Genomic DNA, 248670 nt, shown 5'->3' on the forward strand with positions numbered 1-248670 from the left:
AAGTGCCCACTGATAGATGATTGGATAAAGAAGATGTGGTACACGTATATGATGTAATGTTACTTGGCCATAAAAATGAAATCTTACCATTTGCAACAACATGGGCAGACCTAGAGGGTATTCTGCTGCATAAAATAAAGCCAGATAGGCAAAGACAGATGCCATATGACTTCTCTTATATATGGAATCCAAAGAACAAGAGAAATGAACAGACTAAACAGGAACAGATGCATAGAGACAGAGAACAAATTGGGAGTTGTCAGAAGGAGGGGATCTTGGAGGGCTGGGTGAAAAAGATGAAGGGATGAAGAAGTATACATTGGTAGTTACAAAACAGTCATGAAGATGTAAAGTACAGCGTAGGGAACATGGTCAATAATAGTGTAATAACTATGTATGGTACCAGGTGGGTACAAGACTTTGTAAATTCTATCATTGTCTAACCATTATGCTGTACACCTGAGACTACTATAAAATAGTATTGAATGTTAACTGTGATAGAAAAAAATTACAAAAATAGTTACCTCATTTTAAAATGAAATTTTGTTTTGCTGCTGGCCTTTAGAATTTCAGGATAAGTGTAAAAACGAAAAGGTTATCTCTTTGCGCCATCTAGTGTTGTGTCTTGGAATGACATGCTCCTTAATACCTCACCACCCACAGGTACTGCGCGTTGGAGTAGTTAAGCTACTCCTAATAGTGGGACTATTAGGCAGGGACACGTTAAGAATTTCCACCTTCTCTTGAACATTATAGTTCACTTTCTCATACTTTAAGGATAACATCGTTGGTAAATACAAGTCAGCATAAAAGGGGGGTGGGGCGGGGAAAGACTTATTTCTTTATTCTCTAGGGTTCATGTGAGAGAACTTTAGGGATCTGGCTGGATATACCTTAAACCAGCCACAAGCCGAAGGTTCAACAGGAGCGGCAATACAGCAGCCTGCAAAGACAGGAGGCTAACATTAGGCCAAGGGAAGTGAGGGAGGTGCTTTCTGGAAGGGCCTCAGGGAGACACCTGTGCAAGAGGCGGGAGAAAAGGGTCTCTCTCCCCCTCAAAGCTCTAGTGAGAGGCAACCTGGAGAAGGAGCTGTGGCTACTGCATAAACCAACCGGAGAGAGAAAAAAAAGAAGTAAACACCTTTTTTTAAAAGTGAGGAAAATGTTTGAACAGACATTTCATAAAAAAAGAAAGACATACTTGGCAGCCTTAGTCATCAGGGAAATGCAAATGAAAACCACAATGAGAGACCTTTGCGCAACCAGCCAGAGTAGCTAAAATGGCTAAAATCCTACAGGCAGACAATCCAAGTCTGGTCACGGATGGAGAGCAATTGGAAGTTGTACATTTCTGGTGGGAGTGTAGGATAGTTTGACTGCTTTAGCAAAAGGCCTGGCATTTCCTTATAAAAGTAAAGCTAGACCTACCAGCAGTTCCAATCCTGCGTACTTCCTTAAGGAAAATGAAAAACCATGACACAAAATAAACCTACCTGTAACAATTTCCTAACAGTTTTACTCACAACAGGCAAAACCTAGAAATAAGACAGACAACCATCCACAGAAAAATGGATCAACTGTAGAAGTCACCTCAACAGTTTGTTCTCTGTATCTATGAGTCTGTTTCTGTTTTGTCTGATCATTTCTCGTGTTCTTTAGATTCCATATATAAGAGAAATCATATGGCATAAAAGGAATACCACTCAATACGAAAAAAACTATAGATATACACAATAACATGAGTGAATCTCAAAAAAAATCATGGTAAGTGAAAGAAACCACCTAAGGCATGATTCCACCTACTTGAAATTCTAGAAGTAGGGTAACCCTCCTCTCAGGTGAAAAGCAATCAGAAAGAAGTTGCCTCTGGGAGGGGAAATGTAAGACAAAGCTACTTGGAATGAGTAAGAGGAAACTTTCTGTGCCCTAATAGCGGTTTTCATTTATTCACATTGAGTGGTAAACTTAAGATGGGTATATCTCGTGGTATGTAAATATCTAAAAGAAACTGTCAACAAATATTGAACTCCAGTTAATGATATGCCTTCTGAAGACTTTAGGGGTGGAGTGTAGTGATGTCTGAAACTTACTCTGAAATGCATCACAAATGAGATAGATTAATAGAGGGATAAATAGAGGGATAATTGTGTGATAAAGTATATACACTAAAATGTTAAATGTAGAAGCTATGTAGTGGGTTGTTGAGGTGTTCTCTGTGCAATTTTTCAACACTTCTGCATGTGTAAAATGTTGGAAAATGGCCAGTAGAGAGCATCTCCATGAAGATTCAGAAGGAAAGTTGATTTGTTTGTAAATGGAAATATAGTTTAGAATGTCACTGGTAGCATGTGAAGGACTGAACTCAAGGCAAAAAGAGAGGTGTTGTGTTTAAAAAGGAATTATGAAGTTGAATATTAAATTTATCCGAGGAGCAGTTTATGTTTTTCAAGGTTTCAACTAAAAACCTTCCTTTAAAAAACATAAACACTTATATAAGTCTATTTCACTAGAGCATGGCAAACTATATTCTTTGCCATTCAACCTTCTGTTAGTATTATTTCTATAGTAACTGCATGCAATGGTTGCACTAGCTTGTGTGTTGTTAATTATTTCTAGTCATATTGGGTGTCTGAGACTCATTCCTAAGTAGATTTTTTTAGGAAGGGTTCATGTGCACAATATTCTCTAAATTCTTACTTGCTGATAATACTTTGTGCTTTTTTATATTTGATCATTTTGATGGGTAAAAAAGCTCCGCTCACATTTTTTTCCCTTGAATATAATTGTAAAGATTTCATCGAACAGCAAGATGCTATTTTCCATATATCACATTCTCAAAGTTGAAGTGTTCTTGAGGCTATATGAAAGCAGGCACTCTCAGGAACTATTTGGTGGGAATAGAATGTGGTAATTGGTATAATGTTTTGGATGAAGATTGAATAATAACCATATTATAGCAGTCAAAAGCATACCCTTGTTTTTAAAACATACATTTTAAAGTCCCTTAATATCTTCAAAAAACGTCTTTTCAATGATATCTCCTTAACCAATCTCCCCTTTTGATGTGCTGATGGTATTCCTGGAACATATGGGCATCTGGCTGTAACAGAATCTGTATGCCACCAGATGGTATCTTACAGATTAAAGTCATTGTTTTCCTAGACTGTGTCTACGCCTACTCCTTGAGAAACACTACATTGTCCATCTGAGGTCATTCTTCTTGCACGCCAGCAAGCTATTGTACACAATTCATTTTGAGTGTTCAAAACTCAGGGGCACTGCCTATCTAGTTTTCTTGCAAGAACTACTTGATTTATCTTCATAGTAAAAACAATAGCTATAATTTATTGAGAACATCAATTATTATGTGCCAAGCATTTATTGTAATTGCCCCAAAACCTTACAGAATTCAGTCAGTTGCTTACGTTGTCTCCTATAGACAGAGGAGGAAATTCATGCTTAGAAAGATGAAATAATTTGCAAAGGTCATAAAGCTAGTGAGTGGCTGAGTCATAGTTTGAATTTAGATTTGAGGAGCTCCAAAGTTCACACTGTTTCTAATATTGCATCTGCCTTGCTCAATAGTTTGGAATCATATTTTAGAACTTAGATACAGTAAAATATCTTCTCTTAGAATTGGAACATTGCAATTTTATTGAAGTTAATATTATTGAAGAAACTAAACATGATATTCTTACAAAATGAATTCCAGAGTTAGCAAACAAATTTCCAAGTTCATGTAAGTAGCGAGGATATTTGAAGACTATACCCTAAAACATTTAATAATAGGGCCTTAATTCTGTCATGATCCTGTATGGTCACTATTCCGACTGAATCACCATTATTTAGTGTTTTTTCTTACTTCTTAAAAATTGTGGTAAATATACATAGCATAAAATTTACTACCCTAACCATTTTTAAGAATACAATTTAGTAGCATTCACATTGCTGTGCAACATCACAACTGTTTCATCATCCCAAACTGAAACTCTAACCTTTAACCTCCATGGACCTCTGCTTCTAAGACACTAGTAAACTATTCTACTTTCTGTCTCTATCAGTTTGACTATTCCAGTCATTAAGTGACATCATGCAATATTTGTCCTTTTGTGACCGGCTTATTTCACTAGGCATGTTTTCAAGGTTCATCCATGTTGTAGCATGTGTTGGAATTTCCTTCCTTTTTAAGGCTTAATATTCCATTGTATGGATATAGCACATTTTGTTTATCCATTCATCCATGGACACATGAGTTGCTTCTGTGTTTTGGTTATTGTAAATAATGCTGCATGAACATTGTGTGCAAGTATCTGTTCAAGTCTCTGCTGTCAATTCTTTTCAATTCCTCTATTACTAGAAGAGGAATTGCTGAATCGCATGATAATTCTATGTTTAATTTTTTGAGGAGCCATCCTACTGTTTTCCAGAGCAGCTGAACTATTTTATATTCCCATCAGCAATGCACGTGGATTCCATTATTCCCACATCCTTACTGACATATGTTATTTTTTTATTTTTAAATTAATAATTCTAATAATGGCCTTCCTAATGGTGTGGTATTATTTTATTGTAAATTTGATTTACATTTCCCTAATGAGTAATGACATTTATTATCTACTTATGTGCTTATTGCCCAGTTGTATATTTTTTTTGAAAAATGACTAAGTTATTTGCCTCTTTTTTATTAGTTTTTTTAATTTGTTGTTGAGTTACAGTTTTTAATACATTTTGGATATTAATCCCTTATCAGATATTTTGCAAATATTTTCTCCCATTCTGTAGGTTTTCTTTTATTGTGTTCTTTGATACACAGTTTTAATTTTGATAACTTTCAATTTATTTATTTTTTCTTGGTTACCTGTGTTTTGGTATCATATGCAAGAAATCATTGCCAAATCCAATATTATGAAGCTTCCTCCTATATTTTCTCATAATAGATTCATATTTTAGCTCTTATGTTTAATCCTTTGATCCCCTTTGACTTAATTTTTGTATATAATGTAAGATAATTTGGGGGGGGTGTGGTTATCCTACTTGCATTTCACTGAACTTTATAGATTTGTAGATTCATATGTTTTATCAAATTTGGGAACATTTTGGCCAGTATTTAAATACGATTTCTGCCCCTTTCTCTCTTCTCCCACTGGAACTACCACAATGCACATATTAATTTGCTTTATAGGGCCCCACAAATCTCTTAGGCTGTTCATTCTCTTCTTTTATTTTTAAATTTTATTTTTTTTTTGCTCCTCAAACTTAATAATTTCAATTGTCTTGTATTTAAGTTCATTGATTCTGTCTTCTGCCTGCTCAAATTGGATGTTAAATTTATCTAGTGAATATTTTAATTCAGTTGTATTTTTCAACTTTCAAATTTCTGCTTGGTTTCTTCTTACAATTTCTATCTTTCTGCTGATATTTTCATTTATCATTTTCCTGGTTTCTTTTAGTCCTTTATGCTTTTGCTTAATTCTTTGAGAATATTTAAGAAATCTCATTTAAAGTCTTTTTCTAATAAATCCAATGTCTATGCTTCCCCAAGGATAGAAACTGGAGATTTACATTGTTGCTCTGAATGGGCCATGTTTTCCTTTTCTTTTTTGTATGTCTTATAATTTTTTGCTAGAAATCGGGCAAACTGGTGCTGAGTCAGTCCTTCACTAATTGGTTGGGTGTGTTCTGAGCTTAGTGATCAGCCTGAGGTGGAAGCTTAAGGCCCTTTCAAGTCTTTTCTAAGAATGCCTCTAGCCTGGGGTTGTATGTGGCTTTCTTAATTCCCTCATGTACCTGGCTGTGTTTGAATGTCTTAATATCCCAAAAGTCTCATGCCAGCTTCTCTTCAGGGCCTCAGAGATGTTCTATTGTATGTCCTCGCCCATAATCTCTTTTTGTCCCAGTTGTCTGTGTGTATATAGTCTTCTTGAAGATTTCACATGCAGTGGCTGCCACTTTCCCCTCTGTTTCATTGAATTTGAGATCCAAATTCAATGAGACAGAGGCCAGGTTTTTGGAAACTCCCAGGTAGGTTAGAATGTGGCCATTAAGGTTTACTCTGCAATCTTCAGTTCAAAGGAGATAACTAGGAATAGGGCTGCTGTGTCTTCCAACTAAAGAGTGTGCTGAGCTGAAGAGAGGGTAGGGCAAACGTGAATATAAAAAAAGCCATGAAATGTCCTATTTTTCTCTTTTTTTAAGGCAAAATTTTCTTCATGGGGCAGTCACTTGGTTGCTATATATCTCTGGCTGTTTTTCAGAGCTACAATAGGGCTGGTTCAGCCAGTTTCTTGTTTTTTTGATAGAACAAGATCTCAAAGTGTTCTAGTCTGCCATTGTGATAATATCATTCCCGTGAGGAACTTTTGTGTAGTTAAAACAATCACTTAAAAAAGTCAAATGCAGGTAACAGATCAGGTAAAAAAAAATCTGCAATATATTTAGGTCAAAGTTAATTTTTATAATATCCCAAAAAGCTCTTGCAAATCAATTCTAAAAATATACAAACCAAGTAGAAATTTGGACAAACAACAGAAACAGGTAATTAAAAAAAAAAGAACATCTGCATTTCTTTTGATGATGTTAAAGTACACATTCAACTCTTATATAGGCCTATTTCTACATAAAGTAAAGACTAAGATTAGCATTTTATAGAAACTGTAAACTCTACTGGAGCTTTCTGAATTTTGTCAAGGTTCTGTATTTTCTCTCCAAATCTTTTTCATAGTGTGCCTTCCTCTTCCCGACTTTCCTCCTACTTTTACTTCTCACTTTTTAAGGACCAGTTCTCATATTCTTATTATAAATCAGCCCATGATACAGACAAAGCTTCCTCTTAGGTGATAAAAAGAAGTGTAATTAATTCAGTTACCCAACCCTTCCAACCTGGGCCTTCTTTTTAATTTCCCTGGCTGGTTCAGACTTTGCATTATAAAATGGAGATCAATCTTCATGAGCATTAATTCTCACCAATGACCAGTTCAATATCACTAAGGTAAGTTGTTACAGGTATGCCCTGCTTTTTTCAAAGTTTGCATTAAGCCACTTTGCTTTTACGAATGACCTATATTAGTACCTGTTTTCTCTAAGTGTATCTTGAGGATAAATCAGTCAGTCTATAAGTAAAACTACACTGTATGTACATTATTTCTACTTAATACAGGTTCAGGTTGCATATTTATTATATGGTTCCTGCTTTTACTACATGTTAGTGTTATTTTGGATTTTAGATGTTATTTGGGTTGATTTGGTAGGTTATGTTTTGAATCTGGGAAGGCTCAAAAGTTTTTCCATATTAAATTGATGATCATGGCTGCTTCTCTTTATGCCATTTGGCTTATGAAAGGTTTCAAAGGAGCACTATTTTAAATGGTAGGAGAAACCTGTGGTTGCTTTTGACACTTTAAACTTCCTTGTGTTGAGTATGATAATTTAACGGTATTGCCTGACATTTCTGTTAAATTCATTGGGTGCCCAGTGGACATCAATTTATTCAAATTTAATTAGGATGTTTAAAGTGTAGGATGATAGTGAAGTTGGGTCTAGAATTTTATTTTGGTAAATAAATATCAAATTCAAGGCATAGGGTTTGAAGAGCCTTTAGCCATATCAGGAGAACGTCATTATTCACACTAACCCACTTCACAGGTTGACTTAGACACAAAGTTATCACCACTTTGTAACTACTTCATAAAATTACAAAAAATAAAAATAAGTGAAAGTTCAGGTTAAACCAGAAACTCTGTGTGTTAAATGTTGGTTTCTTTCTCAGAGGGGAAGTTCAAGTTCAGTCTCGGTCAGTAGACATGAGTGAGAGTAGTAGACAGGGCATCGCGCTATTTCCTCTTTCATTCATGTTCTTGCTGAGTTTATGGTTTGGTTGAGTTTAATTTAAACCCTATGAAGCTTAAGGAGCAGAAATGTAACGGCACTGGCAAGAGGAACTGCAACTTCACGTTAGGGAAAGAGTTCAAAAAGAGAAAAGAAATGCCCTCTAGAATTTCAGCCACCGAGCCAGACAATGTCCTTTCTGAACGGTAGCTGAGAAGGGAGACCCATGAGCACAGGTCACTGTTTATCTAATGCTCTGCTGTAAATGTAACTATCTATCTACGTCCACAATATATTCATCACATTATAAACCCGGGAGAAGTTTTAATGATGAAAAAATATAGCCTGACCTTGGCTTTCTGCTAACACTGGATTGGTTGTTCCAATCGCCTTGTTCCTTTTAATAAAGGTTTATTTCAAAAAGCCCTATGAGTCCCTCTACATTAAACCTGTGAACAATATCGACCCTTTTAAATAACCAATAGCTACATCTGGGGCCCAGGAGTGGGCAGTGTACACACTGACACACGTTTACTTCTTGCTCTTAATTCTGCAACCCTGTGGAGCTAGTGACCTGTTTCAACCGCCTCAGGCTGTTTTATTACTTTATTTATTTGTATAAGGCATTGCGGCAACGTGTGGTGTGTCCTTAGGCAAATCTCTCACCACTAGGTTTCATTTTCCTCCTTTCTCAGACTAAGGAGTTGGATGAGGCGATCTCTAGAGTCCCTGCCAATTGCCATGTTTTGCTATAATACCTATGTAGTTGTAATATTATATCCCAACAATAAAAAATGTGCTCATTTCTGGACAAGCACATTCCTTTAACCAGTTGGAGTCAGTAAAGCAAATGGAAGACTGGACAGTGAATCTGAACTTTCTCCGGGCACCTGGGTGCTCCCCACAGGTTCTGCCTGGGAAAGGCGGCTCCCTCTCTGCTGGGAAAGGGTGAGTTTCTGCGCTTCCTTCTCTTACAGTGTCGCCAGGAAGAGGAAGTGAGATTAGAGAAATGGAAGTAATTAGCTTTGATTAGGAACAGAGTGGTTTTTTTTCCTGTCCCTCTCTGACTACACACTGTTCAGTTCTGACAGTTTTGCATCAGCCTCAGGTTAATAACAGAGGAATTCCCTCTCAGTTAGATATTCATTAACTTTTTAGTACTGGCCCTGCCCACACTGAGGGGCGAAGTCCCACTGTCTTAACGTTCTCTGTTGCTAAATCTGTGCCCCTTTTAAGGAAACCCAGGGGACTGCCCCTGAAGAAGAAGACAGAAGACATTCTTAAGGAGCTATTTTCTTTGCCTTTTGCTGTGATTGTGTTTGTTTCCTTTGCCTTTCTTGGAATGCACCAACTATAACTGGTCTTTTTTTTTTTTTTAACTTCAGTTTCACTTTCGAGATTGCAGCAAATTTGCCTCCCGTCCCTGATGGACACACGGCTGGATTTGGACTGACGACAACAGGGACGGTCAGCTGTCCTCAGAGTACACAAAGGTAGAGATTTCACCTTCCTGTGGGGCTAGGATCGCTCGTTGGGTGAAGCTAGGTACACGATGGTTTTTGGATTCTTTGCTCTGGTGCTTGAAATCTAGTCAGAATCACTCTAGGAGCATGAAAGAACAGGCAGATGATGTCGGTATGGGAAGAACTGTATCATAACTCAGGACAAATAATAGCAACAAGCCTAATGAACAGGATAAAACATTTTATGCAGCAAATGAAAAAAATGTTTCTTTCCTTTGTAATGTAGCTGGCAGGCACATTAGAGTAGCTACTGAAATCATTTGGCGGTAGCCTTCACAAAATATCACAACTTCGTCTTAAAGATACAAAGTCCTGTGAGCTTAAAAGAGCTTGTCTCCCTCTCTCAGCCTTCAGGGGGAGATGAGCTGGCACTGTATGACAATGGGCTTGACAAGGAGGAACTCTTCCACTGTTCCCAGGTGTGAGAAAATGGCTTTCTTTGGCCTAATAAAGGAGAAAGCATGGAGCTGAGAAGTGGAAAGCCACTCGGATGTGTAAGAGGATCAGAGATTAGCTTGGGCAGATGTGGGTCAGGTCATATGGAGATGGAGTCGGCCTTGGCTAGCAGTTTCAGGAAGCTGCTTCCCAACTTTGCAATATGGCTTTGTGTTGGCATGTGTCTGCATACAGCGTATATGTCTAAATTTAGGGGGGCAGAGAAATGTAAAGTTTACACACCAAACAGTACAAGCCAAACTGTAGCTGGTGGAAAATCGAAGCAGCCTGGCTCCGGACTCCATGTCCTCACCACTGTGCAGTGTGGCGCTGGCTTGGACAGAGATGTGCTCCAAATGGCCAGGCCCCATGTCCTCAGAGCCTGGGTACATAAAATTGTGTATAGCTTTAAAAATACTCAGTGCCAGCATTGTAAAGGCCATTAGATGGGAATGTTAATTTATAGAAGCTGATTTCTTCTGTTTTTCTGAGAACTAGAATAGAATAAAAATAAAACCATTAATTTTAAAAAGAATAATTTAAAATACTCAGACAAGTTCTGTTTTCCTAGAATAATCATCTAAAAAGATTTTACATTCAAACTTATCTGGAATTCTTCTTGTGACATGACTTTTAGATCTTATACAAAAATCTATTAAAATATTATTTTTGATTCATCCCCATACCTTGAGGATACATTTGATTTTTTAAAAACATGTGAAATGGTAAACTAGGTAAACAATCATACCAGAAAATACTACATTGGGTACAAATTCCACTAAAACAAGTTTGTAACCATACATAGAAAAAAAGAGTGGTTTTCTTGGGCTGATTTTTAACTGCCAATGGAAAGCTATTCATTCAACATATATTTATTCAATACCAGCTACGTTCTAATCATTTTTCTGGATTACACAGCATAAAATAAAAACAACCATGTCCTCTCCTATTACCACTTACTTCTTCATAAGGAGGGATAATTAAATAAATTAAAAATAAAATTATTTCAGATAATTCCCATAAACCATTGCATGCAATAAGCGATCTAGTAAAAGAGTTACAAAATGGGAAAATTTACACTTCTGACTTCAAGACTTACTGTAAAGCTACAATAATTAAAAGAGTAAGGTTTTAGTTATTAAACAATCTATAACACAATATTAACTATAAAACAATAATAAAAAAGAAACAACCTGATTAATACATGAGCGAAATATTTGAACATAGGGAAGACATACAAATGGACAGTAAGCACAGAAAAGAAACTGTTAAGTGTCATTGCTCACCATGAAAATGCCAATAGGAAAAAAAAAAAAGAAAATGCCAATAGGTGGGGCGTCAAACAGGTTCGGAAACCCCACTGGTAAGGGTCTGAGTATCTCCCGAAGAGGAGCGATCTCTTACTCTGAGGGTCACCAGCCCACCTGCTGCATTGGGAAGCCCCGGACATGTGCCCTGGAAGAGGGAAAGTAAAGGTCTCCACTAATTAAAAGAAACAAACAAAAAGAATTTTTTAAAGGCCTCGGATTTTGTGAATGTTGTATTACAAGTGATTAAATTTATTAATTTCACTCTTTAGACCAAGTAGTAGGGTAAGATGTCCCATGGATGCCTCCTAACCTGAGACTTTCTTTTCATTCTTTAAAATGAAATGGAAAAGCAGCACTTTGAAAGGAATGAGGCCTCCTTAAGTGATGTGGTTGTTCAGGGAGGATGCTGGCTGCTTCCCAGCCTGCGAAGACAGTGCCACGTTGGTCCTGAAAGAAGCTCTCCACCTAACCCGGGGTGGAGTTAAAGGGGCTTCATGCATTTCCGTGAATATCAAGTATTTTACATGCTTGGCTCCCACTACTATTTCCTGCCGATTTAATGGTGAGCTGTGGTTGTCGGGTGATATATTTTGTTTTGCATAGATTTTCCTTTATAAAGTAAAAAATTTACAAAATAGGAAATAGTTATAATTACCACTTTATACAACATGGATTATTATACTGATTAATAATAGTAGTAAATCCTGCTTTGTTCCAGATACCGAAAGACTTATTTCTTTTAACCTTTGTAACAACCTATGGAGGAGTGACTCTAATTATCTCTACTTACAAGATGAGAAAACTAAGGCCTGAGAAATGAATTTAACTTGCTCCAGGCTATATAGTAGAGGATCCAGGATCAGAACTCAGAGGGTGTATTTCCAGGGTTTGTTCTCTTAATGACAGTGTTTCTTCAAGTCTTACCGATTCTGCAGTGAATGGTCATTTATATAATCATAAAGTTGTAAATGATATCTATTGACTTTAGATTTTATGAATTGATCTAGACCAAGTATATCTGACTTATCATACTCTTAGGATAAATGCTAACGTTGTATATCTATTATAGCTGGCAGTTTTAGGAAATGCAAGGAAGGAAGAAGTGTGTAGAAAATACAGGGGTGCATATTTCCTGTATCACATGGTGAAGAATCGAGAGATTTTTTTGTGTAAAGTTGGTTGATCAATAAGTAGAATTCTAAGTATAGTCTTTAAAATTAAAATTGTAACAAGAGACTAAATTAAATTAAAAATAACTAAAGAAAAATTGTGACAACAATGATGAAACAGAATAATTAAATTCCTTATCTTTAGAGTGGGAAGATAATACTTAGTCAGTAAATGAAGAAATAGTAGCATTTGCATATTATTTAGGTTTGTGAAGGTGACCACGAGAATTAAAAATAGACACTGTCAAGAGATTACTTTAGGTCATTGCCATGGGAGTGGAAGTGAAGGGTGAAGAGGGAGTTTGTATTATCCGTTTTGTATTTTCTGTGCTGTTTGAATTATACATACATGGCTAATATTCTAAGTGTCTGACCATCCGACTGGTCACTATGATGTGCACTGACCACCAGAGGGCAGACACTCAACACAGGAGCTGCCATGACGTGCACAGAGAAATGGCACCGCGGATTTGGCGCCCACAAAGCAACCCTCGCTTCCCCCAAGTGGAACATAGGCCCCGCCACCACCCTGGAGTGACAGTCCACCAAACCGCAGCTGATGCTGCTGAGACCCCATAGTGCAAAATGCGGCCCACAGCCCAGCCCAACCTGGAAACGGTGGCTGTGGGCGCCGGGGTAACGATGTCACGTTTTTGTTGACATTCTGAAGCCAAAATTGTCAACAGAATATGTCTAAAGATCAACTATTGCCACAACATATCTCTGAAGCCAAAAGAAGCCAGGGTCGTCGACAGAATGTATCTGAAGACCGACTACTGGCACAGCGTACCTCTGAGGCTGAAAGAAAGCAATGTTGTCAACAGAATATGTCCGAAGAACAACCATCGACAAGTACTACCAACACTGGTAGGAACTGCCTTCATAGCAAAATGAGATAAATGGGGATGTAATTATTGAACACAGTGTGGTGGAATGACTCTTACATGTCAATTTTGCCTATCCCTCAATTTATCCGATGAAAAACCAACTGATGGAAAATTTAGTCAATGTTGTAGCAAAGGCAAAGTTTCTCCAAATGATATAAATTTTCCAGAATGCCCGGCATATTTAAAAAAATTAATGATTAACGAATTGCTTTTCCCCGCCTGACACTGGCCTCCTATTTAAATTATTTGAAGACTGTTTCCTGTGATTGGGGAAATAGTCATTTGCGATGACTATTAATAAATCACAAGGACAAACTCTAGACGGAATAGGAATATTCCTACCTAAACCCATTTTCAGACATGGTCAGTATATGTTGCTTTCTCTCGAGTTTGAAGAGCGTGTGATGTTAAAGTTGTAAATACTTCATCACAAGGGAAATTAGTCAAGCACTCTGAAAGTGTTTTTACTCTTAATGTGGTATACAGGGAGATATTAGAATAAGTTTAATCAATTTATCAGTCATTGTTTGTATCAATGTTGTTTTTATATCATCTTTTTGTTGTTTTTATATCATGTTTTTGTTTTTATATCATGTTTTTGTTGTTTTCATATCATGTCTTTGTTGTTATATCATGTTGTTATTGTTTATTAATCATTTATATATTATTTTCATGTACATCTTACTAATTTTCTTTCACCTCTGATACTTCTATTATAGAGAAAAGGCAAATAGTGATATTAAAATATTTCTTCTAATTAATTTCCTTTCAATGTGCATGAATCCGTGCATTGGGCCACTAGTTTCCATTTAATGTACTACTTGTGTAATACATACTTGTATATCATGAAAGTTATAGTAAAAAAATCATGCATAGATACATTTGGTTATATATTTTTCAAAGAATATACCAATGCATGTGAAAACATGTGTTATTAATGTAATTTATTGCTTTTTAATGTTTTTTTATAGGGCAGAATCATGAGCTGGAGCCTGCTGTGTCATATCTCCTGCTTTTTGGGACTGTTGCCCTTTTGGATACAGTGTATGTCTTCTGCCAACAGATGTGCTGTTTGGCATGAAGTAGCTGACTGCAGTCATCTGAAGTTGACTCAGATACCCGATGACCTCCCAGCAAACATAACAGTGCTAAATCTAACCCATAATCAACTCAGAAAATTACCACCTGCCAATTTTACAAGATACAGTCAACTTACTATCTTGGATGCAGGATTTAACTCCATTTCAAAACTGGAGCCAGAGTTGTGCCAAAAACTTCCCTTGTTGGAAATTTTGAACCTCCAACACAATGAGCTATCTCAACTTTCTGACAAAACCTTTATCTTCTGCCGGAATTTGACTGAACTTCATCTTAGGTACAACTTAATCCATAAAATTCAAAATAATCCCTTTAAAGACCTGAAGGTAAGATGAAAATGTTTATTTCCATATAATAAATGAGAAGTATGTTATCTAATGTTAAGATTTCAAGTCATGTATTCATTCTTATACTTAATATCTAGATATCTGGGTGAAGAAGGAGAAATATAATCTACCCAAATTGGGGGACTGAGGGGAACCACACACAAATATTGCCATTATCATGGGAAATGTTTTTAAAAGAGAAAATATCATTTTAAATCAGTTTCTTTCTTTTTAAAATTTTTTTTTATTGATTTCAGAGAGGAAGGAAGAGGAGAGAGAGATAGAAACATCAATGATGAAAGAGAATCATTGATTGGTTGCCTCCTGCACGCCCCCTACTGGGGATTGAGCTCGTAACCCGGGTATGTGACCTTGACTGGAATCAAACCTGGGACCCTTCAGTCTGCAGGCTGACGCTCTATCCACTGAGCCAAACCGGCCAGGGCTTACATCAGTTTCAATCTTAATTTTAAAGATCTCTGCATCTCTTGCTTCTTCCCATATGAAATAGAACTTTCTTAGATACAAGAGGTGGAGATCAGAGATGAATCAGAACATCCCATGAGGAGCACAGCAAATAACCTTTCAAGGCTGCTGATTTTGTACCTGAAATAATGAGAAAAATGTCGAGTGCAAATTCTAACTTAAATAAGGTTAACACAGTGATACATGATAAGTTGTTCAACTTAAAGTTATCTATTCTTGATTTTAGAAATCTCACAATATTTCTTTCCAATGACTACTTACAGTTTTCCTTTTAGTACTTCACTTGAATTTTAAGTCTGTGAAAAATGTACAAGGTAGAGCTAAAGTAGGTTGATAGTTGCTCATATAAAAAATAATACAATTAATAAATAATACAAAAATAAACTTTCATGTACTCACAACTGTAAACCTACTTTTGCCCCACCCTGTATTTAATATCTCTAAATTTGAAACAGTTATTAAGTGCTTTTCCTAAGCCAAAGCCATTTTCAAAACTATTTGTTTTCTTCTTTTTATGGACTTATAAACACCTGGTCATTTCTGGACCTCAGATGCCAAGAATACATATATATTTAAATATGCTTAGAAACTTTTATAAAATGATTTGCTTGGAAGCTATTTGAAATTTCTTTTGGGGCTTCTTAGATTTTGAGGTGGAAAATATATCTTTGGATACAAAGACCTCAATATATGGTTGGAGTAATCATTGGGGGAAATTTTAACATTATTTTTTTAAAATAAATAAAAGTGTTATTCTCTATAATAGACATAAGATTTTGCACTGATATATATATATATATATATATATATATATATATATATATAAATGTTTCCTTATCTTTTACTTGAGTTTGTAGCATACATGTTCAAAAACAGCATAGGGTGAAAAAACAACCCTGACAAAACAAACAACAAAAATGCACATTCTCTACTAGACATGATGCAAAGTTTACATAGCTATGGATCTTGCTCAATATAAAAATCTTCTTAGGATTTCATGGTTGACAAAGCTCTACTCATAGTTCTTTTTTAAAATATATTTTATTGATTTCAGAAAGAAAGGGAGAGGGAGAGAGAAATAGAAACATCAATGATGAGAGAGAATCATCAATTGGCTGCCTCTTGCATGCCGCACAATGGGCACCAAGCCCAGAAATGTGCCCTGACTGAGAATCGAACCATGACCTTCTGGTTCATAGGTTGACGCTCAACCACTGAACAACACCAGCAGGGCCTCATAGTTTTTAAGAAAACATTTCTCTTTTCCTGTTATTTAGTTTCAAGGCTGATGTATGACACTATATGTTTGAAAAGCTACATAAATATTCCTTGGATCAGAAATACATGTTTATTATAAATAAACTAGAGGCTCGGTGCACGGATTTGTGCACCGGTGGGGTCCCTCGGCCTGGCCTGCTGGGATTTGGCCAAAACTGGCTACCTGATATTCCCCAAGGGATCCTGGATTGCGAGAGGATGCAGGCCAGGCTGAGGGACCCCACTGGTGCATGAATCCTCTAGGATGCATATAAGATCTTTGGTTAATCTCTTCCCACCTTCTTCTCTCCCCCCTTTCCTCTGAGATTCATCAGTTTGTTCCATGTTTCCATGCCTGTGTTTTCCACTCCTGCATTGAGTGTCTGCTCCCTGATGGTCAGTGCGTGTCATAGCTACTGGTCGGTTGAACGGTCAGCCGGTTGCTTAGGCTTTTACATATAGAGATATGTAAATACATGCTCATTATGACTATTCTTTATGTCATGAATAAGTAAGCTTAAGCCTTTCTTATTTCAGTAAGAGAAATAAAGTGATTCTTGATGTAAGAAACTAAATCCTTACAACAATAATATTTTTAATCTCAACAAAGATTTTTATTACTCCTATTGTCAGTTTTCTATAGAATAATAGAGAAATGACATTTTGCTGTTGAGTTCTTCCTAAGGTTCACATACATTTAGAGTAGGGGTGGGAAACATCGGCCTGCAGACCATATAAGGCCCATAAAATCATTTGGTCTGGCCCTACCAAGGCATTAGGAATGAGTTAATTAAGTGTTTGATCAAATATGCAGGCTAATGTTTAAGTTGATGGTTTTGTATAGCATATGAATGATATTATAAATATCCAAATGGCACTTGGCAGAAAAAAGGTTCCCCACCCCTGATTTAGAAGAACTATTTTTGATGGCAAGATTCTAACATCTACTTATTTTTTCCTCTCAGAATTTAATCAAATTAGATTTATCTCACAATGGCTTATCATCTACTAAATTAGGAACTCAACTCCAACTGGAAAATCTCCAAGAGCTTTTATTATCGAGTAATAAAATTCATGTACTAAAACGTGAAGAACTTGATTTCCTTGGCAATTCTTCTTTAAAAAAATTGGAGTTGTCTTCAAATCAAATTAAAGAGGTAAGAAGTGAGATAAATTATTTCGTGTTCTGTCTTTAAGTGTGGGCAGTCCATAATTGTGTCACATGGATAGGAATCCAAAAATCTCTATAGACTTGCGAAATCCTTCACACTGACTTCTTGGTCATTGATGTCACCCTCACAAGAAAGGGAGTTGGGTAGCAATTAGGAGCTAGGCCTCTGCTGTCAAACAGAAGTGGCTTAAAATCCTCCTTCCATTATAGACCAGTACTTTGACTTTGGGGAACTTCACCTCTCTGGGTCCTCATGTATAAAGTGGAAATACCATCTATCTTACAAAATCTCTGAAAGAATTAACATAGCATGATGCTTAAGAGCACGGGCTTTAGAGCTAATTTAGTTGCCTTCCTCTCTGGGCTTTCTCTCTTATTAATTGTGCAATCAGGCAAATTATTCAAGTTCTCTCTACTCCAGTTCTCCAGTTATAAAGTTAGTGTAATAAATATTACTTCATTGAACTGTGTGCTAGACAATGTAGCACATGTCGGGCATGTAAGGACCTCAGCAGGAGTGACATCTAAGCTGAGCCATGGATGCTGAGTAGAAGTTACCCTGTGACCAGGGGAGGGGCAGAGAGGAGTGTTGGAGCAAGGTGCAGAGTAAGGAGCTGTGAATTAGAGGGATGGAGAGAAAACCCAGAGAAGGTGATGAAAAGGGAAGGGGGCTGGAGTAACGCATTGTGTTTAACGGATTGTGTTGCAAGGGTCATACAAACTCTACTGTGTCTTGGTTATTCACCTCTTTTTTTCCCTCCACCCTTAGTTTTCTCCAGGGTGTTTCCATGCAATTGGAAAATTATTTGGTCTCTCTCTGAACAATGCCCAACTGGGCCCCAGTCTCACCGAGAACCTTTGTCAGGAATTGTCAAACACAAGCATTCAGACTCTCTCCCTGAGCGGCACCCAGCTGTACAGAACAAGCAATACGACTTTCGCTGGACTAAAGCAGACGAACCTCACCGTGCTTGATCTTTCCTATAATGGCTTAAATTCGATCGGCAATGATTCCTTTGCGTGGCTTCCACATCTAGAATATCTCTTCCTGGAGTATAATAACATAGTACATTTGTCTTCTCGCTCCTTCTATGGGCTTTTCAACGTGAGATACCTGAATTTGAGACGCTCTTTTACTAAACAAAGCAATTCCCTTGCTTTGCTTCCCAAGATTGATGATTTTGCCTTTCAGTGGCTAACATGTTTGGAGCATCTTAACATGGACGATAACAACTTTCCAGGCATAAAAAGCAATATGTTCACGGGACTCACACAGCTGCGATATTTAAGTCTATCCAACTCCTTCACCAGTTTGCCAACTTTAACAAATAACACATTTGTATCACTTGCTCATTCTCCTTTACTAATGCTCAACCTAACAAAAAATAAAATCTCAAAAATAGAGAGGGGTGCTTTTTCTTGGTTGGGCCACCTAAAGGTACTTGACCTGGGCATTAATGACATTGGGCAGGAACTCACGGGCCAGGAATGGAGAGGTCTAGAAAACATTGTTGAAATCTACCTTTCCTACAACAAATACCTGCAACTGACTACTAGCTCTTTTGCCCTGGTTCCAAGCCTTCAGCAACTGATGCTCCGAAGGGTGGCCCTTAAAAACCTGGATAGCTCCCCTTCACCTTTTCGCCCTCTTGCCAATATGACCATCCTCGATCTAAGCAACAACAACATAGCCAACATCAATGATGAACTGTTGGAGGGTCTGGACAGACTGGAAATTCTGGATTTGCAGCATAACAACTTAGCCCGGCTCTGGAAACAAGCAAATCCTGGTGGTCCTGTTAATTTTCTAAAGGGTCTTTCTCACCTCCACATCCTTAATTTAGAGTCTAACGGCTTTGATGAGATCCCAGCAGAGGTCTTCAAGGACTTGCTTCAGTTAAAGAGCATCAATTTAGGGTTGAATAATTTAAACATACTTCCACCATCCATCTTTGACAATCAGGCATCTCTAAAGTCGTTGAACCTTCAGAAGAATCTCATCACATCAGTTGAGAAGGATGTTTTTGGGCCAGCTTTCAGGAACCTGAGTAATTTAGATATGCGCTTTAATCCATTTGATTGCACGTGTGAAAGTATTGCCTGGTTTGTTACCTGGCTCAATGCTACCCATGCCAATATCTCTGAACTATCAAGCCATTACCTCTGCAATACCCCGCCTCAATATCATGGTTTTCCGGTGATGCTTTTTGATATATCACCCTGCAAAGACAGTGCCCCCTTCAAACTCCTTTTCATGATAAATACCAGTATATTATTGAGTTTTATTTTTATTGTACTGTTCATCCATTTTGAAGGCTGGAGGATATCCTTCTACTGGAATGTTTTAGTGCATCGAGCTCTTGGTTTCAAAGAAATGGATAGACAGCCAGAGCAGTTTGACTATGCGGCGTATATAATCCATGCCTATGAAGATAGGGACTGGGTCTGGGAGAACTTCTCCCCAATGGAAGAACAAGATCAAACTCTTAGATTTTGTCTGGAAGAAAGGGACTTCCAGGCAGGTGTCCTTGAACTTGAAGCAATTGTTAATAGCATCAAAAGGAGCAGAAAAACCATTTTTGTTGTAACACAGCATCTATTAAAAGATCCATTATGCAAAAGGTAGGTGAACACTGTGACATTTGAAGCATATAGCTGTTTTTACATTGAGCTTTTCAATATTACCAACATTTTACTCACAACTCAAAGAATCTACACTAATAAAAAAGAAAGATGCAAATTGACCATACCTTCGTGATGCCCACCAGCCCATCAGGAGTGAGTATGCAAATTAACCCAACAAAGATGGTGGGTTAATTTGCATATACAGGCACCGATCGGCCAGGGGCGGGGTGGGGCGGGACCCTTGCATCGTGCTGCTCCGGGCCTCTGGGAGGTGTGGGAAGGCAGAAAGGCAGCTCTGGCCAGAGCAAAGGTGGTGCTGGCAGCCAGGTGAAGGAAGGCCCATTCTTGCATGAATCTTCATGCATCGGGCCTCTAGTTTAAAAAATAAAATTAAGAAAAAATATAACCTGATTTTTAGTGAGATATCAAAGTAAATTCTAAGGGGAATTTTAGATTTTAGAGCTTTTGACTATTAAAAACTGTATATTTATATATAACTTAATTCAATTTCTTGTGGTTTTGTTTGTTTGTTTTTACTTAGATTCAAGGTGCACCAAGCAGTTCAAAAAGCTATTGAACAAAACCTAGATTCCATTATCTTGATCTTTCTTGAGGAGATTCCAGATTATAAACTGAACCATGCACTCTGCTTGCGAAGAGGAATGTTTAAATCTCACTGCATCTTGAACTGGCCAGTTCAGAAAGAACGGAAAAATGCCTTTCATCACACGTTGCAAGTAGCACTTGGGTCCAGAAATTCAGTACATTAGATTTATTTAAAAATTAAACAAAGGAATAACTTTCTTAATTTAAAAAAAGTTTCATGGTAAATTTAAGTTTTACTTGGAAACAGTGTAAATCTGTTTGTTTATATTTTATAGGTGAGAGTATTAGATCACAGTTATCTCTCTTCTATGGAAATATATCTCCTTATTTCAGACTTTTTATAACCAATTGACTTAATTTGACCCAAAAGAAACATATAGGAATATTCCCTATTAATGAATATACATAATTGGTTACTGAGGCCAATGAAAACTTAAGAAAGTTTAAAAATATTCCTCATTTAAGTAAGGTAAGAGTTATGTGAGGGTTTGTAATAGTTATATTTGGGTTTTTTATGTACTCAGAATAAAAAATAATTGTTTTAATGGGCACAATGGTATTTCAATTATAAACAATAAAATATATACCCATATTTTTTAAAAGTTTAATTACAGTATTTTGCCAATTGAAAAGCTTGTATTTTAGTAGTGCCTATCCCAGTGTTGATTTTGTTAAATTTTAAATACCATTTTAATATGCAGACTCTAGGGCAGAAAACATTTGTTAATAATTTTGATTACTTAATGAAACAAATGATTTAATACTTACATTTTCTTAATATTTGAAATCCTGCTATAGAATATGTTAGAAGAAATAATTATCTTACTTAGAATAATTGCAGAAAGGCTTATTTCTTGAAGGTTAATTAGTAGTTTGGCTTTGTGGAAACAAGATATTGTCCTCCCTTGCTCACAGACTCTGGAGGTAGCCCTGGCCAAATCACTTGGTCCCACTGATTCATGATTCATGATCTTGAAAATATGATGATAAACAAAATCATAAATATTCTCATGTATTTAGTGATGATGATCATGGTTTAATACCTTCATATAGATTATATTATTGTACCACAAAATAATATGCTAGGTATAAATTAGTCCTTATGACTATTTTGTTTTACATAAAAATTCTAATTATTGGAAATAGATATGAATAGCTTTTTTTTCTTTCTTTATTGATTAAGGTATTACATATGTGTCCGTATCCCCCCCCTCCAGCTCATGCCCTCACCCCCCGCCCCCCCTTGTCTGTGTCAATTGTTTATGCTTATATTCATGCATACAAGCCCTTTGGTTGATCTCTCCCTCTTACCCCCACCATCCCCTACCTTCCCTCTGAGGTTTAACCATCGGATCGATGCTTCTCTGTCTCTGGATCTGTTTTTCTTCATCAGTTTATGTTGTTCATTATATTCTACAAATGAGTTAGATCATGTGATATTTGTCTTTCTCTGACTGGTTTATTTCACTTAGCATAATGCTCTCCAGGTCCATCCATGCTGTTGCAAATGGTAGGAGTTCCTTCCTTTTTTACAGCAGCATAGTATTCCATTGTGTAGATGTACCACATTTTTTAAATACACTCATCTGCTGATAGGCACTTAGGCTGATTCCAAATCTTAGCTATTGTAAATTGTGCTGCTATGAACATAGGGGTGCATGTATCCTTTCTGATCAGTGTTCCCAGTTTCTTGGGATATAGTCCTAGAAGTGGGATCACTGGGTCAAATGGGAGTTCCATTTTTAGTTTTTTGAGGAAACTCATACTGTAATGAATAGCTTTATAAAACCTTTCTAGTTCTGGTATTTAAATGTAAAAGAGAGTTAAAGTACATGTTTATTGAACTTAGGGAGCATTAAAATGTCCCATTTTGGAACTGTGATTTAACTAGTTTAGTGTTTTCAGGATGAAATTAACATAATCCTGAAAAAAAGTCATATCCACTGAACCATGATTCTGAGAGTCTGCTGTCTTCCAACAACGTGAACATGTGGAGGACTTCTTTCTACTTCCTCATTACACAGGTCACACACATGTGAGACATTTGTTTTATAACGTTTTTGTTAACATTTGTGTTGGCATCATAAAATAAAAACCACAACTATTTTTTCTCTTGATGCACATTGTCATGTTTCAATGTTCTCAACCTCATTAAAATAATTATAAGTAAATTATTATTATGAATTAATATGTCATCAATTCATGAAAAGCAGGGCAGGAAGTAATTTTGCTCTTATTCTCTTCTGTATTTGCTTATGAGGTAGACAATCAAATGGCCACAATTTAAATTGAGTTCAAGTGTAACCTTTTAAAAATTGCTTAATATGTAAGAGGTCAGGATACATAAGGGATGACCTGTTGAACTGAATATAAGTAAAACTAATCAAAGCTATGAGCCTTGACTTGTGTTTGACCTAAACAGGAAGCAACTTCCCAAGGCTGTCTTTTCTAATTGTCCTCAGGAGAAGTCCTTCTCCCTTGCGTTCACACAAGGCGTGTAGCAAAGGATGCTGGTCTGACCTATTAATTTCCACCAGTGAATTGACTTGTTTGGATGAGCTCAGATGCCATTATGTTATCTGTTCACTCCAACTCCTTCTTGTTGATTTTCACTTTCAAACCCAAACACAGCTGAATCAACAACCTTGCATTTAAAATAAATCTAGGTGTTTATTTAGGTTTTAACTACTAATGACATCTTTTAGATTGTAATAAGTAGTAGATAGGATTGATTTATTAGTGAGGAAGGGGGATTTGGTGCCATTTATTTGACGATGTCTAATTATTGAAAGGTCTATCTTAGATTATTGTTGAAGGAACTCAATTGTAAGTGATGGTGACCATTAGAAAATGTGAAGAGGCTCCAAATCAGGAGCTTAAAAAGACATTCCTTGCAATCTAAAGAGACAGAAAGTAGAGGAGTTGTTGTCTGGGCCTAGGGTTGAGAATGGGGAATAACTGCAGGTGGGCACAAGAAATCTTTTGGGGGGCAATAAAAATGTTCTAAAATTGGATTGTGGTCATGATTGCACAACTATGTAAGTTTACTAAAAGTTGTTGACTCATATACTTAAAACAGGTGAAATTTATGGTATGTCAATTATATATTAACTAGAGGCCCGGTGCACGGATTCATGCACCAGTGGGGTCCCTCAACCTGGCCTGCGGGGATTGAGCCGAAACCAGCTCTCCAACATCCCCCAAGGGATCCCAGATTTCGAGAGGGTGCAGGCGAGGCCAAGGGATCCCACCAATGCACAATCAGGGTCAGGGAGGGACCTCGGGAGGGCTCTGGACATGGCTGGCCCATCTTGCCCAGTCCCAATTGGCTGGACCTCAGCAGCAAGATAACCTACCAGTTGGAGCATCTGCCCCCTGGTAGTCAGTGCACATCATAGCAACTGGTGGAACAGTCAAACGAACGGTCAGACACTTAGCATATTAGGCTTTTATTATATAGGATAATGATATTAATAGTATTTATGGAGCAGCTACATGTGCCTAACCCTATGCTAAACAATAATGAGATACATTGTAGAAACCAGGGCAACAGGAATTAGGGTAGGAAGGGATTACCAAAGATGGACCCAGACAAGGACAACTTCATGGAAGAGGATCAGACTTTTCAAAGTTGGGTAGGATTTGGTGAGTGAGAATGACAATGGCAGAATGAACAGTGAGGTGAAAGGTAGGGAGGGAAATGTGAACTTGGTGTTGGGAGATACTAGGGATGCTGGAGCCATGTTGCAGAGAGCATGACAGAGGAATTTAGACTTAAGGAGTAAGGTATTTTAAAATTATAATTCATGGGTTTCATTAGCAAAACCAGAAATTACAATAAAATTCCCTCCTTGAACCTATGACTTAAATTTATGTGACAACTAGTTGAATAGACAAGTGTGACTTACAGCTTCATAGTCCATACAGACAGGCTTTTTCTCACATAACAGAAGAGGATTTCAAACACTTAATTTTTTCCATAAAACTATAAATTTGTATTAAAATAACAAAACTATCAATTGATCATTAGTTACTAATTACACTAGGTAAACTGATATGTTAGCCATTCTTAGCTCTTGCAGCTCTCTAGCCTTGATCCATCTTCCTGTCCAAGGGAGAAACTAGTTCTGTTATGGGACTCTTCTCCCCACCAATTCAGCAAACGACCCACTGTGTACACTGGGCAAGAGTCACGGGACTTTTCTTTTTTTCTTTTTTCTTTTTTAAAAATATATTTTATTGATTTTTTACAGAGAGGAAGGGAGAGGGATAGAGAGTTAGAAACATCGATGAGAGAGAAACATCCATTAGCTGCCTCCTGCACACCCCCTAACTGGGGATGTGCCTGCAACCAAGGTACATGCCCTTGACCGGAATCGAACCTGGGACCCTTGAGTCCGCAGGCTGACGCTCTATCCACTGAGCCAAACTGGTTAGGGCACGGGACTTTTCAATGATGGAACTTTTCCAGTTCTGTGCGAGAATTTCTGGGCAGCCAGTTTTGGATTTTTAGTTCCCTTTTATGTTAAATATGTTCCCCCAGGAAACAGACTCAGGGATGGAGATTTACATGCATCAGGTTTGGGGAGGGGGCTCTGATTGAAAGAGAAAGAAATAAGCTGGGTTGAGAAGAGAGAGTGATGAAGTGTGATGTAACTGCAATTGCACCTGAGGCCTTAGCAGACCCCACAGGGAGCTCTAGAACCAGAATGGCCCTACAGAATTGACACAAGTCTAGGCAAAGGGGCTGGACCACTGTACCTTCACATTAAGCAGTCACTGGGTGTAGGCAATCCCAGTGAGGAAGCATGAGCTTGAGCAAAAAGCTTTACCCAAAAGCAATTCCAAGGAAGGGGTTCAGTTGAGAGCCATCAGGAGCCAACACACCGGAAGAGCAGGTGCCAAGATCCTGAATGGGAGATCTTGGCAGTTCACTACAAGATCCACTATGGTATTTGCTAATTAAATCCTAAGCTATTTGAGAATTAAAATAGACATCGCTCAGTTGGTTTCTTGAAACACTTCTGCAAGCTTCCATCCATTTTATTTTTTAAAATAAAGCCTCTTTCAGAAATTCTGAAAACAAATGGCTTCCTAAGAAACCAACATTTTTTTTTTAAACAAGGATGCCTTACCAGTGCAGAAACATGCCTGCAGTGGAACAAGTTGGGTTTATTACTCATTTGCAGTGAAGGAGGACACACACCATGGGGTATCCCAGTAAGAAAATACTTGAAAGAGCTTATTACATAGGTTTGAGTTTTCCTTGGGTGGCTTGGGGGAGGGCCTAAGGTTCACTCTAGGTTTGATATTGTCAGAAAGGGGGAAAATTTATTATTGGGAATCTCAATAAATCTTACCTATAAGGAGGGGAGGCTGGAACAAGAAAGAACGTACTAGAAATAGTAGTCACTTATCCAAGAGAGGAGAGTTCATGGCATTTTGAGTGTGGCACAGTGACCTTATTAGTGTTTGTACTCAGACGAATTATGAAGTGGTCATGCTTTGTCTGAGGTTGGTATCCTGTGACATTGTCTATGGCCAGAAAGAGAAGAACATGGTCCAGCTGTGAGTGTCGGTTCCCTCCATTTACTGAAAGATGTGGCCTTCTTGGAATATGATTGTGTTGAATAATACCTTATTACTATGGCATTCAGTCAACCTGTTAAGCTTTATTTAATGAAAGTTCAAGGACCAGATAATGGTCAGGGTCCTAAATACATGAAAAACTTTTCATCAATCCAACATTTTTTGTTCAATAATCTCTTGTTTGAAAAATTACTATGTCCCAGTCATTCTTCCAGATATTGAGGATACCAAGATGAATATGATGGAACTCCCTATATTTAAGAAGCTCAGATCATGAGGACTCAGAATGGAGTCAGATATAAACAGTATCCAAAACACAATGTGCAGTTAAGGGCTCAGTCCTACAAGACTGCCCCCGAATGCCCTGCTTCAGATGCCAGTCACAAGTCCAGGTTATCACCTGTGCCTCTGAACTACCCCTCCTTGGGTTTGATTAATTTGCTAAAACAGCTCACAGAACTCAGAGAAACATTTTTCTTACTATATTACTGGTTTATTATAAAGGGATATAACTCAGAAACAGTTAGATGAAAGAGATGCATTGGACAAGGTATGGGGAGAGGACTCAAAGCAAAAAGATGGGAACAGGCTTAGGAAGGCAGGAATATGCTGCTTACCCCCTAATGGAGTTTCACAAGAGAAAACTGGAGATGAGGAAAATTTAAAGTACTCTGAACCGAGGTCACAGGGAGCACCATTGTTGTCAAAGGTGGGTGGAGGGTAGGGTAGGAGGAGTCGTCAATATTCCACAACCCTTTAATACAAAGTCGGGCATACTCCTGTTGGGCAAATAAGCAGATGCTGGGCTGACAGGGACCCAGGCATATTAAGAACTAGACAAACAGGTCTAAAACTTTAGCAAGCTGACGACTCACCTGAGTAGCTTGCTAAAATGCAGATCCTGGGCATCACCATCAGGAATTCTGAATCACAAAGTTTGGCTCAAAATTCTGCATTGACAATCATCCCAGATGACTCTGCTAGAGAGGATCTGTAGATGTCCCTTTGAGAAACATTTAACTAGACTCATATTTAGTGGACTTTTGAATTAACCATAATCTCTTCACCAATGTACCTCCATTATTTTAACAGATCTGCTCATAAACTTTTTCAGCAACCATTTATTACCTACTACTTACTTTATGCATTATAGCATTTAATACTCATAATGATTTCATAAGAAAAGAATATTATAATTGGGAGGCCCACAGAAGCCAAATGACTTGTGTAAAGAATGTTCAAAATTCAAATCCAAGTTGGCTTGGCTATAAAACCATTGATCTCTCCGCTATGACATGGTTTCCCTAGCCATGGAAAGACACACCATAAAGCAAATTGCATGCTGTTTAATCAAAGGATGGAAAAGCATCGAGAAGAGTCTTCATTAATATTTGCCAGGGTTTCAGTCATGGTTATTATTATTATTAGCACCTAATAGAGCATATACTATGTGTCAGGCAGATGTTTTAAGTCTTTTTAATGTAGTAATTCTTTAAATCTTCACAACCACATAGGCTACTATTATTGCCTCATTTTGCAGATTAGGAAACTGAAGCATATGGTTACTTAACTTGCCCAATGTCACATCTCTGCCACTTACTAAAGTCATGATTTGAGCCTATGCAGTCTGACTCGAATGTGAAGGTGAAAACTACCAAAATACTATGGGGTATGATATTGACATTGACTGTGATATGTCATCTGGGAATATGAAGAGGTTGAGTTTGAGAAGGCCTATTATTGCCTCTTCAATGATAGCACTTAAAATGCTCAATGTACAAGTTACATCTGTAGTGCACAATGTGAGCTGTTAACTGGTAGCTGCCGTTTTAACTTAATGATGAAAGATAGTCAAACTATTCCTTGTAGCTATTTAACTTTATCCAACAAACATGCCCATCTCTCCTTTCTTGATTGATGGGGCCCTGATTTTGTTCTGATGGCAACATGTTCAGGGATAGTAGGCCCTTGCTCAAGCACTAGGGGGTGCACTATGATTAAAAAGCATGACAACGCTTATTTCCCCTTGGCTGATGATTAGCTTAGGGAAGGACTTTAAATCTAGTTTTGGCAAATGAGAAACTTCTGGAAAGTATTTTGTTCCTTCATGAGAGGGAAAGTGACAGAGTGAGCTGTACCTTCTTGCCTTAAAGGTAGTTATTTGAGTAGAACATGGTTGGGGCTCAGGGTACCATCCTGGGACCACCAGGAAAGGCATAACATCCTGACAGTGAGGAAGGTCTTGCGTCTTTGATGACATTGGTAACTCCCAGCACCAATCCCAAACCAGCTTCTTGTGGGCCTCCTGCTGGGAGCTACGTAAGTATCTCAAATGCTCAGGCTTCTGTTAGTGCGGGCTCTCTCTGTCACTTGCAGCTGAGGGCACCTGGAAAGCCTCCTGGGTCTGGTCTCTGTTCCACTGCACCGCGTCTGCTACCACATCCAGGAGAGGCAGTCATGGTCTATTAGCAATCCTGTCATCTAAAGCAGCTTCTCCATCAGGGTCAAGTTCTTGTTTTTGTACGCTTGGTAGAATCCACAGCCCTCCATCACATATCAAGAAACTTTGCTTGAGGCTTTTGAGGCTTTGATCTGTTTTGTTTTCTTTTATTGTGTTTTCCATTGAAAACAAATAAGACACACTTGTTGAAAACTTTTAATTAGTACAAAAAGGAATAAACTTGGACATAAATGTAGCTCTCATTTCCTTCTAGATCTTTTTCCGGGTTGTTCAGTGTAACCTGGCTCCACATATAATAAAAACAAACATATACTGAGAGCTGACCCTATGCCGGGCTCTGTTCCCCCTGTTCCAGCTGCCAAACAGATGTTAATTAATGTGAGCCTCACAATGTCCCATTATTTGAGACAGGAACCATGAAGGGAGAGAGAGAGGCCAGGATGTGGGTCAGTGGCAGAGACAATATGAACTTAGAGAGCCAAACTCCAGAGACTGCCCTGCTCCCTTGTGGTGCATAGTAAATATTTGTTCAATCACCAAATGTATTTCATTGTTCAAAATTTTAAATTTTTATAATCAAATGTGACAGGATTCTTCTTTAGAGGTTCTGGCCTGGGTGTCACGCTAAGGGAGGCCATTTAAATTCTGAAGCAGATTAATTACTCAGGTTATTTGCTTTAACTTCCAGGTTTCCAAAACATGCCATTTCTTCATAGCAACATGGTCATGACTTCCTAATCCTTTCTCAATGATATAGCCAAGCATTATTGTACACATCAGAAAATAAATTCTTCAAATTGTTCATTAATCGGTATTAGCAGAAGAATTTTATCACACAAAACACTGCTTTGATGTTTCTAATAAAATCTATCTAAATTGAACATGGTCGTGGTCAGAAACAATGATTCACTGCATTTACTTTCACTTCCTTATTCTGCCTGAGCCAGACCTCTGTGGCACATCACCTGGGCTCATTCTATGAGAATGCTTTGCTACTGGTAATTAACAGAGAAGCAGGGTAGCACCTAACATCTCTCTGAAAGATTGTTGATAGGTGAACAATGGGTACAAAAGACCCAGCATCTTGCTGAGAATTGTTGATTATGTTTGCAATTATAGCTCATTTTCAAAGAACTTTCAAACAAAAGGATCAATCATTCATTCATTGTGTCTTGTTCACTAGGCTGGCTGGCCAGAATGCCACCCTCAATGCCTTAATGGACAATGATACTTCTTCCCCTCCCTTTTTAGGATTCCTGTCATTCTGCCTGTAGATTTGAAACAATTATGATTATCATTTTAATGTATAGCAGCTTTTTACAGAAAATGCACCCACCAAAGTTTTCATAAATGTACCAGCAAGACACCATAATGATGAAGTACCCCAAGAATTAACTAATATCCCAATAGTGTATTAGTTTCCTATGTCTGCCGTAAAAAGTGCCACAAAATGGGTGGCTTAAGATAATAGAGCCCTAGCCAGTTTAGCTCAGTGGATAGAGCATCGGCCTACAAACTGAAGGGCCCCAGGTTTGATTCTGGTTAAGGGCAGGTTCCGTGGTCTTGACCGTGCTGGACCTCGGGTCTCTCTTTTCCAAAATCTTCAAGACCTCGACGGCGTCCCCAGCGTCCCCGGCGGTCCCCTCCCTGGTTGTGTCCTCCAGCAAATCAGAAGGCGCTGCCATCGCGGGGCCGGCGGGCACAGCGCTGAGCACGGCCCCCACCCTGCCCCTCCTCCCCGCCTTGGCGCCGGATTCCCCCTGCATCTCGCTGGGGGCGCCCGCCGCGCCCCATGCTCTGCTCACCGCCTCCTCCCCCAGGGTCTCGGTCGCCGGCCGCGCGGCAGAAGCAGTAGGGACCGCCTTGTCCCTGCCCAGTAGCCCCAGAGCAGCCAAAGTCCAGTCCCTGCCCCAGGACCTGCCCCAAAACCTGCCCCAGGACCTGCCCCTGGCCCCGTGGGGCGGTGGCTGCAGAGCCCAGAGCTCCCCCACGCACCTGCGGGCGGGGTCACGGTCGACCCCAGGCCCCAGCGGCCGCTGTGCGGGTGCTCTGGTCTATAGAGGGGCCCGTGGGTAGCAGCAGTTCAGCCTCGAACCCACGGAACCCCCGCCAGCTTGGCCCCGGAGACCAAGAGCCCAGCGCTGGGATGCCCCCCGGGCCTGGCCCCAAGACCCTCTTCTTCACTCTGCCGGGCCTCGGCGAGGAGTGGGCCTCGGACAGCGACTCGGAGGAGGCCGGACGCGCGTGAGTAGCAGCAGGGGCCGGCCGCCTCTCCATGAGACCCCTACCCCTGCGTCTGCAGCAGCCACCTTGCTGGGCGTGCTTAGAGCACTGTGCTATTTGCAAGGACTTCCACCAACTCCCCTGGGCAGCCTCCTTGCCCATTTCCTGGGTCCTAATTGTGTGCCTTTCTGTTCTTTTTAAGGCCCTGAGTCAGGTTTTTGCTCCACTCTCTCCGAGGTAACCCTCTGCTGTTCACCAGCCCGGGCGGGAGTGGAGATGATGCTGGGCTTGAAGGGAAAGGGGAGAATTTAGTTCACTTCTGACTCAGCCTTGACGGTTGACAGCCTGGTTTTCTCCAGGACTCTGAAGGGAGCTCAGGTCCCAGCCTGTAATGCAGAATATGGCAGACGTGCAGCGCAGCTACAATTTTAAGAAAAGATGCCTCCCTAGTTTTCAAGGACCAGCCGCAATTCTTATCCCAAGTGGGAGGGGTTTTCTCCGTGCCACATCCGGTTAATTTACATATGTATGACATCATCTGACACCCAGGGCGCTTGCAATGCCCAGGACACCTCTGATGTCTACCTTAGGGCTCCTGAGGCTTTGCAAAGTGCCCTCAGGTTCCCCAGAGACGCTGACAACGGTTTCACTGGGAACTGGAGGACATGTCCCTCAACACACACACACACACACACACACACACACACACACACACACTCACTCACAGGCACACACAGGCTTTCATCACCATGAGCAGGAATGAACACATTCTTCTTATAAAGTGTGCATTTTAGAATTCAAGTGAATTTTATTTTTTTTAATGAGCAGTTAAGTGGGTGCAAAAATATTCAGCTATCTGCATCCTACAAGAAAACAGTGAAACGGTTAAAGGCAGACCACAAGGTTCCATTCCTGAATGGAGGTTTCTGCCTTATAATCTGGTGAAGGAAGAAGACTCAGACCTGCTAGCAAAGAACCCTCCCCTACCCCCACCCCCACCATCCCTGACTCCTCCCACACACATTCACACCCACCTCCACCAAAAATAAACTGGAGAACTTTTGCATTAAGACTCATTCTAACCCATTCACAATTTAAATAATTAAATTTTTACAAAACTGCATGACATTCACCTCCGTTCTAAAATAAGCAGTTAAATAAGTTTTTTTCTTTTCATTTAAAATTTTGCAGTATGAAATACATGAATCAACTGATTTTTTTTTCTTAAAGAGAATCAATTGCATTTGGATAAGTGTTTAGGATACATACGGATGAGGAATTAGGCCTTTGTTATTGGCTACTGGTTCTTAACATTTATGCAATTCAAGTTTTATGAGCAAACAGATCTATACACTGATCTTAAACTCTAGTCTTAGTGCTTTTTACAAACAGGCCCTGTAACACATCAGTGTGACCAGTGAGAGAACTGGGGTCAGTCTCCATAGCTGGGCATTTCAGTCCATGTTTGTATTATCTACACACTTTTAATAGATACTTTTAATACCACTGTATTTGGCATTACGGATAGAAGTGATTACTTTGCATTAGCAAATGTATTGATTTTACTAAAAATGCAGACAATGGATGGTAGATAATTGCTGTGAGAAGTAATATGCACAGATATGAACATTCAAGAATTTTTCTGGTAATGAACTTGTACTCTCTGTAGGACATTAGCCAGACCCCTGAGTATACCAGGTTTTTGTTTTTTATTTACATGCACAAGTAGCCATATTCCCTTTCTTTCATACCTCATTCCTTTTTTAATTAGGAAATACACAAAGGGGAAATACTACAGACTTTTGCATATTGCAGTATATTTTTTCCCTCTTGGATTTCTGGGGTGACTATATATAACATTGAATAAACAAATATCATTCAACAGTGGATTTAAATTATACTACTGACACCTTGCCTGCCAGTTTGAAGATAGCTGCAACTAATTATTAGCTTGCTTAATGTTGAAATGGTATATTTAGTTTTCTAAAGCCCAGAGACCTGGAGAGGGGAGGTGGTTAAAGTAGAGGTAGGTGCATGACACCTCCAACTATGTTCTTCTGTCTCAAGATTGCTTTGGCTATTGTGGACTTTTTGTAGTTCCACATAAATTTTAGGGCAGTGGTTCTTAACCTTCCTAATGCCACGACCCTTTAATACAGTTCCTCATGTTGTGGTGACCCCCAACCATAAAACTATTTTCGTTGCTACTTCATAACTGTAATTTTGCTACTGTTATGAATCATAATGTAAATATCTGACATGCAGGATGTATTTTCATTGTTACAAATTGAACATAATTAAAGCATAGTGATTAATCACAACAACAATATGTAATTATATATGTGTTTTCCAATGGTCTTTGGCGACCCCTGTGAAAGGGTCATTCGACTCCCAAAGGGGTCGCGACCCACAGGTTGGCTACCCACAGGTTGAGAACCGCTGCTGTAGCAACAGTCCCTCCTGACTTACCCTTGCAACTCGCTCACCCATTTTCCTCAGACGTTGTTTTTATTTTAATCTACTTCATTCCTACTCTCGCTTGGAAACAGAAAAAGAATGCCCATGTCCTTCTTACAGGGACACAATATTACACTTGTAAATTCTTCCTGCGATTTGCTGACCCGGCCTCGCTTGTCTCCTTAACACCAGTGATCAGCTGATTTACTCATTAAGCTATTCAAGTATCTACATCACTATTAAGACAAGTGACATCTCAACCCTTGCTGCCTTTGGTTTGAATTCATATGTTTAATAAGGACTTTCCTATAACATTTTAAGTTGTGAAGGAGGGGGCAATGAATGGTGAGTACTGATGTAATGAGATAGGTCCTATGAGATACATTTTGGTAAGCTGCGGTGGTGCTAAGAGGCAGACATGCCTGCATGCTAACTTTGACTTGACAGAGAAAGAGCTTCATTAGGAGACTTTATTTCCATATGTCAGGGATTTCTTTTATAGCCATAAGATCATGTGACCATAAGTATACATCACAATAACTAGTATATATTTATGTATTTATTTTAAATACATATACAAATACATCACAAATAATATATATATGTATGTATATACATATATACACATTTTATATATATATATATATATATATATATATATATATACATATATATATATGTATACACACACACACTAGAGGCCCAGTGCACAAAAATTTGTGCAATCAGGGGGGAGGGGGGTCCCTCAGCCTGGCCTATGCCCTCTTGCAGTCTGGGACCACTTGGAGGATGTCCACCTGCTGGCTTAGGCCCACTCCCTCGGAGGATGTCCAATTACCACCAGAGAGCAGACCTAAGCTGCAGTCGGACATCCTTAGTGTTGCTGAGGAGGCGGGAGAGGCTCCTGCCACCACCACTGTGCTGCAGCCATCAGCCTGGCTTGTGGCTGAGCAGAGCTCCCCCTGTGGGAGTGCACTGACCACCAGGGGACAGCTCCTGCATTGAGCATCTGCCCCCTGGTGGTCAGTGTGTGTCATAGTGACCAGTCATTCCCAGTCGTTCTGCTGTTAGGGTCAATTTGCATATTACCCTTTTATTATATAAGAGGATAGAGGCCTGGTGCATGGGTGGGGGCTGGCTGGTTTGCCCTGAAGGGTGTCTCGGATTAGGGTGGGGGTCACACTGGGGTTCCTGGCCAGCCTGGGTGAGGGGCTGATGGGTGTTTGCAGGCTGGTCACACTCCCTTCAGGGTGGGGGTCCCCCCTGGGGTGCCTGGCCAGCCTGGGTGAGGGGCTGATGGCTGTTTGCAGGCTGGCCACACCCCCTTTAGGGTGGGGGGTCCCCACTGGGGTGCCTGGCCAGTCTGGGTGAGGGGCTGAGGGTCATTTTCAGGCTGGCCAAGCCCCCTGGCGATGGAATCTCCCAACCTCTCCTTTTTTTCTTTTTTATTTTTTCTGGGGTTTATTTATCTTCTATAATTGAAACTTTGTTGCCTTGAGTGGAGCTCAGAGCCTGCCATGGCAGGTGGGAAGTTTGGCTTCCTCCATCACTGGAGCAACCAAGCCTCCTGCTTGCTCCAGCTCTGTGGCTGCTGGCCGCCATCTTGGTTGGGTTAATTTTCATATAGTCGCTCTGATTGGCTGGTGGGCGTGGCTTAAGGTGTAGCAAAGGTACAGTCAATTTGCATGTTTGACTTTTATTAGATTAGATACTTATAAAATATCCATGATTTTGTCTCCAGACCTAAAAAACCTAAAATATTTATTCTCTGCCTTGTTAAGAAAAAGATTGCAGAGTCCAGAACAGTAAATTTTGTATCTTCAGGGTGCTATGGAATTATCTGGAAATTTAACAATAACACACAAAAATGTTTATCACTTAATTTGGCATTAAAGCTTTATTATTAAACTAGAGGCCTGGTGCATGAAATTCATGCACTGGAGGGGGGTGTTCCTCAGCCCAGCATGCATCCTCTCCAATCTGAGATGCCTTGGGGGATGTCCAACTGCTGGTTTAGGACCGATCACAGCCTGCACTCTCTCACCATCCGGGACTGCTGGCTCCCAACCGCTCGCCTGCCTGCCTGCCTGATTACCCCTAACTGCTTCTGCCTGCCAGTCTGATCACCCCCTAACCATTCCCCTGCCAGCCTGATCAATGCCTAACTGCTCCCCTGTGGACCCAATCGCCCCCAACTGCTCTCCCCTGCCAGTCTGATCACCCCAACTGCCCTCCCCTGCAGGCCTGGTCGCCCCCAACTGCCCTCCCCTGCAGGCCTGGTCACCCACAACTGCCCTCCTCTGCTGGCCTGATCACCCACAACTGCCCTCCCCTGCAGGCCTGGTCACCCACAACTGCCCTCCTTTGCTGGCCTGATCACCCACAACTGCCCTCCCCTGCCGGCCATCTTGTGGTGGCCTTCTTGTGACCATATGGGGGCGGCCACCTTGTGCGAGGGTGTGACGGTCAATTTGCATATTACCGCTTTATTATATAAGACAGTGATGGCGAACCTTTTGAGCTTAGCGTGTCAGCATTTTGAAAAACTCTAAGTTAACTCTAGTGCCGTGTCACATATAGAAATTTTTTGATATTTGCAACCATAGTAAAACAAAGATTTATATTTTTGATATTTATTTTATATATTTAAACGCCATTTAACAAAGAAAAATCAACCAAAAAAATGAGTTCGTGTGTCCCCTCTGATAAGCGTGTCATAGGTTCGCCATCACTGATATAGGATTTTCAAGTTCCCCTCACCGGTTTGGCCCAGTGGTCAGAGTGTCAGCCTGCAGGCAGAAAGGTCTCGGGCTTGATTCCTGTCAAGGGCACATATGTTGGTTGCAAGCTCGATCCCCAGACTGGTTGGGGCACATGTGGGAGGCAACCAGTCCATGTGTCTCTCTCATATCGATGTTTCTCTCTCTGTGTCTATCTTCCTCCCTTGCACTCTCTCTAAAAATCAGTGGAAAAAATACCCTCGGGTGAAGATTAACAACAACAAAATTTTCCAGTTCAACATGGAAACAAAAGTGGTGGGTAGAATGTTCTAAAATTTTTAAAAATGTGACTATGGAGACAAAACTACCAAATACAATTTGTGAATCTTGATAAGATTTTGATTAATAGCTATACATTACCTTTGGGGGACAATTCACATATTTAAAGGGATCTTTTTAAATTTTTCATGTCTTTTGTGTAGGATGATGTATGTTGAAATAGTTAAGGGTGAAGCATCATGTTTTCAAACTATTTCACATTGGTAAACATATGTTCAATACACATAAATAAGACACAATGTCAAAAAGTATTGGTGATGACAGGGGATCATTATACTCTTTCATCATCTTTATAAAATTTAATTTTTTTCTAATAAAATTAGTAGGGAAAATATCACTTTAAATAATATCAATAATCAATAGAAAAGCAAAGGACAGATTGGTTAACAGTCATAAGTGTAAAGAGAAATAAGAAAGCGTGCCATTAATATTGAGGACACAAGGGGGGTTGGACATTCCATCCTGAGAGGTATGTCTATTCCTCCCTGATCTGCCGAAACACCATATTATTATTATTTGTTAATCCTCACCTGAGGATATTTTTCCATTGATTTTTAGAAAGAGTGGAAGAGAGAGGGAAAGACAGAGAGAAATATTAATGTGAGAGAAACACATCCAATGGTTGCCTCCTGCAAGTGCCCTGACCAGAAACCGGGCCAGGGACTAGCCTGCAACCGAGGTGCATGCCCTTGACCAGAATCAAACCTGGGACCCTTTGGTGCATAGGCCTATGCTCTATCCACTGAGCCAAACTGGCTAGGGCCTGAACACCATATTTTTATGTCATATTTAATATTTCACTTGAAGGAAATATATCTTTAATTAATATTAAATTTCATTAAATCGCAGATGGAGTTTTATGAGCAGGTAATTCTGTAAAACCTAGTTTCTCTATGTAGAAATGCAAACACCTACCATCTGGTAGGAACTTTAGCTGGTGACTCAGCCATAAATGTGAAAAGCAAACACCTTGGGTCAAAGATGACTTGGCAGTGCTCGGCGCTTGGTGTAGAAACAGTAGTAATGTCATTTCCTTGAAGCCGGTCTTTGAACAGCTCAGCCACGCATTCTGTGATGCAATCATGGCAGGTGTCATTTGGGATTTTAGGCACATGTCTAATTGGGCAATCATCTACAGAGGCAAGCCAAGGAGACTGACTTAACTAAGGCCTGAACTTGGAAATCAGGAGAATCAACACCTCTATGTTAGTTTCTTGGATGAGCAGCCTCAGATAGAAAAGAAAACCACAATATAACACATTTGCCTCAATGGATTTGTGTTTATGAGAGATTGTCTCAGAGGCCTGGGTGCTTTGTGGGGACTTGAATCACTTCTCAGCTCTTTATTAACAAAAGATGCTCTTTAAGATCCCATCCAAGTCTAAAAGGGCCTCCTGCTTTTCCCTTTGCTCCTTGCTTCTCTGTCAAAACTCCATGTTTATTTGAAACAAAGGCTCCCACAGGATCATTAGCACTCCATGGCCTAGTCATAATGTTCCTGTCAGGTTTTAGTATTAAGGGTACACTCACCTTATAAAATGGGTTGGAGAGTATGACTATGTTGATCTTCTCTAGTAAATATGATTTACATTTAATTACTCCCTGCCATTTTCTTTATTTTTTTCTTCTTCCTACTTTCTTTGTGTTGAATTTACTAATCTTGTTCTACCTTCTTGAACTGGATTCTTATATCATTAATTTTTACCTCTTCCCTATTCTAATGAATGCCTGTAGGTCTACACCTATGATCTCAGTACTGATTCAGCTACATCCCAAAGCTTTGATATGCCAAATGTTCATTATTATTCAATTAAATATACATTTTTATTTTATTTTTTGTTAATCCTCACCCAATGATATTTTTCCATTGATTTTTATGAAAAGTGGAAGAGAGAGGGAAACATCGATGTGAGAGAAACACATCGCTTGATTGCCTCCTGCATGAGCCCTGACCAGGGCCCAGGCAGGGGAGGAGCCTGCAACCAAGTTATGTGCCCTTGATCAGAATCGAACCTGAGACCCTTTGGTCTGAAGGCTGATGCTCTATCCACTGAGCCAACCCGGCTAGAGCTATTTTCTAATTTCCATTGAATGTCTTCTTTGACCCATATTTATTTAAAAGGGTATTACTTAATTTTTAAACATTTGGAGATTTTCCAGTTCTCTTTTATTTTTTAGCTCAATTCCACTGTGACTGGATAACATATTCTGCATACTTTTAATTCTTTAAAATTTGTTGAGACTTGCCTTGGAGCCTTGTATGTGGTCACATTTTGTGAGTGTTCCATATGCATATGTAAAGAATGCATTGTTGGGTCCATTGTTCAAAGTATGTCCATTTAGTTATCACTGATTTGTTTATCAATGAAATAACACTATTATTTTACAATGAAGAAATATAATAACCTGAGAAGAATCTTGTCACAATGAAAAATTAAGTTATTAATTGTAATAGAATTTATTTTATTTTAAATCTTTTTACCTAGATTGCTGTTTTTCACATATGCCAAAAATGTTTATTATGCATAAAATGCTAGCAACAGTGATAGGAATTAACTGTAATATATGTTACTTTAAAAATAAATGCTTGCTTTCGCCAGTTAGGCTCAGCGGATAAAGCATAGGCCTGCGGACCAAAGGGTCCCGGGTTCAATTCCAGTCAAGGGCACATACCTTGGTTGCAAGCTCCTCCCTGGCCTGGGCCCTGGTAAGGGCTCGTGCAGGAAGCAACCAATCCATGTGTTTCTCTTACACTGATGTTTCTCTCTCTGTCTTTCCCTCTCTCTTCCACTCTTCCTAAAAATCAATGGAAAAATATCCTCAGGTGAGAATTAACAACAACAACAACAACAACAATAATAATAATAAATAAAGGAAAACATTTAATAAAAATAAATGCTTAAGTTTTCATCTTAAATAGCGAATAAACATAGGGGCCAAAATTACTTGTATTGATATATCCTTCTGAACATTGGTTAAGTAATTTGTAAACAAATGTAGTGGACATTATGTGAAGAGGAGGATTAACAGCAGTAAATTATTGAAATGTATAAAGTCTAATTGTGTAAATATTTGCATAATATTTTTCAGTCCAAAATTGCATGTATGTATGTCTTGCACTAAACTGACTGCTTTATGGCAAACTGACTAATCAATGAGGCAAATCCAGACATCTGGTTATATTTTAATATTCCTCTTAAATATAATTTAAATGTGTGATGTGAATTTACATATGAATATAGGTATAGAAATATAGTTAGAAATATACCTATAGACATAATTTCCCATGACTATAAACTCCATCATCTCACTTTCCTTTCTGCTTTGAAAACCCCTGGAACCTTAAGAGGAAAATAAATAAAATGATTTTATTTCCTCCCTCCCCTGGAGTGGATGGTGTGAGATTTTCCCACATGTATGTATGTGGCTGTGGCGTGATTTCTGTCTCTGGGCTTATGACCTCTTGTTTTGTAATCAAATTCAGGAAACAAGCTATTTCCAGTTCATACTCAAGATAAATCTCTACTTACCACCAGAAACTGAGGCAAATAAAATGAAATGTACCATTTGGTATAATAAAATCTTCCTACAAAAAGAAAAATGTGCATGTTTTAGAACACAAAATATGAAATTCTAATTAGTTTGCTGACATGGACGGTTGTTACATGAAATAGAGAGGGAGAGGAGTACTTACTTTAATAGTGTGCACAGGGTTCCTATCATAATGTTGACCTTTATCTTCCCCAGAGCCCAGAACACACCCTAGCAGGGTTGTGTGCAGTGCTCAACACTTCATAGTCTGAAGAACCCAGGACTGCCCTCCTCTCTCCCCCTCCTCACCTCCCCCCCACCTCACTCTTCATCATATATTCTTATTTTCATCACCTGACACCTTTCCCAACCCAATTTTTTCGTTTTTATCTTCTCTTTCAAGTTATTTCCTTTTTTTTTCATCTTTGGGGTCTATAGCTATCAAAGTAGATGATTTTTCTACTTATGTTTTCTATTTTTTAAATTCTGTTGCAAATAGATGACTAGGTTGTCTTGGTCACCTATATGAAGGTACTTAACCCCATGAAGCACTGAACTGTGAAAACTGTCAGTGGGATAAATTAAGACTTATGATTTTTAATATTGCTCTTGAATATCATTTTAATTTTTAAAATACTTGTTATTGACTATTAACTATTACAGTTCTTTCATTTTGTATCTCCTCTCAAGTTGGTTAAGGATATTAAATAAATCTTCTAAAATGTTACATCAGACATCTTTTAAAAATCAATCATTTTCTATTATAATTTTTAAAACACCTGTAGTAGAAAAAGCAATTCATGGAATAATTGCTTGATAGAAATCATAAATAAGCATTTTTGAAACCATACCTGAAAAAACTTTGTTTGATGAAATTCTTAATAAAAGTGTTTGTCTTGAAATTTCCCATGTGCCCTAGCAGTTGGGCAATCTCACATTTGGTATGCCTGCTAGTCCAACCTTTAATTAACCACAGTTTCAAATGGCCACTCTTAAGCCTTAATTCAAGGCTAATTTGAGTTTCCCAGAGTAAAAAGAAAACAGGGGAAGTCTGTGAATGGAACATCAGCTGTTGTGAGATGCCCTCCTCTTCTGGATTCACTTTCCCTTTATATAATGCTACCTCCTCAGAGGTCTTTGCAGATACAGTTAATTCTCAGGAGCCAAACTCTTTTTTATCCCACTTGCAAATATTAAAAGTCTAAATTAAATAAAAATTTAAAAAACACAACAAAGTATGGTACTTTCATAGCTTTCTTTGGATCTAGGATCACTGAAACACAAATGGAGATCTAGGGAATGCCATGTCTAGCTGCTGCATGACAAGCAATAAAAAAAATATGTCACAGAGAAGGGGCCAAGATAGTGGTGTAGATAAACATGATACTCACATTCTCTCAGAACCACATCAAAGTTACAACTAAACCATAGAATAACCATAATTCAGAACCACCTGAAATATAGTTGAAGAAAAGCCCCACAACAAGAGAATTAAAGAAGAATACACATTGAGATGGGTAAGAGGGGTGGAGGCCTGGAATGGGCTGGTCCAACACCCATGTGTGGCATTTTTTTTTAATGGGGAGTGATATATGGACCATAGAGTTCCTGCCTTGAGGAGCAAGGGGTCCCAACCCCACACCAGATGCCTCAGGCCAGGGCTCCAGTGCCAGGAAGAGAAGCCCCTATAATTTGGGGCCATAAAAACCAGTGGAGATTGTGGCTGAGTGACATGGAGGCAGCCAGAGACCCAGGCAGTTCCTCTTAAAGGGCCCCATACACCTACTTACTCAGACTCACTCCCTCTGAACTCCAGCACTGGGGAAGCAGCTTGAAAAGGTTCAGGGACACACATGGAGGAACTAAATTATCTGGCATCAGAGCAAGAACTTGGGGGCAGCTTTCTCCTATAGAAAATCAAAAGAAGATCTTAGGTGTTTATAAAACTATAAGTTTTAAAAAATATTCTGACGATGAGGAGAGAAATAAAATTACAAGTTTTCCCCTGTTTGAGATCTCATTGTTTCTTGATCATAATAATGTTGTCATTGTCTGAATGGTTTCTGAGGAGAGCAATACCCAGTTCCTGTTGGCCAATTGCCTTCGTAGCAAGATGACCCAAGCTTTTCACAACAGGTTTGCCATCAGAACACAGGTGTTGGAACAACCACTACTAAAGCAAAGCCAAAATGGGAAAGGAAAAGACTTACTAGTATATCAACATCATTGTCATTGGACATGTAGATTTTAGCAAATCTACCACTACTGGCCAACAGATCTGCAAATGTGCGATTGACAAAAAAAAAACAAAAAAAACAATGAACATTTTGAGAAGGAGGCTGCTGAGATAAGGAAGGGCTCCTAAAAGTATGCTTGGGTCTCAGATAAACTGAAAGCTGAACGCGAGCATCGTATCGTCATTGTTTTTTCCCTGTGGAAATTCAAGACCACCAAGTATTATGTGACCACCCTTGATGCCCCAGGACACAGAGACTTCATCAAAAACAGGATTACAGGCACATCTCAGGCTGACTGTGTTGTCCTTATTGTTGCTGCTGGTGTTGGTGAATTCAAAGCGGGTATCTCCAGGAATGCGCAGATCCATGAGCATGCCCTTCTGGCTTACACACTAGGTGGGTATGAAACAAATGATTGTTGGTCTAACAAAATGTATTCCACTGAGTCGTCCAGCAGCCAGAAGAGATATGAGGAAGTTACTTGAAAGTCAGCACGTCCATTAAGAAAATTGTCTACAGTAGCATTTGTGCAGTTTTCTGGTTGGGATGGCGACAATATCCTGGAGCCAGGTGCTAACATGTCTTGGTTCAAGGGAGGAAAAATCACCAGTGAAGATGCAATGCCAGTGGAACCGCACTGCTTGAAGCTCTGGATTGCATCCTGCCACCAACTCATCCAACTGACAAGCCCCTGTGTCTGCCCCTCCAGGACATCTACAAAATGGTGCTGTCCCTGTGGGCCCAGAGGAGACTGGTGTTCTGAAAGCCCGCATGGTGGTCAGCTTTGCTCTAGTCAATGTTACAACTGAAGTAAAGTCTGTTGAAATGCACCATGAAGCTTTGAGTGAAGCTCTTCCTGGGGACAAGGTAGGTTCAATGTCAAGAACGTGTCTGTCAAAGATGTTAGCTGTGGCAATGTGGCTGGTGACAGCAAAAAGTGGAAGCAGCTGGCTTCACAGCTCAGGTGATTATCCTGAACCACCCAGGCCAAATCAGTGCTGGCTGTTCACCTGTGCTGGATTGTCACATCGCTCACATCGCTTGCAAAATTGCTGAGCTGAAGGAGAAGCTTGATCATCATTCTTGGAAAAAGCTATTTAGGTTTAACCTTCAGAAGGTTTAACCTTCAGAAGGAAAGGAGAATGTTTTGTAGACCATTTGGTGGTGGCGGTGGTGGTGGTGGTGGTGGTGTGTGTGTGTGTGTGTGTGTGTGTGTGTGTGTGTGTGAAAGAGAGAGAGAGAGAGAGAGAGAGAGAGAGAGAGTTTTACGTTATTAGTTTTTAAAATCAGTACTTTTTCATGGTAACAACTTGACCAAAAATCTGTCACAGAATTTTGAGACCCATTTAAAACAAAGTTTAATGAGGGAATAAAGAATGAAAGATGACCCAAGATTAGAACTACGGATGGCTCTTTCAGAACTCTTACCCAAAGAGAAACATGGGGGAAAGAGAGAACTCACTGAAGATAACAGTGAGAGACTAGTTAGTAAAGGTAAATTTGAAGCTTAGCCCCATATAAACTCATCTGAGACTTTTGGAGAAGAAATAAGCCAGCATTTTTTGTTGTTGTTATTAGATAGAACAGAAAGTTAAGAGGTATTTAAACTTGGAAGAGGTCATTATGTAAAATGCTAAGGAACTATTGTGACATTCTATCTGGCAGGCAGTTATTCAGATATTTGTATTTGATCTGTTGCTAAGATTTTATGCCCTATCTGGGTATAAAGAGTCCTTAGTTGCTTTCTTGAGTTTCCAATTTAAAATTAAGTACATTCCAGCTACACAAAAAGCACATATTTATGATGCTCTGCTTTTTACGAAGCTTAGCGTGGAGTGGCACATATTTATGCCAAGGTAGGTTTTCATGGAAAACTGATATATGAAATTATATCAGTGCCTTATATTCTTGTATTATTTAACCATGAAACCCCATCTTATCCTAAAGCCCAAATAAAAAGGCTACACTGATAACTCTCCAACCCTATTGAGAGAAGCAGAAAGACTCTAATGAGAGAAATACTTCCTTGGGAAACAATAACATTTTTCTAAATTTGGTTTAGCTACTTAGTGAAATCTCTAAACCCATTGAAACAATATAAAGATTCTAAAAATATTTTTCTCTGTTTAAATAACAGTGGATAAGAGTCTTAATTCCATAAAAATTCTCTGAGATTAAATAGACTTTCCTCTCAAACTGAGAGGAAGTATTCTAAAAACTTTTTTCAATGAATACTATTGCAGTTTAGAATCCTCATGTTGACTACTGTTATGTAAAGATAAAGGTTCCACCCCATCCCCCACCAGTGAAATAAAATGTTGTAGAAGCCCAATGAAAATGGCAAATTGCTAGACAAAATCTCTGGAAGAATCCAGAATTTAGTCTATAGGGACCCAAGTGCAAGTCACAAGTCAGGGTCATTGGTGACCCAAAGTCCTCTGTCTGGGACAAGGGACACCACACAGGGATTCTGCTGCCAGAGACCCCTCTCTGTCCCAGCATAGAGAGAGCTCCTTCTCTCTCATCAAGTCTTACTGTGAACAAGGGCACAGCCTCCCATGTCCTACAACCCCTTGCTTGCTGTCCCTGAACTACCCCCTTTTCCTTATAAGGTTTAATACTGACCTTAGAGCAGGGTTTCTCAACTATGGCATTGCTGGTATTTGGGCCAGATAATTCTTTGCTGTGAGGCCCTGTTTGTGCCTGCTGGGATGCTTAGCATCAACAGGCCTTTACCCACTAGATGCTGGTAGCACCCCCTCACCCAGGTGAGCCAACCAAAAATGGCTCTAGTCAAAAGTCCCCTGGGTGGGGTTGGGGGCCAACACTGTCTCTGATTGAGAACCACAGCCTTAGTCAATAAGGAAAATGACTAATGGTGGTGACAAATGCCCTGCCATCTTTTGTCCTTCTCACAGTCTGAGGATACATGGCATGGGCCATCACCTGGGATACCAATGCCAACCTTGGTCTGGGTTCTGGACTTGCTATGCCCTCGAGCTAATACTTGTATTTCTTTGAGCCTCTGTTTTAGAATAAAGATGTATTCATTCATTGGACATGTACTCAATGCCCATGGACATGGAATATGAAAGGGGGCCTCCTTCAAAGTTGTTCACAGTTTAGTGAGGAGCTAGAGATCAACAGTAATTAAAATAGGAGCTTTAAGTTCCAACTAGAGGTTTCCCACACCTTGGTTGAAAGGGAGACAGACCTTGGATTCCTTGGTTGTCCTCCTATCAGATGTGTACCTGTGAAGTCCATTATCCAAGTCCATGTTCTGTTGCCGTCTGCTATTGGTGGCACTGCCCTGCTGGAGGCTAAGACCAGCAGGTCATAATTATGCAAGCGGTCCTCAGAAGGCTGATGGTCAGTGGGCTTTTAGCAAGAAAGAAGGCTATGCACAGATTGCTCTGTCAAGACAATGAATGGCTCTAGGCAACCCCCTAACCTGATAATCTTTTACTGTTTACCAAACTTTACCTTTGATATGTGTGTTTGCTTTGCTAAAGGGCAAAATGTGTAAATAAAAAGCCGTGGGTCCAGATATTCGGAGAACCACTCCACTAGAGAGTGGGTATGTGTCTGGCTCCCCCAGTGGCTTCTAAATTTGTATTTCTTGTCTAGTTTATCCATTTATGTCACAGCCCCCTCTCCATATTCCTGAACCCTTGCTGCCAAAAGACTGCAGCACTGCCCGTGGCCTATTCCTTCTCTGTACTCTCAGTCTCCCTCATGAGAGTTGAAGCCATGGCAGTGTCTCACCTTCTTCGCCTCTTACCCACTTCTCAGTCCCAAAGGCTCTGACTGTGGGAGGACTCCTCTGTTCACCCCTGTGTGAGTAATAAAGAGATCGGTCCAAGACCCCTGGCTTCCACTGGCAACGTTTAACCCATCCTTCATACCCCAGGGGAGGTCACATTTCAAAACTCTCCTCTCAATTCTGCCCAAACCATGTCCTGCCCTGACCTACAAAGGCCAGTGGTGACCCTGCCAGCACTGTTCAAAGGCCCCATAGGATTATCAATACCAAAGGGCCGCAGATAAGAGACTTTTATTGCCAACCGTTTTCTCCTGTTTCAACATAAAGCAGCATCCACACAGAACAAAGATCAATATCTTTATTACATGCCCAAGTAAAAGATGAGGTTGTGTTGATTTGTACTCATTTCCTGGAACCCAGCCAGATTTGATGAAATCTGGATATTTTTCCCTCCAGAGGAAATTTAACTCTTCAGTGTCCTATTGTGTGGTTTGTGAAGAACCCAGACCTCATGGTTGTTTGTCAGTGCCCCCATCTTTAGCCCTTCCTACCACTGAGAGTCTCTGAGTGTGGAAGGAAAACTCCGTCTCTCTTAGCAAATTTCTATTTTTCTACTTAACCTACACAATATTTTATAAATGGTCACTTCTGTGTGAACGTACTTCAGCTTAATGTAGCACACCTGGTATCAGTATGGTTATCACGGGCAACTTGGAAATTTGTGTTACAAAGATTTAAAATATATATATATTTCAGAGAGGAAGAGAGAGGGTGCACACAATGAGTGGTGTTAGCCTGAGAGCCCCCATTCGGGGCCTGAGCCTTTGTCAACTGCCAGGTGAGTTGACTGCAGGTAATGCAGCTAGAAATACACTAACTTTGGAGAGAATCAGAAAGAAAGTTCTAGTGAGTGTTCTTGTTTATCTTCATAAGTTGGTGATGATGATGATGATGATGATGACGACAACTTGATGAGAGGCTTTTTGTATTGTATTTTAGAGCATCTGTAAAACAATGTTACACAAGTTATCTCATAACATAAAGTTACGTTATATCACACTGGGCTCTGTGTCCATAGACTTTGGGCTATTTGGTTTTGTTTTTTAAAAAATTACATAATCAGCCAAACCGGTTTGGCTCAGTGGATAGAGCGTCGGCCTGCAGACTGAAAGGTCCCAGGTCCGATTCCGGTCAAGGGCATGTACCTTGGTTGCGGGCACATCCCCAGTGGGGAGTGTGCAGGAGGCAGCTGGTCGATGTTTCTCTCTCATCGATGTTTCTAACTCTCTATCCCTCTCTCTTCCTCTCTGTAAAAAAATCAATAAAATATATTTTAAAAAAAAATTACATAATCAATAAGGAGAAGAAAAGGACTCTGATTTTTAAAAAGTGGGTGAAGGATATGAAAAGGTAATTTGCAAAAATAAAACAAGCGACTGATTAAGTATATGAAAAATTGTTAAGAATCATAAATACAGGCCAGTTTAACCAACTAGATGCCATTTTACTCACCAGAGTAGCAAACATTTTAAATGATCTAAGTTTTCTGTGTTGAGGTACTGACTTTAGTTGCAAATTATAAAAAAAAAGCCAAAAAACCAAAGCCTAGTTCAAAGTTCAACGTAACTGAGAACAAAGGAAATGTATGGGCTCAGACCCCAGAGTCCATGGGGAATCTGGATTCAGGCAAACCTGGGCTGGGGCTCAGCTGACCCTATCATAACACCATTTGTCTGCAGACGATTGCTCTGTTTCAGTGTCGCCTTTGCTCCACATAATGGCAAGACAGTGTTAGACCCTAGGCCTCTGTGTGCTCCCATAGCTCAAGTCCAGTTTGAAGGGGAAAAAATCAGTATTATCTCTAGAAGTGCAAACAATAGTGTCGTTGCCAGGCGGTGGCTCTGAGCAGGTCACCTCAGGCAGCAGGCTGTGTGCACTTACTGGGTCAGGCCTGCCTGGGTCACAGCCACAACCGCATGGACCCTAACTGGGAGGCAGCGGTCTCCCAGAGATGAGTTAGGCGACTGCTCCAGAGAGGTGAGGAGGTGCCAGGAGAGGAACAACTGATGAATATTCCAGTCAGCCTAAGTGGGGAAATGATCCCTCCCATGTGCTGGGGAGAAAGTCAGCGTAGGAATAGCCTTTCTGGAAGTGAATTTCACAATGTAGAGCATGAAACCTTCCAAAATACCCATACCTTTCTACCTTACGTTTTTATTTCTAAAAGGTTATTCTACCAAAATAACTGAATATGTGTGCAGAAATCTGCATACAAAAATAACATGAATAAGGGGGAATACTAAGCTTCAAATAATATGACATACAAATTCACACGAGGAGATAGCTATAAATAGGAAACGTGAGTAATAAAAATATCTATAATTAATAACATCTTTGTTAAATGTGTAAGTAGACATGTGTAGAAAAATAAATGAAAGATTAAACAAAACACCTTTAAAAATAGCCATTTCTGAATGATGAGATTATAGACAATATGTAGTTTCTCATTTTCTGCTTACTTGAACCTCCATTTTCCTAGCATGAACATATATAATTTTTTTTCCATAAAGAGAACATTGTAGTGGCCATGGTCCAGGGCATCTCTGGCTTCTAATCCTCAGCATCAGTGGACTTGTACGTGGAGATGATTATGGCACAGAAGAAAAATGAAGAGTGAGTGGACGGATGGAGGGGAGTTGCGGTTTAGAAAAAAAAGCTTCTTCCTGAAGAAATTATCTCTCTTTAGAAACACAGCCTTTACCCAAGAGGAGTTTGTCTTAGCCATACATCTGAGAAATAAGGAAACAGCACTGTGGTGTCGTCATCCTAAGTTAACATTGACTCCAAATCCACCCCTAAGGGCGGCACAGACAAAACTCCGCTCTCCCAGGAATCATGGGAAACAGTGTCCAGATCATCGTAATTCCCTGAAAATTTCATGGAATGGAGAGAGAGAGAAATAAGGTCAAAACTACTGATTTGTTGAAACTAGAGCTATTCAAATGGATGGCTTACTGAATTGAATTTAAACCAGGAACTTACAATTTTGAAATGGTTCACAGGTTGCCTATAAGAATCAAAGTATGTACTGTGTACCTGTTAGGATACTCAGATTGGACGCAGGCACTTTAAAATGCCTGGCACTCTGGAACATTCAGACAGAGTTGATTTTTAACTAATGTTGATAGAAGGCTGATTGTTTTTGAGCTGCTTTGCAGGGAGTCCTTTCCAAACAGAAGTTTCTGCCAACACATACCCAGAGGCACTCCCACTCCTGGGCTCCTTCCCCTGAGGTGCCTGGGAAATACTGAGCATTCAAAGGACGCGTCCTGACATATTAGGGCCTGGCTCCTTCCCCAGAGCTCTATGTTCAGTAGCTTTTTCCAGCGGTGCCCGGTCCTTCCTAACTTCCCTCCCACACCCTTAACTGGATGTTTTGTAGATAATCCACTCACCACAGGAGACTGTAGCAAACAGGCAAGTGAAATAAGCTGCTTGCCTGAAGGGAACCATCCTAAAAGAGAAAGCAGCACATGTGTGACTCTGCTGGGTGAGGGCTACTGAACATGAGCCTTAATCTAAGGTGACAGAGAGTTTCCTTTCAATGTGTGGATGGTGAATCTCAGCACACAATTACCATATAGAGAACATGGGTTTCCTACACATTTAGTGCCCCAGACTCGACACAAGATGCAAATTGAGACATCCAGAGGAATACTTGTGTTCATTGCTCATTTGTCACCTGTGTTGTTCATAATTATGGAAAGGGAATTGGTAAAAGGGAACTAAACAGTTGTGAATCCTCTTGATTTGAGCAGAAAGAAAATTATTGTAAATAATGGCAATAATATCCCCAAGTAAAGCTCTCAAAAAATTCAAGTGCATGTATTAATTTTTAAATCAGTCAATATTCTTTTGAGTTTAAAATAGCTAACACTTAAATATGTCCACATATAAGAACACCAGTTTCTTCAACACTTTCTAAATAGGCAGGCAATTAAAACAAACTAGCGGCTTCTTCATAACATAAAAACTAGACTTAATTTTTTAAAAACCTGCTTTATTTGGAAGCAATGGGAATAATAGAAATTCTCTACCTGAAGGCACAACTGCTTCTGAGCTTCTGGGCCAAGGGTCTCCTGCCTCTGACAAAGGGCCACCTGTCTGCAGCCTCCCTGCTGGGCTCTGCAGGCCGTGTTCACTTGCCTTTGCTATTGACTTTAGCTTTCTGCCAACGGTTTCAGCGTTTTGTCCTGTCAACATGGTCCATGAACATGCCATTCCTGTGTCCAGCTATCCTATATAATAAAAGCGTAAGTGACATCATGTAAAGTCGTCACAAGATAGCCACCCAAAGTTGTCACAAGATGGCTGCCACAAGATAGCCACCCCAATGTCATCACAAGTTGGCTACCACAAGATGGCCGGCAGGGGAGAACAGTTGGGGGGACCAGGCTGGCAGGGGAGGGCAATTGGGGGCCATCAGGCTGGCAGGGGAGGGCAGTTAGGGGCAAGATCAGGTCAACAGGGGAGAGCAGTTGGGGCGAGATCAGGCCAGCAGGGGAGGGCAGTTGGGAATGACCAGGCCTGCAGGGCAGGGCAGTTGGGGGTGACCAGGCCTGCAGGGCAGGGCAGTTGGGGGTGACCAGGCTGTCAGGGGAGGGCAGTTGGGGCAATTGGGCCATCAGGGGAGGGCAGTTGGGGGCGATCAGGCTGTCAGGGGAGCAGTTAGGTGTCAATCAGGCCAGCAGAGAAGTGGTTAGGGGGCGATCAGGCATGCAGACAGGTGAGTGGTCCCAAAGCCAGCAGTTCCAGATTGCAAGAGGGATGTCCAACTGCCAGTTTAGGCCCAATCCCACAGAGATCTGGCCTAAACCAGCAGTCGGACATCCCCAAAGGAGTCCCAGATTGGAGAGGGTGCAGGCCGGGCTTAGAAACATCCCGCGCCCCACCCCCCCCAACCCCGCCCATGCACGAATTTTGTGTACCGGGCCTCTAGTTGAATATATTAACTGTTTCATGTTGGGGCCATACAATTCATATGCAGGTTTCCTTTTTGAAAAATGTTCGTCACATTCCCCATTCTTTGGAGTCAAATGAAGCTTAAATCTCATCTAACGGGACTTTCTCCATTGTGATTGCCTAGCTGCACAACTGAATAACAGGTGGGTGTGGATAGCTGAACCTGAAAGGGTCTTCTGGCAAATGGTACCTATGCCACGAGCAAAGTATAAAATAACACTGAAATTTAAGTACGAAAGGAAGTTGGTTGATGTCTAGGTCCTGCTCCCTCCTAATTCAGAAAATAAGATGTAACACGGCTGACAAGCTACAATTCCCAGAACAAATCTGGCCCAGTACTTCTTTTTGCAAATCAAGTCTTATTGGCACACAGCCATGTACATTCAGTCATAATTATGGAGGCTTGCTTTCACCCTATAACTACAGTGACAGAGACAGTAAGGCCCACAAAGCTGAAAAGATTTGTTATCAGGCCCTGCCTAGGTGGCTTAGTTCACTGGAGCGCCCTCCTGTACACCAAAATGTTGCAGGTTCAAATCCCAGTCAGGACACATACCTGGGTTGTGGATTCGATCACTGGTCAGAGCACATACAGGTGGCAAATGATCGATGTTTTTCTCTAACTTCTATATTTCTCTCTTTCTCTTTCTCCCTCTCCCTCAATCTCTAAAATCAATAAATATTCTTGGGTGAGAATTTTTTTAAAAAGTAGGTTGAAAACCCAGTTTAGCACTCGTGGCATAGAGTTTGGACTTCTCTGTCAGGATACCTTGACTGCAAAAAAAACAAACTGGTTTCTGAGGAGCCCATTTCTGCTCAAGAAGTTCTATTTTATTTTAATTTTTAAGAAAATGTCTCCCTATACAGTGAAATACACCTCCTTGCAACTTCTATCCTTCCATCCTAGATTTATCTACTCCATCCACACAAAATAATTTATTCTCCTTTTTGTACTTTTTAAAATGTTTAAAGACATAACCACTTTCCCACTAAATCTCCTTTGTTTTCTATATTCTTAAAAATTGCATTACATCAGTTTGGTTAGAAAGTTAGATTTTCAGGGATTTGATACTTAAGTAAATAATTAATGCATATTGCTGCACTGCAGTACTCTGTTTATTAAAAATGGAGGATAGCAAGGCCAATAAAATAATTTCTGGTTGTAATGCAGTAGCATATTTCAAATATGGAAGCTGTGATGCCTTTTAGATCGAGGGTATCAATCAAGACACCAACAATTTCTTTTTATTGTACTTTACGTTTACTGAGTCCTACCTTTCCTGATCTTAGTCAACTTAATGTTTCATGAGCATAAAGGCTGTACTAAAAATCACATTTCTATATAGAAACCTGATGCTAATATTTTCTTTTTTTCAAAAGAAAATTTGTCATAGTGTTTAGACATGATTGTCTTATTTGAAGTATGGTATTGGAGGAAGGCTCTACAGATACCCGGGACCGCCAGAAAGACGAACAAGTGAATGCAAGGGCAAGGTAAGCCTGAAACATCACTGGAAGCAAATAAAACAAAATAAAAGACAAAACTAAAGCTGTCTTACTTCAGGCATATCATGAGAAGGCAGAGTTATTTTGAAAAGACAATAATGCTGGGAAAAATCAAAGGCAGCAGGAAAGAGGAAAATCAAATATGAGATGGACTGAGTACATAAAAGAAGCCATAGTTAGCAGTCTACAAGGGCTGAGCAGGCAGTTGAGAACATGATATTGTGAACATCACTCATTCATAGGGTTGCTAATGGCTTGTAACACACACACACACACACACACACACACACGCACACGCATATCATGAGATGCTAGAAATACATTTTGATCTTCTAAATATAGTCCAGGAATCCGCTTATTTGTGAGCCAGGTCAGTCGTTGGTCCAGAAACTGATGTTCCACAGTTGTCTTGTGACAATGAACAGACCATCAATGCAGGAGTCCATCACCTGCAGAGATTTCTAGATGATAAATCCCTGGGTACCCAGTGGATGCTTGGGGGTTTTGCTCATTCCCAGGTAGTCTTAAGAGATTTCACCTTCTCCTTTCTGTTAAGCAAAATATGTTGGTCTTTCCAATTCTCTAGTTTATTTTTCAGAGTCAGGAAATCTCAAGATCAGTCTATGATAACTGCACAGGGATAATTTTGTTAGGAAGTCTGAGTGAGACTTAGGACATTAACTCAAAGGTGCCATTTATTTTATTACTTACTAGAGGCTCGGTGCATGAAATTCCTGCATGTGCATCCCTTAGCCCACCTGCACCCTCTCACAATCTGGGACCTTTTGGGGTTGTCCAACTGTCAGTTTAGGTTTGATCCCTCTGTGGATCAGGCCTAAACTGGCAGTTGGACATCCCTCTGCCAACCCGGGACTGCTGGCTCCAAACTGCTCACCTGCCTGCCTGATCACCCCTAACTGTCTCTGCCTACCTGTGTAATCACCCCTAACCACTCTCCTGCCTGCCTGATCACCCCTAACCACATCTGCCTGCCTGCCTGATCACCCTTAACCACTCTACCTGCCTGCCTGATGCCCCTAACTGCTCCCATGCCTGCCTTGTTGCCCCTAACCACATCTGCCTTGGCCCCTGCCACTGGGGCTTTGTCGTTTGGCTGTCTGGTCTAATTAGCATATTACACTTTTATTAGTATAGATTATGAAGCAGTCACCCACTATCTTTTAAAGTTATGTTTCAAACTGACATCAATTCTTAGCATAAAATGTAGCACCCATGTCTAAAATGTAGTTTATTATTCTTAGGACACCTCGTTCAAGCAGGAGCATGATAGGTAATAGGGACACAAACAGATATTTGATCATCTTCTTATTTTAAAAAAAGTCAGCATCTTCATGTTGCTACTGCAGACCATGACATACTTTCTCCATTCCAACTCAGTTTAACTGACACAGTTTAAGAGAGTTTCCAATTAAAATATGAAAAATAAATTTTTCTGGGGGCAAATGGAGGTTTTAAGCCAAAATATAACAGAAAGCAATGCTTTGCTTTAAATTTAATTTCAAGTCTAGTGTAGGGTCACTAAATTTTTTTTAAGGCAAGGTTTAAATGTAAGTGCAGGAAATTGACAAGTAATACCAATTTCCAAGAATAAAAATTCAATTATCCCAAATCATCTGGGGTGATTTCTATATATATCTACTTTCCAGATAATGAAGTTTACCATATCTTGGAAATCATTTGCAACTGCATCATATACTTTCTTGACTTTATCAGCAATATGTGGACCAACTTGTCTGCACTGAGGGTCTTTGGGATGATAAAGTGCGTAGAGATGTTGACCCTGCCCTGAATGCCCCAGTCCATAATGCTTGCCCGATGGCTTTAGTTGGGTCACCTCTTCCTTTGATAACCATTAAAGAATATATATTTCATTCTGTAAGTTTGCTTCTTCTACCTGCTATTGCCTTGAGAAAACTAAAGAAACAATCTCTGTCTCATGCACTAGAAGGTCACAAGTTTGATTCCCAGTCAGGGCACATACCTAGGTGTGAGTTCAATTCCCAGTTGGGAGGTGAATGGGAAGCAATGGATCAAGGTAGCTCTCCCACATCACATCAATGTTTTTCTCTCTCTCCCCATTCCTCCCACTTTAAAATCAATGTAGAAACAGAAACAATCTCATTAAAATTATTTATTAAAAGACATTTTTAAAAGTCACTGAATGAGGAAGTAGAAATATTATCAATGGAATTAAAATTCAGGGAATTTGTGTCAGTTATCAGCTTGACAGGTATGTTCTGGAGGATTGAATTTCCCAGTAGTGTAACCCTAAACTAAGTGCTGGATTACTATACATGTGCAGCTTCTCTTCTCCTTAATGATGGGAGAATTCTAGAAGATCTGTGTTCTAATGATACACCCAGTTATAGACCCGAGTTTCATAAAGCAATAGCATATTGTAGTAGAGATTTAGAGTTTAGACCCCTATCTACTTCCAGCTCTGTCATCCCCTAGTGGTATGACTTTGTATAGAAACTTACCCCTGATTGATCTTATCTACTTCAAATGAAAAGGAGTATAACCTGATAAGGTCTAAGGTGCTTCCAGCTCCAAAAGCCATTATGAGGGATTGGAGATCACGAAGAGGAATCTCTCCCGATAATATATGATATGTGAAGGTAATTGTGATGTTATGTAGCATGAAATGAAGTGAAGGCCATATGTATACAGTTAAAAGGGAAACAGGAACAGAACCTATGAGTCAACTTATAAATGATCTGCTCTCCTTGGTACAATCTGGAAAGTATCATCATCATAATTATTCTAATAACTGATGCCACTGATATAATTTTTAAAACCTAAGCTCAAGCCTAAGTATTTAATTAACCTTTTCAAATTAAATGTATATGTATATATGTATATTTGTGTTCAACAAGAATACCTTAAAAATTCTGGAACTTCAATTAACTTATATCCTTTGGGTCTGTCAATTGAAATTGAATTGGACTATGGATCCCTCTGTTGAGAAATGTATGTTTATTTGGGTACAGACATCAGTTAACTCACCTTTTGGGATCAAGAGCAAGGGTAAGATAATGGTGGTGATGAAAATATAAAAACTCTCTCTTTGGTAGACTTGACCCCAAGGTAAGTGGGGATAACAAAAAATTAGGTATAGGTATTAAGACTATTAAATTCATGATCTACACATTGTAAATGCAAAGATTCTCTTAAAGAATGACTTTATTCCTACTAAGGCACAGCCAATCATAGAGTTAGGATGCATCTGCATTTCTCCTCTTCAACTTGATCCAGATGCCATTAGTAGGACGAAGAATCAGCTCTCCTGCCAGACCAAGTTCTTCTCTTTTCTGGTTGCATTCTACCCAAAAATGCCTCAGGATGCATGAAAGAATTACCTTTTCTTCCATCATGGCAAACCTTTGACCTTCAAATTAATATAAATAGCATAACTTTAATTACAGATATATCTCAAATGGGAGAAACAACAGGTTCTATTAGAGGGAGCAAGGGATGTTAGATTTTCACAGTAGGCCCTGCGGGAAGCAGTACCACTCATGATGTTTCCTAATAATAAAGATTCTTGAGTGCCCTTCCCTGGTCCCACCCAGTGCATCTGAATAGCTGTGTGGACAAGGAATCCAGGCCATGCAGCACCCAGATGAATCCTGGGCTCATTGAAGCATGAGAACCACTACTCTAGAATGCTCTCCTCTGGACCTTCAATGCAGTTTACTATAGAGTTACCAGGCCTCATTGCACCAATGCCTGCATTTACATAAATTAAATGCCAGAGATACTAAGCCAAAGTGTTTATAATGCATGGCGGTGTGCAATCATTTTGTTTAAGTACTTCCACTGGTCCTATGGTGAGCATTCTCAGTTTTGGTTTTGAAAAAGGCAATTCTTAAAAGCAATGAAAACAGGTTAAATAAACTAACTGTTATGAATAAGCTTTCTACCATATAAAGTATATTCTACTTCAATCTAAAGATCTACATTTTAAAACTCTACCATGAAACTGGTTATGCTTTATGTTATGGGCTGAATGGTATTCCCGCCCAATTCATCTGCTGAATTCTTAGCCCTCAGTACCTGACAATGTGACTGCATTTGGGGATTGGGCCCTTAAAGAGGTGAGTAAAAGAAAATGAGGTCCTATGGATGGGCCCCAATCTAATCTTAATGAAATCTTTATGAAAAGAAGAGATCAAGCCCGGGCTGGGTGGCTTAGTTGGTTGGTATGTCATCCCATTCACCATAAGGTTGTGAGTTCAGTTCCATCAGGGCATATACTTAGGTTGTGGGTTAGATTCCTGGTTGGGGCATGTATGGGAGGCAACCAATCAATGTTTCTCTCACATCAATGATTTCCTCTCTCTCTAAAAATCAATAAAAACATATCCTTGAGTGGGGGTTAATTAAAAACACACCCACACCCACACACAGACAGAGGAATAAACTCTTTCTGTGAAGACAGAGGGAGAAGACATCTATCTATAAGCCAAGGAGAGAGGCCTCAGAAGAAACAAGCCCTGCAGACACCTTGATCTAGGACTTCTGGCCTCCAGAATTGTGAGAAAATAAAATTCTGTCATTTAAGCCACCCAGTCTGTGGTGCTTTGTTACAGCAGCCCTAGAAAACTGATATTCTTTATGACAGTCATAGTAAAGTGGGGGAAAAATAAAACAACTAGTTTTTTCACAGACTTGTATCTGAGACACTACATCTCAAAGACACTATGGTGAGAAACCCCCTGCCGTGTGCATCTGAAAGGTCAAACCGATTCTGATGGATACAAACCTATACAGTTTCTGGGTCCAGCAGAGAAGGGCACATATGCATATGGATGGCGTCCCATCGAATTCTCGGGAAAGAACCGCTCTGGCTTGAACTCCTCAGGGTCAGGGAAGTACTTTTGGTCTCTATGCAGTGCGTAGGGAATGATGAGTATTTGAGAGCCTTTCACAACCTTGTATCCCCCTGTCAGGCAGTCAAAATATCATGAGAACAGAGCAAGACAGACACAGAAAAGTCCACTCTCCCCACTACTTTCATGAAAGAATTCTCACCAACATCACAATCTTCATTAAGTTCACGGGCAATTATAGGCACAGAAGGAAAAATACGAAGGGTCTCCTTAATAACACACTCCAGATATTTAAGTTTCTTCAGGTCTTCTAAGGTAACAGGGCGATCAGAATTCCCTGATCAAAGTAAATACATGAAATAAAATAAATGAAAGAAGTATTTGGGCTTGGCGGATAAGACATCAAAAAATAAATATTATAACATCATTACACTGAATGTTAAATACCAACAGCTAAAGTAAAATTCTTAATAGTATAGATAATCAAAATAAAATGAGACAATAATGCTAAGTAAAAAAAAAAAAAAGATACAAAAGGTCACATGTTGTATCATTAAATTTGGAGGAAGTACTCAAAGAAGATAAATCCATAGAGACAGTGTAAATGAGGTGCTGCCAGGAGCTGGAGGAAGAGAAAATGGGGAGTGGCTGATTAATGGTGCAGGGTTTCCTTCTGGCTGCTGAAATGGATTGGAATTAGACAGAGGTGACAGTTACATAACTTTGTGAATGCATGAAACTCTAAGTTTAAAACATTTAATTTTGAATTCTCAGAGTCTCTTCAGAAGTGAATCTTCTCCTGGGTCAGCTTCTTGGACTCTCCCCATAGCCTGGCCCCCGAAAGCCCTCCATTCCCACCTCAAAAAGAAATCCAAATGGCTTCTTGGATGTGCCAACAGGAGAAAAAACACAGCACGAAGCAACCGAACATACTGAGAACAGACCAACTCAATGAACAAGCCAGTGAGAAGATTCTGAAGGCGGACATATAGCAAATCCTGCCAACCATTGTTTCTCAGAAGAGGTAGGAATTGATGGCCTAAAACCCAAATTTTCAACCAACAACATTTGCAACCATCTCTATGCCTGCACTGCTTGGGGAGATGCCTGGAAAGGCACTGTGTTATTTAACCAGAGTTGAAGTGACAGAATTGAGAAGTAATAAATCAGGTCACAGAACAGATTTTCATTGCGATGAAAACCTTTCCTTGGAAAATAGTTGCACCCAAAGAATTTCATCTGAGTGCAAGCTGTGATGCATTTTCAAAGTCCACGAAATATCTGGCAAGAATTCGATGAAATGTTCACAGCCAATGCAGGATAAAGCCAGCAGGAAGAGGCCGAGAAACAAAAATCTGGTTTATGGCCATTCTGATGCAGGTGCAGATAAGCTGGGAGAGATCATCGAAGGTGGTATTTGCCAAAATCCAATTCATTACTACTTGCTTCCTGATATGGAAGATGAAGACTGGGATGGAGAAGAGAAGAAGATGATGATGGAGGGGGAGAGGGAGAGGATTGAAAGCTACCAAGGAAGAAGCTGATGAGGATGAAGGAGATGGTGACTAAGGAACACGGATGGATTCCAACCTTCTTTTTAAAAGTTTCCTCCAGTCACTGGGAGCAAGTTACAGTCTGGGTTTTTTGTTTGTTTGTTTTGCTTTACTCTTAGGCTCAGTCATTCTGCTCTTGAAGTCTTTTCTCTCCCTTACATCCTGGTTCTCAACTTATTTGGGGGGAAATACCTTGGGCAGAATACAGTGGGAAAACAATCTCTAACGCTTTCTGTTCCAAATTCACTTTTTTTTTTACTTTTAAAAGTATTTTTATTTTTTCCCCTTGATTTTTACCTTTTTTTCTTTATTGATTAGGGTATTACATTTGTGTCCTTATCCTCCCATTGCCCCCCTAATCCCCCACTCATGCCCTCACCCCCTTGGTGTCTGCATCCATGGGTTAGGCTTATATGCATGCATACAAGTCCAAATTCACTTTTATCCCTTCCTAATAAACTATATGGAATCAATGCCCTGTGCTCTGTGGGAAAGAAAAACCTTTTGCTTAAATTGCTCCGCTAGAGGCTGGAGCCCCAGCCCGCGCAGTAGTGCACAGAATTTCAGCTTGTTTCCTCCTTTCTCTGTACACTGATCACACAGATTACACTGTGTTTCTGTCAATGTGGACAGTTAGCATTTACCAACATATACCTGTCTACTTTCTCTTGAATGGAACATTTTTTAAACTAAAAAAAAAAAAAAATGGGTTTATAGAAGGACAAAGGGTTTATAGAATGACATGCTTGGGTTAGTTAAGTCGGCATTTAAATAACAAGGCTTCCCCTTTGGTATGTTTAATTGTGATGTTTAATGGACTTGCTTGCAGTTTAAGATGATACTTTTAAAATAAAATTCTCTCCTAATAATGGCCTGGGCCCTGCCACTCAATGGGAGAGTAGTGGTCCTACAGAATCTTATTTTGAATCGTCACTCTCTATTGTAATCTTGTTCCTGTTTATTGAATTTTTTTTGTTTCACTGGAAAGAAGAGATATTGATCAATTTTAAACATTAAAAGTGTACCAGTTGCTTTCTTATAATGAATCTAAATGTGAAGTTTACCTAAGTAAAAAAAAATAAGAAAGAAAGAAAGAAAAGAAAAAGAGGAATGAATACTTACATTTCAATTTCCAAAGATCAGTTGCTCAAAAAATTTTTAGAACTAATACTGGGGATAGAAGAGAAGTGAGGCACAATTAGCAAAAAAGCAAGAGAAGCAGCAGAATAAAAATTTTAGCAAAAATGGCGTCAATTATGTGAGAACCAAAAGCATTTGTGACACCTGCATTGGGCTAGAAATTGTAAAAAACACAAACATGGGAACACATTCCAAAAGACCCTGGGTTTCTAGAATACCCAATTTACCCACCAGAGGCAATCTGAGAGAAATACAAAGTGATATGGGAAAAATGAAATGATGACAGAAACAGAGCCCAGAAGTTTAGATCATCTCCATTCTATAAAAAAAAGTCTTCGCTCTTGATATGAAAATTCAGTCCTCACACCATCTGGACATGAAATTACTTTTCCAACTTTACTTCTCAGTGGGTTCTAACAAATGTTCTGAATTCCACCTGTCCTTTGATGCTTACTATTATCTTCCACCTTCTCCACTCTGCCATTGTGCAACTGGAGCCTCTCTTTCCAGAATGTCTTCCACCTCCTCCTCTTTTCCTTTATTATTCCTTCTCCACTTTGCACTAGGAAAATACATCAGATACCACTTTGTTGGTTGGCCAACTCAACCTTTACCTTTCTTTTCCCAGCCATCGGAAGCCATATGGCATCTGATTAAACAAAGAATTAAGTTGATGGCACAATGCACAGTTCCTTTGTGGTAGGCTGATCGTGACCCACAAATAAATCATGTCCTAATCCCTAGAACCTTTAAATATTACCCATTTTGGGGAAGAATAATATTTCCAATAAAATCTTTTGAAGATTTTATTAAGGATCTTAAAATGGAGAGATGATTGTGGATTATCCAGGTGGGCCATGAATGCCATCACGAATGTCATGATAAGAGAGAGCAGAGGGAGATTTGACACACACCCACAGAAGAGAAAGTGATGTGAAGATGGAGACAGAGATTGGAATGATGTGGCCATAAGCCAAGGTATGTTGGCAGTCACCAGAAGGAATGGATTCTCCCCTCAGGCTTCCAAAAAGTGCACCCCGGCCAACACATTGATTTAACTCAGAGATACTCATCTGGGCCTTCTGGTGTCCAGAACTGTAAGAGAATTAATTTCTATTGTGCTCAGCCACTCAGTTTTCAGAATTGGTGACAGCAGTCATAGGAGACTAATATTATCCTTCATCCCTTCCTCCCCTTTCTTCTTGCCTTAAAGATAAACATGAGGCCCAGAACAACAATCAAGAAAACAAAATCCACAATGATGAAAATGACAGAGAGAAAAAAGAGCAAGCCCGGGATTCTCACAGCATCCCTACAGGCATCAGCCTAGGACCCCTTACCTACAGGTTACTGGTGTACAAAAGAAATGTATGTCCCATCAGCTTAACCCACAGCAATCCTATATGGAACAGCTCTCCTTGACCCGCTAACCAGCTTCACCTCTCCTCTCTGCTCTCTGCTAGCCCCTTCTTCCTCATATAGCCCAAGCACACAGCCATGACTTGATACTTTATACACAGTGTCTGCTTCACCTATGAAGCGTGTGCTCCTTGAGGACAGTGACATTTATCAGTGTAGCCCCCGCATCTAGGCCGGTGCAGTCACATGCCAAGCAATCAGCAAACGCCCGTAAACAAATGGATGAGGTCTTGCAAAGGACATTAGGCCTGGAAGGGGTCCCATATGGCAGCATTCCTGCTTATTACAGTGTCTTTAGAACAGGCCCAACTGCACATTCTTAATGAGCAAGAATGGCATTTGCTTCAGTGACTTGGGACCTTCAATGTAAGTAGTGAAGGGACCATACATACCAAACACTTCATCCAGTTCATTGTCTAATTTTTTCTGGACTTCTGGATAGCAACCCAATAGGTACAAGGTCCAGTTCATTCCAGCTGCAGTTGTATCATGGCCCTACAAATGTAAGAAAAAAAAAACAGCTTAGAAAGCCGAGTTCTATTGAGAAGGTTAGGGATGTTAACTCTGTTTTGAATTGGCTCTGGATTTGACAGCGGTGAGGTGACCCCAGACAGAACAAGTTAATTTTATACAGTATGTTACCTCAGTGGGGAACAAACCAATGAAACAATCCCTTCAAAGGGGATGCCTCTGGGTACAGGGACATTCAATACGACAGATCACATATTTGGTGAGATGGCTGGGCTGGGCTAACAGGAGGCATTCCGAGGGAACTCCGTGCACTGGACTGTTTTTAAGGGAATAAAAGTATGACTTTCCTGAGCCAAGTGGCCAGATCTGCACTTCTCCACTGTCCCCCATTTGTACAGTAGGGCGAACACCAGGCAGCACATGGGTGGTTCTGAACAACAGTCTCCACATCAAGAAGTTGATAAATACCCCATTTAAACCTTGCTGAGTTTGAGGCAAAAATACCATCATTTTGTGGAAAGGAACTCAATTATTCTTCACAAAAAACCCACGGGAGCCTGGCTGGCGTGGCTCAGTGCTTGAGCATCGACCTATGAACCAGGAGCTCATGGTTAGAGTCCTGGTCAGGACACATGCTTGGGTTGTGGGCTCAGTCCCCAGCAGGGGGCATGCAGGAGGCAGCTATTCAGTGATTCTGTCTCATCAATGATGTTGCTGTCTCTCCCTCTCCCTTCAATAAAAATATATTACTCTGAAATCAATAAAAAAAATATATTTTTTTTAAATCTCCGTGGGATACATGATACTGCTATTCACATTTTAGAGATGACAAACTGAGCCCCCAAAAGATGCTAAATGACTTTCTCAGGTCCCAACAGCTTCATAGAAGGTGGAGGCAAGAGTAGGACCCTTGGATTTCTGATGACAAAGCAGAGTCCACACTCTTTACCTCGGGGAGCGTGGAGGATCCGGGTGAGGAGAGTGCAGCTCCAATACTGATGCTCACACCCTGGATGACCTTATTCTCTGTCCTTTCAGTGTCTTTAGGCATCAGCCCCTTATTTCCTGTGCTCATCTCACCAGGACACTCCACACGCAAAATGGTAAGTTCTTCAGAAAAAAAATGTATTTGAAAAATAAAAAATAATATTATAACTCTTACTGGTCCATTTACCCTATGCAACACAAGTGACCATTGTAATATTTCATCTCCTGGAAGAAGTCTCTGAAGCACTTGTTTTAGCTCCTAATTTGAATTGTTGAGGACTTTTCTGCAATTTTAAAAAATAAGTTTATAAGTCTCTGATGTTGGCATGATTGTATTTTCTCACATTTGCAATTTCTTTAAAGAAATGACTCTGAACTCCAGACAAAAGCTGGCCCATGTCACTCAGTTGTTTAGCAAAGTCATAGAGGACGTGCTCTTGCTAAACAATTCTAATAGCTTCTCTTGAATTTGAAAATGAAGTTCCTGTTTTATTTTTTTCTGTGACCCAAAGGCAGCAAACACAAAGCACAGAGCCAACAAGTGCATTGGCGGAACTGCGCAGGGCAAGAATCAGCCAGAACAGGAGCATAAAAGGCCTGGCACAGACATAGAAGCATGGAACAGATTGTCTGTTCCATCTCAGAGGGAAGGAGAGGGTGGGTGTGTGAGGAAGTGGGAAGAGATCAACTAAAGAACTTGTATGCATATATGCATAACCTATGGACACAGACAATAGAGGGTAAAGACCTGGGGTCGGGGGCTGGAGCAGGCTATAAGGGGTTATTGGAGGAAAACGGGGGACATATGTAATACATTTAACAATAAAGATTTAAAAAGTAAAAATAAAATGAAATTTAAACATAAAAAATAAAATAAAAGGCCTGGCAGCAACAGCCTGCATCCTCTTATGGAGGAGATCAGAATATTGTAGTTATACATCCTATGTCCTCTATTTCATGGGTAGAAGGGAAAAATTAGAACTTCAAAGAATGTTAGAGCTGCAAGAAAGAGATCGTTAGTCTGGTTGTTTTTGTGGAAGTGAGAGGTTACTGGTGGAAGATGGATGTGTATGTGCAGGTGTGTGTGTGTGTGTGTGTGTGTGTGAGTGTGTGTGTAAGTGCATGTGTGAGTGTGTGTGTGTGTGTGTGTGTGAGTGTGTGTGTAAGTGCATGTGTGAGTGTGTGTGGGGGGGGGGTGGGGGGGTGTGTGGGTGCAGGGGCCACTTCAACATCAGATACGAGCCAATATCTGTTGCACAAGAATGTGCCAGGCACGAAGGTTGGTGCACATTAGAAAACGATTCACCTAGTCCTCAGAGCTGTTCTGTGAGGCCCGTGCTGTAACAGCGAGGACACAGAAGTCCCGAAAGGGAGAGGGGGTGTCCGAGGTCACACTTCTAGTATAGGTCAGAGCTGGGATTTGGCTCCACAGCCCACTTTTTAGTGAATTGGATGTCCATTTTCTGCATAATTTCTTTTCGATAAAGTGATCTGCTTAAAATAGCAGTTTAAAACCACTGATAGAGTCCACCTTTCCACTTTCCACGCAGGGGGCTGTGGCAGAGATCTGCAATGACTGGGCCTGTCTCGTCTGGCCAGTCAGCACAGACCTGGGAAAAGTCAGGTCTGTGGACCCTTCGCACCGCTTGCTTCCTGCTACAGGGCACAGATCTTCCTCCCTGGGGAGGCACTGCACCCAGGCGGCTGTAGGCAGAGCAAACACAGTGCATGCAGTCTGCCATCGAAAACTGATGGCTTTGCCTTTCCTCCATTTCCAGGTTATTCCACATACTGCCTCTTAAAACCATTGCTTAATTTTTATTTGGTAAGCCACATGTTAAGAGCTTTTCTCTTTATAATATTTAATGTAGTTAAAATTATCTTTGCAAAAGAATCGTCTTTTTGCCCAGCCGGTGTGGCTCAGTGGTTGAGTGTTGACCTATGAAGGTGGAGGTCACAGTTCAATTCCTGGTCAGGGCACATGCAGGAGGCAGCCAATCAATGATTCTCTCTCATCATTGATGTTTCTACTATCTCCCTTTCCCTATCCCTTTCTCTCTCCTTAAAAAAAAATCAATAAAACTATATATTTTTTAAATTTGTCTTTTTTTAAATGTGAAGACGAGCAATCTCCTTAGAATCACAAACTGGTTAAATTCTCTACTAGAAGTAGCTGGGAAGATGGTGGCTGGCAGGATGGAGGTTAAGGAGAGGGTGTGAGTGAGTGAGGAATAGACCGGGAAGTGTGTGACGTGTGTAGAGTGTGTGGGAATGAATGAGGGACAGTTAAAACCGGCAGGAGTACCAGAGGCTGGCAGACCAGGCTTTCCTGGACAGGGCGCCCCTATCACTGCTGAGGGCACTCCCTGGGCTGTGGGGCTCGGGCAGGGCGCCCAAGCCATCTTGAAGGGAGAGGGGTCTCCTCTAGGAACTCATCAGCACCACCTCCCAGGCTGGTCTTGACACCTCCTGCGACCCTGCAGCCACACCAGCCAAAGGCCTGCTGCCTCGCCCGCAGACCTGCAGACCGTAGGACATCTACCTCCAAGGGCGGACGGCTCCTGCAGCAGTAAGTGAGACTTTCCCCTCCCCGGCTGCGGACCTCCGGACACCATGGTCACGTCGATCCAGTGCACGGGCACCCTGAGTCACCAGCCCAGGCAGAGGGTTCTCTGGTGCCTCTGTGAGCGCTGCTGGGTGCGCAGGTATCCAAACAAGGCAGCAGGGCCCTGGGAGTAGATACTAGGACTTCCCCATTCCTGGCTGCCTGCCTACAGACACCGTGGTCACACAGTTTCAGCACACAGGTCCCCTGAGTCCACTGCCCCAGCAGGCAGCTCCCGGGTGCCTCTGAGAGCACCTGCTGGGCGCACTCATACCCAACCAAGGGAGAAGACCCCGGCGGCAGAAACTTGGACTTTCCCCTCCTCCAATGCCAACCTCCGGACCTCCAGTCACCACAGTTGCACTGATCCAGCGCACAGGCCCCAGCAGGCAGCTCCCAGGTGCCTCTCAGCCACCACAAGACATGACCCTGGCTGCCAGGATCCAGTAACCATGGTAGCACTGCTCCAGCACACAGGACCCCTCAGCCCACCGCCCCAGCAGACAGCTCTGTAAGCCACCACTGGGCTTGTGTATCCAACCAAGGGTGCAAATCCCCCAAAGGAGTTACTGGGACTTCTCCCTCCCCAGGTCAGTGGCACAACACGATCATGCAGCTCCAGCGTGTAGGTCCCACAAGCACATACCCCCAGCAGATGGCTCCTGGACCCCTCTGTGAACTGCCATTGGGTGTGTGCCTCTACAACCAAGGGCACATGGCTCCCTCAACAGGATCCATGACATCCCCCTCCCAGCTGCCTACCTCTGGACACCTTGGTGAGTTACTGAGGACCCGCCTCTCCAGACAAGGTCACATTGTTTCAGCCACAGACTCTGAGATTCCCACAACCCCAGCTGCTGGATCCTGAACCCCCTAGTCATTCAGAGAGGGAAATCACTTTGGCCAGAGTCCCACTGCCTCAACCACAGACTAGGGACAGCCGCCCCAAATTGTCAGGGGCTCTCGGACCCTCGTAGTGAGATAAAGAGTGACGCTACCCCAGCAAGAGTCACACAACACCAGCCAAAGTCACAGTACCTGAGCCTCAGGCCCCGAGATCCCTTCCAAGCCCACGGACTCTAGAAACTCACAATTAGCACATACCACTGAGACCCCAGGCAACCCTTTTCACAAGATCTGGAACCACAATCACATCCACAACAGCTTACACAATGAAGCTGGGGGTGAGTCACATTGCCAATCTATGATGAGACTTCATCCAAGAATAAGAAACTAACATTCAAGACCCAACTACATCAAGAGAACCCAAATAGCTCAAGTAGGGGGCTCCACTAGAACACCAAGCCCAGGAGATTTGAGACACTGCACCATTGGGTCTCCAAAATCACCAACTACATAGTACCACCCCCAAAGGAGCCTGGGTAGAAAAGCAGTTGGATCTAAGACATAGAAACAATTAAAACATTACAGCAAAAAATGGGCAGACATAAAAATAATCCCCCGAGGAAAGAAAAAAAGGATCACCAGAAAGGGAATTAAATGAGATGGAGGCAAATAACTTGTAAGAGGAAGAATTCAGAGTAATGGTTATAAGGATGCTGAAACGTCTGGATGACAAATACACACAACTGAATGAGAATTATAAGAAGCTGAATAAGAATGCCGCCAACATGAAATGGAATCAAGAGGAAATGAAGAATGACCTAGCTGCAATAAAGAACATAATGGAAGGCTTCAACAGCAAATTTGGAGAGGCTGAGTACCACATCAGCAAACTGGAAGACAAGGTAGGAAAAAACACACAAACACAGCAGCAACCGAAAAAAAAACCTTAAAAAGCAGGAGGAGAGCCTAAGGGAGCTTTGGGACAATACAAAAGGAAACAACACTGCATAATAGGAGTGCCAGAAGGAGAGGAAGTGGAGCAAGGAATAGAAAACCTGTTTGAAGAAATAATGACAGAAAACTTCTCTGATGTTGGGAAGAAAAGAACCCATACAAGTCTACAGCTTTTTCTGAAGAAGAAAGTTGACCTGGTATTTAATTAGGGTCTTAAACTTTGTAATTTCTAACTACAATATAATGACTCTTCATCATTTATAAGAAGCTACTTCAAAATGTGGTTAGACTTTTAAAAAATGCTAAAAACTTTTTAAAAGAATTCCTATAAATTGATTTTTTTAGTTAAAAATAAATTGAGAACAGATCATCCCTTATACCAAGGATCCCAACATATTTTAAAAGGAGGCTACAAATAATCCTACTATTTCATGTTATTTCTAATTTTACTATTAAATGCTTAAACATGTCTAAGTATTAGTGCTGGCTATTTCTTCATCCTTAACAGTTTTAACTCCCAAGATTAAAAACAACAACAACAACAACCAAAAAACATTTTCTTGTTATGTACCAGGAACTGTAATTTGTTTAATGATGATATCTGAGACTAACATGACAACACAAAATACCTCAAACATGAAAGTGTCCACTTCTTCTCGAATAGCCTCCAGGCTTAGCTTATTCCCTTCATCATCCATCACATTTAAAAGCAGGTCGAGAAAAGCCTTGCGTTTTCTGTTGGAGAGGGTCGTGCCTTTGTCATCACTTTTACCTTCTTCATCTCTCTTTATTTCATTGGCCCGTTCATTGATGACCTGTATGATTTAAATGATCACAGGCTTTTGTGTGGAATTTGATATGGCCTAATAATCCATTGTCCTGTGAAAATATACTAGCTTCTTTAACTGATTTTTTTCTAAGCCTTTCCTATTCTGTCTCACTCAACAGGAACTTAGAGTTTTGTGAAAATTTGGTAAAGCTTTCTATGAACATTTTTAGGGCGTTATTTGACAAGATTTTTAAAAACAAATTTAATGAAAGACAAATACATAATTTCTAAGGACTATTTTTGCAGCCTTTCCAACCTGGGAATAGAGTGGTAGTCTCCTGAATAGGGCCCCAGCGAGTTGAAAGAGCTCATGAGAAAAAGTTGGGGTGGTGGAGAGAACACAATCATTATATAATAAACTAACTATAGGTAATTCTAATTACGTGTTGTATTGGAGAAAAGAATCACCCTGTATGCTTGCCATTCCTTCTGCCTAGAATGCTATTGCCTCAGAAGCCAGCATGACTAACTTCCTCCCTAGTTTTAGATCTCAGTTGCACAATGTCACACTGTCAGGGTCACTGCTACCCTAGTCCCTAGCACTCACTCTCTTCCTAAGCCTGCTTTACCATTTTTTCTATTTCACTTACCACCTGGCATTGTATTTGTTATTTAGTGACTTTCTCCTCCAACTTCAATGTAGCAGCAAATTTGTCTTTATTCATTGATATATTTCTAACCTTAGAACACTGCTTGGCATTTTAAAAATGTTCACCAGGTATGTGTTGAATGAATAAAAGAATGAAAGCCCATGAGCTTAATTTGGTTAAACTTTTCAACTTTCTCCTCCTTTCAGGCAATTGTCCAAACCTGCTTCTGCTTTGCATGAACAGATCCCAAGTTCCGTAAAGACAAGCACCATGTCCTCTCTTTGATTCTTGGTGGAACCCCTAGTGCCTTGCACTCAGTATGCAATTTTTGATATTATCCATCCAATTTGGAATTCATTCATTATTGATACTGATATTAATGCATGAAATTTGAAGACAAGTGTAATTATACCCATAAAATACAAACTGTTCACTGTTCACCTTTGGCCAGGCAATTATGCTATACTCCACTGAGGGCAGCTCACTCCAACATCTCAGTCATCTAACTTCTAGGGACTCTAACCACTTTATCTAGAGGCAGTACCTCATTGTCAGGAAGCAATGCCATCATATTTTAAACTAAAATTTACATCAAAGGATAAATATAATTACATTTTTATCTGTACATTTAAATTATAATGCATGTTTTCAATTAAAGCTTGCCTTTTCATAAACATACTTTTAACACAAAGACAGACTATATCCAGAACCTTACTGTTTCCTTGTCATTAAAAATTAAATAGTAATATCTAGTTAATTTTTATCTTTTCCAGTTTAAGATACTGCTACAAAGGCCCTTTGTCTCGGAAAACCATTGCCTAACCCAAACATTTTTCAGAAAATTTTTATAACAAAGATCCCTGTGTCTTTATTCTCTTAGCATAGCACCCAGTTTATTAATAAACTATCATAGCTCATATCACATGTTGTAATTATTTATTTATAGTCAACCTCCCCAGTAGACTAACCTCCCCAGAAGGGAACATTAATGACTGGGTATATTAACAAACATAGGAGTCATGCACTTATAAAAGTTGTAGAAAGTGATAGTGGTAGGGGTTGCACAACATTGTTAATGCCCCTAATGCCACTGAATGGTACACTTAAAATGGCTATTATGATAAATTTTATGTTATGTATGTTTGTCCACAATAAAAAAATGAGGACTTACATTGATGGTAAAATTATGTAAGGTCTTTAGGTTCCTTTTGTGGTCCCATCCATCTTTAAACAAAAGGTACAAAACATCATGCCAGAGCCAAAACGTCCTCATTCTTCGATGTAGCAAATCACTCATACTGTAAACAGGATGCAAATGTATCAGCTGATATATAAAAATGTGCATTCCTTGAGTACCTATTTGGTGCCTGGTCTCAATGAGGGTAATATGTGGCAACGATGATAATTCGTCTCAGCGGCTACTAAGAGCTCTATGCTCAGCAATGAAGGCATGGGTTATTACACATCCTAGGAAGCTCAAAAATTAAATTGGTCCTTCAGAGGAATGAAGAACCCATTCCAAAACATCCTTATTAAATGGCCATCTGATCTCTCCTTCTGTTTCTCCAGGAAGTGTTCCAGACCTCCCTGAGCTGCCTGTAGCTCTTATACCGCAGGGTGGGATGAAATCTGCCTGTTTAATGTCCACACATTTGCTTGATCACTCCTCTGGCTATCCTCTTCTCCAGTAAAGTGTCCCTCTGTCACATCCCTGCCCCAAGGCCCTCCCGCAACATTTCCAGTGATGGAGCAGAAAGACCTAGACATGATCTTCTCTTTAAGAGCAGCTTACAGGCCAATTCTGCAGAGTGGCTTTTCCTGGTCACTCAATCTGTGGGCCCTATTGCTGTTTTCTTCTTGAATATCAACTTTACTTATTTCTTTCTAGAGGCCCAGTGCATGAAAATCATGCATGGGGGGGGGGGGTCCCTCAGCTTGGCCTGCACCCTCTCCAATCTGGGACCCTTCGGGAGACCCCTTGGGGGACATCCCTCTCCCAATCCAGGATTGCTGGCTCCTAACCACTTGTCTGCCTACCGGCTTGATCACCATCTAACCACTCCCCTGTCGGCCTCATGGCCCCCAACTGCCCTCCACTGCTGGCCTGATCACCGCTAACCACGTCTGCCTCGTACCTACCACCGTAGCTTTGTCTGGAAGAAAGTCAGATGGTTGGGAGATGTCCGATCTCCCAGTCTAATTAGCATATTACCCTTTTACTTATTTGTTTTGATGCTTGTCTCCCTGTTATTCTGTTCTGTGGACCACTATAAAACTAGTCAGTATCTTGTGTAAAGAATGGCAGATTATATATGCTAATATGTGTTAAACTGAATTGGCAGTGGACTTAAAGACAGAATTCCTCAAATCAAACCCTGGCCCTGCCTTGTAATAGTTGAATAATCTCAAGCAATTTTTCAAAGTAAATATGACTACTTCAATTAAAAAATAATACATACTCAGTGCAGAAAATATGGGAAAAGAGAATTAATAACAACACAAACAAGAAAGAGAAGCACATAACACAAAACAATATCAGAGCTAACATTCTGAAATAATATCTATAAGTTTTTTACTGAATAATTTTTTATACCTACTGGTTGTCATGCTAAAAATATTGTTTTTATCTTTATTTTATCACTAAGCATTATAATGTAATTTCTCAATGTATCATAAAATAATTATTTGAAATTATAACATAGCCTGGGTGTGCCATAATTCATGCAATAAATCCTCTACTATTAAAATACATGCGTAAATGATTAGGTTGATTTTTAGTGCAATATTTCATTGTGAAACAATGAAAAAGATACAACACAGACAAAAAATTATTAGCGATATTTTTAAAGCTTGAATCAATAACAATTTAAAACATAATTAGAAGGGCTCCGTTTACCTATAAACTGCACGGACATACTCAGAATCATCATTAGTCTGAGCATCAATATTCTTGCCCATAGCTGTCTCTGCAAAATATGGGTGAGAAGCAATTATTCAATTCATACACATGCCTTGTGTTTATTTTCCAGTGGCAAACACTTCAAAAAAGACATAAATAATTATATATTTTAGAATTGTTCCTTTCTCCTTTCACTCTTGCACCTTTAGTTTCTCCTACTCCCTGTTCATGCTCCTTCTTCCCTCTGACCTTCCTGGCAGGTTGGCTCTGCTCCAAGCCCTAGCAGTGGGTACTGCTTCTCAGGAGCCTAATTTAGCAGAAGGACCAGCCCAAAGAAGCCAATATCCTTTCTAACCCCTTCATTTGCCTTCCCAGTGAAATGTTATTTTCTATTTGGGCCATTGTATGTTTACACTGTAGCTCTAGAAACAAATCCATGAGACTTACCACAGATGATATCTAAGGCACAAAGAGTGATGTAAGAAAAGCAGTTAAACTTTTCCCCGTCAACATGTTTTTCAAGCTTATTAACCAATATGTTGGCTTGTTCATTCATGACATCTAAGAAGTCTTCCAGAATGGTAAAATGGAAAGAGGGTGTTAACATTTTTCTCCTGGAGCGCCATTTGTTTCCAGTACTAGAAATACAAGACATGGTTACAAAGAAGAGAAAAGCAACATCCAAAGCAAGTAAAGCATAGTCAAGACAACAAATTCTTCTTAATTACAGATTCCCAAATGCTTTGGTCAGAATGACAAGGGGAGACTCATATATAGTTACAGGATGGGCATATTTTAGATATCCTTCTATATCACTAATATTTAAAAGAGCACTCAACAAAATTGAAAATTTTAAGAATTTTTCTAAATTTCTAAGTTCTGAGTTTCCAAAAATGAGAAATTTCCCCCTTTTATTCAACCTTAACCCTATGAAGATCAAGGAGCTCCATGAGTCTACTTTAATCTCTAACATCTTCGAATTCTCCAAAGCCCCCACCGAAGTCCTGCTTTCTCTTTCTCAGTTGATGGGGTCCTGTTGCTGGATGGCAGCTCAAGGACTGAGCTTACTGTGCTCAGCTTACTTCTCTGAGGATGACTGCCTTTTTCCTTGAATTTTCAAGATTTCCCTGCTCAAAACTCCCCTGTGCCATACTGCTTTTATACATTGGGACTTTCTAACTCTCCGTGGAACACTGGTGATCATCATTATTGAATATCATGGCTGGAGATTACTCTACACCCTGGGTTCCTGTCTCTCACAGGCCCATTATCACCCAACCTTTCAGCTTCTCACTACTATCCCACAGCACATTCTTGCTACAGGAAAACTACCCCGTGTCAATGCCTGACATAAGTTACGCACAAGACAACTTTACCGATTTACACTGACTTACCTGGTAAGAAGTCCTAGGCCAAGCCATGGTTTTAGGAATGTGTACAGATAAGACTTGTCAATTTGCTTTGAGCTAGTTAAAATTACCTTAGAAAGAGAGAAAAGCATAATGAGAGATAGAGATATGAAAGCAACCTTAATTATAAGAATACTGGGCTAGAACACAACTACTTTCTAAAGTAACATTTCATAACAATTACTTCTTGGTGGTTCATTTGCATTACTATGACTCAAAGAAATTCAAATAGAGTTTGGAGCATACAACTGTCTCTCACTCTTGGAGACTAGCTGGAGTTGATTGAAAGGAAAATATCCAAGATAATTCCCTGACTCCTGCCATGAATTAGGAGCCAAGTGGAGTTGTTTATTCTGAGGGTAGGAGTGAGGGAAGAGAAGGTGGGTGAAGCAAAGGATGACCAGATTTAGGGAGATGAAAATCACAAGTTCATGATCAGGTAGTTGATTTGGAGTCATTCAAGTTGCATAGTCTGAAAGCAGGTATGAAGCTCAGGATTACGGCATATACTAGGTACACATTTGAATGTCTCCAGGATATAAGTAGCATTGGGAACCACGGGTATAATTAGGTTGCCTGGAGCCAAAGTAAAGCAGAAGGGATGAGCATATGCACAAAATGCTTCTCTGGATCTTGCTGCAGTTCCCTACTTTGGACAGATCTCTATCCACATGTACTAAACCCACTTATACTAGGCCAGCAATGGCTGAAATCCCACATGTGGCCCTCTCGCTATCTCCTCTGGACCAATAGATTGGGCAGTGTGGTACCAGAGACACTCTAAGAGTTGTACCACAATGAGTAAGAAAGATGTACCCAAGCCAAACAACCCTAGGAAATGCTGCTGTTAATTTTGCTCCATGAGGAGGTTTGCTTGTCCCATTTTTACTTCCTGACCCAAATCCTTTGTCATCAAACCAAAATACAATACCCCCAATGTCATGATAATAAGTAAAAGAAAGGTAAACAATTTTGAGGAGTAATTTCAAAAGAGTGAATTAACAATATCTTCCCCATCAATATCAGATTAGTGTTCCCTTTTAAAAAATTAACTTAAAATAATAAAAGTAGAATGGATACTGTGAGCATCTTAAGGGAAACACTTATATTTTATTAGTCTTATATTTGTGTAATCTTAAAACAGTGCCTTGGCAGATGATATGAGCTCACCTTGTAGAATAATTTATTTATGGTTCTGTTCAACTGAAGATTTCCCAAAAAAGGAGGACAAATATATTACTTGATACCAAGTGTGTATAGACATGTAGAAGCTGCTATTCTTCCCAGAACTCAGACTATATTTGGAAAGCATTAAATGGAACCTTCACAGCCTTAGATTTTTAATGTAATCCTCATTGTATTGAATTCAATTAAATATAAGGACATATATTTGCTGTTTATTCTGATGATATTCTCACATCATCATATATACAGTGGAACATTGATCATAGTCACCATAGACTCACCTCTATAGTTTCGGCTTTATACATGGCTATTGCTGGTACTGTGCCAAACCAGAGTTTTAGCATTGGCACATGTCTGTTTTCTTCAGTGAAATGAATCAGGTGCTGGAAAAACTCTAGGAGAAATTATTGAATTTTAAATAAGTTCTTTACTGTGTCATTTTTGGGTTTTTACTCTTTTTACTTTGGGCAACTCACTCAATACCTCCCAGATCTTTCACATCTTGAAGCTAAACCACACATTTGTCCTTACTAAATTATTAATGAATGAATTATGAGGCTAATTTAATTATGAATGATATATATGCAACAACCTGGTTAACTGAGAAATGCCAAGCACTGTGGATGTTTGTGGTGACCTTATCACATGCCTTCCCCAAGAACACCGAGGTTGTTCAGTTTCTCCTGACCTGCTTCAGGCTACTCTTCTATAGAAAGGGATACCTGTCCCAACTCTCCAGCCCTGGTAGATAGATGCTTCCCTCTCACCCTCTCTAAAACAGTATTGCAGTTCTTCAGCAAATTGAGATTAGAGCTACGATATGATCCAGCCATTCCTCTTCTGGGTATTTATCTGAAGAACATGAAAACACTAATTCAAAAAGATATATGCACCACAATGTTAATTGCAGCATTGCTTACAATAGCCAAGATATGGAAGCAACCTTAGGTGTCCATCAATGGATGAATGGATAAAGAAGATGTGATAATATTAGCAGAGCTGGCATGGCTCCGTGGTTGAGTATTGACCCTGTCAGGCCATATGCCCGGGTTGTAGGCGTGGCACCCAGTGTGGGGCATGCAGAAGGCAGCCAATCAATGATTCTCTCTCATCACTGATGTTTCTCTCTCTCTCCCCCTCTCTTCCACTCTGAAATCAACAAAAAATATATATATTTTTAAAAGATAAAATATTGTCATTTGTGATAACATGAATGGATCTTAAGGGTATTATGCTAAGTGAAACAAGTCAGACAGACAAGGACAAAAACGGTATGATTTAACTCATATGTAAAATATAAAACAAAAACTAACAAATGCACAAATATAGCAAAATAAAAACAAATTCAAGGATACAGAGAACAGAATAGTGGTTACAGAGGATAAGGAAAGTGGAGAGAGGGCAAAGTAGGTAAATGGGGTTAAACAAATGGTAATAGATGGAAACTTGACTTTTGGTTGTGGGCACCCAAAAGAGTATACAGACATCAAATAATACTATTGCACACCTGAAACCTAGATAATGTTATTAACCAATGTTACCTCAAGAAAAAAAAATAATTTTATAAAAACTCTTCTCTTTTACTAATCTTTCAACTTCTCAAATGTCTCAGGGCCTCTACAGAACCTCTTCTCTTTGCAGAAAACTCTTAATCTTACAGCTTTTTGTCTAATAACACTTACTTATTCTTCAAGTGTCATCTTAAATGTGATTTTGCTGCAAAGTCTTCTCTGATATTCTTAACAGGATTTCTGGTAATATAACTTCCCAGGTTGGCTTCCATTTCTAGTAAGGGCACCAGATCTCAGTATTTTTAAAGACTGTCCTACAATAAAATAAACCAATTCTCTTTGGAGAAGTCATTGATTTTAGGTCCAGCTCTCAGAGAAAAGAACTGGAAATGGTTAGACAGAGCCCAAGTCAAACAACATTAGGACACGGGAAGACTGGCTTTCTAATTAGGTTAGGAAATGAGGCACTCTCCTGAGATTGCTGGAAAAATCCAGGGAGGGAGGGATAAGGAAAGCAGACTATCTGGGAGGCATGTGGTACCCAGGCTTCTTCTAGACAAAGGGAATGTCCCTTGATAGCAGCAGGACTAATGCCCACAGCACTGTGAGGCTACTAATAGAGATGACACCTGAGATTTTTTTTCTCTTTTTTTCTTTTTGTTCTTTTTTTTAAATAAATCTTTATTGTTCAGATTATTACAGATGATCCTCTTTTTCCCCCCTTGAGCTCCCCTCTACCTGGTTCCCACCCCATGCCCTTACTCCCCGCCACTGTCCTCATCCATAGGTGTAAGATTTTTGCCCAATCTCTTCCCGCACCCTTCACACCCGCTTCCCGCTGAGAATTGTCAGTCCACTACCTTTCTATGCCCTTGCTTCTATTATATTCACCAGTTTATTCTGTTCATCAGATTTTTTTATTGACTTAATTTTTAGATTCACTTGTTGATAGATATGTATTTGTTGTCCCTTTGTTGTTCATAATTTTTATCTTTACCTTTTTCTTCTTTCTCTTCTTAAAGAATACCCTTCAGCATTTCATATAATCCTGGTTTGGTGGTGATGAACTGCTTTAGCTTTTCCTTATCTGTGAAGCTCTTTATCTGACCTTCAATTCTACATGATAGCTTTGCTGGGTAGAGTAATCTTGGTTGTAGGTTCTTGCTATTCATCACTTTGAATATTTCTTGCCACTCCCTTCTGGCCTGCAAAGTTTCTGTTGAGAAATCAGCTGACAATCTTATGGGTACTCCCTTGTAGGTAACTGTTTTTCTCTTGCTGCTTTTAAGATTCACTCTTTTTCTTTTGCCCTTAGCATTTTAATTATAATGTGTCTTGGTGTGGTCCTCTTTGGATTCCTCTTATTTGGGGTTCTCTTCACTTCCTGGACTTGTAAGACTATTTCTTTCAGCAGGTAGGGGAAGTTTTCTGTCATTATTTCTTCTAATAGGCTTTCAATATCTTGCTCTCTCTCTTCTTCCGGCACCCCCATAATTCGGATGTTGGTACGTTTGAAGTTGTCCCAGAGGCTCCTTACACTATCTTCATAATTTTGGATTCTTTTTTCTTTTTGCTCTTCCGGATGGGTGTTTTTTGCTTCCTCGTATTTCAAATCTTTTACTTGATTCTTGGGATCCTCTAGTCTTCTATTGGATCTCTGTATATTATTCTTTATTTCAGTCAGTGTATGCTTAATTTCTGACTGGTCCTGTTCCATTTTTTTTTCATATTCTCATTAAGATCCTTGAAGGTCTCACTAAGTTCCTCGGAGGTTTGTAGAAGATTCTTGAGTAACCTTATAACTGTGGTTTTGAACTAAATCCAGTAATTTGCTTTCCTCCATTTCTTTCATTTGTGACATGTTTCTTTGTCTCTGCATTTTGGCTGCTTCCCTGTATTGATAGAGTGGCTTTGTGTGGTCGGTGTTCTATTGAGCCAGTGGCTCAGCCTCCCCAATCACCTGAGGTGGACACTCTTGGTGCACCCCTTTGTGGGCTGGGTGCACAGTCTTGCTGTAGTTAAGCCTTGATTGCTGTGGGTATCTCTGGGAGGAAATGACCTCCAGGCCAATTGACTGCAAGACCCAGTGTCTATAGTGGAAGGACTGCTGCACTGGAAGCACCCTTATGGGGCAGGACTTGCTTCAGTGGGGCTTTGGGACTCAGAGTCTGCCTCTTTAGTGTGTCACTATGGATGTGAGGAGTTGAAATCTGGTATGTGACCACTGGGTACACTGGCTCCTGGATCTCCAAGGAGGTGCAAATTCAACCACTGTGTGAGTCCACCCAGCAGGAGCTACTGCGAGATCTGCAGATTTCTTCTCTTTGTTTGGGGGAATTTTGGAGCTCTCTGACCCAGCTTCAGTTTGTTAGGTTAGACTCTGCTCTTGGCGCCTCTGCACCTCCTACCCAGCCTCAATGCGCTTTTTTGTTTCCTTCTAGTTTAGAACTTCCACTCAGCCAGCTTTCCTGTTGTTCTGGATGATAGCTGTTTTGTCTTTTAGTTGTAGTTTTAATGTGGTTGTGGGGGGGGGGGGGGGGCAGCACATACAGGTGCATACCTTATGCCGCCACCATGGTTCTCCACACCTGAGGTTTTGATGGGGTTTTTTCATATGGGAATTTGGACCCCAAGGACAGATTGACATAGAATAAAAAAACAAAAACCAAAAAACTATTAAACTTTCCAGCTCTTTCTCGTGCCAATAAATGTTCACATGCTCTACTACTCCTTCTCCCATCCTTCAGTTTCCCCCACCCCTGGGCTTCAGGGAAAGCTGCTCTAAGTGCAGCGGGAGAGACACTAAAGCTCAGGGATGTCCATTGTATGTGATACTGAATAAACAGTAATAATTATTTATAGTGTTTGCACATTTGGGCACCTCAAAACCTAATAATGAATCTTCTAAAATGGCTAACATTCATTCTGTCATGTTTGTTTGCTGTGGAGGGTAATTAAACATCAGACCAGAGCTAAGGGTTATCCATGCCTTATGTCTTTTATGCCTCACCACAGTCAGATGAGAAGCACTATTACAGAAGTTAGTGAACAACTGAGGAAGTTGTGCACAGCTAAGTAGTTGCACAATATCACAGCACTGGTAAATATAAGCCTGGCTTTGTACCCGAGGCACCCAGACACACAATGTGCCATCTTCACCATTACATCACACCGATTCAAATTGCCTTCCAGTCAAACCATTGGCTAAATTGTTGTGAAAAGAACTAGGTCAGATCAACAGTGTCAAAATATATGTATCATGGCCATAAACACTGCCTTGGTCTGGTCTGACAGAGGAGACAGGGAAATTACAATCCATGGTTTGAAGGCCTCAGGTAGGCCCAATAGCAGGGAGCAGCTTGGGAAGACAGGTGTTGGCAAAAAGGACTGAAAAAGCAAAAGATAGAGTTCAACAGCCTAGTTGGAAGTCAGTTGCAATTCTCCAGGTGAGACTTCTGTGGCCAGAATGTGAATAGTAGCCACACAATGAAAGGCACAGCCTCTTGTACAAGACAGAAGGGTATTGAGGATGGGGAATATACCTTTAAATGTCGTCCTATGCCTTATTTTGGTGAGTCCAATGCTGGACACAAAGGAGGGCCTCAAATAAATGCATGATTGACAATGAAAAAATGGACTCAAACCAAGTTCTGGACAATGGTCTAGAACAGCCGTGGGCAAACTACGGCCCGCGGGCCGGATCCGGCCCGTTGGAAATGAATAAAACTAAAAAAAAAAAAAAAAATACCGTACCCTTTTATGTAATGATGTTTACTTTGAATTTATATTAGTTCACACAAACACTCCATCCATGCTTTTGTTCCGGCCCTCCGGTCCAGTTTAAGAACCCATTGTGGCCCTCGAGTCAAAAAGTTTGCCCACCCCTGGTCTAGAAAATGCACGCATTAAATGTAATCCTCAAAGTAACTGTAATATAGTGACTTTTACAAGTAAAGGGTAACACACTCTAACTTAAAGAGTTTTAAACAACTTGTCAAATTCAAAATGCCAGAGGCTAAAACCAACAGTAGTTAGCTTATTAATGCAAAAAGAGACCTTGGAAGGCCAACAGACTTTGGTATTCAACAGGGCTGAAAGTCAGCATGATACTGCCCTGCTGCTTGCTCAATGGCTCAAGGCAATTATCTAACCTGATAATCCTTATACTGTTTACCAAACTTTACCTTTTCCTGCCTGTATGCATTTCTAAAGGGAAAATGTGTATTCAAGTGAATAAAAAGCAAACGGGACCCAGAAGTCCCTGTGCCTCTCCAAGAGAGAGGTCGTCATCTGGCCCCCATGCCTTCTAAATTCATATTTCTTATATAGTATTTTTATTTGTGCATTGGCCCCTCCTTCAGATCCCGAACCTCTCCACAAAGGTTGCGGCATCAAACAATTTTGTTACAAGCAGAAAGGGAGCAAAGGTTGGTCTCATGCCCAGATCCAGTAGTTGTTGATGCATTAAGAAGTCCCCTTGAGAAAGATAATGTGTTATCATTCTCTTCTCTCCGGAAGTAACTATAAGGAGGATTACTTTAAAGAATCCAGTAACTCAGTTTGTTTTAAAATGGATCTTATTCACTAGAGATTTCATTTCTTAGGAAAATTCCCCCAAAAGACTATAATGAGATTTCTTAAGTAGATCGTTTCCTGTTGGGAGGAGGGGTCTATATTTCTACACCATTATTTTTTAATATTATAAAGCCTTTGGGTAGAAGGGAAGATTAGCTCTGCCTTTAGTGCTCGCCATGATGATGTTTACAAATGTAGTTTTCATATATCAAAACCTGCTGCATCACTTGCAGCATTAGTCGCATTAATGTTTGGTTGGTTAAAAGTTTACTGGGATTTCTTCTGCCAGAAATATTTTCTGTATTTTGGTAACACTCTCCCATGAGGCCTCATGTCTTCCTGTGAAGTTGAAATGACAGCATTATTTTTACTTGGAGAAAGGAAAGTGGAAAAGAAATAATCCTTTAAGCTTTGGAATTGATGTTCGGTTTATAAAACGTCTTCAATTAAACTGAGGGTTGATTGGATTCTAGTTCTGGGCTCATTTTAAAATATGTCATTTGGGGCAAATCTTTTCAGTTCTGTGTATCTCAACTTATCCAGGCACGAAGATGAAGTGCTAAGATCTAACTCACCCTCCCTCATGGGGGATGCAAACATCAGGGACTTTTAGGAGCTTTCTAACTTAAAGTGATCCCTCTCCCCCTATCATAACAAAACATAAAGCTGTCTCTTCAAAAGATGATTTCAATTAAAAAAAATTCACTCTTTAACAAATAAGAGTTCTGAAACTTGCTGTATGACTCTTGGGACAGGCCTTGGTGAATAACATCATAATTCATCTTGTTATGCAACCTCCTTAGAAGGGCCAAGGAGGAATGAAAGTTGTGGTCAAGTCTTGTGATTTCTGAAGTGAGAAGCTCTGGTCTCAAGTGCATTTCTCGTCCTCTATTTGAGAGAGAGAGAGAGAGAGAGAGAGAGAGAGAGTGAGAGTCAGTCTAAGTTATAATTTGTGTCTGCCTTTAGGACTTTAACAGTTAAGACAGAAGAAAAACCAGGAGGTGTTTTTGTTGTTGTTTTTCTTATTAAATATATTTTTATTGATTTCAGAGAGGAAGGGGAGAGATAGAAACATCAATGATGAGAGAGAATCATGATCAGCTTCCTCCTACACGCCCCCCACTGGGAATCGAGCCCCCAACTCAGGTATGTGCCCTTGACAGGAATCAAACTCATGACCCTTCAGTCAGCAGGCCATAGTTCTGTCCACTGAGCCAAGCTGTCTAGGGCTACAGGCGGTGTTTTAAGATACCAGCAGCCAGGAGTTGGGAAAATGAGAAGAGAAAAAGGCAGAAGGACGGGAGTTTAGAAACACTGCACTTATGTGTAATGAAATCTGGAGAGAACTGGGAACCCATTATCCAGGGGGTGATAGAGTAGCCCCGCACCCAGCAGCCTGCATCTCCAGTCCTGATGCTCCAGGCTGGTAGGCAGGAGGTGCTCAGGACCTGCTCCCCTGCCTCGGTTCCCTGCAAGGGGTCCAAAAGCCCATGGCGGGGATGTGGCCAGCAGTGCAGTCCCTTACCTTTCCCTCCTCGCTCCAGGATCATCGTGTGTCCCACGAAGGGGTAGGCGCAGGGAATGGTGGGGATGGGCCTCATTTGCAGCCAGTTATGCGCATAGCTCGCCATCATCTGCAGGAAGCTCAGGATGAGGGTGGCGCCCGCCAGGGTGATGGCGCTGAGCGCGCCCCAGAGCAGCAGCTTCTGCCCGACGTGCACCAGCCAGACGGCCACCATCGCGCCAGCGGTCGGCTCTGGGTGGCGACTGGGACACAGAACCTTGGGGCCCGGTGCTTGGGGCCAGGGCGTGGTCCAACCCAAGCCTTTCAATTGCAGGGCCTGGGAGGAGTCCCGACATTCCCGGGGGCGGGCGCAGCGGGCCAGGAGGGCGGGGGAAGAGGTGGCGCCCGGCCCAATCGCCTCTCCCTCCTCCCAAAACCCGTAGGCACCAGCCCAGGCGCCCAGAAGCGGGCCTTCGGGTGCAGGGGCCGCCCTGCCTCCTGGGGACTTGGTTGGAGCCTCCGGGGCTCGGAGGAAAGCACCGCCGGGTTGTTGTTGTGCAGACAAACGCCTAGTAACGCGCATGGGCCTCTGTTTGGTTCCAGCAGAAACGAAAGCCCGGAAGGCGGATTCTGAAGGCAGAGAGTGCTGAGAAGACATAGAGGCACTTGAGTGGCGTGGGGAGGAGAATGGGGTGCAATTTAGGGCAACTTCAGATGGAGAGGCGCACTGGGGCTGGGGTGGGCTGACTTCTAGTACAGGAGTGAGCGGTACGTTTTAGAATGGAAATAAAGGGGCGCCGGGTTGGAAGTTCAGTTTGGGGTTAGTTTTTCCCTGGCTGGGCGCCTGGCCTCATGATGCTCCCTTGCGCAACCTGTAGTGTCCTCTCTCCCGGGACTGGCTGCGCGCGGGAGGTGGGTTGCATCCTGGCTGAGCATCAGGGACATTCAGAGCAGCTCCCTACTCTGACCTGGGACTCCAACCTGAGGGAGCAGGTAAAGTTCGTCATCAGGTCACGGGAGAGCTGAATCATGTTCTTGTGATCCCAATGGTTTCCCAATTATCCTCGGGACCAAGAGAACATGGGGGCGGGTGGAGAGGATGAAGGGCAAGGTTGCTGAAAGTGGGAGAGATAAGAGATGCTGGCAGAGCGGGGTTTGGGCAAGGAACAGTAATTATGAAGTAACTCTCAAAAGACAAACCACTGAGCCTATGGAAGGAAGGAAGGAAGGAAGGAAGGAAGGAAGGAAGGAAGGAAGGAAGGGACGGAAAGGGAATGATGGTGAGAAGGAAGCCCCAATTCTGGAGGAATTCGCTACCAGGAATTTTCCTTCTTCAGGTAGCGGGACCCCAATCCTGACTCTGGTTCTCTTTTCTACAGGTGATCCTCCCTACAGAGGCGCTGGGCTAGGAGTGTCCCTCTCTAGGAGCAGGTCCATAGTGATCGGGAAGGTGCCAAGGGAGATGACCTATAGTGAGAAATGCCCTGGTTCCTACTTTGCTCAATTCCCTCCGTTTTACTGGGAGCTCTGGTACAGGTGGCAGGGCCTCTTCTGGGCAGAGAAAAACATCCTTAAGACTTTTCTCTGACTGATTTTTTTTTTAAGTCATCCATCTGTCCTGACATGGAAAAAGGTTCAAGAAATAGTAAGTGAAAGATAAACTTTTAAAGTTGCACAACAGAGTACATAATGTAATGCCATCTTTGGGGAGAAAAACTTTAGTTCTCTGCAGGTAGACTAATGTCTGGGAGGAAAAACACTGGTCTATCTTATGGGTTGTCCACGGAGAAGAAGAACTTACAAACTTTATTTTATTCACTTTGATATAATTTCATCTGTTTAAGACTTTAAATATATTTTCTCTAATATCTTTAAGTAGATCTCATCTCTCTAAAAGTCTATCACAGCTATGAACTCATGGGATTTCTCTCTATACCTGACTCTGCTCATCTCTGTGGACAAAACAAGGAATATATAATCACTGCCCTCAAGAAGTGGAGAAGGGGGAGTGTGGAGTGCTTCAGGCAGCAGCCAACATGAATAGGAAGTGTTCCTAAGCAGAGAAGGGTATGATGGGTTCAAGAAAGTGTGCAGGGGACTCCTGCTTGGAGCACAGGGTGGCTCAGGGTGACCAGGACAAGACAATGTTCACAAGTAGCATGGAGCCAGCTTGAATGACCTTGACTCCCAGACTTAGAAATTGTATCTTTATTTTGAAGGCAATTTGTGGCTGATAAAGAGAGCACTGAGGATTTTATGAATCAGGTTAGTGGGGCTCCATCAGGAGAGGCTGGTCAGCTGTGAGAGCCTAGAATCAATCAGATAATTAGCAGTTTAAACACTGAAAGTGCATATTCTAGAAGTGATACCTCTTCCATTGAGAGTAACCTAATGTATTGAGGATTTAATTATTCTATGAAAGAAACAACACTCTTTAAGACACATCTTTGCAATCCTGAATGGTACTCTATGAAAATAGTCCAATGTTCTGACCTCATACCCCTCTACGGCTACCTGGTTAGTTCCTAGGGAAGAGGAACAATGAAAATATGAGAAACATGGAAGGTTCTGGTGTCTTTGCATCATGACAAAGTTAGCCCAGCTTCCCTGCTCTGACCCTGAGACTTCTGCCTCTAGTTTCCCTCACTGCTCTCGGGTGTTTCCTTCGTTTTGGCTCTTCACTGTGTGCTGGTGTGTTGCACGCTGACAACTGTGTGCTCTTCCCTCTTCCAACATCCAAGGCCCTGGCTAGCCTAATCAGCCTCGCCTCTCATCTCCCATAAGCACTTGAGTGTTCTTTCCCCCAGTTAGTGCTGAGTGGGGTGGCCGCTATCTGCTGTGCTTGTGTCCTGGGGCCCTCACCTGACACCTAGTGTGATAGGAAGCTGCTTATTCCTCGCTGTGGGAAGAGAACATCCCTTCTCTTCCATCTCAGTGCTGAGCACACCCTTGAAGTAGAAAAGTGTCCAGGACAGACTTGTTTGCGGAGTTTGGATTTAGAAAAGGGATCCTGACAGCATGTAGATATCACAGGTCGAAAATAGGTTAGTGCTCTACAAGGAAATACAAAACTTGACATTCCCAATGGAAATTAACAATTGCTCAGAATCCTGTTTTCTTACTAGCCACAAGACTTAAATATATACTCATGAATGTCAGTTAATTTATTCATATCCTTCCCCTGCCCCAAATCAGAAAATATATCTCATGAACATCCTATATATTAAAAGCCTAGGTGGCGTCACAAGATGGCTGATGTGACGTTGTCACAAGATGTCATCACAACATGGCCGCCAAAACATGGTCGCCCTCACGTCATCACCAGATGGCCACCACAAGATGGCCAACAGGGGAGGGCAGTTGGATGCGACCAGGCTGGCAGGGAAGGGCAGTTGTGGTGACCAGGCCACGAGGGGAGGGCAGTTAGGGTCAACCAGGACTGCAGGGAGGGCAGTTGGGGCAAGATCAGGCCAGCAAGGGAGGGCATTTGGGGGAGCTATCAGGCTTACAGGGGAGGGCAGTTCAGCGTCACCAGGCCTATAGGGGAGGGCAGTTGGGGGCCACCAGGCTTGGAGGGGAGGGCAGTTGGGGGCAAGATCAGGCCTGCAGGGGAGGGCAGTTGGGGGTGACCAGGCCTGTAGGGCAGGGCAGTTGAGGGCGATCAGGCTGCAGGGAGAGCAGTTGGAGGCGATCAGTCTGGCAGGGTAACAGTTAGGCATCAATCAGGCCGGCAGGGGAGTGGTTAGGGGGCAATCAGGCTGGCAGTCAGAAGCATTTAGGTGCAATCAGGGCGGCAGGCAGGCGAGCGGTTAGGAGCCAGCAGTCCCAGATTGTGAGAGGGATATCTGACTGCTGGTTTAGGCCTGATCCTTTTGGGCCTAAACTGGCAGTGAGACATCTTCCAATGGGTCCCAGATTGGAGAGGGTGCAGGCTGTGCTGAGGGACACCACCCCCCCATGCATGAATTTTGTGCAACGGGCCTCTAGTCCATATATATATATGATGCCCACTGGGGCCAGCAAACCAGCTCGATCAGGGAGTGAGGCAGGCGGTCAACCTTGAGGCCCCTAACCCCTGCCGGCCTGCCCCTGGCTGACCATGCCCCTGATCGGCCCACAGCCTCTCATGCCGGTCAGCCATGCCCCCAATGGGCCCCACCATCCTAATTGGCCTGCAGCTCCTTCCCCTGGCTGGCCACACCCATGATGGCCTCCCACCATCGTGATCGGCCTTCAGCCCTTCCCCCTGGCCATCCCCACCCCTGATCTCCCCTCCATCCCAATAGTGGGTAGGGCTTGCTGGCCAATCTACTGCAGCCCCTCCCCCCACCTGGCCCCACTCCAGATCGGCCCCCCAATCCCAATCAGGGGCAGGGCCAGTCGTCCAATAACCCATGGCCCCTCCCCCAGGCCCCTGGCCCCATCACCCCCTACCCACCCTATTCAGGGGTGGGGCCGGCTGGCCCACTGCCCACAGCCCCTCCCCATGGCCATCCCCATCCCTAATTGCCCCCCCCCAATCCCAATCAGGGGCAGGCCTCACCAGTCAATCACCCTTGGCCCCTTCCCCCAGCTGGCCTGGCTCTGATCTCAGGCCCTGATTCAGGTGGGCCACAAGCCAACCTCCTGCCATCTCCTCCTCCCAACAGGCCCAGCCCCGATTTGTCCTGATTGGTGTCGGGCCCCATGGATACCACCCATGCACGAATACATGCACTGGGCCTCTAGTTAATGGATAAACCCTGTCAATATCTTATTTTGTAATCTTGCTCAGAACTGACCCCACACTTCTATGGATCATCACACTCATACACTCTATCTTTCACATATATTTCCTCAGATTTAGCAAAATGAAATGTATTCTGTGAGAAGCCACATCCCACATGGCTTAGGGTTCAGGATCTAGAGAAGGACTGCGTGAAGATGATGAGACTAGACAACAAATATGAATTTGGAAATGGGGGGCCAGGCGGAGAGTCTTTCTGAAGAAGAAAGGCTTTGCTGGTAACCAGGCCCTGCCAACCTTTTATTCAATTTTAGATACACATATTGCCCTTAGTCAGGCAGGCAATTCCGGTAGCAGACAGACTATCTTAAAGGTCAGTAAATACTAGTAAAGATTTACTTTGAGACTATTTGTTTCAGGAAATTGCTTGAACCACCATTGTCTCAACTAAACAGTCGGTGCATAGCTTTGGCCCTTGCAGGAGCTCAAGGTTCACCAACATTCTGGGTTCTTTGTTTACACTTTCCTGATAGCATAGACAATGGGTAGCTTCCAACATCTCCCCCTTTTCATTTTCTTAATAAATCTTGAAAAGTGAATGCTGCCTGAATGGTTTGAGTCCTTTTAAGACCCTTCATTCCACATCTGCAGACTAGAAATAAACATATAAGAACAAGAATAAGACAGGCAATAGTGGTTATGCTAAGAGGCAAATGTAAGGAGATCCAGTGGAATGGATTAAATTCTTTCATGTCCTTTTTAAATTGCTGCCAGGCATCTAAAGAATTAGTTTGTAAGTTTGCCTGGGATAATTGTACAATATGCTGTTGTAATTCTAAAATATCAAGGGTTGTGTTACCTTTAACCCAAGCACCAAGAAGGTGATGTGATTTTTTATTGATTCCCAAGGGTATAAGGTACTATTATAGGGAACGGGGGTAACACAAATCTGGGAAAAACTACAATGACACTGCAAAGATATTCTTTGCTCTAAGCTGTGGATTTTATCACCCATCCACATGACTGTAGACTTTAGTGCCAATAATTCTATCTCAAACTGGCTGTCAATTCTTTTTGTATAGACAAGGTCTTAGTTACATTTTCCTTGTTGTACAAACTGAAAAGTTTGAACAGTTTGTACCATGGATAAAGTAGCAATGCCCACAGAAGAAAGTAACATTACAAGGGCAAAGATTCCTGAAATTAACATTCCAATAAATCTTTTTTGTCGTTTTAAGATTTTTACCAGATCATGTGACAGTTGGTAGGTTTGATGAGATTCCCAAGGTTCGCTTAGGTTAGTAGGAACCCAAGCGAAAGCAGGCTGTTTTAAAAGCATGAGGGAATCTTTTTGGAATGTAGAATTAATACAATGTGATAATGTGCAGCCTGTGCATGACACTTTGCTTGTAGCATTAAGGCGTATCTGGATGGGGCCTGAGATAAGTACAAACAGATCAAATCCACAGCGGTGGCAAATACTGTCTTATTGGGAGTTCCCCATAAGGTACAAATGGAATTATCTGAGCTATAGTTAAAACTATACCATTTAATAGGTGCATGTGCAGCAGCTAATTTCTATTGCGTATTTTGTAGAGGCCAATTGTCATGTTGTAATTGAGATCCAACAAATCCTCCTCCATGCCATGAGATGGAGTGATTAGCTTCAACATATAGATAGGATGTGGTCCCCTTCCATTTTATGGTGCTATTGTTATTATACGCAGAACCGTAGGGGCTCTCATGTACAAAGGAAAAACTGTTATTAAGTTTGCTGCTGGTGGGGTAGTCACTATAACACTCTTGCCAATTAATTTCTTCCTCAGTGGGGTGCCCTTCATAAGACTTTTTACATAATGGCTTAGTGGGGGGAGGGGGGGCATGTCTTAGTAAAGTTACATTTTCTGTACCTCTCCCCAGAGCAAGTAGTTATAATAGATGTATTTGGGCTTTTGCTTCCCCCTCCTTTGGTGTCCATGCTAGCCAGAAGCCTCTCTTTAATTCTACATATAAAGGAGCAGTGGTTTGATTCTGTGTCATACAAAAGGGAAGCTGGGTGGCGAGACCCGTGTAATTATACTTTGCTCATTTTCTTCCTTGTCCCACACGTGGTCCTCCTGGATGACCAAGGTGTTTGGTGTTATTGGTGACTACATTAGGCGGGGGATCAGCCCATGTAAGGGGTCTTACCCATGGTGGGTGAGGAACATAAGTCCAAAATACTTCCCCATTTGCCCCTGGTAGTATTACCAGACGTTCTCAGGCATTCACGGGGTTCTGGTATACTCACAAATTCGCTCAGCTTCCTGGACCATCTTCTTCACCATCCCCCAGGTGACCTCCGGGCTGTTTGTTGTCTGCCTTGTCCTCCTCCCACTCCTTATCTTCAGTGGGTTGTTTGGGGCTGCTGCTATCTGCAGCTGCAAGGTGTGGATCCAGGTGCAAGGTCCTCATTAATCTGGCCGGTTCCTCCCTCAGATCCATGTTGAAATTTAATATTTCTTGTGGGAATCCACACGGGCTTGGAGACGTTTTCTGGAAACACACAAGCATATCCTCAACCAAATGTTGACAGGGGGTCGGGGCCCTTCCAAAAACCAGACTTGGGGTCTTTCCATTTAACTAGACCATTTTCCTTTGGCTTATTCTGACACCAGTGTATTTCCAAGGGTGTCTTGCCATCGGCATCACAAGCGAAAAAATTTAAAGTAACTAAGGCTTGGTGTAGTCTATTTACAGGCGATTTCTCCAAAATCCCCCCTTTTTTGTTTTAAATAATATTAAGAGGCTTTTGGAAAACCTGCAATATGCTGAATTTTCTACTTTTTACAAAATTGCTGGAAATGACAGCTTGTGTCACTGAGTCATTTTAATTGAGTAGCAAATTAGTTATTTCTTCCATAGAGATTTTCAGATAAGGTCTTAACCAATTAATGTCCTTTGATAACTTCTAAAAAGTCATTGAAGGTTTTAAGGCCACTCTCCTTATATTTCTACTTTTTAAGGCCTAATATATTGACTTTTAATTATAGTGTTACAGTAATAAGTTTAGTTAGTATAAGATAGTATAATCAAATTTCATTTATTTATTACAGTGAATTTTAAACTTTACTTAGAAGTGAAACTTAACTTGTGTGTGTGTGTGTGAGACCCTGATAAGTAACTTGTAATGCCCTGCAAGCTAACTCCTGACCAATAACTCCCAGCATGTTAACTCCTGATAAGAAACTTGCAACCTCCTGCGTGTGCATCCTGATAAGCCCAGAAGGCCACCGGAACACACTGGCAAGAGACACTGAAGAAGCCTGTTATAGTAATAAGTTTAGTTAGCATAAAGTAGACTCACTTTGTATTAGCATAAGTTAGCATAAGTAGACCCCATTTTATTCTTAAACCAAAACTTGTAAACAACTCCAAAAATAAGATGTATGTATGATTGATAAGCTGTGAACATGGTCACAACTTTCCTGCCTGAGTGTATACCTAGATAACAGGGCGGCACCCGTGTATAGCACCCGATATGAGACACTGAAGACACCCAGCTTCAAGGATTTAAGGAGAGCAAATCTGCTGAGGTTCAGACGCTTGTCTGCCCTCCACAGACAGGACGCTCTCCTCCCCCCTGGAAACTGCCGACTGGGAAACTACCATCCTTGCTCTGCCTGAGCCCAAACTGCCAGAGGCGCCTCTCTTCGAGTCAAGAGACCGAGCTCATTGCTGCAGCGTATTTTTGACGACCTCCGTGTGTCTCCTCTGTCGGCGAGTGTCTCCGGGTGGCCTGCCAAGGACTGAAACCCATCAGCTCTCTGGTAAATAAACCTGTGTGATTTCTTGCATTGTTTATCTCCTGTCTCTCTCTCTCTCTCTTCTTAGTTTTTGGTTAAGCTCGGCCATATTAATTAATAGTAAGTACCCTCTGACGTTTGTATTGGTATATCCAAATGAAACGAATTGGGTCACCTGTGCTTACGTTCCTATAGATAATTGGAACATATAGTTTCTAAATATCTGAAAGGCATTTTCCTTCACTTTCTCTCAGAGTGATCTTTAAGCTACATTTGGAAGTTTCTTTTAAAAACTTTCTCTTTTTTTTAAACCAAACAACAAACTTGGTTGCTTCTTGGATGCTGGCCAATGCAGCCATGCATACGTTCCAAGTAAAAGTAGCTCTCTTTTTAGTTATGGTGTCTCATTAATGGTGAGATTTAATGCTTGAACAATAATTTTTAGTTTACTTTGTAAATAGTAACAGAAGAGATTTAAAAATTTCTCTTTTTTATTAAGCTTAAAATTTACATTTAAACAGCATTCTTTTTGGCTAGTGCTCATTTGCATACATAACTTGATAAGGGAAGTGATCTAGTCTTTGTTTAAACTTCCCTGAAATTTTATAACCCTTTTACAACTTTTGTAAATAGTTAACTTTAGAATTTCTTTCTTTCTTTCAAAATTCTTTTTTTCTCTTCTCATCATATATAAAATCTTTATAAATTTTATACTTTCAAATTAGTCTTCAAACCTTCTTTTTATGTCCTTTAAAACTGCATTTTTACTCTAACATTCTTTCTTTCTATTATTAATCTTGTAAATACCTTCAGCTATCTGTATAGAACTTTTTCCTCCTTTGCCTTTAAAATGTATGTCTTGCCTTCTATTATTAAAACTATACAATATTTAAACCTTAATTCTCCAATGATAATTAAAAGTAAACAGCCAGCATTTTTTAGATTGACATTTATCAACATAAATTTTGTAATTATTCTAAAAAATATTTATTAAATTTAAACCAGTTTTTATATTAAAAATTTGGTTCAAATCATAGAATTAATCCTCCTTTCTTAATTAGGCCAATAAATATTACATCCTAAGTTGAAATTTTACCATACATAGTATACATGAGAACTACAATATATTTTGAACTACTACTTTCTTCAGAGTAAATATAAGAATTATTTTTCTCAAAAATGAATTGCTAAACTTTATGCATTTTATATAATTTCTTCTAACTTAATTTGAACTTTAAACTTTTAGAAGCCTCAAATTTTAGGAGGCAAGTTAAATACTTAGCATTTCTCAAATTAGTAATATTTTTACATTTTTAAGGATATATTTTAAATAAAATACAAGACATATTTAATTAATATATTCAAATTTATCCTCTAGATTTTTTTTATGAGGTAAAGCCAGGTTAATATTTCAGTACTTTTGTCATTTTAAAATACCTAGATATTTAATAATGTTATTATCTAATTCAGCAATGTCCTAAAGTTTTAAGTTACCAAAGATTTTGGAAAAACTCTGTCTGAGGCTGGCTAAAAAGGCAGGGGGAGGAGAGAGCAGGCCCGCTTGAATTTTAAAACTAATATATTCTTCGGTAGAGATAACATTTTCAGGTTGTTGCTGCCGCCAGGTTCTCCGCTTTTACAGGGAGAAAAGCGACTGGATTTTTATCATTAATATGTTTATAATTATTACTGAGAAGCTTTACCACAAATTCTTCATTTAGTCATATCTATTTATTTATGTTTTAACAACTTTGAGATTTTAAAGCTAATTACTATCCAAGGCATTTTCTTTTGGCAAATTTTGTAACAGAGATAACTTATTGACTTTCAATGGCTTTAATGTTAAAGTATTACTTTTTTGTTATTTTATAAAAACAGGAGTGCTTCCAAGATTTGGGAGGCAACTTTGGAATGCGGTACATTATTATTAAAAATTACCATTATTATGGAAACATTAATCCTATTCCCCAAATATGGCCTGTATATTTTCTTGTGTCATTTTTGCCATCTTTTAACTAAAAAACAGTCTTGGGTTTATTCTGTAGTATCCGTCATAAGATTGGGGCTCAAGAAATCACCCAAAATCGGGCGGGGCGTGCACGTTTTCTTAAGCTTGCTTTTCTCTTTATGGGTACAGAAATCCCAGACGCATTCCTAAATTCTGAGAAATGTTTCATTTGTCTAAATTTCAAATGACGGACTGGGAAATAAAAACATGGCAAAAATGAGACTTTTAATAACGCTCTCGAGAGTGGGTGTCCATTTTGCAGGATCACTAAAAGATCTAGTAATATTTTAATTACTTCCCATTTTCTAGGGAATTTTAAAGAGGTTGAATCTGCGTTGATTGAATTGGGAGGCAGAATGCTTATGCCTTTCCCTTGAGCGCCACCTTGTGTCCTTTTTGGTTGCCTACATTTTTTTAATGTCCTGTTTTTACACAAAGTTTAATTTGCTCATAAGCTTTTTGCATATAATTTAGCTGATTCTGTAAGTCACTGCTTATTATCTGATTTGGGAAATGTGGGTCAGCTACCTGTGTAATAGGAAAAGCAAGTCTCTCCTCCACTGTCATGTCCTTTAATCCTTCTCAAATAGCTCTTTGCATAGGTGATTCTACTAGCAGCGAATTAAATGTTTCAGGATTAGGACATGGAGGTGCAGGGGGCCATGATGGCCATTCCTCCAATTTTTCTTTCTGCTCCTCTTTAGGAGTGGAGGGGGCAAGGGGAGGAGGTTTATCCTCCTTGGCCTCTCTAAAAGGCTCTAGCAAATGCAATGCCATGTTTCACAAGGAGAAACAATTTGGAGGCAAGCTTTTCCCCTGCTGCTTTTTTCAAGTTCTGACCCACTTTCCCAACATTCAACATCTAATGTGCCCTCTTCAGGAAACCAAGGATTATGTTCCATAATAATATGCAAAAACTGTAAGAGAATACCTTCTGACACTTTAATTCCTTTATCCTTGAGCATGTTACTAGTTCAACTGTCCGGGCCCCATCTTATTTCCAAGTTCTTAGGTGAGGCACCCTCTGTGTCATTTTTAGTGGCACAGTTTGAACCTGGCCCTGAAGGGGGGAGGAGTGGGCACTGCTGTTCCAAGTCCCCTCCCCTGAATACAGGAGTTTGGGGTTTGTTTGTTTGTTTGTTTACCAGCCTTCCCTGCTGCCAGAGAGCTGGCCGCCCCCTGCCCCGGCACAGTTGGTCTTGTCAGACTAGATCAGTTCCAGCTCTTTTGGAAGCAGAGTTATCTCCCTCTATTCAAATTCCTCGCCCTCAGCCCAGAGCCTGGCCAGTTGGGTGAAGCTCAAAGGGTGATGGAGAAATTGGACAGTGCTCCTTTAAGGCAGGTATCCAGGAGGGGAGCCTGGGTACCTATTGTGGACACAGCCCTGTGCTGTGTGGGAGCTGTAATCCAGGCCCAATTAGCAGGGAGCCAGGCAGGGTTTTTGTTTAGCTTAGCAACCGCCCCCGCGTCCTGGAGGCCCAAGGGGGTAACTCTGCCACCGGAGGCCCCACCGGCACCCTCAGCCCGCGGTGGCGCTGGCAGCTGAGCACCTGGGCGCTGGGGTCTCAGGGCACCAGGACAGAGAGGGACAGAGGGCGCCGCTGCCCCCGCAGCCTCAGCCCCGCGAGCCATCTGGGCGTCGGGAAGGTGGTCTCCAGGGCTTCAGGGCTGAGCGCCCAGAGACGCTCCTCTGCGTGGGGAGCGCACTAGAGGCTCCCGGAAGGCGGGGGGACCCGGGCAGACGGGAACCCCAGGATCCCCGCCCCGCCCGGCCTGGGGCTGCCTCCTCAGGATCCTTGCGAGCAGGGGTGGATGGAGCCCCGAAGCCCGGCTCGCCGTGGTCTTGAGGTTCCAGCAGCAGCGAGGACAGCATTTCCAAGTCTGGGCCATGAAGGTCGCCCTGTTGGACCTCGGGTCTCTCTTTTCCAAAATCTTCAAGACCTCGACGGCGTCCCCAGCGTCCCCGGCGGTCCCCTCCCTGGTTGTGTCCTCCAGCAAATCGGAAGGCGCTGCCATCGCGGGGCCGGCGGGCACAGCGCTGAGCACGGCCCCCACCCTGCCCCTCCTCCCCGCCTTGGCGCCGGACTCCCCCTGCATCTCGCTGGGGGCGCCCGCCGCGCCCCATGCTCTGCTCACCGCCTCCTCCCCCAGGGTCTCGGTCGCCGGCCGCGCAGCAGAAGCAGTAGGGACCGCCTTGTCCCTGCCCAGTAGCCCCAGAGCAGCCAAAGTCCAGTCCCTGCCCCAGGACCTGCCCCAAAACCTGCCCCAGGACCTGCCCCTGGCCCCGTGGGGCGGTGGCTGCAGAGCTGAGAGCTCCCCCGCGCACCTGCGGGCGGGGGCGCGGTCGACCCCAGGCCCCGGCGGGGTCTGGGCGGCGCTGCCATCCATCCGGGGCGCCCTGGGTAGCAGCAGTTCAGCCTCGAACCCACGGAACCCCCGCCAGCGTGGCCCCGGAGACCAAGAGCCCAGCGCTGGGATGCCCCCCGGGCCTGGCCCCAAGACCCTCTTCTTCACTCTGCCGGGCCTCGGCGAGGAGTGGGCCTCGGACAGCGACTCGGAGGAGGCCGGACGCGCGTGAGTAGCAGCAGGGGCCGGCCGCCTCTCCATGAGACCCCTACCCCTGCGTCTGCAGCAGCGACCTTGCTGGGCGTGCTTAGAGCACTGTGCTATTTGCAAGGACTTCCACCAACTCCCCTGGGCAGCCTCCTTGCCCATTTCCTGGGTCCTAATTGTGTGCCTTTCTGTTCTTTTTAAGGCCCTGAGTCAGGCTTTTGCTCCACTCTCTCCGAGGTAACCCTCTGCTGTTCACCAGCCCGGCGGGAGTGGAGATGATGCTGGGCTTGAAGGGAAAGGGGAGAATTTGGGTTCACTTCTGACTCAGCCTTGACGGTTGACAGCCTGGTTTTCTCCAGGACTCTGAAGGGAGCTCAGGTCCCAGCCTGTAATGCAGAATATGGCAGACGTGCAGCGCAGCTACAATTTTAAGAAATGATGCCTCCCTACATTTTAAGGATCAGCCCCAATTCTTATCCCAAGTGGGAGGGGTTTTCTCCGTGCCACATCCGGTTAATTTACATATGTATGACATCATCTGACACCCAGGGCGCTTGCAATGCCCAGGACACCTCTGATGTCTACCTTAGGGCTCCTGAGGCTTTGCAAAGTGCCCTCAGGTTCCCCAGAGACGCTGACAACGGTTTCACTGGGAACTGGAGGACATTTCCCTCAACACACACACACACACACACACACACACTCACACACACACACTCACTCACAGGCACACACATGCTTTCATCACCATGAGCAGGAATGAACACATTCTTCTTATAAAGTGTGCATTTTAGAATTCAGGTGAATTTTATTTTTTTAATGAGCAGTTCAGTGAGTGCAAACATATTCAGCTATCTGCATCCTACAAGAAAACAGTGAAACGGTTAAAGGCAGACCACAAGGTTCCATTCCTGAATGGAGGTTTCTGCCTTATAATCTGGTGAAGCTAGCAAAGAACCCTCCCCCACCCCAAGCCCCCACCAGCTTTGACTCTTCTCACACACATCCACACCCAGGACTGATTCTAACCCATTCACAATTTAAATAATTAGATTTTTACGAAACTGCATGACATTCACCTCCGTTCTAAAATAAGCAGTTAAACAAGTTTTTTCTTTTCATTTAAAATATTACAGTAAGAAATACATGAGTCAACTGATTATTTTTTTTTTCTTAAGGAAAATCAATTGCATTTGGATAAGTGGCTAGGATACATACTGGTGAGGAATTAGACCTTTGTTATCAGCTACTGGTCCTTAACATTTATGCAATTAAAGATTTATGAGCAAACAGATCTACACACTGATCTTAAACTCTAGTCTTAGTGCTTTTTACAAAGAGGCCCCGAAACACATCAGTGTGACCAGTGAGAGAACTGGGGTCAGTCTCCATAGCTGGGCATTTCAGTCCATGTTTGTATTATCTACACACTTTTAATAGATACTTTTAATACCACTGTATTGGGCATTATGGATAGAAGTGACTACTTTGCATTAGCAAATGTATTGATTTTACTAAAAATGCAGACAATGAATGGTAGATAATTGCTGTGAGAAGTAATATGCACAGATAAGTACATTCAAGAATTCTTCTGGTAATGAACTTGTACTATCTGTAGGACATTAGCCAGACCCCTGAGTACACCAGGTTTTTGTTTTGTTATTTACATGCAAAAATAGCCATATTCCCTTTCTTTCATACCTCATTCCTTTTTTAATTAGAAAGTATACAAAGGGGAAATACTATAGACTTTTGCATCTTGAAGTATATTTTTTTTCTCTCTTGAATTTCTGGGGTGGCTATGTATAACATTGAATAAACAAATATCATTCAACAATGGATTTAAATTATACTACTGACACCTTGCCTGCCAGTTTGCAGATAGCTGCAACTAATTATTAGCTTGCTTAATGTTGAAATGGTATATTTAGTTTTCTAAAGCCCAGAGACCTGGAGAGGGGAGGTGGTTAAAGTAGAGGTAGGTGCATGACACCTCCAACTATCTGTCTCAAGGTTGCTTTGGCTATTTGTGGACTTTTTGTAGTTCTGCATAAATTTTTGGGTATGGATGAACCTAGAGGCTATTATGCTAAGTGAAATAAATCAGATAGACACAGGCAAATATGGTTTACTTATATGTGACATCTAAAAAAAGTTAAACAAAACAAAACAAAAATGGACTCATAGAAACCGAACAAAACAATGGTTACCAGAGGGGAGATGGGGGATGGGTGAGAAAAGGAAAGGGGAATATAGTGAATATATTGTGATAAGTTTTCATGGTGACAGGTGATCACCAGAATTAGAGGGGTGACCACATTGTAAGGTATAAAAGTGTCAAATCACTGTATTGTACACTTGAAACTAATATAACTAATATATATTGTATACCAACTATCTATCTATATATATATATATAAAAAGCCAATGTCCCTGACAACCATGACGACTGAATGACCAGTCACAATGAGATGCATTGAGCACCTCTGGGTCCCTTGCCCATGGCCCACAGGCTCCAATGGAAGCAAGGCGGGCAGTGAGTGGGCAGGGAGGTGAACGCGAGGAGCAAGCCCATGCATTTTACATTGGACCTGATTACGATGTACTTGGCCTTTGTTAAAACTAAAAGTAGTGAAATTAATTTGGGGGAGGGGTTAATATGTAAACTTTCAATGCAGAGTCTTTTTTTCCCCTTCTTCACTAAGATGCTATATACTAGTAGCAGCATGAGTTTTGATGTCTGACTCATGGATGAGATACAGGAATGGCCCATGGAAAGGATGTGCCCTTTCATTCCACAGGCACATAGGCTGCCGCACCTGAACCAGAGGTGGAGGACACTGAGTTCCCTTCATTACTTCTCTCTCCTGCACCCTGATATGTGATCCAGCACCTTCACCTTCTTCACCTGCCTGTCCATTTCATTGATACTTTGTACCTCATTTACACTGTTTTCCCATCTGGGCCATCCCTCTTTGCCACCTCCATTTGCTCTTCTGGCTTGAACTACACAACTATTATCTTGTAATAGGTTGTATTATCTGTTTGTTCTGGAAGTAGAAGGATTTCTACAGTAGATAAGGTTGTTTGGCAGATAGAGACTACTATATAAAAATGTTGGTAGCGCCCTAACCGGTTTGGCTCGGTGGAATAGAGCTTCGGCCTGCGGACTGAAAGGTCCCAGGTTCAATTCCGGTCAAGGGCATGTACCTTGGTTGCGGGCACATCCCCAGTAGGAGGTGTGCAGGAGGCAGCTGACCGATGTTTCTAACTTTCTATCCCTCTCCCTTCCTCTCTGTAAAAAATCAATAAAATATATTTTAAAAAAATAAAAATAAAACAAAATAATAAAAAATAAAATAAAAATGTTGGTAGCTTGTAAACTTCATGTGGTCAGGAAGGATTTCTGTGTTTTCTAAATTATTGCTGTTAACATGTAACTGTTGCTACTTTGAGTGATCGAGTTCTGTTGTTAAAGTCACCTGGGCATGGAAATACTGCAGTGACAGCCTGCAGGGCTTGTTTGTGTGGCTGGCAATAGAGTGAATGCAAGGTCTTATCTGTCAACTCATCCATTAATGAGGCAGCCTAGAGTTGGAGCGATGCCTATGGACCAAGGAGTCAGATGAGTTGGATTCCAATCTCAAACCATTTGCTAACTTGTAATTCTGGGCAAGTTATTCAGTTTTCCAAACTGTAGACTTTCCTCACAGGGATGTCCCAAAGTTAACTGAAATAATATGTGAAGTGCCTACCACACGGAGAAATGCTGTTAAAATGTTATCTATGATGGCCACCTGCTTCCTGGCACAGAAATGAAATTTGAGTGTGTGTTTCATTAAAGAATACATACATTCAAGGTAAAGAAAGGAGTGAAAAAAGAATTCATTTATATTTATCACATGACTGTAAGACATGGCATCTTTTAGTTTAGTTATTTGGGAGAACAAATGATGGTACAACAAATGAACAATAATCTTTCATGTTCCTTTGCACATCTTACAGTAGACAGAGGTTGCTTTAATTAGCATCACCACTGATTGCTATGCAATACCTAGAAGAAATATTTGCTACTCTGGGATCAAACTTTTAAAAGTTTTAGAGACAATGAGAGTCACCAGTAGCATCAGAAATCATAAATGACTCACACTTAGTGTATCGGTAGCTCTTGTCCATTTCTACCCAGCAATCCTGTGATTTTTTTATATCCATTTGTGACTACAAACTCTTTGTCTGTCCTGTGACACTTAAGTCAATGCATGCCCAGAAAAGGCATTTAATAAAATGTATTAAATGAATGATGAAGGAAAATCTTTCCTTTGCATATAATCCACTTTCATGGATTCCTAATCTCATAAAAATCTAGAGGCAATTTTAGTATCTTTCTTTAAGAATAATGGTTATCTTGGCCCTTTAGGTTTTGTCGTCTTGGAGTTTTCCTAAAGTCAGTAATGCTTTCTGCTGGGACATGGTAGTTCCACAGGGATGAATGGTGAGCTCAGCACACAATTGTCATATGATCATGCCTTCTATGACAGTCAGATGACCATTACTTTCATTAAAAATAGTGATAAACTTGACTTGGTTGTCCATGTCTAGCATTTGCTCAAACCCAGGAAAATACATTTGTTCTTCCTGTCTTTTGTACTAGTTTGTTAACATTTAAATTATCTTCTTTACTTTGTTATCTTTAAGATTGCAAAAATTATATTTGAGGTGATAGGTATATGTTCTGCTGGGTATTTAAAGAACACATTTTGAATTTTTTCTCATGTAATAGCTAACATGTATACTGTTTGATATGTGCCAAGTTCATAGCTACAGTGCTATGATATGGAATTTGAATCCTTGATTGTTCTAAAATTTTAATAGCTGACTTATATTAGTATAGTTTTCAGAGCATAGTTTTGAAATCAGTTTGATCTTGATTCAAATTCCAGTTTATAATCTTTCTGAGAATCCTATCTAATAAAAGAGAAACATGGTAATTAGCCATACCTCCGCTACCCTTCCCATTGGCTAATCAGGGCGATATGCAAATTAACTGCCAGCCAAGATGGCGGCTGGCAGCCAGGCAGCTGGAAGCTAACATGAGGCTTGCTTGCTTCAGTGACAGAGGACTCCAACATTCCCCGCCTGCCGCTGCCGGCCTCTGAGCTTGCAGTTTGAAACATTGTAACAAATATAGAAGCTAAACAAAAGCCCAGAAACCTGCTTTCAGCTAGCCGGGATCTCAGAGCTGGAGTTGATACAGTGTTTCGATTATAGAACCCAAACAAACCAGATACCTGCTTTCAGCAGCAGAGGCCTCAGAGCTGGAGCCAGAGCTAAAGCTGGCCCAGAATAAAAAAAAAAGAAAAAAAGGAGCGGTTGGGAGCTTTAGTCACCCACCAGCCTGAAAACAGCCCTCAGCCCCTCACCCAGACTGGCCAGGCACCCCAGTGGGGACCCCCACTCTGAAGGGTGTGTGACCAGCTGCAAACAGCCATCATCCCCTCATCCAGGCTGGCCAGGAACCCCAGTGGGGACCCCCACCCTGATCCAGGACACCCTTCAGGGCAAACCAGCCGGCCCCCACCTGTGCACCAGGCCTCAATCCTATATAGTAAAAGGGTAATATGCCTCCCAGCACCTGGATCAGTGGAGCCGAGAGGCCTCCCGGCACCAGGATCAGCGTGACAGGGGGCAGCGCCCAAACCCCCTGATCGCCCTGCGGCTCTGTGTGTGACAGGGGGCGGGGCCACACCCTCCCTATCCGCCCTGCTCTGTTCGTGACAGGGGAAGGCGCCCCAACCCCTGATCAGCCCTGCTCTGTGCCTGATAGGGGGGAGCTCCCCATTCCCCTGATCGCCCTGCGGCTCTGTGTGTGACAGGGTGCGGCGCCCCAACCCCCTGATTGGCCCTGCTCTGTGTGTGACAGGGTGCGGCGCCCCAACCTCCCCCCCCCCCCCCACGGGCCCTGCTCTGTGTGTGATGGGGTAGAGCCATAACCTCCCCATTGGCCCTGCCCTGAGTGTGAGAGTGGCGGCGCCCCAACCCCCTGATTGGCCCTGCTCTGTGGGTGATAGAGGGTGGCACCCAAACCCCCTGATGGGCCCTGCTCTGTGTGTGACAGGGGGTGGTGCCCCAACTCCCCTATCGGCCCTACTCTGTGAGTGACAGGCGGGAGCTCCTCAACCCCCTGATGGGCCCTGCTCTGTGTGTGACAGGGGGGAGCTCCCCAACCCCCTGATTGACCCTGCTCTGTGTGTGACAGGGGGAAGTGCCCCAACCCCCTGATTGGCCCTGCTCTGTGCATGACAGGGGTGGTGCTGCAACCTCCCCATCGACCCTGCCTTGAGTGTGACAGGGGGCGGTGCCCCAACCCCCCAATCGGCCCTACCCTGAGCGTGACTGAGTGTGGCATCGGAACCTCCCAATCCGCCCTGCTCTGTGCATGACAGGGGGCAGTGCCCCAACTCCCCAATCGGCCCTGCTCTGAGCCCGACCAGGGGCTGCACCTAGGGATTGGGCCTGCCCTCTGCCACCCGGGAGCAGGCCTAAGCCAGCAGGGCATTATCTCCTGAAGGATCCCAGACTGCGAGGGGGCACAGGCCGGGCTGAGGGACGCCCCCTTTCCCCCGAGTGCACAAATTTTTGTGCACTGGACCTCTAGTACAAAGAGTAAAATACAAATTATGTATTTACCTTGAATACCTTACTTAACCTCTTTAAGCCTCATTTTCTCACCCGTAAAATGAGAATAATTAATAACACCAGTTCAAAGAGATACTGTAAACATTAAAAGAGATAATATATAAAGCATATCTCAGCCTAGCTGGTTTGGCTCAGTGGATAGAGCCTTGGCCTGTGAACTGAAAGGTCCCAGGTTCGATTCTGTCCAAGGACACATGTCTGGGTTGCAGGCTTGATCCCCAGTGGGGGGCATGCAGGAGGCAGCCGATCAATGATTCTCTCTCATCATTGATGTTTCTATCTCTCTCTCCTTATCCCTTCCTCTCTGAAATCAATAAATATATTTTTTTAAAAAGAAGGGGAAAAAAACCTATTGTATTCACTGTTTTCTGAAACAATAAGAAAAAAAAGGCTTGAATTACTCAATGTGGGAAGATTCAAAGGATAATGAAAACACTTGAGAAAATATAACAGTTAACAGTTAAAAATAGTCTGTTACGAATCCTTCACACACAGATAATACTCTCCCCCCCACCACACACACACACACACACACACACACAAACACACACACACACCAGTGCTGTGTAGATATTTATTTCACTTAACAACAGCCAGATCTCTTTGGATATGAATAATTTTACAATCTGTAGGCAATAATTTTGCTTTGTAAGAAAAATTATCTGAGCATTTTATGGTCCTATGAATACTAGGTGAAATACAGACATATTAGATAGGAAATGATACATTAAATACTATTTGCTAGTCAATAAATACATGAATACATATTATTCATTAGATATGTATTGAAAAAAATTCAAAAGTTGTCTTTTTATTCTTGAGAGATAGAAATGGCCAATGAAGACACCATATTTAAGAAAGCACAGAAAGATGCCTTAGCTGGCTTGGCTCAGTGGATAGAGTGTCAGCCTGCAGACTGAAGGGACTCAGGTTCGATTCTGGTCAAGTGCATATGCTTGGGTTGCGGGCTCCATCCTCACAGGGGATGTGCAGGAGGCAGCGGATCAATGATTCTCTCTCATCATTGATGTTTCTATCTCTCTCTCCCTCTCCTTATCTCTCTGAAATCAATAAAAATATTTTTTTTAAAAAAGCATAGAAATGAAATAAAGTCTTTGAAATGATTAAATATCCAGTTGTGAACTTGGGAAAGAAGCTGATGGTCTTTGGAAATGACAAGAAAACCAGTCAAGTAAGACTTTCCCTGCTGTTGTTTAATAACTAGAATATGCTGAACTAAACAAAATGTCCTCCTCCTATACATATATACATATATATCTTCTCAGGATCATTGTCATCTTAAATTTATTATAGTGCCAGTAACAAGGATTAGGAAGAACCCCATGTAGGAAGCTCGCAATTTACATCTGGCTTTTAATATCAATAATTATATTTCAGAGAATGTCGCTAGATGCATAGAAGATTAAAATTGAGATATATTTAAAAATACATTTAATGCAAATTCTGAACATCAAACAGTGAAATATTAAAAACCATTCATGTACATTCAAGATTCTTTATAATCCAATTGAAATAAGAGTCTACATTGAATAAAATTAGCCCTTCCCTCTTAAAAAACAATAAGTTTGTTGACAAATGAATGCATACAAATAATTCCTAGGGAACTTTAACTTTAGTATATGAAATTATATATATATAAAGGCAGTGAACGTGATGACCAAAATGACTGTTCGGCCACTCACAATGCGGTGCTAGCATAGATGCATAGACACAGGTAAAGTCTATGAGTGAACTAAGAATGAACAAGACAAATGCTTGCCTTCACAGAGCTTGACTGTAAGAAGATTAGGTCAGGGATGAGAATCCAAAATTGCCACCATCACAGACCTGAGATGCCACTTCTCAGAATGGCCAGAGATACACCCAGGAGTGGACTGGAGGTGTGACTGAAGGGCTGGCACCGACGTGAAGGTGTGGCTGTTCTGGATTTCCCAGAGGAGCCAATGGCTGCCTAGAAGGTGGAGCTTTTGACGCTGACTGGCATAGAAACTGACCAATCAGAACCAAATCTGGGTGAACTGCAAGGAGCCAATGGCTGCCTAGGAGGCAGAGCTTTTGATGCTGACTGGCATAGAAACCGACCAATCAAAACCTAATCTGGGTGAACTGCAAAGGCAGAACCTAAGGTGAGGACTGAGGAGGGGTTTTAAGGGCAATAGCTGTTTGGTGTAAGGCAGTGGTCAGCAAACTGCGGCCCCTTGAGTGTGGCTCTTCCACAAAATACCATGTGCGGGCGCGCATGTACAGTGCAATTGAAACTTTGTGGCCACACTAAAGGGACCAAAGAGCCGCATGTGGCTTGCGAGCCGCAGTTTGCCAACCACTGGTGTAAGGTATAAGAAAGCAGTTCAATTTTTTTAATAACCGGTTTGGCAGTATAGTGCATATGGCTGGCTATCAGTCCAGATATAGGGGTTATATATTTTTGTCTGCCAAGAGCATCTCCTCCTGCTGAAAAAGGCTTTCCCCCCCATTTAAGCAATCCTATCCTATATAATCTATCTATACTAATAAAAGGGTAATATACTAATTAGACCAGGTCGACCAGCCATCTTCCAGATGTCTGACGTCTAATTAGGGAGGGCAGTTGGGGGCAACCAGGCCTGCAGGGGAGGGCCATTGGGGGAAACCAGGTGGGCAGGGGAGGACAGTTGGGGGCATTAAGCAGGCAGGCAGGTGAGTGGTTAGGAGCCAGTGGTCCTGGATTGTGGGAGGGATGTCTTACTGCTGGCAGTTGGATATCCCCCGAGGGATCCCGGGTTGGAGAGGGTACAGGCTGGTTTGAGGGACACCCCCCGCCCCTGTGCATGTATTTCATGCACCGGGCCTCTGGTATATTATAAAGAAGGTGATAGTTTCAAAGTCTACATCAGTCAGACTTTCATTTTACTTACTAAATTTGACATGTTTGTAATCACATTTCACTGACTGACATGAGCATTGCTGAAATATGTATTATTGTACAAATGTAAGCTTCTTAGCATTTTAAATAACAGCTGGCTTTTCCATATCTACTAGTTGCCAGATGCTGCATGCATCTGTAGACATGATCATGAATCCCCCAAACATACAAGGTAGGAATGTTATTTCATTCTACAGATGAAAAAGTTGAGGATCAGAAAGGAAAGCAATTGGTCTAATTTCACATGGCTAATCTGTGGGAAATGTAAGAAGCAAATGCAGGCAGTATATTATCCACAATATGTGTAACCAAGTAGTTTGTTTTTTAACAAATTATTTAAGATGGTAATGAAAAGTAAAATCTACTTCTAAGGTAGTTGGTGGTATTTTTCCTGTAGCAGAACTACTCTAAAAAATTGTACTTTCCAATTAAAATAATTTTGAAAAATAAAAATTATGATAATAGGTAACCAAAACTAACTTCCTCAGAATAATATTCCTATTAATACTGATAAAACCAAATTTAAAGCTTAATTTTATCCACTTGAAGTACAGACAACAAATGAATTTTAGCATAAAAAGCATGAGTTACTTAAAATAAAGCATTGGTTTAGCCAACTCTAGTTTATTATTTAATAGCAAATCAAATATTTTATCCATTCTAGTAAGGCAGTAATGAGCAAACATGTCTTACTAGAAAAAAAAATGGAGCATAAGAAATTAGCTATGGCCCTTGCAAGAGGAAAGAATATACCTGCACATTAGAATTTCCCTAATTAGACATTTCTAATTAGGTACTCCCATCCCAAATACACTCTAGAAGACGCCTTATAATTAAATATCTACAACTGTAATCCTTGCCAGGCCCTTATATTATGTTCATCCAATGAGTATATTTCTTTCACATAATATTTAACAATTTGTATCTCTCTTGCTTATTGATTTCTAACATAAATGATGGGATTTTGATCATCTAAAACTAACAAGGTATTTGTTTTAAAGATTCATAAAAGTGACAATTTTTAAATTAATCACTAACTTGAATTTCTTACAATGAGGTTTCAAAGTTATGCAATAGCAAATATGTGTCACTTTCTTGTCTTTTGTTATGAAACCACCTTTTTATGCAAAGCAATGACAGTAGCTGACCTTGCGCAAAGAAGTTCCATTTTTAGAATTTGTTGTCTGAACTAGCTAGCTAAAATTATGAGACACTTTGAGCTGAGCGTCTCGTGTGTGTGCTGGTACTCCCATCCCAAATACACTCTTAATCCATATACTTGTTCCAGTTGGAATCCTATTTTTGTCTCAGACTAACCAGGAAGCAGGATGCAACCCTATTTTCACCAGAGAGCATTAGTAAGTTATTCTTGCATTGAAAGCATTGGGGGGGAGGGGGGGGGGAAATGTATATTTTATTAAAGATTTCCTTGGGAGATGAATGGTGACTTATATCACACATTGTAAAATATTTCACTACAAAACTTTCCTTACTTTTATTTCCAGTAATGACAGACTAGATAGTTTGAGACCAACCACCACCTGAATGGTAAGTAGAAAAGCTAGACAATGAACAGAACACCCCCCCCCCCCCCCCCGACACACACACACACAAGGAGTTAGGATGAGATGGAAAGAGACCAGTCTAAGAGAGACCTAACCCCAGATTGAAATCATCTTAAATTTTTATTGGATTATGGTGATTTGGATGCCTAGAGCTCCCAGCCCAGTCTGCTGTAGAGGCAAATTTAATCTCCTCTGAATGTAAGCTGTAAGCAACAACTTTATATTGTTTATCAATGACATAGTTTAAAAGTAAGAATACAGAAAGGTTGAATATAATTGTATGGATGAAGTGAAAATTCTAATGTAAAGGAAGCTAGCATAGCTTTTATAATATCAGACCTAGCAGACTTTAACCCATAAAATGAAATTGACACATTATACTGATCTGTCAATTATTACAAGGTCTTTGTTTTCTGCTCTACTAATTAAAAGAATAAATGAAATCAAATATTAAAAAACATTTTTTGGGGAAAATTTGACTACTTTGATGTTGCAGTTTGGGAAATTGAACTCTTCATAGAATAGAATTAGGGGCTGTTTTTACTTTGAAAGCCTGATAAATTCTTTATAAAAATATTTATAAAACAGTTTTTGGATTGTTTGTGAGTTTTTATTTAATTACTAGAGGCCTGGTGCACAAAATTTGTACACGGGGCTGGGGAGGAGGTGTTCTTCAGCCCAGCCTGCACCCTCTCACAATCTGGAACCCCTCGGGGGATGTCCGACTGCCAGTTTAGGCCTGATCCTGCAGCACATCCCTCTTGCAATCCGTGACTGCTGTCTCCTAACTGCTGACCTGCCTGCCTGCCTGATCGCCCCTAACCACCTCTTCTTTGCCCCCCGCCTCTGCAGCTTCATCCAGAAGGATGTCTGGAATAGTGGTCGGAAGGTCGTCCGGCTGTCTCATCTAATTAGCATATTACGCTTTTATTATTATAGATATATATTCTTTCTTTCACTTTCTACTGATAAATGTATCATAAAGTAAATGCTTAAAAGTGAGAAAAAATATTGAATGTTAACAAATGTTATTGAACCCATTTATCCAAGGTATACGATTATAACATAAAGTTTCTGTTTTCTGGTTCAAAACAGCATACTATTGGCAATTTCCTATGATCTCACCTAATAATTATTGTCCTGGATATATTTCAGCACCCATTTTGAAGTTGTTATGTTTCTAAATAATCAATATAGGTGTTTTGTTTTGAATAATATACTAATTCTTTATCCTCCTACAATTTTATATAAGCTGTAGACCACATAGATTACTTAGGACTCTAAGTATTTTACTCTTCACATTAAAAATCTAATATTTTTTCCTGCTGCTATCTCTTTTTAGATACAGCTAAATTCCTCTAAATTTTAAAACTATTTTTTATTCTTTGCTAAATATAGTGAGCATTAGCTTCTCGGTATTTTTGGCAGGGGCTTTGCAGGGGGTGCCCTACATAGAAGTATGGTGTAAGGTCTGTCACCAATGGCCTAAGCTAGACTGTGGCTCTGCCAAACCATCAACTTCTCTGTGCCTCAGTTTACAAATCTGTAGAATGCTACTAACAGTCTTTCACCCTTCAAAGAATTATTGTGAAGCTTAAATGCACTAACAATGGTGTTTAAAATGGCCTGGGATATGGCAAGTATTAAAGAAATGTTAGCAAATATTGTTATAGAACACTAGGGGCCCAGTGCATGAATTCGTGCACCTTGAAAGGAACTGTGGGCTATAAGGCTGCAGTAGGCACAGGGGCAGGTCTCAGCCCATCCTCCGCACCACCACCTGGCCCCTCATGCTGTGGACCCCGGTCCCCTGTCTGCCAGCAGCCCTGCTCCCACCACCACCACTCCCATGAACTGACGGTGTCAGCCCCACTTGCACCCCCTGGTGGTCAGTGCATGTCATAGTGACCAAATGTTCGGTTGTTCTGCTGTTCGGTCTATTTGCATATTAGCCTTTTATTATATAGGATATTTGATAAATCGACTATAGATGGTCATAGAACATCTTATGAAAAAGGAACGTGAGAGCAAAAATCTGCAAATAAGATCTGAGATGAATCAGACTGAACAGATCTATATAAAAGTGTTTGCCCTTGGTAACTTAATATTGCTTTCCTGTACAAAAAAGTAGCCACCTTTCAGGCAGTTGTGAGTTGAGAAGTAAGGTATGTAGTTCTGGGACCCTGTTTGCCTGCAGGAGTGAGAGCATTCATCCATGGTGCGTGTTAGCATCTGGATGCTTTCTGCTGGCTGTGCATACTAGATATTGCTTGCTGTAAAAATGATTTCCTATCTAAACAGGATTCTGCATCTGCACTGAAATTAATCTTCACTACATCCTACATTTTGCAAATAGCAAAAAAAACACATTAAAATCCATCTGGCATGGCTTTCAGTGACAAAAGATGGGAAAGATTGACATCTAGTGGCGTTCTAGCAGTATCGCATAAAATGTTAATCCAGTCAAATATAGTAACATACAGGTTGTCCCCAAAAATGTACACACATACTTTAGCAGCTGGTTCTATTACATTTTGAAAATGAAATGTATCTTAACAAACACTGCTTTTATAATTATTCAAAGTGTGTGTGTACATTTTTGGGGACACCCTATAGTTGTATTTTGCTTTACATAGGCTGTCCTAAAAAAAAAAAAATTCATATAAAGCAAGTTTATGTTATTATTTATAAGATATAACTATTGAAATTTCTTGTAATCATTTAAAAATATTGCCCTTATAAGTTTTGCCACCTAGGTAATATTTTTTTTCATTTTTTATTTTAAATCATATATTAATTCTGTATTTCTCTATATTTCATATAAACTGTGAATTTCATAGTTTCCTAGCACTTTCTGAGATTATTATATTATTCACATTAAAATAAATAAACATAACATTGTTTTATTGGTCTTCTTGTAAAGTAGTTACTCGTAAAATACACTTAAATGTATAGAGGAATTCAACACATTTTAAAATAGAAGTTTTTGATTTTAGAACAGTTTTAAATGTACAGAGAAGTTGCTTCCTATTATCAACATTTCATGTTATTATGGTACATTTGTCACGATTAATGAACCAACAATGATGCATTATTATTAACTGAACTCTATTTCATTCCAGTTTCACCAATGTATTAAGGTTCTCCGGAGAACTGGAACCACTAAGATGCATCTATATCCAGGTCTAGAGCACATCTTTATCCTTACTTACAGATTTATGTATAGAGAGAGAGATAGATAGGTGGCAAGCACTTGTCTGGACAGACCTTCCCACCCAGACAGCAGGGGGAGGGGGAAGGCCAGGCCCTTGCTCCCTGGAGGCCAGGAGAGGCCCCTGGACCTGGTGCCAAGAGGCTGAGCGACCTTCAGCCAAAGCTCAGGTCACGGGAATGTGAAATCTGGCCTCTGGCGGCGGGAAGGGGAACCCCGTGCTCTCCTGGAGGTCAGGGTCCTGGGAAAGGGGGAGGTGGGGAGGGTGGGAAGTGGGCGGATGGGGGCGGGGAGCCCGCCCAGGTTTGGGAAGAGGGGACGCTGGGGACCCGCCGCGGGGCCCAACCCGACCTCCAGCGCGGCTGCCCAGGGAGGAGGAGGAAAAGGCCTGCGCGGAGGGGACGGAGGTGTCGCCCCGCCTCACAGGAATCCGGCCCTGGCGGGGCCTCCGGATCTGGAGGCGGGGGCGGTCCTGCGCGCCCGGCGAGCCGCCTCGCCCACGGGCCGCGCCGCCGGCCGGGAGCGCCCGTGGCCGCGCCGCTGGAGGCTCGCGGTTCCCGGACACAACTCGGCCGCCTGTGCGGGGTTAGCCGCGCGGGGGCTGGAGCGCTGGGCGGGCGGGCAGCCGAGGTCCCGGGGGCGCCGGGGCGCGGGGCCCGCCGCCTGCAGGGGTTCCGCGCGGGGTGCGGGCGCGCCGGGGCGCCCAGGCCTGGAGGCGCGGGGCCGGGCCCGGGAGAAGCGAGCGCAGGCCTGGGGCTGATCGTGATTGGGTGAGTCCTGATCTGGGAAGGGAAGTGGCTGAACTCTGGCGGGTGATGTTTGTGCAGTGTGCGTGATTTGGTTTCTGCCTGCAAAGCTGGCATCCGTCTCTTCTGTTCCCGCATCCATTCATGACATTCTCGTGCTCACAGCACGCGGGCCGCCCAGGTGAAGTCGCTCACTGGCTCTCAGAAGCATCCATGACATCTGATTTGACTTCTGCAATCCCCAGCCCAGGTTGCTTCTAGCAGGTCCCGTGTTAAGTCAGGACAGCCTGGGTGTTTTATAGGGAGGGGCAGGTTCGCGAAGGCCAGTTCATTCCAGAAAATACTCTGCATTTCAGCCCATGCAGCATACAGGGCTCATTTCACACAACCCTTCTTAAGAGGAATACACAATTGAAGCTGCGATGGTGTTGAATACTTGAATTTCTACAGGCACTGGTTTGTGGGCGATCAGGAGACAGCTTTTTCAAAGTAAAAGTAGATGATCCAGTCATTTCCTTGACAACTAGAATGGAGTGACTCACGGAGACTGGGACTCGGCCTTAACTTTGATACATCAACAAATTAATCCACTGGGTTCAGTTGTTGCACTTCCGTTTACAACAAAAAGTAGGTCCTGTCTGCAAATAAACAGCCCTAAATGTACCCACTGAGCGGAATTTTTTCATCTCTGTATATAAGGAACTACCATAGAACTGTTCTGTGGCTAAGTGGTTTGTAATTAAAGCTTAAATGGTCCACCACATCAAGTTTTAAGGTTTGTAGGACGCATCCTGTAAGTTGTGTACATTCTCCAGGGGTTGGCAAACTCATTAGTCAACAGAGCCAAATATCAACAGTACTTCTTCAAAATGGACTCGCCCAGGCCGAAAACCAACTTCTGCGCATGGGCCACAAAGTTTCAATCGCACTGTACATGAGCCGGCACATGGTATTTTGTGGAAGAGCCACACTCAAGGGGCCAAAAAGCCTCATGTGGCTCGAGAGCCGCAGTTTGCCGACCACGGTCCTAGACTGTAGGGCTGATGTAGGAGTTGATAGTTCACAGGGAATTAAAGATGTTCCGTATATTGCATGAAAGAACAGCACAGTAATGCATGACCGGAAGACAGAGAAACCAACGAAGCAAAACAAGACATAAAAAGAAAAACAGAAGGTAAATGTTACAGAAGGTAAATGTTACCTGTGTTTTGTGGAAAGACCAACTCTATCCCTGTTGTCCTTGTGACCTTGGGCAGTCATTGAGTGGACGGGCTCAAGTGCCTCTTCAGAATTCTCCTGAATTCTGTGGTCAAATGTATAAGCCATTACACTGAACCTGGAAGTTCAAGAAGTTCCACAGAAGTCCAGAGACTTTGAAGACATGGGGAAGAGCAGAGGAGAAAAAGTTGGAGAAATGGTCTAAAAGTCATTTCAAGGCATCCATTTTCTTGTAATCCCCACCCCCACCCCCATACCTGGCCAGCACCCCTGTCTTGGAGACCTCGTGTGCCAGGTTCTTGTTCTGACCTCTAAGAAGGGTTCGGGAAATCTGGAGAAGGCTGTGCGTAGATTAAATAGGAGTCCAGAGACGAAATATAATTTTGAAAGGCATTTGGGGGGCAGAGGAGCCTAGTTTAAAGGAAACTAAGATCTCCTTGTCCCAGGACCCCATGCTTTTTATTAACACAATTTGTCCTGAGGCGAGGCAGAGATACACACTTCAAAGGGTCAGGGTTTCCTATACAGAGGCATTGTCAGATTTGGGGGAATTAGCCTACAGCTGTTCAGGTGTTTGGCCAGTAGGAGGCAATAACATGTAGATTAAGATGCCCTGAGGTGTCTGGCAGCAAGCAATCATCCCTTTTCAGGTTTGGGGAAATGCCATCAGCCATTCCCAGATTCAGCCCTGCTGTCCTGCTGGAATTGGTTTCCAGCACTCGTGGTCTCACTACACTTTGAAGTGAGCAGGAGTGTTCCTCTTGGCAAGGATATGGTGTAATGTGAAGAGAGAAACTAGTTCTTCCATTTTGTAAATCATTTTCTTCTTAGTTTGAACTACTTCCTTCACACTCCCCTCACCCCACCCCATGACCTCAGAAAAAGGGTGAATATTCTGGAAGAAGAAATTATTTAATTTGAAACAGAAACAAATGGGTATGCGTTTTCAAGTTGCACAAAAGGAGAGGAGGTGCTAAGTAGGAGCAAGAGAAGCTAAATGAGTGCAGGGGGGACTCCATTCTGTTGTAATCTCCATGTTTTGGAGATATCAGCTACTGTGAATTTTCTTTCTTTATAAAGGTTAAATAAGTTCCAGAAATGTCTTTAATTTAGAGAATATTTTTGAGTCTGGTCACAGTGTAATCTTTTGATTTAAGCATGAACATTCAGAGTAATCAGAGAGCAAAAACATATTCTTTAGAAGCGCTGATTGAATCTCTGCCTATTGATTTGTTTTTCAAGAAACAGGAAATCTTTACGTGACAGGCATTGGTTTAGGTCAGGGTTGGGCAAACTTTTTGACTCGAGGGCCACAATGGGTTCTTAAACTGGACTGGAGGGCCGGAACAAAAGCATGGATGGAGTGTTTGTGTGAACTAATATAAATTCAAAGTAAACATCATTACATAAAAGGGTACGGTCTTTTTTTTTTTTTTTTTTTTTTTTAGTTTTATTCATTTCAAACTGGCCGGATCCAGCCCGCAGGCCGTAGTTTGCCCACGGCTGGTTTAGGTGCTACAGGTAAAGAAAGCTAATAAAGTGTCAAGATCATCATAATAAAAAGCCAAGTATTGAAAGAGAACTTAAGCAACATAAGTGCCCAGCCATAGAGGAGTAGATAAAGATGGTGTGATGGTGTGGGATATATATATATATATATATATATATATATATATATATATATATCCCTGGGTGTAACATCACAGCCTGAACCTCGACCAACCGGAAGGAAGTCAGTCCTGCAGGGTCTTGGAAATGGCTGCGCCCTCCCCCAGCTGTTTCCAGGAGGGTGAGGTTTCAGGCAGGAACACGCCGCCCTCGGAGCAGAGCGTGGAAGTACTGAGTCCTGGGTTGCCTTGCCAAGGCCTGCACCCTCCCCAAGCTGTTTCCTGAGAGGCCTGAGGGAAGAACCCACCCTCGGAGCGCCAGGAGTGCCCAGCAGCAGTCAGTCCTGGGTTGCTGAGGCAGAGTCCACAGGGTGGTAGAACTCTGGGTCTCTAGCCCAACAGGGGGGCGTGGCTGGCCTTCAAACCAGACCCTGACAGTAGGGAGGAGGCAGCCCCATTCCTCACAGAATCTGCTGTTGGATAGCTTGCTGTCAGTGGCCTGCCAGCCAGGAACCCCATTCACCTGCACCCCGGGCCCTAACAGGGGGGAGGAGGGAGCCCCATTCCTCACGGAATCGACAGGTGGCCAGCTTGCTATCAGGGGCCTGCCAGCTAGGAATCCTATTCACCTGCATATCTGTATAAAGTATTAATACATTATATTAGAGGTCGTGGTGGTACTGTTTTACCCACAGCGTCTATAGGAATTGCTGCGAATTTACTTCTCCGTGGAAGCACCTTTCATTCCCAATATAAATTACCGATTCCATTAAATGAAACTTCAATTTCTAGACTCAATATAAAGAGTGAAATTGCTAAAACTATTAAGAAGGCCCAACTTCTCATTATTGATTAATGCACCATGGCACCCAGTCATGCTATAAACGCCATAGTCAGATTACTAAGAGAAATTATGAGTCTGAATGTTGTATTTGGTGGGAAAGTTCTCCTTCTTGGAGGGGATTTTCGACAATGTCTCAGTATTGTACCACATGCTATGCGATCGGCCATAGTACAAACGAGTTTAAAGTACTGTAGTATCTGGGATGTTTCAGAAAGTTGTCTCTTACAACAAATATGAGATCAGAGGATTCTGCTTATAGTGAATGGTTAGTAAAACTTGGAGATGTCAAACTTGATAGCAGTTTTCATTTAGGAATGGATATTATTGAAATCCCCTGTGAAATGATTTGTAATGGATCTATTATTGAAGCTACCTTTGGAAATACTATCTCTATAGGTAATATTAAAAATATATCTAAACGTGCAATTCTTTGTCCAAAAAATGAGCATGTTCAAAAATTAAATGAAGAAATTTTGGATATACTCGGTGGAGATTTTCACACATATTTGAGTGATGATTCCATTGATTCCACAGATGATGCTGAAAAGGAAAATTTTCCAATTGAATTTCTTAATAGTATTACTCCTTCGGGAATGCCGTGTCATAAATTAAAATTGAAAGTGGGTGCAATCATCATGCTATTGAGAAATCTTAATAGTAAATGAGGTCTTTGTAATGGTACCAGATTTATTATCAAAAGATTACGACCTAACATTATCGAAGCTAAAGTATTAACAGGATCTGCAGAGGGAGAGGTTGTTCTGATTCCAAGAATTAATTTGTCCCCATCTGACACTGGCCTCCCATTTAAATTGATTTGATTATGGTTTCCTGTGATGCCAGCATTTGTGATGACTATTAATAAATCACAAAGACAAACTCTAGACAGAGTAGGCATATTCCTACCTGAACCAGTTTTCGCACATGGTCAGTTATATGTTGCTTTCTCTCAAGTTTGAAGAGCATGTGACGTTACAGATAAAGTCATTGTTTGCATCACTGTTGTTTTTATATCATGTTTTTGTCGTTTTCATATCATGCCTCTGTTGTTGTTATATCCTTTTGTTTATTTATTAATGTTACTGTTTATTTATTAATGAATTTATATATTATTTTCATATACGTTTTACTAATTTCCTTTCATCTCTCACACTTCTATTATAGAGAAAGGGCAAATAGCAATATTAAAATATCTCTGCTAATTAATTCCCTTTTAATGTGCATGAATTTTGTGCACCAGGCTACTAATATCTATATATCTATATATCTATATATCTATATATCTATATCTATATCTATATATACATATATATAGATATAGTATTTTATCCTATCTAATAATAGAGAAACATGGTAATTAACGGTAACTTCGCTACTCTTCCCATTGGCTAATCAGTGAGATATGCAAATTAACTGCCAACAAAGATGGCGGCCGTCAGCCATGCAGCTGAAGCAAACATGAGGCTTGCTTGCTCCAGTGTCGGAGGAAGCCAAGGTTCCCCGCCTGCTGCAGCCCAGCTCTGAGCTCCAGATGCAACAATGTTGCAATTATAGAAGCTAAACAAACCCAGAAACCTGCTTTCAGCTGCCAGCAGGCTCAGAGCTTAGAGTGCCAGTGATGGCAACAGAGTTTCAATTATAGAAGCTAAACAAACCCAGATACCTGCTTTCAGCCAGTCACAGCCTCAGAGCTAGAGCCGGCTCTCAGCTCCAGTGACAGCTATAGAAGGTAAATAAATCCCAGAATAAAAAAAAGAGGCAGGGAGCTTCAGTCGCCCGCCAGCCTGAAAACGGCCCTCAGCCCCTCACCCAGGCTGGCCAGGCATCCCAGTGGGGACCCCCACCCTGAAGGGGGTGTGACCAGCTGCAAACAGCCATCAGCCCGTCATCCAGGCTGGCCAGGCACCCAAACGGGACCCCCACCCTGATCCGGATCACCCTTCAGGGCAAACCAGCCAGCCCCCACCCATGCACCGGGCCTCTATCCTTTATAGTAAATGGGTAATATGCAAACTGACCCTAACAGCAGAAGGACTGGGAATGACTGGTCACTATGACACACACTGACCACCAGGGGGCAGACGCTCAATGCAGGAGCTTCCCACTGGTGGTCAGTGTGCTCTCACATCGTGGAGCTCTGCTCAGCCACAAGCCAGGCTGATGGCTGCCAGTACAGCGGTGGTGGTGGAAGCCTCTCCTGCCTCCTCAGCAGCACTAAGGATGTCTGACTGCAGCTTAGGTCTGCTCCCTGCTGGCAAGTGGGCATCCTCCAAGGGCTACTGGGCTGCCAGAGGGATGTCTGATTGCCAGCTTAGGCCCAATCCCCCAGGGAGCAGGCCTAAGCCAGCAAGTCGTCACCCCCGAGAGGTCCCAGACTGCAAGAGGGCACAGGCCGGGCTGAGGGACCCCCTACCCCCGAGTGCACAAATTTTTGTGCACCGGGCCTCTAGTATATATATATAAAATACTAGAGGCCTGGTGCAGGAATTCGTGCACGGGTGGGGTCTGGCCGGCCTGCTCCAATGGAGGCCTGTTGGGCCGGCAGTGGGGAGGCGCCACGGGTGGTTGGCCAGCCATCCCTGCTCCTGATCAGGGTATTGGGTGTGATGAGTGGCCTAGCTAGCTGGGGGGGTGCCAATCGGGGCCCAGATCAGGCTGGTTGGCTGCAACTGTGTGTCTCATAGCCACCGTTTGTTCCGATCATTCTGGTTGTTCCGCCATTTGGGTTGCTGGGTTTTTATATATATAGATTACTTGGCCATAAAAAAGAGAAATCTTACCATTTACAAAAACATGGATGACCCTAGAGGGTATTATGCTAAGTGAAATAAGTCAAAGAGAAAAGGACAAATAACATATGATTTCACTTATATGTTTAATCTAAAGAGCAAAGTAAACAAACAAAACAGAAACAGACTCACAGATGCAGAGAACAAGCTGATGGTTGCCAGATGGGAGGTGGGTTGGAGGGCTGGGTGAGGAAGGTGAAGGGATTAAGAAGTACAAATTCATGGGTGTTAGGTACAGCACAGGGAATATAGTCAATAATATTGTAATAAGTAGGTATGGTGCCAGGTGGGTACTTGAAATGTCAGGGGATCACTTCGTAAGGTATATAAATCTCTAACCACTATGCTGTACACCTGAAACAATATAATACTGCAGTCAACTGTAATTGAAAAATTTTAAAAGTTTAAAGAAATAAAAACAAACAAAAAGAGAGAGGCATACTAAGACATGTGCTGGGAGGTGCAAGTTAACAAGAACAGTTTTCCTAGGGTAGCATTTGCTAATAGCAGTGAGCAAGATTAACCTGATCTATCTATAAAGTGCAGCAATTTTCAACCTTTTTCATCTCATGGCACATAAACTAATTACTGAAATTCTGCAGCACAACAAAAAATAGTTTTTTGCTGATGTGACAAAAAATAAATTTAATGTTGATTCCTTCACATTGGATGGCTATGTAGCATGTGTGTGCACATGTGTGGGTGTAGGGGGACATGGCAGGAGGGAGGGAGCAACTTTATACAAAAGGAAAATTTAAAAGTCTTAATGAATAAAATTATATTATTATGTTAAAAATACTTTTAATATTTTATTTTTCAGAAGAGGACTATCAGAAGGATCTGGGAAACACAATTTTCCTGTAAAAAACAAAGATCCTTTACCTACACATTTTACAAGAAATGTGCAGAAAGCCATTGATAAATATACCTGGTAAGTATTAACCTATGAAACACTTCTGATTGCAAAACAAAACATGCCCATAATGAATATGGCAAACAAAATTGGAGATTGGCCGTGAATTTCTAAAAGTAAACAAGCAGTTTTATTTTCAGATAAAACTAAAATTAGTGAAATGTTACATTGCATCAGTATTTTAAATTCTGTGTGCTGTGAAATTGACCAATGTATTTAAAGAAAGAAAGAGGAAGTGGCTCAGAGAGGTAAAGCCGGTTTCCGGCCCCACCTCTTCCCAGGAAATATTATTTCTGTTGCCTCCGTTTGTTCCTGCAGTGAGTCCGTGTCATCGTTTTCATCCAGTGGAAGCCCCACACCCACAGAAGCCCACAGCTCTTGGTCCGGGTCTGCGACGCAGAGTTCGACCTCGACCACAGGTTTATCTACCGAAAGGAGCTCCATTTGCTCATGGAGAGATGAAGTATGTCTCAGAATACTTTGGATAATTGCATGGTTACAATGTGTGAAGAAGAGTTGCTTTCTTATTTTCTTAAATTATTTTTGTATTTTAAATTTTTATGGATTTCAGAGAGGAAGGGAGAGGGAGAGGGAGAGGGAGACAGAAACATCAATGATGAGAGAGAGAATCATTGATCAGCCGCCTCCAGCACGCCCCCTACTGGAGCGCAATCCGGGTATGTGCCCTTGACAAGAATCAAACCCAGGGACCCTTCAGTCCACTGAGCCAAACCGGCTAGGGCTGCTTTCTTATTTTTAAAAATATCTTTTTACCAATTTTAAAAGCATTATCTATTATATACATACATCACCATACATATAAAATCATTTCTATGTCACACGTAAAATCTTAAAAATACAGAACAAATAAGGAAAAACAAAAATCACTTATATTCCCATATCTCAAAGTCTCAGCTATTAATAGTTTTGTTTTTTTCTACTTCCTTCCCCTCCCTCTCGGTGTGTTACATTTAATTTCTTATATGAAATCTATGGCGGGAAATTCAGGACAGATGCTCACAGTAGGAACTCAAGAGGAAAACTTGGGTGAAGTAAAAACTAAAAAATCGCCCTGGTTAGAGGATTTCTAAGCAGATGTTTTACTTTCACCTTCTTAGTGTTGTGGAAACTGTTAACTTTGACCATATCTTTGTCATTTTTGGGAGTGGGGTTTGGAGCCAGGCAAGCTTTTAGTCACAGCTCTGTTGGGTGCTCTGCCGATTGCACAGCCTCCTGCCCCTGTAGCCCCTCAAGTGCCCCTGAGCATCCCGGACGAGGCCTTTTGTGAAGCCCTTGTGACTGGGAGCCTCCACTGTAGCCCGTGGGTGTTCTATCTCCTGCACTTTCTTGTGTTCTGTTTTTCTTTGCTCTCATTAAAAGCAGTTCTCCACTTGCCCCTCTTCCTCCTACCATCTTACAGCAGCGATTTGCAAAGTGTGGGAGGGGACGCTGGGAGGGAGTCAGCTCTGAGTCACTCAGGACCTCTTCAGAGATGTGCTCTCACTTCTGATAAGCAGCCCCACCTCCTGCCCACTCCCTGCCACCCCACTCGCACTCTGCTCATGAGTGTACAGGTGGGAAGAAGGCTGCGAGTCATGGCTTCGCACTGTCCAAATTCTGGTTTTTCATGTAATTATCCAGAGAAACTCTTATGGCTTTCATTTGTAGAATGCACATTACTCCAGAACGTACAGTTGCTTTTAAACACTTTTATTTACTTTTTGATAGAGAATATTTGCAAATGCAATGGAGAGAAAATGGAAAGTAAGCCCTCTCGCAGGCTGTACCCAGGCAATTCCCTCCTAAGAGACATATGTTAATATTGATTTTCTCCTTATTTGCACTTTAAAAGAGAATTCAACTCCCTTGCAACATGGGAATCTAGTTTATTACCAATTGGAGGGAAGAAGTAACACAGAAAATATTGACTAGCATTCTATGAAAATCAAGCTGAGTCAACCATTTGGATCAGGTATGTCAGACTGAATATGCACTTCGTTGCCCTGAGCTGTGGATTAGATTTCAGGTTCACACATCCCTGGAAGAAAAGATAACCAGGTGTTTACTCTGGAGGCTGCCTGGTCAGTGTTGGTTCTCGTAATTCTGGTAATGTTCACATCCTCCTCCTTGGACCTGAGGGCTGTAGGACTGTTGCCTCCCAACCATCGAGAACACGTAGAAAGCCTGAAAAGTGTTCTTATCCACATTTCACTGTAGCCACAGTCCAAGAACCTCTTTAGGTCAAGCAGGAAAAATTAATACTCTGGCCTCACCCTAATAATCGTGCCTCAGGATTTTTTTTCATTGATGGAAAGAATGTGAATGGCCCTTTCTATAAAAGCCATTTTCCTTTTCAGTGGTATCATCAGAGAAAGAAATAGTTTGAACTTTGCAGATGTGCTTAGATGCGGTCTCACCCAACCATATGAGAGACATATGTCTGCATATTTATACACGTGTGTGTATGTGTATGTGTGTGCATCTATATATATATAAAACCCTAAGTGACCAGTCAACCGTTTCACCAGTCAACCTTTGACTGGTTGCTATGATGCACACTGACCATCAGAAGGCAGATGCTCAATGCAGGAGCTGCCCCCTGGTGGTCAGTGCACTCCCACAGCGGGAGCGCTGCTCAGCTGATGGGCACCAGATGCTGGGCTCATGGCTGGTGAGCGCAGCTGCAGTGGCTCGAGCCTCTCCCGCCTCCACCGCAGTGCGACCTAGTGGAGGTGGCAGCAGATGCAGCAGGGCCGGGATGAGTGGGAGCAGTGGGCTCGGGCTCCTCCCTGGCTGCATGCCGCTTCGCACACTACTACATCCCTCAGGGGATGTCAGACTGCTGGTTTCGGCCCCATCCCCACAGGCAGTCCAACATCCCCTGAGGGGTCCTGGATTGTGACAGGGCACAGGCCAGGCTGAGGGACCCCACTGGTGTACAAATCTGTGCACTGGGCCTCTAGTATCTATCTATCTATCTATCTATCTATCTATCTATATATATATATTAAGATCTGTGTCATTATGTATACCTATATCTATCACTATATCTATGTAAAATCTCAAATATGTCTCATAACTCATGTAGTAGATGACCTCTACTTAATAGTTACAGAAACTGTGCATCAGAGTGGGATGCAATTTATCAAAAGACTGAAAATTGCAACACTGGTGTGTCTGACCACAAAATCAACTTATTTCTATCTTGTCATAATGGGTGCTTTAAATATGTTAGCATCATGGATTATGAAGCTGTTATGTCTACAACTTTTAGTCTTGTAACCAAATGTGCATTTCTGTTTTAGGAGTTTGACAAAGCCAGTGCACAGAAAGTACAGCAGTTATTCTGGGAGGTCGAGGAAATGTTATTCGAAGGGAAAGTGAGCCCACAGACCCAGAACCTCATGGCTGAATGCAGCGAGTGGGCGAGACGATCCATCCATCTGAGGTAGGGGGGTAATTCGTAGTGATTCACCACAATGGGTTTTGGAACCGCCCACTCTGGACTCGTTTAACACAGTGAGTACATTTTGACTGAAACACTTGCCTGGTCAAAATATGTATCTAGAACACGTGCCCTTTACTGAGATGTTGCATCTTTTGGGATGGCAGCTGAGGAACTACTGAGACATCCCTATACTCAAGTGCATTTTAATTTCTGAGAAGCAGTTAGCTCATCCTCAGAACAAATACGAGAATGGTCACCCTTTACCTTCGTGTTTACTAGTATGTGAGCAACACGTGTGTGTCCTCAGTACTGAAAGTAGGACACAGCTTGGGGGAGGAAGAGGGACAAAGTAATTATTTGCTGAATGATTAGAAAGATGAACCTTACCATTGCACCAAGATTCCTTATGTAGAAGGGATCACTTGTTGTTTTTATATCAAAGATGGAGACTATAGATTGGATATTAAGGGAAGTTTTTCTTCTTTCAACTACTCAGCCAAACTACTTAGGGGGGAATCCATATAGGTTCTCCGAAGTTCCTCTGTATTGTGCCCAGGGAGGTAAATGAGAATATTCATACAGATATCAGCAGATCTTCTGGTGACATCCACTAGGTACCTTTAAAAAATTCTTGACTAGGTAGGTTTTTATCTTTTCTTTTTAGTCCTCTATAAGCCTCCCGCCTCAGAGAATGCAATAGGTCCCTTAGCTATTACTTGTGGGCGCTGACTTTTCTAGGCCTGGGAGCCTGCCAATATGTCAGGAACTGAGACCTGCTCCTGTCACTGTTAACTCACATAGTTAAGATAAAAAATGAAGGAGGGAGGATAGAAAAAGAAACTATTGCAAGGAACATAAGCCAAGTATACATATTTATAGATTCCTATTCATTATGTAGATCTTAGTTAACATTTATAGAGAATTTCTGTGTGCTTGCATGACACTCGATCAGTGTTTTCAATCTTTTCCATCTCATGGCACATGTAAACTAATTACTAAAATTCTGTGGCACACCAAAAATATATTTTTTGCTGATATGACAATAAAAATAAGTAATTTTGAATCATTCACAACCAATGGCTGTTGTTGTGCTGGCTATTGTCATTTTTTTATTTGACAATCTAAGGGGGAAAAAGTCAGTGCCCTGGCTAAACAGGCAGATATGACATGTTTTAAAAATTCATGTGGCAAAAATATATGTATTTTTTTGATGTGCCGCAGAATTTTAGTAGTTTACGTGTGCCAGGAGACGAAAACTGTTGAAAACCAGTGCCCTAGATGTAAGGAACTGATAGACTTTATCTCCAGGTGACTGTTATCATTCTGTCTTGCCTACACAATCAAACATATTGAGTGAGTGGCTTAGACGCCTGAGAACTTGGCCTCAAGTCTGTCAGTGGCAAGAATAGTCTGGCCTCTCCCTTAAAGCCTGTGGTTTTTGGTGATGCCAGGATACTTCCCATGTGCCAGTATGTTCCTTATTGTTTCATACACGTTCCTTCAAAATAGTATTTTATATGACTTTTAAAGCTGCAAAACACTTTACCTTATCCAGTAAAAATATGAATAGCTTTCTCTTTTTTTAAACCTTGCAGAGTATTAGGAAGACAGGTCATCCTGCCAACCGATGAAGGGGTCCGCCACTTCCAGGGCAGCGAGCCTCGCTCTGCAGGTCACGAATCCTCCCCGGATGCCTGTCAACGCAGCAGCAACATCAGGCAGTAAGTTCCTACAAACTGGTTCCAAAAGGTAGTTTTAATGGCATTTTAATTACACTTTTTCATGTCTGTCTCAGCCGTGAGCCTCGGCTCCACCACTTTGCAAGTTTAGATTTCATTGAAGGGAAGGTACAAAGCATTATTTTTATAAGATGCTTCTGATTCTAAATTGATGATGATGATGATGATGATGACGAAGACGACAATGTGTGTGTGTGTGTGTGTGTATAATACTGATATCAAGGGAGTAAAAAATATTTTTATTGATTTCAGAGAGGAATGGAGAGGGAGAGAGAGATAGAAACATCAATGATGAGAGAGCCATTGATCAGCTGCTTCCTGCACACCCCGCATTAGAGACTGAGCCCACAACTTGGGCATGTGTCCTGACTGGGAATTGAACTGTGATTTCTTAGTTCATAGGTCAGCACTCAACCACTGAGCCACATTGGCTGGGCAAGGGAGTTAACTTTTCAACCTTTGTTTCAAAGAATCTCTGAAAGGTGAGCTAGATACAAAATCAAAACTACTGGATCCTAAGCCCCAAGGCAGTAGCAGCAGAAGAACTACAGCTCCAGCTATTTTCTTTTGCTCACTAACAGATTTCAATGAATGCCTCCATGCCAGTCACACATACTTGGGACGGTGCCATGACATCCTTTCATTGTAGCAAAGAGGATGCAAATCCATAGAGTAATGTAGGCTTCCAAGAAGCCCTTACAATGTTTAATGATGCCCGTGTTAAAAATGTTGCTTCTAAGGACATGACTTTCGTTAAGTGTAATATTTAGTGACTTTCAAATTTGGGACTCTGTACTTTCTGGATCATTTAAGGACCTACCATAATCATGCACACATTGTATTCTTGACGTTCTACAAGCTCGCATGGAGAATCTGCTTTCCCCGTAGGCTGTGCATCTCTGGCTCGCAAATAATCCCAGCGGCACTTGCAGCCCCGGCCCTGCCAGGTCCCAACTGCACAGAAGTAGCTGACATAGCGGCATGTTCATCCCTGCAGGAAGAGGTCTACGATGTGGATGGAAAAATCGAAGAATATTTCGCTTTTGACAGAAAAGAAGAGTGAGTAGAATTTTATTTGGCACTGACTTAATGGTTTAATAATATTAATTTATTTGGTATATAAGTTTGATTACATGCTCATTTAGTGCTTTGTGTATATTTCACTTTCCAAAAGATTTTCCATTCTTTGGAGAGTATTGTGCTCTCAAAAGCTTTCCAGTTCCTGGCAGGAAATGTCTACGCTAGAAGACTGCTTCCCTTTCTTGTCATTTTAAAAATATATTTTTATTGATTTCAGAGAGGAAGGGAGAGGGAGAGAGAGATAGAAACAGTAATGATGGGAAAGAATCATTGATTGACTGCCTCCTGCATGCCCCACACTGGGGATCGAGCCCGCAACCCGGGCATGTGCCCTGACCAGGAATTGAACCGTGACCTCCAGGTTCACAAGTAGATGCTCAACCACTGAGCCATGCCAGCCAGGCTGTTTATGACAATATGGTACAGATAGAAAACAAGAGTTGTGTTTAGCATAATGGTGAACAGGACTTGGTGCCCAGGAGCTCCTGGTATCCTATAGCTGGCTGTATATAGGGCAAAGGGGACGGTCCAATTTCAGCACTAAATGCATATTTGGTTCTTAAACAAAAGCTACACATATAATATACTAAAAATTTGCCTTGTAATGGAAAATTGATACATTAAAAAATAATGCACTATTTAAAAAAAGAATGTGATGTTTATTTATCCTATCTAATAAAGACATAATATGCAAATTGACCATCACTCCATCACAAAGGTGGCGGCGCCCATAGCCACAAGATGGCGGTGCCCAATCCCCTCAGCCCTGCCTGAGTCCCACAGTCCTTTCAGCCCAGCCCGGGGAGTGGCAGGCACACGGTGCGGCTGGACCCACCCTCAGCCCCCCTGCCACCCAGGGCCAGCCCGAGGCGCAGGCAAGCCTCGGATGTCTGCTGCCCAGCCACCCAGGGCCACCCGAGGCTCAGGTAACCAGGGCTGGCTAAGGCTTGCACTGCCGGCAGTGGCAGCAACAGAGGTGTGATGAGGGTGTCGCCTTCCCCTGATGGCTGGGTTGCCTCCCACCCCTGAGGGCTCCTGGGCTGTGAGCAGGCAGGCCTGGCTGAGGGACCCCCCTCCAGTGCATGAATTTTCATGCACCAGGCCTCTACTATGTGTATAATATACATCTATGAGTGTGTGTTAGGTAGATAGGTAGCATTATTTACTTTTAACCCTTGATTCTTTTATTAATTAGAATGGATTTTGTCTTTAGTGACAATGAACACCTTGAACAGAAATCAGCTCACCACTGTGGGATGTGGCGCAAGCATGGACTTCCTCCCATTTCCCCTCATGACTGTATCAAAGACGCTGTGGCCGCAGAAGTGTTCGATCACATCTGGACAGATGTGGTAGAAATACTGGAAGAGCTGATTAGAAAAAACTGGGAAGTTACACTTACAGGTACTTATTTGGTGAACTTGACCTAATGAAAAGAAAAAAAAGACCCTTGCCCTAGATGGTTTGGCTCAGTGGATAGAGCGTCAGCCTGCCAACTGAAGGGTCAATTCTGGTCAAGGGCACATGCCTGTGTTACATGCTCAATCCCCAGTAGGGGGCGTGCAGGAGGCAGCCGATCAATGATTCTCTCCCATTATTGATGTTTCTATCTTTCTCTCCCTCTCTTTTCCTCTTTGAAATCAATAAAAATATATTAAAGAAAAAAAAAGAAAGAAAAAGAGGCCTTCTTTGTCAGCACCATGCCCACCCCAGCCTGGCCATATGTAGGGCATGATTGGGGTTAGAGGGACAGGCATTTTCTGCCTTCATTCACAAGTGATCTTTAATCTCTTCAAAAAGGTCATTATCCTTTTTGAGTTGTAAAAATGATATACATGTACTCTGGGGGAAAAACCCACAGAAATACACAAGAAAGAAGCTAGAAGTCATATTTTTAAAAATGTATTATGGTAAAAAAAAATCAAACAAAAACCTTACCTAACTCATCTCTAATAATGGAATATTGGCTTTTTATTGTTTACTAGGGGCCTGGTGCACAAAATTCATGCATGGGGCAGGTCCCCTCAGCCCAGCTTGCACCCTCTCCAATCTGGGACCCCTCAGGAGATGTCTGACTGCCGGTTTAGGCCTGATCCAGGATCGGACATCCCTCTCACAATCCAGGACCTCTGGCTCCTAACTGCTCACCTGCCTGCCTGCCTGATCGCCCCTAACTGTCCCCCCTGCCAGCCTGGTCACCCCCAACTGGCCCCCCCACCAGCCTGGTCACCCCACGCAGCCTGCTGTTCAGTCATTTAGTCTTTCCTCACTTATCCCCCTGCCGGCCTTGTTGCCCCACGCAGCCTATTGTTCGGTTGTTACTGTTACTGTGATGGTGTCCCAGGCAATTTGCATATTCCTCTATTATTAGTATAGATGATGTTATATGTAAAGTAAAATGTAAACATAGATCATTTAATAATGATTGCATTTAGCTTTATAAAATGCTTTCTAAATTACGTGAAACTGAGCAGAAGCAAATCTGTATTAATAAAAGTGTAATATGCTAATTAGACTGGACAGTTGAACAAACTTCCGGATATCTTTTCAGATGTCCTTCCAGACTAAGCCACGCTGGCGGGGGCTGAGGCAGAGGCGGTTGGGGGCAATCAGGCAGGCAGGCAAGCAGTTAGGGGAGATCAGGCAGGCAGGCAGAGCAGTTAGGGGCGATCAGGCAGGCAGGCAGAGTGGTTAGGGATGATCAAGCAGGCAGGCAGAGTGGTTAGGGCAGATGAGGCAGGCAGGCAAAGTGCGTAGGGGTGTTCAGGCAGGCAGGGGAGCAGTTAGGGGTGATCAGGGAGGCAGAGGGGTTAGGGGTGATCAGGCAGGCAGGCAGAGTGGTTAGGGCAGATGAGGCAGGCAGGCAAAGTGCGTAGGGGTGATCAGGCAGGCAGGCAGGTGGTGGTTAGGTGCCAGGGATTCCATAGGGATCAGGCCTAAATCAGCAGTTGGACATCCCCCGAAGGGTCCTGGATTGCAGGAGGGTGCAGGCTGGGCTGAGGGACCCTCCCGCATGCACGAATTTCATGCACTGGGCCTCTAGTCATAGAAATGTTAGTGGTGGACGGTGCTATGTGATCAATTTGTACAATGGAGTAATAATCATGCTAATTTAAATAATATTATTTTTCTAACCAAAGGGATTAATTCTGATATAAAATTCCGAGAATTTTTCTTGTTTCCGTATATAATCTCTACTTTTCTGCCTAATACTGAAATGATAGGCATTCATTATGTACATGTGGAAAAGTATCATGTCAGCCAATTGCTCCATGGGGTGTCTGCTCTCTCTAGCAAGGTCCAAGGCCATAGCAAACTCATGGTAACTCAAGAACAAATATTTTCTTTAAACAGTGACTTTTAAGTACCTATATTAGATAACGTTATTAATAATATTGTATTTTCTATTGACACAGGAAGAAGAAAACAGAAAGAAAAACTGAAAGTTGCTGAGGCTAAATCTCCGCAGGGACTCATTTCCCATATTAACACTGATCTAATGAGTGTTCCCCCGTCCAGAAGTTCTGAAACTCAAAGCATCTCCCTGGCTTTTCATCATAATACCCCCCAGGTAATGTTTTCTCCCTAATCTCTCTCTCTTTCCTTCAGTTTTTATACCTTTGGCTTTAGTTTGTCAAGATTACTATTCTGCCCTAACCGGTTTGGCTCCGTGGATAGAGCGTCGGCCTGTGGACTGAAGGGTCCCAGGTTCGATTCCGGTCAAGGGCATGTACCTTGGTTGTGGGCACATCCCCAGTGGGAGGTGTGTAGGAGGCAGCTGATCAATGTTTCTCTCTCATCGATGTTTCTAGCTCTCTATCCCTCTCCCTTCCTCTCTGTAAAAAAATCAATAAAATATATATATTTTTTAAAAAGGTTACTATTCTATTAAACTTTATCATCAAGATATTCGTGTCTGTTTGTTAATAAGACTAATTTTTAAAATACTTATTTCATGGAGTTTAATAAAATCACCACATTCTTTAATAGAGTGGGGACACTCAGATTTGAAACTTTCCATCAGCTTTGAGCTGTAGCACTGTTTCCATATTTTTGAGGAGAAAAAATGTTTGCCCCAATATTTCTAGCCAATTTGCAGGTTACAAATGTTCTCATCTCCTCCCACCAAAGTGATAAAAGAATCAGTCAGTGAGTATACATGGGTTCATCCAACATTTATTGAGTTTGTGTGAAGTGAACTGTATTAGGTGTTTTGAAGAGATATGTAGATGAAGAAAGCATAGTCCCTGACCTAGTAAAACAAACAGTATAAAACAAGTCAGATGCAATACATTCTGCGGATGATGTGCAAAAGCAATGTATTTTAGGAGAATAAAGGAGTAGGAAGTCTGCATGGGTCATTTCAGGCCCATCAAAGGCATGGAGGAATGTAAGATGGGGCATGTTTAGGGAACAGTGATTGGACTTCGGGTTAGAGGATGGGATACTGGGACCCGCAGAGGCATTGTGGCAAGACCAGAGCATTTGGAATCAAGAGACCTATAGGGGGAATTATATTGGATGTGTTGATTGAACTTTTCTAAACTTTAGGTTCCTAATCTGTAGAATGAGGATAGTAATATGTTGTCCAAGGGATTGTGGTGAGGGCAATATCATGTCAATATATGACAAACACTAACACAGAACCTAGCAACTAACTATCTTAGTAAATTTTTGTTGAATTGCATTCTTACTCAAAGACCTAGTGGAAAGCAAAGCTTATTCATGGGAGACCTTCGGTAGTACTAAGGAGTTGGGATTTTATGTGTCGCACAGCCCATCTTGTGTAGAGGGGAGCAGGGAAAAGGGGTTTGAGAGGGTTCCTGGTCTCAAGCTACATATAATTCAGTTGGCGGGAGTGCAGCCATGCCACACGCACGTGCACACACACAAGATGAGGCAATCTAGTAGGTAGTAGAGTGACTGAGAGGTTGAGCTTTGGTATAGACTACAAGTTTGGAGCCTGACATCATGATTTATTAGCTTTGTGATCTTGAATCAGCCCCTTTCCTTCAGAACTGGATTTATTATCTATGAGAATTAAAGGAGACAAGACATTGTGTGGCATAGAGTAGGCACTCAATAAGTGTTAGTTTTATTATTGTAATCCAATGCTAATTATATGTATTATATCATATCATATTATGTTATATTACATTTCATTATATCATAATAATTACATGTCCTTTAGCTCATAAATGATGTAGGGTTCAAAGGAAAAACAGCATACCCTTCACAAAGTAGAGCAAGCATGTCAAACTCATGGCCCATGGGCCGCATGCTGCCTGCAACGAATATTTTTGCAGCCCAGCCAATATAATGGTATCTAAGAAACATTTTACTAAAAATTTCATAATTTAATTTTTACAATATTCTGTTATGCATAATTATTAATAATGAACTACAACGTTCACTAATGACTGATTACTATAATTGTGTTGCATTCATTTCCCTTACATTCCTTGTGCGCAGGCTCACCATTTCTCTCCACTAATACTAGCAGCGAATATTATAGCAGCCAATTGCCACATCTTTAGTCTTGTACTGACTTGTTTGGTGTGCGCAACAGGAAATATTTTGCTTTCGGAGAACAAGAAAAATAGGCTTATTTGTGTTACACTTATTAATTTGTGCAGTTATTCAGTGTCTGGTAAGTTAATGTTCAAGAAAAAATATTAAATTTTAATAAATGTTCTATTATTTTATGTTAATGATTACTCATTTATTTCAGCCCTTTGTATTCAGCATGTCTTTATCAACATAAGGCTACGTTTCCATGAAAATGGAAGCTTTTTTTTTTTTTTTTTGCAGCCCACATAAACTTAAACCTTGTTTATTTGGCCCATGTTAGCCTTTGAGTTTGACATGCTTGAAGTAGAGTAAGACCTTAACTGAATCTTAAACAATAGGCAAGATTTGGCAAGCTGAAAAGAAAGGGGAGGGTACTCAAGGCAGAGGGAAAAATATGCCCTAGCACAGGAGCAAGTCTACAGAATGCCTTTGTGAGATTGAAAGGACACAGGCCTGAACAGGGCATGCAGTTCAGTGAGTAGTGGTTTAAACAGGAATATCTAACAGGATCGCTTTATTCTCCAGTGTGCAGGCTTACTGTAAGTAAGTCCTATTTGCTTTTGTTGTTTGAGTTGCTCTGAGTTTGTTGTAAGTTTTGGTCTCTTGAAACTGCTCTGACAGGTTCAACATCATCTCCCACTTTGCATAGTAAAATATGCAGCATGAATTACATAGAAATGAACAGTTGATAACAACATGGAACCGTTAAACATTAGGCAGAAGAAATAAACTTGAGAAATAGGAACATTGCGCAAATGTTCCCATTTCTCAAGTTTATTTATTTTGCCTGACGATATCTAAGCAATTATTTACAGATATTTGGTGGTTTTTAATAGTATTAAGAAATGTTTTCTACATCTATTTTGATGTTCTTTTTTGGATAAATGCTGAAAGAAAATACATGGACAACACAGGCAAAAGTGCCAATAAATACTAAGAGAACTTATTTTGAAATAGTCATAGTATTCTAGTGGTAATTGCAATAGGTCTTCATTTATTCCTCTAACATTTCTTTGTACATTTATCCAACATGAGGAAAATGTGATTGTAGTTGCTAGTTCTATTCTTGACCCAGAATAGAATTCTAGTCTCAGATACCCAGTTCCTCTAGGTCTAAATAATATTTTGAATCCTAGTTGGACATATTAAGGAATTGGAATAAAGAATTGATGATTGAACCCTTAATTCATGCTTTTACCAATGTTGTCTAATTTCATTCCCATAATAATTCTATGAAGTAAGTGTCATTATTCCCAATTTAGAGATCAGGAAATTAAAACTCCACAGCAGTGATTCCCAAAGTGGGCGCTACCACCCCCTGGTGGGCGCTGCAGCGATCCAGGGGGGCAGTGATGGCCACAGGTGCATTTGTTTTAACTTTTTTTGTATTACCTTTCTATTCTGAGTTCAATAAATAGTTTCATAATTTCAAACTTCAATGTTTCTAATTTACACCTTTCTTTACTATATTTTATGAAAAAGGTAGAAACATTAATACATATATCTTTCTGTTTAATTGCTATTAAAATTTTAAAAAAATTAATTTCCAGGGGGCGCTGAGTAATATTTTTTCTGGAAAGGGGGCGGTAGGCCAAATACGTTTGGGAACCACTGCTCCACAGTAATCTTCCCATGATCACCAACCAGGAAGCAGTTAGAACTGGAATTTGAATTTAAGCCTTTGGATCTGGTGGTTGGAGTTTTCCAGGTACCATGCTGTTGCCAGGAAGCAGAGGGGGAAGCTGTGAAAGACAAGGGAGGAGAGGTCCAGAGCAAGCTGACTGGTCAGGAGCTGGGACCCCTTTGCTCTGCTTCTCCTGGTGCTCTCTGCACCTGCCTCCCCCTGGGGTGCCCTGGAGGCTGTGTTCCCTGGCTGTCTTGCCCAGCAGCTGTCCCCTGTGGGCGCTCAGAGATTAGAGAACATGAGGTGTGGTGTTTCTTTTCTCCCGGCAGCCAGGTCACAGTGTATTGGTGGCATTTCTCCAGGCAGCAACCCTTGTTGCTCCAGGCCCAAGTGTGGGCATGTGTCCCCACTGTAATAAGCCTTGGAGAATTAAGTTGTTCCTTGTTAATTTTGCTCCCCACCTCTGTATAAACTCTAGCTCCTTTATTGAATTTTCCTCCCATTCGCCAGTCTGAATGTGCCGTTGCTTCCGGTGGATTCCAGCAGGCAGTCATGGTGGCAATGGCTATGGATGCTTTTTAATATTTATTGTTTTTACTTTCCTCAGATCCATCGCTTCTCCAACAATTTTTCTAGTGATTTGAGTGGTGTGATGACAATTCAAGCAAAACCACTTCAGCAGAGACCGACCTATTTTGCATACAGGATGCAGTACGTATGAGAAATAACCACCCAGCCTCCTCCCTGTGCTGCGCAAACGTGAACACCCGGACTGTGGAGGGCGTGAGAGAATGAGAATCACACTCAGGGCAGGTCACGGCCAGTGTTTGAGGATAAAAACACTCTATTCAAATATTGACCACAGAAGGATTACTGTTAGATTGGGGCAGATAAGAAAAAGGGGCCCAGACAGCATGGTTCAATGATTGATTGTTGACCTATGAACCAAGAGGTGACAGTTTGATTCCCAGTCAAGGCACATTGTCCAGGTTGTAGGCTCGATTCCCAGTAGGGAACGTGCAGGAGGCAGTTGATCAATGATTCTCTCTCATCATTGATGTTTCTCTCTCTCTCTCCATCTCCCTTCCTCTCTGAAATCAATAAAAATATATTTAAAAAAAGAAAAAGGGAATGTAGCAGTGAATTTTTAATTTTGTGGGCTATAATGTTTGATCATAAACAATAAGAAACTTAGATCTTTTCTCTCTATTGATGAATTCTTCATTGAAATTGAAACGGATTTGGAAATAATAATCTGTTTATCCTTTCAACAAATAGGAGTATCGCCTAGGAGCCAGGCACTGTTCTTGACGGTGTCTGGTCATGGGCAAATGTTCCCTATTCTCACAGAGCTTGCATCCCAGTAATTAACTTGATTTCCCTTCCCCAGGAATGAACAAGAGGACAAATCACTGAGTGTGGGGGCTAGTGCCCTTTCTGCGGCCCGCCACCGTCTCGGACGAATCTCAGACTCCTGCCGACTACAGACTCCAGCAAAGAAGACACCGGTACACACGAGGCTGCCTTCTCTCACTTCGGACTCACAGAGAATGAAAACCCCCAATGTGGACAGTGAGGAGGTGCTTAGGGGAACAAGACTGTAAGTCCTGCTTCTCTCATGGTAAACAAAAGTCACAGAGGACAGAGGCCCTTGTCACTTAGGGCTCCTGGATTATTCTAGACAAAGCATCCTCTGTCAAACTTATGTGGACACTTTTCTAAGTTGTTTATGCATTTGAATATTGACATGAATTGAATATTTAACATTTGCATATTTGGCATGAATTTTGTTTCAGCAGTATTTACAGAAGTTCTTAGCTGTATTTATAACTTATTGGCACGCCCATTGTGTTGTCTCGCTCTGGGGCCACTACCTGGACCGTCATGCCACAGGCTTTCTGCAGCAAGGGAGGGAGTTATTACAGGTCCCCCTGCACCTGGCCAGTGTGACTCAGTGGTTGAGCATCGACCCATATACCAAGAGGTCGCAGGTTTGATTCCCAGTTAGGGCACATACTCTTATTTCAGGCTGATCCCCAGTGGGGAGGCATGCAGGAGGCAGCAGATCGTTGTTGATGCATTGATGTTTTGCTCTCTCTCTCCCTTCCTTTATCTCTACAAATCAATAAAAACATATTTAAAAAAATAAAAAATAAAGGTCCCCCTGCGGGAGGTGGATGGTGGAAGCACTGGCTAGTGCTTAGCCAGTAATTGGACTTTTTCAAGATGGGTTCATAGCGCCACTTCCAGCTTTTTCACAGGTCAGTGTGTGTTGCAGTTTGGAGCTGAAATTCCCAGTTCTAGGTGGGTCTGTTCTGTTAATTCTTTCAGGACCCTTCTCCCTCCTGGGTTCTCACTGTGGCTGCCTGGGACCCATTCCTCACCCACACCCGGGCCAAGAGCACGTGACTGGTTCACTCCTCATCCTCCCAGCCTGCCTGGGCTCCACTATCAAAACCTTTCCTATTTCCTATTAAAGTGAGTTTGGACACTTCCAACTGTACATTCCCTTTTACTTCAGGCCCCTCCCTTTCTGTAGACATGTGTTTTCCAATATTGCCATGCTCAAGGCCCTTTTATACTCTATTTCCAACTATTCCAAACCTATGAAATTTTAATATTCCAAAAATATACTGTGCAAATTATGTACCTTTTTTATATCTGTGATTTACACATTAAAAGAGTAAGATTATTTTTGTCCTGTCAAAAACCCATGTTTGTCTTTTTTTCTAATACTAACATTATCTTACTATGGTAGAATGTAGTACTTTTTACATAATTTTCTTACTTAATATTATTTATATTTTCCATATTGTTAGATATTTTCAAAATCATAATTTTAATGACTAGAATATAATCATGTGGGTATGTGTAATTTATTATTTCTTTATTATTGAGGGTTTTTTTTGTCTATATGTTCATTATTGTAATGTGCAGTGAGTGTCATTTTATGTAAATCTAAATAAGGATGTCTTCAAATTGCTTCCTGGTGATGTAGTTCTAGAGCTAAAGACACCAGGTCAAATGTTGTGGATATTTTTAAGGCCCTTGAACATTTTTTCAAAGTTTGTCCCAGAATGGTTCTACCAATTGATAGGTTCACTGATAATACAGGAGACTAACTTTTTCATTCAGCTGCAAAACTTTGGGTAGTATGTGTATTTTAAAACTTGATAGGTCAAAAATGGTCCTATTTTAATTTTCACAACTTTATTATCATGAATAAAGGAATTGTAATCTGTTTCTAGAATAGCCATCTGTAGTCTTGTGCATGAGCCAGGCAATTTTATTTTTCATTTTAATATCTGATATGGGAAGCATCCTATCAACATTACTCTTTCGTTTTTTATGAAAATTTACTCTCCTATACTGACAAATAACTATACAATATTGTCAAATTTTTTTAAAAGCTTCACATTGGACTTCATAGCATTAAATTTGTTGAAAATGTAGGAATAACTGACATTTTTATGATATTTAGGTTGCCCATTAAAGAACATATTTACCTCCCCATTTTTATGATGATTCATAAAGTTTTGTGGTTTTCTGAATCTAGCCCCTGCACATTTATAATTAATTTTGTTCTTCTCTTAAAAAATATTTTTTTATTGATTTCAAAGAGGAAGGGAAAGGGAGAGAGAGAGAAACATCAATGATGAGAGATAATCATTGATAGGCTGCCTCCTGCGTGCCCCCCACTGGGGATCCAGCCCGCAACCTGGGCATATGCTCTGACTGGGAATCGAACCATGACCTCCTGGTTCATAGGTGGACGCTCAACCACCGAGCCCTGCCAGGTGGGCTTAATTTTGTTCTTTTATTGATCACTCTATTCCCTAAATTTCTACAGTGCTTCTATTCAGAACCATGTGCCATAACATGTTGTTATATAAATTGCATTGCATTGTACTCTAATTATTTATGTGTTTTCAATAACTTGTAAATTCCATCAGGGTCAGAACTAGATGTTCCATTACCTCTCTGTTCTGCCCTGTGGCTAGAATAGCTGGTAACTCAGTCAATACAGGCTGATGGCTGATTGCTCAGGAGAAGGTGACAGAGCTAGCTGGTGCCAGGCCCCTCCCCACATTTGTCTTCCTGGACTCAGCTCATTTCTCTTGGAAGGCAGACCGTGATGAAGAGCTCACATCAGGAGCTGTGTAAGGTGTGTCCTCTGTCTTGACTCCTAGATGCTCAGTTACGTGTTGTTGTGTTCACAGGCAAACTGGCATGGACCACATGTCCTCCCCACCAGTCCTCACCGCACGGAGCAGGTTACCCCCCATAGGCCCCGAGCCTGCTGAGCAGAAGGTGGCAGTTCCTGGATCTCGGCCTGTCTCTGTAAGACACATTCCATTATATTAAAGTGCACCGTTCAAACAAACAACATAGAATCTTGGTACTTTGCAGTGAAATCATTAACACAAAATGTCTCCATAATCTGCTTCCTGAAAATAAGTGGCTTGTGAGAATTTACAGGGGCTGGCAGGGTTTGTTCACTATTTTGTGAAATAAAAACATGGCTTAAGCTAAATGAGGGAGATTAGGTGCCCGGGACATACCTGATGGCCAGGATGATGTGCAGAAAATAGCATGAAGGGGAGGTCAGGAGACAGGCAGACTGTGTTGAAGTCCTGCCACCCAGTCTCTGTGTGATTTGGTATAAATGAATCTCTCTGAGCCTCAATTTTGTCATCTATCAAAGGGCAATAATAATTGCTACCTCAAAAAATTGTTACTAGTATACAGATTCAATGAATGTAAAGATGTTAAATAACGACTGGCATAGATGAGGAGCTCAATCACATACACCTGCCATTTTTATCAGCTCTCATTTTCCCCGCTAACTTTACTATGTTTACTGCAGTGAAGAAGCAATCCCTTCTTCAGCCAAGCTCAACTCAGCCCTGCAAATGGAAAAGGTCTGGGGAAGCTGTGCTGCTGGTAACAGGCACAAACATATTTCATAATGACCACACGCTCTGCTATGACACAAGTATCTTGTGTCTATTTTATAGAACACAGAAGCACCCAGGTTGTGGCAACATAAAGCTTAGGGAGAGAACAAACGCTGAGGCATTGTTTTCTCTTGCATTCCCTGTGCCTCCCTGAGCATAGCCATGGACCCATTCCCAGGAGGTCAGAGCGGCAGAGCTTTAATATTTCATCTTAGAATATTGAGGCTGAGTGTGAAATCAGAAAAGAAGGCAAATATCACCTTAAAAAAAGTCAGATGCTTCACAACTGCAGAACTACATTTTTATTATAGTTTAATACTAAGAAGTGCATGTAGTAAAGGTTTTTAACCCATATTTACCAATTAGGACATTACTATTTTATTAGATTAAATAACACAATTCCATAATTAAAATATTTTTATATTTATGTTTACTAGATCTTATGTTTACCAACATATAAATAAGTTTTCAAGTAAGTGCATAAATAGCCGAAACTGGTTTGGCTCAGTGGATAGAGTGTCGGCCTGTGGACTAAAAAGTCCCAGGTTCGATTTGGGTCAAGGGCATGTACCTGGGTTGCGAGCACATCCCCAGTGGGAGATGTGCAGGAGGCAACTGATCGATGCTTCTCTCTCATCGATGTTTCTGACTCTCTACCTCTCTCCCTTCCTCTCTGTAAAAAATCAATAAAATATATTTTAAAAAAAAAGTTAGTGAATAAATGAATGACTAAATATATAATCTATATAATATATAGATTATTTTTTGTTTTTTTTTAAGGTTTGAATTTTATTTAAACAATAACATATTATCTCTCATTTAGTACAGAGGAAGGCATGCACAAAACCATGTTTTAAGTGCAATACCTGATAGTGTAGAACGATCACCTCTTCGAGAAAGATCTCTGACTGTGGAACAATTTTCAAGGCCCAGCACAACCCATACATTCCGAGTAGGTTCTCTCTTAACTATACTTTGCTTTTATTTTTGTTTTAATTAAAATGTTTGGGTGACATTGGGTAATAGGTTTTGAGTGTCCATTTCCATATGCATGATCTGTATACTGCATTGTGTTAACTATACTTTGGTTTTTAAAAATATCCACCCCATGCCCTGGCCAGAGTGGCTCCGTTGATTGAGTCTTGTCCCATGTACCAAAAGATCACTAGTTCAATTCCAGGTGAGGACACATGCCTGGGCTCAATCCCCAGAAAGGGATGTGCAGGAGGCAGCTGATCAATGCTTCTCTCCCTCTCCCTTCCTGTCTCTCTAAAAACAACAAAAACATATTTTAAAAAATATCCAACCCAAGTGCCCATAAATAGACAAGTGGATAAAGAATTTGTGCCACATACATATACATACATACATACAATGGAATATTCGTCATAAAAAAGAATGAAATTTTACCATTTGTCACAGCATGGAAGTAAGTCAGTCAGAGATAGACAAATACCATATAATTTCACTTACATGTGGAATCTAAAGAACAAAATAAATAAGCAAAATAGAAACAGGCCCATAGGTACAGAGAACAGATTGATGGTTGCTAGAGTGGAGGGGGGATTTGAGAAGCACAGATTGGTAGTTATAGAATAGTCATGGGGTTGTAAGTACTGCAGAGGGAATCTAGTCAATAATATTGTACCATCTGTTGATGGTGCCAGGTGGGGACTGGAATTATCAGGGAAACACTTTGTAGAGTATATGATTATCTAACCACTATGCTGTACACCTGAAATCTATACAAAATGATATTGAATGTAAAAAATATATACTTTTGACTAAATGTCAAACAAGGAAAAAAGTATCTGAAACAATAAAACTCATCCTTCTAACTCATCCTAAAACTCATCCTTTATTTTTCTTCTAACAGTCAGACACCCCTCGGAAAGGTTCATTGACTCTGATGGAGTTTGCTGGTCACACCTGGGCAGGTCAAGGTTTGCTGACAGGTCAGTGTTCCCCATGGATAAATAAAATGATGTAATGTGTGAAATTGTAAGTTTTGGAAAAGAAGTTGAAGATTGCTCCCTGGATGGGACTGTTGCAGACCCGGTCAGAGGAAATACCAAGGGTTTGTGGTCTACAACCAGACCTCAGAAAGCTCTATAAAGAGCAAAACTGCAAAGGCAAGCTGTAGTTGTAAAGAGGAAAATGCCCAAATGCTTTTTAATCAACTTAAGATCTCACCCTCAAAAAAAAAGAGGGGAAAAGCTGCCTTGTGAGGCCTAAGGGAGATTAGTGTCTCCTTCAGCTGTGGAGGTTCATGCTTTTCTCCCAAATGAAACCCCAATCTTAGATTCTCTTTGAAGATCTAATGATAACAATGCTTAATAAAATTAATACATACATTCTAATTATTTATGTAGAGTTTTACAGATGAGTGTGCTCTTCAAAGAATAAAGTTTCTCATCAGAATTCAAGCCAATGATGTTTTAATTTTCAAACTATGACCAATTTTTTTTCCCAAAGGCAAAAGATTGAACAAAATGAACTTTTATTGTTGCAAAATACTTTTTCATCTCTAACTGCTTCTGATCACAAACACACCATTGCTACTGCTTATATGTATGACAGGATAATATCAAATTTGTGAAATCATTCAAACACAGTCAAGGGTAATGAAAAATAAAGCACATGTTCAAATCATCATAGGCAAGATGACATTTGGAAAAGAACGTTACTGGAGCCTAAATATGTGGACACCGGCTCCTCAGGGAACCAAGTAGTGCTTATCCTTTGTCACACACGTGCTTCCGTTATGACCAACATTTTTATTCAGGGAGGCCATATGGCATTGTCTTGAGGTGTGCCACCCTGGAACCAAGGTTTCTTTTTCTTTTTTTAAGACCTTTTTATTGATTTCATAGAAAAAGGGAGAAGGTGAGAGAGAGAGAAAAACATCGATGATGAGAGTCACTGATCATGCCCCACTCTGGTGATTGAGCCCACAACCTGGGAATATGTCCTGACTGGTAATCAAACCATGACCTCCTGGTTCATAGGTTGATGCTCAACCACTGAGCCACGCCGGCTGGGCTCAAATGCTTGGTTTCCATTCTGGCTCTGCCCCCTACCAGCCGAGCAATCTTTGGGTTGTCTCAGTCTCTCTCTGGGCCTCCATTTCTTTTTTTTTTTTTTATAACCTGCTGGCTGATAAAATAATTATTGGAAAAATGTATGGAAAGGACCTAGGTAGATGCCAGAAAGATATTGTTTGCTGTAAATGTTCATAATATAAATTATGACCATTTGTATTACAGATCATTGGACATGTAAAGGATAATTGCTATTTTCAGGGAAACACTTCATATATTTTAATTTTAAAATAAATTTAGCAAAGTTTATGCATTGGAACAACACAGGTTTGTCAGTGCTTGCATCACCCTTCTATAGTTCTGTAGCAGAGTGATGTCAAAGATCCTTTAGCCCTTTGAGATTTTTCTCCAATGCTCAATAGCTCCAGGCTGCTGTACCTTGCCATTGCTTTTTTTTTCTTATACATTCCCTGGCGCTATTCACTATCATCATCAGTGACAATAGTTCTTTCTCTAAGAGACAGCCATGCTCCATTATCAAGTATTGCCTTTAACAGAATCATAGATGGTCAAGCAGAATTAGACACCCAAGTTTGTTTATTAATAAATTACGATGTACTAACTGCTCATTCTGTGGCAGGTTCTGCGCTAAAGGCAGAGATTCAAACACCAAGGACATTTTGGTCTGAGCCTGAAGGGACATTCAGGCTGGTGGGGAGATGGAAAGGGCTGTGGGAGTGGCGAGCAGGGCCCCCTGGCTGGATATGCAGGTGGGCAAAGGGGCAGAGAACCTTCCTGGAGGAGGCATGAGCCACCGAATTGGGAGGAATGCCCTGTGGTATGTGAGAGAGAAAGGAGTGAAGGCTGATACCTATGAATCTGTGGGTGATGCTGAAAGAGGGAACTCGAGGAGTTTTGATGAATTGTTTTGGAGAGGTTGACTACAGCATGCTGAGTGGAGATGTCAGCTAGTTTGTTGGACACGCAAGAATGAGGTTAGGAGAATCGAAGATGGCGGCATAGGTAAACACCGGAGACCGCTGCCGCAAACAACCACTTCAAAAATACAACTAAAAGACGGAACGGACATCAACCAGAACCACAGAAAGGCTGGCTGAGGAGAGACTCTTCAACTAGAAGGAAAAACAGCAGCATTACGAGGCTCAGAAGAGGCGCAGTGTGGAAAATTTAAAGGTACGGTGGTGCGGGCGCAAAGCGGGCTGGTGGCTGAGGACGCGGGTGTCGTTTTCAATCAGGAGGGAGTCTCAGACTCTGGGCTACAGATCCGGGCGAGTCTCTAGGGACCCAGACTCAAACGGGAGAAGCGGGACTGTCTGGCTACGGTCCCTCCGAGGTTTGCAGCGGTTGCTGGGACAGAGAGGCGGAGCCCCTGGGGATGGACTGAGAGCAGCCATAGCTGCTCCCTCCACCAGCCCAGTTGATCCCGCCCCGCCCAAGTCCTGCACAGAGCCATTTGCCAGATCACCTCAGGCAAAGGCTAGAGTAGCACCTCCCCAGAGGACTGAAGTTTTCCCACAGCTGATTCTCACAGCCAGTCGGCCTGGTGGTCAAATCCCTCTAGTATTAACTACAACAATTAAGGCTTAACTAGAACAAGACTGTGCACAAAGACCACAAGGGGGTGCACCAAGAAAGCATAAAAGATGCAGAGACAAAAAAACATGACAGAAATGGAGGATATGGAGCTAAAAATCGCAATTTTGAGGGCTTGCAATAAACTTGAGCAGAGCCTCACGAAAACTAATGAGACCCTCGATGCTACGATAAAGAAATTAGAAAGTAAGCATACATGGACTGAAATAAAGAATATTATACCCAATAGCAGACCAGAGGAGCACAAGAATCAAACCAAAGATTTGAAAGCAAAAAACACCCAACTGGAAAAGCAAAATGAAAAAAGAATCCGAAAGTGTGAAGATAGTGTAAGGAGCCTCTGGGACAGCTTCAAGCGCACTAATATCAGAATTATTGGGGTGCCAGAAGATGAGAGACAGCAAGATATTGAAAACCTATTTGAAGAAATAATGGCAGAAAACTTCCCCCACCTGGTGAAAGAAATGGACTTACAGGTCCAAGAAGCGCAGAGAACCCCAAACAAAAGGAATCCAAAGAGGACCACACCAAGACACATCATCATTAAAATGCCAAGAGCAAAAGACAAAGAGAGAATCTTAAAAGCAGCAAGAGAAAGAGACTCAATTACCTACAAGGGAATACCCATACGACTGTCAGCTGATTTCTCAACAGAAACTTTGCAGGCCAGAAGGGAATGGCAAGAAATATTCAAAGTGCTGAATACCAAGAACCTACAACCAAGATTACTTTATCCAGCAAAGCTATCATTCAGAATTGAAGGTCAGATAAAGAGCTTCACAGATAAGGAAAAGCTAAAGGAGTTCATCACCACTAAACCAGTATTATACGAAATGCTGAAAGGTATCCTTTAAGAAGAGGAAGAAGAAAAAGGTAAAGATACAAATTATGAACAACAAATATGCATCTATCAACAAGTGAATCTAAGAATCAAGTGAATAAATAATCTGATGTACAGAATGAACTGGTGATTATAATGAATCAGGGACATAGAAAGGGAATGGACTGACTATTCTTGGGGGGGAAAGGGGAATGGGAGATGCGGGAAGAGACTGGACAAAAATCGTGCACCTATGGATGAGTACAGTGGGTGGGGAGTGAGGGCGGAGGGTGGGGCGGGAACTGGAAGGAGGGGAGTTATGGGGGGGGGGAAGAGGAACAAATGTAATCTGAACAATAAAGATTTAATTAAAAAAAAAAAAAAGAATGAAGTTAGGAGATGGAACTGGGCTCTGAATTTGCTTTAACTCCGCGCTCTTGATGTTTCACCAAATACTAGTCAGTGTAGGCTCTTCTCAGAAACGTGTGACAACAATTATTACTGACGGTCACAGTCCATTTTCATTTCTGTAGAAGGGAATGAGGGTGCATCGAGAGAGATATTTATCCAATTCTAAGGATTTAGTTTATTTTTTCTCTCAAGCAAGCATGTGGTCTCTTTCTTACCTTTGCTTCCAAGTCAGAAAGCACCTGGAGCTGTTAACTTACCAACATATTGTTTTTGTGGCTGAAAAAAAAAAGAGAGGAGGAGCTGATGGGGTGTCCCCAATAGCGGGAAGGCAGGTGACTTTGCTTCTACCCCCATGGGGCTGGCAGAGCTCCCTATTCAACTGCCTGGGCCTCGGGACCCACCTCTGGGGAGAAGGTCCCTGCACCCCACCTGCCTGGAAGGACACATGGCCAGCACCGAGGCTTGGGGGGACCAACCCCTTTCCTTCTTCTCAACCCCAGATGGCAGTTTTTGCACGTGACTGTTTCCTGGTGTGTGTGAAAGTGACATTAAACACCTTTTTTCTTTTTTAAAAAATATCATCGGCATGGACTATACAAAGCAACGCTTTTAAGAGCTGGAATTTTTAACATTTTAATGAGAATTACTTTTGGTTGCTGTTTCAGGTTCGCAGTATCCACCCAAGTCTTTTCAGAGGACAACTCCGACTTTAAGAAAGAGATTCCAAGTGGCATCTTGATGTTGCTTCCCCAGAATTGCAGCCTTTGCTGGGCCACCCAGAGCCTCTGCGCCCACTTGTCACTTGAAAAACAGAAGAACAAGTATTATAGTATGTGTCTGTTGGCACAGCAGTCTGTGATATTGGACTGTCTGAGAGAAATGCAGACAAATAAACAACTTAATTGTGAGCACTTTGCATTGTAAACACAATGCAAGTCAAGCTTATCAGTCTTTGTCATTGGAAGCATTCCAACATGGAACCTTTAGGCTTTGTTCAGAGGAATCTGTGTTTATAATCCATCCTTTTATCAACTATACACACAGACAAAATTAGTGTACGTACTCATACACTATTTAATATATATAGTAATATGCCATTTTGTAACTTTGTGTCTTGACATATTTTTTGTGTCTCATTTTCATGATTAATTCCATCAAAATCCTAATCACGAATAGGTATTATTTTCTTTTTGAGAAAATAGCAGAGTCATCTTGGGTACCATGTGCCAGTCGAAGATTGGGGCTGTTCTGGTCAGTGTGCTGACTTTCTCATACCCTTTTAAAAAGTAGATGAGCCCTGACTGGTTTGGCTCAGTGTATAGATCATTGGCCTGCGGACTGAAAGGTCCCGGGTTCGATTCTGGTCCAGGGCACGTACCTTAGTTGCAGGCACATACCCAATGGGGAATGTGCAGGAGGCAGCTGATCGATGTTTCTCTCTCATCGATGTTTCTAACTCTCTATCCCTCTCCCTTCCTCTCTGTAAAAAATCAATAAAATATATTTTTAAAAAAGTAGTTTAGTCATGAACCTCTTTGAGGAACGTCAGTGGTGAAGTCTCCCAAAGCCATTTTGCTTTACTAGTGTTCATGTTCAAGTTCAGGTGGTCTTTTCAGAAGTATCCCCAGTTTATTGATTTTTAAAATCAAGTGATTGATTTTAATTATGAACATAAACATAATTAAAATATTTTGCATACGGTTTCATCGTTATTTTTCACAACTGAAGTGTTCCTCCATTGGATAAAAGGCTTCACAGCAGCATCTTCCTCTTCCCAGAAGTCAACTTGGGGCATGGAGCCTTCCCGATCCCTCTGTCTAAAGCAGCAGCTCCCTCTGCTCTCTGTCCTCTTGCTCAGCTTTATTTTTCCTCTGAGCGTATCCCTAACTGACATCAATATGGAAAGTGGAATAGAGAATGTAAATGAGGCTTAATCATTTGGAGGCAAGGCTCTGCGGTCATTTCTCTTTTCCTCTCTGCCCCGTTGTTTTCCTTTATCATGATTTAAATTTTTAGACTCGTTTTGATCTTTACAGATTTCAACTTGTGTAATTCTTCTTTTCTATCAGAGAATTATATTTTAATGATTTAATTTTTATTAATTCAAAATGAAGCTTATATCTATCTATCTATCTATCTATCTATTCCTATAAATGTATAATAGGTTATTTTCCGACATATTTCTGGCTCTAAGAAAAGAGGATCGTTGCCCACTTATAAACGTCTGGAAATTAAGACGAGTGTTGGCACTTGAATTAGTGTTATCCAGAGTCTTGCCTCCAATTGGTACGTTCTCCTTTACATTCTTTACTTCAATTTCTATAGTCATGGAGCATGTTAAGGAATTTACATGAGAATGATCACTGTGTCTATGGCTCTTCTGATTGGCCACAGCTCCATAATTCTACGTCATATTCTCAATGCTCAGTAACCTACACAAAGAATTTTCTAACTATCCCTAAATATTAGCCATAAAAGCTTTCAATATAGAGTATCAGTCCTAATTCTGAAGTTATGAGACGTGAGGAACTTCTAGACATGTAAGTGGTCTGGAGTTAGGTGCTCTTTGGTCCCTAATTACTGCTAACTGTGGTAATTATTTCTAGCTACCTGGCACCTTCAAAACCATTCACACTATTTTACATCGGTTTCCCCAAACCATCCAAGTCTTTCCCTAATCAGCTCAGACTTCTTAAACAGGATTGATATGCATTGTATAATAACATTAGGTACACAAAAGGAATAATTTTTTCATAGAGAACCACTGAAAATGTTTAATGGTAGCTTTATTTTATTTGGCTTTGGAGTTGTGCAACAATGAAAAAAATTCTATAATTTACATATATTGATTAAAAGTACTTTAAAATATGAAACCAAGTACAATGATCTTGCTTCATATCTTCTAAATATTTTCAATTGGAAGATAAAGTACCATTTTAGACATAACAAAAAGACTTGACTCTGTCCTTGACTTTAAAAAAAAACCTCTCCACACATGTTTTCACATCTGTATTAAAGATAATGTTTTATTTACAGGTTAATTGAGATTCAGAGGCTAGTAAGTAAGCCTTATACCAAGGATGGTGTTTCTTGAACTGGTTAGGTCAAAGTTAGCACAGTGTTTTCATAGTAATCATTGATAAATGAATCATCTTAAAATTTTTGTTAAAAATTGAAAAAGGCTAACTGAATTATTCCTGAAGTCAATCTACATATATAAAAGCCTAGTGACAAGAACAGCGGAACAACTGGAAGAACCAGTTGCTATGACATGCACTGCAGTGGCCAACCAGCCTGATCCAGGACCTGATCAGCTTCCCTCAACCTCGGCATCTCCCCCTGGCAGCCCCAGCCCTGATTGGCCCCCTCAGCCCAATCAGGGGTGGGGCCAGCCGGACAATCTCCCAGAGCTCCTCCCTCCTGCCGACTGGCCCTCACATAGACCCTGATCAGGGAGCTGGCCAGCCAACCTCCCAGAACATCCCTCCAACAGGCCCCCAATAGGCCTCGATCACTGGCCAGGCCGAGGGACCCCTCCCGTGCACAAATTTGTACACCAGACCTCTAGTTTTTAAATAAAGGTTAGAGACTACATTAATTAAATGTCTGTTAATTTATCCAAAATCAAAGAATGAATGAAGGAATTGAAAAATAATGTAAAAACATGTAAAATACCATAACAAATTTGATTTTTAAAATATAACATAAAAGGAAATATCCATATTGTTATTCTGAACTAGAATGTAATTGCTATACCAAATAAGAGGTCCATTTTTACAATATCGTAAGTCGTTTGGGTATGATATTTTTATTGTCATTGTTTTCTTATGACCATAGATCATTGTCCAAGATTTTTAACTCTTTAATTTTTAATAAAATATAAACTGTTGAAAGAGTTTTCAAAAATTTATAAAAGCTTGTTTAGGTTCCCAATTTTTATGTAATTTGTGTGAATACCTCTCTCCTCTGCATATACATAGGTTATTCACTCATTTATATTTCTAACCAGATAGCAAACATTCTTTCGTGAATTCAAAATATATATCCATCTATGTTTTTCAGGGTTTTACCTCTTTGATAAAAGTTCCAATTTAAGTCCTAACCAGTTTGGCTTAGTGGGTAGAGCGTTGGCCTGCAGACTGAGGGGTCCCAGGTTTGATTCCGGTCAAGGGCATGTACCTCGGTTGCGGGCACATCCCTGGTGGGGGGTGTGCAGGAGGCAGCTGATCGATGTTTCTAAATCCCTCTCTCGTCCTCTCTGTTAAAAAATCAATAAAATATATATTTTTAAAAAGTTCCAATTTAAAATTTGTTTCAGAAGATAGCAATTCTGTGTGGTCATCATCATGGATTTATTATTTCATCAAATGTTTATCAAGCACTTTCTTTTTATTAAGATTCTGTTTTAAGCATTGGACTGAACAAGATGAAGTCTTTGCCCAACAGAACTTTGAGTCTAGTGGAGGAGGCAATCAGTTTGTTAATATCATAAATCATTTGGATACTATATTTTTGTTGTAATTGTTTTCAATAACCAAAACAACAAAAATATAATACAAGATCAAATAGCAATAGTGCTATCTGAAGAAACCTAAAATAGGGCTTCAATTTCAGAAAGGGAAGGCTTTAGTGTAGAGGTAATATTTGAGCAAAGATGCAAAGAATATGAGATAAGCCATGTAGATATGAAAAAGAGAATTCTAGACATAGGAAAAACACACACAGGCCTAAAATAGGAGCATACCTAGGAGTTTGAAGAATAGCAAAGAGGCCATGGGGGCATAGAATGGAATTAGCAAGGGGGTGAATAACAGTAGATGATAGGAGTGGAGTGATTAAGATCCTTTTTGACCTTGGAAATGGAAAGTTATCTGAAATAGGAAGCAACTGGAAAGTTTTCAGGACAGAGCAATGCAATCTGACCCGAGACAATGTTTCAGTCATATGACAGTGATGTAGCTGCTCAGAAGTCAGAGGACTTTGGATGTGTTTTGAAAGTCAAGTCAGTGGGACTTGCTGTGGAATTAGATGTGAAGTGTAACTAAAGAAAGAATCAATATTGACTTTTTGGCTTTGGCTGGGACATGTTATGTTTGAGATGCCTATTGGATTTCTAAGTGGAGATGTCAAGGTATTTGGGTATCTATGCCTGGGATTTAGAGAAAAGGTATAGACTGGAAGTATAATTCAACAGAGAGATGGTATTTAGGTACTGAAATGAATGAGATAACCAAGAGAGTGAGTACAAAGATGCAGGGAAAGAGTCCTGACACATCTAGAGGTATAGGATGTGGAAAGAAAGCAGTGAAACAGACAGAAAAAATGACTGGTGAGGGAGACTCAAAATCAAGAGGATGTAGAATCCTTGAAGTCAAATAGAGGGAAAAGTTTTTCAAAGAATAAAAATGGGCATATCACTACCGATCTTATAGATGTTAGAATTTAACCAGTATACTATGACTAATTTGATACGATAATTTAGATGAAATGTTTAAACTCCTTGAAGAATATTACTTATCACCGGACAAAGAAGAAATAAGAAACCTGGAAAGGTTTTTATCCATTATAAACTAAAATCTATAATTAAAATCCTTCTCTCAAAGAGAAGTCCAAGTCCTGATGACTTCCAGGGTTAATTCTTCCAAATATTTAAGGAAAATATAGCATCAATAACTCCCATATAAAATTTTTTCAAGATAATAGGAAGCTATTTTATAAGGCTAGCATCACCTTTATATAAAAACTGATAAGGGTACTACAAAAAAAAAAGAGGAACGTTATAGGCCAATCTCATCTCTGAGCACAGATGATACACTCCTAAGCAAGTTAGTGGCAAATCTAATCAGGCAGGTATGAAATGGGTAATAAATACCATCCAAATTAGATCTATGTAAGGCATTCAAGTTTGGTCTACCATGTGAAAAATAATCAATGAACAATTGATGTCAAAGAAAACAAACATATGCTTTTCTCAATAAACAGAAGCAAAGTCTTTGAAAATATTCATTCATAATAAAATTTCCTAGTAGTCTTTGAAAATATTCATTCATAATAAAATTTCCTAGTAATCTAGGATTAGAAGGGAACAACTATCATTGGCTTATGGGTATTTAGAGGACAAAAAACCCTACAGCAAACTTCACACTTGAAGGTAAAATATTCAACTATACCCACTGAGACCAGAAGCAATGCAAAAAGTTTCTGCTAGCCACCAAAGTTATTCATCACTATACAGGATGTCCTAGCCAGCTTGATAGGGCCAGATTAAAATACAGAGGGTCTTAAAAATTGGGAAAAAAGGAAAAAATTCATTCTTCACAAAAAACATCATTGTGTAGGTAGAAAATCCAAAATAGTCTACAGATATCCTTAAATATCAGTATGTGATTTTTGCAAGCTCATTGAATACAAATCAACATAAAATGCATTTGCATTTTTACATACTAACAATAATTAGATAATAAAATATAAAAATACTATTTATAATAGCTTCAAAAACATCAAATAATAGGAATCCATTTAATAAGACGATTATAGTAGTTAGTATTCTCCATAGAAACAGAATTAATAAGATATACATGTATATGTATGTATGTATAGGGTGTCTCCAAAAATGTACAGTGCATACACACACTTTCAATAATTGTAAAGGCAGAGTTTATTAAAATACATTTCATTTTCAAAATTGAGCTATCAGCTGTTAAAGTGTGTATACATTATTTTGAAATTCCCTGTATATATGACATCTGAAACAACCATTGGCCACAAAATGGCTAATAAGTCGAAGTATAGGCAAACAATGGAATAATACACAGTTACGAAAAATACTACACACCACAATATAGAATCTTCTCACAGGAATAATGTTGAGTTTAAGAAGACAGATGCAAAAGAGTACATACAATATGATTTCATGTTCTATTGTATGAACTAGGGGGTAGTCACATAGAACTGATGATGCTTGTCCATAAAACTGTACTTTTTAAGTAAAGTGCACTTTATCTGATCTTAGTGATTCAACAATTCATGGCAGTGTCCTTTTAGCCTAATAATTTGCTATGTATAAGCATGTGAAAAATATAGCTTTATATTTAGCCAGCATTTATTTTTTTAATCTAAATGAAACATCTTTTCCATACTAGGAATCCTTCCAAGTGACAGAAATTTTAAGGAAAGCAAAGTGTTAACATTTACAAAGCTTTGCTGTGGTTTATAACCTATTCTGGCCTATGACTTTAACTTTCAAAGGCATGTATTTCATGCAGGGGAGAGTAGCAAAGATCTTCCAAGTGGTTTGTTCTTTAATATAGAAAGAATTTTCAAGAGACAAAGTTAGGAGACAACTTCCTACTCAACGGGATGAGTGCCATGAAGCTGACTAAGCGGTGATAAATGTAGGTAGATCGTCTTCACCTTGGCAATGCCATGCTCCCTACACAGAGATTCATTATGTTTCAGGGTGGACATTCAAAGGCACAACACTGTGAACTTGCTTGCCAGGAGAGAAGGGTGTTGCCATGGGTTTCTCTCATGGTTGGCCATCTGACCAGTTTAGTCTGAAATTTCGGGGCATTGGCTCTTATCAGGGAACAAATAGGATTAGAATGATGACTCAGGGAACAAAGAGACAAGTCTTTGTTTATTGGCCCTTTTCAAAAAATCCTCAGTGCTCTCTTTCTCACCCACAAATTGCCTTCAAAATAAAGATACAATTTCTAAGACTGGGAGTCAAGGTCCATTCAAGCTGGCTCCATGCTCCTTGTGAACATTAACATTGTCTTGTCCTGGTCACCCTGAGCCACCCTGTCCTTCAAGCAGGGGTCCCCTGCACACTTTCTTGAACCCATCATACCCTTTTCTGCTTTGGAGCACTTCCTGCTCATGTTGGCTGCTGCCTGAAGGACTCCGCACTCCCCCTTCTCCACTTCTTGAGGGTGGTGGTTATATATTCCTTGTTTTGTCCACAGAGATGAACAGAGAGTCAGATATAGACAACTCCCACAGGTTAATAGCTATGATACACTTTTAGAGAGATGAGATCTACTTAAAGATATTAAAGAAAATACACTGAGTGGCCAGATTATTATGACCACCCCATCAGTACAATGAAGTGAATTACTTATGCAAATAATCTACACCAGGGGTCCTCAAACTATGGCCTGCAGGCCACATGCGGCCCTCCGAAAACATTTATCCAGCCCGCTGGGTGTTTTTGCCGCCGAAGTGTGCATAGGAATTTGTTCATAGTTTTTCTTTTAAACTATAGTCCGGCTCTCCAAAGGTCTGAGGGACAGTGAACTGGCCCCCTGTTTAAAAGGTTTAAGGACCTCTGATCTACACTAATGAAAGAGAAACATGCAAATTGGTTTTCACTTCGCTATACCAACCAGCCAATCAGAATGAGTATGCAAATTAACCCAACAAAGATGCCGGGTTAATTTGCATATGCAGGCACTGAGGGAAGACTGAAGAGGCTTGGCTTCTTCGCTATGGCCAGAGTGAAGGCCTGGGTCCCAGGTACCGGAGGAAACCCGGTGCCAGCACCCAGGGGAAGGAAGGGCTATTGCACTAATCTCTTCATGCAATGGGCCTCTAGTAATAATAATAAAACCTTGACAGTATTTTCTTAGGAAGTTTTCAATATTCAGTATTTTTGGAAGTGTCAATGAAGTACTGATGGGTGGTCATAATAATCTGGCCACTCAGTGTATATTTTAAAGCCTTAAGCAGATGAAATAATATCAAAGTGAATAAAATAAAGAATGTAAGTTCTTCTTCTCCCTGGACATCCCATAAGGTAGACCAGTGTTTTTCCTCCCAGACATTAGTCCAGCTGCAGAGAACTAAAGTTCTTCTCCCCAAAGATGGCATTACATTATGTACTCTGTTGTGCAACTTTAAAAGTTTATCTTTCTTTTTTTTTAACATTTTATTTATTTATTTATTTAAATATATTTTACTGATTTTTTACAGAGAGGAAGGGAGAGAGATAGATAGTTAGAAACATCGATGGGAGAGAGACATCGATCAGCTGCCTCCTGCACATCTCCCACTGGGGATGTGCCCGCAACCCAGGTACATGCCCTTGACCGGAATCGAACCTGGGACCTTTCAGTCTGAAGCCCATGCTCCATCCACTGAGCCAAACTGGTTTCGGCAGTTTATCTTTCACTTACTATTTCTTGAACCTTTTCCCATGTCAGGACAGATGGATCACTTAAAAAAAAATCAGTCAGAGAAAAGTCTTAAGGATGTTTTTCTCTGCCCAGAAGAGGCCTTGCCACCTGTACCAGAGCTGCCAGTAAAACAGAGGGAATTGAGCTAATTAGGACCCAGGGCATTTCTCAGTATAGGTCATCTCCCTTGGCAACTTCCCGATCACTATGGACCTGCTCCTAGAGAGGGACACTCCTAGCCCAGCGCCTCTGTAGGGAGGATCACCTGTAGAAAAGAGAACCAGAGTCAGGATTGGGGTCCCTCTACCTGAAGAAGGAAAATTCCTGGTCAGTGAACACAGCCATGGGCAGAATTGGGGCTTCCTTCTCACCATCATTCCCTTTCCCTTCCTTCCTTCCATAGGCTCAGTGGTTTGTTTTTTGAGAGTTACTTCATAATTACTGTTCCTTTATTCAACCCCCGCTCTGCCAGCATCTCTTATCTCTCCCACTTCCAGAGACCTTGCCCTTCATCCTCTCCACCCTCCCGATGTTCTCTTGGTCCCGAGGATAATTTGGAAACCATTGGGATCACAGGAACATGATTCAGCTCTCGGGTGACCTGATGACGAACTTTACCTGCTCCCTCAGGTTGAACTCTCAGGTCAGAGTAGGGAGCTGCTCTGAATGACCCTGATGCTCAGCCAGGATGCACCCCACCTCCCGCGCGCAGCCAGTCCCAGGAGAGCAGAAGACACTCCTGGTTGCGCAAGGGAGCATCATGAGGCCAGGTGCTCAGCCAGGGAAAAACTAACCCCCCAAACCGAACCTCCAACCTGGCGCCCCTTTATTTCCATTCTAAAACGTACCGCTCACTCCTGTAACAGAAGTCAGCCCACCCCAGCCCCAGTGCGCCTCTCCATCTTGAAATTGTCCTAAATTGCACCCCATTCTCCTCCCCACGCCACTCAAGGGCATCCGTGTCTTCTCAGCACTCTCTGCCTTCAGACTTGGGCTTCCTGGCTTTTGTTTCTGCTGGAACCAAACAGAGGCCCGTGCGTGTTACTAGGCGTTTGTCTGCATAACAACAACCTGGAGGTGCTTTCCTCCAAGCAGGGAAGGCTCCAACCCAGTCCCCTGGGGGCAGGGCGGTCCCAGCACAGAAGCCCGGCTTCTGGGCGCCTGGGCTGGTGCCTACGGGTTGCAGGAGAAGGGAGAGGCGATTGGGCCTGGTGCCACCTCTTCCCCCGCCCTCCTGGACCTCCCTCCGGCCCCCAGGGACTCCTCCCAGGTCCCGCACTTGAAAGGCAGGGGCTGGACCACGCCCTGGCAACAAGCACCAGGCCCCAAGGTTCAGGGTCTCAGTCCCCGTGCAGAGCCGACCGCTGGCGCGATGGTGGCCGTCTGGCTGGTGCACCTCGGGCAGAAGCTGCTGCTCTGGGGCGCGCTCAGCGCCATCACCCTGGCGGGCGCCACCCTCATCCTGAGCTTTTTGCAGATGATGGCGAGCTATGCGCATAACTGGCTGCAAATGAGGCCCATCCCCAGCATTTCCGGCTCCTACCCTTTCCTGGGACACTCGCTGATGCTGAAACAAGGAGGGGAAGGTAAGGGACTGCGAGCCTATGCTGGCCGCATCCCCACCAAGACCTGTTGGGCCCCTTGCAGGGAACCGCCCACTTACCCGCCTGGAGCACCAGGACTGGAGATGCAGGCTGCTGGGTGAGGGTCAACTCTACCACCCCCTGGATAATGGGTTCCCAGTCCCCTCCAGTTTTCATTACACATAAGTGCAGTGTTTCTAAACTCCCGTCCCTCTGCCTTTTCTCTTCTTATTTTCCCAACTCTTGGCTGCTGCTATATTAAAACACTGCCTGTAACCTTAGCTGGCTTGGCTCAGTGGATAGAGCTTTGGCCTGTGAACTGAAGATTAGTGGGTTTGATTCAGGTCAAGGGCATGCTTGGTTGCAGGCTGGATCCCCCCTGGGTGGCCTGCAGGAGGCAGTTCATCAATGATTCTCTCTCATTGATGTTTCTAGCTCTCTCCCTTCCTCTCTGAAATCAATAAAAATATGTTTAATAAGAAAAACAGCAACAACAAAGACACCACCTGGTTTTTCTTCTGTCTTTACTGTTAAAGTCCTAAAGGCAGACACAGATTATAACTTAGTCAGCCTGCCTCTCTCTTTCTCTCCCTCTCTCTCTCCAAAATAAGGGGCGAGAAGTGCACTTGAGACCAGAGCCTCTCCCTGCAGAAATCACAAGACTTGACCACACTTTCATTCCTCCTTGGCCCTTCAAAGAAGGTTACATACCAACATGAATTAAGATGCTATTCACCAAGGCCTGCCCCAAAAGTCATACAGCAAGTTTCAGAAATCTTATTTGTTAAAGAGTTTATTGTTTTTTATTGAGATCACCTTTTGAAGAGATAATTTTATGTTATGTTATGATAGGGGTAGAGGGGTCACTTTAAGTTAGAAAGCTTCTAGAAGTCCCTGATGTTTGCATCCCCCATGAGGGAGGGTGAGTTAGATCTTAGTCCTTCATCTTCATGGCTGAATAAGTTGAGATGCCCAGAACTGAAAAGATTTGCCCCAAATGACATATTTTAAAATGAGCCCAGAACTAGAATCCAATCACCCCTCAGTTTAATTGAAGACGTTTTATAGACTGAACATCAATTCCAAAGCTTAAAGGATTATTTCTTTACCACTTTCCTTTCTCCAAGTAAAAATAATGCTGTCATTTCAACTTCACAGGAACACATGAGGCCTCATGGGAGAGTGTTACCAAAATACAGAAAATGTTTCTGGCAGAAAAAAGCCAAGTAAACTTTTAACCAACCAAACATCAATGCTACTAATGCTGCAAGTGATGCAGCAGATTTTGATATATAAAAACTACATTTGTAAACATCATCATGGCAAACACTAAAGGCAGAGTTAATCTTCCTTCTACCCAAAGGCTTTATAACATTAAAAAATAATGGTGTAGAAATATAGACCCCTCCTCCCAACAGGAAACGATCTACTTAAGAAATCTCATCATAGTCTTTTGGGGGAATTTTTCTAAGAAATGAAATCTCTAGTGAGTAAGATCCATTTCAAAACAAACTGAGTTATTGGATTATTTTAAGTCATTCTCCTTATAGTTACTTCTGGAGAGGAGAGAATGGTACCAACCTTTGCTCCCTTTGTGCTTATAACCAAATTGCTTGACTTTGACAAGTTGTTTAAAACTCTTTAATTTAGAGTGTGTTACACTTTACTTGTAAACATCACCATATTACAGTTACTTTCAGGATTAAATTTAATGCATGCATTTGCTAGACCATTGTCCAGAACTTGGTTTGAGTCCATTTTTTCATTGTCAATCATGCAGTTATTTGAGGCCCTCCTTTGTGCCTAGCATTGAGCTCACCAAAAATGGGTATAGCACAACATTTAAAGGTATATTCCCCATCCTCAATACCCTTGTGTCTTGTACAAGAGGCTGTGCCTTTCATTGTGTGGCCATCATCCACATTCTGGCCTCAGAAGTCCCACCTGGAGAATTGCAATGGACTTCCAACTAGGCTGTTGAACTGTACCTTTTGCTTTTTCAGTCCTTTATGTCAACACCTGCCTTCCGCAGCTGCTCTCTGCCATTGGGCCCACCTGAGGCCTTCAAACCACTTATTTTGATTTCCCTGTCTCCTCTGTCAGACCAGACCAAGACAGTGTTCATGGACATGCTACATATATTTTGACACTGTTGATCTGACCTAGCTCTTTTCACAGTAATTTAGTCAATGGTTTGACTGGAAGGCATTTTGAATCAGCATGATGTAATGCTGAAGATGGCACATTGTGTGTTTGGGTGCCTCGGGTACAAAGCCAGGCCTATATTTACCAGCTCAGTGATATTTTACAACTACTTAGCTGTGCAGAACATCCTCAGTTGTTCACTGACTTCTGTAATAGTGCTTCTCATCTGACTGTGGTGAGGCACAAAAGACATAAGGCATGGAAAACCCTTAACACTGGTCTGATATTTAATTACCTTCTACAGCAAAGAAGTATGACAAAATGAATATCAGCCATTTTAGAATACTCATTATTAGGTTTTGAGAGGCCCAAATGTGCAACTATTATTACTATTATTACTGTTTATTCAGTATCACATGCAATGGACATCCCTTTGCTTTAGCCTCTCTCCCACTGCACTTTGAGCAGCTTGCCCTGAAGGCCAGGGGTAGGGGAAGCTGAAGGATGGGAGAAGGAGCAGGGATAGGTGAGTATGTGAACATTTATTGGCATGAAAAAGAGCTGAGAAGTTTAATAGTTGTTTTTTTATGCCATGTCAATCTGTCCGTGGGGCCCAAATTCCTAAGTTAAAGCAACCCGTCAAAATCTCAGGTGCCATTCATATTAGTAGCCTCACAGTGCTGTGGGCATTAGTCTCGCTGCTGTCAAGGGGGCATTCCCTCTGCCTAAAAGAAGCCTGGATACCACATGCCTCCCAGCTAGTCTGCTCTCCTTATCCCTCCCTCCCTGGATTTTGCCAGCAATCTCAGGAGAGTGCCTCATTTCCTAACCAAATTAGAAAGCCAGTCCTCCCCTGACCTCATGTTGTTTGACCTGTCTAACCACTGCCAGGTCTTTTCTCTGAGGGCTGGACCCTGTACCCCAATCCTTTAGTCACTGTGTTCCCCCACCCCACCTAACCCTCACCTCTGGGTTGCACTTACCAAGTTAGTGTTTCCTGACCTGACCCAGAGTTTTGTCATGTTTGACCTTTCTGAATGCTGGGCTGCATTCCCCAGATGGGGCCTCTGGGATTTCAATACAGAAAGTGTTAACTCCCAAACTTTTCTCCCTACTTCAGTGTTGTTGGGATTACTGGTCACCATTTCCCCACACCCACTATAAGGACCAGCCATAAAGCAGGACCAGGGCCCTCAGCACTGGCTGCATCGAATCCCAGTCTTTTTCCCACCCCCAGAAGCTTCCTGTGGCCTCGGAATACCAAGTTCTTCACAGATCCCACTCACCTCGGTGGTATTGTCCTAAAATATAACTCTGTGGTTCTAGCACTCATCAGGAAGTTTCAGATATTGCCTAGAGACTATAAAAGAAAATCCAACTTCTTTAGCCTTCCACTACCACAGTGACCATCTCCTCTGACTATAAATTCCTTGAGAGTACGGATCTGTTCTTTCCTGTGGAATCCATGACTCAATTCAAAATCTCGCCTGGCATACAGTAGAAGACCTTGACACATTTTCTGAGACAGGTATTTTGTAGAATCACTCTCAGTTTGGATTTGTCTGTTGTTTTATCAGAGTTTCATTGAGGTTATGCATTTTTGGCAAGAACACCCTATGTGATGTTGAAAGCTTTCCCTCTAAGATCAGGAAGACAAGGGTGCTCACTCACCTCTTTATTCAACGTAGTATTATAGGTCCCAGTCAGAACATTTAGGCAAGAAAAAGAATGCAGACGACATGATTGTTCATATGGAAAACCCAAGATAGCCCCTTCCCCAAGTTAGAATTAATAAATAAATTTAGTAAAGTTGCAGGATATAGAATCAATATACAAAAATCACTCGCATTTCTTTATGCTAACAATGGACTACCAGAAGAGAAATTAAGGAAACAGCCCCATTTACAACTGAATCAAAAGGAATAAAACACCTGGGGATAAATTTAACCAAGGAGGTGAAAGTCCTGTATGCTGAAACCTATAAGATATTGACTAGAGAAGTGATACAAACTAATTCTATCATTACTTCTTCTGTCACACAGACTGTTTCTGTTTGGAGCATTAGGAGCTTTTCAGGTTAGCTGCTTGATGTTTCAACGTGGCCCATCATTTTTTGAGCACTTCCTTATTTCCGGGGCCATAATATATTCCACTCTTCTGGTATTTTCTCTGCCTCGGCCCTAAAATCAATGACTTCTCCAAGGGAAATTGTTTTATTTTATTGTAGGATAGTATTTAGAAATACTGAGATCTGGTGCCTGTACTAGACATGGGAGCCAACCTGGGAAGTTATATTACCAGAAATCTTGTTCAGAATATCACAGAAGACTTTGTTGCAAAATCACATTTAAGATGACACTTGAAGAATAAGTGAGTGTTATGAGACAAAAAGCAGTAGAAATAAGAGTTTCCTACAAAGAGAAGAGGTTATATAGAGGCCCTGACACATTTGAGAAGTTGAAGGGTTAGTAAAACAGAAGAGTTTTTAAATTTTTTTTTTCTTGAGGTCACATTGGTTAATAACGTTATCTAAATTCTAGGTGCACAATAGTATAATTTGATGTCTGAATACTCTTTTGGGTGCTCACAACCAAAAGTCTAGTTTCCATCTGTGATCATTTGTTTAACCCTATTTACCTACTTTGCCCTCTCTCCACTCTCCTTCTCCTCTGTAACCACTATTCTGTTGTCTGTATCCTTGAATTTGTTTTTATTTTGTTATATTTGTTCATTTGTTACTTTTTTGTTTTATACTTTCCATTCATGTTATCACAAATGACAATGTTTTATCTTTTTTTTAAAATTAAATCTTTATTGTTCAGATTATTACATTTGTTCCTCTTTTTTCCCCCATAGCTCCCCTCCACCCAGTTCCCACCCCACCCTCTGCCCTTACCCCGCCCCTGTCCTCATCCATAGGTGTACGATTTTTTCCAGTCTCTTCCCGCACCCCCCACACTCATTTTTTCCCCCTGAGAATAGACAGTCCACTCCCTTTCTATGCCCCTGATTCTATTATATTCACCAGTTTATTCTGTTCATCAGATTACTTATTCACTTGATTTTTAGATTCACTTGTTGATAGATGTGTATTTGTTGTTCATAATTTGTATCTTTACCTTTTTCTCCTTCTTCCTCTTCTTAAAGGATACCTTTCAGCATTTCATATAATAATGGTTTGGTGGTGATGAACTCCTTTAGCTTTTTCTTATCTGTGAAGCTCTTTATCTGACCTTCAATTCTGAATGATAGCTTTGCTGGGTGAAGTAATCTTTGTTTTAGGTTCTAGCTATTCATCACTTTGAATATTTCTTGCCACTCCCTTCTGGCCTGCAAAGTTTCTGTTGAGAAATCAGCTGACAGTCGTATGGGTACTCCCTTGTAGGTAACTGACTGTCTTTCTCTTGCTGCTTTTAAGAGTCTCTCTTTGTCTTTTGCTCTTGGCATTCTAATTATGAAGTGTCTTGATGTGGTCCTCTTTGAATTCCTTTTGTTTGGGGTTCTCTGCACTTCCTGGACTTGTAAGTCTATTTCTTTCACCAGGTAGGGGAAGTTTTCTGTCATTATTTCTTCAAATAGGTTTTCAATATCTTGCTCTCTCTCTTCTTCTGGCATCCCCATAATTTGGATATTGGTTCGCTTGAAGTTATCTCAGAGGCTCCTTACACTATCTTCATATTTTTGGATTCTTTTTTGTTTTGTTTTTCTGGTTGGGTGTTTTTTGCTTCTTATTTCAAATCTTTGACTTGATTCTTGCGATCCTCTAGTCTGCTGTTGGAACTCTGTATAATAATCTTTAGACATCTCAGCTTTCTTACAAGACAAGAGTGAAACGGGTAGAAAAAAATCAGGAAGAATACTTGATAAGAGCTACAAAGAGAAATGAGAAGCCCAAAGCATATGGAACCCCCTCTTTTTCTCCAGCTTTTGTTTCAGTGAAACCGAACTGATCTAACTCTTCTGTACTCCCCCACTCCCTTGCTTCCTGTCCTCCCATCTCTGTTTTACTTCTCTTCCCTTTCATTTCCTCATTCCTTTTCATGTCTGATTGAGGTAAAATAGACAAAACTGCGCCTGAAACCCTCTAGTTCAGCCGTGGGCAAACTATGGCCCTCGGGCCGGATGCGGCCCGTTTGAAATGAATAAAACTAAAAAAAAAAAAAAGACCGTAAAAAAAAAAAAAAATAATCTTTATTTCAGTCAGTGCATGCTTAATTTCTAGTTGGTCCTTTTTCATATTCTGGAGGGTCTCACTGGATTTCTTGAGGGTCTCACTAAATTTATTGAAGGTTTCTAGAAAATTCTTGAAAAACCTTATGTGTGGTTTTGAACTCTATATTCAGTAGTTTGCTTTCCTCCATTTCTGTCATTTGTGACCTGTTTCTTGGTCTCCGCATTTTTTATGCTTCCCTGTGTTGATAGAGTGGTTTTCTGTGCTAGGTGTTCTATAGGGCCCAGTGGCTCAGCCTCCCCAATTCCCTGAGGTGGACACTCTTGGTGCACCCCTTTGTGGGCTGTGTGCACAGTCTTGTTGTAGTTAAGCATTGATTCTTGCAGCTATCACTGGGAGGAATTGACCTCCAGGCCAATTGGCTGTGAGAATCAGCTATGTCTATGGTGGGAGAACTTCTGTGCTGGAGACACCCTTCTGGGGCAAGACTTGCTTCAATGGGGCTTTGGTGCTCACTGAGTCTGCCCTCTGAGTGTGTTCCTTATGGATCTGAGGAGTTGTAATCTGGATGGTCCCACTCTGACCACTGGGTGCACTGGCTCTTGGATCTCTAAGGAGGTGCTAATTTAGTCTCTGCCTGAGGCTCCCCAGCAGGAGCTATGGAGAGATCTGCAGATTCCTCTTCTTTGTTTGGGGTATGGAGGTGCACAGATGAGGCCAAGCTGTGAAGCAATGTAAGCTTCTGTGGGGCCTTGGGCCTTCTTTTGGAAGTTCTGGGTCTCTCTGACCCAGCTGCAGTTTGTTAGGTAATTTTCAGGTTGCAAAGGGCCAGGCCTCTCATATGCAAAAGCCTCTGCCGCAGCTTTGGCAGGGGAGGGTCTCAGGGAATCAACAGGACAGAGCGAACAGCTATGGCTGATCCTCAGTCCTACCCTAAGAGGCTCCGAGTCTCAGTGTCTCCGTAATCGCTGCAAGCACCTCTGAGAGAAAGCCGCCCTCCAGTTCGCACCGATGCCAGACAGTCCAGTTTCTCCCCGTATGAGTCTGGGTCCCCAGATACTCCCCAGAACTGTAGTTCAGAGCAGTCTTGAGCTTGATACTTCCTCCCGATTGAAAAAGACAACCATGTCCTCAGTTGCCAGCCCTTACCACGTGTGCCTCTGTACCTCTGCACTTCCGCACCTCCTCTGAGTCTCAGTGTGCTTTTCTCTTTCCTTCTAGTTGTAGAATTTCCACTCAGCCAGCCTTCCTGTGGTTCTGGATGATGTCCGTTTTGTCTTTTAGTTGTAGTTTTGAAGTGGTTGTGCGAGGCAGCAATTTCAGGTGTTTACCTGTGCCGCCATCTTGGTTTCTCTGTTTTATCTTTTAAAATATTATATTCTTTATTGATTTCAGAGTGCAAGGGACGGGGAGAGAGAGAGAAATATCAGTGATGAGAGAGAATCATTGATTGGCTGCCTTCTGCATGCCCCACACTAGGTGTTGGGCCTGCAACCCGGGCATATGTCCTGACCAGGCCAATGCAATATTATCACATCTTCTTTATCCATTCATCCACTGGTGGACACCTAAGGTTGCTTCCATATCTTGGCTATTGTAAGTAATACTGCAGTTAACATTGGGGTGCATATATCTTTTTGAATTAGTGTTTTCATGTTCTTCAGATAAATACCTGAGAGAGGAAGTGCTGGATCATATCGTAGCTCTAATCTCAATTTGTTGAGGAACTGCAATACTGTTTTAGAGAAGGTGAAAGGGAGGCATCTATCTACCAGGGCTGGAGAGTTGTGACAGGTTTCCCTTTCTATAGAAGAGTAGCCTGTGCAGGTCAGGAGAAACTGAACAACCTCGATATTCTTGGGAAAGGCATGTCATAAGGTTACCACAAACATCCACAGTGCTTGGGATTTCTCAGTTAACCAGGTTGTTGCATATATATCATTCATAATTAGATTAGCCTCATACTTCATTCATTAAATATTTAATAAGGACCACTGTGTGGGTTAGCTTCAAGGTGAAAGATCTGGGATACACCGAGTTAGTTGCCGAAAGTAAAAAGAGTAAAAAAAAACAAAAAAGACACAGTAAAGAACTTACTTAAAATTAAATATTTTCTCCTAGAATTTTTCCAGCAGGTGATTTACTACACCGAAAACAACAGACATGTGCCAATGCTAAAAATCTGGCTTGGCACAGTACCAGTAATAGTCATGTATAAGGCCGAATGTATAGAGGTGAGTCGATGGTGACTATGATCAATGCTATATATTTGATGGTGTGAGAATCTCATTACAATAAGCAGCAAATGTATGTCCTTATATTTAATTGAATTCATTACAATGAGGATTCCATTAAATTTCTAAGGCTGTGAAGGTGCCATTTAATGCTTTCCAGATATAGTCTGAGTTCTCAGAAGAGTAGCAGCTTCTACATGTCTATACACACTTGGTATCAGGTAATATATTTTTCCTCCCTTTTGGGGAAGTATTCAGTTGAACAGAACTATAAGTAGATTATTCTATGTGGTGAGCTCATATCATTTGCCAGGCACCGTTTTAAGAGTACAAAAGTAAAAGACTAATAAAATATTTTTTGTTTACCTTAAGATGCTCAGAGTAACCATTATACTTTTATTATTTCAAGTTAATTTTTAAAAAGAGAAAACTACTCTGATATTGATGGGGAGGATGTTGTTCATTCAGGCTATTGAAATCACTCCTAAAAATTGTTTACCTTACTTGTACTTATTATCATGACATTGGGGGTATTATTTTATGTTTTGATGACAAAGGATTTGGGTCAGGAAGTAAAAATGGAATAAACAGACTTTCTCTTCATGGAGAAAAATTAACAGCAGTATTTCCTAGGGTTGTTGGGTTTGGATACGTCTTTCTTACTCATTGTGGTACAACTCTTAGAGTGTCTCTGGTACCAAAATACAGAATCTACTGGCTCAGAGAAGATAGCGAGAGGGCCACATGTGGGATTTCAGCCATTGCTGGCCTAGTATAACTGGGCTTAGTACATGTGGATAGAGATCTGTCCAAAGTAGGGAACTGCAGCAAGATCCTGAGAGGCATTTTGTGCATATGCTCATCCCTTCTGCTTTACTTTGGCTCCAGGCAACCTAATTATACCCATGGTTCCCAATGCTACTTATATCCTGGAGACATTCAAATGTGTACCTAGTATAAGCCTTAATCCTGAGCTTCATACCTGCTTTCAGACTATGTCAACATGAATGCCTCCAATTCAACATACCTGATAATGAACTTGTGATTTCCTTCTTCCTAAATGTGCTCATCCATTGCTTCACCCACCTCTCTTTCCTCACTCCTACCCTCAGAATAAACAACTCCACTTGGCTCCTAATTCATGGCAGGAGTCAGGGAATTATCTTAGACATTTTCCTATCTGTCAATTCCAGCTAGTCTCCAAGAGTGAGAGACAGTTGTATGCTCCAAACTCTAATTGAATTTCTTTGAGTCATAGTAATGAAAATGAACCACAAAGAAGTAATTGTCATGAAATGTTACTTAAGAAAGTAGTTATGTCTAGCCCAGTATTCTTATAATTAAGGTTGCTCTCATATCTCTATCTCTCATTATTTTTTTCTCTCTTTTTAAGGTAATTTTAACTAGCTCAAAGCAAATTGACAAGTCTCATCTGTACAGGTTCCTAGAACCATGGCTTGGCTTAGGACTTCTTACCAGGTAAGTCAGGGTAAATTGGTAAAGCTATCTTGTGTGTAACTTATGTCAGGCATTGACCCTGGGTAGTTTTCCTATAGCAAGAATGTGCTGTCGGGTAGTAGGGAGAAGCTGAAAAGGTTGGGTGATAATGGGCCTGTGAGAGACAGGAACCCAGGGTGTAGAGTAATCTCCAGCCATGGTATTCAATAATGATGATCACCAGTGTTCTACAGAGAGTTAGAAAGTCCCAGTGTAGAAATGGAGTATGGCACAGGGGAGTTTTGAGCAGGGAAATCTTGAAAATTCAATGAAAAAGGCAGTCATCCTCAGAGAAGTAAGCTGAGCACAGTAAGCTCAGTCCTTGAGCTGCCATCCAGCAACAGGACCCCATCAACTGAGAAAGAGAAAGCAGGACTTCGGTGGGGACTTTGGAGACTTTGAAGATGTTAGAGATCAAAGTAGACTCATGGAGCTCCTTGATCTTCAGAGGGTTAAGGTTGGATAAAGGGGGGCAATTTCTCTTTTTTGGAAACTCAGAACTTAGAAATCTAGAACAATTACTAAAATTTTCAATTTTGATCAGAGCTTTTTGAAATATTGGTAATATAGAAGGATATCTAAAATATGCCCATTCTGTAACTGTATATAAATCTCCCCTTGACATTCTGACCAAAACATTTGGGAATCTTTAGATTAAGAAGAATTTGTTGTCTTGACTATGCTTTACTTGCTTTGGATGTTGCTTTTCTCTTCTTTGTAATCATGTCTTGTATTTCTAGTACTGGAAACAAATGGCGCTCCAGGAGAAAAATGTTAACACCCTCTTTCCATTTTACCATTCTGGAAGAGTTCTTAGATGTTATGAATGAACAAGCCAACATATTGGTTAATAAGCTTGAAAAACATGTTGACGGAGAAAAATTTAACTGCTTTTCTTACATCACTCTTTGTGCCTTAGATATAATCTGTGGTAAGTCTCATGGATTTGTTTCTAGAGCTACGGTGTAAACATACAATGGTCCAAATAGAAAATAACATTTTGTTGGGAAGGCAAATGAAGGGGTTAGAAAGGATATTGGCTTCTTTGGGGCGGTCCTTCTGCTAAATTAGGCTCCTGAGAAGCAGTACCCACTGCCAGGGCTTGGAGCAGAGCCAACCTGCCAGGAAGGTCAGAGGGAAGAAGGAACAGGAATAGGAAGTAGGAGAAACAAAAGGTGCAAGAGTGAAAGGGGAAAGGAACAATTCTAAAATATATAAGAATTTATGTCTTTTTTGAAGTGTTTGCCACTGGAAAATAAACACAAGGCATGTGCATGAATTGAATGGTTGCTTCTCACCCATATTTTGCAGAGACAGCTATGGGCAAGAGTATTGATGCTCAGACTACTGATGATTCTGAGTATGTCCGTGCAGTTTATAGGTAAACGCAGCCCTTCTAATTATTTTTAAAATTGTTACAGATTTAAGCTTTAAAAAATATTGCTAGTAAATTTTTGTTTGTCTTGTACCTTTTTCATAGTTTCAAAATGAAATATTGCATTAAAAATAAACCTAAGTATATATGCATGTATTTTAACAATAGATGATTTATTGTAAAAATTATGGCACAGCCAGGCTCTTATATAATTTTAAATGATTATTTTATGATATATTGAGAAATTACATTATGATGATTATTAATAAGATAAAGATAAAGACAATATTTTTAGCATGATAACCACTAGGTATAAAAAAATTTTCACTAAAAAACTTGTAGATATCATTACAGAATGTTAGCTGTGATTATTGTTTTGTGTTATGTGCTTCTCTTTCTTGTTTGAGTTGTTATTAATTATTTCTTCCCATATTTTCTGCACTGAGTATGTATTATTTTTTAATTGAAATAATCATATTTACTTTGAAAAATTGCTTGAGATTATTCAAGTATTAAAGGCAGGGCCAGGGTTTGTTTTGAGGAATTCTGTCTTTAAGTTCACTGCCCATTTAATTTTAACACCTATTAAATTACTACAGGCCCAGTGCATGAAATTCGTGCACCTGGGCGGGGGGGGGGGGGGGGGGGGGGGGGGGATGTGGTTCCCTTGTCCAGATTGCAAGACAGCACAGGCCAGGCCAAGGGACACCACCGCTGCATGATCAAGGCCAGGGAGAGATGCGGGATGCTGGCCAGCCAGGAAGGGACCCCAGGAGGGCTCCTGGGCATGTCTGGCCCATCTTGCTCAGTCCCATTTGGATGGACACCAGCAGCAAGCTAACGTACCGGTTGGAGTATCTGACCCTGTTGGTCAGTGCATGTCATAGCAAGTGGTTGAGTGGCCGTAGCATATCATTAGCATATTAAACTTTGATTGGTTGAATGGCTGACTGCAAGATGAGACACTCAACAAGTAAGGCTTTTATTATCCTATCTAATAAAAGAGAAACATGGTAATTAGCCGTACAGCTGCTACCCTTCCCATTGGCTAATGACTGCAATATGCAAATTAACTGCCAGCCAAGATGGCGGCTGGCAGCCAGGCAGCTGACTCGAACAGGGAGGCTTGCTTGCTCCAGTGACGGAGGAAGCCAGGTTCCCCACCTGCCTTGCCTGCCTCTCAGCTGCTCTCTAAGAAACATTGTAACAAATATAGAAGCTAAACAAAACCCCAGAAACCTCCTTTCAGTCAGCCAGGCTTTAGCCAGCAGGACCGCAACATTGTTTCAAATACAGAAGGTAAACAAAGGCCAGAAACCAGCTTTCAGCAGCCAAGGCCTCAGAGTTGGAGCCAAGCCTCAGAGCTAAAGCTGGCCCAGAATAAAAAAAAAAAAGAGAGAAAAAGGAGTGGTTAGGAGCTTCAGTCACCCACCAGCCTGAAAACGGCCCTCAGCCCCTCACCCAGTCTGGCCAGGCACCCCAGTGGGGACCCCCACCCTGATCCAGAACACCCTTCAGGGCAAACCAGCCAGCCCCCACCTGTGTACCAGGCCTCTATCCTATATAGTAAAAGGGTAATATGCCTCCAAGCACCAGGATCAGCTGAGCCGTGAGGCCTCCCGGCACCGGGATCAGCGTGACAGGGGGCAGCAACCAAACCCCCTGATAGCCCTGTGGCTCTGTGTGTGACAGGGGGCGGGGCCACAACCTCCCTATCTGCCCTGCTCTGTTCGTGACAGTGGAAGGTGCCCCAATCCCCTGATCAGCCCTGCTCTGTGCTTGATAGGGGGTAGCTCCCCAACCCCCTGATCGCCCTGCGGCTCTGTGTGTGACAGGGTGTGGCACCTCAATCCCCCCCACCCCACCACGGGCCCTGCTCTGTGTGTGACAGGGTAGAGCCATAACCTCCCCATTGGCCCTGCCCTGAGTGTGACAGTGGCGGTGCCCCAACCCCCTGATCAGCCCTGCTCTGTGTGTGACAGGGGGTGGTGCCCCAACTCCCCTATCAGCCCTACTCTGTGAGTGAGAGGGGGGAGCTCCCCAACCCCCTGATGGGCCCTGCTCTTTGCATGGTAGGGGGTGGCGCCACAACCTCCCTATCTACCCTGCCTTGAGTGTGACGGGGTGGTGCCCCAACCTCCCAATCGGCCCTACCATGAGCATGACTAGGAGTGGCATCGCAACCTCTCGATCCGCCCTGCTCTGTGCATGACAGGGGGCGTTGCCCCAACTCCCTAATCGGCTCTGCTCTGAGCCTGACCAGGAGCTGCACCTAGGGATTGGGCCTGCCCTCTGCCACCCGGGAGCAGGCCTAAGCCAGCAGGTCATTATCTCCCGAGGAGTCCCAGACTGCGAGAGGGCACAGGCCAGGCTGAGGGACCCCCTCTCTTCCCCGAGTGCACAAATTTTTGTGCACTGGGCCTCTAGTATAGAATATAATCTGCCATTCATTACACAAGATACTGATTAATTTTATAATGGTCCACAATACAGAATAATAGGGAGACAAGCATTGAAACAAATAAGTATAAACTTATAAACTATAATAATTGCTTAGAAAGAAAAAGTAAAGTTGATATTCGAAAAGAAAACAGCAATAGGGCCCACAGATTGAGTGACCAGGAAAGGCCGCTCTGCAGAATTGACCTGTAAGCTGCTCTCAATGGAGATCATATCTAGGTCTCTCTACTAAACCACTGGAAATGTTGAGGAAGGGACTCGGGACAATTATGTGACAGAGGGGCACTTTCCTGGAGAAGAGGACAGCCAGAGGAGTGATCAAGAAAATGCGTGGACATTAAACAGGCAGATTTCATCCCACCCTGTGGTATAAGAGCTACAGGCAGCTCAGGGAGGTCCAGAACTCTTTCTGGAGAAATAGAAGGAGAGATCAGATGGCCATCTAGTAAGGATATTTTCTAATGGATTCTTCATTCCTCTATAGGACCCATTTAATTTTTAAACTTCCTTGGATGTGTAATAACCCATGCCTTCATTTTTGAGCATAAAGCATAGAGCTCTAAGTAGCCACTAAGACGAATTATTATCGTTGCCACATATTATCCTCATTGAGATCAGGCACCAAATAGGTACTCAAGGAATGCACATTTTGATATATCAGCTGATACATTTGCATCCTGTTTATAGGATGAGTGACTTGATACATAGAAGAATCAAGAAGATTTGGTTCTGGCATGATGTTTTGTACCTTTTGTTTAAAGATGGAAGGGACCACAGAAGGAACCTAAAGATCTTACATAATTTTACCACCAATGTAAGTCCTCATTTTTTTATTGTGGACAAACATACATAACATAAAGTTTATAATAATAACCATTTTAAGTGTACCATTCAGTGGCATTAGGGGCATTAACAATGTTGTGCAACCCCTACCACTATCACTTTCTAGAACTTTTATAAGTGCATGACTCCTATGTTTGTTAACATGCCCAGTCATTAATGTTCCCTACTGGGGGAAGTTCATCTACTGGGGGAAGTTGTCTATAAATAAATAATTACAAAATTTGATATGAGTGATGGTAGTTTATTAACAAAATGGGTGCTATGCTAAGGGAATAAAGATACAGGTCTGTGTATAAGAATATTCTGAAAAATGTTTGGATTAGGCAATGGTTTTCAAAGACCAAGGGCATTTATAGTAGTATTTTAAACTGGAAAAGATAAACATTAACTAGATAGTACTATTTAATTTTTAATGACAAGGAAATAGTAATGTTCTGGATATAGTCTGTCTTTGTGTTAAAATTATGTATATTAAAGGCAAACTTTAGAGAAACCAAAATGGCGGCATAGGTTAACTCCGGAGTTTGCTGCCTCTAACAACCACTTCAAAAATACAACTAAAAGACGTAACGGACATCATCCAGAACCACAGGAAGGCTGGCTGAGTGGAAGTTCTACAACTAGGAGGAACCGAGAATCAGAGGAGGCGCAGTGCTGAAGCAAAATACTAAGGTGCAGAGTGCGCGCGTGGCGCGGGCTGGTGGCTGAGGGCGCGGTTGTCTGTTTCAATCCGGAGGGAGCCTCAGACTCAGAGCTCCAGATCCGGGCGAGTCTCTAGGGACCCAGACTCAAACGGGAGAAGCAGGACTGTCTGGCTACGGTCCCTCCGAGGTTTGCAGCTGTTGCTGGGACAGAGAGGCAGAGCCCCTGGGGACGGACTGAGAGCAGCCATAACTGCTCCCTCCTCCGCCCTGTTGATCCCATGGGACCCACCCCGCCCAAGCCCTGCACAGAGTCATTTGCCGGATAGCCTCAGGCAAAGGCTAGATTAGCACAGCCAGTCGGCCTGGAGGTCAAATCCCTCTAGTATTAACTATAACAATCAAGGCTTAACTACAACAAGACTGCGCACAAAGACCACTAGGGGGTGTACCAAGAAAGCGTAAAAAATGCGGAGACAAAGAAACAGGACAAAACTATCAAGGGAGGATATTGAGTTCAGAACCACACTTTTGAAGTCTCTCAAGAGGCTTCTAGAGTCTGTCGATAAACTTGATGAGTTGTACAGGAAATCTAATGAGACCCTCGATGGTGTGATAAAGGACCATCTAGAAAGTAAGCATACACTGACTGAAATAAAGAATATTATACAGACTCCCAACAGCAAACCAGAGGAGCGCAAGAATCAAGTCAAAGATTTGAAATGCCAAGAAGCGAGAAACACCCAACCAGAAAAGCAAAATGAAAAAAGAACCCAAAAATACGAAGATAGTGTAAGGAGCCTCTGGGACAGCTTCAAACGTACCAACATCAGAATTATAGGGGTACCAGAAGATGAGAGAGAGCAAGACATTGAAAACCTATTTGAAGAAATAATGACAGAAAACTTCCCCCACCTGGTGAAAGAAATAGACTTCCAAGTCCAGGAAGCGCAGAGAACCCCAAACAAAAGGAATCCAAAGAGGACCAAACCAAGACACATCATAATTAAAATGCCAAGAGCAAAAGACAAAGAGAGAATCTTAAAAGCAACAAGAGAAAGAAACTCAGTTACCTACAAGGGAATACCCATACGACTGTCAGCTGACTTCTCAACAGAAACTTTGCAGGCCAGAAGGGAGTGGCAAGAAATATTCAAAGTGATGAATAACAAGAACCTACAACCAAGATTACTTTATCCAGCAAAGCTATCATTCAGAATTGAAGGTCAGATAAAGAGCTTCACAGATAAGGAAAAGCTAAAGGAGTTCATCACCACCAAACCATTATTATATGAAATGCTGAAAGGTATCCTTTAAGAAGAGGAAGAAGAAGAAAAAGGTAAAGATACAAATTATGAACAACAAATATGCATCTATCAACAAATGAATCTAAGAATCAAGTGAATAAATAACCTGATGTACAGAATGAACTGGTGATTATAATAGAATCAGGGACATAGAAAGGGAATGGACTGACTATTCTTGGGTGGAAAAGGGGTGTGGGAGATGCGGGAAGAGACTGGACAAAAATCGTGCACGTATGGATGAACACAGTGGGTGGGGAGTGAGGGCGGAGGGTGAGGTGGGAGCTCGAAGGAGGGGAGTTATGGGGGGAAAAAAGAGGAACAAATGTAATAATCTGAACAATAAAGATTTAATTAAAAAAAAGGCAAACTTTAATTGAAAACATGCATTATAACTTAAATGTACAGATAAAAGTGGTCACGTAATTATATTTATCCTTTGCTGTAAATTTTAGTTCAAAACATGATGGCCTTGCTTCCTGACCATGAGGTACCGCCTCCACCAACAGATCAAGTTGTTAGAGTCCCTAGATGTTAGATGACTGAGATGTTGGAGTGAGCTGCCCTCAGTAGAGTATAGCATAATTGCCTGGCAAGAGGTGAACGGTGAACAGTTTGTATTTTATGGGTATAATTACACTTGTCTTAAAATTTCATGCATTAATATCAGTATCAATAATTAATGAATTACAAATTGGATGATAATATCAAAAATTGCATACTGAGTGGCACTAGGGGTTCCACCAAGAATCAAAGAGAGGACATGGTGCTTGTCTTTACTGAACTTGGGGTCTGCTCATTCAAAGCAGAAGCAGGTTTGGACAATTGCTTGAAAGGAGGAGAAAGTTGAAATGTTTAACCAAATTAAGCTCAGGGGCTTTCATTCTTTTACTCATTCAAAACATACCTGATGAACATGTTTAAAATGCCACACAGTGTTCTAAAGGTTAGAAAAATATCAATGAATAAGGTCAAATTTTCTGCTACATTAAAGTTGGAGGCGAAAGTAACTAAATCACAAATACAATGCCAGGTGGTAAGTGAAATGGAAAAAGGTAAAGTAGGCTTAGGAAGAGAGTGAGTGCTAGGGACTAGGGTAGCAGTGACCCTGACAGTGTGACATTGGGCAGTAGAGATCTAAAACTAGGGTGGAAGCTAGTCATGCTGGCTTCTGAGGCAAGAATATTCTAGCAGAAGGAGTGGCAAGCATATATGGTGATTCTTTTCTCCAATACAACACATAATTAGAATGATCTATAATTAATCTATTATATAATGACTAGGGGCCCAGCATGGGAGATTGCGCGAGAGCCAGAACCAGTGTGCCTTGGGACCCAGAGTCAAGTCCCGCTGGTGCCGTGGGACACAGCATCAAGGCACCTCCTGGTAACCGGTCTTTGTCTTTGTGGCTTTAAGACCATTGGCTTTTTATTCTATAGATTCTGTTCTCTCCACCACCCAACTTTTTCTCATGAGCTCTTTCAACTCGCTGGACCTTATTCAGGAGACTACTACTATATTCCTATGTTGGAAAGGCTGCAAAAATAGTCCTTAGAAATGATGTGTTTGCCTGACATTATATTTGTTTTTAAAAATCTTATCAAATAACTCCCTAAAAATGCTCATAGAAAGCTTTACTATATTTTCAAAAAACCTAAGTTCCTGTTGAGTCAGACAGAACAGGAAAGGCTTAGAAAAAATCAGTTAAAGAAGCTAGTATATTTTTACAGGAAAATGGATTATTAGGCCATATCAAATTCCACACAAAAGCATGTGATCATTTAAATCATACAGGTCATCAAGGAACGGGCCAATGAAATGAAGAGAGATGAAGAAGGTAAAAGTGATGACAAGGGCACGACCCTCTCCAACAGAAAACGCAAGGCTTTTCTTGACCTGCTTTTAAATGTGATAGATGATGAAGGGAATAAGCTCAGCCTTGAGGCTATTCGAGAAGAAGTGGACACTTTTATGTTTGAGGTATGTTGCATTGTCATGTTAGTCTCAGGTATCATCATTGAACAAATTACAGTTCCTGTTATATAACAAGAAAATGATTTTTTAAAAATTAATATTGGGAGTTAAAACAGCTAAGGGTGAAGAAATAGCCAGCACTAACACTTAGACATATTTAAACATTTAATAGTAAAATTAGAAATAACATGAAATAGCAAGGATTATTTGTAGCCATCTTTTAAAATATTTTGGGATCCTTTGTATGATGATCTGTTCTCAATTTATTTTTAACTTAAAAATAATCAATTCATAGGAATTCTTTTAAAAAGTTTTTAGCATTTTTTAAAAGTCTGATCACATTTTGAAGTACTTGTTATAACTGATGAAGAGTCATTATATTGTAGTTAGAAATTACAAAGTTTAAGACCCTATAAATACCAGATCAACTTTCTTCTTCAGAAAAAGCTGTAGACTTGTATGGTTTTTTTTTTCTTCCCAACATCAGGGAAGTTTTCTGTCATTATTTCTTCAAACTGGTTTTCTATTCCTTTCTCCACCTCCTCTCCTTCTCGCACCCCTATTATGCGGATGTTGTTTCATTTCTTGTTGTCCCAAAGCTCCCTTAGGCTCACCTCCTGCTTTTTAAGTTTTTTTTTTTTTTCGGTTGCTGCTGTGTTTGTGTGTTTTTTCCTACCTTGTCTTCTAATTTGCTGATGTTGTACTCAGCCTCTTCAATTCTGCTGTTGAAGCCTTCCTTTGTGTTCTTTATTGGAGCTAGGTCATTCTTCATTTCCTCTTGATTCCTTTTCATGTTGGTGACATTCTTATTCAGCTTCTTATAATTCTCATTGAATTGTGTGTATTTATCATCCAGATGTTTGAGCATCCTTATAACCATTACTCTGAATTCTTTCTCTGATAAATTATTTGCCTCCATTTCATTTAATTCCCTTTCTGGTGATTCCTTTTTTTCTTTCCGTTGGGGATTGTTTTTATGTCTCCCCATTTTTTGCTGTAATGTTTTAATTGTTTCTATGTCTTAGATCCAACTGCTTTGCTACCCAGATTGTTTTGGGGGTGGTGCTATGTAGCTGATGATTTTTGGGACCCAGTGGTGCAGTCTCTCAGTTCTCCTGAGCTTGGTGATCTAGTGGAGCCTACTACTTGAGCTATTTGAGTTCTCTTGATGTAGTTGGGTCTTGAATGTTAGTTTATTAAACTTGGATGAAGTCTCATCATGGATTGGCAATGTGACTCACCTCCAGTTTCATTGTGCAAGCTGTTTTGGATATGATCGTGGTTCCAGCTCTTGTGAAAAGGGTTGCCTGAGGTCTCACTGGCATGTGCTCACTATGAGTTCCCAGAGTCCATGGGCTAGGGAGTTTGGGGTCTTGGGGCCTGAGGTTCAGGTACTTTTACTTTGGCTGGTGTTGTGTGACTCTTGCTGGGGTAGTGTCACTCTGTAACTCACTATGAGGGTCCTGGAGCCTGGGATGGTGGGGGCAGCTGTATCGTAGCCTGTGGTTGAGGCAGTGGGACTCTGGCCAAAGTGATTTCCCTCTCTGAATGATGAGGGGGTTCAGGATCCAACAGCTCAGGTTGTAGGAATCTCGGAGTCTATGGTTGAAACAATGTGACCTTGTCGGGGGAGGCGGGTCCTCAGTAACTCACCAAGGTGTCCAGAGGTAGGCAGCCAGGAGGGAGATGTCATGTGTCCTGTTGAGGGAGCTGTGCGCCCTTCGTTGGAGAGGCACACACCCAATGGCAGCTCACAGAGGGGCCCAGGAGCCATCTGCTGGAGCTGTGTGCTCGTGGGGCCCACAAGCTGGAGCTGCAAGATCATGGTGTGCCGCCAAGTGGGGGAGAGAGAAGTCCCAGTTTCTGTTCTGGGAGCTGTGTGCCCTTGGTTGGATATGTGTGCCCAGTGGCAGCTTACAGAGGCACCCCGGAGCTGTCAGCTAGGGCAGTGGCTCAGGGGGCCCATTTACTGGAGCAGCACTACCATGGAGATTGGATGCTGGCAGCCAAGGTCATGCCTTGAGGTGGCTCAGAGAGGCACCCTGGAGCCACCTGCTTGGGGGCAGACTCAGGGGACCTGTGTGCTGAAACCACATGATCACTGTGTCTCTGGGCAGGCAGCCTCGAATGGGGAAGTTGGAGTTTCTACTGCCAGGTCTGTGCGACCTTATTTGGATATGTGCACACCCAGCGGTGACTCACGAGGCACCAGAGAGCCATCTGCCAGGGCCGCAAATTCAGGATGCCTTTGCACTGGATTGATGTGATCTTAGTGTCCAGAGGTTGGCAGCCGGGAAGCTGTAAGTCCCACTTACTGTTACAGGAGCCATGCACCCTTGGAGGTAGATGTCCTAGGGTCTGCAGGTCTGTGGACGAGGCAGCAGGACTTTGGCTGGTGTGGCTGCAGGGTTGCAGGCCGTGTTCAAGGTCAGTATAGGTGGTGGTGCTCATGAGTTCCTAGAGGAGACCACTCTCCCCATCAAGATGGCGTGGGCTCCCTGCCCGACCCCCACAGCCCAGGAAGTGCCTTCAGCGGTGGTAGGGGCTCCCTGTCCAGAAGAGCCTGGTCTGCCAGCCTCTGATACTCCTGCCGGATTTAACTATCCCTTACTCATGCACACACACACTACACATGTCCACACACTCCCCTGTCAATTCCTCACTCAATCACACCCTCTCCCTCACCTCCATCCTGCCAGCCACCATCTTCCCAGCTTCTTCTAATAGAGAATCTAACCAGTTTGTGATTACAAGGAAATTTCTGGTCTTTACATTAAAAAAAGAGACAAATTTAAAAATACATAGTATTATTGATTGTTTTTAGGCAGCTAGAGAAAGGGATAGGGAGAGAGAGATAGAAACATCAATGATGAGAAAAAAATCACTGATTGGCTGCCTCCTGCATGTACCCTGATGAGGAATTGAACCGTGACCTCCTGATTCATAGGTCAACACTCAACCACTGAGCCACACAGGCTGGGTAAAAAGATGAATTTTTTGCAAAGATAATTTTACTAGTAACTACATTAAATATTTTTTTTAATTAAATCTTTATTGTTCAGATTATTACATTAGTTACTCTTTTTTCCCACCATAACTCCCCTCCACCCAGTTCCAACCCCACCCTCTGCCCTCACTCCCCACCCACTGTCCTCATCCATAGGTGCACGATTGTTGTCTAATCTCTTCACTCACCCCCCACACCCCTTTCTCCCCCCCCCCCAAGAATAGTCAGTCCATTCCCTTTCTATGTCCCTGATTCTATTACAATCACCAGTTCATCAGATTATTTATTCACTTGATTTTTAGATTCACTTGTTGATAGATGTGTATTTGTTGTTCATAATTTGTATCTTTACCTTTTTCTTCTTCTTCCTCTTCTTACAGGATACCTTTCAGCATTTCATATAATACTGGTTTGGTGGTGATGAACTCCTTTAGCTTTTTCTTATCTGTGAAGCTCTTTATCTGGCCTTCACTTCTGAATGATAGCTTTGCTGGATAAAGTAGTCTTGGTTGTAGGTTCTTGGCATTCATCACTTTGAATATTTCTTGCCATTCCCTTCTGGCCTGCAAAGTTTCTGTTGAGAAGTCAGCTGACAGTCGTATGGGTACTCCCTTGTAGGTAACTGATTTTCTTTCTCTTGCTGCTTTTAGGATTCTCTCGTTGTCTTTTGCTCTTGGCATTTTAATGATGATGTGTCTTGGTTTGGTCCTCTTTGGATTCCTTTTGTTTGGGGTTCTCTGCGCTTCCTGGACTTGGAAGTCTATTCCTTTCACCAGGTAGGGGAAGTTTTCTGCCATTATTTCTTCAAATAGGTTTTCAATATTTTGCTCTCTCTCATCTTCTGGCACCCCTATAATTCTGATGTTGGTACGCTTGAAGCTGTCCCAGAGGCTCCTTACACTATCTTCATATTTTCGGGTTCTTTTTTCATTTTGCTTTTCTGGTTGGGTATTTTTTGCTTCTTCGTATTTCAAATCTTTGACTTGATTCTTGCAATCCTCTAGTCTGGTGTTGGGAGTCTGTATAATATTCTTTATTTCAGTCAGTGAATGCTTAATTTCTAGTTGGTCCTTTATCACAACATCGAGGGTCTCATTAGATTTCTTGAGGATCTCACTACATTTATCGGCGGTCTTACCAGTCTTTTCGAGGGCTTCTAAACAGTTCTTTAAAGACCTTAAAAGTGTGGTTTTGAACTCTATATCCAACAGTTTGCTTTCCTCCAATTCTGTCGTTTGTGTCCTGTTTCTTTGTCTCGGCATTTTTTTATGCTTCGCTGTGTCGATAGAGTGCCTTTCTGTGCTAAGTGTCCCAATTACCTAAGGTAGACACTCTTGGTGCACCCCCTTGTGGGCTTTGTGCACAGTCTTGTTGTGGTTAAGCCTTGATTGTTGTAGTTATCACTGTGAGGAATTGACCTCCAGGTCAATTGGCTGTGAGAATCAGCTGTGTCTGCAGTGGGAGAACTTCTGTGCTGGAGACACCCCTCTGGGGCTAGACTTGCTTCGATGGGGCTTTGGTGCTCACTGAGTCTGCCTCCTGAGTGTGTCTTTTATGGTTCCACGGAGCTTAAAGCTGGATGGTCCCACTCTGACCTCTGGGCTTCCTGGCTCCTGGATCTCTAGGGAGGTGCTAATCTAGCCTTTGCCTGAGGCTATCCAGCAAAAGCCTCCCTGCAGGGCTTGGGTGGGGCGGGTCCCACGGGATCACCAGGGCGGGGTTAGGAATTATGGCTGCTCTCAGTCTTGCCCTCAGAGGCTCTGCTTCTCAGTGTCCCAGTAGTCGCTGCAAGCCCCACGGAGAGAAAGCTGCCCTAGGGTTCTGAGCGATGCCAGACAGTCCCGCTTCTCCCGTATGAGTCTGGGTCCTTAGAGACTCGCCCGGAACTGGAGCTCAGAGCCTGAGACTCCCTCCCGATTGAAAACAACCGCGCCCTCAGCCTCCAGCCCGCTCCACATGCACTCCGAACCTTAGTATTTTACTTCAGCACTGCGCCTCCTCTGAGCCTCGGTATGCTTTTCTCTTTCCTCCTAGTTGTAGAACATCCACTCAGCCAGCTTTCCTGTGGTTCTGGATGATGTCCGTTCCGTCTTTTAGTTGTATTTTTGAAGTGGTTGTTCGAGGCAGCAAACTCCCGTGTTTACCTATGCCGCCATCTTGGTTTCTCCTACATTAAATATTATAAAGAGAAAACCTCTTAACATGTGGCTTACCAAGTAAAGATTAAGAAATGGTTTTAAAAGGCAGCATGTGGAATATCCTGGAAATAGGAGAAAGGGAAAACCATCAGTTTTCAATGGCAGACTGCATGCACTGTGTTTGCTCTGCCTGCAGCCGCCTGGGTTGAGTCCCTCCACAGGGAGGAAGTTCTGTGCCCTGTAGCAGGAAACAAGAGATGTGAAGGGTTTACAGACCTGACTTCTCCCAGGTCTGTGCTGACTGGCCAGATGAGACAGGCCAAGTCATTGCAGATCTCTGCCACAGCCTCCTGTGTGGAAAGTGGAAAGATGGACTATAACAGCGGTTTTAAACTTCTATTTTAAGCAGATCACGTTATAGAAAAGAAACATTATGCAGAAAATGGACAACTAATTCACTAAAGAGTGGGCTGTGGGGCCAAATCCCAGCTCTGACCTATACTAGAAGTGTGACCTCGGGCACCTCCTCTCCCTTTTGAGACTTCTGTGTCCTCCTTGGTATAGCACGGGCCTCACAGAACAGCTCTGAGGACTAGGTGCATCGTTTTCTAATGTGCACCAACCATCGTGCCTGGCACATTCTTGTGCAACAGATATTGGCTGGTGTCTGATGTTGAAGTAGCCCCTGTACCCACACATGCATACACACACTCACACCTGCACATACACATCCATCTCCCACCAGTAACCTCTCACTTCCACACACACAAAAAACAAACTAAGGATCTCTTTCTTGCATCTCTAACATTCTTTGAAGTTCTGATTTTTTCCTTCTTCCCATGAAACAGTAGGCATAGCATGTATAACTACAATATTCTGACCTCCTCCATAAGAGGATGCAGGCTGTTGCTGCCAGGCCTTCTATTTTATTATTTTAATTTGAAATTTCATTTTATTTATTTTTAAAATCTTTATTGTTAAAAGTACTACATATGTCCCCTGTTTTCCCCCAATAACCCCTTATAGCCTGCTCCTGCCCCCAATCCCAGGCCTTCACCACCCTATTTTCTGTGTCCATGGGTTATGCATATATGCATACAAGTGCTTTGGTTGATCTCTTCCCACCCCCTCACACCCCCACCCCTTCATTCCCTCTGAGATGGAACAGACAATCTGTTCCATGCTTCTATGTCTGTGCCAGGCCTTTTAGGCTCCTGGTCTGGCTGATTCTTGCCCTGCGCAGTTCCGCCAATGCATTTGTTGGCTCTGTGCTTTGTGTTTTCTGCCTTTGGGTCGCAGAAAAAAATAAAACAGGAACTTCATTTTCAAATTCAAGGGAAGCTATTAAAATTGTTTAGCAAGAGCATGTCCTCTATGACTTTGTTAAACAACCGAGTGACATGGGCCAGCTTTTGTCTGGACTTCAGGGTCATTTCTGTAAAGAAATTGCAAGTATGAGAAAAGACAATAATGCCAACATCAGAAAATTGCAGAAAAGTCCTGAACAATTCCACTTAGGAGCTAAAACAAGTGCTTCAGAACTTCTGCCCAAGAGATGAAATATTACAATGGTCCTTGTGTTGCATAGGGTAAATGGACCAGTAGGAGTTATAATAGTATCTTTTATTTTTCAAATACATTTTTTTTCTGAACAACTTACCATTTTGCATGTGGAGTGTCCTGGTGAGATGAGGACAGGAAATAAGTGGCTGATGCCTAAAGACACTGAATGGACAGAGAATAAGGTCGTCCAGGGTGTCACACTCAGTATTGGAGCTGGACTCTCCTCACCACGGATCCTCCACGCTCCCCGAGGTGAAGAGTGTGGACTCTGCTTTGTCATCAGAAACTCCGAGGGTCCTATTCTTGTCTCCATCTCCTATGAAGCTGTCGGGCCCTGGGAAAGTCATTTAGCATCTTTTGGGGGCTCAGTTTGTCATCTCTAAAATGTGAATAGCAGTATCAAGAATCCCATGGAGATTTTTAATATATATATATTTTTATTGATTCAGAGAAATGTATTTTTATTGAAGGGAGAGGGAGAGACAGCAACATCAATAATGAGAGAGAATCATTGATTAGCTGCCTCCTGCATGCCCCCTACTGGGGATTGAGCCCACAACCCCATGTGTCATGACCAGGAATCGAACCATGACCTCCTGGTTCATAGGTCGATACTCAAACACTGAGCCACGCCGGACGGGCCCCCATGGATTTTCTGTGAAAAATAATTGAGTTCGTTTCTGCAAAATGTTTGGTATTTTGCCTCAAACTCATCAAGGTTTAAATGGGGCAATTTATCAACTTCTTGATGTGGAGACTCTTGCTTAGAATCACCCATGTGCTCCCTGGAGTACGGGTGAAGTCAACTATACAAATGGGGGACTGTGGAGAAGTGCAGATTTGGCCACTTGGCTCAGGAAAGTCACACTTTTATTTTCCCAAAAACAGTCCAGCGCACGGAGTGCCCTTGGAATGCCTCCTGTTAGCCCAGCCCAGCCACTCTCACCAAGTATGTGACTCTGTCGTATTGAATGTCCCTGTACCCAGAGGCATCCCCTTTGAAGGGATTGTTTCATTGGTTTGTTCCCCACCGAGGTAACATACTGTATAAAATTAACTTGTTCTGTCTGGGGTCACCTCACCGCTGTCAAATCCAGAGCCAATTCAAAATAGAGTTAGCATCCCTAACCTTCTCAATAGAACTCTGCTTTCTAAGCTTTTTTTTTTCTCTTACATTTGTAGGGCCATGACACAACTGCAGCTGGAATAAACTGGGCCTTGTATCTATTGAGTTGCCATCCAGAAGTCCAGAAAAAATTAGACAATGAACTGGATGAAGTGTTTGGTATGTATGGCCCCTTCACTACTTACATTGAAGATCCCAAGGCACTGAAGCAAATGCCATTCTTGCTCATTAAGAATGTGCAGTCGGGCCTGTTCTAAAGACACTGTAATAAGCAGGAATGCTGCCATATGGGACCCCTTCCAGGCCTAATGTCCTTTGCAAGACCTCATCCATTTGTTTACGGGCGTTTGCTGATTGCTTGGCATGTGATTGCACCGGGGGAGATCCTGGGGCTACATAGATAAATATCACTGTCCTCAAAAACCTTGCTGCTGCAAGTGAAGCAGACACTGTGTAGAAAGTATCAAGTCATGGCTGTGTGCTGGGGGAATAAGATGAAGGGGCTAGCAGAGAGCAGAGAGGAGAGGTGAAGCTGGTTAGTGGGTCAGGGAGAGCTGTTCCATATAGGATTGCTGTGGGTTAAGCTGATGGGACATACATTTCTTTTGTACAACCAGTAACCTGTAGGTAAGGAGTCCTAAGTTGATGCCAATAGGGATGTTGTGAGAATCCTGGGCTTGCTCTTTTCTCTCTGTCTGTCATTTTTATCATCGTGGATTTTGTTTTCTCAATTGTTGTTCTGTGTCTCATGTTTATCTCTAAGGCAAGAAGGGGAGGAGGGGATGAAGGATATTAGTCTCCTTTGACTGCTCTTAGGCTCAAATACTAATTTTATTTTAATCACTTTTCTTCCATTTCCAGACTAAATTTATTCTCTTACAGTTCTGGACACCAGAAGGCCCAGATGAGTATCTCTGAGTTAAATCAATGTGTTGGCAGGGCTCCACTTTTTGGAAGCCTGAGGGGAGAATCCATTCCTTCTGGTGACTGCCAACATACCTTGGCTTATGGCCACATCATTCCAATCTCTGTCTCCATCTTCACATGACCTTCTCTTCTATGGATGTGTGTCAAATCTTCCTCTGCTCCCTCTTATCATAACATTTGTGATGGGATTCATGGCCCACCTGGATAATCCACGATCATCTCTCCATTTTAGGATCCTTGATAAAATCTTCAAAAGCACCTTTTCCCAAAAAAAGTAATATTTAAATATTCTAGGGATTAGGATCTGATATATTTGTGGGTCATGATCAGCCTACCACAAAGGAACTGTTCATGTGCCATCAACTTAATCCTTTTAATCAGATTAATCAGATGTCATATGGCTTCCCATGGCTGGGAAGAGAAAGGTAAACGTTGGGTTGGACAACGAACAAAGTGATTTCTCATAGGTTTTCCTAGTGCAAAGTGGGGAAGGAATAGCCCTGACCAGTATGGCTCAGTGAATAGAGCGTCAGCCTGTGGACTAAAGGGTCCCGGGTTTGATTCCAGTCAAGGGCATGTACCTTGGTTGCGAGCACATCCCCAGCGGGGGATGTGCAGGAGGCAGCTGATAAATGTTTCTAACTCTCTATAGCTCACCCTTCCTCTCTGTAAAAAATCAATAAAATATATTTTTTAAGAAGTGGGGAAGGAATAATAAAGGAAAAGAGGAGGAGGTGGAAGACATTCTGGAAAGAGAGGCTCCAGTTGCACAATGGCAGAGTGGAGAAGGTGGAAGATAATAGTAAGCATCAAAGGACAGGTGGAATTCAGAACATTTGTTAGAACCCATTGAGGGGTGAAGTTGGAAAAGTAATTTCATGTCCAGATAGTGTGAGGACTGGATTTTCATACCAAGAGGGAAGACTTTGTTTTGTAGAATGGAGATGACCTAAACTTCTGGGCTCTGTTTCTGTCATCATTTCATTTTTCTTGTATCAAGTTGAATTTCTCTCAGATTGCCTCTGGTGGGCAAATTGGGTGTTCTAAAAACCCTGGTTCTTTTGGAATGTGTTCCCATGTTGGTGTTTTTTACAATTTGTAGCCCAATGCAGGTGTCACAAATGCTTTTGGATCTCACATGATTAGTGACACCATTTTTACTAGAATTTTTATTCGGCTGCTTCTCATGCTTTTTGCTAATTGTGCCTCACTTCTCTTCTATCCCCAGTATTAGTTCTAAACATTTTTTGAGCTACTGATGTTTGGATATTGAGATATAAGCATTCATTCCTCTTTTTTTTTTTTGTTTTGTTACTGGTGTAAACTTCACATTTAGTTTCAGTATAAGAAAGCAACTGGTACATTTTTAATGTTTAAAATTGAGCATTATCTTTTCTTTCCAGTGAAACAAACAAACAAAATCACATAAACAGGAACAAAATTACAATAGAGAATGACAATTCCAAATAAGATTCTGCAGGACCGCTCGTCTCCTATTGAGTTGCAAGCCTCAGGCCATTATTAGGAGAGAATTTTATTTTAAAAGTATCATCTTAAACTGCAAGAGAGTCCATTAAACATCACAATTAAACATACCGAAGGGGAAGCCTTGTTGTCAAAATGTCCACTTAACTAACACAAACATCTCATATCTACTCTTTGACCTTCTATAAACCCACTTATTTTAATTTTAAAAAATGTTCCGTACAAGAGAAAGTAGACAGGTGTATGTCGGTAAATGCTAACTGTCCACATTCACAGAGACACAGTGTAATCTGTGTGCTCAATGTCCAGAGAAAGGAGGAAACAAGCTGAAATTCTGTGCACTACTGCGCGGGCTGGGGCTCCAGCCTCTAGCGGAGCAATTTAAGCAAAAGGTTTTTCTTTACCACGGAGCACAGGGGCATTGATTCCACATAGTGTTTGTTGAGTCAGGAAGGGATAAAAGTGAATTTGGACTTGTGTGCATCCATACTAGCCTAACCAATGCACACAGACAACATGGGGGTGAGTGTATGAGTGGGGGCATAGGAGGGCAATGGGGAGATAAGGACACAAATGTAATACCTTAATAAATGAAGAAAAATAAATTTTAAAAATCAATGGAAAAATACTTCTAAAAGTAAAGAAAAAAAAGTGAAATTGGAACAGAAAGCGTTAGAGATTCTTTTCCCACTGTATTCTACTCAAGGTATTTCCCCCCAAATAAATTGAGAACCAGGATGTAACGGAGAGAAAAGACTTCAAGAGCAGAATGACTGAGCCTAAGAGTAAAGCAAAACAAAACAAAACCCAGACTGTAACTTGCTCCCAGTGACTGGAGGAAACTTTTAAAAAGAAGGTTGGAATCCATCCGTGTTCCTTAGTCACCGTCTCCTTCATCCTCATCAGCTTCTTCCTTGGTAGCTTTCAATCCTCTCCCTCTCCCCCTCCATCATCATCTTCTTCTCTTCTCCTTCCCCATCTTCATCTTCCATATCAGGAAGCAAGTAGTAATGAATTGGATTTTGGAAAATACCACCTTTGATGATCTCTCCCAACTTCTCTGCACCTGCATCAGAATGGCCATAAACCAGATTTTTGTTTCTCGGCCTCTTCCTGCTGGCTTTGTCCTGCATTGGATGTGAACATTTCATCAAATCCTTTCCAGATATTTCGTGGACTTTGAAAATGCATCACAGCTTGCACTCAGAGGAAATTCTTTGGGTGCAATTATTTTCCAAGGAAGGGTTTTCATAGCAATGAAAATCTGTTCTGTGACCTGATTTATTACTTTTCAATTCTGTCACTTCAACTCTGGTTAAATAACACAGTGCCTTTCCATGCATCTCCCCAAGCAGTGCAGGCGTAGAGATGGTTGCAAATGTTGTGCTCAAAAATGTGGGATTTGGGCCATCATTCCTACTTATTCTGAAAAACAATGGTTGGTAGAATTTGTTATATGTCCGCCTTCAGAATCTTCTCACTGGCTTGTTCATTGAGTTGTCTGTCTCATTTTTTTGCTTTCTCAGGATGTTACTGCTGTGATTTTTCTCCCCTTGGCAAGTCCAAGAAGCCATTTGGATTTTTTTCTGAGGAGGAAATGGAGAACATTTGGGGGCCAGGCTATAGGGAGAGTCCAGGAACCTGACCCAGGAGAAGATACACTTCTGAAAGAGGCTCTGATAATTCAAAATTAAATGTTTTAAACTTATAGTTTCATGCATTCACAATACAACTGTCACCTCCCTCTAATTCCAACCCATTTCAGCAGCCAAAAGGAAACCCTGCACCATTAATCAGCCACTGCCCATTTTCTCTTCCCCCAGCCCCTGGCAGCACCTCATTTACACTCTGTCTCTACGGATTTATCTTCTCTGAGTACTTCCTCCAAATTTAATGATACAACATGTGACCTTTTGTATCTTTTTTTTTTTTTTACTTAGCATTATTGTCTCATTTTATTTTGATTATCTATACTATTAAGAATTTTACTTTTGCTGTTGGTATTTAACATTCAGTGTATTAATGTTATAATGTATTCTTTTTTGATGTCTTATCCACCAAGCCCAAATACTTCTTTCATTTATTTTATTTCATGTATTTACTTTGATCAGGGAATTCTGATCGCCCTGTTACCTTAGAAGACCTGAAGAAACTTAAATATCTGGAGTGTGTTATTAAGGAGACCCTTCGTATATTTCCTTCTGTGCCTATAATTGCCCGTGATCTTAATGAAGATTGTGATGTTGGTGAGAATTCTTTCATGAGAGTAGTGGGGAGAGTGGACTTTTCTGTGTCTGTCTTGCTCTGTTCTCATGACATATCAACTGTCTCATGACAGGGGGGTACAACATCGTGAAAGGCTCTCAAATACTCATCATTCCCTACGCACTGCATAGAGACCCGAAGTACTTCCCAGACCCTGAGGAGTTCAAGCCAGAGCGGTTCTTTCCCGAGAATTCGATGGGACGCCATCCATACGCATATGTGCCCTTCTCTGCTGGACCCAGAAACTGTATAGGTCTGTATCCAGCAGAATCGATTTGACCTTTCAGATGCACATGGCAGGGGTTTCTCACAATAATGTCTTTGTGAGAAGACATAGTGTCTCGGATACAAGTCTGTTAAAAAAAAAAATAGTTGTTTTATTTTTCCCCCCACTTTACTAAACTATCATAAAGTATATCAGTTTTCTAGGGCTGCTGTAACAAAGCACCACAGACTGTGTGTCTTAAATGACAGAATTTTATTTTCTCACAATTCTGGAGGCCAGAAGTCCCAGATCAAGGTGTCTGCAGGGCTGGTTTCTTCTGAGGCCTCTCTCCTTGGCTTATAGATAGATGTCTTCTCCCTGTGTCTTCACATAGTTTATTCCTCTCTCTCTCTCTCTCTCTCTCTCTCTCTCTCTCTCTTTCTCTCTCTGTCTCTGTGTGTGTGTGTTTCTAATTAATCCCCACTCAAGGATATGTTTTTATTGATTTTTAGAAAGAGATGGAAATATTAATGTTAGAGAAACATTGATTGTTGCCTCTCATATGTGCCCTAGCAAGAATCTAACCCACAACCTAGGTATATGTCCTGATGGAATTGAATTCACAACCTTATGGTGAATGGGATGACATACCAACCAACTAAGCCACCCAGCCCGGGCTTGATCTCTTCTTTTTATAAAAACAACAGTCAGTTTGGGTTAGGGCCCATCCATAGGACCTCATTTTCTTTTACTCACCTCTTTAAGGGCCCAATCCCCAAATGCAGTCACATTGTCAGGTACTGAGGGCTAAGAATTCAGCAGATGAATTGGGCGGGAATACCATTCAGCCCATAACATAAAGCATAACCAGTTTCATGGTAGAGTTTTAAAATGTAAATCTTTGGATTGAAGTAGAATATACTTTATATGGTAGAAAGCTTATTTATAACAATTAGTTTATTTAACCTGTTTTCATTGCTTTTAAGAATTGCTTTTTTCAAAGCCAAAACAGAGAATGCTCACCATAGGACCAGTGGAAGTACTTCAACAAAATGAATGCACATTGCCATGCATTGTACACACTTTTGGCTTTAGTATACCTGGGATTTTACTGTTTATGTAAATGCAGGCATCGGTACAATGAGGCCTGGTAACTCTATAGTAAACTACATGAAAGGCCCAGTAGGAAAGCGTTCTAGAGTTGTGGTTCTCATGCTTCAATGAGCCCAGGATTTACCTGGGTGCTGCGTGGGCTAGATTCCTTGTCCTCAGAGCTATTCAGATGCACTGGGTGGGAGACGGAAGGGCACCCAAGAATCTTTATTATTAGGAAGCATCCTGAGATCCTGAGTGATACTGGTTCTCCCAGGGCCTGTTGTGAAAATCTAACATCACTTGCTCCCTCTAATAGAACCTGTTCTTTCTCCCATTTGAGATGTATCTGTAATTAAAGTTATGCTATTTACATTAATATGAAGGTCAAAGGTTTGCCATGATGGAAGAAAAGGTCATTCTTTCATGCATCCTGAGGCATTTTTGGGTAGAATCCAACCAGAAAAGAGAAGAACTCGGTCTGGCAGGAGAGTTAATTCTTCGTCCTACTAATGGCATCTGGATCAAGTTGAAGAGGAGAAATGCAGATGCATCCTAACTCTATTATTGGGCTGTGCCTTAATAGGAATAAAGTCTTTCTTTAAGAGAAACTTTGCATTTACAATGTGTTAATCCCTACACCTAATTTATTCTTATCACCACTTACCTTGGGGTCAAGTCTTCCAAAGAGAGAGTTTTTATATTTTCATCACCACAATTATCTTACCCTTGCTCTTGATCCCAAAAGGCAAGTTAACTGATGTTTGTACCCAAGTAAACATATTCATTTCTCAACAGAGGGATCCATAGACCAATTCAATTTCAATTGACAGACCCAAAGGATATAAGTTAATTGAAGTTCTAGAATTTTTTTAAGGTATTCTTGTTGAACACAAATATTTACACTAATAAAAGTGAAACATGCAAATTAACCATCACTCCCCAACTCCAGTACACCCCCCAGCCAATCAGAGTGACTATGCAAATTAACCCAACAAAGATGGCGGTTAATTTGCATACATAGCCTCACAGCGAATACTGAAGATGACTGAAGATGGCGGTAGCCACAGAGCTGGAGTGAGCAGGAGGCTTGGGTTGCTCCTGGCGATGGAGGAGCCAAGCTTCCCACAGGCCCTGGACTCTGCTCAAGGTGTGCCTGGGAGTCTGGGTTGTCAGGGTAAACCAGGTTTCCAGCCCACCCTGGGTTAAGCTCAAGGAGGGGCGGGGCCTGGGCTCTGCTCAAGGAGTGGCTGGGGGCCTGGGTCACCGGGGGCGACCCAGGCTTCCAGCCAGACCTGGCCTCTGCTTGAGGAACTGGAAAAAAAAAAAAAAGGAGTAGCTGGGAGCAGCCAGAGCAGAGAAGCCAAGCCTCACTGCTGCGGCCGGACAAAAGGCCTGGGTCATCAGTGCTGGAGGAAAACCGGTGCTTGCAGCCAGGGGAAGGAAGGCCTGTTGTGCGAATCTTCGTACAACAGGCCACTAGTACATATATACAAATACATTTAGTTTGAAAAGGGTAATAAAATACTTAGGCTAGAGCTTAGGTTTTAAAAATTATGTCAGTGGCATCAGTTATGAGAATAATTATTATGATGATACTTTTCAGATTTTACCAAGGAGAGCAGATAATTTATAAGTTGACTCATAGGTTCTGTTCCTATTTCCCTTTTAACTTTGTACTTATGGCCTTCATTTCACTTCATTTTACATAACATCACAATTACCTTCACATATCATATATTACCGGGAGAGATTCCTCTTGGTGATCTCCAATCCCTTATAATGGCTTTTGGAGCTGGAAGCACCTTAGACCTTATCAGGTTATACTCCTTTTCATTCCAAGGGGATAAGATCAATCAGAGGTAAGTTTCTATCCAAAGTCATACCACTAGGGAGTGTCAGAGCTGGAAATAGATAGAGGTCTAAACTCTAAATCTCTACAACAATATGCTATTGCTTTATGAAACTCGGGTCTATAACTGGGTGTATCATTAGAACACAGATCGTCTAGAATTCTCTCATCATTAAGGAGAAGAGAAGCCACTTAGTTTAGAGTTACACTACTGGGAAATTCAATCATCCAGAACATACCTGTCAAGCCGACAACTGACACAAATTCCCTGAATTTGAATTCCATTGACAATATTTCTACTCCCTCACTCAGTGACTTAAAAAAACTTCTTTTAATAAATAATTTTAATGAGATTGTTTCTGTTTCTACATTGATTTTAGAGTGGGAGAAATGGGGAGAGAGAGAAAAACATTGATGTGATGTGAGAGAGGCACCTTGATCCATTGCGTCCTATTCACCTCCTGACTGGGGATTGAACTCACACCTAGGTGTGTGCCCTGACTGAGAAGCGAACTTGTGACCTTTTGGTGCATGGACAGAGATTGTTTCTTTGGTTTCCTCAAGGCAATAGCAGGTAGAAGCAGGTAAGAGAATGGAATATATATTCTTTAATGGATATCAAAGGAATAGGTGACCCAACCAAAGTCACTGGGCAAGTATTATGGGCTCGTGCATTCAAGGCAAGGTCAACATCTACTCACTTTACCATCCCTCTGACCCCCAGTGCAGACAAGTCAATCCGTATGTTTCTGAGAAAAAGTCAAGGAAGTATATGATGCAGTTGAAAATGATTCCCAAGATATGATAAACTTTGTTATCTAGAAAGTAGATATAAGTAGAAAATTCATCCCCAGATGATTTGGGATAATTGAAGTTTTATTCTTGGAAATTGGTATTATTTCAAAATTTCATGCACTTGCATTTAAACCTTGCCTTTAAAAAATGTAGTGACCCTACACTAGACATGAAATTAATTTTAAAGCAAAGAATTGCTTTGTGTTACCTTTTGGCTTAAAATCTTCACTTGGCCCCAGAATAATTTATTTTTCATATTTCAACTGGAAACTCACTTAAATTGTGTCAGTTAAACTGAGTTGGAATGGAGAAAGTATGTCATGGTCTGCAGTATCAACATGAAGATGCTGCTTTTTAAAAAAAATAAGATGATCAAATATCTGCTTGTGTCCCTATTACCTATCATGCTCCTGCTTGAATGAGGTAGATACTGATAATAAACTACATTTTAGACATGGGTACTACATTTTATTCTAAGAATTGATGTCAGTTTGAAATATATATTACTTTAAAAGATAAATTAGTGGGTGACTGCTTTATAATAAGTAATAAAAGAAATTGCAGCTTTGAGTTAATGTCCTCAGTGTCACTCAGACTCCCTAACAAAATGATCCCAGTGCAGTTATCATAGACTGATCTTGAGTTTCTCTGACTCTGAAAAATAAGGGGAAAGGCCAACATATTTTGCTTAATCGAAAGGAGAAAGTGAAATCTCTTAGGACTACCTGGGAATCAGGAAAAGCCCCAAGCATCCACTGGGTACCCAGGGATTTATCATCTAGAAATCTCTGCAGGTGATGGACTACTGAATCAATGGTCTGTTCATTGTCATAGGCAACTGTGGAACATCAGTTACTGGACCAACTACTGACCTGTCTCACAAATAAAGAGATTCTTGGACTATATCTAGAAGATCAAAATGTATTTCTAGCACCTCATGATGTGCCTGAAGTAAGACAGCTTCAGTTTTGTCTTTTTTTTTTTTTTCTTACCTACAGTGATGTTGAAGGCTTAACTTGCTCTTGGATCCACTTGTTCATCTTTCTGGCTGTCCAGGGTATCTGTAGAGCCTTCCTCCAACACCATACTTCAAATAAGAAAATCATGTCTAAACACTATGACAACTTTTCTTTTGAAAAAAAGAAAATATTAGCATCAGTTTTCTATATGGAAATGTAATTTTTAGTACAGCCTTTATTCTCATGAAACATAAGTTGACTAAGATCAGGAAAGACAGGACTCGTAAATGTAAAGTACAATAAAAAGAAATGGCTGGTGTCTTGATTGGTACCCTCAATGTAAAAGGCATCACAGTTTGCATATTTGAAATATACTACTGCATTACAACCAAAAATTATTTTATTGGCCTCGTTATCCTCCATTTTTAATAAACAGATCCCTGCAGTGTAGCAATATGCATTAAATATTTACTTAAGCATCTACTCCCTGAAAATCTAATTTTCTAACCAAACTGTTGTAATGCAATTTTGAAGAATAGTTAGAAAACAAAGGAGATTTAGTTGGGAAAGTGGTTATGTCTTCAAATATTTTAAGAAGTACAAAAAGGAGAATAAATTATTTTGTGTGGATGGAGTAGATAAATCTAGGATGGAAGGATAGAAGTTGCAAGGAGGTGTATTTCAGTTTATAGGGAGACTTTTTCTTAAAAATTGAAATAAGATAGAACTTCCTGAGCAGAAATGGGCTCCTCTGAAACCAGTATGTTTTTTGCAGTCAAGGTATCCTGACAGAGAAGACCAAACTCTATGCCACGAGTGTTAAACTGGGTTTCCAACTTCCCTTTTTAAAATTCTCACCCAAGGATATTTATTTATTTTAGAGACTGAGGGAGAGGGAGAACAAGAAAGAGAAACAGAGAAGTGGGAGAGAGACATCGATCATTTGTCACCTGTATGTGCCCTGACCAGAAATTGAAACCACAACCCAGGTATGTGTCCTGACTGGGATTTGAACCTGCAAACTTTTGGTGTACAGGAGGATGCTCCAGCCAACTGAGCCACCTAAGCAAATCTTTTCAGCTTTGTGGGCCTTACTGTCTCTGTCACCACTGCTTCACTGTAGTTGTAGAGTGAAAGCAAGCCTCCATAATATATGATTAATGTACATGGCTGTGTGCCAATAAGACTCTATTTACAAAAAGAAGTACTGGGCCAGATTTGGTCTGGGAATTGTAGCTTGTCATCCGTGTTACCTCTTATTTCTGAATTAGGTGGGAGCAGGACCTAGACATCAACCAACTCCCTTTTATACTTAAATTTCAGTGATATTAGATTCTTTGCTCGTGGCATAGGTACCATTTGCTAGAAGATCCTTTCATGTTTAGCTATCCACACTCACCTGTTATTCAGTTGTGCAGCGAGGCAATTAAAATGGAGAAAGTCCCATTAGATGAGGTTTAAGCTTCATTTGACTCCAAAGAATGGGGAATGTGATGAACATTTTTCAAAAAGGAAACCTGAGTACGAATTGTATGGCCCCAACATGAAACGGTTAATATATTCAGTAGCTGGACACAGGAATGGCATGCTCATGGACCATGTTGACAGGACAAAACGCTGAAACCTTTGGCAGAAAGCTAAAGTCAATAGTGAAGGCAAGTGAACACGGCCTGCAGAGCCCAGCAGGGAGGCTGCCGACGGGTGGCCCTTTGTCAGAGGCAGGAGACCCTCGGCCCGGAAGCTCGGAAGCAGCTGTGCCTTCAGGTAGAGAATTTCTATTATTCCCATTGCTTCCAAATAATGCAGGTTTTTTTTAAAAAATTAAGTCTAGTTTTTACGTTATGAAGAAGCCACTAATTTGTTTTATTTGCCTGCCTATTTAGAAAGTGTTGAAGAAACTGGTGTTCTTATATGTGGACACATTTAAGTGTTAGCTATTTTAAACTCAAAGAATATTGACTGATTTAAAAATTAACAAATGCGCTTGAATATTTTGTGAGCTTTACTTGGGGAATCTGGAACGATATTATTGCCATTATGTACAATAATTTTCTTTGTGCTCAACTCAAGAGGGTTCACAACTGTTTAGTTCCCTTCTACCAATTCCCTTTCCATAATTATGAACAACACCGGTGACAAATGAGCAATGAACACAAGTATTCCTCTGGATGTCTCAATTTGCATCTTGTGTCGAGTCTGGGGCACTAAATGTGTAGGAAACCCATGTTCTCTATATGGTAATTGTGTGCTGAGATTCACCATCCACACATTGAAAGGAAACTCTCTGTCACCTTAGATTAAGGCTCATGTTCAGTAGCCCTCACCCAGCAGAGTCACACATGTGCTGCTTTCTCTTTTAGGATGGTTCCCTTCAGGCAAGCAGCTTATTTCACTTGCCTGTTTGCTACAGTCTCCTGTGGTGAGTGGATTATCTACAAAACATCCAGTTATGAGTGTGGGAGGGAAGTTAGGAAGGACCGGGCACCACTGGAAAAAGCTACTGAACATAGAGCTTTGGGGAAGGAGCCAGGCCCTAATATGTCAGGACGCGTCCTTTGAATGCTCAGTATTTCCCATGAAACCTCAAGGCGAGGAGCCCAGGAGTGGGAGTGCCTCTGGGTATGTGTTGGCAGAAACTTCTGTTTGGAAAGGACTCCCTGCAAAGCAGCTCAAAAACAATCAGCCTTCTATCAACATTAGTTAAAAATCAACTCTGTCTGAATGTTCCAGAGTGCCAGGCATTTTAAAGTGCCTGCGTCCAATCTGAGTATCCTAACAGGTACACAGTACATACTTTGATTCTTATAGGCAACCTGTGAACCATTTCAAAATTGAAAGTTCCTGTTTTAAATTTAATTCAGTAAGCCATCCATCTGAGTAGCTCTAGTTTCAACAAACCAGTAGTTTTGACCTTATTTCTCTCTCTCTCCATTCCATGAAATTTTCAGGGAATTAGGATGAGTATGGACACTGTTTCCCATGATTCCTGGTAGAGCGGTGTTTTGTCTGTGCCGCCCTTAGGGGTGGATTTGGAGTCAATGTTAACTTAGGATGACGACACCACAGTGCTGTTTCCTTATTTCTCAGATGTATGGCTAAGACAAACTCCTCTTGGGTAAAGGTTGTGTTTCTAAAGAGAGATAATTTCTTCAGGAAGAAGCTTTTATTTTCTAAACCACAACTCCCCTCCATCGGTCCACTCACTCTTCATTGTTCTGTGCCATAATCATCTCCACGTACAAGTCCACTGATGCTGAGGATTAGAAGCCAGAGATGCCCTGGACCATGGCCACTACAATTTTCTCTTTATGGAAAAAAAATTATATATGCTCATGCTAGGAAAATGGAGGTTCAAGTAAGCAGAAAATGAGAAACTACATATTGTCTATAATCTCATCATTCAGAAATGGCTATTTTTAAAGGTGTTTTGTTTGATCTTTCATTTATTTTTCTACACATGTCTACTTACACATTTAACAAAGATGTTATTAATCATAGATATTTTTATTACTCACGTTTCTTATTTATAGCTATCTTCTCGTGTGAATTTGTATGTCATATTATTTGAAGCTTAGTATTCCCCCCATTCATGTTATTTTTGTATGCAGGTTTCTGCACACATATGCAGTTATTTTGGTAGAATAACCTTTTAGAAATAAGGTAGAAAGGTGTGGGTATTTTGGAAGGTTTTATGCTCTACATTGTGAAATTCACTTCCAGAAAGGCTATTCCTACGCTGACTTTCTCCCCAGCACATGGGAGGGATCATTTCCCCACTTAGGCTGACTGGAATATTCATCAGTTGTTCCTCTCCTGGCACCTCCTCACCTCTCTGGAGCAGTCGCCTAACTCATCTCTGGGAGACCGCTGCCTCCCAGTTAGGGTCCATGCGGTTGTGGCTGTGACCCAGGCAGGCCTGACCCAGTAAGTGCACACAGCCTGCTGCCTGAGGTGACCTGCTCAGAGCCACCGCCTGGCAACGACACTATTGTTTGCACTTCTAGAGATAATACTGATTTTTTCCCCTTCAAACTGGACTTGAGCTATGGGAGCACACAGAGGCCTAGGGTCTAACACTGTCTTGCCATTATGTGGAGCAAAGGCGACACTGAAACAGAGCAATCGTCTGCAGACAAATGGTGTTATGATAGGGTCAGCTGAGCCCCACGCCCAGGTCTGCCTGAATCCAGATTCCCCATGGACTCTGGGGTCTGAGCCCATACATTTCCTTTGTTCTCAGTTACGTTGAACTTTGAACTAGGCTTTTTGTTTGTTTTTTTATCATTTGCAACTAAAGTCAGTACCTCAACACAGGGTACTTAGATCATTTAAAATGTTTGCTACTCTGGTTAGTAAAATGGCATCTAGTTGGTTTAACTTGCCTGTATTTATGATTCTTAACAATTTTTCATATACTTAATCAGTCGCTTGTTTTACTTTTGCAAATTACCTTTTCATATCCTTCACCCAATTTATAAAAATCAGAGTCCTTTTCTTCTCCTTATTGATTATGTAATTTTTTTAAAAAACAAAACCATATAACCCAAAGTCTATGGACACAGGGCCCAGTGTGATATAACATAACTTTATGTTATGAGATAACTTGTGTAACATTGTTTTACAGACGCTCTAAAATACAATACAAAAAGCCTCTCATCATGTTGTCATCATCATCACCAAACTATGAGGATAAACAAGAACACTCACTAGAACTTTCTTTCTGCTTCTCTCCAAAGTTAGTGTATTTTTAGCTGCCCTTACCCGTGGCCAAGTCACCTGGCACTTAACAAAGGCTCAGGCCCAGCATGGGGGCTCTCAGCTAACACCAGTCATTGTGTGCACCCTTTCTGTGCATTGAGATGGGGAAGGTGGTAGCTTAGTAATTATGAATCAGCCGGCCGAAAGCACCAGTCGCCTAAGAAGCAGGCCCTCCTGCATACTTGGCACTTGTATTCCCAGAAGCTCCCGCCTAAAGAGCTCTCTGCTCTTTCTAAATATAAACCTTACCCAAAGGCAAGTCATCTTAGCCACACCTCTGAGAGGGAGAGAAGCAATTTTGTTAGGTTGGGTGTCATAATAGAGCCCAGGGCTAGAATCCTCAGAGGAGTTGGACAGTGCAGAGGAAATTTAAACTTGAGTGTTAATGAAATACATGTGTCTAAGCTGTCCATTCCCTGAAAGACAATACAAAAATAGACATGGTTAAAATTGAAGCGTGACTGCTGCCCTAAGCCATGGACAAAGTTGTTACGTGAATATCCTGTGGTTAACGGACAGTTGACCAGCCAGAGGGAACGCACTACTGGAGTTGGAAAAGCTTATTAAGCAGACTTTGAAGTGGGTCTTTCCAGGAAAACCCAAGAGTATAAGAGTAAAGATAACAACAATAATATGTGGGATGCAGGGTACTTTAGAACTATGAACAATTCCAAACAGCAAACACCTCCAAATATATTTTCAGCTTGGCATATACATGCATTTGCTTAAATTATCTAAAAACAGAGCTTGTAGAAACTTAGCCAACACTGCCTTGCACTCATGCCTAAAGTAATAACTGTCCAATAACTGTTAATCTGTTCGATTAAACTGAGATGAGGAAGAACATTTAATATTGGACAATAAAAGGGAACAAGATGGGAAGTTCGAAAGGCCAGATACTCATTAGCCCTGTGGATCACGGATAAGTCGGTACTGCCCTGAAACCCAGTTACTTAACAGCTTTCTTAAAAAAAGAAAAAGTCAGATGCATCTGATCAAGCCTGTCTCCAGCTTCCCTTACAGAACTCTTGTGAGAATCTAGGGGGATGTTTGTTAAGAAAGTGTTTTGAGCCCTAGCCGGCTTGACTCAGTGGATAGAGCGTCGGCCTGCGGACTGAAGGGTCCCAGGTTTGATTCCGGCCAAGGGTACGTGCCTGGGTTGCGGGCTCAATCCCCAGGTGGGGTGTGCAGGAGGCAGCCGATCAATGATTCTCTCTCATCGTTGATGTTTCTATCTCTCTCTCCTTCTCCCTTCCTCTCTGAAACCAATAAAGAAATATATATTTTAAAAAAAGAAAGTGTTTTGAAAAGAGACCATACATCATTATTTTTAAGACATGGTATTTTCATAGCATGTCAGGCAACAGGAAGAAGCCAAGCTAGGAGTGACTTTTCTTGGCAATAATTTATGTGCAAACTATTATATGATTTAATAAAAATGCCCCCAGTGTTTTTTCATATAGAAGTACCCATAAAATGCCTTTTAATCATAATTTGTTCAAATAGTGGCCTTAATATGTTTTATTCTGCCCTTATACTTAAAGTCATGTTGCACAGATCTTTGGGTATTCCATTGAGGAATTAAGAAGGATCATGCCCTAACCAGTTTGGCTCAGTGGATAGAGCGTCAGCCTGCAGACTGAAAGGTCCCAGGTTCGATTCCAGTCAAGGGCATGTACCTTGGTTGTGGGCACATCCCCAGTAGGAGGTGTGCAGGAAGCAGCTGATCAATCTTTCTCTCTCATCGATGTTTCTAACTCTCTATCTGTCTCTCTTCCTCTCTATAAAAAATCAATAAAATATATTTTAAAAAATAAAAAAGAAGGATCAGAACACAGATACATTTCTATTAAAAGCATTATTTGCATTTGTTCCAAATTAACGTGTTTTTTCAATGATAATATCACAGGATGCCTACCTCAACAATATGAGAATGTCTTCTTCAGAGGCGGGATGTGACCGCCATGTACACCCTGAGTGCCCATCACTGCCAGGTGATGTGCACCTTCCACCCCAGGTGTTTGCTATTCAGTTTTCTCCCTGCAAGTATAACTAATGGCACAGATAAAAGGTAAAAGGTGATATTTCCTTATTGGGGAAGCCAGTCATTTTTCAAAATGGAAGCAGTTGTGTGTAAAGTGGTGCAGCATCTCACAGGGGTATGCTTCTCAAATGGGGTTCAAGGAATCACCTAAAGTGGATCTTACAAAAGGAATTTCTTAAGCTGAGTCCCAGACCTACTGAACGAAAGTTGCAGTGGCCTGGAAATCTTCATTTTAAACAAGTGCTGCATTCACTTAAAGTAGTAGAAGCTAGTTGTTTTCTATCAAAGGTTTATAAGGAAAATGCTTGTGAATCACTGGGTGAATCGATTGTTTCAATAAAGGATTTAATAACAGGTGTATATTTCACGTGCACAAGGAGTCATGGTCACAACTGTCGATAGCACAGTCTTAAGTAAATAGAATGGAAAGCAAGCTTTTTGTTGAGAATATCTATACTAATAAAAGCCTAGGTGGTCCTCGAGTCCTCTCACGTGATTTCATCACAAGATGGCTGCCACAAGATGGCTACCACAAAGATGGCTGCCACAAAGATGGCTGCCACAAGATGACCACGTGCTCAGTGTAGTATATTTTCACATTTATTGTATTTCCTCCTTATGAAGTTATATATTGGTTACTTCATAGGTGAAATTCAAAATATCCTAAAAAAGGCAAATATTACTCTGGTAACAAATGGAGAATGCCAGAAAAGATATAGAGATTATGAAATAACCAGATGATCTGTGTTGGCCATAAAGAAGGGGGAAAAGATGTTTGTAAGGTAATGTCTTCTGTCATAAAATCATGCAAACTTGAGAAAATCCATTTCAAAATATATTTTCTAATAGAATATGTCATTACTTTTTTAAAAATCAGAGTTAAATGATCTTATAATTTCATATAAAACCTCTAAAATTTTATACATATATAAAAACCATGGGTGGTGTTCATCACGACCACAACCACCACGACCAAGCAGAAGGAAGTCAGTCCTGCAGGGGTTGTCTTGGCAATAGCTTTGCCCTCCCCCAAGCTGTTTCCTGGAGCTGTTTCCTGTAAGGGCAGGGTTTGAGGCAGGAACCCGCCCTGGGAGCATGGAGGCATCTCTTTCTAAAGTGTGCTGCGCCAGCACGGGCTGAACCTGAGTGGGGGCAGCTGAAAGGCTTAGAAAAGACAGACAAGAGAATGAAAGCCGGGTCTCGGTGGGAGGCTGCTTCTCTGAGAGACGGCGCCCACCCCCACAGCCATGCCTTATTTTATAGCAGATGCTACGAGGCAAAGTAAGGGCATGACCAAGATGTTTACAACATTCTCCTAGATTTCAATCTTACTCAACTACACGCACCTGAATTCTATCAAGCCTACATCACTCAGGCACGTGGGGCCACGTGTTCAGACCATAGGTTCAAACTTACAACTACAGCTGTTGGTTATAATTGTGCTGGGAGGGCCCTGCCCTCCAAGCTAGGACTTGCACGTGGCAATGAGACAACTCTGCCCTCTCATAAGTCCAAGGCTTGAACCTGTCCAAAACGCTGTAGCGGCTCCCCACAATAAAGTTTTTTTTTTATAATATATTCTATTGATTTTTTACAGAGAGGAAGGGAGAGGGATAGAGAGTTGGAAACATCAATGAGAGAGAAACCTCTATCAGCTGCTTCCTGCACACCTCCTACTGGGAATGTGCCTGCAACCAAGGTACATGCCCTTGACCGGAATCGAACCTGCAGTCCGCAGGCCGACGCTCTATCCACTGAGCCAAACCGGTCAGGGCCCCACAATTAAGTTTTAATTCTGTTTCTTTGTTACTGATGTTGTGGCACCACCCCATAACAAAGAAACAATTTCTGGAGGATGAGGCGCAGAATTAGGATTTTAAAAAGATTCCCAGGTGATTCTAAAATACAGCCAAGGTTGAGAACCACTGCTATAGATAATATTAAAAATATATCTCAATGTGAAATTCTTTGTCCAAAATATGAGCACATTCAAAAACTAAATGAAGAAATTTTGGATATACTCAATGGAGATTATCACACATATTTGAGCGATGATTCCATTGGTTCCACAGATGATGCTGAAAAGGAAAATTTTCCCATCAAATTTCTTAATAGTATTACTCCTTCGGGAATGCCGTGTCACAAATTAAAATTGAAAGTGGGTGCAATCATCATGCTATTGAGAAATCTCAATAGTAAATGGGGTCTTTGTAATGGTACCAGATTTATTATCAAAAGATTATGACCTAACATTATCAAAGCTGAAGTATTAACAGGATCTGCAGAGGGAGAGGCTGTTCTGACTCCAAGAATTAATTTGTCCCCATCTGACACTGGCCTCCCATTTAAATTGATTTGATTATGGTTTCCTGTGATGCCAGCATTTGTGATGACTATTAATAAATCACAAGGACAAACTCTAGACAAAGTAGGCATATTACTACCTGAACCTGTTTTCGCACATGGTCAGTTATATGTTGCTTTCTCTCTGGTTTGAAGAACATGTGATGTTACAGTTAAAGTTCTAAGTACTTCATCACAAGGGAAATTAGTCAAGCACTCTGCAAGTGTTTTCACTCTTAATGTGGTGTCCAGGGAGATATTAGAATAAGTTTAATCACTTTATCAGTCATTGTTTGCATTACTGTTGTTTTTATATCATGTTTTTGTTGTTTTCATATCATGTTTTTGTCATTTTTATATCATGCTTCTGTTGTTATATCATTTTGTTACTGTTTATTTATTAATAAATTTATATATTATTTTCATATACATTTTACTAATTTCCTTTCAACTCTCACACTTCTATTATAGAGAAAGGACAAATAGCAATATTAAAATATTTCTGCTAATTAATTCCCTTTTTAAAAAAATATATTTTATTGATTTTTTTACAGAGAGGAAGGGAGAGGGATTGAGAGTTAGAAATGTCCATGAGAGAGAAACATCGATCAGCTGCCGCCTGCACACTCCCCACTGGGGATGTGCCCACAACCAAGGTACATGCCCTTGACCGGAATTAAACCTGGGACACTTGAGTCCGAAGGCCGATGCTCTATCCACTGAGCAAAACTGGTTAGGGCAATTAATTCCCTTTTAATGTGCATGAATTTCATGCACCGGGCTACTAGTATATATATAATTTATATAACATTTGTCACAATCTGTGCAGGGACATGCTATATTTAAAGGAGGACAACTGTACTTACAATAAATATACTGAAATGTAAGAATATTAAGCTTATTTTTAAAAATGTTTTTATTGCTTTCATGTTGGGGTCCAGCCCCAGCAGGTCCAGGGGTTCCCAAAGGTGTGGACGGAGTCGGCGAAGAAAGAATGACTCGGAGGCAGCGTTCAGTTGATCAGCATAGTTGGGTTCTCTAGCCAGGTTCTATCCAGGATCTCCAGCCAGGTTCTGTGTTTTATTGTCTTGTTACATTCGTATTTATACCAGTTGATTTTAATCCTGTCAATTTCTATTCCAAATGTTAGGGTGTTTCTTATCTCCATTCCAGGGAGTAAAGATTATGTAGTTTAAGGGTGATTGTTCATAGTTAAAGTGATTAACTACCCGCCTGGCAATTAGTTAAGGGGTTTTATTCCCTCCCTAACTTCAGGGAAAAATCCCTACCTGGGGAAACAAACTTTCTCGGAGAGGTGACCTTGGTTAAAACACATAGCGCCAAGAAGGTGAGCAAACATATTAAGAACAGTATGCCATATATGCCAGACCCCTTGAAACATATGCTGTGCAGATGTTTCTTCCCTACAGCAACTGTGTCAAGCAGCAAGGATGGACCAGCTTCTGGCACTTTCAGAAAGAGGAAGGGAGAGGAAGAGAAGAATAGAAACATCAATGATGAGAGAGAATCATTGATTGTCTGAATATTAGGCATATTTGACAGTGAAATGAAAATGTCAACATTTCTTTGTCGGACAATACATTATTGAATTACATAATTTTCGTCATGTTCAAGAGCTAATGAGCCATATTACATGCCTGTAGATCTATAAGAAATCGGACGTGTGTGGTGTGTGTGGTGTGACTACAGAATGTTAAAGGCACGTCTGTCATAACCTTCTCTCATTTTCTTTTTCTGCCCACTGTGACACAGGGAGATTCAGGTGGCCCTTTAGTTTGTAAACACCATGGAATGTGGCATTTGGTGGGCATCACCAGTTGGGGTGGAGGCTGTGGCCTCAGGGAACAACCAGGTGTCTCCACCAAAGTTACTGAGTATGTGGACTGGATTTTAGAAAAAACACGGGGAAGCGATGGACAGTCTCTGATGAAGTCACCGGCGTGAGGAAGCTCCTCAGAGGTGGGGAGGAGCCCAGTCTGAAGTGTAAGTTTTGCAACGTGGGTTTCATTCAAACACTGAGCCTTGGGGCTCTGATCTGCAGAACCGTGAGAGTGGTATCTACCTCGAGTCCCTGCCATGGGGAGAAAAAGAGACATAGCACAGAGGCATGCTTCCACTATTTGCTAATCCCACTAATAATGGAGATAACACTGAATGTCTCCAGGATTGTTTGGTGTGAAATAAAGTGGCGAAAGAGTGTGATTAAAGAGTGTTTTTTTCCTGATTGTGAAACAGAACCAAAGAAAACAGTTCAGATTCTGCACAGTGCCTGGTGCCGTTCTAACCTCCCTGCTTGTCTGGAACTCAGTATATCTCAGAGATAACAATTCTCTGTGCATCACCCACGGGGTCATTAACCTTACCATTGCCCGCCTTACTGGGGGTGAAGCGCCAGTAAGCTCGGGTTTTTTTGGACAAGTGCAAGGGAAGAAACCTGTGTAACATCTGTTTTTCTAAGAAAGAGGTGAGACATTTCATCTTGGGAGAATGGTGATGCATCTTTTCATTTTGACCTCTTGCTTTGCTGACCCTGGAGTGGCCACAGGCTCCAGGCTGGCCATGCTGGGACGACCTGTGGGCCTGCAGGTGTCTGGTTGCAGCTCCTGCCCTGGGCTTATCGCAGCCTTCGTGGAGGGCAAGGAATCTGCTTGGCTGTGGGTTCAGGGGATATCGGGATTCATGATAGCAATTTGGAAGTATTATTAGGTATAAAAACTCTCATAGCGCTCATGGTAGTAGCACATAGCCCTGGAATGTAACACGCCCAGCCAGCGTGGCTCAGTGGTTGAGTGTCCACCTACGAACCATGAAGTCATGGTTTGATTCCTGGTCAGGGCACATAACCGGGTTGGAGACTCAATCTCCAGTGTGAGGCATGCAAGAGGCAGCCAATCAATGATTCTCTCTCATCATTGATGTTTCTATCTCACTCTCCCTCTCTCTTCCTCTCTGAAATCAATTATATATATTTAATCTATGTATATATTTCATCTACTATACCTATTAGATGAAATATATACAATCAAATATATATATTTAATCTATTGAACACAAATTTCCAAGTTGCCCATGATAACCACACTGATACCGGGTGTGCTACATTAAGCTGAAGTACGTTCACACAGAAGTGACTACAGAAGTCACTATTTATAAAATATTGTGTAGGTTAAGTAGAAAAATAGAAAAGTTGCTAAGAGAGATCGAGTTTTTCCTTCCACACTCAGAGACTCTCAGTGGTAGGAAGGGCTAAAGTTGGGAGGGTGGGGCGGGGGGGGTGGAGGGGGGCTGAAAAACCCCCACAAGGTATGGGTTCTTCACAAACCACACAATAAGCCACTGAAGGGTTAAATTTCCTCTGGAGGGAAAAATATCCAGATTTCGTCAAATCTGGCTGGGTTCCAGGAAATGAGTACAAATCAACACAACCTCATCTTTTACTTGGGCATGTAATCAAGATATTGGTCTTTGTTGGATGCTGCTTTATGTTGAAACAGGAGAAAATGGTTGGCAATAAAAGTCTTTTATCTGTGGCCCTTTGGTATTGATAATCTTATGGGGCCTTTGGACAGTGCTGGCAGGGTCACTGCTGGGCTTTTGTAGGTCAGGGCAGGACCTTGTTTGGGCAGAAATGAGAGGAGAGTTTTGAAATGGGACCTCCCCTGGGGTATGAAGGATGGGTTTAACGTTGCCAGTGGAAGCCAGTAGTACTGGATCGATCTCTTTATTACTAACAACATCTTCATGTACAGGGGTGAACAGAGGAGTCCTCCCACAGTCAGAGCCTTTGGGACTGAGAAGTGGGTAAGAAGCTAAGAAGGTGAGAGACTGCCATGGCTTCAACTCTCATGAGGGAGACTGAGAGTATAGAGAAGGAATAGGCCACGGGCAGTGCCACCCTGTAGTGAGTAGGCAACAGAACATGGACTTGGATAATGGACTTCACAGGTACACATCTGATAGGAGGACAGCCAAGGAATCCAATGTCTTGTTTCCTTTTTCACCAAGGTGTGAGAAACCTCTGGTTGGAACTTAAAGCTCCTATTTTAATTACTAGAGGCCCGTGCATGAAATTCATGCCAGCCCCACTCCCAATGGCCACCCACCCCCATTTCCCTGTTCACCATTGGGCAATTGGAGCCTGCAAGCTGGTGGAAGGGACCAAGAAGTTGGCCAGTAGGCCCTGATTCAGCAATTGGGGCCTGTGGGCTGGGGGCAGCTCCTGCATTGAGTGTCTGCCCCCTGGTGGTCAGTGCACGTCATAGGGACTGGTCCTTCTGCCATTTGGTTGATTTGTATATTATTCTTTTATTATATAGGACTAGTAGCCCAGTGCACAAAATTTGTGCACATTAAAAGGGAATTAATTAGCAGAAATATTTTAATATTGCTATTTGCCCTTTATAATAGAAGTGTGAGAGATGAAAGGAAATTAGTAAAATGTATATGAAAATAATATATAAATTTATTAATAAATAAACAGTAACAAAAGGATATAACAACAAAAGCATGATATAAAAATAACAAAAACATGATATGAAAACAACAAAAACATGATATAAAAACAACAGTAATGCAAACAATGACTGATAAAGTGATTAAACTTATTCTAATATCTCCCTGGACACCACATTAAGAGTGAAAACACTTGCAGAGTGCTTGACTAATTTCCCTTGTGATGAAGTACTTAGAACTTTAACTGTAACATCACATGTTCTTCAAACCAGAGAGAAAGCAACATATAACTGACCATGTGCGAAAACAGGTTCAGGTAGTAATATGCCTACTTTGTCTAGAGTTTGTCCTTGTGATTTATTAATAGTCATCACAAATGCTGGCATCACGGGAAACTGTCATTGAATCAATTTAAATGGGAGGCCAGTGTCAGATGGGGACAAATTAATTCTTGGAGTCAGAACAGCCTCTCCCTCTGCAGATCCTGTTAATACTTCAGCTTTGATAATGTTAGGTCATAATCTTTTGATAATAAATCTGGTACCATTACAAAGACCCCATTTACTATTGAGATTTCTCAATAGCATGATGATTGCACCCACTTTCAATTTTAATTTGTGACACGGCATTCCCGAAGGAGTAATACTATTAAGAAATTTGATGGGAAAATTTTCCTTTTCAGCATCATCTGTGGAACCAATGGAATCATCGCTCAAATATGTGTGAAAATCTCCACCGAGTATATCCAAAATTTCTTCATTTAGTTTTTGAATGTGCTCATATTTTGGACAAAGAATTTCACGTTTAGATATATTTTTAATATTATCAATAGATATAGTATTTCCAAAGGTAGCTTCAATAATAGTTTCATTACAAATCATTTCACAGGGGATTTTAATAATATCCATTCGTAAATTAAAACTGCTATCAAGTCTGCCATCTCCAAGTTTTACTAACAATTCACTATAAGCAGAATCCTCTGATCTCATATTTTTTGTAAGACACAACTTTCTGAAACATCTCAAATACTACAGTACTTTCAACTCGTTTGTACTATGGCTGCTTGCATAGCATGTGGTACAATACTGAGACATTGTCAAAAATACCCTCCAAGAAGGAGAACTTTCCCACCAAATACAACATTCAAATTTCTCTTAGTAATCTGTCTATGGTGTTTATAGCATGACTGGATGCCATGGAGCATTCATCAATGATGGGAAGCTGGGCCTTTTTAATAGTTTTACTAACTTCACTGTTTATATGGAGTCTAGAAATTGAAGTTTCATTTAGTGGAATGGGTAATTTATATTGGGAATGAAAGGTGCTTCCACCGAGAAGTAAATTTGCAGCAATTGCTGTAGATGCTGTGGGTAAAATAGTACTACCACGACCTCTAATAAAATGTATTAAAACTTTATAAAGATATGCCTCCACGCTCCAAGGGCAGGTTCCTGCCTGAAACCTTGCCCTTATCGGAAACAGCTCAGGGAGGGCGTAGCCATTTCCAAGACGACCTCTGGAGGACTGACTTCCTTCCGGTTGTTTGAGCTTTGGACGTGGTGTTACACCCAGGGTTTTTATATAAATAGATTATTATATAGGATTGTTGATCTCTATCTCCTCACTAAACTGTGAACTACTTGGAAGGAGGTCCCCTTTCATATTGCATGTCGATGGGCATTGAGTACATGTCTAATGAATGAATACATATTTATTTTAAAACAGAAACTCAAAGAAATAAAAGTATTAGCTTGAGGGCATGGCAAGTCTAGAACCCGGACCAAGGTTGGCATTTGGATCCCAGGTGATGGCCCATGCCATGTGTCCTCAGACTGTGAGAAGGACAAAAGATGGCAGGGCATTTGTCACCACCATTAGTCATTTTCCTTATCGACTAAGGCAGTGGTTCTCAACCAGAGACAGTGTTGGTCAACATGAATTGACTTACATATGTGCTGTGAAAATGTTATTTTTCTTTAATATGTTTTACATGATTCATATATATTTCCCTTTTTGACCATTAGAAATCTTTGTCTCCTCAAAACATCTAAAAGCGGATTACCAAGTACACGAGAACAGAGCTATTTCTGGTTTCAGTCCACAAAGCTGCAGGCACAGCATCCCAGGTAAACAATGAAAACACTTTCTTCTGGTTGAGATCACTTTTTTCTGAGGAGACTGATGGGAGCTAAGGTTTTGTGTCTCTGATGTGTGATTTGCTGTCCAGTGATCTGCCACACTCCATTTTACCGTGACACTGATTTCTTGGGAGAAGAACTGGATGTTATTGATGTAAAAGGACATAGAGCCTGCCAGACCCCGCCAGGGCCTGGGATTGACCGTGTCCCCGCCCGCAGGTGCGCTGGGGAGCTCTGGGCTCTGCAGCCACCACCCCACAGGGCCAGGGGCAGGTCCTGGGGCAGGGACTGGACTTTGGTTGCTCTGGGGCCAATGGGCAGGGAAGAGGGGGTCCCTAGGGCTTCTACCGCGCGGCTGGCGACGGAGACCCTGGGGTAGGAGGTGGTGAGCAAAGCATGGGGCTCCCCGGGTGCAGGGGGAGTCAGGCACCAAGGCGGGGAGGAGGGGCAGGGTGGGGGCCGTGCTCAGCGCTGTGCCCGCTGGCCCGCAATGGCAGCGCCTTCCGATTTGCTGGAGGACACAACCGGGAAGGGGACCGCCAGGGACGCTGGGGACACAATCAAGGTCTTGAAGATTTTGGAAAAGAGAGACCCGAGGTCCTACACGGCGACCTTCATGGCCCAGAGTTGGAAATGCTGTCCTCGCTGCTGCTGGAACCTCAAGACCACGGGAGCCGGGCTTCGGGGCTCCATCCACCCCTGCTCGCAAGGATCCTGAGGAGGCAGCCCCAGGTGGGGCGGGGCGGGGCGGGGCGGGGCGGGGATCCTGGGGTTCCTGTCTGCTGGGGGTCCCCCAGGAGCCTCTAGTGCGCTCCCCACGCAGAGGAGCGTCTCCAGGCGCTAAGCCCCAGAGCCCTGGAGACCACCTTCCCGACGCCCAGATGGCTCGCGGGGCTGAGGCTGCAGGGGCAGCGGGGCCCTCTGTCCCTCTCTGTCCTGGTGCCCTGAGACCCCAGCGCCCAGGTGCACAGCTGCCAGCGCCACTGCGGGCTGAGGGTGCGGATGGGGCCTCCGGTGGCGGAGTTACCCCCAGGGGCCTCCAGGAGGTGCTGGCGGTTGCTAAGCTAAACAAAAACCCTGCCTGGCTCCCTGCTAATTGGGCCTGGATTACAGCTCCCACACAGCTCAGGGCTGTGTCCACAATAGGTACCCAGGCTCCCCTCTTGGATACCTGCCTTAAAGAAACACTGACTAATTTCTCCTTCACCCTTTGAGCTTCACCCAACTGGCCAGGCTCTGGGCTGAGAGCGAGGAATTTGAATAGAGGGAGATAACTCTGCTTCCAAAAGAGCTGGAACTGATCTAGTCTGACAAGACCAACTGTGCCGGGGCAGGGGGCGGCCAACTCTCTGGCAGCAGGGAAGGCTGGTAAACAAACAAACAAACAAACCCCAAACTCCTGTATTCAGGGGAGGGGACTTGGAACAGCAGTGCCCACTCCTCCCCCCTTCAGGGCCAGGTTCAAACTGTGCCACTAAAAATGACACAGCAGGCGCCTCACCCAAGATCTTGGAAATAAGATGGGGCCCTGACAGCTGAACTAGTAACATTCACATACAGTGTATGTGGCTAACACCCATCTGAGTGGACCAAGAGACTTAACAACTACAATGTTTCAGAACCCAAACTATAATCAAATCCATTCCATACAAACCCCAAGGCAGATATGAGAGGTAACAGCTTCTTATTAAGGGGAATACATTTCGTTTTGCGAAATCTGAGGAATTCTATGTGAAAGATAGAGTGTGTGAGTGTGATGATCCACATAAGTGTGGGGTCACTTCTGAGCGAGATTACAAAATAAGATATTGACAGGGCTTATCAATTAATGTTCAGGAGATACCTTTTCTGATTTGGGGCAGGGAAAGGAAATGGATAAATTAACTGACATTCATGAATATATACTTTAGTCTTGTGGCTAGTTACCAAACAGGATTCTGAGCATTTGTTAATTTCCATTGGCAATGCTAAGTTTTGTATTTCCTTGTAGAGACCTAACCAATCTTCTACCTATGACATCTACATTCTGTCAGGATCCCTATTCTGAATCCAACTCCCACAACCAAGCATGTCCTGGGCACTTTTCTACTTCAAGGGTGTGCTCAGCACTGAGTTGGAAGAGAAGGGATGTTCTCTTCCCACAGAGAGGAATAATCTGCTTCCTATCACACTAGGTGTCAGGTGAGGGCCCCAGGACACAAGCACAGCAGATAGCGGCCACCCCACTCAGCACTAACTGGGGGAAAGAACACTCATGTGCTTAAGAGAGATGAGAGGCGAGGCTGATAAGGCTAGCCAGGGCCTTGGATGTTGGAAGAGGGAAGAGCACACAGTTGTCAGCGTGCAACACACCAGCACACAGTGAAGAGTCAAAATGAAGGAAACTTCTGAGAGCAGCGAGGGAAACTAGAGGCAGAAGTCTCAGGGTCAGAGCAGGGAAGCTGGGCTAACTTTGTCATGATGCAAGGACACCAGAACCTTCCATGTTTCTCATATTTTCATTGTTCCTCTTCCCTAGGAACTAATCAGGTAGCCGTAGAGGAGTATGAGGTCAGAACATTGGACTATTTTCATAGAGTACTCATTCAGGATTGCAAACCTGTGTCCTAAAGATTGATGTTTCTTTCATAGAACAATTAAATCCTCAATATATTAGGTTACTCTCAATGCAAGTAGAATCATTTCTAGAATATGCACTTTCAGTGTTTAAACTGCTAATTATCTGATTGATTCTGGGCTCTTAGAGCTGACCAGCTTCGCAGGATGGAGCCCCACTAACCTGATTCACAAAATCCTTGGTGCTCTCTTTCTCACCCACAAACTGCCTTCAAAATAAATATACAATTTCTAAGCCTGGGAGTCAAGGTCCATTCAAGCTGGTCCATGCTCCTTGTGAACATTAACATTGTCTTGTCATGGTCACCCTGAGCCACCCTGTGCTCCAAGCAGGGATCCCCTGCACAATTTCTTGAACCCATCATACCCTTCTCTGCTTCAGAGCACTTCCTGCTCATGTTGGCTTGAACCCATCATACCCTTTCTTGAATCCATCATACCCTTCTCTGCTTCAGAGAACTTCCTGCTCATGTTGGCTGCTGCCGGAAGCACTCCGCCCTCCCCCTTCTCCACTTTTGAGGGTCGTGGTTATATATTCCTTGTTTTGTCCACAGAGATGAGCAGAGAGTCAGATATAGACAACTCTCATAGTTTCATAGCTGTGATAGACTTTTAGAGAGATGAGATCTACTTAAAGATATTAAAGAAAATATATTAAGCAGATGAAATAATATCAAAGTACATAAAATAAAGAATGTAAGTTCTTCTCCATGGACATCTCATAAGGTTGACCAGTGTTTTTCCTCCCAGACATTAGTCTAGCTGCAGAGAACTAAATTTTATTTTCCCCCAAAGATGGCATTACATTATGTACTCTATTCTGCAACTTTAAAAGTTTATCTTTCATTTACTATTTCCTCTTTTAAAATATATTTTATTGATTTTTTACAGAATGGAAGGGAGAGGGATCGAGAGTTAGAAACATCGATGAGAGAGAAACATTGATCAGCTTCCTCCTGCACACCCCCTACTGGGGATGTGCCTGCAACCAAGGTACATGCCTTTGACTGGAATCGAACCTGGGACCCTTTAACCCCAGGCTGATGCTCTATCATCCCCTGAGCCAAACCGGTTAGGGCTCACTTACTATTTCCTAAACCTTTTCCATGTCAGGACAGATGGATGACTTTAAAAAAAATCAGTTGGAGAAAAGCCTTAAGCATGTTTCTCTCTGCCCAGAAGAGGCCCTGCAACCGGTACAAGTGCTGCCTGTAAAACGCAGGGAATTGAGCAAAGTAGGATCCAGGGCATTTCTCAATATAGGTCATTTTCCGTGGCACCTTCCCGATCACTATGGACCTGCTCCTAGAGAGGGACACTCCTAGCCCAGCGCCTCTGTAGGGAGGATCACCTGTAGAAAAGAGAACCAGAGTCAGGATTGGGGTCCTGCTACCTGAAGAAGGAAAATTCCTAATCAGTGAACACAGCCACGGGCAGAATTGGGGCATCCTTTTCACCATCATTCCCTTTCCCTTCCTTCCTTCCATAGGCTCAGTGGTTTGTCTTTTGAGAGTTACTTACTTCATAATTACTGTTCCTTTATCCAACCCCCACTTTGCCAGCATCTCTTATCTCTCCCACTTCCAGAGACCTTGCCCTTCATCCTCTCCACCCGCCCCATGTTCTCTTGGTCCCGAGGATAATTGGGAAACCATTGGGATCACAAGAACATGATTCAGCTCTCCCGTGACCTGATGACGAACTTTACCTGCTCCCTCAGGTTGGAGTCCCAGGTCAGAGTAGGGAGCTGCTCTGAATGACCCTGATGCGCAGCCAGGATGCACCCCACCTCCCAGGAGAGCAGAAGACACTCCTGGTTGCGCAAGGGAGCATCATGAGGCCAGGCGCCCAGCCAGGGAAAAACTAACCCCCCAAACCGAACCTCCAACCCGGTGCCCCTTTATTTCCATTCTAAAACGTACCGCTCATTCCCGTTAACAGAAGTCAGCGCACCCCAGCCCCAGTGCGCCTCTCCATCCTGAAGTTGCCCCTAATTGCACCCCATTCTCCTCTCCACGCCACTCAAGTGCCTCTATGTCTTCTCAGCACTCTCTGCCTTCAGAATCCGCCTTCCGGGCTTTCGTTTCTGCTGGAACCAAACAGAGGCCCGTGCGCGTTACTAGGCGTTTGTCTGCAAAGCAACCGGCGGTGCTTTCCTCCGAGCCGGGGAGGCTCCAACCCAGTCCCGAGGGGGCAGGCGGTCCCTGCACGGGAAGTCCCGTTTCTGGGCGCCTGGGCTGGTGCCTATGGGTTGCGAGAGGAGGGAGAGGCGACTGGGCCGGGCGCCACCTCTTCCCCCGCCCTCCCAGCCCGCTGCGCCCGCCCCCGGGAATGTCGGGACTCCTCCCAGGCCCTGCACTTTAAAGGCAGGGGCTGGACCCCGCCCTGGCCCCAAGCACCGGGCCCCAAGGTTCTGGGTCTTAGTCCCCGTGCAGAGCCGACCGCTGGCGCGATGGTGGCCGTCTGGCTGGTGCACGTCGGGCAGAAGCTGCTGCTCTGGGGCGCGCTCAGCGCCCTCTCCCTGGCGGGCGCCACCCTCATCCTGAGCTTCCTGCGGATGATGGCGAGCTATGCGCATAACTGGCTGCAAATGAGGCCCATCCCCACCATTTCGGGTGCCTATCCCTTCCTGGGACACGCGCTGATCCCGAAGCGAGGAGGGAAAGGTAAGGGACTGGGCGCCCGGCCAGCTGCATCCCCGCCACGGGCTGTTGGGCCCCTTGCAGGGAACTGCCCGCTTACCCGCCTGGATAATGGGTTCCCAGTTCTCTCCATAAGTGCCGTGTTTCTAAACTCCCGTCCTTCTGCCTTTTTCTCTTCTCATTGTCACAACTCCTGGCTGCTGCTATCTGAAAACAGCGCCTGTTGCCCTAGCCGGCGTGGTAGGGTTTGATTCTGGTCAAGGGCATATGCCTGGCTTGCGGGCTAGATCCTGTGAGGGGCGTGCAGGAGGCAGCTGATCAAAGATTCTCTCAGATCATTGATGTTTCTCTCTCACTCCCTCTCCCATCCTCTCTGAAATCAATACAAATATATGAAAAACAACAACAAAACAAAAACATTGCCTGTTTTTGCTCCTGTCTTTACTGTTAAAGTCCTAAAGGCAGAAACAACTTATAACTTAGTCTGTCTGTCTATCTATCTCCCACCCACCCACTCCCCCTCGGCAAAATAAGGGACGAGAAATGCACTCCAGACCAGAGCCTCTCCCTGCAGAAATCACAAGACTTGACCACAACTATCATTCCTCCTTGGCCCTTCTAAGGAGTTACATACCAACATGAATTATGATGTTAAAGTCATACAGCAAGTTTCAGAAATCTTATTTGTTAAAGAGTGAATTGTTGTTTTTATTAAAATCATCTTTTGAAGAGACAGCTTTATGTTATGTTATGATAGGGGTAGAGGGGTCACTTTAAGTTAGAAAGCTCCTAAAAGCCCCTGATGTTTGCATCCCCCATGAGGGAGGGTGAGTTAGATCTTAGCACTTCATCTTCGTGCCTGGATAAGTTGAGATGCCCAGAACTGGAAAGATTTGCCCCAAATGACATATTTTAAAATGAGCCCAGAACTAGAATCCAATCACCCCTCAGCTTAATTGAAGACGTTTTATAGACTGAACATCAATTCCAAAGCTTAAAGGGTTATTTCTTTTCCAATTTCTTTTTCTCCAAATGAAAATAATGCTGTCATTTCAACTTCACAGAAATACATGAGGCCTCATGGGAGAGTGTTACCAAAATACAGAAAATGTTTCTGGCAGAAGAAATCCCAGTAAACTTTTAACCAACCAGACATCAATGCGACTAATGTTGCAAGTGATGCAGCAGGTTTTGATATATGAAAACTACATTTGTAAACATCATCATGGCGAGCACTAAAGGCAGAGCTAATCTTCCCTTCTACCCAAAGGCTTTATAATATTAAAAAATAATGGTGTAGAAATATAGACCCCTCCTCCCCAACAGGAAATGATATACTTAAGAAATCTCATCATAGGCTTTTGGGGGAATTTTTCTAAGAATGAAATCTCTAGTGAATAAGATCCATTTCAAAACAGACTGTGAGTTATTGGATTATTTAAAGTAATTCTCCTTATAGTTACTTCTGGAGAGGAGAGCATGCTAACACATTATCTTTCTCAAGGGGACTTTTTAATGCATCAACAACTACTGGATCTGAGCATGAGACCAACCTTTGCTCCCTTTCTGCTTGTAACCAAATTGCTTGACTTTGACAAGTTGTTTAAAACTCTTTAAGTTAGAGTGTGTTACCCTTTACTTGTAAACGTCACTATATTATAGTTACATTGAGGATTAAATTTAATGTGTGCATTTTCTAGACCATTGTCCAGAACTTGGTATGAGTCCATTTTTTCATTGTCAATCATGCACTTATTTGAGGCCCTCTTTTGTTCGAAGCATTGAGCTCAGCAAAATTGAGCATAGCACAACATTTAAAGGTATATTCCCCACCCTCAATACCCTTGTGTCTTATACAAGAGGCTAGGCCTTTTATTGTGTGGCTACCATCCACATTCTGGCTTCATAAGTCTCACCTGGAGAATTGAAATGGCCTTCCAACTAGGCCAGTGGTTCTCAACCTTGGCTGCACATTAGAATCACCTGGGAATCTTTTTACAATCCTGATTTCTTGGCCTCATTCTCCGGAAATTCTGTTTCTTTGTTATAGGGAGGGGCCACAACATTAGTAAAAAAGAAACAATTTCCAGAGGATGAGGCCCAGAAATCAGGATTTTAAAAATATACCCAGGTGATTCTAATGTGCAGCCAAGGTTGAGAACCACTGAACTAGGCTGTTGAACCCTGAATTATGCTTTTTCAGTCCTTTTTGTCAACACCTGCCTTCCCCAGCTGCTCCCTGCCATTGGGCCCGCCTGAGGCCTTCAAGCCACGGATTTTGATTTCCCTGTCTCCTCTGTCAGACCAGAGCAAGGCAGTGTTTATGGCCATGGTACGTATATTTTAACACTGTTTATCTGACCTACCTCTTTTCACAACAATTTAGCCAATGGTTTGACTGGAAGGCATTTTGAATCGGCGTGATGAAATGCTGATGATGGCACATTGTGTGTCTGGGTGCCTCGGGTACAAAGCCAGGCCTATATTTACCAGCGCTGTGATATTGTGCAACTACTTAGCTGTGCACAACTTCCTCAGTTGTCCACTGACTTCTGTAATAGTGCTTCTCATCTCACTGTGGTGAGGCATAAAAGACATAAGGCATGGATAACCCTTAGCTCTGGTCTGATGTTTACTTACCTTCTACAGCAAATAAACATGACAGAATGAATGTTAGCCATTTTAGAAGATTCATTATTAGGTTTTGAGGGGCCCAAATGTGAAAACACTTTAAACAGTTACTACTGTTTATTCAGTATCACATGCAATGGACATCCCTTCGCTTTAGCCTCTCTCCCGCTGCACTTTGAGCAGCTTGCTCTGAAGCCCAGGAGTGGGGGAAGCTGAGGGATGGGAGAAGGAGCAGGGATAGGTGAGTATGTGAACATTTATTGGCACGAAAAAGAGCTGCAAAGTTTAATAGTTGTTTTTTTATGCCATGTCCATCTGTCCGTGTGGCCCAAATTCCCTTGTTAACCCTTTGTGGTCGTTTGTCTACTCTCAGCCACCACAGCAAGGAACCGTACGAATCTTAACTCTATTCATTCATGTATCAGTTCATAATTTCTCTGAAAGCTCTTAAGTGTCTAAGCGACCTTGTCACGAACCAAAACATTGCCCTGACAAATCAGAGATATCGAAACTCAATATAAACAGACGTGGTCATTCCACACTCCCCATGCAAAACACCGTGGCGAGTCAGTCGCCTTTTGAGAGTGAAGAAATCGACAAGCTTCGGAGATACTTCGCAGAATTTCAAATAAAGCTTTACAAATTACGTTTAACTGTAATTAGGCATTCTCGCTTGTTAAGATATTTCAAAATAATACTCCAAAATGGCAAAAAGAAAGTTACCGAAAGAAGTGTACTGCCAATCTGAAAGTAACAATGAAGAGTTTTATTTTGGCACCTTGAATACTGACTCTAACATAGAAAGTGATAACGTTTGTAGTGATTCTACTAGTAGAGACGTAGTTCCAAAAAAGAATTAATAAATCTTGTTTATCCTTCATAATCTTGCATGTTATGTATCACTGCTCTTTCAATGGAAATTAATCCTGACCAGTACGACACCCATGTCGAAATTTAATACGACCGCAAAGGGTTAAAACAACCCGTCAAAATCTCAGGTGCCATCCATATTAGTAGCCTCACAGTGCTGTGGGCATTAGTCCTGCTGCTGTCAAGGGGGCATTCCCTTTACCTAGAAGAAGCCTGGGTACCACATGCCTCCCAGCTAGTCTGCTCTTCTTATCCCTCCCTCCCTGGATTTTGCCAGCAATCTCAGGAGAGTGCCTCATTTCCTAACCTAATTAGAAAGCCAGTCCTCCCCTGACTTCATGTTGTTTGACTTGGGCTCTGTCTAACCATTGCCAGCTCTCTTCTCTGAGGGCTGGACCCTGTACCCCAATCCTTTAGTCACTGTGTTCCCCCACCCCACCCAACCCCCACCTCTGGGTCGCACTCATCAATTTAGTGTTTCCTGACCTGACCCAGAGTTTTGTCATGTTTGACTTTTCTGAATGCTGGGCGCATTCCCCAGATGGGGCCTCTCGGATTTCAATACAGAAAGTGTTAACTCCCAAACTTTCCTCCCTACTTCAGTGTTGTTGGGATTACTGGTCACCATTTCCCCACACCCACTATAAGGACCAGCCATAAAGCAGGACCAGGGCCCCTAACACTGTCTGCATCTAATTCCACCCCCAGAATCTTCCTGTATCGTTGGAATTGGAATACCAAGTTCTTCACAGATCCCACACACCTCAGTGTTATTGTCCTAAAACATAACTCTGTGGTTCTAGTACTCATCAGGAACATTCAGTTATTGCCTTGAGGCTATAAAAGAAAATCCAACTTCTTTAGCCTTCCACACTCCAAGCTTATCTATCAATGTTATCATCCACATCCTGTGCTTTGGCTAAATCTATAGGCAATTTTCAGACCTCCGTGCCTCTGCTCTGCTATTTCTGCTGCCTGGTTTACCCTAACTTCCTTTTTCTTCCTATGAAAAGCCAACTCATTCTTTTATGCTCAAATGCCATCTCTTTCTTGGAATTTCTCCAGTCCTTTCAATGAAAATCAATAACTCCTCAGACTTAACCTTCTAATTTAACACCCATTTCATCTGATCTGATACTGTGATTAGTACCACAGTGACCATCTCCTCTGATTATAAATTCCTTGAGAGTAGGAATCTGATCCTTTGGTTGTACACGTTCCTTGCCTGTGGAATCCATGACTCAATTCAGAATCTCACCTGGCATTTAGTTATTGTACTTCCTTGTGTTATGTTCTTCAATATTAATCTTTTCTAATCTGTGATCCTTTATCAGTCTTTCCATACACATCAAGACGGTGACACATTTTCTGAGACAGGTATTGTGTAGAATCACTCTCAGTTTGGATTTGTGTGTTGTTGAGCATGTTGATGTGTGAGCATGTTGTGTTTTCAAGAAGTAAGGTACTTCTATCATATTCATTCTTATATCTGGACATGTCATAGGAAACTGCTTTGATTGATTACCCAATTTCCCTATGTAATCCCTACATTTTCCTCAGTGTTTCTCAGTAATTCTTTTTAGCTAAATGATTCTTTCTTATATTCACTATGACCTTTCTTCCACATTTTTGTTACATTCCCAAACCAAATTTTTTCCTATATCCAAGGAAATGTAGACATAGCCCATTATTTATATACTAGTGGCCCGGTGCATGAAATTCATGCACGAGGGCTGGGGGTGTCTCTCAGCCCGGCCTGCACCCCCTCAAATCTGGGACCCCTCGGGGGATGTCCGTGTGCCTGCGGGATATGGCCTAACTCAGCAGTCGGACATCCCATTCACAATCTGGGACTGCTGGCTCCTAACCACTCGCCTGCCTACCTGCCTGATTGCCCCTAACCACTTCTGCCTGCCACCCTGATCGCCCCCTAACCACTCCCCTGCTGACCTGATTGATGCCTAACTGCTCCCTTGCTGGCCTGATCGCCACCAACTGTCCTTCCCTGCCAGCCTGATTGCCCACAAATGCCCTCTCCTGCCGCGACTCACCTCCTCTACAAAGACGGGTCTTCTCTGCACTGCATGGAGCTGCGGGACCCCCAGGCCTCACCTTGCGGAATGGCCACCGGGCCCCACCTCAGCTGTGTGTGTGGCCATCTTGTGGCAGCCACCTTGTGGTGGCTATCTTTGTGGCGACCATCTTGTGGCGGCCATCTTGTGGTGGTCACCTTTTGGCAGTCATCTTTTGGTAGCTATATTGTGATGACGTCACGCACAAGGGCCACCAAGGCTTTCATTAGTATAGAATAGAGGCCCAGTGTACAAAATTTGTGCATGGTAGGTTCCCTAGCAGCTGCCAGCCATCGGCTGGGGGCTTCCTTTGGTCTGCACCGCCCCCTGGTGGTCAGCACATGTCATAGGTAGCAATGGAAATCCCACTTGGTCAAACTCCCGAGGGGACACTTTGCATATGAGGTTTTTATATATATAGATGTTGTGTGTATGTGTTTCTCTTCTACTAACAAAATATTTTTAAATCTTACTCCAGCTTACCTTTTATTCTTCAGCTTCAGATAATAAAACTCCCCTTCTTTATAAACCTTTATTCATTCAAATAATATTAGAACTAAAGGAAACTTGTAAAAATAATATTGAGTTCGCATAAGCCATATACCCAGGAAGCCTGCTCTGCTGGTGTTATTTTACAGAATTAGTATCATTATAAAACTAGAACATTATTATTTGTCCAATGTTCTTAACAATACTACAGCCCTTATTTGAATTTTATAACACTTCCTAGTGTTCTTTTTCTGTTCCATGACTCAATTCAAAATCTCACCTGGCATATAGTAGTTGTGCTTTCTTGTGTTATGTTCTTCAATATCAATCTTTTCTAATCTGTGATCCTTTATCAGATTAGATAAAGACCTTTACACATTTTCTGAGACAGGTATTTTGTAGAATCACTCTCAGTTTGGATTTGTCTGTTGTTTTTTTCAGTTTCATTGAGGTTATGCAGTTTTGGCAAGAACACCATATGTGATGTTGAAAGCTTTCCCTCTAAGATCAGGAAGACTCTCACCATTTTATTCAAAATAGTATTATAGGTGCCAGTCAGAACATTTAGGCAAGAAAAAGAATGCAGACGATATGATTGTTCATATAGGAAACCCTAGATACTCCACCCCCTGAAATGTTGGAATTAATAAATAAATTTAGTAAAGTTGCAGGGTATAGAATCAATATACAAAAATCGCTTGCATTTATTTATGCTATCAATGGACTACCAGGAAGAGAAATTAAGGAAACAGCCCCATTTATAACTGAATCAAAAGGAATAAAACACCTAGGAATAAAATTAACCAAGGATGTGAAAGTCCTGTACACTGAAAACTATAAGATATTGGCTAGAGAAGTGATACAAACTAATTCTATCATTACTTATTCTGTTGCACAAATTGTTTCTGTTTGGAGCATTAGGAGCTTTTCAAGTTGACTGCTTGGTGTTTCAACATGGCCCTCTCATTTTTTGAGCACTTCCTTATTTTCCAGTACCATAATATATTCCACTCTTCTTGTATTTTTTCTGCCTCGGCCCTAAAATCAATGACTTCTCCAAGGAGAATTGGTTTATTTTATTGTAGGATAGTATTTAGAAATACTGAGATCTGGTGCCTGTACTAGAAATGGAAGTCAACTTGGGAAGTTATAATACCAGAAATCTTGTTAACAATATCACAGAAGACTTTGCAGCAAAATCACATTTAAGATGACACTTGAAGAATAAGTAAGTGTTATTAGACAAAAAGTGGTAGGAATAAGCGTTTCCTACAAAGAGAAGAGGTTCTGTAGAGGCCCTGAGACATTTGAGAAGTTGAAGGATTAGTAAAACAGAAGAGTCTTTAAAATTATTTTTTTCTTGAGGTAACATTGGCTAATAACATTATCTAAATTTCAGGTGTACAGTAGTATAATTTGATGTTTGTATACTCTTTTGAGTGCTCACAACTAAAAGTCTAGTTTCCATCTATTACCATTTGCTTAAACCCATTTACCTACTTTGCCTTCTCTCCACTCTCCTTCTCCCCTATAACTGCTATTCTGTCGTCTATATCCTTGAATTTGTTTTTATTTTGTTATATTTGTTCATTTGTTACTTTTTTTGTTTTATATTTTACATATGAGTTAAATCAGACTGTTTTTGTCCTTGTGTGTCTGACTTATTTCACTTAGCCTAATACCCTTAAGATCCATTCATGTTATCACAAATGTCAATATTTTATCATATATTCTTTATTGATTTCTGAGTGGAAGGGAGGGGGAGAGAGAGAGAAACATCAGTGATGAGAGAGAATCATCGATTGGCTGCCTTCTGCATGCCCCACACTGGGAATCTTGCCTGCAACCCGGGCGTATGTCCTGACCCAGTCAACGCTCAACCACTGAGCCATGACAGCTGGGCCAATATTATCACATCTTCTTTATCCATTCATCCATCGATGGACACCTAAGGTTGCTTCCATATCCTGGCTATTGTAAGTAATGCTGCAGTTAACATTGGGGTACATATATCTTTTTGAATTAGTGTTTTCATGTTCTTCAGATAAATATCCAGAAGAGGAAGTGCTGGATCATATCATAGCTCTAATCTCAATTTATTGACGAACTTCAATACTGTTTTAGAGAGGGTGAAAGGGAAGCATCTATCTACCAGGGCTGGAGAGTTTGGACAGGTATCCCTTTCTATAGAACACTAGCCTGAAGCAGGTCAGGAGAAACTGAACAACCTCGGTGTTCTTGGGGAAGGCATGTCATAAGGTCACCACAAACATCCAGAGTGCTTGGCATTTCTCAGTTAACCAGGTTGTTGCATATATATCATTCATAATTAAAGTAGCCTCATAATTCATTGACTAAATATTTAGTAAGGACAACTGTGTGGGTTAGCTTCAAGATGTGAAAGATCTGGGAGTAATTGAGAGAGTTGCCCAAAATTAAAAGAGTAAAAAGAAACGAAAAAGACACAGTAAGGATCTTATTTAAAATTAAATATTTTCTCCTAGAGTTTTTCCAGCAGATGATTTATTATACTGAACAAAACAGACATGTGCCAATGGTAAAAGCCTGGCTTGGCACAGTACCAATAATAGCCATGTATAAGGCCGAAACTATAGAGGTGAGTCTATGGTGACTATGATCAATGTTCCACTGTATATGTGATGATGTGAGAATCTCATCAGAATAAACAGCAAATGTATGTCCTTATATTTAATTGAATTCAATACAGTGAGGACGCCATTAAATTTCTAAGGCTGTGAAGGTGCCATTTAATGATTTCCAGATATAGTCTGAGTTCTGAGAAGAGTAGCAGCTTCTATATGTCTATACACATTTGGTATCAGGTAATGTATTTGTCCTCCCTTTTTGGGAAGTATTCAGTTGAACAGAACCATAAATAGATTATGGTGAGCTCATATCATCTGCCAGGCACTCATTTAAGATTACAAAAATATAAGACTAATAAAATTTATGTGTTTCCCTTAAGATGCTCAGAGTAACCATTATACTTTTATTATTTCAAGTTAATTTTTAAAAAGAAAACATTAATCTGATATTGATGGGGAAGATGTTGTTAATTCACGCTATTGAAATTACTCCTAAAAAAATTGTATAGCTATCTTTTACTTATTATCATGACATTGGGGGTATTATCTTATGGTTTGATGACAATGGATTTGGATCAGGAAGTAAAAATGGAATCAACAAACCTTCTCTTCATGGAGAAAAATTAACAGCAGAATTTCCTAGGGGTGCTGGGCTTGGATACATTTTTCTTACACATTGTGGTAAAACTCTTAGAGTGTCTCTGGTACCACACTGCCCAATGCACTGTTCCAGAGGAGATAGGGAGAGGGCCACACATGGGATGTCATCCATTGCTGGCCTAGTATAACTGGGCTTAGTACATGTGGATAGAGATCTGTCCAAAGTAGGGAACTGCAGCAAGATCCTGAGAGGCATTTTGTGCATATGCTCATCCCTTCTGCTTTACTTTGGCTCCAGGCAACCTAATTATACCCATGGTTCCCAATGCTACTTATATCCTGGAGACATTCAAATGTGTACCTAGTATAAGCCTTTTTCCTGAGCTTCATACCTGCTTTCAGACTATGTCAACATGAATGCCTCCAAATCAACATACCTGATAATGAACTTGTGATTTCCTTCTCCCTAAATGTGGTCATCCTTTGATTCACCGACCTTCCCTTCCCTCACTCCTACCCTCAATAAACAACTCCACTTGGCTCCTAATTCATGGCAGGAGTCAGGGAATTATCTTGGACATTTTCCTTTCAGTCAACTCCAGATAGTCCCCAAGAGTGAGAGACAGTTGTATGCTCCAACACAAGTTAAATTTCTTTGAGTCATAGTAATGAAAATGAACCACAAAGAAGTAATTGTTATGAAATGTTACTTTAGAAAGTAGTTGTGTTCCAGTTTAGCATTCTTATAATTAAGGTTGATTTCATATCTCTATCTCTCATTTTTCTTTTCTCTCTTTCTAAGGTAATTTTAACTAGCTCAGAGAAAATTGACAAGTCTTATCTGTACAGGTTTGTAGAACCATGGCTTGGCCTAGGACTTCTTACCAGGTAAGTCAGTGTAAATTGGTAAAGCTGTCTTGTGTGTAACTTATGTCAGGCGTTGACACGAGGTAGTTTTCCTGTAGCAAGAATGTGCTGTCGGGTAGTAGGGAGATGCTAAAAAGTTTGGGTGATAATGGGCCTCTGAGAGATAGGAACCCAGAGTGTAGAATAATTTCCAGCCACGGTATTCAATAATGATGATCACCAGTGTTCCAAGGAGAGTTAGAAAGTCCCAATGTATAAATGGAGTATGGCACAGGGGAGTTTTGTACAGGGAATTCTTGAAATTCAATGAAAAAGCAGTCATCCTCAGAGAAGTAAGTCAAGCACAGTAATTCAATCCTTGAGCTGGGATGCAACAACAGGAACCCATCAACTGAGAAAGAGAAAGCAGACTTCGGTGGGGACTTTGGAGACTTCGAAGATATTAGAAATCAAAGTAGACTACGGAGCACATTGACCTTCAGAGGGTTAAGGTTGGATAAAGGGGGAAAATTTCTAATTTTTGGAAACTCAGAATATAGAAATTTAGAAAATTTTTTAAAATTTTCAAATTTGGTGAGTGCTCTTTTAAATATTGGTAATATAGAAGAATATTTAAAATATGCCCATCCTGTAACTGTATATGAATCTCCCCTTGACATTCTGACCAAAGCATTTGGGAATCTGTAGATTAAGAAGAATTTGTTGTCTTGACTATGCTTTATTTGCTTTGGATGTTGCTTTTCTCTTCTTTGTAACCATGTCTTGTATTTCTAGTACTGGAAACAAATGGCGCTCCAGGAGAAAAATGTTAACACCCACTTTCCATTTTACCATTCTGGAAGAGTTCTTAGATGTCATGAATGAACAAGCCAACATATTAGTTAATAAGCTTGAAAAACATGTTGACGGAGAAAAATTTAACTGCTTTTTTTACATCACTCTTTGTGCCTTAGATATTATCTGTGGTAAGTCTCATGGATTTGTTTCTAGAGCTACGGTGTAAACATACAATGGCCCAAATAGAAAATAACATTTCACTGGGAAGGCAAATGAAGGGGTTAGAAAGGATATTAGCTTCTTTGGGGTGGTCCTTCTGCTAAATTAGGCTCCTGAGAAGCAGTACCCACTGCTAGGGCTTGGAGCAGAGCCAACCTGCCAGGAAGGTCAGAGGGAAACAGGAGTAGGAACAGGGAGTAGGAGAAACAAAAGGTGCAAGAGTGAAAGGGGAAAGGAACAATTCTAAAATATATAAGAATTTATGGCTTTTTTCAAGTGTTTGTCACTGGAAAATAAACACAAGGCATGTGTATGAATTGAGTGGTTGCTTCTCACCCATATTTTGCAGAGACAGCTATGGGCAAGAGTATTGATGCTCAGACTAATGATGATTCTGAGTATGTCCGTGCAGTTTATAGGTAAACAGAGCCCTTCTAATTATGTTTTAAATTGTTATTGATTCAAGCTTTAAAAATATCGCTAATAGTTTTTTGTCTGTGTTGTATCTTTTTCATTGTTTCATAATGAAATATTGCACTAAAAATCAACCTAATCATTTACGCATGTATTTTAACAGGAAAGGATTTATTGTATAAAATGTGGCACACCCAGCTATGGTATAATTTTAAATGATTTTTTTATGATATACTGATAAATTACATTATGATGATTAGTGATAACATTGAGATAAAAACAATATTTTTAGCATGATAACCACTAGGTTTAAAAAAGTATTCATTAAAAAAAAACTTGTAGATATTATTTCATAATGTTAGCTGTGATTATTGTTTTGTGTTATGTGATTTCCTTTCTTGTTTGAGTTATTATTTCTTCCCATATTTTCTGCACTCAGTATGTATTATTTTTTAATTGAAATAGTCATATTTACTTAGAAAAATTACTTGAGATTATTCAAGTATTAAAAGGCAGGGCCAGGGTTTGATTTGAGGAATTCTGTCTTTAAGTCCACTGTCCATTTAATTTTAACACATATTAGCTTACTAGAGGCTTGGTGCATGAAATTCGTGCACCTGGGGGAGAGGGCGGGGAGTGGTCCCCTGACCTGGATTTCAAGACAGCACAGGCCAGGCCAAGGGACACCACCAGTGCATGATCAGGGCCAGGGAGAGATGCGGGAGGTTGGCCAGCCAGGGAGGGACCCCGGGAAGGCTCCTGGGTGTGTCTGGCCCATCTCGCTCATTCTTGATCAGCCGGACCCCAGCAGCAAGCTAACGTACCGGTTGGAGTATCTGACCCTGTTGGTCAGTGCACATCATAGTGAGCAGTTGTGCAGCTGTAGCATATCATTAGCACATTAAACTTTGATTGGTTGAATGTCCAAATGGAGGACCAGACACTCAACATGTAAGGCTTTTATTGTATAGGATATAATCTGCCATTCATTACACAAGATACTGACTAGATTTATAGTGGTCCACAGTACAGAATAACAGGGATACAAGCATCAAAACAAATAAGTATAAACTTATAAACTATAATAATTGCTTAGAAAGAAAAAATAAAGTTGACATTCGAGCAGAAAACAGAAATAGGGCCCACTGATTGAGTGACCAGGAAAGGCCGCTCTGCAGAATTGGCCTATAAGCTGCTCTCAAAGGAGGAGATCACATCTAGGTCTTTCTGCTCCATCACTGGAAATGTTGAGGGAGGGACTTGGGACAGGGATGTGACAGAGGGGCACTTTCCTGGAGAAGAGGACAGCCAGAGGAGTGATTAAGCAAATGTGTGGACATTAAACAGGCAGATTTCACCCCACCCTGTGGTATAAGAGCTACAGGCAGCTCGGGGTGGTTCGGAACTCTTCCTGAAGAAATAGAAGGAGAGATCAGATGGCCATCTAGTAAGGTGTTTTGTAATGGATTCTTCATTCCTCTAAAGGGCCCATTTACTTCTTAAGCTTCCTTGGATTTGTAATAACCCATGCCTTCATTGTTGCGCATAAAGCATAGAGCTCTTGGTAGCCGCTAAGACGAATTATCATCATTGCCACATATTACCCTCATTAAGACCAGGCACCAAATAGGTACTCAAGCAATGCACATTTTTGATATATCAGCTGATACATTTGCATCCTGTTTATAGGATGACTGATTTACTACATCGAAGAATGAAGACGATTTGGTTCTGGCATGATGTTTTGTACCTTTTGTTTAAAGATGGAAGGGACCACAGAAGGAACCTAAAGATCTTACATAATTTTACCACCAATGTAAGTCCTCATTTTTTTAAATGTGGACAAACATACATAACATAAAATTTATCATAATAGCCATTTAAGTGTGCCATTCAGTGGCATTAGGGGCATTAACAATGTTGTGCAACCCCTACCACTCTCACTTTCTACAACTTTTATAAGTGCATGACTCCTATGTTTGTTAACATACACAGTCATTAATGTTCCCTACTGGGGGAGGATAGTCTACTGGGGGAGGTTGTCTATAAATAAATAGTTACAAAATGTAATATGAGCTATGGTAGTTTATTAAGAAACTGGGTGCTATGCTAAGAGAATAAAGACACAGGGTCTGTGTTATAAGAATCTTCTGCAAAATGTTTGGATTAGGCAATAGTTTTCCAAGACAAAGGGCATTTATAGCAGTATCTTAAACTGGAAAAGATAAAAATTAACTAGATATTACTATTTAATTTTTAATGACAAGGAAATAGTAATGTTTTGGATATAGTCTGTCTTTGTGTTAAAAATATGTTTAGAAAAGGCAAACTTTAATTGAAAACATGCATTATAATTTATATGTACTGATAAAAGTGCTGAAGTAATTATATTTGTTCTTTCCTGTAAATTTTAGTTTAAAATATGATGGCATTGCTTCCTGACAGTGAGGTACTGCCTCCACCAACAGATCAAGTGGTTAGAGTCCCTAGAAGTTAGATGACTGAGATGTTGGAGTGAGCTGCCCTCAGCTGAGTATAGCATAATTGTCTGGCAATAGGTGAACAGTGAACAGTTTGTATTTTATAAGTATAACTAGAGACCCGGTGCACAAAAGTTTCTGCACTCAGAGTGGGGGGTCACTCAGCCTGGCCTGTGCCCTCTCGCAGTCTGGGACCCCTCGAAGGATGTTCACCTGCTGGCTTAGGCCCATTCCCTGGGAGGATTGGGCCTAAGCTGGCAGTCAGACATCCCTCTGGCAGCCTGGGGGCCCTCGGGGGATGTCTACTTGCCAGCGGGGAGCAGGCCTAAGCTGTAGTCGGACATCCTTAGAGCTGTTGAGGAGGCGGGAGAGGCTCCCACCACCATCACTGTACTGGCAGACGGCAGCCTGGCTTGTGGCTGATCAGAGCTCCCCCTGTGGGAGCGGACTGACCACCAGGGGGAAGCTCCTGCATTGAGCATCTGCCCCCTGGTGGTCAGTGTGTGTCATAGTGACCAGTCATTCCCAGTCATTCTGCTGTTAGGGTCAATTTGCATATTACCCTTTTATTATATTGGAGTGCCTGGCCAGCCTGGGTGAGGGGCTGATGGCTGTTTGCAGGCTGGCCAGAGCCCCTTCAGGGAAGGGGTTCCCCCAGGGTGCCTGGCCAGCTTGGGTGAGGGGCTGAGGGCCATTTTCAGGCTGGCCACACCCCCTTCGGGGGGGGGGGGGTCCTGCTGGGGTGCCTGGTCAGTCTGGGTGAGTGGCTGATGGCAGTTTTCAGGCTGGCCAAGCCTCCAGCGGGGACCCTCACCCCATGAGAATGTGGTCAGCCTGCATGAGAGGCAGATGGCTGTTTGCAGGCTGGCCACGGCCCCCAGCCCCCCAAGCTCCCAGTGGAGGCTGGCTGGAAGCAGGTATCTGGTATTTATTTGTCTTCTATAATTGAAACTTTGTTGCCATGAGCGAAGGCCACAGCCGGCTCAGGGCAGGTGGGAAGCTTGGCTTCCTTCATCACCTGGGCAACCAAGCCTCCTGCTTGCTCCAGCTCTGTGGCTGCCAGTCGCCATCTTGGTTGGGTTAATTTGCATATAGTCGCTCTGATTGGTGGGCGTAGCAAAGGTATGGTCAATTAGCATCTTTGTCTTTCATTAGTGTAGATTACACTTGTCTTCAAATTTCATGCATTAATATCAGTATCAATAATGAATGAATTCCAAATTGGATGGATAATATCAAATATTGCATACTAAGTGCCAGGCACTAGGGGTTTCACCAAGAGTCAAAGAGAGGACATGATGCTTGCCCTTATGGAATTTGGGATCTGTTCATTCAAAGCAGAAGCAGGTTTGGACAATTGCCTGAAAGGAGGAGAAAGTTGAAATGTGTAACCAAATTAAGCTCAGAGGCTTTCATTTTTTTATTCATTTAACACATAACTGATGAACATTTTATTTTAAAGGGATGTTTATGTTTTTTAAAAAATATATATTTTATTGATTTTTTACAGAGAAAGGGAGAGGGATAGAGAATTAGAAACATCGATGCGAGAGAAACATCAATCAGCTGCTTCCTGTACACCTCCTACTGGGGATGTGCCCACAACCAAGGTACATGCCCTTGACCAGAATTGAACCTGGGACCTTTCAGTCCACAGGCCGACGCTCTATCCACTGAGCCAAACTGGTTAGGGCCTGATGAACATTTTTAAAATGCCAAGCACTGTTCTAAAGTTTGGAAATATATCAATGAATAAAGGAAAATTTGCTGCTACATTGAAGTTGGAGGAGAAAGTCACTAAATAACAAATACAATGCCTGGTGGTAAGTAAAATGGAAAAAAAGGTAAAGTAGGCTTAGGAAGAGATTGAGAGCTAGGGACTAGGGTAGCAGTGACCCTGACAGTGTGACAATGGGCAGTGGAGATTTAAACTAGGGAGGAAGCTAGTCATGCTGGCTTCTGAGGCAAGAGCATTTTAGGCAGAAGGAGCAATAAGCATACATGGTGATTCTTTTCTCCAATACAACACGTAATTAGAGTGATCTATAATTAGTCTATTATATAATGATTGTGTTCTCACTATGACCCAACTTTTTCTCATGAGCTCTTTCAAGTCGCTGTGGCCCTATTCAGGAGAATACTACTCTATTCCTATGTTGGAAAGGCTGCAAAAATAGTCCTTGGAAATGATGTATTTGACATTAAATTTGTTTTTAAAAGTCTTGTCAAATAATGCCCTAAACATGTTCACAGAAAGCTTTACTATGTTTTCACAAAAACCTAAGTTTCTGTTGAGTGAGACAGAACAGGAAAGGCTTAGAAAAAAATCAGTTAAAGAAGCTAGTATATTTTCACAGGACAATGATTATTAGGCCATATCAAATTCTACACTAAAGCATGCGATCATTTAAATCATACAGGTCATCAATGAACGGGCCAATGAAATAAAGAGATATGAAGAACGTAAAAGTGATGACAAAGGCATGAACCTCTCCAAGAGAAAACACAAGGCTTTTCTCGACCTGCTTTTAAATGTGATGGATGATGAAGGGAACAAGCTAAGCCTGGAGGCTATTCGAGAAGAAGTGGACACTTTCATGTTTGAGGTATTTTGTGTTGTCATGTTAGTCTCAGGTATCATCATTAAACAAATTACAGTTCCTGTTACATAACAAGAAAATATTTGTTTTTAATCTTGGGAGTTGCTAAGGATGAAGAAATAGCCAGCACTAATAGACTTGTTAAAGCATTGAATAATAAAATTAAAAATAACATGAAATAGCAAGAATTATTTGTAGCCACCTTTTAAAATATTTTGGGATCCTTGGTATAAGGGATGATCTGTTCTCAATTTCTTTTTAACTTAAAAAAATAATTTCTAGGAATTCTTTTAAAAAGTTTTTAGCATTTTTTATAAGTCTGATTACATTTTGAAGTAGCTTGTTATAACTGATGAAGAGTCATTCTATTGTAGTTAGAAATTACAAAATTTAAGACCCTAATTAAATACCAGATCAACTTTCTTCTTCAGAAAAAGCTGTAGACTTGTATGGTTTTCTTTCTTCCCAACATCAGGGAAGTTTTCTGTCATTATTTCTTCAAACTGGTTTTCTATTCCTTGCTCCGCTTCCTGTCTTTCTGGCACCCCTATTATGTAGATGTTGTTTCCTTTCTTGTTGTCCCAAAGCTCCCTTAGGCTCACCTCCTGCTTTGTAAGTTTTCTTTCCAATTGCTGCTGTGTTTGTGTGTTTTTTCCTACCCTGTCTTCTAATTCACTGATGTGGTACTCAGCCTCTTCAAGTCTGCTATTGAAGCCTTTCTTTATGTTCTTTATTGCAGCTAGGTCATTCTTCATTTCCTCTTGATTCCTTTTCATGTTGATGACATTCTTATTCAGCTTCTTATAATTCTCACTGAATTGTGTGTATTTGTCATCCAGATGTTTGAGCATCCTTACAACCATTGCTCTGAATTCTTTCTCTGACAAGTTACTTGCCTCCATCTCATTTAATTCCCTTTCTGTTGATTCCTTTATTTCTTTCCTTTGGGGATTGTTTTTATGTCTCCCCACTATTTGCTGTAATGTTTTAATTGTTTCTATGTCTTAGATCCAACTGCTTTGCTACCCAGGTTCTTTTGGGGATAATCCTGTGTAGTTGGTGATTTTGGGGACCAAGTGGTGCAGTTTCTCAGATCTCCTGGGCTTGGTGATCTAGCGGAGTCGCCTACTTGAGTATTTGGGTTCTCTTGATGTACTTGGATCTTGAGTGTTAGTTTCTTATTCGTGGATGAAGTTTCATCACAAATTGGCAATGTGACTCACCTCCACCTTCGTTGTGCAAGCTGTTGTGGATGTGATCATGGTTCCTGCACTTGTGGAAAAGGTTGCCTGAGGTTTCACTGGTATGTGCTCACTATGAGTTCCCAGAGTGCATGGGCTTGGGAGGAAGGGGTCTGGGGCCTGAGGCTCAGGTACTTTGACTTTGGCTGGTGTTGTGTGACTCTTGCTCGGGTAGTGTCACTCTATAACTCACTACGAGGGTCCCAGAGCCTGAGACAGTGGGAGATCGCTGTCCCATAGTCTGCGGTTGAGGCAGTGGGACTCTGGCCAAAGTGATTTCCCTCTCTGAATGACAAGGAGGTTCAGGATCCATCATCTGGGGTTGTGGGAATCTCGGAGTCTATGGCTGAAACAATATGACCTTGTCTGGGGAGGAGGGTACTCAGTAACTCACCAAGGTGTCCAGAGGTAGGCAGCAGGGAAGGAGATGTCATGTATCCTTTTGAGGGAGCCGTGTGCCCTTGGTTGGAGAGGCACACGCCCAGTGGCAGCTCACAGAGGGGCCCAGAAGCCATCTGCTGGGGCTGTGTGCTCGTGGGGCCCATAAGCTGGAGCTGCAAGATCTTGGTGTGCCGCCAACTGGGGGAGCGAGAAGTCATAGTTTCTGTTCCGCGAACTGTGTTCCCTTGGTTGGATACATGCATTCAGCAGCGGCTTACAGAGGCACCCAGGAGCTGTCTGCTGCGACAGTGAGCTCAGGGTGCTCGTATGCTTCCACAGCGCTACCTTGGGAACTGGATGCCTTGCTGTGGCTCTGAGAGGCACCTGGGAGCCACCTGCCAAGGCAGCAGGCTCAAGGGGACCAGAGATCGGCAGTCGAGGAGGGGGAAGTCCGGGTTTCTGCAGCCAGGGTCGTCTGCCCTTAGTTGGATATGAGTGCTCCATATGCTGCTCACAGGGCAGAGGACTCAGGGGACCTGTGTGCTGAAACCACATGATCACTGTATCTGTGGGCAGGCAGCCAGGAAGTGGGAAGTCCGAGGTTCTACTGTCAGGGCCGTGCGCTCTTGTTTGGATATGTGCGCACCCAGCAGGGGCTTACAGAGGCACCAGAGAGCCCTCTGCCAGGGTGGCAGACTCAGGGTGCCTGTGCACTGGATCGGCGTTACCACAGTGTCTGGAGGTCGGCAGCCAGGGAGGGGGAAGTCCCACTTACTGCTGCCGGATCTGTGCTCCCTTGGAGGTAGATGTCCTAGGGTCTGCAGGTCTGCGGACAAGGCAGCATGACTTCGTCTGGTGTGGCTGCAGGGTCGCAGGCGGTGTCCAAGGCCAGTCTGGGTGGTGGTGCTGATGAGTTCCTAGAGGAGGCCCCTCTCCCCTTCAAGATGGCGTGGGCTCCCTGCCCGATCCCCACAGCCGGGGGAGTGCCCGCAGCGGTGGTAGGGGCTCCCTGTCCAGAAGAGCCTGGTCTACCAGCCTCTGATACTCCTGCCGGTTTTAACTGTCCCTCACTCATTCCCACACACAACACACATCCACGCACTCCCCTGTCACTTCCTCATTCACTCAAACCTTCTTTCTCAACTCTGTCCTGCCAGCCACCATCTTCCCAGCTCCTTCTAGTAGATAGTTAACCAGTTTGTGATTCTAAAGAGATTTCTGGTCTTTACATTTTTTTTTTTAAAAAAAAGACAAATTTTAAAAATATATAGTTTTATTCATTTTTTTTTTTAAGGAGAGAGAGAAAGGGATAGGGAAAGCGAGATGGGAACATCAATGATGAGAGAGAATCATTGATTGGCTGCCTCCTGAATGTGCCTGACCAGGAATTGAACCATGACCTCCTTATTCATAGGTCAACACTCAACCACTGAACCATACCGGCTGGGCAAAAAGACGAATTTTTCACAAAGATAACTTTTCAAGTAACGACATAAAATATTATAAATAGAAAACCTCTTAACATGTGGCTTACCAAATAAAGATTAAGAAATGGTTTTAAAAGGCAGTATGTGGAATATCCTGGAAATAGAAGAAAGGGAAAGCCATCAGTTTTCGATGGCAGACTGCATGCACTGTGTTTGCTCTGCCTGCAGCCGCCTGGGTGCAGTGCCTCCCCAGGGAGGAAGATCTGTGCCCTGTAGCAGGAAGCAAGCGGTGCGAAGGGTCCACCGACCTGACCTCTCCCAGGTCTGTGCTGACTGACCATATGAGACAGGCCCAGTCATTGCAGATCTCTGCCACAGTCCCCTGTGTGGAAAATGGAAATATGGACTATATCAGTGGTTTTAAACTGCTATTTTAAGCAGATCACGTTATAGAAAAGAAACATTATGCAGAAAATGGACATCTACAAGTATTTCACTAAAATGTGGGCTGTGGAGCCAAATCCCAGCTCTGACCTATACTAGAAGTGTGACCTCAGGCACCTCCTCTCCCTTTCCGGACTTCTGTGTCCTCGCTGTTACAGCACGGGCCTCACAGAACAGCTCTGAGGACTAGGTGAATAGTTTTCTAATGTGCACCAACCATCATGCCCGGCACATTCTTGTGCAATAGATATTGGCTGGTATCTGATGTTGAAGTGGCCCCTGCACCCACCCACCCACCCACACACACACTCACACACACACACACACACATGCACTTACACACACACTCACACCTGCACATACACATCCATCTCCCACCAGTAACCTCTCACTTCCACAAAAACAACCAGACTAACGATCTTTTTCTTGCAGCTCTAACATTCTTTGATGTTCTAATTGTTCCCTTCTACCCATGAAATAGAGAACATAGCATGTATAACTACAATATTCTGACCTCCTCCATAAGAGGATGCAGGCTGTTGCTGCCAGGCCTTTTATTTTATTTTTTTACTTTTAAATTTCATTTTATTTATTTTTAAAATCTTTATTGTAAAAGTACTACATATGTCCCCCGTTTTCCCCCAATAACCCCTTATAGCCTGCTCCTGCCCCCAATCCCAGGCCTTCACCACCTTATTGTCTGTGTCCATGGGTTATGCATATATGCATACAAGTGCTTTGGTTGATCTCTTCCCACCCCCTCACACACCCACCCCTTCCTTCCCTCTGAGATGGAACAGACAATCTGTTCCATGCTTCTATGTCTGTGCCAGGCCTTTTATGCTCCTGGTCTGGCTGATTCTTGCCCTGCGCAGTTCTGCCAATGCACTTGTTGGCTCTGTGCTTTGTATTTGCTGCCTTTGGGTCACAGAAAAAAATAAAACAGGAACTTCATTTTCAAATTCAAGAGAAGCTATTAAAATTGTTTAGCAAGAGCACGTCCTCTATGACTTTGCTAAACAACTGAGTGACATGGGCCAGCTTTTGTCTGGACTTCAGGGTCATTTCTGTAAAGAAATTGCAAGTATGAGAAAAGACAATCATGCCAACATTAGAAAATTGCAGAAAAGTCCACAACAATTCCACTTAGGAGCTAAAACAAGTGCTTCAGAGACTTCTTCCAGGAGATGAAATATTACAATGGTCACTTGTGTTGCATAGGGTAAATGGACCAGTAAGAGTTATAATATTATTTTTTATTTTTCAAATACATTTTTTTTTCTGAAGAATTTACCATTATGCATGTGGAGTGTCCTGGTGAGATGAGGACAGGAAATAGGGGGCTGATGACTAAAGACACTGAATGGACAGAGAATGAGGTTATCCAGGGTGTCACCATCAGTATTGGAGCTGGACTCTCCTCACCCCGGATCCTCCACACTCTCCGAGGTGAAGAGTGTGGACTCTGCTTTGTCATCAGAAACTCTGAGGATCCTATTTTTGCTTCCACCTCCTATGAAGCTGTCGGGCCCTGGGAAAGTCATGTAGCATCTTTTGGGGGCTCAGTTTGTCATCTCTAAAATGTGAATAGCAGTATCATGCATCCCATGGAGATTTTAAATATGTATATATTTTTATTGATTTCAGAGAAATATATTTTTATTGAAGGGAGAGGGAGAGACAGAAACATCAATAATGAGAGAGAATCATTATTGATTGGCTGCCTTCTACATGTCCCCAGCATGTGTCGTGACCAGGAATCGAACCATGACCTCCTGGTTCATAGATTAATGCTCAAGCACTGAACCAGGCCTGCTGGGCTCCCATGGATTTTTTGTGAAGAATAATTGAGTTCATTTCTACAAAATGTTTGGAATTTTGCCTCAAACTCATCAAGGTTTAAATGGGGTGTTTATCAACTTCTTGATGTGGAGACTGTTGCTCAGAACACCCATGTGCTCCCTGGTGTCTGGGTGAAGCTGTCCATACAAATGGGGGACAGTGGAGAAGTGCAGATCTGGCCACTTGGCTCAGGAAAGTCACACTTTTATTCCTTCAAAAACAGTCCAGCGCACGGAGTGCCCTCGGAATGCCCCCTGTTAGCCCAGCCCAGCCATCTCACCAAGTATGTGACTCTATCATATTGAATGTCCCTGTACCCAGAGGCATCCCCTTTGAAGGGATTGTTCCATTGGTTTGCTCCCCACGGAGGTAAAATACTATATAAAATTAACTTGTTCTGTCTGAGGTCACGTCACCGCTGTCAAATCCAGAGCCAATTCAAAATAGAGATAGCATTCCTAAACTTCTCAATAGAGCTCTGCTTTCTAAGCTGTTGTTTTTTTCTCTTACATTTGTAGGGCCATGACACAACTGCAGCTGGAATGAATTGGGCCTTATACCTACTGGGTTGCTATCCAGAAGTCCAGAAAAAATTGGACAATGAATTGGATGAAGTGTTTGGTATGTATGGCCCTTTCACTACTTACACTGAACGTCCCAAGTCACTGAAGCAAATGGCATTCTTGCTCATTAAGAATGTGCAGTCGGGCCTGTTCTAAAGACACTGTAATAAGCAGGAAGGCTGCCATATGGTACCCCTTCAAGTCCTAATGTCCTTTGCAAGACCTCATCCATTTGTTTACGGGCGTTTGCTGATTGCTTGTCATGTGACTGCATCGGGGGAGATCCTGGGGATACATAGATAAATATCACTGTCCTCAAAAACCTTGCTGCTGCAAGTGAAGCAGACACTGTGTAGAAAGTATCAAGTCATGGCTGTGTGCTTGGGCGATATGAGGAAGGAAGGGGCTAGCAGAGAGCAGAGAGGAGTGGTGAAGCTGGTTAGTGGGTCAGGGAGAGCTGTTCCATATAGGATTGCTGTGGGTTAAGCTGATGGACATACATTTCTTTTGTACACCAGTAACCTGTAGGTAAGGGGTCCTAGGCTGAAGCCAATAGGGATGTTGTTAGAATCCTGAGCTTGCTCTTTTCTGTCTCTGTCATTTTATCATCATGGATTTTGTTTTCTTGATTGTTGTTCTGGGTCTCATGTTTATCTCTAAGGCAATAAGAAAGGGAAAGAGGGGATGAAGGATAATATTAGTCTCCTATGACTGCTATCACCGATTCTGCAAACTGGGTGGCTGAGCACAATAGAAATTAATTCTCTTACAGTTCTGGAAACCAAAAGGCCCAGATGAGTATCTCTGAGTTAAATCAATGTGTTGGCAGGGCTGCACTTTTTGGAAGCCTGAGGGGAGAATCCATTCCTTCTGGTGACTGCCAACATACTTTGGCTTATGGCCACATCATTCACATCTCTGTCTCCATCTTCACATGACCTTCTCTTCTGTGGGTGTGTGCCAAATCTCCCTCTGTTCTCTCTTATAACATTTGTGATGGCATTCATGGCCCACCTGGATAATCCACGATCATCTCTCCATTTTAAGATACTTGATAAAATCTTCAAAAGCACCTTTTCCCCCCAAAAAAGTAATATTTAAAAGTTCTAGGGCAGGGGTGGGTAACCCCTGGCATGCGTGCCAAACATGGCACACCAGTAACTTTAGCTGGCACACCAAACCCTCTCTTATAATCTTCCATTTACAATTTTTTTCTTAATATCAACTTTTTATTTTTCAGATAAATTCAGTGTAGGTGCATCTTAGATAAATAAATAATTTTACATATCAAGTTATCTTAGACCATAGACATGGATTGACAAGAGAGGGGAAGAGCAATTTCTATGCCTCTGTCTTAACTCTCCCTGCCTTCCTAGATTCAACCAGTGTCTTGGTTTCATCCACATACGCTTGTGAATCTTTGTTCTCAGTGATGAATTTTGTTAAGTCTCATAGTAGGAGTAGCCTGACTGATGAAAGTAGTAGCTCGTGCATATCTCTGAAGGTCACGAAATATAAACGTGATGTAAAATCTCTGTCATCAGTGATGCGGCAGCAAAAGTCCTACTGATAATATCAAATGGAGTCATAAAGTTTTCTGTCGGACTATCAGTGCACATGTATACATTAAAAAATAAATCTACTTTTCATTATCATATCTGTGTTTTTGTCACTCAAATGAATTTTATTATTTCTTCAAGGTTCTTCACATACATACACCTTAAGACAGTGATGGCAAACCTATGACACCTGTGTCAGAGGTGACACTCGAACTCATTTTTTTGGTTGATTTTTCTTTGTTAAATGGCATTTAAATATATAAAATAAATATCAAAAATTTAAGTCTTTGTTTTACTATGGTTGCAAATATAAAAAAATTTCTATATGTGACATGGCACCAGAGTTAAGTTAGGGTTTTTCAAAATGCTGACACGCTGAGCTCAAAAGGTTTGTCATCACTGACTTAAGAGATGTCAAGTAGGCGTAACATGTTCTCAAAAAATTAGGGTTGGCATGCAGAGTCAGAGATTTTGAGTCAGAGATTTTGCTGGTTTTGGCATGTGTTCACAAAAAGGTTGCACACCCCTGTACTAGGGATTAGAACGTGATATGTTTGTGGGTCATGATCAGCCTAAGACAAAGCAACTGTGCATTGTGCCATCAACTTAATCCTTTGTTTTATCAGATGTCATATGGCTGCCCATGGCTGGGAAGAGAAAAGTAAAGGTTGGGTTGGCCAACCAACAAAGTGCTGTCTGGTGGATTTTCCTAGTGCAAAGTGGGGAAGGAATAATAAAGGAAAAGAGGAGGAGGTGGAAGACATTCTAGAAAGACAGGCTCCAGTTGCACAATGGCAAAGTGGAGAAGTTGGAAGATAACAGTAAGCATCAAAGGACAGGTGGAATTCAGAACATTTGTTAGAACCCATTGAGAGGTAAAGTGGGAAAAGTAATTTCATGTCCAGATGGTGTGAGGACTGGATTTTCATACCAAGAGGGAAGACTTTGTTTTGTAGAATGGAGATGATCTAAACTTCTAGGCTCTGTTACTGTCATCATTTCATTTTTCCTGTATCAAGTTGAATTTCTCTCAGATTGCCTCTGGTGGGTAAATTGGGTGTTCTAGAAACCCAGGTTCTTTTGCAGTCAAATGCTCTACTACTGAGCTATACCCCCAACCCAGATTCTTTTGGAATGTGTTCCCATGTTGGTGTTTTTTACAATTTCTAGCCCAATGCAGGTGTCACAAATGCTTTTGGATCTCACATGATTAGTGACACCATTTTTACTAGAATTTTTATTCGGCTGCTTCTCATGCTTTTTGCTAATTGTGCCTCACTTCTCTTCTATCCCCAGTATTAGTTCTAAACATTTTTTGAGCAACTGATCTTTGGAAATTGAGATGTAAGTATTCATTCCTCCTTTTTTCTTTTCTTTTTCTTTTTTTTTCTTTTTTTGTTACTGGGGTAAACTTCACATTTAGTTTCATTATAAGAAAGCAACTGGTACACTTTTAATGTTTAAAATTGAGCATTATCTTTTCTTTCTAGTGAAACAAACAAAAGAAAATTAATTAAACAGGAACAAAATACAATAGGGAATGATGATTCCAAATAAGATTCTGCAGGTCTGCTATTGTCCCATTGAGTGGCAGCGCCCAAGCCATAGGAGAGAATTTCATCTTAAACTGCAAGGAAGTCCATTAAACATCACAATTAAACATACCAAAGGGGAAGCCTTGTTGTCAAAATGCCCACTTAACTAACCCAAATATCTCAGATCTACCCTTTGACCTTCTATAAACCCATTTTTATTTTTTTTTAAATGTTCCATACAAGAGTAAGTAGACAGTATATATTGGTAAATGCTGTTTACATTCACAGAGACACTGTGTAATCTGTGTGCTCAATGTACAGAGAAAAGAGGAAGAAAGCTCGAATTTTGTGCACTACTGCATGGGCTGAGCCTCCAGCCTCCAGCCTCCAGCCTCCAGCGGAGCAATGTAATCAGAAGGTTTTTCTTTTCCACAGAGCACAGGGGCATTGATTCCACATAGTGTTTGTTGAGTCAGGAAGAGATAAAAATGAATTTGGACTTGTGTGCATCCATATTAGCCTAACCAATGGACACAGACAACAGGGGGATGAGAGCATGAGTGGGGGAGGAGGGGTTATAGGGGACAAGGAGTGGATAGGGATACATATGTAATACCTTAATCAATAAAGAAAAATAAATAAATAAAAATAAATGAAAAAAATAAAAATACTTTTAAAAGTAAAAAAAAAAAAAAGTGAATTGGGAACAGACAGTATTAGAGATTCTTTTCCCACTGTATTCTGCTCAAGGTGTTTCCCCCAAAATAAGTTGAGAGCCAGGATGTAAGGGAGAGAAAAGACTTTAAGGACAGAATGATTGAGCCTAAGAGTAAAACAAAACAAAACAAAATCCAGACTGTAACTTGTTCCCAGTGACTGCAGGAAACTTTTAAAAACAAGGTTGGAATCTATCTGTGTTCCTTAGTCACCGTCTCCTTCATCCTCATCAGCTTCTTCGTTGGTAGCTTTCAATCCTCTCCCTCTCCCCCTCCATCATCATCTTCTTCTCTTCTCCTTCCCCATCTTCATCTTCCATATCAGGAAGCAAGTAGTAATGAATTGGATTTTGGCAAATACCACCTTCAGTGATCTCTCCCAACTTCTCTGCACCTGCATCAGAATGGCCATAAACCAGATTTTTGTTTCTCGGTCTCTTCCTGCTGGCTTTATCCTGCATTGGATGTGAACATTTCATCAAATCCTTTCCAGATATTTCGTGGACTTTGAAAATGCATCACGGCTTGCACTCAGATGAAATTCTTTGGGTATAACTATTTTCCAAGGAAAGGTTTTTATCAAAATGAAAATCTGTTCTGTGACCTGATTTATTACTTTTCAATTCTGTACTTCAACTCTGGTTAAATAACACAGTGCCTTTCCATGCGTGTCCCCACGCAGTGCAGTCATAGAGATGGTTGCAAATATTATTGCTCAAAAATGTGGGATTTGGGCCATCAATTCCTACCTCTTCTGAAAAACAATGGTTGGCAGAATTTGTTATATGTCCACCTTGAGAATCTTCTCACTGGCTTGTTCATTGAGTTGGTCTGTCTTATTTTTTGCTTTCTCAATATGTTCAGTTGCTTCTTGCTGTGTTTTTTCTCCCATTGGCAAGACCAAGAAGCCATTGGATTTCTTCTTGAGGGGGGAATGGAAGGTGTTTGGGGGCCAGGATATGGGGAGAGTCCAAGAAGCTGGCCCAGGAGAAGATACACTTCTGGAGGAGGCTCTGAGAATTCAAAATTAAATGTTTTAAACTTATAGTTTCATGCATTCACAATGTTATGCAACTGTCACCTCCCTCTAATTCCAACCCATTTCAGCAGCCAAAAGGAAACCCTGCACCATTAATCAGCCACTGCCCATTTTCTCTTCCTCCAGCCCCTTGCAGCACCTCATTCACACTGTGTCTCTATGGATTTATCTTCTTTGAGTACTTCCTCCAAATTTAATGAAACAACATGTGACCTTTTGTATCTGTTTTTTTTTTACTTAGCGTTATTGTCTCATTTTATTTTGATTATCTATACTATTAAGAATTTTACTTTAGCTGCTGGTATTTAACATTAAGTGTATTGATGTTATAATATACTAGGGGGCCGGTGCATGAAATTTGTGCACTGGGAGAGGGGTGGTCCCTTAGCCTAGCCTGCCCCTTCTCACATACGGGGAGCCCTCAGGGGATGTCCTTCTGACTGCTTAGGCCTGCTTCCTGCTCCCCTTGGGGAGCGGGCCTAAGTCACAGTCTGGCCTCCTTTTGTGGGAGGTGACCGGGCTGATCAGGGGAAGGCACCAGCCCATCATCCTGCTGCTGCAGCCACTGCCAGTCACCGCAGCCACCAAGGTGTTTTCATCAACATGGACTCCAGTTCTTTCCCCATGAAAAAATGACAACTTTCTTTAGGCATTTTCAAGATGTGTCTTTCATAGGATATGACATTTATTTATTTATTTATTTTTTATCCTCACCTGAGGATATGTTTCCATTGATTTTTAGAGAATGTGGGAGAGAAAGGGAAAGACAGAGAAAAACATCAAAGTAAGAGGAACACTTTGATTGGTTGCCTCCTGCATGAGCGCTGACCTGGGCCCCAGCCAGGGAAGAGCCTGCAACCTAGATACATGCCCTTGGTCAGAATTGAACCCAGACCCTGTGGTAGGCAGGCTGAGGCATTATCTACTAAGCCAAAGCGGCTAGGGCAGGATATGATATTTCTTAGCCCCTCCAGCATCAGACCTTCGTTTTTTTCTCCAGGAGTGAGGTGGAAAAACCCTACATCACCTTCTTGGATTCTTTTTTTTTTTCTTTATTTTATTTTATTTTTTTTAATTAAATCTTTATTGTTCAGATTATTACATTTGTTCCTCTTTTTCCCCCCATAGCTCCCCTCCTCCCAGTTCCCACCCCACCCTCCGCCCTCACTCCCCACCCACTGTCCTCATCCATAGGTGCACGATTTTTGTCCAATCTCTTCCTGCATCCCCCATACCCCTTCCCTCCCCCCCGCCCCCGGAATAGTCAGTCCACTCCCTTTCTATGTCCCTGATTCTATTATAATCACCAGTTCATTCTGTACATCAGATTATTTATTCACTTGATTCTTAGATTCACTTGTTGATAGATGCATATTTGTTGTTCATAATTTGTATCTTTACCTTTTTCTTCTTCTTCCTCTTCTTAAAGGATACCTTTCAGCATTTCATATAATAATGGTTTGGTGGTGATGAACTCCTTTAGCTTTTCCTTATCTGTGAAGCTCTTTATCTGACCTTCACTTCTGAATGAGAGCTTTGCTGGGTAAAGTAATCTTGGTTGTAGGTTCTTGGCATACATCACTTTGAATATTTCTTGCCACTCCCTTCTGGCCTGCAAAGTTTCTGTTGAGAAATCAGCTGACAGTCGTATGGGTATCCCCTTGTAGGTAACTGAGTTTCTTTCTCTTGCTACTTTTAAGATTCTATCTTTGTCTTTTGTTCTTGGCATTTTAATTATGATGTGTCTTGGTGTGGTCCTCTTTGGATTCCTTTTGTTTGGGGTTCTCTGCGCTTCCTGGACCTGTAAGTCTATTTCTTTCACCAGGTGGGGGAAGTTTTCTGCCATTATTTCTTCAAATAGGTTTTCAATATCTTGCTCTCTCTCATCTTCTGGCACCCCTATAATTCGGATGTTGGTATGCTTGAAGCTGTCCCAAAGGCTCCTTACACTATCTTCGTATTTTCGGATTCTGTTTTCCTTTTGCTTTTTTGGTTGGGTGTTTTTTGCTTCTTCGCATTTCAAATCTTTGACTTGATTCCTGCGTTCCTCTGGTCTGCTGTTGGGTGTCTGTATAATATTCTTTATTTCAGTCAGTGTATGCTTAATTTCTAGTTGGTTCTTTATCACAACATTGAGGGTCTCATTAGATTTCTTGTAGATCTCATTAAGTTTATCGGCAGTTTCTAGAAAATTATTGAAGGACCTTAAAAGTGTGGTTTTGAGCTCCATATTCTCCAAATCTGACATCTGAGTCCTGTTTCTTTTTCTCCACATTTTTTATGCTTTCTTGGTGCACCCCCTAGTGGTCTTTGTGCAAAGTCTTGTTGTAGTTAAGCCTTGATTGTTGTAGGTAATTACTACTTGACCTCCAGGCCAACTGGCTATGTGAATCAGCTGTGACTGCAGTGGGAGAACTACTGTCCTCTAGGGAGGTGCTAATCTAGCCTTTGCCTGAGGCTATCCGGCAAATGCCTCTGTGCAGGGCTTGGGCGGAGCGGGTCCGAGGGGATCTACAGGGCGGGCAGAGCGAGCAGTTATGGCTGCTCTCGGTCTGTCCCCAGGGGCTCTGCCTCTCAGAGTCCCAGCAACCGCTGCAAACCTCGAAGAGAAAGCTGCCTTCGAGTTCCAACCGAAGCCAGACAGTCCCGCTTCTCCCGTTTGACTCTGGGTCCCTAGAGACTCGCCCCAGATCTGGAGCTCAGAGTCTGAGGATCCCTCTGGATTGAAACAGACAACCATGCCTCAGCCACCAGCCCGCTCCGTGCGCACCTCCGCACCTCAGTATTTTACTTCAGCACTGCACCTCCTCTAAGTCTCGGTATGCTTTCTTCTTTCCTCCTAGTTGTAGAACTTCCACTCAGCCAGCCTTCCTGTGGTTCTGGATGATGTCCGTTCCATCTTTTAGTTGTATTTTTGGAGTGGTTGTTTGAGGCAGCAAACTCTGGCGTTAACCTATGCCGCCATCTTGGTTTCTCCACCTTCTTCGATTCTTATTACCCAAGTTACTAAGAATATTACCAGTGGCATACAGGGAGCTTAGCCAATGAGCTGTCAGAAAAGGTGTTTCCTCTGTAGTTCATACCAATCCCCGGCTCGGCACCTGCCCAGGCCTAAGGCCTTAGGCTAGGCATTAGGCCTGGACAGGGGCCCCCCAGCCCCGTGGGATCACTGGCTACACCCCTGCCCAGGCCTCAGGCCTCTGGCTGGGGCGTTAGGCCTGGGCAGGGGACAAACAGCCTGCTCTGAAAGCAGGCTCCGCCACTGCCCAGGCCAGAGGAGTGTTATGCCTGGGCAGGGGACCCCCAGTCCGCTCCGTTCTCCTGATCAGGCCTAAGACCTCTGGCCGGGGCGTTAGGCCCGGGCAGGGGACCCCCAGCTTGCTCCAATCATAGGCTCTGCCCCTGCCCAGGTCTCAGGCCTCTGTCCAGGGCATTAGGCCTGGACAGGAGACCCCTAGCCCGCTTTGATCGCCTACCCAGGCCTCAGGCCTCTGGCTGGGGCGTTAGGCCTGGGCAGGGGACCCCCAACTGGCTCCAATCACAGGCTCTACTCCTGCCCATGCCAGAGGGGCATTAGGCCTGGGTAGGGAACCCCCAGGCCGCTCAGATCGCCTGTCCAGGCCTAAGGCCTCTGGCTGGGGCCTTAGGCCTGGCAAGGGACCCCCAGTCCACTCTGATCACAGGCTCCACCCCTGCCCAGGCCTCAGGCTTCTGGCCGGGGTGATTGCCGGCTCCGCCTCCCTGGGTGGCATCTGGCACTGCCCGCCCCACTTCTCGGTCCCCGATCTGCGGCCCGGATCCGCAGGCACTGTCTGGTGCTGCTGGTCCCACCTGCAGTATGCAAATTTAATGGCCATCTTTGTTGGGTTAATTTGCATACTCTTCTGATTGGCTGGTGGGCATAGCAAAGGTATGGTCAATTCGCATCTTTGTCTTTTATTAGTGTAGATTATTTTTTGATGTCTTATCCGCCAAGCCCAAATCGTTCTTTCATTTATTTTATTTCATGTATTTACTTTGATCAGGGAATTCTGATCGCCCTGTTACCTCAGAAGACCTGAAGAAACTTAAATATCTCGAGTGTGTTATTAAGGAGACCCTTCGTATTTTTCCTTCTGTGCCTATAATTGCCCGTGAACTTAATGAAGATTGTGATGTTGGTGAGAATTCTTTCATGAAAGTAGTGGGGAGAGTGGACTTTTCTGTATCTGTCTTGCTTTATTCTCATGACATATCAACTGCCTCATGACAGGAGGATACAAGATTGTGAAAGGCTCTCAAATACTCATCATTCCCTACGCACTGCATAGAGACCCGAAGTACTTCCCAGACCCTGAGGAGTTTAAGCCAGAGCGGTTCTTTCCCGAGAATTCGATGGGACGCCATCCATACGCATATGTGCCCTTCTCTGCTGGACCCAGAAACTGTATAGGTTTGTATCCATCAGAATCGGTTTGACCTTTAGGCACACATGGCAGGGGTTTCTCACAATAATTTCTTTGAGATGTAGTGTCTCAGATACAAGTCTGTAAAAAAACTTGTTTTATTTTTTCCCCCACTTTACTATGACTGTCGTAAAATATATCAGTTTTGTAGGGCTGCTGTAACAAAGCACCACAGACTGGGTGGCTTAAATGACAGAATTTTATTTTCTCACAATTCTGGAAGCCAGAAGTACAAGATCAAGGTGTCTGCAGGGCTGGTTTCTTCTGAGGCCTCTCTCCTTGGCTTGTAGATAGATTTCTTCTCCCTGTGTCTTCACATAGGTTATTCCTGTGTGTGTGTGTGTATGTGTGTGTTTCTAATTAATCCCCACTCAAGGATATGTTTTTATTTATTTTTAGAAAGAGAGGGAAACATTGATGTGAGGGAAACATTGAGTGGTTGCCTCCCATACATGCCCAAACCAGGAATCTAACCCACAACCTAGGTATATGCCCTGATAGAATTGAACTAACAACCTTATGCTGAATGGGATGACAAACCAACCAACTGAGCCACCCAGCCCGGGCTTGATCTCTTTTTTTATAAAGACACCAGTCAGATTGGATTAGGGCCCATCCATAGGACCTCATTTTATTTTAATCGCCTCTTTAAGGGCCCAATCCACTAATGCAGTCACTTTCTGAGGTTCTGAGGGTTAAGAATTGAGCAGATGAATTTGGGGGGATACCATTCAGCCCATAACATAAAGCATAACCAGTTTCATGGTAGAGTTTTAAAATATAGACCTTTGGATTGAAGTAGAATATACTTTATATGGTAGATATCTTATTTATAACAATTAGTTTATTTAACCTGTTTTTATTGCTTGTAGGAATTCCTTTTTTCAAAACCAAAACAAAGAATGCTCACCATAGGACCAGCAGAAACACTTCAACAAAATGAATGCACATTGCCATGCATTATACACACTTTTGGCTTTAGTATCTCTGGGGTTTTACTGTTTATGTAAATGCAGGCACTGGTACAATGAGGCCTGGTAACTCTATAGTAAACTACATGAAAGGCCCAGTAGGAAAGCGTTCTAGAGTAGTGGTTCTCATGCTTCAATGAGGCCAGGATTCACCTGGGTGCTGCGTGGGCTAGATTCCTTGTCCTCAGAGCTATTCAGATGCACTGGGTGGGAGCAGGGAAGGGCACTCAAGAATCTTTATTATTAGGAAGCATCCTGAGATCCTGAGTGATACTGGTTCTCCCAGGGCCTGTTGTGAAAATCTAACATCACTTGCTCCCTCTAATAGTACCTGTTGTTTCTCCCATTTGAGATATATCTGTAATTAAAGTCATGTTATTTACATTAATTTGAAGGTCAAAGGTTTGCCATGATCGAAGAAAAGGTCGTTCTTTCATGGATCCTGAGGCATTTTTGGGTAGAATCCAACCAGAAAAGAGAAGAACTTGGTCTGACAGGAGAGGTGATTCTTCGTCCTACTAATGGCATCTGGATCAAGTTGAAGAGGAGAAACGCAGATACATCCTAACTCTATTATTGGACTGTGCCTTAGTAGGAATAAAGTCTTTCTTTAAGAGAAACTTTGCATTTTCAATGTGTTAATCCTTACTCCTAATTTTTTCTTATCACCATTTACCTTGGGGTAAAATCTTCCAAAGAGAGGGCTTTTATATTTTCATCACCACCATTATCTTACCCTTGCTCTTGATAGCAAAGGACGAGTTAACTGATATCCATACCCAAATAAACATATACATTTCTCAACAGAGGGATCTATAGACCAATTCAATTTCAATTGACAAAACCAAAGGATATAAGTTCATTGAATTTCCTGAATTTCTTTAAGGTATTCTTGTTGAACACAAATATACATATATACATATACATTTAATTTGAAAAGGGTAATTAAATACTTAGGCTGGAGCTTAGGTTTTAATAATTATATGAGTGGCATCAGTTATAAGAATAATGATGATGATACTTTTCAGATTTTATCAAGGAGAGCAGATCATTTATAAGTTGACTCATAGGTTCTTTTCCTATTTCCCTTTTAACCGTGTACTATGGCCTTCATTTCATTTCATGCTACATAACATCACAATTACCTTCTCACATCATATATTATCGGGAAAGATTCCTCTTGGTTATCGCCAATCCTTCATAATGGCTTTTGGAGCTGGAAGCACTTTGACCTTATCAGGTTATACTCCTTTTCATTCCAAGGGGATAAGATCTATCAGAGGTAAGTTTCTATCCAAAGTCATACCACTAGTGGGTGACAGAGCTGGAAATAGATAGAGGTCTAAACTCTAAATCTCTACTACAATATGCTATTGCTTTATGAAACTCGGGTCTATAACTGGGGGTATCATTAGAACACAGATCTTCTAGGATTCTCTCATAATTAAGGAGAAAAGAAGCCATACATGCATAGTAATCCAGCACTTAGGGTTAAACTACTGGGAAATTCAGTACTCCATAACACACCTGTCAAGCTGACAACTGACACAAATTTCCTGAATTTGAATTCCTTTGACAATATCTGTACTCCCTCATTCAATGACTTAAAAAAAACTTCTTTTAATAAATAATTTTAATGAGATTGTTTCTGTTTCTACATTGATTTTAGAGTGGGAGGAATGGGGAGAGAGAGAAACATCGATGTGTTGTAAGTGAGGTACCTTGATCCATTGCTTCCCATTACCTCCAGACTGGGGACTGAACTCACACCTAGGTGTGTGCCCTGACTGGGAAGCGTACTTGTGACCTGGTGCATGGACAGAGATTGTTTCTTTAGTTTTCTCAAGGCAATAGCAGAAAGAAACAACAAACTAAGAGAATGGAATATATATTGATAATGGATATCAAAGGAAGAAGTTACCCAACCAAAGTCATTGGGAAAGTATTATGGGCTCGGGCATTCAGGGCAGGGTCAACAGCTCTATGCACTTTACCATCCCAATGACCCCAGTGCAGACAAGTCAGTCCGTATGTTGCTGAGAAAAAGTCAAGGAACTATATGATGCAGTTGAAAATGATTCCTAAGATATGGTAAACTTTGTTGTCTAGAAAGTAGATATATGTAGAACATTCATCCCCAGATGATTTTGGATAGTTGAAGTTTTATCTTGGAAATTGGTAATATTTCTCAATTTCATGCACTTACATATAAACCTTGCCTTTTAAAAAAATGTAGTGACCCTACACTAGACATGAAATTAAATTTAAAACAATGCATTGCTTTGTGTCACCTTTTGGCTTAAAAATCTTCATTTGTCCCCAGAATAATTTATTTTACATATTTCAATTGGAAACTCACTTAAATTGTGTCAGTTAAACTGAGTTGGAATGGAGAACGTATGATCTGCAGGAGCAACATGAAGATGCTGACTTTTTTAAAAATAGGAAGATGATCAAATATCTGCTTGTGTCCCTATTACTTATCATGCTCCTGCTTGAATGAGGTAGATACTAATAATAAACTACATTTTAGACATTGGTGCTACATTTTTTTCTAAGAATTGATGTCAGTTTGAAATATATATTACTATAAAAGATAAATTAGTTGGTGACTGCTTTATAATAAGTAATCAAAGAAATAGCACTTTGAGTTAAGGTCCTCAGTGTCACTCAGACTCCCTAACGAAATGATCCCAGTGCAGTTATCATAGACTGATCTTGAGTTTCCCTGACTCTGAAAAATAAGTGGAAAAACCAACATATTTTGCTTAATAGAAAGGAGAAAGTGAAATCTCTTAGGACTATCTGGGAATCAGCAAAAGCCCCAAGCATCCACTGGGTACCCAGGGATTTATCATCTAGAAATCTCTGCAGGTGATGGACTACTGAATCAATGGTCTGTTCATTGTCACAGACAACTGTGGAACATCAGTTACTGGACCAACTACTGACCTGTCTCACAAATAAAGGGATTCTTGGGCTATATCTAGAAGATCAAAATGTATTTCTACCACCTCATGATTGTGTGTGTGTGTGTGTGTGTGTGTGTGTGTGTGTGTGTGTTACAAGCCATTAGCAACCCTATGAATGAGTGATGTTCACAATATCATGTTCTCAACTGCCCTACTCAGCCCTTGTAGACAGCTAACTATGACTTCTTTTATGGCCTCAATCCATCTCATATTTGATCTTCCTCTTTTTTGCTGCCTTTGATTTTTCCAAGCATTATTGTCTTTTCAAAATAACTCTGCCTTCTCATGATGTGCCTGAAGTAAGACAGCTTCAGTTTTGTCTTTTTTTTTTTTTTTTTACCTACAGTGATGTTGAAGGCTTAACTTGCCCTTGGATCCACTTGTTCATCTTCCTGGCTGTCCACGGTATCTGTAGAGCCTTCCTCCAACACCATACTTCAAATTAGAAAATCATGTCTAAACACTATGACAAATTTTCTTTTGGAGAAAAGAAAATATTAGCATCAGGTTTCTATATAGAAATGTGATTTTTAGTACAGCCTTTATTCACACGAAACATAAGTTGACTAAGATCAGGAAAGATAGGACTCAGTAAACATAAAGTACAATAAAAAGAAATTGTTGGTGTCTTGATTGATACCCTCAATCTAAAAGGCATCACAACTTGCATATTTGAAGTACACTGAATGACCAGGTTATTTCAACCACCTGACTTGTAGGAAAATTGGCTATAATTTCATGCTGAAGTTGCTAGAGGGCCAGACCATTATAAATAGGGAAGCAGTTTGTTTACCATGACAGTAGAAATTATTTTTTCTGAAGATATGGGTAAACAACTCAATTTAACAGGCTTTGAACATGGAATATATATAATATTATTATAACCAGATTATTATGACCACCCCATCAGTACTTCATTGGGCCACCTTTTGCCTTCAATACTGCGGCGATTCTTCTTGGCATAGACTCCACAAGATGTTGAAAGGTGATGCGAGGTATCTGACACCATGCCTGATGAATAGCACTGTCCAGTTCTGTGAGATTTGATGGCTGTGGAACCAGCTGCCTGATCGCTCTTTTAACTTCGTCCCACAAATGCTCAATTGGATTGAGATCTGGTGATTGTGGGGGCCACCTAAGCAAGGTAAAGTCTCCCTCATGTTCTTGAAACCACTCCTGCACAATACGAGCACCGTGGCATGGCTCCTTGTCTTGTTGGAAGAAGCCATCTCCACTGAGATACACCATCAACATGATAGGATGAACCTGATCAGCAACAAAATTTAGTTATGTTGTGCTGTTCGGATGCTGTTCCACATGAATTAAAGGGACCAAAGCATGCAGGGGAAAAAAGCCCCAAATCATAACACTGCCCCCACCAGCTTGAAGGCTTGTACTCATGCATGTGGGGTACATGCTTTCATGCTGTTTCCGCCAAATTCTCACACTCTGCCATTTGCATGATGCAACTGGAAACGTGATTCATCAGACCACATGACTTTTTTCCAATGCTCCACTGTCCAATCCTTGTGTTCCTGTGCAAAATGGAATCTTGGAAACTGCAGACAGCAAAGGTGTTTGAACAGGCCTTTGGCTTCCATATCCCATACGGTGCAGTGTACGGCTAATTTGCCTAAAAACGTCAGGTGGTCATAATAATCTGGCCACTCAGTGCATTACAGCCAGAAATTATTTTATTGGCCTTGTATCCTCCATTTTTAATAAACAGAGTTCTGCAGTGCAGTAATATGCATTAAATATTTACTTAAGCATCAACTCCCTGAAAATCTAATTTTCTAACCAAACTGATGTAATACAATTTTGAAGAATAGTTAGAAAACAAAGGAGATTTAGTGGGAAAGTGGTCATTTCTAAACATTTTTAAAAGTACAAAAAGGAGAATAAATTATTTTTTGTGGATGGAGAAGATAAATCTAGGATGGAAGGATAGAAGTTGCAAGGAGGTGTATAGGGAGACGTTTTCTTAAAAATTAAAATAAGATAGAACTTCCTGAGCAGAAATGGGCTCCTCAGAAACCAGTATGTTTTTTATGCAGTCGAGGTATCCTGACAGAGAAGACCAAACTCTATGCCACGAGTGCTAAACTGGGTTTCCAACCTCCTTTTTAAAAAAATTCTCACCCGAGGATATTTATTGATTTTAGAGACTGAGGGAGAGGGATAAAGAGAGAGAGAAACATAGAAGTGAGAGAGAAACATCAGTCATTTTCCACCTGTATGTGCTCTGACCAGAGATCAAAACCACAACCCAGGTATGTGTCCTCACTGGGATTTGAACCAGCAAACTTTGGTGTACAGGAAGATTCTCATCAATGATGAGAGAGAATCATTGATTGGCTGAATATTAGGCTTATTTGACAGTGGAATGAAGATGTCAACATTTCTTTGTTGGACAATGCATTATTGAATTGCATAATTTTCACCACGTTCAACAGCTAATGAGCCATATGAGATGCCCGAAGATCTATAAGAAATCGGATGTGTGTAGTGTGTGCTGTGTGGTGTGTGGTGTGTAGTGTGTGGTGTGTGGTGTGTGTTGTGTAGTGTGTGGCGTGTGGTGTGTATAGTATGACTACAGAATGTAAAAGGCACATCTGTCATAACCTTCTCTCATTTTCTTTTTCTGCCCACTGTGACACAGGGAGATTCAGGTGGCCCTTTGGTTTGTAAACACAATGGGATGTGGCATTTGGTGGGCATCACCAGTTGGGGTGGAGGCTGTGGCCTCAGGGAACAACCAGGTGTCTACACCAAAGTTGCTGAGTACGTGGACTGGATTTTAGAAAAAACACGGGGAAATGATGGACAGTCTCTGATGAAGTCACCGGCGTGAGGAAGCTCCTCAGAGGTGGGGAGGAGCCCAGTCTGAAGTGTAAGTTTTGCAACGTGGGTTTCATTCAAACACTGAGCCTTGGGGCTCTGATCTGCAGAACCGTGAGAGTGGTATCTACCTCGAGTCCCTGCCATGGGGATAAAAAGAGATACGGCATACAACGGGGCTAAAGCTGATGGCTCACAGAGGCATGCTTCCAGTATTTGCTAATCCCACTAATAATGGAGATAACACTGAATGTCTCCAGGATTGTTTGGTGTGAAATAAAGTGGCGAAAGAGTGTGATTAAAGAGTGTTTTTTACCCCAGTTGTGAAACAGAACCAAAGAAAACAGTTCAGATTCTGCACAGTGCCTGGTGCCGTTCTAACCTCCCTGCTTGTCTGGAACTCAGTATATCTCAGAGATAACAATTCTCTGTGCATCACCCACGGGATCATTA

At 41.8% G+C, this 248670-nt stretch overlaps 5 protein-coding genes, 1 long non-coding RNA gene and 1 pseudogene across 15 annotated transcripts; 6 read left to right on the top strand and 1 right to left on the bottom strand.

Annotated features, from left to right (window-relative positions):
• The first annotated feature begins 8584 nt into the window (after positions 1-8584).
• Positions 8585-22834, top strand: TLR3 (toll like receptor 3). 3 transcript variants are annotated; one of them, XM_070408224.1, is made up of 6 exons: positions 8585-8772; positions 9210-9317; positions 14120-14572; positions 17281-17472; positions 18256-20108; positions 20653-22834. In XM_070408224.1, the coding sequence occupies exons 3-6, from the start codon at positions 14129-14131 to the stop codon at positions 20879-20881; spliced, it is 2718 nt and encodes a 905-aa protein (XP_070264325.1). In that variant the 5' UTR covers positions 8585-8772; positions 9210-9317; positions 14120-14128; the 3' UTR covers positions 20882-22834. The 3 variants fall into 3 exon arrangements, with proteins under 3 accessions (XP_070264325.1, XP_070264324.1, XP_070264326.1); XM_070408223.1 differs by lacking the exons at positions 8585-8772; positions 9210-9317 and adding an exon at positions 12983-13128; XM_070408225.1 differs by lacking the exons at positions 8585-8772; positions 9210-9317; positions 17281-17472 and adding an exon at positions 12983-13128.
• Positions 22835-42226: 19392 nt separating this feature from the next.
• On the top strand, positions 42227-43418 carry LOC139004838 (elongation factor 1-alpha 1 pseudogene; annotated as a pseudogene).
• A 12333-nt stretch (positions 43419-55751) lies between these two features.
• LOC139005918 (cytochrome P450 4V2-like) lies at positions 55752-82210 on the bottom strand. 4 transcript variants are annotated; one of them, XM_070408229.1, is made up of 11 exons: positions 81917-82210; positions 74587-74699; positions 73106-73191; positions 72159-72349; positions 71709-71778; positions 69984-70110; positions 68023-68208; positions 61923-62025; positions 57621-57755; positions 57352-57531; positions 55752-55974 (listed from the first exon to the last, which is right to left on the bottom strand). In XM_070408229.1, exons 1-11 carry the CDS (start codon positions 82128-82130, stop codon positions 55802-55804), a joined length of 1578 nt encoding a protein of 525 aa, XP_070264330.1. In that variant the 5' UTR covers positions 82131-82210; the 3' UTR covers positions 55752-55801. The 4 variants fall into 4 exon arrangements, with proteins under 4 accessions (XP_070264330.1, XP_070264327.1, XP_070264329.1 ...); XM_070408226.1 differs by lacking the exon at positions 81917-82210 and adding an exon at positions 81128-81246; XM_070408228.1 differs by lacking the exon at positions 81917-82210 and adding an exon at positions 76814-78352.
• A 12007-nt stretch (positions 82211-94217) lies between these two features.
• FAM149A (family with sequence similarity 149 member A) lies at positions 94218-145693 on the top strand. Of its 4 annotated transcripts, none has more exons than XM_070408230.1 (14): positions 94220-94988; positions 117387-117497; positions 117798-117942; positions 120785-120927; positions 122523-122648; positions 123555-123725; positions 124942-125150; positions 127163-127317; positions 131549-131652; positions 132332-132541; positions 135162-135282; positions 136723-136851; positions 137776-137854; positions 142451-145681. In XM_070408230.1, the coding sequence occupies exons 1-14, from the start codon at positions 94303-94305 to the stop codon at positions 142522-142524; spliced, it is 2463 nt and encodes an 820-aa protein (XP_070264331.1). In that variant the 5' UTR covers positions 94220-94302; the 3' UTR covers positions 142525-145681. The 4 variants fall into 4 exon arrangements, with proteins under 4 accessions (XP_070264333.1, XP_070264334.1, XP_070264331.1 ...); XM_070408231.1 differs by having other exon boundaries at positions 94221-94988; positions 124960-125150; positions 142451-145679; XM_070408232.1 differs by lacking the exon at positions 136723-136851 and having other exon boundaries at positions 94218-94988; positions 142451-145692.
• A 6587-nt stretch (positions 145694-152280) lies between these two features.
• Positions 152281-185607, top strand: LOC139005922 (cytochrome P450 4V2-like). The gene is made up of 11 exons (XM_070408234.1): positions 152281-152547; positions 160982-161094; positions 162488-162573; positions 163332-163522; positions 163903-163972; positions 167114-167240; positions 171009-171194; positions 179079-179181; positions 183546-183680; positions 183773-183952; positions 185383-185607. Exons 1-11 carry the CDS (start codon positions 152334-152336, stop codon positions 185553-185555), a joined length of 1578 nt encoding a protein of 525 aa, XP_070264335.1. The 5' UTR covers positions 152281-152333; the 3' UTR covers positions 185556-185607.
• Positions 185608-190244: 4637 nt separating this feature from the next.
• LOC139004839 (uncharacterized) lies at positions 190245-199940 on the top strand. The gene is made up of 3 exons (XR_011470614.1): positions 190245-190366; positions 190963-191021; positions 199521-199940. It is a non-coding gene; the product is annotated as an uncharacterized lncRNA (long non-coding RNA).
• Positions 199941-209363: 9423 nt separating this feature from the next.
• LOC139005923 (cytochrome P450 4V2-like) lies at positions 209364-243030 on the top strand. Of its 2 annotated transcripts, XM_070408236.1 has the most exons (11): positions 209364-209640; positions 218183-218295; positions 219687-219772; positions 220526-220716; positions 221097-221166; positions 222851-222977; positions 226062-226247; positions 232095-232197; positions 241014-241148; positions 241241-241420; positions 242800-243030. In XM_070408236.1, the coding sequence occupies exons 1-11, from the start codon at positions 209427-209429 to the stop codon at positions 242970-242972; spliced, it is 1578 nt and encodes a 525-aa protein (XP_070264337.1). In that variant the 5' UTR covers positions 209364-209426; the 3' UTR covers positions 242973-243030. The 2 variants fall into 2 exon arrangements, with proteins under 2 accessions (XP_070264337.1, XP_070264336.1); XM_070408235.1 differs by lacking the exons at positions 209364-209640; positions 218183-218295 and adding an exon at positions 211854-211948.
• The last annotated feature ends 5640 nt before the right edge of the window (positions 243031-248670 follow it).

This window comes from Myotis yumanensis, unplaced genomic scaffold (genome assembly GCF_028538775.1).
Source record: "Myotis yumanensis isolate MYYU_CA2020_CCGP unplaced genomic scaffold, mMyoYum1.0.hap1 SCAF_3, whole genome shotgun sequence".
In the NCBI taxonomy this organism is placed as follows: Eukaryota; Metazoa; Chordata; class Mammalia; order Chiroptera; family Vespertilionidae; genus Myotis; species Myotis yumanensis.

Excerpts from the sequence above, each read along its gene's own strand:
- TLR3 (XM_070408223.1), top strand. The coding sequence starts at position 13,018 with ATGTATCTGAAGACCGACTACTGGCACAGCGTACCTCTGAGGCTGAAA. Across the intron at positions 17,473-18,255 it reads CTTCAAATCAAATTAAAGAG|TTTTCTCCAGGGTGTTTCCA; the intron begins GTAAGAAGTGAG and ends CTCCACCCTTAG. Across the intron at positions 20,109-20,652 it reads AAAGATCCATTATGCAAAAG|ATTCAAGGTGCACCAAGCAG; the intron begins GTAGGTGAACAC and ends GTTTTTACTTAG.
- LOC139005918 (XM_070408229.1), bottom strand. The coding sequence starts at position 82,130 with ATGGTGGCCGTCTGGCTGGTGCACGTCGGGCAGAAGCTGCTGCTCTGG. Across the intron at positions 62,026-68,022 it reads TGGACACTTTCATGTTTGAG|GGCCATGATACAACTGCAGC; the intron begins GTATTTTGTGTT and ends TTACATTTGTAG. Across the intron at positions 57,532-57,620 it reads TAATGAAGATTGTGATGTTG|GGGGATACAAGGTTGTGAAA; the intron begins GTGAGAATTCTT and ends ACTGCCTGACAG.
- FAM149A (XM_070408230.1), top strand. The coding sequence starts at position 94,303 with ATGAAGGTCGCCCTGTTGGACCTCGGGTCTCTCTTTTCCAAAATCTTC. Across the intron at positions 123,726-124,941 it reads GCTTTTGACAGAAAAGAAGA|AATGGATTTTGTCTTTAGTG; the intron begins GTGAGTAGAATT and ends TTTATTAATTAG. Across the intron at positions 131,653-132,331 it reads TATTTTGCATACAGGATGCA|GAATGAACAAGAGGACAAAT; the intron begins GTACGTATGAGA and ends TCCCTTCCCCAG.
- LOC139005922 (XM_070408234.1), top strand. The coding sequence starts at position 152,334 with ATGGTGGCCGTCTGGCTGGTGCACCTCGGGCAGAAGCTGCTGCTCTGG. Across the intron at positions 163,973-167,113 it reads TATGTCCGTGCAGTTTATAG|GATGAGTGACTTGATACATA; the intron begins GTAAACGCAGCC and ends TCCTGTTTATAG. Across the intron at positions 179,182-183,545 it reads TGAACTGGATGAAGTGTTTG|GGAATTCTGATCGCCCTGTT; the intron begins GTATGTATGGCC and ends TACTTTGATCAG.
- LOC139005923 (XM_070408236.1), top strand. The coding sequence starts at position 209,427 with ATGGTGGCCGTCTGGCTGGTGCACGTCGGGCAGAAGCTGCTGCTCTGG. Across the intron at positions 219,773-220,525 it reads GGCCTAGGACTTCTTACCAG|TACTGGAAACAAATGGCGCT; the intron begins GTAAGTCAGTGT and ends TTGTATTTCTAG. Across the intron at positions 220,717-221,096 it reads TGCCTTAGATATTATCTGTG|AGACAGCTATGGGCAAGAGT; the intron begins GTAAGTCTCATG and ends CATATTTTGCAG.